At 47.8% G+C, this 284,917-nt stretch overlaps 7 protein-coding genes, 1 long non-coding RNA gene and 1 pseudogene across 27 annotated transcripts; 4 read left to right on the forward strand and 5 right to left on the reverse strand.

Annotated features, from left to right (window-relative positions):
* Nucleotides 1-22,050: 22,050 nt before the first annotated feature.
* Nucleotides 22,051-42,193, reverse strand: LOC128330046 (zinc finger protein 436-like). 7 transcript variants are annotated; one of them, XM_053262212.1, is made up of 5 exons: nucleotides 42,051-42,193; nucleotides 33,813-35,039; nucleotides 30,059-30,158; nucleotides 28,130-28,183; nucleotides 22,051-24,911 (listed from the first exon to the last, which is right to left on the reverse strand). In XM_053262212.1, the coding sequence occupies exons 2-5, from the start codon at nucleotides 34,869-34,871 to the stop codon at nucleotides 23,596-23,598; spliced, it is 2,529 nt and encodes an 842-aa protein (XP_053118187.1). In that variant the 5' UTR covers nucleotides 34,872-35,039; nucleotides 42,051-42,193; the 3' UTR covers nucleotides 22,051-23,595. The 7 variants fall into 7 exon arrangements, with proteins under 7 accessions (XP_053118187.1, XP_053118188.1, XP_053118184.1 ...); XM_053262213.1 differs by lacking the exon at nucleotides 42,051-42,193 and adding an exon at nucleotides 41,870-41,993; XM_053262209.1 differs by lacking the exon at nucleotides 42,051-42,193 and adding an exon at nucleotides 38,823-38,941.
* LOC128330047 (zinc finger protein 24-like) lies at nucleotides 42,163-56,526 on the forward strand. Of its 3 annotated transcripts, none has more exons than XM_053262218.1 (5): nucleotides 42,163-42,244; nucleotides 43,392-44,248; nucleotides 46,308-46,434; nucleotides 50,496-50,585; nucleotides 51,765-56,526. In XM_053262218.1, exons 2-5 carry the CDS (start codon nucleotides 43,454-43,456, stop codon nucleotides 52,256-52,258), a joined length of 1,506 nt encoding a protein of 501 aa, XP_053118193.1. In that variant the 5' UTR covers nucleotides 42,163-42,244; nucleotides 43,392-43,453; the 3' UTR covers nucleotides 52,259-56,526. The 3 variants fall into 3 exon arrangements, with proteins under 3 accessions (XP_053118193.1, XP_053118192.1, XP_053118190.1); XM_053262217.1 differs by having other exon boundaries at nucleotides 42,174-42,244; nucleotides 43,185-44,248; XM_053262215.1 differs by having other exon boundaries at nucleotides 42,188-44,248.
* Nucleotides 56,527-56,816: 290 nt separating this feature from the next.
* On the reverse strand, nucleotides 56,817-73,251 carry LOC128329380 (zinc finger protein 213-like). The gene is made up of 4 exons (XM_053260467.1): nucleotides 73,111-73,251; nucleotides 66,563-67,651; nucleotides 64,106-64,307; nucleotides 56,817-62,503 (listed from the first exon to the last, which is right to left on the reverse strand). Exons 2-4 carry the CDS (start codon nucleotides 67,421-67,423, stop codon nucleotides 61,863-61,865), a joined length of 1,704 nt encoding a protein of 567 aa, XP_053116442.1. The 5' UTR covers nucleotides 67,424-67,651; nucleotides 73,111-73,251; the 3' UTR covers nucleotides 56,817-61,862.
* LOC128332198 (uncharacterized) lies at nucleotides 63,871-63,989 on the reverse strand (annotated as a pseudogene).
* Nucleotides 73,170-154,581, forward strand: KREMEN2 (kringle containing transmembrane protein 2). 4 transcript variants are annotated; one of them, XM_053260469.1, is made up of 9 exons: nucleotides 73,170-73,305; nucleotides 80,699-80,858; nucleotides 127,952-128,218; nucleotides 128,704-128,828; nucleotides 134,066-134,219; nucleotides 138,292-138,624; nucleotides 143,327-143,470; nucleotides 151,224-151,296; nucleotides 153,436-154,581. In XM_053260469.1, the coding sequence occupies exons 2-9, from the start codon at nucleotides 80,852-80,854 to the stop codon at nucleotides 153,728-153,730; spliced, it is 1,398 nt and encodes a 465-aa protein (XP_053116444.1). In that variant the 5' UTR covers nucleotides 73,170-73,305; nucleotides 80,699-80,851; the 3' UTR covers nucleotides 153,731-154,581. The 4 variants fall into 4 exon arrangements, with proteins under 4 accessions (XP_053116444.1, XP_053116445.1, XP_053116446.1 ...); XM_053260470.1 differs by lacking the exon at nucleotides 73,170-73,305 and adding an exon at nucleotides 73,457-73,837; XM_053260471.1 differs by lacking the exon at nucleotides 73,170-73,305 and adding an exon at nucleotides 80,481-80,621.
* Nucleotides 154,582-158,513: 3,932 nt separating this feature from the next.
* Nucleotides 158,514-183,739, forward strand: PAQR4 (progestin and adipoQ receptor family member 4). Of its 2 annotated transcripts, XM_053260473.1 has the most exons (3): nucleotides 158,514-158,793; nucleotides 179,311-179,529; nucleotides 181,061-183,739. In XM_053260473.1, the coding sequence occupies exons 1-3, from the start codon at nucleotides 158,628-158,630 to the stop codon at nucleotides 181,492-181,494; spliced, it is 819 nt and encodes a 272-aa protein (XP_053116448.1). In that variant the 5' UTR covers nucleotides 158,514-158,627; the 3' UTR covers nucleotides 181,495-183,739. The 2 variants fall into 2 exon arrangements, with proteins under 2 accessions (XP_053116448.1, XP_053116449.1); XM_053260474.1 differs by lacking the exon at nucleotides 179,311-179,529.
* Nucleotides 183,740-188,933: 5,194 nt separating this feature from the next.
* On the reverse strand, nucleotides 188,934-201,346 carry PKMYT1 (protein kinase, membrane associated tyrosine/threonine 1). Of its 2 annotated transcripts, none has more exons than XM_053260465.1 (8): nucleotides 201,003-201,346; nucleotides 198,244-198,637; nucleotides 196,076-196,566; nucleotides 195,793-195,899; nucleotides 195,141-195,313; nucleotides 191,326-191,573; nucleotides 190,062-190,157; nucleotides 188,934-189,698 (listed from the first exon to the last, which is right to left on the reverse strand). In XM_053260465.1, the coding sequence occupies exons 2-8, from the start codon at nucleotides 198,610-198,612 to the stop codon at nucleotides 189,446-189,448; spliced, it is 1,737 nt and encodes a 578-aa protein (XP_053116440.1). In that variant the 5' UTR covers nucleotides 198,613-198,637; nucleotides 201,003-201,346; the 3' UTR covers nucleotides 188,934-189,445. The 2 variants fall into 2 exon arrangements, with proteins under 2 accessions (XP_053116440.1, XP_053116441.1); XM_053260466.1 differs by lacking the exon at nucleotides 201,003-201,346 and adding an exon at nucleotides 200,792-200,857.
* Nucleotides 201,347-206,725: 5,379 nt separating this feature from the next.
* On the reverse strand, nucleotides 206,726-250,076 carry GREP1 (glycine rich extracellular protein 1). Of its 5 annotated transcripts, none has more exons than XM_053258810.1 (17): nucleotides 249,982-250,076; nucleotides 239,643-239,699; nucleotides 238,725-238,778; nucleotides 236,658-236,702; nucleotides 234,028-234,057; nucleotides 231,429-231,467; nucleotides 230,503-230,547; nucleotides 225,521-225,553; nucleotides 224,099-224,152; nucleotides 223,037-223,090; nucleotides 220,185-220,253; nucleotides 217,921-217,974; nucleotides 214,969-215,043; nucleotides 211,248-211,310; nucleotides 211,045-211,116; nucleotides 207,857-207,910; nucleotides 206,726-207,163 (listed from the first exon to the last, which is right to left on the reverse strand). In XM_053258810.1, the coding sequence occupies exons 1-17, from the start codon at nucleotides 250,046-250,048 to the stop codon at nucleotides 207,138-207,140; spliced, it is 891 nt and encodes a 296-aa protein (XP_053114785.1). In that variant the 5' UTR covers nucleotides 250,049-250,076; the 3' UTR covers nucleotides 206,726-207,137. The 5 variants fall into 5 exon arrangements, with proteins under 5 accessions (XP_053114785.1, XP_053114784.1, XP_053114787.1 ...); XM_053258809.1 differs by having other exon boundaries at nucleotides 224,099-224,155; XM_053258812.1 differs by lacking the exon at nucleotides 236,658-236,702 and having other exon boundaries at nucleotides 224,099-224,155.
* LOC128328753 (uncharacterized) lies at nucleotides 230,230-236,869 on the forward strand. Of its 3 annotated transcripts, none has more exons than XR_008309377.1 (3): nucleotides 230,230-230,358; nucleotides 236,391-236,504; nucleotides 236,640-236,869. It is a non-coding gene; the product is annotated as an uncharacterized LOC128328753 (long non-coding RNA). The 3 variants fall into 3 exon arrangements; XR_008309376.1 differs by lacking the exon at nucleotides 230,230-230,358 and adding an exon at nucleotides 235,317-235,579; XR_008309378.1 differs by lacking the exon at nucleotides 230,230-230,358 and adding an exon at nucleotides 236,172-236,278.
* Nucleotides 250,077-284,917: the final 34,841 nt, after the last annotated feature.

Genomic DNA, 284,917 nt, shown 5'->3' on the forward strand with positions numbered 1-284,917 from the left:
GCTCTGTTAATCTGAGGGATGCCATCTCCTGTTGTCTGTAAGTGTAACTTTGGCCCCACCTACTCCAACCTGGTTTGTCAAAGTTACATTCCGAAAGACTTATGCTCCTCCCCCTTTTTTTAAACTGCCCCTTGTAGCCATATAGTCTGACCGTTATACAGTTTTATTACTTAGGCTTTTATGTATCTTTGTCTTCTCATGTCTTTTAATCTTTTTACATCCATTTTTATGCCCCCCCATCCCTTTTTATGTCTTTTATGCATTTTTATGACTTTTAGTACTTTTCAGGCTTTTTATGCCCTCATGCTTCTGGTGTACTTTCTACTATTTTTAGTATTATTATGTACCTTAAGTACCATATCATATGTAATCACCTTGTGTACTTTTTATCTACTCTCACTTTTAATATGTAATCACCCTTATATTTTATGCTGGTCTATGACCGTAATAAAGATTGATTGATTGATTGAAATTATTTATTTTTAATTTATTTATTTATCAAATTTGTATACCACCCCAAACTTTTGTCTCTGGGCATTTAACAATAGCATAAAACAAGTTAAAAACATATACAAAAACTAAAAACAATTTAAAAATTTAAAAATAAACCAGAAATTAAAACCTAGAAATTTAAGAAGCTGAGCAAGCTTGGGTGAAAAGATGGGTTTTCAAGTGTTTTTTGAAAATTGCCAGAGATGGGGAGGATCATCTCTCAGCAGGGAGTGCATTCCACAATCTCGGGGCAGAAACCAAGAAGGCCTGTCTCTATGTAGCCACCAAACAAGTTGGCAGTAACTGGAGACGGACCTCCTCAGATGACCTCAATGGGCGGTGGGGCTCGTAGTGAAGAAGACGCTCTCTGAAATACCCAGGGTCTAAGCATTTAGGGCTTTATAAGTTATAACTAGCACTTTGTATTTTGTCTGGAAACCTAATGGCAGCCAGTGTAGCTCCATCAGTAAAGGAGTAATGTGGTCTCTCCAAGATGACCTAGAGACCAACCTGGCTGCTGTATACTGAACCAGCTGAAGTTTCCGGACTACGTACAAAGGTAGCCCCACATAGAGCACATTACAGAAGTCAAGTCTGGAGGTTACCAATATAATTATTATTATTTATTATTAATTCGATTTCTACACCGCCCTTCCAAAAATGGCTCAGGGCGGTTTACAAAGAGAATCAAAACAAATAAGATGGCTCCCTGTCCCCAAAGGGCTCACATTCTAAAAAGAAACATAGAACACACACCAGCAACAGTCACTGGAAGTACAATAGATGTACCACTGTTTTGATGTCATTGATCTCGAGAAACGGGCGCAGCTGGCGTATCAGCCGGAGCTGATAGAAAGCACCCCTGGCCACCACCTCACCCTGAGATACCAGGGAGAGGTGTGAATCCAGAAGTACTCTCAGACTGCGAACTTGTTCCTTTTGTGGAAGTGTGACCCTATCTAGAACAGGTAGATCAAAATCGTCTCTAGAGTTCTGACCCCGCATAATAAGTACCTCCGTCTTATATGGATTCAGCTTCAGTTTATTCTCCCTCATCCAGCCCATTACTGCTTCCAGGCAGGCATTTAGGGAGAATATGTCAGCTCCTGAAGAAGTTGTCATGGAGAAGTAGATCTGGGTGTCATCAGCATACTGGTGACAGCCATCTCCAAATCTCCTGATGATCTCTCCCAGTGGTTTCATGTAGATGTTAAAAAGCATTGGAGAAAGTACAGAGCCTTGAGGGACACCATACTTAAGCTCAGATTTCGAAGAGCAACAATCTCCAATCGACACCATTTGGAATCTATCCGAGAGGCAGAAGCAGAACCACTGTAAAACAGTGCCTCCCACCCCCAACACCCTCAGACGTTCCAGAAGGATACTATGGTCAATAGTATCAAAAGCCGCCAAGAGATCCAAAAGGACCAACAGAGTCACACTTCCTCTGTCAATTCCCAATTGGAGATCATCCATCAGGCCCTCCAAGGCAGTCTCCTCCCCATAGCCTGCCCAAAACCACATTTGAAATGGGTCTAGATAATCAGTTTCCTCCAAGACCGCCTGAAGCTGAGAGGCCACCACCCTCTCAATTATCTTGCCCAGCCATGGGAGGTTGGAAACAGGCCTATAATTGGTCAACTCTGAGGGATCTAATGCAGGCTTCTTTAGAAGAGGTCTAATGATTGTCTCCTTAAGACAAGGAGAAGGATTTCAGAGAAGCATTTATGATTTCCACCAGCCTGTCTACAACTGCCTCCCTACTAGATAGAACAAGCCATGTTGGACAAGGGTCAAGAGAACAAGTGATAGGCCTCACCGCTCCAAGCAGCTTGTTCACATCCTCAAGAGTCACAAACTGAAACCGATCCAGTCGAATCACATAAGAGGAGTTGTTGGGCACCCCCAGTTCAGACATCAAATTAATTGTGGAGTCTCCATCCAGGGAGGCCCGAATCCAAGAGATTTTATCTGCGAAAAACTCTTTAAACACATCGCAGTGGGTAATTGATGACTCCAAATTCTGGTTCAAGGGAGGGGGAGCAGATACTAGTCCCCTCGCAACCCTGAGCAATTCTGCCGGATGTGAACTTGCAGAGGCAATATAGGCAGAAAAGTACTGCCTCTTTGCCGCACGTATCGCCTGAGCATAGATCTTTAAATGTGCTCCATGTCGTAATCTGTCAGATTCGAGTCGAGTCTTTCTCCACTTGCACTCCAGTCGCCTACCTTGCCGCTTCAGCCTCCGTAGATCTTCCGTATACCAAGGGGCCAATTTTGAAGCGGGTCGGAGAGGACGCTTGGGAGCAATCGTGTCCACTACCCTGGTGAGCAAGTTGTTCCAATTCTCAACCAGGGCATCAACAGGATCACCAGCAAAGCCAACACTGAATCCCTCCAAGGCTTCTTGGAATTTTACTGGATCCAATAACCTCTTCGGGCAGACCATTCTAATAGGCCCCTTGTGGAGGTGGGCAATGGTTGTAAGTCCAACCTTAACCAAATGGTGGTCCGTCCATGACAATGGGGAAATCACAGGAGTCCCCACCCACGGAACACAACCCTGATCAGAGTAAAGGACCAAATGAAGCGTGTGACCTGCAATATGTGTCGGTCGAGAGACCACTTGGGAGAGGTCCATAGTTGTCATGGCTGCTATGAACTCCTGAGCTGCCCTGGACAGATTGGTCCAGAAATGAACATTGAAGTCCCCCAGCACCAAGAGTCTGGGAGACTCCAACGCGAGTTCCACAACCAAGTCCGTGAGCTCAGTAAGGGATTCTGCTGGGCAGCGGGGTGATCGGTACACCGACAGAAGTCCCAATCTATCCCTGGTCCCCAAACTCAAGTACACACATTCAAATGGTCCGATATCCTAACAGGGACACTGGTAAGGGAGATGTTATCCTTATAAACCACAGTCACTCCACCTCCCCGCCCACATCCCCTCACCTGCTCCTCTACAGAATATCCTGGAGGGAGAAGCTGGGACCAAACTGGACCACTAGCCTCCCCCAATCAAGTCTCAGTAATATATACCAGGTCGGCCCCTTCATCCATGATCAAATCATGGATGAGTTCAGGTTTATTTTGGACCATCCTGGCATTACAGAGAAGCAGGGTAAGGCTATGTGGGTTGTTGGCAGTGCTCCCCAAGATCAAAGAGCTGGCAGGACAGCCGGAAGGGAAGACAGCTATTAAATTTCTGACTGCCCTTCCCCTGGAACGGCCTGCTGACCGGCCAACGTTACTTCTTCTATTCTCCACCACCACCGGGATAGCTGCCCCATAGTCAATGAAGGCACCCCCTGTCCCCCCATCTCCAGACGAACCCAAACACATTACAACCACTTCAACCCAAGTCCAAAACAGCTTTAATCAGTTTTAAGAAGTTCTTGCCCTCATTCTCCCCTGAAGTGGCTCCCCCAAAGGGGCAACCCCACTGCTACAAGCAGCCTTCCTATAAAGCCGAAAACTGAGCAGGTGAGTCACTCAGGGGCTGGTCCCAATCCTGCCCACACTTCCCACATATGTTAACCTGAGGCTGCAGCCCCACAGGGGAAGCAGAAGCAGGCAGGCAGAAGCAGCAGAAGGAACCCCAGAACCCACCTGGTCTCTCACTCCAGGCAGCCCTGGGTGAGAAGTGGATGGACCCTCCCTGTTCCTCTCTGCTGGGCTTCTGCATTCCTGTCTCTCCCATTGTTCCCTCACCTTCTGGTGAACTGTGCTTTTCCTCCCTGGTTAAGCTGGTCTAACTGACTCTCATCAACAAGATCCTTATCACACCACCTAGAAGCCATTGGTTGCTTGAGGCATTTTGTTGTTATGCTGGGAAATGCTTCAAAATAGGAAGGCAGCATATAATAATTTTAATTTTGACAGTATTTTGAATCAACATTTAGTTTAGTGTAAAAATGGTCTAAATAGACATTAACTTTATTAATATTTTGCCTGTTTCTCCAGCTGCACGACAGGAAAGCATTCCAGGCTTGATATGAGGTGCCCAAAACTAAGAGTAACCAGATCCTCTACCAACTTATACAAAGGAGAATCTTTGAAGTTAGACTCAGCTGGTAGCTACACAAAGCAGCTGTGCACTGATATAATATCAAGAAAGGGAGTAAGTCATATAATCAGGTGGAGCATCTCAAAATTATTGTTTTTGAGCCACATGGCCAAAAAATAATAATTCTGGTGTACCATCAGCATAAGCTGTCACCCTTCTGGATAAGCATGACTGAAGCCAATACTGAGGGAGGCATTGAGAGGAGAAACCATATGAAAGAAGCTGACAAGGGAAATCTTTTCCTGTGTTTGAATCTGACAGAAATCTCTTTGGGGGTTGGAATTGTGGGGCTGAAATGTCAGCAGGCAGTGTGGAAAAGTGAATAAAGAATGTGGAAGAAGGACGGGGGAAATGCCTTCTTAGTCCTGGGTTGCCCCCTCCCAGAGAACCCAGAAGTTCTGGCCTATTGCTCCCCATCTTCTAGTCCTTTGCCTCCTCCACTTCACAGAGAACCTGGAGAGAAAAAGGGGTCCCGACCTCCAAGCTGCTTTTTACCTTAAGCTGGGGGTTCTGGTTGGCTCTGAAGCTGGTTCTAGTTGACTCTATGACGGGTGCTGCTTCGAGAGTTGAAGTACAAATGGTCCCGGTTCACTGGATCTGGGCAAAGAATTGGAGGAGAAGGTTACCCCCAGGGTTCATGGGTGGGAGCTCAGCTGGGGTATTTGATAAGGTGTTATTGGGATTATTTCAGCCTTTTATAATAGGAGGTCCTTGCATTGCAAACATTCACAGTTTATATTCAGTCACTGGAAAGGTTAATGAGAAATTTAACTAGTTCATGTTAATAATTGATTGATTGTTTGATTGATTAAGTGCCGTCAAGTCAGTGTGGACTCCTAGCGACCACATAGATAGATTCTTATTACCCTTAAATATTAACTTAAGTTCAAGGTTACACAATTGCACTTCCAATTCTTTAAAAGTTAAGTTAAAAAGAAATTATTAGTTAAAAAGTTGATTTGTAAGAAATGTGTGAAACATGGCAAATTGCCTACTAGCATCATTTTTAGCCTACTTTCCAGTAGGCTTATGAGATCACCCAGCTTTCTCTCTGTGTGTGTGTGCCCATCCATGTGTCCACCGCTATCAACTTCGCGACGCCTGGACAGAAATGAAACAAAACGGGTACAGTTGTAGGGACACATAGGGACACCTCAATGGCATAGTTTGTGATGATGTCATCCATCCCGATCCAAGATGGCAGAAGTTTAGACATTTGAGGTGCAAATGGGCTAACGTGTGAACCGCCTAACTGATTTGAACCAAATTTGCTACAGCTGTAGGGACACATAGGGATGCCCAAATGGTGTGGTGTGTGGTGATGTCATCCACTCCAGTTCAAGATGGGGGCTACGTGAACTTCTGAGGCACAAGCGGGCTAATTTGTGGACTGCCTAACCTATTTGAACAAAATGGGTACAGCTGCAGTGAGTGACATATGGGGACACCTCAATGGCATAGTTTGTGATGATCTCATCCACCCTGATTCAAGATGGCAGGCACATAAACATTTGAGGCGCAAGTAGGCTAACTTGTGAACCGCTTTGTCACGCCCTCGAGCTCCGACAGCGAGGAGGAAGGGGAAGCTGTCAACTTTCCAGCCGATTCAGGAGTGACTGAGGGGCAGAGCCCGGCTGTCAGCGTTCATGAAATGGCTGTGGTAGATCCAACTAATGATTTAGAGCAGGCACGGCAACCTGAGTCAGCAGAAGGCATGGGGGACCAATACGAAGAAGATGAAACACCAATGACTCCACAACAGCGCAGGATCACGAGATGTAAAACGCAATTAGAGGCTGTTAGGAGGAGCAAACGCCTCTTGCTGAGGGCTGACAAGCCGTAAATTCCTACCAGCTGGGAGCTCTCGGCTTGCTCCATAAATCACAGCTCCAGCCTCCTACTCATTGCTGAGAATCAACATTCATCAATCATCCTTGCCGACAGCGTTCAGCCAAGCCGTATCCAATTTCAGCAGCTCTGCTTGCTTCGTGAACTTCCTTAGCAGCTGGCCAGACCTTGACATGCTTAACCAGTTTGAACCAAATTTGTTACAGTGTTAGGGACACATAGGGATGCCCTAATGGTGTGGTGTGTAATGATGTCATTCATCCCAGTCCAAGATGGTGGACACGTGAACGTCTGAGGCACATGCCAGCTAATTTGTGGACTGTCTAACCCATTTGATGCAAATTGGGTACAGTTACAGTGAGTGGCGCACGGGGACACCTCAACGGCATAATTTGTGATGATGTCACCCATGCCAATCCAGGATGGTGGACATGTAAACTTTTGAGGTGCAGGTGGGCTAACTTGTGAACTGCTTAACCAATTTGAACCAAATTTGCTACAGCTGTAGACACATAAGGACACCTCAGCAGCATAGATTGTGATGATGTCATCCAACCCAGTTCAAGATGGTGGACACTTAAACCTTTGAGGGGCAAGTGCACTAACTTGTGGACAGTCTAACTGATTTTAACCAAATTTGCTGCAGCTGTAGGGACACATAGGGACACCTCAACAGCGTAGATTGTGATGATGTCATCCATCCCAATCCAAGATGCTGGATGCATGAACATTTGAGGTGCATGAGATCTAACTTGTGGACCTCGATTTGAACCAAATTTAGTCCAGTTGTAGGGACAGTGAAAGGAAAGTAGGCTGATTAGTTCTTACTAGAACAACTTGTTCATTTTCACATGCAATTAGTGGGTTTATTTCCATAAGCCCACAGAAGCACACTCATTTCCCTGAAACTCACCTTGCCCTGCCTAAAGTGACTGCTATATTTATACAATTTTCAGAATAATAAAAACAGTCACAATGGATAGTATTCATGTTATTTTTGAATCAGTCTCTGGACTAAATTGCCCTGATGGGAGCCGTCCTACCAAGAATGATTTTTTGGGTTGTGAGTGTGTGTTATTTTTTAAACCCTCCAAATTGATGGGCAGCCCTACCTACGTCTTTCTCCAACGTTTGAGATTCTCTTCTTTCCCCATTTATTTTTTTGGGAGGAAGTCCCATTAGCAGCATCTGAGTAAACATGAATGGGAGCATGTTTTTTTATTTTAAAAATAAATAACGTGGTGGAGGCGGGGGCAGGGGCAGAGGGACTGTAATAGTGATCAAACTGGCCTTGTTTATTTTTTATAAAGGTACTACAAGGGATAACAACCCCAAAATGAAGTCGCAAAATGGAAAAGTGTGCTTAAATGCTTGTAGTACCTTTTTTTAAAAAAAGATAATGTATTTGTGACTAATGTATTTGTGTTTCTTTCTCAACCTGTGGTTAGTACATCTGTTCTGTTAGCTAAGCTCTAATTTTGACCTCATATACTGTGGTTTTATGACCAATATTTTTCTGGACATTTTCTCAGCTAGCTTGTTCCTCATCGTTGCTGTCTTGATTAAAGTAATAATAATGCTAATAGAGACCTAGGCAATATATGAATATGAGCTCTTATCACACAACAACCTACTTCTATGAGGAGCAAGAAATTCTAAAGATGCAACACTGATCAGTTTGAGATTTCCCCTGTAGAAGAGAACACTGGAAGCTGATGGTGTCTTGGTTTAATTTGGTTTATTCACAAATATACAAACAAAGCATTAGCAGGAACTGAAATAGCAGGACATTCCAGTAAGCAGCAACAAGTTACACCCATCCCCAAAGAGATAAACCCTGTGCCCTGAGGTGCTTCAGCTGCCTGCATAGTTTGTGCATTCTAGCACTCAAAATTCTAGTCTGTCTCTTTGTCCTGACCTGTCAGCTATTAGCTTTTGTTCTGACTGCACAGACCCCACTGGATGGAGGAGTGGGGAGGAGGAGGAGGAGGAGGATGTAACCTTACACCCTTGCCTCAGCCCCTCCCATCAGGTAGAGCAGACTCTTAATTAGTTCTTAGTTCTTAATGGCCTTCCAAGGCCACCTAATGGCGCAGCGGGGAAATGGCTTGACTAGCAAGCCAAAGGCTGTCAGTTCGAATCCCTGCTGGTATGTTTCCCAGACTATGGGAAACTCCTGTATCAGGCATCAGCGATATAGGAAGATGCTGAAAGGCATCTCATACTGCGCGGGAGGAGGCGATGGTAAACCCCTCTTGTATTCTACCAAAGACAACCACAGGGCTCTGTGGTCACCAGGAGTCGGCACCGACTCGATGGCACACTTTACCTTTAATGGCCTTCCAGAACCCTGAGGGAGGACAGTAATTCATCATGCCTTTTTCTGGAACATTCAGAGGCTCCAGAAATCTCAGTGAGCTATCTCCCTAACAAAATAACTGACCAGCTGAATTTCATAATCATAACCTGAATACATTACTAAACCTCAATCCAATACCATAAAATGGACCCCAAGCTAGTCCTGTTGTAAGATATACTTTTAAACTGGAGTGGATATAGAGGTCAGATCTATCAACGGCTACTAGTCTGATGGCTACAGGCCATCTCCAGCCACAGAGGCAAGATGCTTCTAAATACCAGTTGCAGGGGAGCAACAGCGGGAGACAGAGAGGGCATGGCCTCAGAGGTATCTGGTGGGCCACTGTGTGGAACAGGATGCTGGACTAGATAGGCCTTGGGCCTGATCCAGCAGGGCTCTTCTTACATTCTTAACCTCCTTCACACAGGATTATGTGCAAATTAAGACTGTACCCTGTAGGTCTCTGAATTTATAGACACAGAAACACAGGCACACACCAACCTAGACTAAAGGCATGACTAATTATTAGTTATGGTGGCTCTATGGAACCTCCAGGTTCAAAAGCAGTTTACCACATAATACCAGTGGTTCGGGAACAAGAGGTAGAAGGCAGCTATTTGCTTTCATGCCTTGCTTGTAGACTTCCCCAGAAGTATTTTGTTGACCATAGTATTTTGTTTCTGTGGGAAACAAGATCCTGGAATAGATGGGCCCTTGGTCTGAGCCAGCAGGACTCTTCCTTGATTCTTATAACTCCCCCCACCCCTGACTCCCAAAACAGTTTCTGCTGTTTGGAAGGAATTTCTGAATTTGAAAGCAAGAGCTGCTGCCTGGCAGGTGACACAGCAAAAATTGTTTGAGGACCCTGAAGGGCATCTGAACAGAGTATGAATTCACGTTGAGAAACAAGATGGAAGCCGGCAGAAAAGTGTGGGAGAAACTTGCGCATGGAACTTCTCATGTCACACAGCTTATTGCCATCTGGAAGGACCAGTTCTTGAATTATGAGGGAATAGGTGTGTGTGTGGTGGTGGTGGTGGTGGGGATGAATGAAATCCACAAGCCCCCCCCAACTCCACCCCCCCAATTTAACCATATAGCACCCCCACCCACCCCGCCGCATAGTCTTCTAAAAACAGCCGCTAAGGGGACCATCATGAACTCTGGGCCTCTTTGTAATTCAAGATCTGCCAGGTCTTAATTTGAGTCAAATTTCAGCCCACAGAAATCTGTTTTTAATTCTCGGCCAGAGGTGTATCTAGGGAAAATAGCGCCTAGGGCAAGCACTGAAATTGTGCCCCCTGTCCAAACATCTGACATCTTTCAGATAATTACCATAATATCAGCTGAAAAATACAAGTCAAGCTTGTTAATCTTTTAATATTTCAAAAACTATTTAGCAGTGGACTTAGCCAGACCAAAAAATGCTGGAAAATGACAAATTTCAGTATGCGGGGGCTCATGAAATACCCAAATACTATGTGGAGGTGTACTTGGAAAACTAGAAGTGCCTGTCTAATTCTCTACTATGCATTGTAGCATCACTATTACATAAGTTTTAAAAATCAATGGAGAATTTGACTTTTCCCAGATATTTGGAAAATAATTAAAGGATATGCAGAGTAAACTGTGTCACTGCTTGGAATATATTCTAGTCTTTCAGAAAGACAGTTAAAATGAGAGAAAGAGAGCAAGAAAATCCCAGTGGGCCTTAATATTAAGGATTTCACACTGATTCAAAGACAAACTCACCATTAATAGCCATATTAGCAAGACATCACATTTAACTCACTTATCACAAGAAGCAAAGTAAGAGCAAATGAATACAATCCTAGCTCATAAGCGTCAGCTCAGTATTCACAAGCCCTGATTCTCTGTACATAGTGCCAATCTGAATATGTGTACAGTGTCTTATATTATATTATTATTATTATTATTTTTACCTGTAGCCCTTTTGGGGGGCTTCCTAAAGTCTGGTGGTGGTGGTGGTGCAAAGGTTCCCCCTCACCCCGCTGGCCTCTAGGGCCTCACAGGTACCATTTGAGCATGTGCAGTGGCCAATTTTAAAAATAATCTTTTTTTTTTTAAGCCACTGAAAACAAAATGGCCACCGTGCATGCTCAAATGGCCTCTACAAGGCCTGGCATGACCTAGGGCCTCACAGAGGCCATTTGAGCATGCACTGTGGCCATTTTGTTTTTGGCAGCCTTTTTTTTTTAATTTTACAAAATGGCGCCCCCCTTCAAGTGCCCTGCCTGCCCCACCCTAGATATGCCCCTGTTCTCGGCTCTTGAATATGTCACATAATAATGCAGAAAAGAGTTTCTGAACATATGTGGAGTATACTTCCTGTCAGCATAAGTAGGAATAGTCACCCCAAACAGAGCAACATTAAGGGTAGGCTTCCTAGGACAAGAAGAGGGAGTGGCATCCCAGGCAAGTCTGATACTGGAAACACTTTCTTTGCATAAACCAGATCGTAGCCTGTCTCAGTATCAAAGGGTTGCCAGTAGAAAAGGTAAACCCCCCTCTCCAGCTCCACAGAACTTGAGCACTGGATCTGGCAAAAGCAGCATCCTTTGAGGCGGAGGGGGGTACTGCATGGCTATGTCTACCTACTGCTTGGAGTGGGCAAAATAATATGCTGTATTTTTTAGCATGTGCCTGTCTTGCACAGGCCAAAAATGTACAGCTGTACCCAGAGGTGTAATTTGGGAGCCTGGACCTAAAGACCTTTGGAGCCTGCCCCCACTTGCTGGAAGCCTGCCTCCCGGCTGCTTGTTTAAGCACAAACAGCAAATGAATTCACAAGCAACTAAGAATATAAAAGATATATTTATGCAAATATGCATTAGCAGAAACATTTCAACACGCAACTTAACATATTCCCATCTCACATATTTCTTTCCCCACTCCCCCATCTGTCTCTAAAGCACCCAGCACAGGTCATAATCACACTCGGCCACCCGGCACAGTGTGGGCCAGTAGCAACCACACCACCCAGGACAGGCTAAAAAGGATTTGGGGGCCCCCAAGAGGTATGGAGGCCTTGGACTTTGCCCTCTTGGACTTCGCTCTTATCCCAAAGTCCAGGGATAAGAGCGCCACTGACTGTACCTCATTATCTGCAGTGGTTCCATTCCCACATATTACCTTGGGCAATGAAACTGCAGTTAATGAGCAATTGTGTCTATGGGATCACAGGGCTTAGACGCCCAAACTTTTTTTTAAGCACCCCCAAAACCACACAAATGGGCCAAATAAAGTGCCCTACCCTGCTCTGTGGGACTTAAGAAGTCCAAGGATGCCCCCCACCAAATTCCAAAGTCCCTAAATGTCTCCCAAAAAATCGTGGGGTTTTTTGGTTTGTTTTTTTAAACAAATGAGGCACAAAATGGCAGCTGGTAATGACCTCTGGGGTAATTTCTAGCCACCCCGACCCACAGATACATGGAATTAACCCCTTTTCTGCTTCCCTCCCCACATACGCCAAGCTTGGGTGTTAATTACCCAATCGACCGCGGATACATGAAACTGCGGAAGTCGGGTCCGCAAATAGGGAGTGCAACTTGTAGCACTTACAAACACAGATCTTCAAATATGTCTTTGTGTTCTGCCACAAGGGCAGCATGGATTTTGAATGCATGCAGACTAGGGAGTTATGCTGCTCTGTATTTGCCTTTTAGAACACTATATACTATTGCTGTGTGGTTTGGCCACAAGCCTGTGTAGATGTCTAGAGCCTTTAGTCTATGCAGCATTGAGTTACCCAAGAACAACAGGTTATGTGATCTCCATTTGAACTGCAACCCTCCCCAAGTAATTTCCAAGACTGAGTCATCATTGTGTCTTGGATGAAAAAATACAGCACTTTATTGCAATCCCAGGATTGGCAGGAAACAGTGATATGGGCACAAACTGCAGGCTGCCCCTGATTGGTTGTGAATCCCTGCAACATGCCCCCATATTTGACTTAAAAGTCATAGACCACCCAGTTTGGGACAAGGTTAAATAAACCAGTGACGTGAGTCACATTAAGTGCCAGGGTTGTAACATTTGTCACATTTATTGTAACATAAAAATTTCAAATATATTTATGGAGGTTTAAACAGAACACGCTGTCTTAATTCCTTCCAAGCTGTGCAAGCAGGCAGGAGGTTTTGAGTAGCCTCTGACCTGACACGGCTGTAGCTCAGCATTTTCAGAACCAGACTATTCCAGAAGTTCCACACCAATCCAAAGCACCCCTGAGTCCAGCAGAGGTACCATTTAAAGGGCAGGAAGGGCAGTAATCTCTCCCCCTTATCTTTCAGGCCTGATGGGATTATTCTTCAGATGTTGGGGAGGAGAGCTGGTCTTATAGTAGTGAGCAGCATGAATTGTCCCCTTTGCTAAGCAGGGTCTGCCTGGGTTTGCATTTGGATGAGAACTGTTTGTGAGCACTGTAAGATATTTCCCTAAGGGGATGGGACCAGAGCTTAGGGGCAGAACATCTACGTTGTGTGCAGAAGGTCCCAGGTTCACTCCCTGGCATCTCCAGGTAGGGTTATGAGAGATTTCTGCCTGTAATCTTGGAGAATCACTGCCATCCGTGTAGACAGACAGTACCGGGCTAGATGGACCAATGGTCTGACTTGGTATAGGGCAGCTTCCTGTGTTCCTGTCTATGACTATTAAATAATCATTTATGTGAACAAGGCTATGCACTAGCCACCCATGTCAAAGACACAAAACCCTTTGCTGCAATGAAACAGCAGCAGAATCAGCCACCAAAAAAAAAAGTGTTGAGGCAAACATTTACAGTTTAAAGTAAGAGATCTGGCAAATACAATATCCCACAAGCCTGTTAACTGGGCAAAGAGGCACCTTTTAAAGTGGTAGCTCTTTCATATTTTGCAGGGGGAGAGCAACTGGCCCTATTTAACCAAGCATAGCATCCCTCCAGTGGCTTTTGTTAGTGTCTCCCATGTGTTTCTTTTTAGACTATGCATCCCTTTGGGACAGGGAGCCATGTTCTCAACCTTCTTTTCATTCCTTTTGCTGTGTAAACCATTATGTGAGCTTTTAGTTAAAAAGTGGTATATGAATATTAATATCGGGGTAGAAACGGGAATATATGCCAGTTGGAATATCTGCTGCATCCTGTGCATGATATGGAGAAGAAAAGCCCAGTTCAGACGTTATGCTGTACAAGTGTGCAGTTGTCTGTACACTTGTACATGTGTCTGACCCCTGAGCTGCTGGGTGAGCCGTGGTCACGCTCAGGAGCACCGGAGCCAAACCGCTGCTCATCTGGGCGGATGATCTGCCTGCTCGAGGTGATTGTCTGCGGGGAGAGAAGAGGGTCAAGCCCGCTCTCCTCACTGAACCCCTTTCGGCTGTACACACTGATCACATGTAGAGCCTTAATGTGTGAATGGTCCTTAAGTCTCACTGAGTTAAATGGAACATTTCTAAGTCGGTGCGGATGAACTGCATCCTTAGGAACAAAATAAACCCCCAGCAAACAGCACTTTGGGTATGGAGAATCAGGTTAATATGCAACCCATGCGCAGAATGAGGCAGCCAGAGTGGGGAGAGGCGATTGGGAACAAGCCACATCTTCAGTTTATTTCCAACTCCCTGATCCGCCCTTATGGGCTGCTACTGAAACAAATGGGAACCAGTTTATGTTCCCCCGCTTTTATATTGAGTTAGTGCAGGGTTCTCAACCCCTTTGGCCTTCGTGGCTGGAAATGATGGGAGTTGTAGTCTAACCACATTTGATGACCCAAGTTTGAGAACCTCTGAATTACTGGACAATTTGCAATAGGGTTAAGACAACATCATTCCAATCAAAAAAAGATAATTTTATTGGAGCAAGAGACAATGTCATGATTTTATTTTGTCCCCATATGACACTCCTGTGAGAACATCCCTTTATCTGCAATGTGGGAATCCTCGGGAAAGAGCAGCAGAGAAGGGCTCTAAGATTCTTTGTGCTAAAGTGCACTTTTAAAAGATGGTTAGAGGGAAAGAGATAGGGGGGTCAGATGATGTTTTATTTTGGAAGGGAGGTAGAGAAACAAGTGGGCAAAAGGCAGTCCCTTAGAGTGAGTATGAAAGCTAACAGCTGGATTAATAATTAGAACATAAACAAAAGGAGAAGGATAAATTTAGCCCGGGCTGCCAACCTCAGTTGCCTCCCTAATTCCTTCAGGCATGCAAAGCCATAAAATAGAAAAAGAACAGTTTACATTGTCCTGTTCTTTTGGGACTGCTTCCCAATAGAGGCCAAAAATACTCCTATTTGTCAGGAGGAGGAAGAAGAATGTGCTAGGGATGTGCACGAACCTGTTCGGAGGCCCTTTTATGGGGCGGGTTCTAAGTTCGACACGGCGGGGATGCCGCTTTAAGGGCAGGGGAGGATGCACTTACCCCTCCCGCCGCTTTCGCCCTGTCAGTGCTCGTTGCCAGTAAAAACCTTCGGGGCGGCAGCGTACCTCTCTGCCACCCCTTTCCCCTCCTTGGCCGGATGTGGCCAGAAGTACCGGGTGCATGTGCGCGCCCATCGTGTGTGCACCGCTCTGACGTACAAGTGCGTGGACGTGATGGGCGCATGTGCACCCGGTACTTCTGGCCACTTCTGGCCAAGGAGGGGGAAGGGGCGGCAGGGAGGTATGCGGCTGCCCCAAAGGTTTTTACCAGCAATGAGCACCGGCGGGGAGAAAGTGGTGGGAGGGGTAAGTGCATCGTCCCCCACCCTTAAAGCGGCACCCCACCGGAATCGAACCGCCCAGTCGCAGTTCCATGCACATCCCTAGAATGTGCCTTTGTACCTTTATGCTTTATACTCAGGCCTTTATGCTTTGTACACACCGTTTCAGAGGCAGGGAGCAGGGTCTGCATTCAAAAGGTGCACACATGGGCTCTTGGCTGGTGTGGAAGCAGTGAGCCCACATTCCTCTTGGATGCGTGGCTCGCTGCATGGTATGTCAGCCAGTTATCTTTTATGTGGAGACCTCCATTTCTCCTTATATTAGTCTTCAGCCTTTTCAGATTCAGGACTCTCCTTTCATCCCAAAACAGCACCATGGATCCCTTAAAAGTGGTGTTGAAGAGGGAATTTGAACAGTTGCGACTTCTCAGGCAAAGGTGAAAAGGCTGTTTTGCCAAAATGTTTTTCTCTACACCAGGAATGGGCCCATTTTGTGGGATTAATTTTGGGTTTTTTTACTAGAACCCCAAGACCCACTAACTGAAACCAGATGCAAAATAGCGGTTGGCAGGAGCAGATGTACATTAGCAGTAAGGAACAGGGTGCTTCTAAGCACATGCTCAGACTTTTGTTTTTAGTACCAGAATAGAATTGACAGTCCCCCTGGCTTCCCCCGAAACTTTTATTCATTTCAGCAGCCTACCTTAGAAGAACACCGCAAGTTTTTTTGTTAAATAGTTGAAAGTCAGAGGCTGACATATTGAGGAAAATTACTCAAAGTAATCGTATAGAAATTAAAAAGGACAAGTTAGGCAGACTAATCCCAATGGTGTAGTGGTTAGAGTGCTGGACTAGGAGCGGGGAGACTTGAGTTCAAATCCCCATTCAGCCATGAGACTTGCTGGCTGACTCTGGGCCAGTCACTTCTCTCTCAGCCTAACCTACTTCACAGGGTTGTTGTGAGGAGAAACCTAAATATGTAGTACACCACTCTGGGCTCCTTGGAGGAAGCGAGGGATACAAAATGTAATAAATAAATAAATACATACATACATTTTTTTTTCTAGACCTGAAGAACATTCAGCATGCAAAATGCACTGCCTTATGGGTTTTTAAGCTTGGGGCACCCCCTAGTGGCCTCATTCTTTACAAACTTTTGTGTAGTACAACAAAAGATTAAAGATAGTCATGTTGGTCTACTGGGGCAGAGGGTGGGGTGAGTGGAGAACCAAAAAGGCAGTCTAGTTTAATACCTTTTTAAAGACCATTTAGAAGGACACAACATATTTAATGAGCTTTTGAGTTCTCCAGAACTCTTCAGCAGGCTGGATAAAAGGAGAATGGATTGGAAGAGCTGGTGAAATATCCGTGAAAATCTGCAGCTTCTAATTCTTAAAATTTGGAGTCTAGGAAGAATTGAGCAGCCTCATGCTGATCAACCTCACTAGAGGCTAAACTAGTTACTGGGCTGTGCCCAGGGCTTCTGAGATGAAGAAGAACCAGCAGTGATAGAGACAATGGTTTCCATTTTTAGGGACAATAAAGGGCCAGTTTGGATAATCCCTTACCAGCCTGTGGGGTTCCAACCTGTGCCAGGGTGCCTTTTTGCTGCCACCACTCAGATCTATATGACTGGGTCCGAGACCAAGTCTTTTCTTCCCCCTCTTTGTTCTATAGTAACATGGAGAAAGGGCTTCTTTTTCAGTGATGTGAGAGAGGAATCAACCAAAGATGTTAAAACAGACAGCAGGATTTTATTGTTCAGTAGATGGTCCAATTTGTGTGGTGGTAACAAATTCAAGTAGTACCAAAGCATTATGGTTTCAGATTCAAAAGGTACCGAAGTGCAGCGGTGACACAAAACGGAGACAGATCACAAAGGTGTTGACTAGACTGACTCCTTCCAGACTGGGGTTCAGGTACCTTGCATGTTTCCAGGTTACTACACAGCCTCCCACCTGAGGTTTGCCGTGGTTATTCAGGTTCTGGTTTCTCACACCAGCTAAATCCACCTTGTTCAGAAACCTGAACTCCACAAGCCTACAGCCAACTTTCCCCCTCTCCTCTCTCCGACTAGGAGACCTCAGCTGACTCATCTGTCCTCCCTAAAGGTCTGATTTCCCCAGCATCCCACAGGCAGGGTTTCCTGGTCCCTTGTGAACATCATTAACATGGGTTAAAAATAATTTTTTTTGAGAATGTTTATTTCAATTAAAGATTACAATGTTACATATAACACAATCAAAGATAGGAATTCTGTATATGGGAAAACAGGGAAGGAAAGTGATAATTAAAAAATCTCTTAAGTGTTGACTTTAACATGATATAAACAATCTGCCAAAAAGGGGTGGAGAGGAACTTTCTTCTAAGAATATATTTCTTCAAAACATGAACAATTCATTAAAATTGGACCAAAATCTGAAGATTCCTCTTCTTTTCCTTTCCATCAGGAAAAAAACCCAGTTCAAATGCTGATAAGGAATACGTATCAATTACCCACAGCAACTTAATGGAAACAGTTCATCCAATCTATTTTATCCAGTTGAGCTCTTTAGTCATGGGGAGTGGCTATAGACTGGTTCAGACCATACTTCAGTACTGTCTACATTGATTAGCAGAAGCTCTCCAGTTTTTCAGATGAGAGATCTTTCCCAGCCTTATTGGGAGAGACCAAGATTTGAACCTGGGACTCTCTGTATGCTTCAAAAAGTGCTTTCTTCTAGATATTCTTCCGTGTTTCAAATCCCATCCTGTCAAAGAGCCTGGGGCAGGGACTTCTTGGTGATTGCACCGGTATCTTGTAACTCTCTACTCAAGGGAAACCATTTATGTTCTTATGTCCTTATAAACTACTAGTTGGAGGGCTATAGGCCACCTCCAGCCTCAGAGGCAGGATGCCACTGAATACCAGTTGCAGGGGAGCAACAACAGGAGAGAGGGGATGCCCTCAACTCCTGCCTGTAGGCTCCCAGTTGCATCTGTTGGGCCACTGTGTGGAAGCTGAACTAGATGGGCCATGGGCCTGATCCAGCAGGGCTGTTCTTATGTTCATTGACCACCTCCTTCTGTTATTTTCACTGGCAAATGAAGAGGTAGAGCATCTGCTTTGTATGCCGAAACTCTCAGGTTCAACCCCTGGCAGCATCTCCAGGTAGGGCTGGGAAAGACTCCTGCCTGAAACCTTGGAGAGCCACTGCCAGTCAGTGTAGACCAGGGATTCTCAACATTGGGTCTCCAGCTGTTATTGGACTTCAACTCCCATAATCCCCAGCCATAGTGGCCATTAGTTGGTGATTATAGGAGTTGAAGTCCATTAACATCTGGGGACCCAACGTTGAGAATCCCTGGTGTAGGCAATACTGATGGACCAATGGTCTGACGTGGTATAAGGCAGCTTTCAATGTGCTTAGTTGGCTTTTACAACTGTCCTGTGCTTTGTGTAAATCAAATAGGAATGGTTTGCTGTGTGAACCTTTGAAAAATATTATTTCTGTAGGGGAATAGTGGCAGTTCAGTCTCCAAATAGCAAAGCAAAACCAGTTGGGTGAGAAGGCAGCAAAGCAAAAGGTCCTGAGACAGTTCTTTAGTATTGAAGAACTACAAGGATTTATTTAAAGAAAAGGTGACAAATGAATGTGAAAATGCCTACAGCTTAATTTCAGCTGTAGCTCATGGCTGAAGTGAGCCTAAAACAAACCGCCATCTCTGGAGAGACAAAATGGAGACTAACACTGAAGGACAAAATTGTGGAGTCCAGCACTTTTATCCATGACCTTACCCACCCACCCCCCAGTGGTCACTATGAGACATTGCAGCAGAGAGCTGATGCTGCCAGGGTCCTAGCTCCAACACTTTCAAGCACATTTTATGGCATTAAGTTTTGGATTGTTGTGCAACATTCTGAGAGTGATGGTAGGAAAGCATTTCATGAATGAATTTTAACAACAATAATTTGCTGATCTCTACTTGAATGTCTCTGCAGTGGGTCTTCTGTTCCAGATGTTCCTATTATTGTGGACATATAGTTAAATAGTTACAGCTGAATAGTTAGAGCTGCACCATCCATTCAGCTACGAATGTTCTCGGGGTGGTATCGGGGACTCTGTATTTTCACCTTCCCTATGAACAGGCACATCCACACCAGTAAAGCTCACAGAGCCTATGCCATGAGCCAGTGTTAGGGTGGTGGGGTTGTTCATTTGTTAGGGTTCAGGTTAGACTATCTTTATTTTCATCTGACAGTGTTTGGAAATCCAGAATTGGGGGCCCCAGACACTCCAGTTGTCCCTACAGAGGCACTCAGACTGGCTTTGAGTCCAGGAAGGAAACAGCGTTTATCACTGAAGCGAAGACTAGCCTAGGAGTCAGTTAGGGAGGAAGCACAGCCAGGACATCTTACCCTCATGGGAACCCACACAAGGCACCCCGACACCCCCAAGAAAGGCTTCCCGCATGGAGACTCCTGAGAATTCTAAACCAAGGCAGCCATGGCATCTTCTCCATCCCAGCACATGCTTGCATTCTTGACCCAGGTGTCATTCCTTGATCCTTCTAAGCTTTAGAATCAACAATTCAAAATCCCCAAAAGAGTGACTTCCCAGCAAATCCCATCTTCCCATCCAGCTCTTCCCCAAACCCCATTGTTCCCTGCTGGAGATCACTGCCATTCAACATTAACCTGGTGGAGCACTGAGAAGCTTGCTTTTTACCCTGTAAGTATGGCCAGCCAAACCCCCACAAACTGCACAGCCTCTGGGACCCATCCGGGAGGTTGTTGCCCCTCGGCTCTTCCCATCATCACACCTCAGCTTTGCCACAAAGAACCTGGCTTCCTCTTCCTCCGTGTCAGACAGGATGTAGAGGAAGAACTCCTCTTTCCTCTGCTCCCAGGACCTTTCTGCTTTCCCCCCAAATCCCCCACTTCCCTTCCCTGTGGATGTGTGAGTACCTGTGTGCTTGTGACTTGCCAGGCTACGTGGTTCTATTCGATCTAAAAGGCTCTCCCGTGGGGAGCCAGGGCCCAGGGCGAAGTCCAAGGAAGACAGCCTCTCGCTGAATCCACTAGCCGCGGACAAACATTGCGCATTCATGTAGCCCCCTATGTCCCTTTCCTTCTCTGTCCCCTAACAACTCCAAACTCCAATCATTCTCCATCCTTGGTGGGCTCTAACCACACAGGGAGCCGCTTCCTTCCCCACTCACACTTCCTGCAGCCTCCCAAAGTTTGCATAAATTCAGCCCCTGGATTCACCTTTCATCAGAGGACTGGCAGCTGCTTTCCTCCACAGCTAGAGAACCCTTCTCCTTTCTCTCCTGCCTGCGATCAGCTTCCTTGTCCTCTTTCCTTCCTCTCCGCCTCCGGTCCTTTTGACTGTTTTCTCTCTCTCTTCTCCCCCAGGGCCCCTCCTGCAGGCCCCTGGCCTTGCTGCCGGTTCCACCTCTCTCTCCACCTTCCCCCCAGCTTTCTTGGGGTGCTCTCCTCCCTACCATCCGATTCATCTGCTGGTACTTTGGCCAGCTTCTTGCTTCTGCAGGCTTTCTTGGGCCTTTCTCACTTATGCCCTCGGTTCTTCCACTGGAATTTTCCCCAGTTTCTCGCCTTCTCTCTCTCCCCACTCTGAGTTTCTCTGCTAAGCAGGCCAACCACCACCGCTTCCCTTCCCTGTCATAGCCATAACCGTACATTCAGAGTCATAACAGAGATAAAGCACTGAGCCGGGATGGACATATGCCCCTCTAAGTGTGCAAGTCACATGGGAACTCCCTCTTCATTGTATTCAATAAAATAGCTTTTTATTTGGACTTTTAAACCTGTAGTTGTGCCTTTACTTGGGAAACTGCCTGTTTCAGAACCACACCTGCAAGGTCCCGAAGGGGGGTAAAAAGCATCGCTTTACAACAGGGCTCCTGCATTGATATTTATTATTTATTTAAAACACTTCTACGCCTCCAGACAATACTGCATGCCAGTATTGAATCAACAACAGTATTATCAGTTGCGTGACAGACTAAATTGCAACTGGCAATGTTATTAAGGCTCCTAATTGCTGGGTGCTGTTTAAATTTATCAACTCCACTTAGCAATAAAATCTGTGCACATTCCTGCTTCTGCTACTCCACTCTGTTAAGGAATTTGAATAACTTCAAGTGTTTTGTAAGAATCTGGGAGGCACCCTAGTGGCTGTTAACACCTTTTGCAAAAGGAAAGAAGATAATCCCTCCTCATCAGCAGAATGTTCCAAACTGGGAGTTCATCCCTCTAAGCAAAAGCTTATATCGGGATGTCAGCCAATCAAAAGCTTGACTTGAGAACCAATCAGAGCCTCAAATTTCCAAAGAAACAGTAACCGTTTCCCAGACCTTAAAAGAACAGGGTCCGGCCTTGCATTCTTGTATTTTGTGGGAGTTGTGGATTTCTTCTTTTGCTTCTGGTTAGTTTCTCTAAAGTGTTCATAATTTTATACAGTTGTAGTGCATCCCTCTTCCTACTCCAGCCATCCTGGACTGTCAATCTGGGTTCTGCTTCCACAGCAGCCAGGGTCTGACCCTGTTCCAATATCCATGAGACAGCAAATCACACATAAGTAATATTTTGTAGAAAGCTCTTTATTGGAAGTCATTTCCAAAAATCGAGTTCACGCTTGATTCTTTAGGAGGTTCCAATTGTCTCAAATATGATTTCAAACAGGAAAAGGAAGAAATGCAGATAAAAGTCCCTCAAGGAAAAAATTACCCCTTTCTCTCCTCATCACTGAGGATCAACGGAGAGAGAATACAAATGGGAACCTTGGGACGGAGCATAGTGCTGCTATGCCCTCAAACACCAACCCTCCTGGGGTTATCCATAATTCAAGGTTAAAGTCTCTTCCCCAATTTGGCAACAGACTGGGTTGAGATCACCCTCTTTCCTGGTCATATACCAAAACCAATGGTTAACTTTCTTTTTAGGAAATCCTGTCGCTGGAGGATCGAGAAGAACCCCTTTATTCCTCTCCTCCCCCAACACATCTCTCCCCTTGTGGGTGGACAAGTATGCCGATTTTCTGTTCCACAACCATTAATAAGAGCCAACAAACCATTATAAATAGCCCTAACCCTTTGGAGGGAAAAAAAGGAAGGAAAAAACAACCCTTGATTTCCCAAGGCACAGAGAGGGGGTGGGGGGAGAAGTGCCTAACAGAAAGTGTTCTTGATTGAAGGGTGAAAATACCTTTTGGTGACAAGGATGAATGCTCCTGCTTCATCCTCTTTTTTAAAATTAGGTGTATACATTGGAACTTGAATGGGAGAGGGAAGGAAGATGGGAGTTTGTTATTGAAGAAATAGGTTGCTTGATTTCATCCAGAACTGGGCTCTTGTGTGGGAGAAGAACAAAGGGAGCAGGGAAGCTTTTCCCACCACGGCAGCACTATGATGGAACAAGCGACACTGGATAGAATTCTCCTTTCTAGAAGATGATTTTAAAAGCTAAGGCGCCCTGCACTGCAGGGGACCCAGCAATCCTGTGGCCCACAGAATGCTGGGAAATCGCCCTCTGCGGCCCTCTTCTCCTGTGGATCTGCTGATTCAACCCAGTCTGTGATACAGTAGAAAATGGGAGAAGAAAACAGCTGGAGAGGCAGGAAGCGTGGCTTCTGGGCTCCTCTTCATCACATGTTCCAGGGAACAGACAGTGTTCTAGCTGCTGAGGGCAGCAGGAGAGAAACTCCCTCTTGGTTCTGAAGTGCTTCTCTCACCCTATAAATACTAGACAGGGGCAAAATCTAGAGTTAGGTCAGCAGGATGAACTCAGCTGCACAAGCAAATCCCAGCAGTTGCTCAGGGCAGCCATGGGCTTTGTGCACCAAGGAAACAACGTGTGATCAGAGAGGTGTGTATGAGTCCCTGTCCCAGAATCCTTTGCAACATGTGTGTGGTCCAATCCTGGCACACCAGCATCATCTGTCACACTGCAAAGGTTGCTGAGGCATTCCCTTCAGATCACACGGTGCAACCACTAAGGGCAGCCATATAGTTAGAGCCTGCTCAGTAGAGTGAGAACCACAAGGGGGACTCTGCCAGATTTTGTGATGGTCACTTCCCACTCTCACCCACCCAATGTTCGTTTTTATATTCAGAAAAAGAAGTCAAGTTTCAGATTGTGACATGGAGATGGTCTGGAAGGTTTTCCATGTCAGCAAGGGTTTGCGCATCAGGTTCTCCGGGAGAATCTCTCAAGTGGATCCTCTGGTGGTAGATCATGCTGTGTCTCCGCCGGAATCTCACCCCACATTCCCCGCATTGATACGGCCTCTCTCCGGTGTGGATTCTCAGGTGTCGGGTTAGGTGAGACTGTCGCCCAAACCTTTTCCCACACTCGATACAAGGGTATGGTCTCTCCCCGGTGTGGGTGATCCGGTGCCGAGTCAGGTGAGATTGCCTGCTAAACGTTTTCCCGCACTCCGCGCAGGGGTAGACCTTGCTTCCCAAGTGGGTTTTCTGGTGCCTTGTCAGCCCATAGAGATCATGGAATATTTTTCCACACTCCATGCACTGGTAGGATTGTTTTTCGGTGTGTGTTCTCTGGTGTGCAGCAAGCTCAGAGGGCCAGATGAACCCTTTCCCACACTCTGTGCAGAAGTAACGTTTCTCTCCTGTGTGGATTCTCCGGTGTGTTGCAAGTTCAGACGGCCACCGGAATGCCTTGCCGCACTCTCCACAATGGTGGCGTTTCTCAGATGTGTTCGCTCCTAGGTATGTAGTGAGATGAGGGGGCTGGCTGTTGTTATTGCCACAATCTGCACCAAGGGGCAAGTTGTCACCCGTGTGGATTCTCTGATGTGCAGCAAGCTCTGATGGCCACTGGAATCCTTTCCCACACTCGGCGCAGAGGTAGTGTTTGTTTTTGTTGTGGGTCTTCTGGTGTGTAGCAAGCTCTGAGGGCCACCGGAACCCTTTCCCACATTCTGGGCAAAGGTGGGGCTTCTTGACTGTAGGAGGTTTTGTACAGTTGATGGCCGGAGGGGTTTTCTCACCTGTGAAAATATTCTGGTGCAGGTTGAGATCCAACGGCCACTGGAACAATGTCTCAGAGTCCATGACGTACTGTGGCTGTTCTCCCGCATGGATCCTCTGGTGGATAGCGAGCTCTGTTGGCCATCGGAACCCCTTGCCACATTCTGTACAAAGATGGCATTCCTCACCCATGTGGGTCTTCTGGTGCCTGGTGAGGTGCGAAGACCGGCCAAACTGTTTCCCGCATTCAGCACAGTGATAGGATTTTGGCCTAGTGTGGACTTTCTGGTGTAGTGTGAGTTCCGCTTGGCACCGGAACCGCTTCCCGCATTCCATGCAGGAGTGGCGTTTCTCTTTCACGCGGATCCTCTTTGGGCTCAAGTGTTGCATTGCTCCGTTGAGCCTTTCTCCAAATCCAAATTGGGCATCTGCTCTGCTCGGGGTCCTGGCACCTGCTTTGAAGGTGGGGCAGGAGAGAAGTCACAAGTTTCATAGGTATGAATTCCAGGGCTATCACCCGAGTAAAGCAACACTAGTTAATTCACTGCATTGAGTTCTGAACTAGGACCGAGGAGACCTGAGTTCAAATCCCCATTCAGCCATGAAACTCACTGTGTGTCTCTGTGCCAGCCACTTATCTCTCAGCCTAATCTACCTCACTGGCTTGTTGTGAGGATAAACATAACCATGAACACTGCTCTGAGTTCCTTGAAGGAAGAGTGGGATATACATGTAATAAAATTAAATTGATCAAATCTGCATATGAGGAAAAAAGACAAATCCTTCAACAGGAATACAGAACACTTTTTTTAAAATAAGGAATATAAGAAAAGCCCTGCTGGATCAGGTCAAAGGCCCATTTAGTCTGGCCTCCTGTTTCACACAGTGGCCAACCAAATACATCAGGGAAGCCCACAAGCAGGGAAAAGAGGGCACCTAGGTCCACCTAGAAGACAGGCCGACCCTGTAGCTAGGGCTCATCACGTTTGACAGGTCACAACAGAACATCCAGCGTGGCAGGTGAAATTTTGCCACCTTGCCAATTCGTCGGGGCACCTTTGTAGTCAATTCCAACGTTTTAATCAACTGATCTAATGAATTCACAAGAGGAGCCGCACCCCTCTCAAGCAGGATCAAACCATGCTGACGCATTTAAAAGAACAAGAAGATAAATGAAGCGTACTGGGATCTATGAAAACACACCAACAAAAACAAAAAAGATCCATCCACCAAACTTAGTCCAATAAATCTATTGTGAAAAATATATGCAATATATAACAAGACAAAGCCATGAGAAATGATATTGGAGAAACAATCATACAACATTAGAGTAATAATAAAGTCCATGTTGTGGAGAATGGTAGAATGCATAAGTAAGGACCACACAACAGTGACCCGGTGACCTCCATTTCAAAATATCTTTTTCAAATGGAAGTTTATCCTGGTGAAATGACACTGGTCCACATATCTCAATGTCCACAGTTTCCACTGTCCACAGTTATCCACTCTTTGTATCTGATGAGAATTTGCTTGGTGAGAGAACATTCTAGAAGGGTCTGTAAGAGAGAAAACTGTGGACACTGAAGTATGCAGACCAATATAATTTATCATGGCTTTGTCTTCTTGTAGATCGCATAACTAAGTTGTGTGTGTTCAGTTTGGTGGGTGGATCTTTTTTGTCATTTAAAAGAACATTTCCCATATTAGCAATGTCACTTTTCTGATTTGTGGGTCAGTTTCTTCATGACAATTTAGATTTTTAAGACACTGTAAAGGTCAGGGTAGGCAAGGCTATCTGTATGCTGTAAATACCTCATCCAAAAAATCCTAAATTAACCTGGATGCAGAATACAGCTTCGTGAGAACCACAGATTAAAAGAAAGAAAGATCACAAATGTTGAGCCCTATTTCTACACAGCCAAATGGTTATGAATATACATTTGCAAGTGTGTGGGCAAAGCTTGGGAAAGTCTCAGAAGCCAAAGAGGTGGTGGAATACATTTTCCAGTGGTCAAAGGCAGAGTTCTATCTCTCTGGCTTCTGAGACTTCTCCAAGCTTTGCCTACACACTTTCAAATGTATCTTCGTAGCCATAAGGACTAGAAATGTGCGCTTTTTACTATGACTAGCAAATTCAAAATAAACCATGCAAAACAATAACTAGGCAATACCAAGGGTAATGGAATTAGGTGTGTTACCATTTTTTCATTTACTGTATCCAAAAGCAACTTTTCAAGTTCATATTATATATACCCAATAGCAAGAGAACATCTCCTACTATAAGACCATATTTTTACAAAACCCTTAAATATTATAGATAGCGTCTGAATTGTGCAAAATATGACAGTAATGAAATCAGAATTTTTGGATATAATTTCTGATTCTGTTACTGACATATTTTGCAGGTTTCAGACTATCTATTATATTTAGAGGTTTTGTAAAAATATGGCTTTATAGTAGGAGATGTTCTCTTGCCAGTGGGTACATATAGTATTAACTTGAAAATCTGTTTATAGCTACAGTAATTGAAGAGTGGTAACATGTCTGATTCCATTACCCTTAGAACTGCCCACCCACAGAACATCTTATGCAAAATAAAATAAATTATATTATATGCATCTGCTTAATCTGCATAATAATTTTTATAATATAAAATCTGAATGGCTTTTGTGGATAATTTTTATTTTTAGCCTGGAACACACATAACCCTGACGGTAGGTTTCAACATAGAGCAGAGCAGCCCCTGACTCCTCCCTGCTTTAGTTCCTGGAGTATTAAAACAATTCTATAGCCCCAGAGAACAGCAGCCTGCAGGCAGCTGCCAAAAGCGATTCCCAAGGACACTGGCTCTTAGGGGACAAGCAACTATGCTTAGGAATAGTGCTTTGGACCTGTTGTGTGGGCTTTCCTTAATTGGTTACAAAATGGTGGAAGAGGAGTGGGCTACAGAAGACCACATACGGAGGTACTGGGGAAAGGTGTGTGTGGGGTGTGTGTGTGTGTTTGGGTGGTTTTTTTGGGGGGGGGTTGAAGATGTCTAACTTATTTTTACATTGTGAATCACACAGGACTTTGTGGTTGAAAAGTAGGCTATAAATCCAACAAACAAAAAGGCTGACCACTTATGTGGCTAGGCTTTGGGAAGTGGATGACTGAATCATTGGCCCCATGGCTACCCGAGTGTAATGCCCCAAAGAACGCCCAAGATATTTTGGTGACTGAGGAAAAGAAATCCAAACAGGCTCCTCGTTGGAGTGGGGGGGGGAGGGGAGAGGGGTGGTTCTTGTGGTGTGAGAGTCAGCATGGTGTAGTGGTTAGACTAGGGCCAGGGAGAGACAAGTTCAAATCGCCATTCAGCCATGACACACAGGGTAAATGTGTGTTTACACTTCAGTCACTTGTCTCTCAGCCTAGCCTACCTCGCATGGTTGTTGTGAGGATAAACATAACCACGCAAACTGCTCTGGGCTCCTTGGAGAAAGAGTGGGATAGAAATGTAAAAACAAATACACAGTGCTTAAAAATAACAAACGAAATAACTGACCATTTGCTGTTCTTCAATGATACCTCAGAATCCATTGTCTGAGGCAGGCTGCCTCATCCTGCCTAGTAATAGAGCCAGCCCTGTGAGGCCTCCCTACCTACAGAATCAGACTTGGCCTTCTGGACCCACCTGAACCTCCTTCATCTGCTGAAGAATCCCACGTGGCCTCTGTGTCAGAAGAACCTGCACAAGGACAGAAAGGAACCAGGTCTGACAATTAACACCTCAGGGCACATTAAATACATATGCCTCCCAGGATATTTTCTGAGGAAAGCTAGAATGTTCTCACTTGGACATCTTTACTTCAGTTACAAAAATAAAACTGGGTAATATTGTTTGAGTCACTTTTGTTAAAATGCCCTGGAAAGGGCATACAGTTTGACATCCGGTCCGATTGCTTCAATGATACCTGAAGCAAGGAGTGTGTTCCGTTTGGCCGTCACTCATTATTTGAGTCAATGAGTTTGGGTATATGTATGTGTAGAATTATCTATTAGATTACTGCTTATTGTTCTAGTTTTCTAGATTAATGATTGACATGACTTCATTACTAACATTTATAATATAGCATCCAGAATTTGTCTCACAGACTTTTGCGTAGTGCTTTCTTTCCTTTACTTTGAATTTTGGCTTCTCTTCAGCATTTGCAGTGCCTCCGCTACCAATAGCGTTTTTTGGTCCCTCAGTACTTGCCTTTGCACGGTACTTTTCTATCCTACTTTCTAGAGAAGGGAAGTCAGCAGCAGCTCAGAACAACGCCTTTACATTTGTGCCCCAAAGCTTTGAAATGAGCAGCCTCCACCCAAAAGTGCATCAATGAATCTTATAGTTTTTAGGCAAAAATTAAAAAAAAAATCAAAGACATCTTTTTCAGACTGTTTTGAGGGTCTGAAAATAGAGTGGTCCGTTTCAGACACAAGGACCAAATCATAGTTTACCCATCAGAGTTGTGCTACAGATCCATGAGTTCTCTCTTCCCCATTCAGATTCCTTGCCTTGCTGCTTGATTTGCACAAACCATGAACCAGTATAATGTTCAGACATTATGCTGCACCTGTGTTCAGATGTCTGTGCACACATATTTTTTGTGTGAATGTGTTCCTTTTGAAAGTGAACCTGGGAACAGACCCCCTGAAATGCAGAATACAGACAGGACGCATACTGCTCTACCTGAGTTCATCGTAACATGTGAATAACTGTACCTGGTACACTGTACATTGCATGTGTGTTGAATATCGCTTGTGAACAGGCCTATGCAAACCAGAAACAAAAACCCACTTGTTTTTGGTTTTCAAGTTTGGGTTGAGGTCAAGCTACAGTTTGTATAAACCACAGTTTGTCTGATCTGGACATGGAGGCAAGCTATGGTTTGTTCAAACCGGAATGGAGGGAGGAAATTGAAATACATGGGGGAAATTGAAATACATGAGCCTAAGGCTCATCTCCAACCTTTTGAACCAAGGTTTGGCAAATCATTTGAATGATTTTAATACATTTTCAGCTGTCAACTGCATTTTTATTATAAATTTTATACTTTATGAATGGGGAATAAAACAATTTTTAAAGGGCACTGGGCAGCAAAAGAGGGTACCCGATTGCAGGGAAGTTGCTCAAATAATGAAAACTAGCTGGGCCGGGTTCAGAGCATCTGTGCCTCTAGCCGCCAGCCTGCCATCACTGTTTGCCCGCCTGCTGTTGTTTTTTCTTCCCCTCCCCGCCCGCCGGCCTTTTCCTTCCCCCCGCCCACTTCTTCCTTTGCCTGCCTGCTGACTTCTTCCACCAACTTCTACCTCCTTGCGCACCCGCCAACCAGCTTCTTCCTCCCCACCCGCACACATGCCCTTCAGCCGGCCGGCTTCTTCTTCCCCACCCGCCATCTGGCTTCTTCCCAGCAGCTGTCACCGTCGCTAACTGCCACCGCCATTTTTCCCCCGCCCGTCCCATGGCTATTCGGCAGCTCTCCGAACTCTCGCAAGAGCTGCCACACATGGGATTAGCCACGGGTACGTCTTAGAGAATTAAATATAAAGAGAAGATAAGGAGACTGAGGATTCTTACCCAGCAAACAGATATCCACATCACCCCTTTGCTCAGCGTCTGAAAGGGCCTGGTCATCATCGGGAAAGGTCACCACCACCTCCTCAAATGAGTCTGAATCCTGGGGGGACGACAAGCAAAAAGCCCTTTACAATTTGGGACCAATTCTGGCTATTTCTCAGCCCACAGTCCAATGCCATTTTCTCCTCAGAAGCCTCCTTGGAATGACACAGCATCATGATGTAACATTATTCATGGGGAAATTGGGCAAGAAATTAATGAGAGGGAAATTCTGGGGGGATGCCACTTGCTTCTGCCTCATCAAAACCAGCACTCAAAACCGCACATATCTTTATGAGTTGTTTGTGGCCTAGATGACTCTTGAACACCTTCTCAGTCTCATCATCTGGAGCTTCTCTTTTCAAATAAACTAATCAAAGTTAACTGGGTGAGCGACTGTATGCGCCTACATAAGGAGCTCAGCCAGGAAGGGGGCCAGGAATGGGGATGTTATCAGTTCTGTTCTGCTGCTGGGTATATTAAGCAATGTCTCCAAAGGCTAGAAATATAAGAAGACTTGCCTGTCACGTAACTACTACTTCTGATACAGAAGTAAAGCTCTGAATTTGAAATATGTAAGTGTGTGCATGTAAGTGTGTTTCCTTTTTTTAATGTCAGGAAGGGTGCACAAATGTTCTTTCTTCCTTGGGGATACAGATCTAGGAGCATGTCTATAGCAGGGGAAAAACAAAACAGAACATGCACTTCTTGGGAGTGTTATGAAGTACTTCCACCCACCTCCCACACGGAGATTAGATATGAGGTACATATCTTTGGAGGACAAAGAAGCCCTGGCTGCTGAGGGCTAGATGATGCAAGGGAGGGGAAGGTACCCATATTAGGTACTATGGGAAGAAGAGGCCTCAAAGCAGCACTCAATGGAGAATCAGGGCGGTGCAGTAGTTAGAGCAGGGACAGGCCACCTTGACTCTTCAGATGTTGTTGAACTACAACTCCCATCATCCCTAGCCACAATAAATTGTGGCTGGCGATGATGGGAGTTCTAGTTCAATCATCGCTGGAGAACCAAGGTGGCCTACCCTTGTCGGGCAAGGAGCGAGAAGACCTGGGTTGAAATCTCCCCTCAACTATGAAGCTAGCTGAATGACTTCGGGCCTAATGAAATTATCTCTTGGCCTATCTAAACTTACTTCACAGGGTTGTCGTGAGGACAAAATGGTGGTGAGAAGAACTTGAAAACAAATATATGTTCTACTGAGCATATAATATAAAACCAATTATAAATGCCTTGCTGCTGAAATGTCTTTTTGAAATATCAGCATCAAAAGAGTAATATGGCAATGCCAACTTTTGGCCTCAGCGGTGTGTGAGGAACGTTGTCACTTCAGACCTGTGTCAAAACAGAGATATGCTTCTCTTGGTTGTATATGTCATGCTAAGTGGGGGATAGACTTGTTTTGTTGAGTCATCTCTGTTTACTCAAAACATGTTGGGTCCTATTAAATTGAACCCTGTGGACTTCTTAGGGAGGCCTCTTTCTTATCTTCATTTACAGACAACTGGGAGTCACATCTTAATAAGGTTATTAGCTTGTCACCTATAGAGTTCCTCTGTACCTTTACATTCATGGCTGAATTGGAAGATGAAGCTGCCATGGCTACCCTTGGTGTTTGTTCGTCTTTCAGCTGCCCTCCTCCCTCACCTGCTGTAGCAAGGACTTCAGGGGTTCACAGAGCAGGTGGGGATGGGACGTGAAAGGAACAGAGGAAAAATGGATGGAAGAAGCAATGGCTGGAACCCACATTCAAAAGCAAATTTAAAGCTACATGGAGTACTCTGGGCTGCAACAAGGCAACCCTACCCTTCAGACCTCTGTTTCCAAATGGAAAATCGTGCAGCCACAAGGGATATCCACAAGGGATTTTAAGCAAGTCAAAACCCAACGAAACATCACCCCAAAAAGAACAAGCAAGAACTGAGATAAGAACAAGCAAGAACTGAGATGTTGCCCCTTTACCAGACTAATAAACAGCACATTAAAGTTCATTATCCAGGTTTTATGGCCATAAAGTTCCACAACTCTGGAAGGGTGGGAGGAAAGGGTTAGAGGTCTCTGCTTCATAGCCTTGGAGCTGGAAGGAAAACTCCACCCATCCCCCCCCGCACCCCCTGCGCCATTTCCTGCAAGAAATCTCCAATTAAAAGAAAGAGAGGAGAAAAAGCCAACACCATTTGAGCTCTTCTGGCAATCCTGTAAATGATTGATGCAAACATTCTGATTTGCACATTTTCCGACTGCAATTTTGGTTTCCCACAAGGATGTCTTAGCAAAAGCCAGGCTCGACACAGGATGGCATTAGGCCTCAAGCTAAGAAGTGGACATTTTGTCCAGAGCTTGTGAAGAACACCAGATGGCCAGCTGCTAGGAGAGAGGAGAAACCTTTTGTTTCCAGCCTGTAGGACTACAATTCCCAGAAACCTTTGTGTGAATTTCTGAGAATCTGTTGCCAAGTGGTGGGTGCGCAGTGCCTTTAGGGTTTGCAGTCAGCTCTAACCTTTTTTGTAGAAGGCAAGCAGGACAGAAGGGGCAAAGTGGGAAGGAAATGAAGGATAGGCCCCACGGCAGGTCAGGGGGTGGAAGGGAGGCTAAAACTCAGTAACACAGTGCACACTTTGCATACAGAAGATTCCAGTACTGAACCACAGAATCTCCAGGTAGGACTATTAAAGACCCCAATTGGAAATCTTGGGCAGTTGCAAGGGTAAACTCTATAGCCGATGATTCACGAAGAGAGGTGTGCGGGAAGTCCACTTTTGTGTATATTGTAATGAATGACAATATTATTATTGTTAAAATCAATAAAAATCGAATTTGGGGGGAAAAAGGAAATCATGGGCAGTCACACCCAATTAGCATAGACCAGGGGTCCCAACTGGTTTTCTTAACATGTGTATGCCTTCTGTTGCAAACCTTCAGGTCAAGCACCCCATAGAAATGTGTGTATGTGTGCGCATACGAGCGTGCACGGCCACAAAATCTCTATATGAAGTACTAGTGTGTGTAGTAAGTGTTACAATTAAGAGATATAATTAGGGAGGGAGGCTACTCCAATCACAGGCTCACATCCATACTAAGTTACTCAGAGGCAGTATTACTGAAATTAATGGGATGTCCCAGAATATGAGGAACACCTATATCAAGCAGCAGCAATATAGGAAGGTGCTGAAAGGCATCATCTCACATTTCGCGGGAGGAGGTAATGGTGAACCCCTCCTGTATTCTACCAAAGAAAACCACAGGGCTCTGTGGGTGCCAGGAGTCGACACTGACTCGAGGGCACAACTTTGCCTTCAAACTTAATTTGTGTGGGATAATCAGTGCTCATTTTCTGGAGCCAGTCAGTCAGGCCGAGGGGAGAGCCACACAGAGCTTCAGCACGTAGCCAGCCAATCAGAAGCAGAGGAGGAGGGTCTTTCCCCTCCCTCCCTCCCTCCTGCAGCACATTGCTGAGGACATGTCAGCTGCAAGCCGGCAATCAGGTGGGGAACAGACAATGTGGGAGCAGCAGGAGGGCTCCAGTATCCCATGGGAGACCTTCAAGTATCCCTAGGGGTACCAGTACCCCTGTTGGGAGCCCCTGACATAAGACAATAGTGAGCTAGACAGACCAATAGCCTGTCTATGTTTAACACATGCTGGGATAACCTAGCAAACAAATCTGTACCATCAGTAGCCCAGGAATTTGAAACTCACCTCTTCCTCTGGTCTTTCCACCTCTTGCTGCCTCGCTAGGAACTCCTCCGCCAGGGCCACTGCCCGCGCACAAGTCTCAGGGCTGCATTCCCACACCCGGCTCCGAATCCCAGGAGGGAGAACAGCCAGGAATTGCTCCAAGATCAACACGTCCAGGATTTGCTCTTTGGTGCGGTTCTTCGGCTTCAGCCAGTGGTTGCAAAGCTCCCAGAGCTCACCGCAAGCCTTCCGCGGCCCCTCCGCCTCCTGGTAGCAGAACTGCCGGAAGCGCCGGCGGGCAGTCTCCAGGGTGAAGCCGCCCCCTCCCGACACAGATGTCCGCGACTTGACACCGCTCCCTCTGTCCGTGCCAGGAGTGCTGGTGTGGATTCGCTGGTGGCCCTCCTCAACAAATGGTGTTCCCCATGGGGAGGTGGTGGTAGCTGGCACTTTCTCCAAAGCTGGAGGGAAGGCCTCTGGTTCTACGTCTACTGGCTCCACCTCAGGCACGGAAGGATCCTCTGGTGGCGGCGGGGCTATTTCAATGGGCGGAGCTGCGGCTGCCTGCGACACCTCTTCCCATTGGACTTCCCAGCGCTGGGGTTGTGGGGCTTCTTCCAGTTGCTCGGGCTCAGCTACAGGTGGCAACTCCAGCCCCAGGAGCTCCTCAACAGTTCCAGTGCATACCACAAGCAGGGAGTCATCTCCTTCCTCTGATCCGACTGGCTCCTGTATAGGCCTTGAGGGCCTCTCTTCTTCCTCATCATCGTCATCATCATCCTCTACTTCTCCCTCATCGTCTTCTTCCTCCTCTTCCTCCTCTTCTTCCTCCTCCTCTTCTTCTCCATCTACCACTACTTCCTCCTCTGATTCTTCTTGCTCCCCATCCTCCTCCTCAATTGTGATTTCTGGATACATCTCCTCCTGCTCTTGCTCCTGCTCCAGCAATACCTTAAAATGGAGATCCAGCTCTCCTGCTGCCTGTTCAGGTTCCATTTTGTCCTCCAAGAGGTAGACGGCCTTATCCCAGTTATAGACAGAGGTCTGGCCACCAAGGCCCCAAGTCTCACAGGCAAACATGGCGGAAAAGAGTCTTTGGCCTCAGACTTTGACCTCCAGCTTAAGCTAGGGCAGCCAGTACATTCCAGGGAGCCAAGAGCTCTATCCGTGAGGCAGCGGAGTATCAAGGTCTCCACATAGAATTGGCAAGTGCTCCTTTCAACAAGTGTTTACAGGGGTATTTTCTCCCTGAGGGGAAAAAGTAGTGCTATCACCCAGTTAAAGAAACCCAAATTGATCTATCAATCAAAATGCATAAGATTAATTAATCAGTTAAATCTGTTTGTGAAGAACAAGTACAAATTTGAAGAACAAATCTGAGGATTTTGATTGGATCATGTTAGGAACGTCCATTTCCTCCCATGTGTGAGAGAAGAGGGAAAGTCTCTTTTAGAAAGCTGCCGCTGCCCACAGTTCTTGTATTTAACAAAATCCTAACAGCTTAAAATCCTAACATGGCACCCTGGTGCTTGGGATTTGACAAGCCCTGGGTTAATTTTTTTTTAAATTTAAGAAGGCTTCTCAATGATTATTTTGCTGTTTTATTGTTTTTATGGTGCATGTTTTTTATCTGCAGCCTTACAGAGTTTTGGTGCAGGTTGTTTTTATTATTTATTTATTTATTTATTCCATTTATATATCGTCCTTCCTAAAGTGGCTCACGGCGGCTTACATTACAATCAAAAACACAAAATAAAACAATTAAAATCTTAAAAACAACATTTAAACCAGATTAAAATTCATTAAAACTAGCTGACCCGACGCAGAGCATCTGCACCCCTAGTTCTCCCTGTCATTCCTCCACACTGGCTGGCCTGGTGACAGGCGCTTTCCATCCCCGCCTGGCGGCGGGTGCTTTCCCTCACCAGCCGGCCCAGCAGCGGCCACCATTTTCTCTCCCCACACGCGTGGCTATCTGGCAGCTGCTCGCAAACTCTTGCGAGAGATGCCACGCATGGGTTTCGCCACGAGTACGTCTTAGCGAAATAGATAGATAGATAGAAGATTAAAACTAGAGCTCATTAAAAGCCAGGCTAAAAGGGTAGGTCTTTAAGGGGTCTTTTTTTGTAGCTGATTGATTCTTTCAGTATTTTAAATGTTTAAATCCAGGGGTTTTTTTGTTTGGTATGCTCTATGGTTTTACATTACTTTAGATATACTGGCAGAAAAGTGTCTCAGAAACGGTTTCAATAAATAAAAAACAGCCTATCTCTGCATTCTGAAATGGTACAGTCCAAGCAGGCTTGTACCACATATCTCTCTGAACATATAAAAGAGCCATCTGTGTAGTGGATGGAGATAGCTGATGGTGCAGCCATTGCAGCACTGCACTGTTTCCACATTTCAAAGAAATGCAGTGCAGAACTATGGAGGCTGTAGCAGGGCAGACCTGGGCCACTTGACTGCTTGTCCCAAACAGGCAGCAACTTTGTAACTATGCAGCTTTCTCTCCTTTTCAATGGCTCAAGTTCTTAACTTTTCATACAGCACCATGCATGCTGATGCATTGCTATCAATAAATAAATGAATGAATAAATAAGTAAATATTTACCAAGTCTCTGTCTTAAGCCAGTACAGCGCTGAGGCTAAAACAACTGCATGGGATTCCTTTAACATTAAAATCTGAACATTTCAACATTTCGGATTTGACTGTGGCGATTTTGCTGATTTGTAAGTGGCGCAAATTTTCTTTCTATTTGCATTTAAAGGATAACACACATTCATTTGGTGCTCCTGATCCTGATCAAACTGGCCTCTTCCGCTCCCACGCCCTCAGGATGATGTCAGCCATTGGCATTTGGTGACCCACTTCAAACACAGAGGCCTCTATTGCCCTGCAGGGTCAAGAACAGGCACAAAGACCCCACATGTGATTGAACACGTGGCTCAGCAAGAAACCAGACAACTGTTAAGTGGCAATTAAAAGTGGTGCAGAATGCAAAACTGTATACAGACAATTAGTGCATTTTATGTATGGATTATTATATCAAATTTTAATCATTCTCCAAAACAGCCATGAAGGCAGAAACTTTCCACATTTGCAAATAGCTGACAGATGGAAAGCAGGGGGTGGAGAGTGTGATTTGTTTCCCACAATTATTCATGTAGAAAGAGGCAATGCTTCCTAGCCCATTTGAAAAAAAATGATTCTTCTTCATCAAGTTTCACACTGTCAACTCTAAATATTATCCAAGGGTAAGAGGGGGGTACAGCCTTTCAAATTCAATTATTTTTTTAACATGGATTTTTCTTTTTAACCAAAGTTTACACTGAAGATATTTTCCAATACTGTCAAAAGAAAGTTGACAAGATATTTCATTTTCCGAAAACTGGGGATACTTGAAAGTCTCAAACTTTTTTGGGGGGTGGGGGGAATGAATGGAAGTAAGATTACAACTACTAATACTGTTGCTGGAGTCTATCTTAGGTTTCTTTTTAGATTGTGAGCCCTTTGGGGACAGGGATCCATCTTATTTATTTGCTATTTCTCTGTATAAACCGCCCTGAGCCATTTTTGGAAGGGTGGTATAGAAATCAAATTAATAATATAATAATAATAAAGATCAACATGGAAAAAACTAGCAGGAGCACATTTTCAAAAAGCACATTCAAATATACAAATTTATGCATAAAGAGAAAATAAAAACCACCAGTTATGTCAGAATTGGTCCACTGTTCATTGCAATCATTCTTCTAGCTGATACCAGCTTGAGATGCATATCCCCGAAATCCTTGTTGGGCACTTTAAAACATTAAAGGAGCAGGATTTCCAGAGAGGAGCAAAAAATAGTTTCAACAACTTCTTGCCTCAAGTTAAACATGGACAAGGTGTGAACATTATTAATCGGGGTGTGTGAAAGCTAAACCTGAAACATATCCAAATCTCACTGCAAATACAAGCCAAAGTCATCCAGGGAGGTGGCTGGGCTGCTAGTATCCCCGAGAAACCAGAGAATGCCAGCGGGGGATAGCAGATGGGGTGTGGAGGATGGGGGTGAAGAACTGGGAGGATCATGGGGGAAATCAGCATATTTACTAACGCCCATCACTTATGGAGTTCTGAGTTTACCTGCTAATATGTACTTCCTGGCCATAAAACCAGAAATCCCATTATAAGGATTCAGCAGTGGATTGATCTATTAACTAACTAGTAATGGATTATTAAGAGAGGATGGGGAGGGAAGGGGAGGGAGAAGAGGTTGGCTGGGGACTAAGGCTGTGTGCCATTTTTATTCCCCCCCCAAAGGTAAGCAGGTAACGTCACCTTTCCCGAAGCGGAGTAGGACACAACCCCCAGGCAAGGCAACAGAAACATTTCTTGACACAGATTCTCCCCGCTCCCCACCACCTCCAGTCCAGACTCCACTCCCCACAGAACCCTGGTTGCACACTCAGTTTGTTGTCCTCCCCCAACTAGATTCCCCACACGTGACCCCCCCCCTTCCCAGCAGAAAATTCTGCTGAGCCTTCTCTCCCCCCCACCGCCAATCCTGCTAGATCCCCCCTGACCCCAATCCATCCTATTGGAACTCAGCTCCATGCGAGCCCCCCCTCTCCCTCCACCATTTTCCAACCCCAGCCTTCCCACATACCTTAAGCCTATCCCTCCCCCATGAAAAAACACACACCAAAAAACCACAACCCCAGCTCCCTGCCTCCCGGCTCAAGCGCAACCCAGAGGCCCTTGTGCATTTCTCTCCCCAGCCCCCTCACCCCCCCCCCATTTGACACTAAGACAAGGGAATTCAGCCATTTTGCCTCTTTGATGTGGCTGGGGGTGGGAGGGGCAAAGAGATGGCCAATGTCTCCCTCTCTTTCCTCCCCCCACCACCCCACGGGGGCCCGATCCTTGACATTTCCCACCTAAAATTGGGGGGAGCGCCCCCCCGCAACGAAATCCATTAAACCTCCTCCTCTTCCCTGGCTTGCACGTGGCTTTGCAAAATGGGCAGGCCCGCCCCTGCAACTCACCCTTTGCGGGGAGAGCCGGTCTTCCCTCCCGCCCCCTTGCACCAGATGCGGCTGCTTGGGGGTGTTGCAACCCCAAACCTCTCCCCCCCACCCCAGAGGCGGAGCAGGAAGGCGCCTCCTCCTCTTCCTCCCTCCCCACGTGGGCGCAACAACATTAACCCTTTTCTCGTCTCAGATTATCAACACTGCTCCCCCCGCCCCGCCCCGCCCCACTAACCACCCCAGTCAAATCCATAATCTGAATTTTCTTAAATGGAATCGCATTTAAAACAAAACAAAATAAAACATGGATTTTGAAGTCAAAGTTCTGGGAAGTGGTCCCACTGGGAAAATTACTCCCAAACTTGTGCTGGCGGCCAAAAAAATTTTTTTTTATTCCTAAACGCAAACATAAACATTTAACGTTAATATTCTACGGTGCCTTCCTAAGGTTTTCTATTTATGCATTTATATTCCTTGAAATAAGATTTTATCCCACCATTCACTTTAAAACATTTCCTCACATTCAACAATAAAAGCTAAAAAGAACAAGCAATATATGAACAATCAAAGCAGTCAAACAGCAAAAATATAAAAAATAAAAATAGCAAGATAAAAATACTAGCATCATTCTGCTTTCTCCAGCTTAGAATTTCTTACTTCTCCATTTGAGATGTATTTTATTTTGTTAAAGCCAAATAAGCAATTTCTCACTAAGTATGCAGTTTCCTATCCCAAGAACAAACCATTCAAAATAAATTGGCCCTGTATGCAGACATTTTGTGAAAGGCAACAATGGTTAAAATTATTTAAAAGGACACAATATGAATGATAAATACAAAATAAAAAGACCTGATTCACAGTAAATTAAACACATATAACTAGGCTTCACCATTGTCAAACAATGTTTTTAAATAACAAAACTGAGACCATCCAATATAAAATTAGCATCAAGCACTATGCAAAAAATTAGCAAAATCTCTAGTTCCTTCAAGAATCATTTTCGCTTCTTGTCAACCATTCCCCAATTGTCCCAGAATACCAACCAATAATTCTTCTAACCAACCAATTTAACCCGCTGAATCTCACTCCCTGAATCTCCAGGTTTCCACCTGACTCCATCTTAATCCACCACATTTGCCTGCCCTGATGCCTCCCTTTTTGAAATCAAAAACTGACAACTCAATCTCTGAAGTGCAAGTCCAGCCAAGTCTCATACTGTCACAGCGCCCAACCAAGTTAAGCAAGCAGCAAAAGCAGCCAAACATCCGAAACCCTAATAGAACTATAGTTCCCAGGATTCTTTGCCTGTGAAATAGATTTCAATCCTATTTACATTTTAACAATCCGTGTGGGTGCATTTGTCTTCCACAGCTCAAAATAATGCATGGTGTTTGTTGTTGCTGATATGTAGCTTTATGAAGTCTTTGGCACAACCTCTTAATCTTCATTCCATACTCTAACTTTAATCCCATCTTTATCTATGTCCTCAAACTTTTCTATCTCCCCTGTGCTGAATTTTAAATTGCAAGCTCCTTGGGGCAGAGACTCACCCTCTTGTATGTTTATGGAATGATGTTGATGATGATAATGATAATGATGATGATGGCTGTTTGCCAACTTTCCAGGACTGACCTGTTACCTCTCAAGTAAAAATATTATCACACACATCCTGCTCAGCTTAGCTGCATCATCTTCTGTGTCTGGTTCTGAGCACCACATTTTAGGAAGGACATTGATACACTGGAACAGGTACAGAGGAGGCAACAAAGATGATGAGGGCTACGAGGAACAGTTAAAGTACGTTTGACTTGGAGACAATATCTTCTTGACTTGGAGACAATATCTTCTGTTCCTCCAAGCCAAACACAGTTGACAGTGCTTTCCTTTGTGAATGTGGTTGAATCTCTGAGGGTATGTCTGGCTCCTTGTTGTGTTTCATAGTGCCTACACAGGTCAACCCCTTGCTCAGGAGAGCATCTGCCAGTTCTATACTGGAGGCGGGGGAGTTATCCCTCAATTCTCTGAGGGCAGATTCAGATTAATATTGCCCTGCACATGCGAGAACATGAGGTCCGTGGCAAGAATGCACTTGCCTTGATGCATTCACTGGTGGATGCACCAACATGCTCTAGTCTTGGCACATCCTTTAACTGCATGAGAGGGATGCTCATCTGAATCACCCCTCTACACACATATCAGCAAGCAGCCCCAAGTGTTGTTCCATGGCTGTACACCTTGCTGAACAACTTGCTGGCCTACTTATCTTTGTTGCAGTCCTCCAGCTTGCTTCCCAAGGTTAATGTCATCTCCTGTCAGTGGTTAGGATGTGTTTGCATCACAGAACCATCAACATTTCAAACTGTACTTCTCTGGTTTACTTGGAATGTGTTCCCAGAAGGGACAGCATCTCAGAAACCTAACAGCTACTCATTATAAATAAATAATGATAATACAATTATATTATTGTTGTAATTATAATATAAGTAATTATATTATTTATAAATAATAAATTCCCAGAAAAATAATAAAATAAAATAAAAACTAGAAAAACAGATGAATTTGCCAGAAAATGCAGAAAAACTCTCCCATTGGAAAAGCATGGGGAATGATACCTTCTGACAAACTTTGGCAGTTTTCTCAGGTACTTTTCAAGACGGAAAGTCCGGATTGTAACTGAATTATTGTTAACCGCCCAGAGATGAGAGTTTGGGGTGGTGTACAAATTAGATAGATAGATAGATAGATAGATAGATAGATAGATAGATAGATAGATATTATGAATCAATAAACAAGCTATATATTTTTCAGTTCATTGCATTTCAATGTCACATTTGCACAAAAATCAAGTAAATTTTAAAAAAACCCACAAGAAAGCTTAAGTGCTGGAAATATAAATACATTATATAAACTCGTCTGCACATCATGAATACATTAGCTCCTCTGCACATCAGCTACCAGCAAGTGTAGGGAGAATACATGATTATTTTGTGGAGCAGAAAGAATGTTTGCAAACCGCAAGCCAGGTTTACTAGTGTCAAACACAGGTGCAGAAAAAAAATACTTACGGTGTTTTTTCTTGTTCTCTATACGTGTGTTTGTGTATGTGTGTGTGTGAGTGTAAGAGAGAAAAAGAACAATTCATGCATATGAGAAAGTGACCTGTAAGTCCACGAAAGCTTATGGTACAATTAATGTGTTAGATAGACAGTGCCACAAGTCTAATTCTTTTTGCTCCTCCAGACTCACCTGGCTAAGCCTCTGAAAGTGGTGACGTTTAAATGAACGGGATGATCCAAGGGTTAATATGATAGAGCAGGAGAATGAGAGAGGGGGTTAGGAGAGTAGCCAAACTCCTTCCTGCTCCGCCTCCTTGGTGATGGAGGGGAGGGGGGGGGGTGCCGCAGGAGAATCAGCAGCTTGTGGTGGAGGCAATCCTGGGGGTGAGTTAAAGACATACCTGGAAGATGATGGGGGAACACAGCATCATGGGAAATCCTTAGCTAGAGGGGAGGAGAGAGAGACCCCCTTGTCTATCCAGATCAGTTGGTATCTATCGGCTGCTTCTCTCTCTACTGTGATTAATGTGCAAAGCATTTTTTTTTTTAAATAGAGAGGCTTGATATACCTTCCCTCCATACTTTGTCTGTTGAGACTCCAGGTTGTGCACAGTGAAAAGGGGTAGTTTCTCTCTCCCTCTCCCAGAATTCAGTTTGGTTTGTTCTCTCCCAGAAGAGTTGTGTATCTTATGCCTAAGTGAGGGCAGGAGAGCAGCCCCTTTGGCCAGCCGGCTAAATAATAAAAAGAGACCCTCTGAAAATTTGAGACCCTTTGCAGTAGATGGAAGGGGCTGTAATGCTGAGTCCCATGAGCAGTTGATCCTGGACTCTGAGATACCCCAGCTCCAAAGCCAGTTCAGAAAGCTTAAAGTGCAGGGTTATCAGTCCATTTGAAGCCAGTTTAAATGCTGGGGCTCTCTCAAACCACTCTTGGAAGGAATTCTGGTTTTGTGAGACTTAATTGTTTGAAGCCCCTTCATAAAAAACATAGTTCCCAGATCTTTAGTTGGGAGCTTGCAAGTTAAACAGGTTTGAAGCAGGTTTAAATTTTATGCATGCCCGGGGAGAGGATTGACACCTCTGGGGATGACAGGTGGCTCAGTTACCTATCCTTCGTTTATACCAATAATTACCTTTTTTGTTTCTCATCTCATCAGAGATAACACTGATTCCTGTGTAGAGATAGTTATATTAATTGATTAATTACAAGAATGTTAATAGATTAAATCTGCATTCCTTTGCATATGAATAAAACAATAGGTCTGAAGAAAAAAGCTTTTGTTCTTTGTTTTTTTATAATGCACGCCCCTGCGCACTTTCTTAGAAGAGGCATTCCTGACAGTGTTGACAAAGAAAAGGGAATGCCCTGTTGTTCAGTTAATCAGAAGAAACTTTTTACTCAAAAATATTTTAATTGATTAATGGAATAACCATTAAAGCCCTGACGATTACACAGCTTTCTCAGATCTCATACCCACTGAATTTCATGATGGAATCAGCGGACCGATAAGTTTCCCTCTCTGTTTGCTAGAGAAAATTTGAGAGAGGCTTGGGGAGTGAGAGGGCAGAACTGAAGAGAGTGAAGGCAGAGCCATGAGAAAAAAGTTGACCACGGAGGATGGGGCAGAGGCAAACCTGGGGCCCCTATTCCAAGCACCTCTGGGACTCCAAGGAGTCAAAATGGAAGAGCAAATACCAGAAGGCTTCAAACTGGGGGAGACCCCAGAGAAAGCAGGACAGGCATCTTGTGTTCTTCATGCTGGGGAATTGCCAAGTTGGAAGGCACTGGTGAAAGAGGAACCAGATGCCGGGGGCATCCAGCAGTGGGAAATCCATAGCCAAGAGACAGAGCAAGCCCTTCACTTTGGATGGGGGAAGACATGGCCATCAGAGCTTGAACCATGGGATGACATGCTGGCTCTCCTGGCCTCCTTTGAGCATGTGGCCTGTGCCTGTCAGTGGCCAAAGGAAGAGCTGGTAGCCCGGCTTTTACCAGCCCTTAATGGGGAAGCTCGAGAGGCCTACCACAGTCTGGACATTAGTGACAGGCGGGATTATGGGAAAGTGAAGGCCGCCATCTTGAAAAGGGAACCTGTGGCAATGGAGAAACGGAGGCAGCACTTTCGGCAGTTCCGCTACCAGGAGGCAAGGGGGCTACGGGATGCCTGCAGGAAACTCCGTGCGCTTTGCTGTCGCTGGCTGAAGCCGGAGAGCCGAACCAAGGAGCAGATCCTGGAGCTGCTGATCTTGGAGCAGTTCCTGACAATCTTGCCAGAGGAGATCCAGTGCAGAGTGTGGGAGCAAGTCCCTGAGAACTGTGCCCAGGCGGTGGTCCTGGCTGAGAATTTTCTGGCAAGGCAGCAAGAGACTGAGAGGCAGATACTCCAGGTGAGAGGATCCCTCATTTCCCTATTCATCTCTTGCGGCCCAAACTTGCTGAATGGAGACAATTATCCCTTGCATGTTGCATCATGAATCTGACAGGCAAAAACCTATGTAGTTCAGCCCTCTTCCCCAAGACAGGATGGTTCTCATGTAGCATAATGACAAAGAGACCAAGCTATGAATCAGGACATCCCCAATTTGAATCTCACCTCTGCCATGAATTCACTAGGTTGACTTGGGCAAGCTGCTCCCTCTCAGCCTCCCTTCCCTTATCTGCAGTGTGGAGATAATGGCCGACGTACTGCACAGTGTTCCACACAAGTTGTAACAGAACATATGTGCAATTGTACAAGAGTGCTTTTGCACAATTACAATCATTTGCAAGTGCAGTTGCACGGCTGTATGGCCGTTGGAAATAATGGCCGCAACATCATGCAACTCTCTGTAATTTTTGCTCATGTTCAAGGACACTCTTGGGCAACTTGTGCAGAATGATGCACAGTATGTCGGCCAGTAATATTTACTTACCTCACTGGGTTGTTGTAAGGGTTTCCACCAAGATAATACATGTGAAGTGAAGCGCTTTGCTTGAAAGTGCTATACAAAAGCTAGGTATTATTATAAACAATAATAATTCACTTGCCAGCACCGTATAAATTAGCCCATCCAGTGCAAACCAATCAGGGCTACTTTTATTTTATAATTCCTTGGGAGCATAGAACTTCATTCTCCAAAAGGGGTCATATTCTGGAGGAGAAGATCAGAGAGATGGTCAAAGTCTGGCCAGGGTCAAGATCTTGGGGAACCCTGAAATCTTTGGTGATGGGGCTATAGCTCAGTGGTAGAGCATCTGCTTTGCATGCAGAAGGTCCCAGGTTTGATCCCTGGCAGCATCTCTAGGTAGGGCTGGGAAAGACTCCTGCCTAAAACCTTGGAGAACCACCGCCAGTCAGCGCAGACCAGGAGTGTACAACTTTGAGCTTCCAGCTGTTGTCGGGCTTCAGCGCCCATCATCTCCAGCCACAATGGCCAATAGTCAGAGATGATGGGAGTTGTAGTCCAACAAGAGCTGGAGAGCTGAAGTTGTGCAGCCCTGGTGTAGGCAGTACTGAGCTAGATGGACCCATGGTCTGATTCAGTTGAAGACAGCTTCCTATCTTCCTAAGAGCAAAGGCAAGTTACTTAGTGAGGAGTGAACACTGGGGCTAGGGCTTTGGATTGGCCTTTGGAGGCCAGCTGAGATAACCCAGGCAGGCTGGTACTGAAGCCTAGAGGGTGCCCTTCAAGCACAACGTTTAATCTGCCAGGCTTGGATCAGAATCGGAGTGCTGGTAGCACAGGATGGTGAGATGTTAGAGCCCAACTGCTGGGAGCCCCAGCTTTAGACAACCCCCCCCCCCCACCTCACCAGCACCTAACATGAGCTTTTGCAAAGGAAAAGTTATGAGATTTGGAAGATCATGCCAATATACATACTAGCTCACATCCTACACAGTGTCCTGCAGACAGTTTCTGCACCGCCCATCCTCCTGCGGGCAATTAAAACAAAATCGACATGGTTGCGCAAGAGTGCTGTTGCGCAAATGCCAAAAGAAAATTGCACAAATGCAATTGCCTGGCACAACAGCCATTGGAAATAATGGCCATAGTATTGTGTGTTGGTGCAATTTTTTGGCATTTGCAGAACAGCACTCTTGCGCAACTTTGTCGATCTTGATTTAAATGCCCGCAGCAGCGGAGGCAGTGCAAAACCACCCATAGGGCACTGCGCAGTCTGTGGGTCACTGTCTCTACCCCAGGTGTCTCAGAGGAAGTGGGGTGGGATAGCGCCAAATTCTATACATTAAAAACAAACAAGCACCTTCCTGGCTGCAGTGGGTCCCAGCAAAGGGACCACAATCAAAATCATGCTAAACATCATAAGTGTACCCAACTCTGTCTCGAAGCCAGTGAGGTTCTTTGCTCCCACAGCTGTTCCAGGGAATCTGTGCCAGAACTTCAAACACTCCCTCCTTCCAGCCCTATTCCTCTGCCCTGAACGGGACCTTCCATCCCATTTCAGGTCCCAGGGCCATTCAAGGGTGTCGCTGTGAATCCCCCTAAGGCAGAGCTGGCTGCATCGGAGGCTGGGCAGAAGCTACTCTGCAGGGAGGCCGAGCAGATAGGCAGAGGGGATGCTAGCTCGCTGGGTAAGTATTCACTCTGTTACTTGGGGTGCTTCTCTCCTTGGAACCCAGGATTCAGTGGCTTTCTCAATATTCAAAAGATGTCTGCACCAATTGTATTTAAGACTTAGGGCAATGCTCCTGCGAGGTCTGGGCTGCTTTCACACACAGGCTACTTAGTGCTGCTGTTTTTCTGCAGTCAAATTGGAAACGGGAGTCAAATAATGCTTCTGCACAGTGCTTAACATAACACTGTATTATCACTAATGCCCATCCCCATGGCCAAGATCCTCCTGTAATATGTACTTGGAAGTCACTTCCATTCAGCAAATGTCCCCTGCAAAATTAATAGCTTCCTCTATGCAGATGTCCCTCTTATTGCTTCCTGCTCAGCGCAGTTGAGGGATTCATGATTAATTGTCTCTTAATTGGTCTGCTTTTGTTCCCAACGTGTGCATGTGTGTGTAGATTTAATTAGTAGTTTCATTGCATAATTTTCTTTTACTTTTTATTTCTAAAGTAAAATAGCACTATGAAAGGAAAACAACAACAACAACAACAGAAAATCATTATTAAAGTCCCCTCCAGAGAACAGAAACTGAATTCTTAAGAGGCAATTCTACATGATAGGGATGTGCTCGAAACGCAGTTCGGCTTCCGAATCACGGCACAATCCCTTTAAAATCGAGAGCTTACCTAGCCCTTTAATGTGGAGGAGAGCAGGTCCATCCCTGCTCATGCTCCGATCTCTGCCATTGCATTATCTATTGCAGGCGCTCCCCTGAGCTATGCCTGCACACCGGCGGCGCTCTCCCTAAGCAGCCTGCGTGCAATGCCGGTACGCATATGGCCTCTGTGCATGCACAACAGCCATTTGTGTGGTCAGCATGGCTGCACATGCACAGAGGCCATATGTGTGCCAACGTCATGCAGGGGCAGCTGGGTAATGCCCCTCTGGCCTGCAGGCATAGCTGGGGGGAGAGCACCGGAATTACTGCAGTGGCAGCGATCAGAGGAGGAGCAGGGATAGACGTGCTCTCCTCCATGTTAAAGGAGCTGGGTAAGCCCTTGATTCTAAAGGGATGGTGCCACAATTTGGAAGCCGAATAGTGATTCTCGGCTGCTGTGTGAGGACAACTCCCTGTGGGTTATCATCCCATGCTCGCTCCAGGGCAGGACGTATGCTAATTATAAGCTATGATTTGGCACATCCGTACTGCGTGAATTCCCCGTTGGAAGCAATGAAAGAGGAAGAAGCTGCAAGGAGTAAATTCCTAATTAAAATGGTAGGGAACTGCAAAGACGAAACTTATAATTAAAGCCAGGTAAAGTGTGCCGTCAAATTGATTTCGACTCCTGGTGACCACAGAGCCCTGTGGTTTTCTTTGGTAGAATACAGGAAGGATTTACCATTGTCTCCTCCTGTGCAGTATGAGATGATGCCTTTCAGCATCTTCCTATATCGCTGTTGCCCAATATAGGTACCAGCGGGGATTCAAACCAGCAACCTTCTGCTTGTTAGTCAAGCATTTCCCCACTGTACCACTAGGTCTTAAATGCCTCAGTATCTGCCCATATTGGTCCCAGTGCAGGGCTGGCACTGCAGTTGCATTTTAGTGCAAAAAATGGCCACAAATTGGATCGGAAAAATCAGAGGAGGGGGGAACAGGAAACACTGGATTGCAACAATATGACAATAATGTTGTCTGGATTTTCTGTAAACACTGAGTAAGCAAGGATAGCAATTCTAGGCAGAAAGGCTAGTGTGGAAGCAGCCCTGACCAGGCATGAGTAGTGCGATATTCTGTCCCCACCTAGTTTGGTTGTGGGCCATTGAGAAGGCATCATGTCGGGCACTGGGGGAAAGTTTGTGTCTCTGCCTTTGCAAATAGCTGAGGTTTATTATTTTTTTTTAAAGAACATCTTTTTGTGAGAAAATGGGAGAAATAGCTACGAGTTTGTTCCCTTTTCCTTCCCCATGGCCTTTATTGGAGAAAATATTGTTAGTTAACACAGAAAATGCCTCCTCCTGCCTGCCTTATCTGGAGTGATTAATTTGGGAACTGAGTGAGGAGTGGCTTTTGTTTTTTTACCAAGAACTTGAGAAAGTAACCGGATCAAAGCCAGCAAAATAAGCTGTCTCCTCCCTCCTCTCTTCTTTCCCCTCTAAGTAACTGATACTATCCTCCCAGTTTTTAAAACTAGCCTTGCTAGACATAAATAATGTTTTGTCATGGTAGCTCAAAACGCTGCCTGAGCTGTCCCTGTTTCTATGAGATTTGTGAGTAACAACCATGATGTGTCCATAGAATTATTTACAGGTTCATCCACACCAACTGTTCCTCCCATTATATGACCCGGGAATGGCAGGACCATATTTTATGTGGTGTCCCTATTTGGAGCTCTGCTTCCTGGTTGTTAGGGCCGGACTGGGGTCTGGGAGGGGGGTCGGCATGCCAGGAACCAGACCTAGAGTATTTTTTCTCCAAAGCAGGTTCCCAGCATGGGACTGCAGGGTAGAGATCTGCACGAACCGAGGTTTGTGCACAGGTTCAGCACCAAACCAGTTCGGGTGAGGACTGAACCGGTTTGGCGCCACCAAAGGATGGGGGAGCAGTGAGCGGGACCTTTAAAAGGGAGTCGAGCGGGTCCTCATCTGTTCTCCACCACCCTATACAGCTTCCTGAACCAGTTTGGCGCCGAACCTGTGCATGTACCTCAGTTTGTGCACATCCCTACTCTAGGGCCACGATATAGTAAACAGAAATGTCCGTTCTGTGGACTAGGCTGTATTCTTTATATATCTTTTTCCTGCTAACTGAGCAAAGAGCAACTTGTTAAAATTGTGACTCTCTTATATTTAGCAGGGGAGAGCAACTGTCCCTATCCAAGCCCAGCACAGCATCCCTCCAGTGGCTGTGGCTGTTGTCTGCCTTATGTTTCTTTTTAGATTGCCTTTTGGGCAGTGGCGGCTCAAGACCTCTGTGCAGTTTGGAAGGGGGCGGGTGCCAGATGCTGCCCTGCCTTGTGCACACCCTCCTTTCTGTCTTTACTTTTTCAAAAAAAGTGGGGCAAAAAGCCTGAGGCAACTGCCTCACCTCACGGAAGGGCTGCTTTTGAAACAGAGACCCATCTAATTTATTTATGATTTATTTTTCTATCTAAACCACTTTGGGAACTTTTGTTGAAAAGTGGTATATAAATATTTGTAGTGGTGGTTAGTGGTTTTATACCAGGCCTAGCCAATCCAGGCCTAGCTAGGAAAACACACAAATGGATCTTAGAACAAATCGATCCAGAATTTTCACTCGAGGCACAAATTTTCACGCGAGGCTCAAACTATCATACTTTGGACACATTATGCGAAGACCCAGCTCCCTTGAGAAGTCCATAATGCTGGGAAAAGTTGAAGGAAAGAGAAGAAGAGGATGGCCAGCAGCAAGTGGATGAACTCGATTATGACAGCAATGAATGCACCTCTGAGAGACCTTAAAGGCCAAGTTGAAGACAAATAATCTATGTGGTCGCTAAGAGTTGACACCGACTTGACGGCACTTAATCAATCAATCAGCCAATCCAGAACCGTTGTACTACCTTCCAGTTACTGGGCTCGATGATGCACATCCCAGTTCCCTTCTGTGCTTCCGGGAACTGAGCACGCACAATCCTGGGTAGCATCCTGGGCTAGGTCCCAAACTCAGGCCATGAAGCTCTTGGTTCAAGTCCTGGAATTCCTCTTTTGTTACTAGGAAATGGGTTCTGCATTAAAATGGTGCAGTCGCTGTACGAGGCATTACTCCTCTTCCCTCCTTCCGTAAGCCTAGGCTAGGATGCATGTAAGTGCATATGCTTGGGGATAGACATCCCAGTCTACCAGTGCGAGCTGGTGTGAATACCTATGAGCACAGCTACTCTCCATGGATGTTCTTGGCCTGCTGCTTGAAGGAGTAGGTCAGCCTGCTTAGCTGGAAAATATCTCCCCATGAGAAGAGGACACTGTAGGCTACAGTGCCAAAGAGCAGGATGGAGAGTCCGTCTGCTCCTCATAGGCAGACCAACCACACTAAGATCTTTTTCTGGTGCAGGTTCTTCTGACACAGAAGCTACGTGGGACTCGTCAGCAGATGAAGGAGGCTCTGGAGGGTGTGAAAGGCAAGACCCTTCTATGGGGGCAGGTAAACAGGGTGCTAGACCTGGGAATGGGGCTGTAACTCAGAGGTAGAGCATCTCCTCAGTCTGCAGAAGGTCCCAGCTTCAGTCCCTGGCATCTCCAGGTAGGGAGAGAAGAACTCTTGTCAGAAACGCTGGAGAGCCACTGCCAGCCAGACTAGACAATAACCCTGTTCAGACATTATGCTGAACACTTGTACAATGAGAGTACAGTGAACACGGGTACAGTTGTTCATACATTATGTTGAGCCAGCATGGTGTAGTGGTTAGAGTGCTGGACTAGGACCTTGGAGACCCGAGTTCAAATCCCCATTCAGCCATGATATTTGCTGGGTGACTCTGAGCCAGTCACTTCTCTCTCAGCCTAACCTACTTCACAGGGTTGTTGTGAGGAGAAACTTAAGTATGTAGTACGCCACTCTGGGCTCTTTGGAGGAAGAGCAAGATATAAATTTAATAATAATAATAATAATAATAATAATATACAGCAGCACACTTCCTGTCTTCACTCTGCATTTGAGAGACCTGCACCCAAGTTCTCTTATAAAATGAATGCAAGTACAATCATTCACACAAAAACATGTACAAGTAAACAGACATCTGTACAATCATACAGCATAATGTCTGAATAAGGCTAACATTGAGCTAGCTCAGCATTGTCCCAGTCTTGGGTCCCCAGATGTAGTTGGACTACAACTCCCATCATCCCTACCCACAGTGGCCTTCATTCCTTCTCCCAGTGGCTTCAGAATGCTTGACCCCTCCCACTGAAGGTGGGTTCTTTTTACATCAGTTCAAACTCTCGCTCCTTCACTGGTTTAATTGGGATGCTGGTGGCTTCAGTGGATTACATAAGGGTGATGGGTAAACATCAACATTGTCTGATATTTTTCTGATATTTTCCTGATTTTTCTGATTTTTTTCCAGCAGTGTGTCTTTAAAATCTTAAGAATTACAGGCAAATACCAATATTCACTTGATTTTGGCATAGAAGTCCAAGCACTAGAGGACACTGGTTAGACCAAGGAGATTTGATTTCCCTGTGCAAGGAAATTACTCTTCCAAAATAGAGCTTATTGGCTTGAAATGTGGGGTTGTTTTTAACAATAATTATTCTGTCACCTTCTAGATTCTTGCCTGTCTGCTGGTATCTGGTTACTATTTTTTGTTTGTTTCTCTGGTAGTTGGTAGCTGTGGAATCACATCTGGATTCTCTTCCCTGTCGACGCATGAGAGAACTCCAGTCAGAAACAACTTTCAGCAAGAAGAATATGAGGAAAGGTTTGTGGGAGCCGAAGGGCTCCAGACTCATCCCGGAACCACCAGCCGGGACAGTGCATACTTATGTACCCAGTGTGGAAAAGGGTTCCGGTGGCCATCAGCACTGGCCGTGCACCAGAGGACACATACAGGCGAGAAACGGCACTGCTGCACTGAGTGCGGGAAGCGCTTTGGCCAGCGTGGGCATCTGACTGTGCACCGGAGAATTCACTCAGGAGAAAAGCCTTATGCCTGTCCTCAATGTGGGAAACAATTTGTTGACTCCTCCCACCTCACTAAGCACCAGAGGACCCACCTGGGGGACAGGCCCCACCACTGTGCCGAGTGTGGCCGAAGGTGTGCAAATAAACGGTCACTTGTCCAACACCAGAGAATTCACACTAAGGAGAAATCCTAGGCCTTGACCGCATACTGGTCGCTCACTGAATGCTTAGCCATGGTTATAACGGTCGGAGGAAAAGGTGTTCCTGCTTCCATTCTGGGCCATTTTTGAAGAGGAAGAGGAAACGTCAGTGGATGTACAGGAGCCCCCCCTCCTGCCCCCACATTTGCCCACAGAGCCCAAACACCCATAATCTCCCCTCCCCAAAGGAGTGACACCTTCCCCTCTTTCCCTCTCATTGAGTAAGTCTGTTTGGTCCACCATTTTGTAATGCAGTGGTTCTATTAGTAGGATTATAGTGACTACATCCTATCAATCACTGTCTCCTATTTCGCAAGCCACCTCAAGTGGCACATACTTTGCAACAACTAACCAGATGTTGTGGAATTGGGCGTGGGCAGTATGAGGGGGTGCAGTTATGGTGGCACTGGGATTTTGCCTGCCACAACCATCACTGCCACCTTCAAATCCCCTACATTTTATTCTTTTCACAGTCTTTTAAAAATTTATTGGGCACTAAAATGGGAGTCAGTCGAAGGCATTAAAAACTGGTATTTACAGTGCTGGTTGCGGGGGTCAGGTAGAGTCTGTTGCAGCACCTTGGTACACTGAATTGCACTCCACTGGGTGAAAAGTAAGGGCTCAAGAGCCCAGTCCAGAAGGAAGAGCATCAAAGAATCCTTAAAGACAAACACATACATCAGACAAAGTAGGTTTTGGTTTGAGAAAGTTCATACCCCAGGCAACAAATTTGTTCACCTTGAGAGTGATACAGGATTAACCAATGTTGTTTGGGTTAACACATCAAATTAAAATAGCTACTCTTCTGAAAAGATTCTGCTTTCCCGTTCATATCAGAATATGCCAGTATTGATGAAGTGAGGATTTTGATCTGTGCCAGTGGTCCTAAGGAACCAGAAGGTGGTAGTCATACCAAACAAATTAATCCAGGTAAAGGAGTGCAGTGTATGTGTGAATGAAGACAGGCAAATTTGTTTTTAGAGCAACGAGTCCACTACCTTTAAACACTGCCCCATGTTCATTCTAAACATCCCTCTCCAGGACTGAGCTCTGTCCAAAAAATAATAATAAAAAAATCTCAGCAAGTTTGAAGTTGCACCCAGCTGTGTACAGGACTGATTGGCTAGCTCCGTCACATCCTCTCCAGTCTTCAGAGCACTTTTGGACTTTTAAAAGCAAGTTTCCCTTTAACAAAAATGAACAAGGTGACAAATAAACAAGTGGACCAAAAGGGATTACCAAAAGTGGGGCAGCCCACCTACAGCATGCATAGTGGAGGGTATGACTGAGAAGGGTTTGATCTGGTGGCAAGCATCTCTTATTTCAATTTGAGTTAAGCTAGTACTGCAGCTGAAGGATTCTTCCTTCACTACATTTGTGTATTTACTGGTGGCCCTTGTTATTCGTGGGGGCTCCATTCTGGCTTACAACCATGTATAACAAAACTGCAAATAATAAGACCTAGAGTCTATGGGGATTGGGGGATTAGCAAGCAGAAATAAAGGGAATAAAGCACAGTACGAGTCTACGGGAATGGGGGCGGGGGTTGGGTTTCCCCAAAATCAGAAATAAAGGGCATAAAGCACAGTACGAGTCTATGAGAATTGGGGGGTTAGGTTTGCCCAAAAAAGTAGAAATAAAGGGAATAAAGCACAGTACAAATTATGGGAATTGGGGGGTTAGGTTTCCCCCCAAAAGCAGAAATAAAGGGAATAAAGCACAGTGCCTTGCTCTCCAGGCTTCCAACTCTCCAGAAAAGCCCCCGAAACCTGCAAATCCCTCAAATTTTTGAGAATCTTTTCCAAAAAATGTGGGGGAAATTAAAAACAAAACAAAAAGGAGACACAAAATGACTCCATGCTGCAAAATGGTGGCCAGAAATGACGTTGGAAGTCATTTAACCACAGATTGGCAAACTTTGCCTATTTTAAAACCGTAGATAATGAGGTTGGGTCTATATTGCCTGACTGCAGATATGCAAAATCGTGGGTGTTGTGACTGCGGATAATGAGTGCCACCTGTATATGTGAACTGGATTTTATCTTCAGCTCTGGGAGGAATAATACCTGGTGAATACAGGGGCAGGAGATATGAGACAATATCAACAGTGAGCAGGAATGGTGATACACAGAGTCCTGGCCTAAGAGTTAGTGGTAATATAAGCCCTATTCACACTTTATGTTCAACACCTGTACAAGTGTACAAACGTACAGACAGCTGTACATTTGTACAACACGTCTGAATAGGGCTCTAGACTAGACGCTTTAGAAGTTTCAAACCTTAGAAAGTGTCATGGCATCTTCAAAGAGCAGTCCTTGAAATGGTTGCCAAGGCAGCGGTGCCCAAGGCTTGAATGGGTGTTATTTTCAGAGATGGCTCAGGCACCTGAGGTGCCAAATGCTGCCTTGCACCACACCTGCGAGGCGTGCCTGCGCAGTTGGGAAGCGACGGCAGGCCTCGGCATTGCTCTGCTGCACTCGGCGGGCGATCCGCCGCCCGCCGCCGCCGAATTGCCGCCAGCCACCGCCACACTCGGTGGGCGATCCACCACTGCCGCACTCGGCGGGCGATCCGCTGCCACCGCCGCCGCACTCGGCAATCCAGGGTGGGTTGGGGGGTGCCACTTTTTGGCACCCCCCACGTGGCCCACCGGAGTGGCGCCCAGGGCACATGCCCTGCCTGCCCCCCCTATCATTACGCCCCTGGGTGCAGGGCCTGAGGCAAATCAGCCAGTGTGGGGCCCCCTTCTAGCTAATTTCAATGGGGGTTAAAAGAGCATAAGAACTGCCCTGCTGCATCAGGCCCAAGGCCCATCTAGTCCAGCATCCTGTTTCGCACAGTGGCCCACCAGATGCCGCTGGATGCCTACAGGCAGGAGCTGAGGCCATGCCCTCTCTCCTACTGTTACTCCCCTGCAACTGGTTCTCAGAGGCATCCTGTCTTTGGGGCTGGAGGTGGCCCACAGCCCTCCGACTAGTAGCCATTGATAGACCTCTCCTCCATGAAGTTATCCAAACCCCTCTTAAAGCCATCCAGGTTGTTGGCTGTCACCACATCCTGTAGCAGAGAATTCCACAAGTTGATTATGCGTTGTGTGAAAAAGTACCTCCATTTGCTGGCCCTATATTTCCTGGCCATCAATTTCATGGGATGACCCCTGGTTCTAGTGTTATGGGAGGGAGAATTTCTCTCTATCCACTTTCTCCACACCATGCATGCTTTTACAGACCTCTGTCATGTCTCCCCGCAGTCTTCCCCCCCTCTAAACTAAATAGCCCCAGGCGTTGTAGCCTTGCTTCATAAAAAAGGTGCTCTAAGCTCCTCATCATCTTGGTTGCCCTCTTCTGCACCTTTCCCATTCCACAGTGTTCTTTTTTAGATGTGGTGACCAGAATTGTACGCAGTACTCCAGGTGTGGCCGCACCATAGTTTTTTATAAGGGCATTATAATATTAGCAGTTTTATTTTCAATCCCCTTCCTAATTATCCCTAGCATGAAATTGGCCTTTTTCACAGCTGCCATGCACTGAGTTGACACTTTCAATGAGCTGTCCACCATGACCCCAAGATCCCTCTCCTGGTCAGTCACCGACAGCTCAGATCCCATCAGCGTATATTTGAAGTTGGGGCTTGTCATCCCGATGTACATCACTTTATACTTGCCAACACTGAACCATTTTGTCGCCCACTCCCCCAGTTTGGAGAGATCCTTTTGGAGCTCCTCACAATCAGTTTTGGGTTTCACTACCCAAAAGAATTTGGTATCATCTGCAAATTTGGCCACCTTGCTGCTTACCCCTGCTTCTAGACCATTTATGAATAAATTAAAAAGCACCGGTCCCAGTACAGATCCCTGGAGGACCCCACTTCTTACTTCGCTCCATTGTGAAAGCTCTCCATTTATCCCTACACTCTGTTTCCTGTCCTTCAACCAGTTAGCAATCCACACATGTACTTGTCCCCTTATCCCATGACTGCGAAGTTTTCTCAGGAGTCTTTGATGAGGAACTTTGTCGAAAGCTTTTTGGAAGTCCAGGTAGACTATGTCAACTGGATCACCTTGATCCAAGACCCAGGATGGTCGCCCCCCGCTTTCCCTCCCCTAAGGGCAGCCCTGGCATACCCCTACCTACAGGAGAAGTAGTAACCTGGTCAAGGATACCTTCTGTACACTCAGCAATACATATTATTTGGCTCCTTTGTAATGAGGCTACCAGTTCAAGTATGCATACCATGTGAAAATCATGTTGCTGGTTTTTACTTTAAAAAATAAATAAATATATATTATCCAGCATTGTTCCATGACTGCTGAAAACCAGCCGCAAATGCTGGCTTTCATGCAAAAACAGCTGATGTCCAGAGTTCAAAGAACTGGCTGAACCATTTTTTAATTTACCCATTATGGTAAGTGCAACTTTCCTTTAAGACAAGAAACTTTTAATTTTCTTAATTAGGTAAATATTAACCCTTCTATTCTGTCTACAGAGTTTTCAAAAGACATGCCCATTGGGAGTATAGTGCGACATGTGAAAAACCAGAGAGAGTGCCAAAAAAATGTGAGATGTTTAATTTGTCGTTCAAAATTAATCCATACAAACAAATGAAAATAAAACCCAATCTTCTTTTTTTTAAGGAACTGTCCAACTGTCCAGCCCCAAGATCCACATGCTAGTCAAAGAGCGAAAGATGAGGAACAAGATCCGCCTTGGCCCTTATCAGGGATAGTGACCGTATGTAGTACCGGCGAAGTTGCTTTTCTATTCTTTGGCCGCAGGACTTCATGGAAAGTAACTAACATGGCGTTCCTTTGCGCTTTCAAAGGCTTCCTGAGTAGCCATCAGCCTCCAGCAGGCTGTGGTTGGAGAAAAGCCCTAAGGGAGCTAGGAGGAGGGTTGCTGGTAGCCAGGAAGGCTCAGGAGACAGGTCAGAGGGCAGAGCCTGATGGGCTTCAGTAAGATCACAGCCAACAGGAAACACTTTATTCCTGTGGCTGGTGCTGGCAGACCTGGTAGGTTGAGCCTGGGGTGAAGAAGCTGTACAGAGAAGCAAGTGTAAGAATAATCCGCTTGGCTCTCATGAACGAGTTGCTACGACATGGTTGTCACCACCACCAGGGACTGACCAAGGTGATCATCAGCTTGCCTGGGGTAGTGGGGAATCAGTCTCCCCCGCCCCGCCTCCACCCAACAAGATCTGCTTCCCTGACTTCTCCTGGACTGAGAGAAGGGTGGGGACCCCCCAGAGCTACTGCTGGCCTTGGAAAGCAGTGAGATAATCTTGCTGCGTGCCGAGCCTTCCTATTCAGTACAGGGGCGAGAAGATGATCCTGTTCTTCTCTAGGCTTGGAGAAAGGTAGGGGATCTTCCACTGAGCCTCTTGAAGACTCAACTGGACAAGGATTAGCCTCTGCCTTCTTAGAGCTGAGGAGGGGCCCGTGAGCTTACTCCTGCAGTGATACTGGGCCTTGGAAGAGCTTAGGGAATCTCCAAAGCTCTTGCCATCACAGGCAAGACCCATCCCTTACCCTCAAGGGTCAGTGGCAAGTATAAATGTTGGTTGGCAACCAAGGGGCAGTTAAAAATTGCAGGCCTCTCATCACCACCCACCCCACCTCCTTCAGCAAAACAGAATCTCAGATTCAGCTTGCGTGGCTATGGAGGATGCACAGACTGCACTGTATATACGTACATATAAAAGCGGCTTAGAGACAGACTAGCCCTACGCTGGCTGGCAGTGGCTCTCCAGGGATATTTCCCAGCCCGGCCTGGAGCTGCCAGGGATTGAACTTGGGATCACCCACCTGCAATACATGTTATTTGGCTCCTTCGTAATGAGAGCTACCAATTCAAGTATGCCTACTGTGTGAAAATCATGTTGCCGGTTTTTACTATTTTTTAAAAAATTATTATCCAGCATTGTTCCATGACTGCTGAAAACCAGCCGCAAATGCTCGCTTTTATGCAAAAACATCTGATGTCCAGAGTTCAAAGAACTGGCTGAACCATTTTTACCCTGGCTGGTTGGCAGTCTTATTTCAGAGTACGTGCCATGGGAAAATGGCCTCAGTTGGCACCAGTCTCCTTTCCAGATATGGAACCTAGCCTCTGTTGCCAAATTGGCAGACTCTGGGAACTGAAGTATCAGTGGTCAGTAATATCTACCTACATAATTATTTCTCTTAGCCGCCCACCGTGGGGATGCATGTCTTCGGGCCGGAACTCTCGTGCGGAACTCTTGTGTGGACACACTGCAAGAGTTCCCGGCAAAGACGGGAGCAAGGACAGAGAAACTGGGGGCCGATTGGGAAGGAGCCGCACGAGGGAAGCGGTGCGCCTGGCCGCGATGGGGAGGTGGCAGTGGTGGTTTGGGGCCCGGCCGCGGTGGCAGTGGGGTGAGGAGGTGGCTGGGCTGCCAGCAAGAGGAGACGGCCCAGGATGGGACGGGCCAGCTTTAAAGCTGGCCAGAAACCACCAGGCGGGGGGGGGGATCAGCCCGGATGGGAAACGCCGGCCCCAAATACTGCACAGATGTTCTGTGCAGGGTCGGCTAGTTTTAAAGTGTTCTTCATGGATACTTGTCCAACCTCTGTTTGCATGAAATTGGGTGTGTATGTGAGATGCCTGGGGAGAGACCCGGGGCCTGCAGGGACATTTTTGAAATGCCACTCTGGCTGTGAATTCTGCTACAGTACATTGTGCTACCAGTCCTAAAATAAGGCCATTCACAGCTGCTCCTGGAAGCTAGGGGGTCCTGAGCCCTCCTCCTAATCCACCACTCCCAACATTTTTAAAGCTTAAAAATACCAACAACAAAACACTTGCTCCCCGCAAACCTGGCCAGTCTGGAATTAAATAGGGCTGCTATTCAGTGATAAAACTATGCTGATCAATCTAGCACTTCCATTAAGCTGCTACACTATAATAAAAGCTGACTGCTCCTTAGCACCATAAAGGCAGCTGTGCGGCCCCAAGTATACACATTTTTTTTTTTTTTAAGTTAAATCAGAATTTGGTTGCAAGCTCACAGAAATTTTGTATCTAGAGAAAATGAATTCTGGAACCTGTGCAAATCAAGCCTATTTGCATATATTTATTTTTTGCATAAATTTATTGTGCTGTGCTTGTTCTGAGGAGGGACAAAGAACCCTACCTGCCATTGAAACTTCATCTTCTGACTGCTAGAAACTCTTGCCCCATCTTCCAGGGCTTTCGCTTCCCACTACTTCTCTCTCCCCTGCTTCACCACAGATTGCAAATTCTCAGGATGCTGAATTTTGTGGCCCAATCCAAACTCATTTACACAGAATCACATTAAGTACACACAGCCATGGTCTATGTGTGTGGCGGGGGGCGGGATCCAAATATATGTTCTATAACAGGGGTAGCCAACCTGAGGCTCCCCAACTGGTAGACTACAACTCCCATTATCCCCGTTATATCTCTACAGAATGTAGCCTTAGAGCACTTTGGAAGTGGTCGAGATTGTGACTTCCATGAGGTTGCCACTCTATGGAAAAAGTGCCACACGAATTTGACTCTGCACCTTCATGACATTATCCAAAAGGCCAAGGTGGGGAGGGGGTGGGAGGCAGAGCAAATAGCTCTCTGTGAGTGGCATGGTCAACATGTGTGTGGGCAGACAGGCAGAGTGGAAGGGATCTCAGTGGTAATGAAAATTATCACCTTGTCCAGAGATTCACTTAACCTAGCACACACCTGCCATCTAGGACAGGCATTAGACTGATGGGCTAGCAATGTGAATGGGTACTGCATCGTTATCCACAGAAGTGTGTTTGGCTTTATAAGAAGAGCTCAGAAGTTGATTGTTCCTTTTGTAGATAGGGGCTGACAGGCAGAAGAAGGGTGTACCATTGCACTGAGAGCAGCCTAACAAAAATCCCCAACTGCATCAGTGCAGCAGGAAAGTGGCCATTTTTGATGCCTCTCAAAAATATGTCCCTGCGCAACTTCCCCACTGCAATTAGTTGGGAAGTTCTGTTAGTCTGCTTCTTGCTGCACCAGTGTAACCTTCCCCCGTATGTCGGCCAGGAATCCTTAGATTATCTCCTTTTCCTCTGTGGTCATTTATGGGCGCAGATCCACCATTGGCAAGTAGGTTTTAACAGGGCAATTCTGAGAAAAAGGTTGGAGGACCAGCAACTGTGGGCTCTGCCCACTGACTTGCTCTCACCCAGACAAAGGGCTCTTTAACCCCCTTCTCCACAGCACCAAAGGCTTTGGCAGAACCGTCCCTTTATCCACTTCTCCTGCTCAGCTCTATTTGCCCTTGACTTGGTTTGTGTAGGACAGATAACTATCCTCTGCTGCAGATGTGTGCATGTGTAAATAAAGAGCCCTTTACCAGCATCCTGGATCATGGTGGGAGAAAAAGGCTGGGGTACAGAATGACACTGAGAGGGATCCCTGGGATCAGTGGTGATGCCGGGGCTCCGATTTAAAGCCTGGGGTCTGAATCAAGCCCCTGGGATGCCAGCTGGATGTACAGTGGAGCTTGTTTGATCTGAACTTTCGTCAGCCCCCAATGCCCATTCAGATTCCCAGTGTCACTGCCATCCCACCTGTACATTCCCATATCAGTGCAACCCACATGGCTTATTTAGAAGTGAATGGCAACATCTTCACTGCACATGATGTTTCAAATGGGGCTGAAAATCCCGCCCCAGCTACGTCACTCACCCCTGCGGCCTGCTGCTCACAGCTACGTATGTGATGGCGGGCGCTTCCGTGATCAGGTAGCTCGGGCGTCTGAGTCTCCCGATCACAGAAGTGGTGTTCGCCTCTTCGGACGAATGCCACCACATCTGGGAGTGGCAGGCATCGGGGTGAGTGATGAGGCCAGGATGGGACTTCTAGTCCCACTTAAAACATAGTACTTGTGTAGACCGATGTGGCTATTAACAACTGAATAAGCCTTCTGTTGACAACTTTCCCATTGATCAAAGTTGTAATTCTTCCCCCACCCCTCGAAAAGCACCAAAGCAGCTTGCCGCAGAGGGATCTCCATTGTCCTGAGGATTCCCCCCACCCCCAACCCCCAATACAGAGTGGGCACCTTCTCTAAAAAAAAGAAGACTCATTGCTTGTGTTTCACTACAAAGTTATGGTTTTGGGATGGGGAATACAGGCTGTATTATGTAACAGTAAACCTGTCTAGATGACTAGAAGATTTCTCTTTTTCTAACAAAACAAAAACGAAGAGAAAGAGAGAGAGAGAGAGAGAGAGAGATCTAACTGGCGTCACCACAATGTTATGGGTTCAGTGTTGTTCAAGAAGCCAACTCAAGCAAGACTTAGCATCCTAGAGAATTCAGTCTGGTTCTGCTGTGACCTCCAGGTGGAACACAAAACAGGACCGGGAACCGGCCACATTTGTCCATCCCTCTTTGCACATAAGTAGGATTCACTCTAACTAAGCCATCCCCGACCAAGATTTATCTGCAGTTGCTGAGCTGAAAGGACATCAGTCTTCTGGCTCATTACGTCATCAAGCTTGGTGCTGAGAATGGTCCACACTTTGGCCCTCGGCGAACACTTGGCGCTGGGAAATGTAGATTTCCTTCTGTCAGGGAAGATCTCAGCTAAGTCGTGTGGGTTCTACGATGCCGAACCAGGTGCGAGTTCTGCCCAAACTTCTTCCCGCACTCGGGGCATTTATAAGGTCTCTCTCCCGTGTGGGTGATCTGGTGTCGAATGAGATCAGAGCTCCACCGGAATTTCTTCCCGCATTGGCTGCACCCATACGGGCGATCTCTTGCGTGGGATGCCCTATGTCTGGTCAGCTCGGAGCTCTGGTAAAAACTCCGACTGCACTGAGGACATCGGAACGGTCTCTCCGAGGCGTGGGTCCTCTGATGCCGGGTTAGCTGGGAGGTGTGACCGAAACGCTTGCCGCATTGTGGACACTGGTGGGGTTTCTCACCTGTATGGATCCTCTGATGAGTGAGCAGGTGTGAGTTACGGCTAAACGTTTTCCCACATTCTGAGCATCGGTGGAGGGGCTTTCCAGCCGGGTGGGGGACTCCAATGTGGCTGGGACGTGTGGCCGGATTATCTCCTGTCTCACTGCATCTCTCCTCCCGTTGCTGAGTCACTCGCTCGCGATTCTCAGAGGACACATTCTCTTGAGAGTTTGCAGTGGGAAAAGTCCCATGAGCCTCCACTTCCATGGGCCCTCCCTGCAAAGGGTTCTCCTCTCGGGTCCCATTGGCCACCAAGACACCTGCAGAGGTAAGAAACATAGAAGAACTGCATAATGCCTGTCAGCTGGAGAGTTCCAATTTTGCTTTCTACACAAGGAAAGGCTAGCAACTTAGGGCTAGTGACATCAAGGCAAACATCAAACAAAACTGACTCCAAGACTTTTAACTTGACCCAACCCTTGCCTGCCCCATTAGCTATCCATCCCAAACACTGAACCCGTTTTCTCATTCCAGCGATAACCATTCTTCATCCGCTCTTCCTGCCCGCTCCAGACAGCTGGCTCCATTTTTGACCCACATTCGCACTCCGTTTTTCCTTTACTTTGCTGAGCCACTCTGTTCTGACATCAGAGGAAAGGCAACCAATCAGTGGTTGTTCCTTACCTGACTAATTCAGGCTGCAAAGTGTAAGTGGCATACAGCAGTGAGTGACTTCGGTACTGATATAAATGCGACGGGACCCTGTGTCAGATCTCCACCCAGATTCCAACCTGGAGAAGACCCTATCAGAGGAGGATGAGCATGACCCAGCTGAACCCCCTGGCCCCAAGGGAAGCTCCTTAGATCCAACAGACACTGAGCATCCAACAGTCATCCCTCGGAGGAGCCCTGGGGACTCGGGAGTTCTCCAGGGAGGCTCCTCTTCTGCCCTGGAAACTCCTCCATTGCCCCTCAGCAACCCCAGGAGCAGAGGTGACACCATGCCTGCCAGGGCCAAAGTCCAACACCGAAGGCGAAGTGCTCACCTAGCTGACTTGAGACCTCCCTCTCGATGACCGGCTTCCCCCCTGCTAACTAGGCTTGGAGGCACCTTTCAAAGAGGTGATTCTCTTATTTTTAGCAGAGGGAGAAGACTATTTAACTCCAGCACAGCATTTTTCCAGTGGCTGCTGCTGGTGTCTCCCTTATGTTTCTCCTTAGACTGTGAGCCCTTTTGGGGGCAGGGAACCATCTTATTATTATTATTATCTGCGTAAACTTTTTGAAACTTTGAAAACTTTTTCACTGAAAAGCGGTATATAAATAGTAGCAGTCGTCATCCTCAGGAGGAGGGGGAGCCCAGCACAGGCACCTGCTTTGGATCAGGGCCAACCTAGCTTCAGAAAGGGGCAAGGTTCCTGACTTCTCCATCACCCCTCCATCTGCAGGCAGCCTTGGCTGGTTTCATAGCTCTTTCTTTGAGCTCTCACTAGACCTGGCTACAGACACTAAGTGGAGACCATCGGAAATCACTTGCTTAAGCATGCTCTCCATGTGGTCAGCCCGGCAGAGCAAAGCATGCTCTCCATGCACCAACCCTATGTATTTGCACAGTGGCACGCTATGGCCTGGGACATGCAGATGCTGCCTGCATATGACCCAGGCTAACAAACCATTTAAAGGCCAAAGAAAGGTACCACTGGTGTTCCCAGGTGGTCTCCCATCCAAGTACTAACCAGGCCCGACCCTGCTTAGCTTCCAGGTTCAGACGGGATTGGGCGTGTTCAGGGTGGTATGGCCATAGGCACCACTGATGTTAGAGAAATGATTACTGACTTCACCCACAAATCCCTGGGGCAGGGAAATATCCCCTATTGCCCTTCAGCACTGTCCAATTCAGTGTTTCTTTTGCCATTTCTTACCTGTTTCCTGAAGGCCTCGGGGCTCCTGTTTGGGGATGCAGGGCATCTTGAGAGGGGGGCCAGGGGGGAGCTGGTTTAGTGTTACTTCAGCTGAGGATATGCACTCAGGATGGGGCAGCAGTGGAGCAGAAGGCTCCCATGGTGCTCCAGGCAAAATCATATTTTGCGGGCTCACCTGTTCGACTTTCACCCGTACTGTAACCTGGCAACAAGGGACAAAAATATATCACTAGGAGCCTCCCCCAAGCACACTTTATCCTTTAAAGCAGGGGTTCCTCAAACTTGGGTCCCCAGATGTAGATAGATTACAATTCCCATCATCCCTGCCACAGTGTGGCAGGGAATGATGGGAGTTGTAGTCCAACAACATCTGGGGAGCCTAAGTTTGAGGAACCCCTGCTTTAAAGTCCTGGAACCAAAGGAAGAGAATAAGCCGGTGGCCTAAAAAGGTTCGGTCTTTTCTACCGCCTCACAGAACACTTGCATGATGCCATCTCTTGTACTTCCTTCAAACTGCGCCTTAAAACCACCTTTTTATGAAGCTGGCACAGCTGTTCGGTCCTCATACCCTTCTGTAATGAAGCCCAAGTACATGTAACTGAAATAAATGCATCTTCTTCCCTATTTAGCTATGTCTCCATTTCTCTCCCCCATGGCAAATTTTATCTCATAAGCCTCTTGGGGCAGGTACCTCTTGTACCCAGCAAAGCACTGAGCACACTGGGGTGTATGTGTGTGTGTATGTATGTATGTATGTATTTATTGTTGGACTGCATTTCCAACAATCATCCCCAGTCACAATAGCCAGTAGCCAGGATGATGACAGCTGTAGGCCGACATCTGCAGGAGAGCCATGCTTTGGGACCCTTGACATAAATACATATATATTTGAGGCCTTCGTAAAAAATTTGTTTTGTTTGCAAAAAAACCTTTTTCATTCAGCCCTCGCCCTCCGAGAACTAACTGCACATCACATGATGCGGTTACGGTTGCCGCCAGCTCGTTTGGTGGCGACTCAGGATCGGGCCTTCTCTGTAGCTACACTGGGGCTCTGGAATACACTCCCTGTTGAAATAAGAGCATCTCCTTCTCTGCTTGCTTTTAGGAAGACCCTCAAGACGTTCCTGTTTTCCCAGCCTTTTAACTGAAATTGAAATTTTCACGTTTTTATTTACTGAGATTGTTTGTATCTGTTTTATGGATTTGAACTGTTTTATATCATTTTGGCATTTGTTAGGTTTTGACTTTGTACACCGCCTAGAGATATCTATATCAGGCGGTGTAGAAAGATGACAAACAAACAAACAAACAAACAAACAAATGAATGAATGAATGAATGAATAGATCAGTTGATTCCCTGCCTGTCTTCATTAAGGCAGAGCCTCTCTTGGGGCGGTGCTTGTGTGCTACTGCTGAGGAAAGTTATGCTCTTGAGGGAGGGCTACAGCACAGTAGCAGCGCATCTGCTTAGCATCTGCTGAGAGCCAGATTCAGTCCTCAGCATCTGTGGCCAAGGGACCTCAGGTAGTGTTGCTGGAAATGGCCCCAGAGTTTTAACGAGCTGCTGTCAAACAGGGCAGACTGGATAAGACGACTGGTCCGACTCACTACAAAGCATTTTTACAAGCCCACCACAACGACTAGCCCCACTAACCAGTACTAGCCTGGTAACACATGCCTAACTCGCTCCTTTGTGTGAAGAGATGGCCTGAGAGGAAAAATGAACAGACTCTTTTCCAAAGGAAGGCCTCCTTGACCAGTCAGCTGCAGGAAACACCGTTAACTGCCACCGGTGAAGCCAAGCTTGCTTCATGTTGTTGGACTCCAATGCTGTGGAGGCATGATGGGAGTTGTCGTCCAACAAAATCTGTCCAATGATGAATCCAACAATATGATGGGAGTTGTAGTCCAACCACGTGTAATTCAGGGGTTCTCAAGCTTGGTCCCCCAGGTGGTGTTGGACTACAATTCCCAACCATGCCCAGACACAATGGCCTTGGCCATTGTGGCTGGGGATGACGGGCATTGCAGTGATGATGGACTAACCCTGATGAAGTCCAAAGGCCATTATGGCAGGGAATGATGGGAGCAGCAGTCCAACATCTGGGAATCCAAGGTTGAAAACTCCTGATCTAAGCTAGCAAACATTTAGCTGCACATTCTGCTTCCCTTGCTCCCTGCTTTCATTTCCCCCTTTAAATCTCTTGTCTTTTAGACTGTAAGCTCTTTGGGATGGGAACCTGTCTATCTTTATACTTGCAAAGCATTGACCCTATTTGCAGGAACCTCTGTAGGAAGACCGTGATGAAACTCTGAGGAAAGTCCTGGACGTCTCTGTTGGGGGAGGGACTTTATGGGGCCCAAGGCTGGAGGGACCCATCCCTTTGTCCTCCCCTCACCCCTCAAATCCCCACCTTCTCCTAGCATTAAGTTCATCAGGATGAAAAACACCCTCACCTGTTGCTCCCACATGCTGGCCTCTCGCCTTCCCATCTGGTACCCCTCCACTAAGGCCACAGCCTGGGCACACGTCTCAGGGCCTCGTTCCCACACCCAGCTCTGGATGTCCTGGGGCAAGATGGTTAGGAACTGCTCAAGGATCAGCAGCTCCAGGATTTGCTCCTTGGTACGGCTTTCCGGCTTCAGCCAGCGGCGGCAAAGCTCCCGCAGCCTCCTGCAAGCCTCCCGCGGGCCTTCGGCGTCCTGGTAACGGAACTGCCGGAAACGCTGGCGCTGCATCTCCACAGTGGCGCCCGTCTCCCCTCGCAGGCCGAACGACTTGGACTTCCTGTGGTCGTTCCTGCTGCCCCGGGCATCCAGGCCATTGTGCGGCTGCTGGGCTTTCCCACCCAGGGCCGGCATGAGCCGTGTCATCCACTCTCCTCGGGGCCACTGGCAGGTTTCTGCCGCTCGCTCAAAGGAAGACAAGTAGGCCTCAATGTCATCCACAGGCGCAAGTTCAGGGAGCTGGAGGTTTCCCCAGGCGGGGGCTGGGGGCGGGACAGGGACAGGGACAGGGGTTGGCACAACTTCCGCCGGCGTCCGCAGGGACTGGACCATCTCCTGACACTGAACTTCCCATAGCTGTGGTATTGGGTCACTCCTCACCTGAGGAGGGGTAGCCCACCTGAGCAGATCGCTAATTGTGCCTGCCTGGACGACGAGGGGGGCTTTCCCCGCAGCATCCCATTCCCAGCCTGCTTCTGGGCACGGTGGGCCAGGCTCCTCCATTTTCACCCTTGGCGGCATCGTTTCTTCTAAAGGGTACAGAAAATGGAGGCCTAACGCGGGTGGAGGCACCTCCTGTGTGGTGGCCATTTTGTTTCCTCTCGGGGAAAGTAGCTCTCCTCCTCAAACCTTCCGATCAGCTCACGGCAGAACGGTCCGGCCTCCGGTGGCTTGGGCCAATCCAAAGACGCCCTCAGTGCAACGCGCAGTCTCTGGGGGGCAGGCGAGTGTGATGAAATGGTGCTATAGGAGAAGGCCGGCGACCCACAAGTGTATTGTACAGCCAAGAAAGTGACGATGGGATGACAGGGCTCCTCCCTGATATAGAAAGGGGAAACACCATTGAAAATTATGCTCAGAAGAAACAGTTCCATCCCAGAGCATTACTACCACTACTATTTATATACCTCTTTTCAACAGAAGTTTCCAAAGCAGTTTACCTAGAAATAAATAAATAACAAATGAATAAGATGGTTCCCTGTCTCCGAAGGGCTCACATTCTAAAAAGAAACAAAAGGTAGACACCAGCAACAGCCACTGGAGGGATGCTGTGCTGGGGTTGGATAGGGCCAGTTGCTCTCCCCCTGCTGAATATGGGAGAATTGCTGCTTCAAAAAGTGCCTCTTTGCTCAGTTAGAAGGGCCATGTTGTTAGACTCCGTTACCTCCGGCTAACAGCTGGCTGCAGCCCCCTAATGGCACAGCGAGGAAATGACTTGATGAGCAAACCAGAGGTTGCCAGTTCGAATCCCTGCTGGTATGTTTCCCAGACTATGGGAAACACCTATATCGGGCAGCAGCGATATAGGAAGATGCTGAAAGGCATAATCTCATATTGCGTGGGAGGAGGCAATCGTAAACCCCTCCTGTATTCTACCAAAGACAACCACAGGGCTCTGAGGTCACCAGGAGTCAACACAGACTCAATAGCACACTTTACCTTTAACAGCTGGCTGCACCCTTACTGTTATTAGGTTCAAGGCTTGACAGTGGCCACTTTGTGTTAAATGACAGCCTGCAAATCCAGAGATGGTTGTGATCTGCTTTACTGCAACACTCATAAGCATCATGGATAGTTATATATGGATGTGACCTGGACGATCAGGCTGCCGGGTACCGCAAGTCAAACAGTATCCTGGCAGCAAGACGGACAAAGCCATAGCTCAGCCTGCTTTGCCTGCCTGCTTTGGCGGGCAGGGAGTGAGCCCACCAACAGATCAGAATGTAAACACATCTTCAGGGCAGAAAGTTGGGAGCAATGCCTCTCTCAAAGACAGCTTCCTCCATCCTGCCTAGCGACATGGGACAACGGCTATTTTTCTTCTCAGCTCTGGAGCAAAGCAAAGAGCTATGAAGTGGCAGCATGAGTCACTCAGCATGAAAGTACTTTACGAGTTCAAGAACAAACTCCTGCTCTTTTAAAAGGAAGCAGGTGCAAACACCTTTGCCACTGCTTGCTATGGCTATCACAACTAATATACCTATAAAACTCCAGAATCAACAGAAGCATATAGCTATAGTTCTTTAAAACATACAAATGCATGAATCACCTAGCTCAATCAGAACAAAGGTCCACCAGCAACCTCCTTCACCTCAGTGGTTAAAGTGTTGGGGAGACTCGGGTTCGAATCCCCACTCAGCCATGACACTCACTGGGTAACTCTGGGCCAGTCAGTTATCATTCTAACTACTGCTACAACTGCTAACTTTTTTAGCTGCCCCATAGCAAATTGTTCTCTGGGTGGCTTGCAATAAAAGAACAATAGAGCATAACCTACCTCACAGAGTTGTTGTGAGGATAAACATGACCATGTACTCTGGGCTCCTTAGGAACATAGGAAGCTGTCATATACCGAGTCTCAGACCACTGGTCTATCTAGCTCAGTATTGCCTTCACAGACTGGCAGCAGCTTCTCCAAGGTTGCAGGAATCAGGCAGGAATCTCTCTCAGCCCTGTCTTGGAGATGCCAAGGAGGAACTTGGAACCTTCTGCTCTTCCCAGAGCGGCTCCATCCTCTAAGGGGAATATCTTACAGTGCTCACACTTCTAGTCTCCCATTCATATGCAACCAGGGCGGACCCTGCTTAGCTAATGACAAGTCATGCTTGCGACCACAAGATTAGCTCTCCTCAGTTGGTGTGGGATATACATGTAAGAATGGGGGGAAATGCCACTGAAAGAGGGGTGGCCCAAAATATCGTGCACCTGAGGTGAGGCATCAAACACTGCCTTGCCTCATGACCCTTATGGGAGCTGTCCCCCTTTCAAAGCCAACCCATGCAAGCTTTGAAAATGGTGTGGGAGGCCAGGAGAAGGGAAGGTTACATAGGAACATAGGAAGCTGCCATATACTGAGTCAGACCATTGGTCTATCTAGCTCAGTTTTGTCTTCACAGACTGGCAGCGGCTTCTCCAAGGTTGCAGGCAGGAATCTCTCTCAGCCCCTTCTTGGAGATGCTTCCAGGGAGGGAACTTGGAACCTTCTGCTCTTCCCAGAGCGGCTTCATCCCCTGAGGGGAATATCTTACAGTGCTCACACATCAAGTCTCCCATTCAGATGCAACCAGGGCAGACCCTGCTTAGCTAAAGGGACAAGTCATGCTTGCTACCACAAGACCAGCGGTCCTCTCTCAAGGTTGACAGCAGCCTCTGCTTCTCTCCATCTGCTTCTTGAAAGTTTTGCAAGGAGTGTGAGGAGAGGGGCTCCTTGCAAAGCTGGCATGGGACAGACCAGTCTCGAAAAGCTGCTCAGCTCGTGGGGTGGGGGACATCTTGCCACCCTGTTGGAACCCACCTCTGCTGGCCCTATGAAAGGGCTGGTCCTGAACAGAGGACTCCCAAGTCAGCGGCCCTCCCCAGTGGTCCAGGTACTGTTCTAAAGTCAGTGGCCATCACTGTGTCTTGTGACTGTGAGGACTCATGTCTCCTGCAAGCATGTGGCCGGCTGGCACCCGACTGTGTGCAGTGGATGATCCCAATGGTACCTCGATGGACAGGCAGGAGCACTTCATCCGCGTGCTGAGAGACAATGTGGATGGACTGCTCCGCTCAACAACAGTGGGATGGCATGCCCCATTTGGGAAGGGAGACATGCGCACCCCTGCTTCTTCTCCTGCCCTCCACAAGCACTTCTGAGCACTCCTGCTAACTGGGCAAAGAGGTGCTTTTTAAATGGGTGGTTCTCTTATATTTAGCAGAGGGAGAGCAACTGGCCCTAACTACATGTAAGGTCCCTATGTAACCCCAGCACAGCATCTCTCTAGTGGCTGTTGCGAATGTCTGCCTTCTATTTCTTGTTAGGCTGTGAGCCCTTTGAGGACAGGGAACCATCTTATTTATGCATTTTTCTATGTAAACTGCTTTGAGAACTTTTGTAGAGAAGCGGTATAGAAATATTCACAATTGCAGCAGTCATAGAGGGCCAGTCAGAGTATTATCTGAGCCTCTTCACTGAACCCCACAAGTTAACCATGCACTTTTGGAAGAAGAGCTTTCTTTTCTCAGTCCGTCCTGAAACCAGTGCCAAACAACTTCACTGGGCATTTCTAGTATTTTTCTTCATTAGAATTAATGAAATCTAGTATTCGTTTTCTTCATTAGAAAATTAATGAAGTTTTCTAGTATTTTGCGGGGAGGGGGATCTTGGGTGTGCCCATTCAGTGTGTCCACATGCAATTAGGAAGGACCCTTCCGCTTCACCCATGAGATGGAAAGGATCCCAGATATTCTGTTGCTCCAAGATGCAACACTGCAGGGTCTTGAGAAATGTGCCTCATAATCCCTTGCAAAGTTGCAGAGGGTGCTGAGATAAAGCCTTGGGGTTGTAGATGTCTTGGGATGCACCTCTTAGATGATGCATCACTTCTGTCCCAAACAACTTCTTGGGTTGCTTAGAACCCTGCAGAATCTGACCAAAGATCCACCCAAGTCCAGCATCTTGATTTCTATAGTGACCAACCAGAAGCCTCTGAGAAGTGCATGAGCAGGGCATACAAAGGCAAAAGCCTTGCCCTGCTCGGCTGTTCCCTTCCTCCAACTGGTATTCTGCAGGCAAAGATGTATTCTGCAGGCAAAGCTCAGTGGAAGAGCATCTGCTTTGCAAACAGAAAAAATCAACTCCAGGAAGGACTGGGAAATACCCATCTCAAACCCTGGAAACCTGCTGTCAGTCAATGTAGATGAGAGGCCCCCAGATATTGTTAGACTACAACTCCCATCATCAGGGAGCTGGGATCATCATCAGGGGATGATGGGAGTTGTACTCTCTCTGTATTTCTGGTTTATGGACTTATAAAGCAGTCTTCGTTTGAGTCTGGGGCCTTCAGCCACTGTGGCTGGGGATGATGGGCATTATTGTCCACTAACATCTGGGCACCCACGACTGAAATCCCCTGCATTAATTTCCTATATTGTTAACATATGCAGTTGTCCTTGGAGCTGAGCTGAATCAGCCTAGTGAATCAGCCACCTCCCTGCCACACACACACATGCGCAGGATCCTACCACTGGATGTGAAGATGGAGATACATTTCCCCGCATCCAACATTCTTCCCTAAGTCATTCATTGAGCTGCTCTGCCCCACCAGATCCTATTTGTGTTCCACAGGTGAGGGTACTTGACTGCTACCCACCGCTATTTCTCTGCTGTAACCTGTGATGGGGCTGGGGGTGTAGCTCAGTGTTAGAGCCTCTGCTTTGTATGCAGAAGATCCCGGGTTCAATTCCTGGTAGCATAATCTCCAGGTAGGGTTGGGAAAGACTCCTGTCGGAAACCTTGGAGAGCTGCTGCCAGCCACTGAGCCAGACGGACCAACGGGCTGACTCCTTATGGCAGCTCCCTACGTCCCTATTCTGCAGCAGATGGCCAGGACTAGTTGGGGACTCAGGAGTCCTGACCCTCATCCTTTCTAGGAAAGCCCATGAGGACCCACCACTGGTCTGAAGGCACATGATGCAGCCACTTTGCTGAAGCTAAGCAGGCCTGGGTCTGGTCAGTGCCTGGACTGGGAGACCATCACTCAGGGAATCCCATGAGCTCTGCCTCCTGTCCCACCATGCAAGAACGGTGGGGTATCCATGTAGGATGCAAACTTCAAGTGTAAGCCCAGCAGTCCTAAACACAGCATCGTAGAGTCTCATTTTAATCTCCCTCCAAAGAATCCCGCTCCTCCTAACTGGAATCCAGAGGCATTTCTTTCTCCCAAGAGGGATGACTCTCACTCCTCATCCAGGAGAGCGGCTTTGATTTCCAGTGCCCTGCTCGCGAGACCAGAGAGTCCTCCTTCTCACCTCCGAGACCCCCGCCCTAACCAGGAGTCCAGTGCAGTCCGACTTCAACTTCCAAGACCACCCACCCAGGAACTCTCTAATCCAGCCCTCCTCCGGACCCCTCTTTGGGAGCCCCGCGCACCTGCTTCTTACTGACCCACAAGGTCGATCCCCCCCGCAGGGGTCCTGGCTCGACTCCCCTCCCAGACCCCCTTCCCTGAGAGGAGGGGGGACCACCCAGGGGTCCTGGCTCTCACCTCCCAGACCTAACGGACCCCAGCAGGGCCAGGAGTCCTCCTCGCCTCCAAGACCTCCTTTCTGGGGAGCCCAGGAGGAGGAGCCCTGGCTCCAAGCAAGCCCCTCGCCCCCCAAGGCAGCCAGGGGTCCCGGCTCCAACTCTCCCGCCGCCCCTCTTTGTTCCCTCCCCGCCTGCAGCCTCCCTCGCCTGCGCATCGCTCGCCAGCTCTGCCCGCCTTGGCGCGCCCCGGGCCCGGCGGCGGCTGCGCTACCTGGGCCGGGGCGCCTCCAGCGCGGATCTCACTCAGGGCTCCAGCGGCGGCGGCGGCGGCGGCGGCTCCGCCTTGAGTTGCGTGGCGCCCATCCTTGCCCTGCCCGGCCCGGCCCGGCCCGCTGCTGTGCTTGGCTTCGCCTGCCGCGCCGTGCGAGCCCTTCTCGCCTTGCCCTGCCCTGGAGGTGGCCACCAGGTTGGTTCCCGGGCTGCGCCGGAGAGGCTGGGGTTAGTCCCCCCTCCGCAGGGCAGGCACTGGCTGCGGTCTCTGTCAGTCACCGCCGAAAGGAAGGGGAAGCCGGCTTGGGACAGCCCCTCGCCCAAAGGAGGAGGGGGGGAGACGGAGGGGGAGGCCGGGCAGGGTTGCATTGCCACGATTGCTCCATGGAGGAGCCGCTGAGCCTGCCCTCTGCGCCGCCAAGTTCCCAAGGGGATGCGCGCCGCCGGGGCCGCAGCCAGGCCAAAGGGGCGCCCGCGGGCCGCGGCTCTTCTCTTGCTTTCCCCGAGCGTTTTTGCTGCAATTAAAAAGAAAAGAGAAAGAAAGCACGCAACTAGGGCTGCCAACTTTCGTCGCAGCTCGGTCTGCCGTGCCTCTGCGTATGTGCAGAGTGCCTCGCCTTGCTTTGCGGTGGAAGGGAACCTGCTCCCCCAGGGAGTAGGCCCAAAGACGATGCGGTACCAGTCGAAGTATTTCAGACATGAAATACGATTGCAGTGTCATGAATAAGGTCAAATACTGTTCCAATATCAAATATTGTTGGCTCAGTTAAGGAATGGGGCAGGGAAAGACATAGGAAGCTGCCATATACTGAGTCATACCATTGGTCTGTCTAGCTCAGTATGGTCTAACCAGACTGGCAGTGGCTTCTCCAAGGTTGCAGGCAGGAATCTCTCTCAGCCCTGTCTTGGAGATGCTGCAAGGGAGGGAACTTGGAACCTTCTGCTCTTCCCAGAGCGGCTCCATCCCCTGAACGGAATATCTTCCAGAGCTCACACTTCTAGTCTAGGTTCTAGACCTTTGCCTGATGGCCTCCTAGAGTTGTCAGAACAGAATGCCCTGGGTTAAATGGATCAGTGTCTTGGCTTCTGCTAACTCGGCAAAGAGGCACCTTTTCAACCTGGTGATTCTCTACTTAGCAAGAGGAGAGTAACTGGCCCCATCCACCCCCAGCACAGTACCTCCAGTGACTGTTGCTGCTGTTTATCATATGTTTCTTTTTAGACCGTGAGCCCTTCGAGGACAGGGATCCATCCTATTTATTTGTTTATTTCTCTATGTAAACCACTTTGGAAACTTTTGTTGAAAAGCGGTATATAATAATATTTTGTTGTTGTTATATTACAGATACTAGTATATTTTTCTAAAAACTGGTATGAAGACACAGTGGCTGACATACAGAGCAAGGCTGCACTGGGGCAGCGAGAGAGCAGCCTAACAGAACTTGCAGGATTTGCAACCCTCAGGGACATATTTCAGGTGGCACAGAGGGCTTCCTGAGAAAAGGGAGGGTGTGGAAAATTGCTGCTTTCCTGCTGCACCACAGCACTTAGTTGGGAAGTTCTGTTAGGCTGCTCTCTCGCTGCCCCAGTGCATCCTTGCTCTGTGTCAGTGTCTCTGAGCATGTGCAGAAGCTTGAAGGGGCCAGGGGCCCACATACTTATGTGCCAAAGTAAAGTGTGCTATGGAAAATGGTACCAAGAACCACTTCTGACAATTATTATTAAATATCCTGTCTTTCCTCTAAGGAGTTCAGAAAAATATACTTGGTTCCTTCTCAATTTTTCCTCACAAAAAACCTGTGAGGCAGTATAGGCTGAGAGGGACTGGTCCAGGGTCTTCCAGGGAGCTTTTCTGATTGAGTGGAGATTTGTACCTGTATCTCCTTAGTCCTAGTCCAAAACTCTAACCACTGCATGATGACACTAGGTTGCTTTGCTTTATTTATTCTTTAAACAATAAGCCCCACTTTTCTATTTACAGAAGAATTCAAACTGGCTTACATAAAATCTAAAAAATCAATTAAAATATCAAACAACCCAGTCTCAACAGATGAAGGAGTAAAAAGCAGCTATTTACAGGAGATATAGTGAGAGCTATAGACCAAGGGTTTCCAGCCTTGGGTCCCCAGATGTTGGACTACAACTCCTATCATCCCCAGCTATAATTGTGGCTGGGGATGATGAGAGTTGTAGTCCAGCAACATATGGGAACCCAAGGTTGGGAACCCTTGGTATAAACTATCCATAACTGAAGTCCAAGAAAGGCCTTGATATGCAGAGTAGTGTTTATTACTAAAGGAAATGAGTGACGTCTGGTAAATCTCCCGGCAGAAGGTATCCCACAGATGGGGGTCCACCAGGGGAAGAGCCCTGTATCCTGAGACCACTGAACCTCTGGAGGAGGAGGCACTTGGAGTAAGACCTCAGAGGATTATCTTAACATCGGGCGGACTCATATAGCAGAAGGCAGCCTTTCAGATTTGCACATGGCAACATAATTTGCAGTCATTTCTATTCACTGCATAGCACAAGAACACGAGTAGTGAAAGCTCTTCCTTCAGTAGTGTCTTAGTACCCATCATAGGTTCACTAGAGTAGCACCTGCACACTACCAGAGAAAGCACCAAAGAACCTCACTTGTTCTGGCTTTATGCCCCTCTGTTTTGGCTAGAGAGGATGGAAATCTGGCAAGGCTGGGCAATTGGCAAGCCTCTTAGAGGCTCAAGGCTTTTGATGAGGCCATTCAACAGAAATGGTGGTTAGTGGTCCTTAGAAAGAGGGGTTCTGGCTTGGGGGGGGGCGTTTTCTAGCTTTCCTGGAAGCCACATTTTTTGATCGGGAAGGAAACTCATCCCGTCTATATAGGAACTGGTTGTATAGTTCATGGTGAAGGAGAGGCCCTCTGCCCGTGCTCAGTCACGTTGCCACCTTTTCTTCGGACAGGGATTCTGCATGAAATTCAGCAGTGGCAACTTTCCCCCAATCTGCAGATACAGTCATAGTTGAGGTTGTGTCAGGCCTGTCAGACAAGCAGTGCTCCTGTTAGAGAAGGGGTTTCTCAAACCTGGGTCCCCAGATGTTGTTGGATTACAACTCCCATCAGCCACTTTGACCATTGCGGCTGGGGCTGGTGGCAGTTGTAGTCCAACAGCATCTGGGGACCCAAGTCTGAAAACCCTGACTTAGAGGCAATACTGTAGCTCAGAACACCACTTTCTGAATTTCTTCTCTTTCCTTGCATATGCTCATGTATCCCTTTACAAAGGGGGAAATATGCAAAATTTCCTTTAGGAGTGAAATTGCCCGGACAACTTGTTTGCTGGTCTAGTCAATTTCTCATCTTCTCTGAAATCCGTGGGACCAGAGGTGTAAGAATTAAGAAAATGGAGCAGGGTGGTTTTTTTCCTCCTGCAGGGAGGCTGCTTCTCTTCCCATTTGTTAATTAAGTTTGTATAGTTACAGTTACAGGTCTAATGACATAGAAGTAGAAGTGTGCGGGGAGTCACTCCTAATTCTGTACAGAAACCATCATCCATACACAGCCACGGGCAACAGACATGAGGTCACATCTGTGGTATTTCTGCTTACACACCTTTTTTGCAGTGTGCCAGTAAGATGAAACTGGGGAACTCTTGAACCTTGTAATGTCTCGGTGCCTATGCTGACTCCTGTTCATTGTCAGTTCAGATCAGAAACATTTTCGCCTTTTTTTAAGCCAGCACTGAGCCAGAGTAGATGATGGGAATATCTGCACCACAAATGTAATCCAGTTGCAAACTGGATTAATTGATAAAGCTCTGCCAAGGAAGCTGGAGATTTGAGCATTGTGGGGGCGCTGAGAGAATTCTTTGCTAGAGATTCCCAGCCTTCTCAGAAACAGTATTCTTTGCAGGAGGAGGTGGTGACGGGCAGCCATGATTGATGAACCAAATTCTTTTTGTAGGAGACATGCCAAACCGATGCTAGTTTGCTTTAATTTGGGAAGCAACTCAGGATGCTGTTGCACAAGTGAGCCACTAGATGTCACACTGAGCATGGGCAGTAGAGGGCATCATGTTCCACCAAATACAATTATTTGCTTTTTCCTAACTCGAAACCAATTGGTAGTTTTAGAGGCCTCTGAAGGGCCTACCCTGTCTTCCAGCCTGTTGTCTTGTGTCAGGACATGTGTGTCATTCCTAGCAGCATGTGCAAGATTTAATTCAGTTTGGCTTTTGGCAAACCAATGTACACTGTCAAGGCCAGCTTCAGGTTGCAGGGGGCAATGGGGAGGCCCCTTCCTGCCTGGGTGGGCACCAAGAGGGTCACTCAGCCACCACCTCATAAAGGCTATAAGGGCATGAAGGGGGTCCCCAAAATCACTGGGCCCTTCTGAGGGCCCAGGAATGTTGTCAGTTCTCAGGGATGCTGTCCCTTGTACCAGCTTTGCACACTTGCTCTAAAAGTGCTACTTGCGTATCCAGAACGGAATGTAGAAAGAATGCAAAATGGTCAAGGCTGCAGTCCAAGGCACACCTATATTGAGAATAAATTCAGTTGGACTCCATGGAACTTACACTGGAGTTAGCATACATAGGATTAGACTGCCAATATGATACCTCATCTTGGATCAGCATTGGCAAGCATTCAGGTTGCATGGGACACTGCCCGCATAAAGAAGAGTTCTGTGTAACACAGAGACTCACCTACAACAGAAGCGAACTGTTGTAAAATGTTTACATTCAGTGTCATTTCACATTTTGAAATATTGAACATGTATTATTATATTGTTCATTTTTACCACGACTAACAAAGTGAATTGCTACTCTCTTTATCACACAAATTTCTGGGGCATTCAGATGAGTTCTACATTTCTTGTTTACTGTCAGATCAATATACAGGAATCACTTATAAAGTTGGCAAGTTCTGTGCTGCTGCATTAGTTGTGATTAGTTATGGACACATATTAGTGGACACATATTAATTATGGACACTCCTGATAAATAACTATAATGGACAAGATTTCAGTAGATTTAGTCATTTTATCTTATGTGTATTAGCTCATGTAATGTTCTCTGATTTTAAAGATGATATTCTGCATTCTGTATCAAGCTGGTCACTGACCGCAATAAAGTGATTTGAAATATGGATACGGAGTTGAACATTCAATCTCCAAGTGTAGGCTTTGAATTTAAAATTTGTCCTCAGTATTAAAACTGTTAGTGCTTTATACATGTTGGCAGTTCCTTGAGGATTTGGTTTCTGTCAGCTGTCAAATGTCATGCACTTTCTCGTTCAAAAATTTGTCAGAGATCCTATAGTAGTTGTTGAAAACCAAACACGTTGCATATTAACTATCAGATACTATCACCAAAGACTACTGATGGACAACTATTAAATACAATCACATGTGAAATACTTTTGCATGTTGGCGATAACCAGGATCAAATACTCTCACGTAACTAACATTGAAATCAGATAGAAAATATGTAATGTAAAGTACTGGTGTCAAAGAGGTAACTGGGCTAGGAGACACCGTACATGTGCTGATTTTCTTACATATAGCAGGAGGAGAGCAATTGTACCTGTTCAGCTCCATTACAGCATTCCTCCAGTGGTTATTTCTGGGGTCTGCCCTGCATTTCTTTTTAGATTGAGAGCCCTTTGGGACAGGGAACTGTCCTAGTCTAATTCCTCCCCCCCCATGTAAACCATGTTGAATTTGTTGTTGTTGTTGTTGTTGTTGAAAAGTGGAATATAAATATTCCTAAATAAATAAAGTGTTGCCAAAAAAAAATTCGGACAATATTTGACATCCACATCTACAGTATACTCTACCTTTCTTCCATCATGGAACATAGAGGTTGGTTCCTCCTTTGTCACCCATCCAAATACTGACTAGGCCTAGACTTGCTTAGCTTTAAACAGGTAGCTACTTCAGGTACCCTCAGACCCTTTGTAGAGGAAGCCTTGGAATGATTTTTTTTGGTAGGAAATTTGTGTCAGTTCTAGGTCCAATTAAAGGGAGCATATGATCTTTCGGAGTGATGTCATCAGGTATCATGAATTAACTACGCACTATCCCCTTACGAAGGTGTTGCCCAGGTTCCAGACTCCCTCCAATCAGAAACCTGAGTACTTTTAGAGAGCTGAATAGTTAGTTACTAAGTCCAGACGCACTCATACCCCTGGACTTGCAGGCTGAAGTCCAGGGCCTCCACACACCCCTGGGGCCTCCAAGTCCTCTTTAGTCTGTCCTGGGTGGTTCTGGCCCGTGACTGTGCTGGGCAGCCAAGCATGACCTCTGCTTCAGAGAAATATGTGGGGAAAGAAATATGTGGGATGGGAATATGTTAAATTGTGTGTTGAAATGTTTCTGCTCATGCCTATTTGCATAAATATACCTGTTTTATATTCTTACCTACTTATGAGTTCAGTTGCTGTTTGTGCCCTCAATAACCCACACGTTAAAAATACTGTGTGTGTCATGGTATGTGTGGTGGGGCCTCTAAAGGCCTTTAGGTCCAGGCTCCAAAATTACCTAGGTGCACCTCTGACCAAATCCTCTCTGGAAACAGAATATAGTAGTCAAGGTAGGGGTCTTGAGGTAGTGAGCCTGAATTGTCCCTTTGCTCAGCAGGGTTTACTTTGGTTTATGTATTATTTATTAATTTATATTAATTAATTAATTAATTAATTAATTAATTAAGTCCAACTGAATTAATGGAGTCCAACTGAATTAATTAATTAATTTCTATCATCATATTTATATACCGCCTGATATGTGTATCTCTAGGCAGTGTACACAATTTGTATTGGGATGGGTGACTACACGTGAGTACAGTCAGGGGTGGATGGAGGCCAGCAATGGCCCAGGTTCTGCTGCCGCCACAGCCCCCCTAGCCCCCCCCGCATCAGATGTCAGATGCAGGGAACATTTAGCCACACCCCCATATCTGACGTCAGACGTGGGAGCGTGGCTTAGCTCCCAAATGGGGCCACGCGGCCCTGTTTGGGAGTTAAACTGGCCAGCGCTGTGTTCGCAGCACGGCTGGAGCAACTCTCCCTGGCAGGGAGAATCGCTCCGGCTGCACTGCAAAGGCAGCGCTGGCCGATTTAGCTCAAAAACAGGGCCGCACAGCCCCATTTGGGAGCTAAATCATGCCCTAATGTCAGGTGCGGGGTGTGTGTCTGGGGCACTAGGCACGGCCCCTGAGAAACAGTGGCCCGTGTTCTTTGAACCGGTCCACTCAATGGTGGCTCCACCTCGAGTACAGTACTGCCTGTTGTAAGATATTTGTCAGCAATTTGGCCACCCGGTAGGGAAGTTTAGGATGATAGTTCACAAAAGACCAAACTGGGTTGCAGAAGCGAAACACGGCTCAGAAATATTTCTCTCTCTCTGGCTTAGGCTGAAAGCTGTCGACGACACTAGGGATGACATACGTTGCCTTCCAGCGGCTAACTGCAAGCTGTAGACGTAGACGGAAAAAACCCCGCATGCATGTAGAAAACTAGCATGCTAGGGAGAAGGTTAGACTGAACCCTTCTCCCTGACACATTTATTTTCTTATATTTAATGTGCCGACAGACATTTTGTTTGTTTGCAGGGAACCAATCAAAATTGCAGCATGAAGATATACAGTCCAGGAAAAGCTTTACCACCTGATTCATGCAGACATACCTGAAACATTGCTCTCTATCTATTTTGCTGAAAGTTCCTGTGAAACTGAAAAGGTTGCATATTCCTGCAACTCAGTCTAATGAAAGGTATCATTTTCTGCTTGTTTCCAGAGCTGGGGGGGCACAGAGGACCACAGCACGTGGGACTCCCAAAGCCCTCTAGTTCCACCCATGAAGCCCCATTTCTCTTCCAGGCCCAGCACCTGGTCCCCAGCTCCCTCTGACCCTGCTCCGCTTCTGCAGAAGCCAGGCATCCCAAATCACAGCCCCCGTCCAGCCTCTGCCCTCCCTCTCTTTCCCCCCAGGCCCTCTTCTTTCACACTTTCTCATTAAGCTGCTGTCTTTTCTCTGCCAGTTTCAGCAGGTTGGGGCAGCCCAACCGGTTCCTTTGCCAGGAGGAGGAGGAGGAGGAGGAGGAGAGAGGGTGGGGGCGCATTCGTCCCAGCATTGTTCCCCCACATCCGCCCACCCACCCACAACGTGTGCAGCCCCCAGGGCAAGCAGCATGAGCCCCCGGGGGCTGAGGCAACCCCGCCCTGCAATCCTGGCCTTGCACCCCAAATTTTTGCTACCTGACCTCAGCGTCTCCCTACATTCTCTCACATGCATATTTGGCAGCCGAGAGGTAATGATGACTGATTTATGTGGAGAAGGAGACAAGGGAAGTTTGGCTTCTCCAAAGCAGCTGTGTGGAAGAGGGGGAGACGGGGTGGATTGGCAGACACCCCCTACTTTATAAAGACATCTATTCTTTCAGAATGCTTGTGCTATGGGCCTTATATGGAGAAATCCTCCTCCTCACTCCAGGCCCCATGTTGCTGGAAATTGAGTGGAGATCACGTTAAGATGCTAGGATTAATTCTCATTTGATATAGCCCCCTCTCCCCTATCCTCCAACAAACATACTGGCTGTTTTGTAGCATGCTCTTACAATCCTATACTAATCCTATTTTAATAATAAAAAATAAGACCCTGGGATTATTAACTGGGGTGGGTGGGTATTGATTTCTGTATATGCAGGCCCAAGTGAAGGGGGTTATTTATTTATTTGTTTATTACATTTATATCCCACTCTTCCTCTGAGGAACGCTGTACATGGCTATTTTTATCCTCACAACAACCCTGTGAGGTAGGTTAGGCTGAGAGATACATGACTGTCCCAGTCACTCAGTGAGTTTCATGGTTGAATGGGGATTCGAACTCGGGTCTTCCTGGTCCTAGTCCAACACTCCCTAACCACTACGCTATGCTGGCATGTCAATGGGTGGGTTCATAGGAAGGCACCGTTTCTCTGACCCTTCCTTATACAGTGCACTCATTTGCCACACCACACACACTAGCATTGCATTCCCAAGACCATGCCCTTACCTATATTGTTAAATCTAGAATAATCCCTACTAGTGCTTGAATTATGGGGGAATGGAAGGAGGACCCTTAATAAAAATCTACAGCCCCTGCTCCCTGAATCCTCTCATTTTTCACACACACACACACACACACACACACACACACACACACACACACACACACACCAACAGCCTTCTAAACACATAATCTAGGGGTAGGTGGGCTACTACTGCACCCTCATTCAAGAACTGACCCCTGCCCCTCTGTTCAACACTCCATTCACAATGAAGGCTGGTTCACACATGTATCTTCACCACTAGATCAGTGCAACATCCAGTGCATGTGTGAAAAAGCCATCACAGATCCATCGCAACAGGCAGAACTTCCAGGCCATCTTGGCCACAAAGCTTTCCAATGGAGTCAGCGCACGCACTGACCTGCCAGACATCACTGAGGATACAGTAATCAGGGATACATACATCAAATGATATAATGCATATCTGAACCAGCAACAACAGGTGTTAGCATCACAGTTTCTTCACCTATAAGCATGTGTTGTTCATTTTATCACTCCTTAGCCCATTGTGGCTGGGGATGATGGATGCTGTAGTCCAACAATGACTCCTGCCTTACCCAACCTGGTTGTGTGAACACCAGCATGGTTACCACGGGTGATTAAAGGGTAGTAAGGGTAGCAATAATCAAATAAAGATTACGTCCTTTGGAGAACATGCCCCAGGTTTGTTGCCATATCAACACTCTGTGTGTGTGTGTGTGTGTGTGTGTGTGTGTGTGTGTGTGTGTGTGTAAGAGAGAGGGGGGATGAGGGAGAAAAAGAACGTGGTGTAGTGGTTAGAGTGCTGGACTAGGACCGGGGAGATCCGAGTTCAAATCCCCATTCAGCCATGAGACTTGCTGGGTGACTCTGGGCCAGTCACTTCTCTCTCAGCCTAACCTACTTCACAGGGTTGTTGTGAGGAGAAATCTAAGTATGTAGTACACCGTTCTGGTGGGCTCCTTGGAGGAAGAGCGGGATATAAAAGAACAACAGCAACAACAACAACACCTTTAACCAGCCTGCTTTGCATTCATGGATGGTAAAAAGTGTGGGGGGGGGCCCTCAGCGTTCTCCCATTTATCCTTATAAGTGAAGAGGTGATTCTAACACTGCTAGGGACCGTGTGCGTGGAACCAAAGTATGGCACCGGATCCGGAATATGAGAAAGGGTGATTCTGAATATGTGGCACGGGAGTGATGCCTTTGGAAATAAAGGACATCCGCTGCGTTTAGAGAGAAATGCACCGCAGCGCAACCAACCCTCTGAAACGTGGGACTCTGCCAGAATTCAACCCCTCCATGGGGCCTCCTCCCTCCCTACGGCAGGGCCGGCCTGTGGCATCTGGTCTGTACTAGGCCGAGGTGGAGTTCCCTGCAGGCCCCTCCGGCAGGACGGGGGCCGCCTTGTTCTCCTGCCTCTCCCATGTGGCTGCGATCCCTCCCTGCGGCCCAGCCCCTCGATTTCATCCCCTCACTCTCCAGTAATGTCAAACAGTTGTCTGTGGTCGGAAAAGGCTGTTTTTAACCAACAATTTGGAAACTTGCGAGCGTGTTCAGAGTGTGACGGAATGGAGGGAGCAGCTGGGAGGGTTGCAGGCCTGTCAGTGGCACACTCAGACACACACACACACCACAACACAACACAGCATTTGGCCCCATTTCCTGCCCCCTAAATATCACCTACTGGACATTTTGGCACCAGGGTTACCACCCAGCCTTTAAAGGCCCAGGCCTAACCTATTTTTAACTAGCAAAGAGTTGGCCGTTCTGACACACTGCCGGGCTACCTTTCTGCCACCACAGGCTTCTGCCCTGCAAGCAAGAACCGAAGAAGATTCCCCTGCCCTCTTTCGGCAGAACCCCACGGTTTGCATGTCCAAAGTAGGCTGAAACCACCGGCGAGATGAGACAGAGCTGGCAAAGTCCCAGCCAGGGTTGCCAGCCTTCCAGGATGGGTCTAGAGTCCCCAGGAATTGGCATCTGCAAGGGACTCTCTGTCATTGGCATGACACGCTGAAAAACATCAGGGGAAAATCACTGGGGTGGAGTGGGGCGGCGGGGGGGGGGCGGGGACGTTCCAGGAATAGCTTCAGTCATTGTTGGCAAAGCTAGACTCACAGCTGACAGGGAGGCTCGTGGCGGGGTGGGAAGAGGCCATTGCTACAGCACCCGGGGCCTTTTCTGTTCCCCCTTGCCAACCCCATGGTGACATCCAGTGTATCCAGAGATGCACTGGTCTCCTCCCAGGGCCCCCCTGTTAGGGGTCATGTTGAGCTTCCAATCTGCGTATGCTTCTGACGGAACAGAAGGGAGCACCATACAGGAAGTCCGATGTGACCAAGGCGAGACCTTCACTCATACATACATTTGTTTTAACTTTTATATGTGTTTTAATTGTTTTATGTTAACCGTCCAAAGACTAAAGTTTGCGGGGTATATAGGTTTGATGAAAATATACATACATTCATTCCAGAGAATGGTCTGAGGCTACATGATGTGGCCACCTTGTTGAAGCTAAGCAGTTCTGGGTTAGATTACCAGCTGAATGGGTGACTGGCCACCTGGAAACCCTGTATATGCCACCTTGGGTGTTGTGGTGGGAGGCAAGTGGGATAGAAATATAATGCATTCTAGTAAAGGGCTGGCACTTTGCTAGCATATTAACGACTTCTCTCTCTATTATCTGCCTATGAGGTAGCATTCCCACATTGTTTCCAAGGGGAGAACGTGTCTGGATTCTCCAGGACATTCGTAAATTTTTCTGGGGTTTTGGATTTTTGAGGTAGTGTGGCCAAGATCTAGAACCTACCTGCGGAAATGGTGTATTTCTATTTCTATCCGTTGTGGTTTGGTCCGGGAGTTTCATGTCCGTGAGTGAATGAGTGGCTTGCAGTTTACAAGTCGGCCTCCAGGGTGATTATAGTCTTTGTGCAGCTCAATGCGGGTTCATTCCCCATTGTTTCCAATGAGAGAGTTTGTCAATTTTTTTCTGGGGAAGTAATGATTTTTTCTGAGGTTTTGCATTTTTTTAATAGCCTGGGCGAGGTCCAGAACTTACCTGTGAAAACAGCATGTCTCTTGTCTTTTGTGGTTTGGTCTAGGAGTGACTGAGTCAGTGAGTGAGTCCCAAGCAGCTTTATATTGTAGAGATGCATACTCTGGCAAAATCCCAATTGTTTGGTTGGAGAATGAGATGCTGTACATTAAAGAGCCCAGGGGCGCACGGTGTGTCTCTCAGTACTTTGATCACAGAAATGCACTGCTTCCCCTTGTAGCATCTTTGCCATCATAGGCCTGGCCAAGCAGTGTCAGGGATGGAAGACTGCAACAGTGTCCACAGCACTTCATTTTCACCACAGAATTGTAAGGGAACCATTCACTTATATGGAAACAAGTAAAGGTGGGGATACTGTTGGGGTGTAGGTTAAATGGGATCTAGTGACCCCAGCCATTGAGAAGGAAGCTTCCTTCTTTTTGCATAGCTCCATCCTGGGCTCCTTTCCTTGGTCATGCTAGTACAGAGCTGCACATCCTGGGCCCTCCAGTTGCTGTTAGACTACAACTTCCATCATCCCTGTCTATTAGCCAGTGTAGTTGGGGATGCTGGGAGTTGCAAAGGGCCAAAGTTGTGCAGTCCAGTGCTAGAGTGTGGCTGGATGTTGGAAACAGGACATTCGCTACACTTATTGCACTGGTGGGGAAGCACTGTGTCTTTTATAGATGTTTCAGGTTGAAATCTAGTAGATGTGCCTGTAGCAAGGGTTTGGGAGAACTGCACCTGTTGAATATCTGCTTCATCTCCCTCGACTCAACATCAAGTTAAAAGGCCAAGGCAAAGTACAGGTGCATGGAGCCTCATTTGTGAGCAAGCATAATATGTGAGACGGTACTTTACAGCTTACATGGCACAGAAATTAAGGTGGAAGGATCCTTAGCTTACGATGTCCATGCCTTTTGGAGCACAAGGGAATTTGAAGGAGCCTTCACTCTTTTATTCAATGTTTGATCCTGGAATGTCTACAGATATAAACAGAGATATCTGATGGCCTATTCGGTAGGACTTTTAAAAAAGGTGTGCCTGACATGACAGAAATTAAAGTAGGAGAGAGAGCTTACAATGTCCATGCTTTTTTGGAGCATGAGTGAATTTCAAGGAGTCTTAACTCTTCCCTTCAACTTTTGACCCTAGGATTTCTACAGATACCTATGGATATCTGACAGCCTATTCCACAGGACTTCTTAAAAAAGAAAAAGAAAAAGATGTGGCCTGACGGGACACACATGAACACATACCACACACCTCATACGCCATGCCTTTTGCAATGAATACACACACACCCTGATACCATGAACCAACCAGAGTGTAGAGGCAGGACCCGTTTGGTCCAGAACCTGTTTTCTGTGCTGGGGTTCACTTCGGTCCCCAAACACATTCAAAGGTGGTGATGCAGAAGAGCGTGCCTTTGAAGGCTGCAACCACAGGTGCCACCCCACCCCACACATATTGGCACCGACACATTTGTGCACGCAGTGACTCACTAGCCATGGAGAGAGAAGGCATATATAAACCTCCTCCGCTCCTCGCTTGGGAGACATCAGCACACCCACAGATCGCAGGATCAAATGCTGCTACTTGATAGGCAGACACACACAAGTGCACACCCGGCGCGCAGCTCCTCCAGACAAACTTCCGCTTCAGGCCAAATCAGCGTTTGTTGGCGTTGTGGCGCCCTCCCACCAACCCCCCCCCACCCATCCCAGTTGCGCTGAGCGCTCTCTTGAAGAGAGAAAGGAATAAAGCATACCCCGCAGCACACAAAATGGAGGGTATTGATACCAAGATTTATGGACACAAGTTGCATCAAAGGTTAATGCGACACCAGAGCATTAAACCCTTTCAGCAATTGCTGCGCCAAAGCCAGACTCCTTCCAAGCTTCAACAGCTGCCTTGCCTCCAGCACAAAAGCTTCTGCTCATTCGCGCGCACACGCACGCACACACACACACACCTATTATATTTCACACACTCGCACACACACTGTCCCTGTGCTTCATTTATGCCTTAGCCACAGAACCTCTTTCTGTTCCAGCGTTTTGTAAATGGTGGAAAGAATAGACAAAGGAGGGCATCTCTGAGCACGTGCTGAGTGCTTTCCCATTGCCACTGAGTAACTACAGCCAACCCCTGCATGTCTTGAATGCAGAAGCTGGGCATCGGAAGGTGTGGCTCTGGCATGATTATTGCTTTTTTAATTAACAATCACTTGCTACATAAACACACCCACATATGATTCTCCATGTATAATGGTTCTCCTTTGGCATGCCCACAACATATACATACATAAACTGCAATCCTATCTTTACTTACCTGTGAGTGAGCCCCATTGAACTCACTGGGCCTTACTCATCTGAGTAAAACATGCATAGGATTGGGTTGATACACACACAAGGTGATCACACACACACACAATGAGCTACTCTTACAAATGCAAAGCAACACACAACATATGATTCATTAATGTATGGATTTTGCTGCCACAAAATGTGTTGATAACCACCCATTTAGACACGTTCATGGGGAATAGGGCTAAACTGTTGTTAGCCATGATTGCTAAACTGAGCCTGCATGCTCAGAGGCAGTATACCTTCGACTGCAGTTGCTGAAGGCCAAGAGTGAGAGAGGATGCTTGTGGGCTTCCTGAAGAGATCTGGATGGTCATTGTAGGAAGCAAGATGCTGGGATAGGTGACGTCCTGCTGGGCTCTTCTTCTGTTCTTAAAGTCAGCATGTTGCATGCTCTCAGTTATGCACACCATTGAATGATCAGCGTGCACATGCACACATATGCTTTTGCTGGCAGAGCATACATGCACACACACACACACACACACACTCTAAACCGTGCAGAGACACCAAGTGTCAGCAGATGTATCCACTGCTGTTCCACAAATGCGCCTACTTTCTCTGTGGGTCACACATGCTCCACCCTCCCTGCCTCCCCCAGCACTCTTCCCCCCTCTGTCCCGTGAATGACACGTGCAATTGTCTGACACACATCTGGCGGGACTAGGGCTCTGTCGCTCCATCTGGAAGGTTGTGTAACACATTCCTTACACTCTGGGCTGGCTGTTCCCACACCCACCACCCCCTGGGATGTACGTGTGTGTGTGTGTGTATGCTGACTGTGGGGGTGCGCCCAAAGGGTAAGGCCAACTGGGTTGCCACAACAGCCCGTCCACACATGGAAACAGGGCAGCACGGAGGCGTGTGTCGCAGTGTGACACAAAGGCAAAGGTGCAGGCTTCTGCCTCTGGTGTGGAGTCATGAATGCAACATGCACATATCGGAACACCAAACTGGAGCAGCATGCGTGTTACTGCTCCCTGCAGCATGGCACCCCCCAGTGGCAAGCTAGGTCACTGCATTAGGTCCTCATGCCTGAGTCCCCGTCCCCGTCCCCCCCGCAACACAGCACCCTTCTGTACCTCGCTGGGGTCACCCCTGACTCATCCCAAAGGCATCCATCAGTCCCTTTGAAGACACTCAGTGGCATTCCCCTCTCTAGCCTGGGTGCCAGCAGCAGAGACAGAAATAGCCCGGCCTGGGAGACTATGGGATGAGGAACAAAAGGCATTACTCTGGGAATTCCAGGCACCCAGTTTCAAACAGGGGCTGGATCAGGGCAGGATAAAACTTTGCCAGGTGCAGCTGAAGGCAGATCTGAGCTGGGAGGGGGCGGAGGAGATAAAGCAAATCCGACCAGCTTTGCTTGGAGGATTGTGTTACCCGAGGCGGGGAGGGACGGGCGGCGGGAGGGGTGAGGTTAAGGAAGGGGAGTCAGATGCTCTTGCGTCCACAGACAGCCTATAGAAGAATAAAATCTTGGTATTCATGATGGCCCTCACAGAAGAAGGAACACAAAACCGTGGAGATGAGATCTTTTCTTTGGAGCAGATTGTGTTAAAAATGGCAGGATGCAAGCTTCTGCACACCACAGAACTTTTTCTCAGGCTGGAGTTTCAAGAGGCCCTGTTGCGGCAAGGCCCTCTTTCAGAATAGCTGCCAGAACCAAATGGTGAGCATTGTGCCCAAAGTGGAAGGCTGCAAGCTTCTGAGCCCCACAGAACTCTTCCTCAGGCTGGAGGTTCAAAAGAGGCCCTGTCAATGAAGGGTTCCTGAAAGGCCATCTTTCAGAACAGCTGCCAGAACCAAATGTAGAAATCCTATCAAAAATGGCAGGATGCAAGTTTCTGAGCACCACAGAGCTCTTCCTCAGGCTCGAGGTTTAAGAGGCCCTGTTGATGAAGGGCTGCTACAAAGCCCGCTTCCAGAATCAAACATGTTGTTACTAGTCCTTTCAACTCCTAGTAGAGGTTCCCAATTCAGCACTCCCCCCCCCACTCAAGAACTAATGCTGGCGTACGTTATGTATAGCCATGCACCTTTAGAAGCACTGCTGCTTACATTCCAACTTTGGAATGACTCAGATAGGCTGCCCTTGTTGCTTGTTCAAAAGTTGCCGTGCAGAAAACCTGCCGGCAGCCCAACATCACTTGCGTTTGATGCCCGCCACCGCCACCACCAGGACTCAGTGGCAAAATGTGCTGTAGTGTGTCAGGCTGCCAGCCCAGAGTCAATGAGAAGCAGCCTCTCTGCCTGGCCTGCTGCCCTCACTAAGCCTCTGAGGACACTAATCGAGCGCTGACTTTTAACCTCCTGCCTTGTAAACACACTGTCGTATTTGATGTTGTAAAGCAGGGGAAGGCCACTTTGGCTTTCCAGCCAAGTTGTTGAACAACAACTCCCAAGTTGCTGAACTACAACTCTCATCATCCCCAGGATGATGAGAGTTGTAGTTCAAAAACAGCTGGAGAGTCAAGATGGCTTATCCAGGGGCGTAACTATAATAGGGCAAGAGGAGACAGTTGCCTGGGGGGCCCACTGCCTTGGGGGGGCCCCAGAGGCAAGTCACATGACTGACCCCCCCCCAGCTGCTCCCTCCCTCCCCCCCGCCCGGGCTTCCTTCAGTTGTATTCATCCTCCGGATTGATGTGAGTGTTGAGACCTGGAGCTACCAGAACAGCATGTCTTTCTCTAGTACCATTAAATGACATGCATCATCCACAATTTACAAAACCTTAAAAAAAATAATTTAGGATGATGATCTATTGTGTCACATAGGTGTTATACACACACACACACACACATAGTAAAATTTATATATACACACACACACACAATGCTTTTTTTAAACCACTATTCAGCCTCATTTAAGATTTCTTGACTTCATGAGCTGAGCTTCAGTGAGGGGGGGGCATTTTAAAATCTTGTCTCTGGGCCCACTCCAGCCTTGCTACGCCCCTGGGCTTATCCCTGTTGTAAAGGGGAGGAAATAATACATCCTTTAACAGCAAGTTGATATGATCTTTGGCATCCGCCTCGCTCCGCAGCCCAGGCTTAGCCCATGGCAAGTGCCCTGACACCCTAACCTAGTCACCCTACTGAGTAACAGGGAAGCGAGGAGGGGCCCTCTGGGGAAATGCCCCTTGCTGCAAAATCAGCTCTGCAATGCATCAGGGCCGAATTATAATGTAGGGGATGTGGCATTGGGTGGGTGGGGAGTGGAGGTTTCTGAGGCCGGTTCCTGCAGCTGGGAGCCAGATGAAGGCAAAGGCCTCTGTCACACTGTCACCCTTTGATTTGCATTCTCCTTAATCTTTAATTAATGGACAGGAAGAGGCAGAAACTGCCACCCGCTCCGCTCCACACCCCACGCTCGACTCGCCCCCACCCCACCCCGTCCCACACCGGAACCACCTGCTTTGAAAGGCAATGTCAGAGTTGCGAACTTCCGGGGGTGGGCAGGGGGGGCAGTGTCCTGCGTCCCACATGGGGGAGAGAGGTGAAGGGAAAGCCTGACTTTGCCTGGAATTTTATCCTTTGGAAAATTACAGGCTTCAGATTGTGAGCTCTGTAGAGGTGGGCTCAGGATGCATTCTGGCCGCCCCATTCACGCATTTGGATGGCGCACCAGCAGGGACATTCCGGCCTAAGCCTTGAATGTCACCCCTTCAGCCTTGCTATGCCCCTGGATACTTCCTCACATCTTGTGGCAGCGAGTTCAGTCGGTTAATTCTTTGTTGCATGGCCAAGTCCTTTCTTTTGTCTGTTCTGAATCTGGTCCATGTCTTTAGACAGACTTCTGACTTCCATGTATTTGTTTAATAGCTTTCTAAGCTGGTGGCTGCATCTTGTGGCAGTGAATCCCGCAGATTAATTGCATATTATGTGCTGTGTTGCATGGCCAAGTCCTTTCTTTTGTCTGTTCTGAATCTGGTCCATGTCTTTAGACAGACTTCTGACTTCCATGTATTTGTTTAATAGCTTTCTAAGCTGGTGGCCATCCCTGCATCTTGTGGCAGTGAATCCCACAGATTAATTGCCTATTATGTGCTGAAGTACTTTTTTGGGCCGGTGGCGGGGGTCTGGCCTGAACGACTGCCAATCCATTTCTTTTGGGTCACTCTGAGTTCTAGTGTTATGGGAGAGAGAGAGAGAAAGTTCACTTTCTCCACACCATATAAACATTCACACACACCCGGCCTTGGCACATTTCCTGTAGTCCGCTGCACCGAAAGTGATTTGGACTCTGTATCTATTATTAGGAAATCTTTCTTAGCACACCACACAGCTAATTTGTGGAATTCACTGTCACAGGATGTGGTGATGGGCACTTACTTAGATGGCTTTTAGCAGGGGATTAAATAAATATATAGGGAAGAGGCCTATCAACAGCCTGACCATTAGGTATTATGGCTGCATGGAGCCTCCATGTTCAAGACAGTATACCCCTGAGTATCACTCAGTAGAGACAAATACATGGCGGGCATCCCCTTCACGTCCTTTTGGTGAGGAGCAGCTCCCCGATCCATCCCTTTTAGAAGCAAAATGCTGTACTAGGTGTTTGGGGTTTGATCCAGCCAGAGCTCTTCTTGTGTTTTTGCTGGGGCTGGCAGGACCAAAAGGGCAGCACCAAAACCAGGAGCAAACTACTACTACTACTACTACTACTACTACTACTACTACTTATATACCGCTCTTCAACCAAAGTTCTCAAAGCATTTTCACAGAAAAATAAACAATACATAAATAAGATGGCCCCCTGTCCCCAAAGGGCTCATAGGCTAAAAAGAAACACAAGGCAGATACCAGCAACAGCCACTGGAGGGATGCTGTGCTGGGGCTGGATAGGGCCAGTTGCTCTCCCCCTGCTAAATATAAGAGAATCACCCTTTGGGAATCCTCTCTTTGTTCAGTTAGCAGGGCTCGGTCAGCAAAGAAAATGATTATCTGCTGGTGCGACAAAATAAATAGTTCACTCAGAGATCGCAACATGCAACAGCTCTTCGTCAGGGGACTCTGTATAAAGAAATGAATGAGAAACAGGGAGTATCTGCAATTGGGCGGCCATGTCCTAAGAACATGAGCTGCCCCGAGCCGGGCCGCCGAGGTGCCCTTACTTGCTGCCCCCCACTCACCTGCCACCCCCAGGGCAGCCCCGCTCAGCCCAAAGTCCCTGGGCGTGGCCCAGTTGGCTAACCTTTGCTGGCCGTGGTGTGGTCTAATAACCACATCACAGCCCGGCGACAAGCACTGGGCCCGCCGCCCGTGACATCATTATCCTGCCCCGTGGCCTGTGAAGGGTAGCGTGCTGCGCCATGCCCGGGAACTGTGGGCTTAGTGCGGCCCACTGCAACAGCCAGCGGAGACTGCAGGCGAGGGGGCGATGAAGCAGGAGGCTGTGGCAGCAGGCAGGCAGGAGAGTGAAGGGTCAGGTGGTGAAGAGGGGGGAGGCAGGAAGCAGGCGAGTGAGTGAGGGGGCAGTGAAGGCAAGTGGGGGGCCCGTCTTCAGACCTTGCCCCAGGGCTGCCCCTGGAGCTGAAGAAAAAGCCCCCCCCCCACACACAAATTTTTTTAGTGGTGCCACATAGGCGCCGCGCCAACCAAAACGAGAGGTCCCTAGGGGCAATTCTTGCAGCTGGCCCCTTCCGAGGTTGTTACGCCAATGATGGGAAATAAAGATTTTTAAAAAATCTTTCTAGTCTCTATTTCTCAGCGGTGGGATATATAACAACACAAGGTAAACACGGTTTGTATGAACTAACAAAATAAAGCCATCACTCTTGGAAGATGGTTGTTATTGCTTGTCACTGATGGCTTGACTTGGTTGTTTCATTTACGGAGTTTGGCGTTTTGCTGGCGTTGGGCCAGAAGGGCAACTAAGGCTGTACTCCTACTGACACTTATTTAGGAGCCAGTTCTCACTGAACTCAGTAGCATTTACTTGTGAGTAAACCTGCATAGGAGCCGACTGTGCAACGCTAGCACAGGCTCTACCGTTATGCCCTCTGATGGTGGCGCAGCTCTTAAGGCTGTGGTCGGGAACGGAGAGCTAAAACCAGGCCTACAGACAATTATTGAAGTTGCCTTCTACTGAGTCAGGCTGCTGGTCCATTTAGTTCAGTAATGTCTACAATGACTGGCAGCAGCTCTCTAGGGGTTTCAGGCTGGAGTTTCGTCTCTGCCCTATCCATCCCCAGCACAGCATCCCTCCAGTGGCTGTTGCTGGTGTCTATCTTATGTTTCTTTTTCAAGTTGTGAGCCCTTTGGGGCCAGGGAGCCATTTTATTTTTATTTTATTATTATTATTATTATTATTATTATTATTATTATTATTATTAATTAGATTTCTATACCGCCCTTCCAAAAATGGCTCAGGGCGGTTTACAAAGAGAGATAACAAACAAATAAGATGGTTCCCTGTCCCCAAAGGGCTCACATTCTAAAAAGAAACATAAGACACACACCAGCAACAGTCACTGGAAGTACTGTGCTGGGGGGTGGATGGGGCCAGTTACTCTCCCCCTGCTAAATAAAGAGAATCACCACGGTAAAAGGTGCCCCTTTGCCCAGTTAGCAGGGGTTAATTTATTTATTTATTTCTATGTAAACCACTTTGGGAACTTTTGTTGAAAAGTGGTATATAAATATTCATCACCTGCCTTAACTGGAGATAGCAAGGATTGAACCTGGGAACTTCTGCAGTCAAAGCAGGTGCCCTGTCATTGAGCCCCTCACCACTTGACTTGGTCCTTCCCTCTGCTTTTCTACTGGCTAAAAGGAATCTTTTCACTCCAGCCAATCTCCTCAAAGGCCACATGATTTGTTTGGGGTTTTTTTCATAGTGCCAATCTAGGGCTCTTAACTGCAGCCAACTCGGAGTATCCCAGAGTCAGCAAATGAGGTCAAGGAAGAAGGGAAAGAGATTTGGGTCCCTGCCATTGTTCTGTCCTGGTCTACCACGGCCATTTGTGGCCTATATGGGTGATCAGAAGTTTCTCCAGGACTGAGTCTCAAGGCGAATGTGAGCTGCATTGCAGAAGTCATTTATTAAAGATGCAAAGCCAGGCTTGTTTGGAGTGAGTTTTGCTCCAGGGCTCCTTGCTGGTAATAGAAGAACACTCCTGAGTACCCCAGGACAGACTCTACAGTGGTTTGGCAACAAACGGGAAAACCCATGCTCAACCCTGTGCACAGAATCAGTTACCACAACTGCCAAACTCGTGACTTCCAGAATGGACACATAAGAAAGAAACAAAGAAGAATGTTCTGTGATTCTCCACAAGCACCTCTCAGTTGCAGAATTCAGGTTTTGGTACAGGACTCAGAACCCTTAGGGTTTGGATCCGGGGTGCGGATGCGGCAGGGTTCTATATCTTTTCTCATCCTTATGGCTGAACATCTAGGCTTGAAAGTGTGTAGACAAAAGCTTGGTAACATCTTGGAAGCCAAAGAAAACTCTCTGTGTGTGTCTTGTGTGTGTGTCTGTGTGTGAGCAGATCAATCAGAAACAAAGAAGAAAAGATGTGAGTATCTGAGCATGCGCAGAATGCAGTCCCCTCATTCCTGTGTGTAATTTCATTTTTCCAAAAGAGTGTCACAGAGTGTCAGGGCCCTTTGCCTCTAATTCCAGTTGTATGACCAAAAGGGAGAGCACAAAGCCAAGCCAGTAGACAAAGAGTTGTATCACATCTTACGGTATGCGTGTGTGTGTGTCTATCTGTCTGTCATATGTCTATCAGTAAGGTCCCTTCAGGTCAACTGTGACACAGCTCACACAGACCCAGACCCAATACACCAAGAGGGGCAGAGATGCGTCAAGAGTGTGCCCACCCCAATGTCACTGAAGGATGCCTGATGTGCTGTCAGGTTCAACATGCCCTTCAGTCCAAATGGTCCCTAAACACATGCTCCAAAACGCAATGGAGCACTTGTTTAATGGCCATTTGGATGAACAGCCCCCACACTCGAATGAAGGATGCCATGACAGCATGGTGGGGATGTCCTTCAGGGATGTGGGGATGTGCTTCAGTGATGCCGAGATGGGTGCACTCGCAACGCATCCCCTCCCCTCCTCCCTTAACGTGTTGGGGCCATGTTCATGTGAACTGGCTTTGTATTTACATAAATCTCTAAGTCGTCACAATTAACATTTGCTTTCCTCTAACTGCAGCCATTCCTAATATATTAGACCAGGGCTGCTCAACTTCGGCCCTCCTGCAGATGTTGGCTTACAGCTCCCGTAATCCCTGGCTATTGGCCACTGTGGCTGGGGATTATGGGAGTTGTAGTCCAGAAACAGCTGGTGGTGGTGGGCTAAGTTGAGCAGGCCTGTTTTAGACAAAAAGGCTACTTGACTGAGACTCAGCACCTCTCCTCTCTGCATTGCCTGTGTAACTGCGTGTTTGCCATTGACATTCTCTCAATATTGGCAGGACGGGGCCTCTGGCCTGTGTTTTCCCGTGTGGTCCAGGCAGGATGAGTGAATGTCAGGCCTGACCAAAATGTACAAGAGAATGTGGTGGCAGAATGGACCATACCGATTTAGGCAGTGGGAGTGCCAGTTTTGTATGCTCCTCCATATTAAGAGGAGAGGAGAGCTGGTCTTGTGGTAGCAAGCATGACTTGTCCCCTTAGCTAAGCAGGGTCCACCCTGGTTGCTTATGAATGGGAGACTACATAGGTGAGCACTGTAAGATATCCCCCCTCAGGAGATGGAGCCGCTCTGGGAAAAGCAGGAGGTTTCAAGTTCCCTCCCTGGCTTCTGCAAGATAGGGCTGAGAGAGGATTCCTGCCTGCAACCTTGGAGAAGCCGCTGCCAGTCTCGGTAGATGATGCTGAGCTAGATAGACCAATGGTCTGACTCAGTATGTGGCAGCTTCCTATGTTCCTATAAACAACTCCCTGCAAGTAGAAAACTAGCACATCAGGGGAAACGCGCACATCAGAACAATTCTTTGCCAGTTGTTCCGGTTTTCTGTTTGTAGGGGAGCATTCAAAAACATAATCCCTGTTGTACAGTCCATTATGCTGTAGCACCTCAGCATGCTGCCTTGCCACCTCCTTTGGTGGCATGCAGAGGTTCACCTAGGTAATTTTGGAGCCTGGGACTAAAGGCTTTTGGAGGCTTGCCTCCCCTGCATCATCATAAGCATCAGCATAAGCATCATCATGCTCCGCCAGGTGACCACACCACCCAGGAGAGACTAAAGAGGATTTAGGGGGCCCCAGGGGCTGTGTTAGCCCCTGAGCCCAAAGTCCAGGGCTAAGAGTGCCTCTGGCTGCATGTGCAGACTAAGCCTTAGAGAAGGAGCGAGCTTAGGCTGGCAGCATTCCGCCAAAACATATGTAGTGCTGTCTTTTTTACTCATAAAATCCATCCATCCATCCATCCATCCATATTCTGAGCTAAGAAAACCTGGATTCTGCAACCTGCATGCAATGCAAATCAAACCAACTTGCAGAGCTTCTATTTCTGCTAACCGTGCCCCGCTATGGGGGAGGCATCAAAGCCTCGATGTCTGGAAATTCTGCTGAGCTGCCTTCTCTTGGCTTCTGAGATTTCTCCAAGCATTGCCCACACAAAGCCCAGCATAACACCCCGAAGGACAAGAATATATATTTAAAGTTGAGGTTTTAAGGACACTGAATTGGGTGCACAGTGGATGCAGGAGGTGGCCATTGCCAAACAATTTCTGGTGTGGGATGTGTGTCCTTGGTGCTGGAGGCATAACGTCGAGGGGCTGTTAGCCACAGCATATGATGATACAGCCACCTTGCTGAAGCTAAGCAGGTCTAGGTGTAGGATGGGAGACTACCTAGGAACCCTGTATATACTGCCTTGGGTTCCACCAGTGAAGAAAGGCAGGATATGAATGGCATAAATTAATATGTAATCTCTATACTGAGAAATGCTGGGATTCCAGTCTGCCTTGAAGTCCTACTCCTCTTAGGCCCAGAGGGGTGCTGTGGGTGGCTCTGTTCACCCAGTGTGGTGGAAGGAATCCACCTTGCAACCCTCAGAGGCTGTCTCACTGCTTTTCTCTTGCTTTGCACATTCTTCCCAGATGAGAACTGCAAATGGGTTCCAGCCAAGGGCAGCCCTTTCATGAGGCAAGGTGAGGTGGCTGCCTCAGGTGGCAGATTACTGAGATGCCGGCAGGACGGCAAGATGCCCCACCCCCCCACTGCTGCCATTGGAGTAGCTCCTTACGCCACCCTCCTTACAAAGACTGATCTGATCTTTGCAAGCTTGACAAGGAGCGTCTCTCCTCACACTCCTTACAAAGCTTGCAAGAGGCCCAAGGGGAGAAGAGGAGGCTGCTGGGAACCTTGCAGGGGTGTCGCTGCAATGGAACGAGGTTGGAGACAACTGTCCCTGGGCCCCACTGGCTAGGTGACAGCTTGCTCTGCCTCTTTGAAGAATGAGGCAGGGGGAGGCTGCTAAATGAGCAAAGAAGCGCCTTTTAAAGTGGCCAATCTCTCGTATTAAGTAGTGGGAGAGCAACTGTCCCTATCCAACCCCAGCACAGCATCCCTCCAGTGGCTGGTGCTGGTATCTACCTTATGTTTCTTTTTAGATGGTGAGCCCTTTGGGGACAGGGAGCCATCTTCTTTATTTATTACTTATTTTTCTACATAAACGTCTTTGAAAACTTTGGTTGAAAAGCGGTATATAAGTAGTAGTAGTAGTAGCAGTAGTAGTAGTTTGTTTATTTGATTTAAAATATTTCTCTACTGCCCAATGCTTGCGTCTCTGGGCCCATCTTCACTTTTTGATCCAGGGCCCCCTCCAACTTATTACGCCTATATTAAAAGAACTACACTGATACCAGTATGTTTACAGGTAAAATACAAGGCGCTGGTATAACCTTGCTCCATAACTATGCTCCAAACATAGTATAACTATGCTCCAAAACAGCATACACCCTGAGTATTGAAGAGAACATTTTCTTCGCTATGAGCCCCACCACCCATTGAGATCATCCAGAGGGGTTCGTCTACAGTTGCCATTGGCTCGTCAGGTGACTATGCAGGGACGGGCCTTCTCTGTTGCCACCCCGAGACTCTGGAATGAGCTCCTTGCCGAAATAAGAGTCTCCCCACCTCTGACAACTTTTTAAAAGTCCTTAAAGATCCATGTCTTCACCCATGCTTTTTAACTAGACTTGTGGTTTTAAATTGTGTTCAGGTTTTAATTTCTGTTGCAACTGTTGGAAGGGGAGAGCTGGTCTTGTGGTAGCAAGCATGACTTGTCCTCATAGCTAAGCAGAGTCTGCCCTGGTTGCATATGAATGGGAGACTTGATGTGTGAGCACTGCAAGATATTCCCCTCAGGGGATGAAGCCGCTCTGGGAAGAGCAGAAGGTTTCAAGTTCCCTCCCTGGCTTCTCCAAGACAGGGCCGAGAGAGATTCCTGCCTGCAACCTGGGAGAAGCCGCTGCCAGTCTGTGAAGACAATACTGAGCTAGATAACCAATGTTCTGACTCAGTATATGGCAATTTCCTATGTTCCTATGTTCCTAACTTCTCTATGTTGCTGTAAACCACCCAGAGACGGACATTTGGGGCAGTGTACAAATATAATTAAATGAAAGAATGAAATAAAGCTTTGCTACCCTTTGCAGCCCCCTCCCGCCCCCCAGCAGAGGCAAGCATTCAATGCCTCACTCCAAGGTAGCATTTGGCACCACAGTGCCAGGGGTGTAGCTATAATTGAGCAGATGGGTTCAGAGAACCCGGGGCCCCTAGTTCCTAAGGGCCCCCCCAGCTCCACCCCTCCCTATTTACTTCATTATCTCCCTCACTCCACTGCGGAGAGGGGCGAACACAGGCCCCCTCTCCCCTTAGCTACACCCTTAGGAACATAGGAAGCTGCCATATACTGAGTCAGACCATTGGTCCATCTAGCTCAGTATTGTCTTCACCGACTGGCAGCGGCTTTTCCAAGGTTGCAGGCAGGAATCTCTCTCAGCCCTATCTTGCAGATGCCAGGGAGGGAACTTGGAACCTAGATGCTCTTCCCAGAGTGGCGGCTCCATCCCCTGAGGGGAATATCTTCCAGTGCTCACTCACACATCAAGTCTCCCATTCATATGCAACCAGGGTGGACCCTGCTTAGCTAAGGGGACAAGTTATACTTCCTACCACAAGACCAGCTCTCCTCTTCCGTGCCTTCTGTTCTGTGCACAGTACCTTGGGCAGCAGAACATTGCCTTGTGAATGAAGCCCTGCTTGTCTCTGCAGCAGGCCCCACCCCACCCCCCAAACGGTCCCAGAGGTGACGCTGAAGACACCCCACCTTGAAGCCTCGAGCAAGCGAAGCAGCCCTGACCGGTCCGTCCCACTCCAAACTCCTGCTCTGGGAAAGTCCCTATTTCACTGTGGGCCTCTCTGGCCCTGGGGAGCTTGAAACTGTGTGAGGAGGGAGGGAGGGATTTTACTGAGCTCAGCAGCAGCTTGAGTGAGTTACCCCCGGCCAAGCATCCGAGACCTGGCAAGACCCGAGCACCTCTGCGTGTGTCTATGTGAGCGGGTAGAGCTCAGAGCATGGCCTAAAGGCACATGATACAGCCACCTTGATGAAGCTAAGCAGGTCTCGGTGTGGTCAGTGCCTGGAGGGGAGACCTGTGGCCATAGCTCAGTGGGAAAGCATCTGTTGTTTGCATGCAGACAGCCCCAGATCCAATCCCTGACATCTCCAGGTGGGGCTGGGGAAAAGGAGAGCTAGTCTTGTGGTAGGAAGCATGAATTGTCCCCTTTGCTAAGCAGGCGCCACCCTGGTTTGCCTTTGAATGGGAGACTGCATGTGAGTACAATTGTCCCGCATCAATTGTGGGTGTCCCAATCGCGGATTTGTGTGTCCACGACTGGGAAATTGTCACCACCCTTGCCAACCACGACCCGAGTATCCGTGGTTTGGTGCCTTTTTTTTTAAGGGCAGGTTTGGGTGGAATTTCCAGGGTCAGGGGTCATAGGTGATTTTGGGGGGTTTGGAGGTGGCTTTTAGCAGTTTTGAGGGGGTCATTCCCGGTGGTCAGGGGTAATTTCTGGGGGTCAGTGGGTCATTTCTGGGGTCAGGGAAGATTTTTTCTATTTTTTCCATTATTTTTAGGTACTTTCCCAATAGTGATTCCCCTAACTCCCAGCTTCCCATTCATTTCAATTCCTTGCCAACAACGAATTTGCCAACCACAAGGGTTTCCAGGAACGGAACCCTCATGGTTGGCAAGGGACGACTGTACTGTAAGATATTCCCCTTAGGGGATGGGGCCACTCTGGGAAGAACATCTGCACGCTTGCATGCAGAAGGTCTCAAGTTCCCTCCTTGGCAGAATCTCCATGATAGGGCTGAGAGAGACTCCTGCCTGCAACCTTGGAGAAGCTGCTGCCAGTCTGTGTAGACAATACTGAGCTAGATGGACCAATGGTCTGACTCAGTATATGGCAGCTTCCTATGTTCCGATGATGATGATGATGATGATGATTCTGCCGCTGAGTTATGATCCAGCCACCTAGAATTTGTCTATCTCTTTAGCAGCATCCGTGCTTCACTCTACATTTTTGTTTTATTTGTTTGTTTGTTTATTATTTTTTTATTTTAAAGAGCAAATATTACAATTTCAGATACTCCTAAGAGTGAAGCATCACCATATAAAGTTTTAAAGGGAACAAAAAGGAAGGAAGGAAGGGGGGGGGGGAACAGATAAACAATGCATACATATGTAATCACCTTCTAAAGCACATACAGTTCATTAAATTTTGACGGCTTCTCTCTGCTTTGTGACAGAGACTGACTTGGGTATGGTCCCAGCCAGGTATGCCTGAGTCCAAATGATCCCCAGTGGTTGTTGGACTACAACTCCCATCATCCTCACCCACAGTGGCCTTTGATCTCCACCCCCAACTGGGGAGTTGTAGTCCAACAACATCTGGGGAACCCCAGGTGTCGGGAACCCCAGACTGAAACCATGGCATAACTTATAAAATTGATGACAATCTCTTGGAATAAAACTGAACCTAGGGAAAGCAGGGATGGGCGACCCCCACTGGAACATGGGAAGCTGCTTTCTACTGAGTCGGGCCGACCCTTGGTCCATCTAGCCCAGTATTATCTACACTGAGTGGAAACAGCTCTCTGGGGTTTCAGGTGGGTATTTCTGGTCCTGCCTGGAGATGCCAGAGATTAAACCTGGAACCGTCTACATGCAAAGCAGATGCTCTACCACTGACCTATGGTCCCAGTATGGCAGGAAGGCAGGATTCTGAGAATATATTACAGGCTGAAGGTGGGAATCATATTTTTGATTATTAAAAAATATGAGTCACCTTCCACCTAAAAACCCTGCCAGGAATGGAAATACTAGCATAGTAGGAACAGAAGTGGACTGAACTAGAACCTTCTCCTTGGTGTGCTAGATTATGAATTGCAAGGCGGTTTCTTTTCTCAATGAGGCTATTCAAAAGTGGCACACACACACTCCCCCGTGGTCTGAAATGGTGCGGTCCATTCTATACCTCATTCTGTTGCATGTGCAAAATAGTCCTGAGCAACTGGGCAGAATCCTACGTTTCCTTACATCTTCACAAGTAAAATAGCTGGAATAAATGCTTAGCAATGAATAAAAAATAAAACGTCCTGGAAGCATCCGATTGGCCATTGTTGGAAACAGGATGCAAAATTGGACAGGCAATAATTCTGCTCCTGCAAGATTCTTCTTCTGCATGGCTGTACAGCTTCAGCTACCTGCAGATGTTGGACTACAACTCCCATCATCCCTGACTACTGGCTGCTGTGGCTGGGGATGATGGAAGTTGTAACACAACAACAACTGGGGAGCCAAAGTTGTGCAGATCTGTTGAAATGCTATACCCCTGGGGGTGGGTGTCCCCTACAGGCCCCCCCCCGTGGCTGTGAATTCATTATTCAAGGGTTCTCAGTCTTGGGTTGTTGGACGAAAACTCCCATCATCCACATCCTTTGGCCACTGTGGCTGGGAATGATGGGAGTTGTAGTCCAATAGCATCTGGGGACCCAAGGTTCAGAACCCTGAGTTAAATGATACGTTTGCTCATGAACGTCTTTATGCACCCTGGGACAGTAAGCTGTGTGGTGTTTCTCCCAGCATTCAAGCACTCTGAGCCAAGGGAAATGTGAGCCTGGAAATGCATAAATGCACATCCTAACCTTGTTTTCTTTTGCTAAAAGCAACCATAGTGAGGAGGCAATTTGGATTGGGACCATAGCGCTGGGAGGCCTCGCCTTCCCTCGGCCTGCCCTGTGCTGCAGCCCTGCCCCTAATCCAAACTGGGGCCCCTGAAGCCACTTGAAGCCATGGAGGAGAAAGTAGCACACCAACACAATGGGGCACTTTGCCCAGTAGTTGACCTGAAGACACAGCTACTGGGGCACAAGCCCAGCCCTCTTATCCCAAAGATGTGGGAAGCTGACAGTGGATTCTTAGTGGTAGAGGATACGCACTCTTCCCATGCACAGAGGGACTCTCAAAACATTCCTTCTTCAGTCTGCCTGGCCTTCAAAACAGGGAACACAGGCAAGCTGGCTTATACCGAGTCAGACCATTGCTCCATGTCGCTCAGGATGGTCTACAACCAGGGCTGCTCAACTTCGGCCCTCTTGCAGATTTAGGCCTACAACTCCCATAATCCCTGGCTATTGGCCACTGTGGCTGGGAATTAGGGGAGTTGTAGTCCAGAAACAGCTGGGGGCCCTAAGCTGAGCAGACTGGTGGCAGCTCCCCAAAGTTTCTAGCAGGCGTCCTCCCCAGCCCTACATGGAGGTGTTGCCGGGGTCTGAACCTGGGCCCTCCTGCATGCAAGGCAGATGCTCTACCTTGCAGCAGACGGCCCTCCCATGGAGTCACCCATCCCAATGCAAAGCAGGAGGCAGGCCCTGCTTAGCAAAGGGGACCCTTCATGCTTGCTCCTGCAAGACCCACTGCCCTCCCTTGAGCGAGGCAAGGATCTCTAACAGGGCCCATCTGGGCCGTCCTGTCTCACCTGGTTTGCATGCAGGGTGTGCACATGTGCACACCATTGTGGCGGATTTGTGCGCAGTGCTCTTTGCAGGAATGTGCGTGTGGGGCTCGGGCGCCTTTGCAAGTTGGTGGTGTGTCAAGTTCTGGCTTCTTCTACGCTTCAGTGTTCACAGGCGCTTTTGGAGTCAGTCGGGGCGATTGATGCTGCATCAGTGATCCCTCTCTCTGATCCCCCTCCTCAACGCACACCCACACCGCTGCTCCAGCTCCCACCTGGGGCCACTCCCCACCCTCGCCAAGCCTGGGGGAGAGATTCCAAGGCCCCTTCAAAGGGGCAGGTTCCTGCAGGCCCCAGATCCCAGCTGGTTTCTCTCCTCCCTGCTCGGAAACCCCCTCAGCCCGCATCAGTGGCTGCTGCCAGGAGACACCGAAACAAGCCACATCACACCTAATCCCCCCTTGATCCCCAAGAAAGTGCTTCCCCCACATGTCTCCCCCCCTACACACACCTTCTACAGCTTTGAACTTGAAGGGAAGGGAGCAAATGAAAGGAGGAGGTGTGGTTCTTTGGGGCTAAAACCCCAATCCACAAAAAAACCCTTCTCATCCGTCTCCACATTCTGCCCCATTTGCTAACCTTCCCATAAAGAATCCCACCCCTTTTGTGAAGGCTACCTGGTTCCATTTATCCAACCCATCACTGCAGATAGTAAGCCCCCAATCCTGATACTCCCATACACAACGGTGCCCCATAATCTTTACCAGCCCCCTCCCTCCACGCCACCCATGCAGGGTCACTTGGTGCCAGGATGATGAGGGTCTTCAGTCCACACAAGTGCTGCGCAGCTTCAAGAGAAAAGTAGCCACACCCCGGCCAGGGATCATCTAGGTTCAGGAGGCCTAATTATCCACGAAAGTAAAAGTGTGCTATCAAGTCGGCATGCCTCCTCCCGCACAGTATGAGATGATGCCTTTCAGCATCTTCCTATATCACCGATGCCTGATATAGGACCAGTGGGGATTTGAATGGGCCACCTTCTGCTTGTTAGTCAAGCATTTCCCTGCTGCACCACGTAAGGTGGAGATTATCCACTAGAGGGGGATAATTAGGTTACATTGGAAACGGCCTTATATAGAGTAAGACCATTGGTTTATCTTGCTCAATACACTGATTAACAGCAGCTCTCCAAGGTTTCAGGACAGAGTCTTTCCCAGGCTGCTCTGGAGCTGCCAGGGACTGAACCTGGGGCCTTCTGCGTGCAAAGCAGGTGCTCTGCTGCTCTCCCATTGAATTATGGCATCGCCAAGGTTGCATAGGAACCTGCCTTAGGCAGAGAACTGGGGAGAGACACCAGTTGGGTGACCGCTTGCTCCCTGCTCTCCACCACTCCTCTCTGAAGAAGGCAGGAGGAGGGCAGGGCCCCCTCTTCCTTCCTGTCCCAGGGTCCACTCCCACCTTGCTATTAGTGTTCCCTCTAACAGGGAAGAGGGCAACCAAGATGATCGGGGGCCTTCCTTATGAGGCAAGGCTACAACACCTGGGGCTATTTAGTTTAGAAAAAGACAACTGCGGGGAGACATGATAGAGGTCTATACAATCCTGCATGGTGTGGAGAAAGTGGAGAGAGAGAAATTCTTCTCCCTCTCCCATAACACCAGAACCAGGGGTCATCCCATGGAATTGATTGCCGGGAAATGTAGGACCAACAAACGGAAGTATTTTTTCACACAACGCATAATCAACTTGTGGAATTCTCTGCCACCAGATGTGGTGACAGCCAACAACCTGGGTGGCTTTAAGAGAGGTTTGGATAACTTCATGGAGGAGAGGTCTATCATTGGCTACTAGTTAGAAGGCTAAAGGCAACCTCCAGCCTCAGAGGCAGGATGCCTCTGAGTACCAGTTGCAGGGGAGTAACAGCAGGAGAGAGGGCGTGCCCCTTTCAACTCCTGCCTGTGGCTTCCAGCGGCATCTGGTGGGCCACTGTGTGAAACAGGATGCTGGACTAGATGGGCCTTGGGCCTGATCCAGCAGGGCTGTTCTTACAGGTGAAACTCAAAAAATTAGAATATCGTGCAAAAGTTCATTAATTTCAGTAATGCAAATTAAAAGGTGAAACTGATATATGAGATAGACGCATTACATGCAAAGCGAGATAAGTCAAGCCTTAATTTGTTATAATTGTGATGATCATGGCGTACAGCTCATGAAAACCCCAAATCCACAATCCCAGAAAATTAGAATATTACATGGAACCAAGAAGACAAGGATTGTAGAATAGAACAATATCAGACCTCTGAAAAGTATACAGTGTACTGTGCTTGATTGGCCAGCAAACTCGCCTGACCTGACCCCATAGAGAATCTATGGGGCATTGCCAAGAGAAGGATGAGAGACATGAGACCAAACAATGCAGAAGAGCTGAAGGCCGCTAATGAAGCATCCTGGTCTTCCATAATACCTCATCAGTGCCACAGGCTGATAGCATCCATGCCACGCCGCATTGAGGCAGTAATTGCTGCAAAAGGGGCCCAAACCAAGTACTGAATACATATGCATGCTTATACTTTTCAGAGGTCCAATATTGTTCTATTCTACAATCCTTGTCTTCTTGGTTCCATGTAATATTCTAATTTTCTGGGATTGTGGATTTGGGGTTTTCATGAGCTGTACGCCATGATCATCACAATTATAACAAATTAAGGCTTGACTTATCTCGCTTTGCATGTAATGCATCTGTCTCATATATCAGTTTCACCTTTTAATTTGCATTACTGAAATTAATGGACTTTTGCACGATATTCTAATTTTCCGAGTTTCACCTGTATGTTCTAGGGATTCCCAGATGGTGTTGACTACAACTCCCAGCATCCTCAGCTGCAGTGGCCTTTGGCTGGGGATTACGGGAGTTGTAGTCAACAACATCTAGGAATCCCTGTTAGAGGGAACACTGCTTGCTATGCCCCTGCACCAAAGCTGCAACCAGAGCAGTTTCTCCCACCACACAACCGGGAGACTGTTTTTCAAGATCACAGAGCATGTGGGTACCAAGCAAGGTTCTGAGCCCTGGAAGTGGGGTTCTTTTAGAAACAGATCCTTTGGTGGAGGCTATTTATTTATTTATTTCATCTATTTTATTTTTACATTTATCTCCCGCTCTTCCTCTAAGGAGCCCAGAGTGGAGTACATGGGTATGTTTATCTGCACAACAACCCTGTGAGGCAGGTTAGGTTGAGAGACTGGCCCAGAGTCACCCATGACTCAGTGAGCTTCATGGCTGCATGGGGATTTGAACTCAGGTCTTCCTCGTCCTAGTCCAACATTCTAACCACGACACCATGCTGGCTGTATTCTAGACGAATTCTATAATCCAGACGAATTACTCTGGAATAAAACAGGAGTGGTCCTGTGGGTACAATCCACCACCCACTTGTAGTTACAAAAATGACAACCTGAGAAGCATTGCTGTGTGGAGCATAGACAGCACTTCGCCACTCGGTACGCGCTCCGGAGCAATGCTCCTCCTCCACTCTTCCTGATGTTGGTAGATGCACTGGTGAATAATGGCTTCAAAAACAGGGAGAAGGCACTGGATTCCTTTACAGTGGGGGTTCCCAAACTTAGGTCCTCGGATGTTGTTGGACTACAGTTCCCATCATCCCCAGCCACATTGGCCTTCAATATCCGGGGACCCAGGATGGAGAACCCCAGAGAGCATCAAGAGGTTTCATGACCAAAACGGAGGGAGACTGTGGGCCCAGGGCCCAGCTCTTTTAAGTCCCTAACAAGGTCCCCAGTCTTGGATTGCAGTTTGCTTCAATACTGGGGAAGGCGGCTGATGGGGTCAAGGGGGCCAGGACCCTGCAGCATGTGGCCTGCTCCCCCAGTGCTTAATTTCAAAAATGAGATGTGCTGGGTTTCAAGCCTGCCTGAAAGATATACTCTCTTCATTTTACCTGCCATATGTAAAGGCCTCTAGTGGCTATTTTAATGTTAGAGTGAGAGGAAGGCATTCTGCCAATGAAACATAGGAACATAGGAAGCTGCCATATACTGAGTCAGACCATAGGTCCATCTAGTTCAGTATTGTCTACCTAGACTGGCAGCGGCTTCTCCAAGGTTGCAGGCAAAAGTCTCTCTCAGCTCTATCCTGGAGGAGATGCCAGAGGGGGGAACTTGGAACCTTCTGCACGCAAGCATGCAGGTGCTCCTCCCAGAGCGGCCCCATTCCTCTTAGTGCTCACACATGTAGTCTCCCATTCAAATGCAAACCAGGGCTGAGCCCGCTTAGCAAAGGGGACACTTCTGCTTGCTGTCACAAGACCAGCTCTCTTCCCCCAGCTTCTCCCTTGATGATGTGTTGAGGGCTGAGTCCCGCTGGCGTTGAAAACACGTCCGGGGACTAAAATCCGTTGAGGCTCATTTTTGGAAGGAGGTACCGGGGGTCGCCTATTTTGAAGCCTCTTCCTCTGAGCTGCGACGAGCTCTTCCCCCGCTATGTGCGCAGGACTACTCAGTGGGCGTGGCGGCGGGGGGGAACTCTGCACTTGCTCAGAGGCCCTCTCCACGTTCATGCGTGAGCCCCAGTAGGGACTGCGGTGGGAGGCCTGGCCTAGACGAAGCCCCGGCGGCGGGCAACTCCTTCTTCTCCCACTCCAAGCCTTCCCGTCCCGCTGCTGCTGTCTGGCCGCGCTCCCCGCCCTGAGCCCTCCGCCGCCGCCTCCTCCTCCCCTCGCCGCCGTTTCGGATTTCAAGGCTGCTGCGCGCAGAGATGAGAGAGAGGCGCCCGCAAGAGATGAGCCGCCGCCGCCCGCCCGCCTCCCTCGGCCCTCCCTCCTCTGGATGGGACGTCCCAGGGGCGGCCGCCGGTCGGGGCGGGGAGATCTGCTGGGAGTGGGGTGGGGATGGCGGGGGAGCCGCCTTCCCTTCTGCCTCCGGCTGCCAGGGGAGCGAGCTGGGGGGAGCGGAGGAGCGAAGCGCGGAGCAGAGCGAAGAGGCGGCGGCGGCGGCAGCAGCAGACGCCCAGGCTGGACCGACCCCGTCGAGCAAGCGCCGCCGAGGCAAGAGCGCGGAGGAGGGCCCCCATTCTTGGGGCTGCCGCAGGTGGTGGTGTAGGGCGGCCGCGGCGCGGGGCGAGTTGGAACGGCACCATCTGATCCTGATCCATCCCCTAAAAAAAAAACCCCAGGACGCTCGCTCGACAGACGCGGACCCAAGGAAGTTTCCCTTCGGATCTGGGCTGCTTCCGAACGGGGGAATCCCCTCTGGAGGCGCAAGGTCGAAGGGAGGGGGTGGCTGGAAGGATCCTCTGGGCGCCACAGCCTGACAGGCGCCGAGATCCCCTCGAGGATGGAAGGAACCCACCTGATCACACCTGGCAGGGACAAGAAAAACTGATCCACCGCAGCCTGCGCCCCCCACCCCACATGCCTCGGGGCTGACTTCACCCAAGGAGAGCCAGGGGACTCAGAAGGGACTGCTCTGGCGGCCGAGAAAGAGGGAGACCCGCAAGCTGCACCACACACTTCTGGAAAAGAGATCCTCTTGGATCCAGGGGTTTGAAGTTGTGGAACTGAGCCGAGGAGGCGGAGGCGGAGGAGGAGGAGGCGAGTTGTGAGCCGTCAGATCCATTGCGAGCATGCCTAGCCCGGCGAGTGGATCCTCGGGACCGTCAGAGAGATGATCTCCCGCGCAAGGAGCCTCCTGGGTTCGAGAGCCTTCGGGAGAACGTGGCAGCAGGGGACCCTGTAGACTCGCCCCGTCCGTCGGGAGCAGAACTTTGCTGGAGCGCGAGATGCGCTTGGAGACCGCTGGTCTTTCTGGCCCACCAGAGTGACATGTGATCCCTGATCCCGCAGCAAGCGATTAGGTCCAGGATTCCCCGACGACAGCGACGGGCTTCTGTCTGCAAGCAGGAAGACGACAACCCACAGGATTCCAGCGCTGCCGCCCCCCCACCCCCCACACCATGGCTAGGGACTCGACCTTCTGAGCTAAGGTCCCGGCGATAGATCCCTCCTAGAAAGCGCGTCTCTCTCCTCCTTCTCCCAGCAGCACTGTCCATGTAGATCCTGGGGGATCACCCCTCTGGTGATTGGTGGGTGCCCTGACAGATTGGGGGGTGCAGAGACAGCCTCCCCTCCAGTCCCAGCAGCTGCGGCTGTAGCTTGGACCCTGGCTGTGAGGCACCCTCAGGTTGTGGGGCAGCCTCGGTGCCCAGGACAGGGGGGGTAACGCCGTCCAGAGATGCCCTGGGTGCTCTTTGGCCTCCTGTTGGTGCTGCTTCGAGGGTCCCGAGCTCTGCAGAAGGCAGGTGAGTCGTTTGGGGCAGAGAGGGAGGGGTCCTTGGGGGCCAGAGTCCAGTCTATAGAGAGGGGGCGTACAGGGTGGGGGGACAAGTTTGGGGACCCTCTTTACAGCTTTACAAAGTGTCATGAGTTACATTTTGGGGAGGTGGGCTCTTGGGCTTCCTAGGAACAAAGTAGTTCCTCCTGGGATGGGGGGGGGCAGGACAACTGGATTGTGTGCCTAGTGCGTGCACACAATTGCCTGCCCCATATGTGTGCGTGCAAGGGTATTGTGCAAGCGGGGGTCCTTTCACGGGACGATGGGGGTCATGGGAGGGAAGTGGTGTGCGTGCTTCCCATCCCATCTTGCAGGGCCCTTTGGAGGGCAGCAGCTGCGGGGAGGCGTGTGGGGGAGGAAAGGCATGTGGGGGAGCACCGGGAAGAGCCAATTGGTGGCAGCTTCGCCTGGCATCGGGCCCTTTCCTCACCCTTGGCCTAGCGAGACCCCCTCCGCCTCCCGCTCCCTCTGTGCCTGGCCCGATGAGCCCCTAGCCTCAGAGCGGCAGTTGCCACCTGTCCTGCCCGATGGCAGACAGACGGAGCCCCACCGATTTCACACTCGCCTCGGACAGCTGCTGGATCCAAGCCGCCTGTGGAGAGGGAAAGGGAGCCTGCTGGGACGGAGTCCCGTCCCCCCCCCCCCGCCGTCTAGTTTCACACATACTTTCTGGCCCAGGCGGCCTCTCTGCATCCCCAGACGAGCTTGGCCGCTCTCCAGGATACCTGTCAGATGCGGATAGATCCCAAGCGCAGGAACTGGCTCAACAGGGTTGGGAGGGGCTATAATTGGAGAGGGAGGTTGGCTGCAGTCAGCAGTGCTGCTGATGACACCAGGGGCGGGGGTGGGTGGGTGGGTGGAGAGGGGATGCCCCTGAGTCCCTGACAGTGGGGCGCTGGCTCCGTCGTACTCTGCATGCAGAAGGTCCCAGGTTCCATCCCTGGCAGCATCTCCAGACAGGGCTGGGAAAGACTCCTCTCGGATACCCTGAGAAGTCGCTGCCAGTCGGAGTAGACAGTACTTAGCTAGATGGACCAATGGTCTGACTCTGTATAAGGCTCCCTATCTATGTTCCTCGGAGGCTGACCACCTCCACTTTCCCTAGGTTCAGTTTCATCCCGAGATGTTGCCATCAGTTTGACAAGTGATGCCAAGTTATTGGTCAGGGGTTTCCAGCCCAACGATGTGGTTGGACTGCCACTCCTCAGATGGCAGTGGGGATAAAAGGCCATTGTGAGGGGGATGCTGGTAGCTGTCGGCCAACAGCATCTGGGGAACCACCCAGTGTTTATTTATTTTTTACATTTTATATCCCGCTCTTCCTCCAAAGAGCCCAGAGAGGTGTACTACATACTTAGGTTTCTCCTCACAGCAACCCTGTGAAGTAGGTTAGGCTGAGAGAGAGAAGTGACTGGCCCAGAGTCACCCAGCTAGTTTCATGGCTGAATGGGGATTTGAACTCGGGTCTCCCCGGTCCTAGTCCAGCACTCTAACCACTACACCATGCTGGGATTGGGGTTCCCTGGCTGAGATGCCTGTGTGTGTGATGTGCGAGTCTTCCTTCTCGTCCCATGTGTGTGTCTCTCTCGTCCCACATTGACAACCTGCTGGGAATGCATTATGCTGGATTTTGATGGGCCCTTCTTTTGAGGCGTGGGGAGGTCTTGGGTTTTGGTGGGTTAGAGCAGTGAATCCATCTTGCCGGCTTCACAAAGCTGGCTTTAGGAATGATGGGGACAGCCGAGATCATTTCTTTCAAGAGGAGGAGGGAAGGCAACAGGGATGTCGGCGTCCATCCTGAAAGGCCTGCTTTTGACTCCCAGATGGATGGGACAGGGATGTAGTTACTGCAGGGTTGGTGTATATGAGGTCTGCATGTGCTCAGAGGCTTCCTCTTCTTTACAACTACTACAGCATTTCAGAGCTGAGTTCTGCTCCCCCAGGCCAAGTCCCTGATAAAAAGGTAAAGTTTGCCATCAAGTCGATTCTGACTGCTGGTGCCCACAGAGCCCTGTGGTTGTCTTTGGTAGAGTACAGGAGGGGTTGACCATTGCCTCCTCCCATGCAGTATGAAATCATGCCTTTCAGCATCTTCCTATATCGCTGCTGCCCGATCTAGTGCCAGTGGGGGTTCGAACCGGCTCCCTGATACCAAGTCAGAGATTCTGGCCAGGTCGAAGGACCTAGAATACTCTGGCTGCCTCCCCACCCCACTGCCCTACCTCAGTGTATTTCATGGGAGAGAAGGGGAGTTGGGTACATTCCTATTCAGCAAGAACCTAGATTGTGGGTCTGGGCTGTTAAAACAGTTGCCAACTTTTTCCCTAGCAGTGCTTCTATGTGGTTAACCCTGGTGCTTTTTAAAAATTGTCCCCACTTTTGAACGCACATGATCTCCTTCTCCCACACCACACTCATCCTACTACAGCAGTCTGTTTTACAGGTGAGCATGCACAACTAATGCGCAGCAGCCTCTGACCTGCAGCTGCGTGTGAGGCTCTGTGGACTGGAGAGGAGAGCTGGTCTTGTGGTCGCAAGCATGGCTTGTCCCCTTAGCTAAGCAGGGTCTGCTCTGGTTGCATATGAATGGGAGACTTGATGTGTGAGCACTGTAAGTTATTCCCCTGAGGGGATGGAGCCGTGCTGGGAAGAGCATCTAGGTTCCAAGTTCCCTCCCCGGCTTCTCCAAGATAGGGCTGAGAAGAATTCTTGCCTGCAGCCTTGGAGAAGCTGCTGCCAGTCTGTGTAGACAATACTGAGCTAGATGGACCAATGGTCGGACTCAGTATATAGCAGCTTCCTATGTTCCTATGACTGGGGTGGTTATCCCACAAAAAATATTAAAGAGGAATAAGTCATTCCTTGCCCCCCTCTGAAAAAACTGCACATGGGGAACTAGCATCAGGGTGCCAGAGCAACTGTCTCTCAGCTCCACCACCACCACCACCACCACCACCACCACCACCACCACCACCACCACCATCTGTCCCCCTAGGGATGCACTGTGCCTCAGAAATCCTCTGGATCAGTGTGATGGACTGATTACCCTCAGACTAGGACCAGTCAGATCTGGGGTGACCTTTTTGCCAATCACTCTCCCTCTCTGCCTAACCTACCTTGCTTGCAGGGTTGTTGTGAGGTGAACATGTGGTGGTGGGAGGATAACCGCACATATCACCCTGAATGTGGGATTGAAAATGCAATCGATATAAATAACTATCATTAAAATAAAGGTGGACCAGTGAGAGGTCTCATCCAGGAGACAAAGCCCCTGCAGAACTTGTCTGGATCCACCTGACTTGGAATTCGATCCGGAACTAGATCTTCAACACACACACAAACACACACACGACCATCCCTGCAGTTGAGAACCATTGTTTTAAAGCATAAATCCACCAAGTGAAGCTTGTATATTTGACATGCAGCTGTGGTGGATGCTGAATGATTCACCTGTTGAATTTCTGCCTTTTGGTGCACTTAGTAAAAACCAGAGGGGGGCGGCAGCATGGGCAGTGCTAGAGGCTGCAGAACACAACATCTAGCCTCTTGCCTCTTGGTTCTCTTACCCGAATCAGTCACTGTTTCTCTCCATTTCCCAAACAAGATATACTGGATAGTCCCTTACAAAGTGGCTGGATTTGCCTATGTTTAGTTTCCTGCCTATATCAGGCAGCAGCGATATAGGAAGATGCTGAAAGGCATCCTCTCATACTGCGTGGGAGGAGGCAATGGCAAACCCCTCCTGTATTCTACCAAAAGAAAACCACAGGGCTCTGTGGTCACCAGGAGTCGACACCGACTCCACGACACACTTGACTTTAGGACACTGGAACATAAAAGACCAGCTGCAATGCATCCATTTGCCATGTGAGGGCAAGGGCGGTGCAGGAAGCAGTTAAGCATGCATTTTCCATCCCTGTTCATTCCACTTTTTAGCCTTGCTTTCCCTGCTAGGATCATTATTGCTCCACTCTTGCCTCCACCAAGCAAATATAGCTTGGATCTTACTAGCTCTTCTCCCTTAAATCAAGGTCACGTGTTTACATCCCGGTTGAAATCCACCAGTGCTGCTGCTGAGTTACCCTTTTACTACTACTACTACTACAACGACGACAACGAATATTTATATACTGCTCTTCAACCAAAGTTGACAAAGCGGTTTACAAAGAAAAATAAATACATAATTAAAATGTTCCCCTGTCCCCAGAGGGCTCACAATCTAAAAGAAACATAAGGCAGATACTAGCAACAGCCACTGGAGAGATGCTGTGTTGGGGCTAGATAGGGCCGGTTGCTCTCCCCCTGCTAAAAATAAGAGAATCATCACTTTAAAGGGTGTATCTTTGCTCAGTTAGCTCAGGTGTCTCTTTGCTCTTTCAGCTTCGGTTGAATGTCTTGTGGCTTATCAAACAGCTCAGAGAATCCTAAAGGGTGGCAAAAGGCCAGATTAAGGCCCCACAACTTCAGCTCTCCAACTGTTATTGGACTACGACTTCTATCATCCCTAGCCACAGTGGCCAGTAGTGAGGGGTGATGGGAGTTGTAGTCCAACAATAGCTAGAGGACTGAAGTTGTGAAGTCCTAGGGTAGATTGTTTCCCACCTTTGTGGCATGTGGATTCTTTAGTGATTCTGAGAACCCAACCAGTGTTATTCTGGATTGATTCATGCAGAGTCCAAAGCTGTAATCACAATAACAAAGACATTTTTTCTTAAAAAGCCATCACCGCATCTTGCGACAGTGAAAACCGTAAACCATGGTCCTCAACCTTAAGTCCCCAGATGTTTTTGGATTTGGGAGTTGTAGTCCAGGAACATCTGGGGACCCAAGGCTGAGAACCCCTGCATAGATAGATGATGCTCTTCTGTATATCGTTGAGCAAACTAGGATCTCATAATTCCCAATAGTATGATTTTGGACAAGAAACCATAAGAAGAGCTGCGCTGGATCAGGCCTAAGGCCATCTGTTCCCCACAGTGACCCACTGGATGCCTCCACCTCTGAGAAGCCCACAACCAGGAGATGAACACCTGTCTCTTCTCCTGCCGTTGGTATTCGGAGGCATCTGAATCTGGATGTGACCATACAGGCGGTGGGAAAATTGCTTATTTAGTTAGGATTAAATAACGAGGAGTATTTGACATCAGAATGTATGCAGTGGCTTCAGTTCTCTAAATAAGCCAAAAGTACACAAAGAGAAAGCCACCGAATGGCGCATGGGGAAGTAACCTGCCTAGAGAGCAGGGAGCTGTGGGTTCGAATCCCCTCTCAGGGCTGTCCTTAGCCCTGGCGGGGTGTGAGGCTCAGGGCAAATCAGCCAGTGCAGGGACCCCTTCCAGTTCATTCTAGTGGGGGTTAAAAGAGCGGGGCCCGGGGCTTGTCATGCTGTAAGGACAGCCCTGTCCCCGCTGGTGTGTTTCTCAGAATATGGGAAACACCTATTTTGGGCAGCAGCGATATAGGAAGGTGCTGAAAAGCATCATCTCATACAGATGGCAATGGTAAACCCCTCCTGTATACTACCAAGAAAACCACAGGGTTTTCAATGGCAGAACTTTACACAAAGAGAACTGATCCAGATTTCATGGGGCCCTCGGCACACTGCTCTCCTTGGCCACCTCCTACTTTGGTGGACCCACATAAGGCTTGCAGTGGGGCTGACCTTGGGAGAGAGGAAGCTATGACAGAGCTGCTCTCTCAGCCAAGAAAGAGGCCCTGCCGCCACTGCACACAGACTGTAGGCAGACAGGGGACCTAGAGGGCCCTTCTCAGGGTTCTGGGCCTTTGGCAGTTGCCCAACAATGCTGGCCCCTGTGCTGGAGCTGCTGTGGGGTCCTTATGCAGTGATCTGTGGTCTGGGAACCTTAAGCACAACTTCCCCAGCAGAGTTCTTGCAGACACAGAAAGTGGGGCTCCCTAAAGGATCAGACTGTAATGTCTTGATATGAATCTGTGCTATGGACACACTTGGAATGCTGTGTACGGCTGGGTTTCTTAAACAGGGAACATAGGAAGCTGCTATATACCGAGTCAGACCATTGGTCTATCTAGCTAAGTATTGTCTTCACAGACTGGCAGCGGCTTCTCCAAGGTTTCAGGCAGGAATCTCTCTCAGCCCTATCTTGGAGAAGCCAGGGAGGGAACTTGAAACCTTCTGCTCTTCCCCTGTTGTTGCTGAACTACAACACCCATCATCCACAACCATGGCAGCAATTGTGACTCTGGATGATGGGACTTCTTGTTGTCCAACAACAACATCTGGAGGAGATCCAAGTTTTGGGAACCCCTGCTGTACAGTTCTGGGTACTCTTATCTCCAAAAGGTTACTGTGGAGCTTGAAGCGGTTCAGAAAAGGACAACATATCGGGGCCTACTTAGAAGGAAAGACGAGTACATCCAAGGTTTAGAAAAACAGTGACTAAGGAGGAGATGAGAGAGGTTTATAAAATTAAGCATGATGTGGAGAAAGTGGAGATTGAGGACTTTTTCCTCCCTTTCTCATAATCCTTACTCTCAGGGCCATCCAATGAAACTGACTGGCAGGAGATTCAGACTAAGCAAATATTTCTTCATACAACACATTATCATTAACTTATAGAATTCACTACTGAGATGGCTCTAAAGTGGGAATAGATATATTAATGGAGGAAAGGTCTTTCAGTGTCTGTTATGGCTATATACTGTAGAACTTGGTGTTTAGAGAGAATTAGTACAGAAGACTGTTTATTTATATATGTGTTAGTTTAATTTATATACCGCCCAATATCGAAATCTCTAGGCGATATACAGAATTAAAACATAATATAAAACATTTAAAATTCATAAAAAGATAAAAATCATAATAAATAAAAACACATTAAAATTAAATTTTTGGTATCAGTTGAAGGCCTGGGAAAACAGGTACGTCTTCAGGGTCCTCCTAAAAACAGAGAAGGAGATGCTCTTATTTCAGCAGGGAGCGAGTTCCAAAGCCCTGGGGGCAGTCACAGTTAAGGCCTGGTCCTGAGTTGCTACCAAATGAGCTGGTGGCAACCGTCACCCACGGTTTCGCAAATCAAGGTTTCATGTATCAGCAGATGGGTTTTAGAGACCTAGTTTCTTTATCCACAGCATGAAATATAGGCAATGTTCACCTATTCATGGTTCGTCAGTGGACGGAAATGACTTCTGATGTCATTTCTGGCTGCCATTTTAAAGCACAGAGCCATTTGGTGGCTCTTTTTTTGTTAAAAACAAAAATGAAAACGAAAAATAAGAATTGGGGGGGCAAGAATGCGAGACCTGGAGAACAAGACACTATACTTTTCTACGCTTATTTCTGCAGTTTTTTCTGAGTAAGGAACCTAATCCTTGGATTCCTATAGGGGTTAGGTTTCTTTATTCATGGTTTCCATATCTGAGCTAATTGGCGGGAACAACCCCCCCGCAAATAACGAGGGCTACTTGTGTATGGGCGAGAGCAGGAGACTGTCTTCCCACCCTTCTTGTGGGCTTCATGGAGGCATCTGATTGGGAAATAGGATGCTGCACTAGATACACCAGGACTGCATAATTTCGGCCCTCTGGAAGATGTTGGACTACAACTCCCATCATCCCTGACTGGTGGGCACTGACTGGGGATGATGGGAGGTGTAGTCCAACAACAGCTGGGGGCGGGTGAAGATTTGCAGCCCTAAGGTAGACCTTTGGTCTAATCCAGCCAGGCTCTTTGTGTGTTCTTAAATTAAGAGTAGGTCATAGATGGCTTTCACAGCTGCTCAGTCCCTCCCTGTGTGAATTAAATTCATTCATTCATTCATTTATTACATTTCTATACTGCCCCATCCAAAGGACGACAAGTAAAATACCATCTAACAAACAGCATTTAAAACAAAGAGGGTAAAACAATATAAAAACCAATCTAAAACCCTTCAGAGCCATTTAAAACCAATTTAAAATACTTTTAAAGCCACTAAGTGTTGCTTAATTGCAACACAGTGGCTGAGGTGATCGTTTTGCAGTGATGGTTGTCTGCCTGAACATGCTGATGCTTCACAGACATGTGAGAATACAGAGTGCTGCAGCCCAGATCACCTGTGTTATGCAGGGCTGCAATGGGAGTATGAAGGCTTTCAGTGAGCTCTTTGTCAGGCACCTTTATATTTGGGGAGGCCTAGCCTATTCATACGTTAGGGTCAACATCCGTGCGCTCAGTGTTCAGTGTACACAAGTAGAAATCTGTACGCAGGTACAGTTATTCACATGTTAACATTGAACACATGTAGAGCAGCTGTACATGTGTTCAACGTAACATGTGCATAACTGTCTCTGTCACACATTTGAGGGGTGATGCCAGAACCTAAGGGGTATACTCGTGGGTCAAATGGGCCGTAACCCAAAATTTGGCTTAAAATAAGCCAAATCTGGCAACAAAGTATTATTCACACAAAACATGTACACAAATATGACAAATATCTGTATGAGTGCACAGACATCTGAACCCAGGTACAATGTAACGTCTGAATAAGGATTATTCTCTTGATGTGGGAAACATCTGTATGACAGTGTATGGGAATCCAAGTCTACACTGGGGGTCAGTACCTGGTGCCTCAGAGGCCTCCATGTGCTCAGAAGCCTCTACCCTGTTCAGATCCTGTTGTTCCCATTCCATACCTCCAGGGTTTTTTGGACATATTCATTGCCGCCATCTCTTTGCCAGTCATGTCTAACATAAAGCCACTGAGGGGTCTGTCCTCCATGGATGTGACCTGTCACTCTTTCCTACAGCCGAGTTGCATGATTAGGTCTTACAATATCCAGTGGCAGTGAGTTCCACAGTAGCAAACAGATTGATAATGGCCAGTTTGCCCCAAGTGCCCTGCCTAGAACATTCCCCTGTGACTACATATGGTGGGGAAATATCCCATGTCTACATTTTTGTGGGGGAATATCAGTAGGGCTGCTGTTCAGGAAGTTTATCTGCCGTGACTGATTTGAAGAACCCGAGAGGCATCCACCCAATGCACTTTGCAGGTTGCTGGGACACAGTTTAAAAACCACGGCTCGAAAGGTGTGAGAGCACCGCTGGATATTTCTTAGAGGAGTTTGGGGTGGGTGTTTTCGAGAGGGGCCTTACGGATACGCTCTGAATTCTTCTCCCTCCCTCCCTCCCCTAACTGTTCTCCACAGCCTGTTGGCCTCTTTCGGCAGCTGCTGCCCCAGCGGAGGAAGCCCTCCACAATGGCACCAAAATAGCTAATCCCACGTTGGTCAGAAGAGCTCTCTTTTCCTGCCTGTGTGCATTTCTGTGCATCCATCTGTGTAGCATTTCTCCGGCAATTCCGCCGGCCGCTCGGCAACACAGAACCCCGGGCCATTTGTCCCTCTGATGTGCCCCTCCCAAACTTCTTTCTCCCCTCACTCCCCCCAAGGCCATCTCACATTCATGCCCTTCACCCCCCCCCCCACAAGACAGCCCCCCACTGGGTCCAAGCAGCCTCTAGAAGGCCCAGCTGCCAACAAGCAACACCTGCTAGACAGCCAGGCTCCGGCCTCCATCGGCCTTCACATCCCCCCACAAAGACACACACACACACTCCCGCCACTGCCTTTCCCCCCTTTTGCTTTATATCAACCACCTGTTTATTATATTCTCAGCTATTTCCATCCTTAACAACAGGTGGGGCCTGTCCCCCTGGGGCTTGCGTCTGCTAGGCTGGAAAAGCGTCTGGTTACACCAGGAGAGGTTTGTGCTGGGCGGGGGTGGCAAGGCAAGCAGGGCTCAGGGGCCTATTCCCAGCTGTGGAAGGAGTGACATTAATATGTCTGGGATAGAACAGCCCCGGCTGAGAGCCAGAGCTCCTGGGTTCCCAGGAAGGCACAGGGCCGAGGGACCGATTCCCACAAAATGCAAGGCGTTGGCCTCGGGGAGCTGCTCTCCCCCTCCAGGCCCAGATGACCGCTTTCCTGCAGCACGCACACACGCCGAGGACTTGGCATGATTTAATCCGGAAGCACTTCTGCGCTATGCATGTTTCGCCGCTTGAGAAAGTGAGAAAATATAAGCCCGTCTCTGAGCCAAGAAGATTTCCATTCTATGACCTGTTTATGCAAATCCACCACATTCGGGGGTGGTTCTTGTTGGGTTTTTTGGCAGGGTGGAGGCGGCAGCGGCAGCATCTGTTTTGCTTTTGCTGCCCATGGGGAGGTATTTAGAGCATACGGTCTTCAGAGTTACACAGAACGTTTCACCTTGATGCAAGTTTAGGTGTAAATCAGGTATTTGTTTTGATCCCATACCCTGTTTTCAAAGCCAGGACTCCATCTTGGAAGATGGACAGCAAGGACAGAGGGGCCTCTGAGCGTGTGCAAAATCCATTATTCTCACATTTAGGATGTGTAGAATTCATTTCTCTCCACCACCTCCAGCCCCAGTGCACACCAGCCACCACTGTATTTAGGACATTAAATGTGCTCCCTCCCATCCCTGAAAATCCTCTGTTGGTCCTCCTAATTCTATCTTGGAATTTTGCTTTTAGGCCAGATGGTTTTCAGGCTTGTCAAGCCTTGGGGCCAGGATGTGTCCTCTTGTACTTCGTAAAGTGACATTCATATTGATGACATAATAGTAATATTAATAGGCCATCCTGACTAAAGCTCAATGAAAAAAGTCTGTCTGTTTGTTTATTCCTCCATTTATGTCTGGCTCTGCCTCCAGTGCACATGGTTATGATTATCCTCACAACAACCCTCTGAAGTAGGTTAGGCTGAGAGAGAAGTGACTCACTCAGTGAGTTTCAGGGGTGAGTGGGGATTTGAACCCTGGTCTTAGTCCAACATTCTAACCGCCACACCACACTGGCTTTCCAAGTTGTGTTAGTGGAAGAAGATCACATGGGTACTCTAAATCCTGGGAATTTTCAGAGTTGCACTCTTGCACAAAAGTTCCCTGTGAAACAAATGACGTGGGCCACAGATTGTGCACGTTGTTGCTCAAGTGCAAAACGCAAGCTCCAGACTTAGCATGGCTAGCTAACACACGGGCTTTGTGCTAGTGCCGTCTTCTGGCGCAAGGTAATCTTCTTGCATTAATCGGGATGTGGGCCAAAATGTTCTAGCTCCTTTGCATTCCCAGCCAACACATCTATACCCTGGCCCCAATCCTATGGTAAACAGGCACGGCTGTATTTTCGAAACGCCAAGTGCTGAGAACCCTGGGCCCCCAGGAGAGCAGGTCTTCTTGTGGTAGTGATCAAGAATTTCCCCCTTTGCTAAGCAGGGTCTGGCTTGGTTTGCATTTCGATGAGTATACATGCGAGGGCTGTAAGATACTCCCCTTAGGGAATGGGGCCAGAGCTCAATGGAAGAACATTTGCTTTGCATGCAGAACCTCCTAAGTTCAGTCCCTGGTAGCATCTCCAGATAGGGCAGGGAAAGACTCCTGCCTGAAACCTTGGAGAAGCTGCTGGCTGGCAGTCAGTGTAGACAGTATTGAGGTAGACGGACCAGTGGTCTGACTCGGCATAAGGCAGCTTCCTATGTCCCTGTGTAACCTGTACCTCAGAGGGTTGTTGTGAGGATGAAATGTAGGAGGAGGGAACCTCCTCTGTCATCTGGAGCTCCTTGAAGGAAGGGTGACGCAGACTACTGTTCAGGGCGGCTTACGACATTAATAACATTGATACAATATAGAAAAGTTTAAAAATTAATAAAAGTTTAAAAGTTAAGAGGCCAGGCTGAAGCCACATTTAAAAGTTACATTTTTTAAAAAAAGATTCAAATTAAAAGTTCTAAGTAGAAAGCTAAAAACTTCAGAAACCTGCCAGATACAAGCAGTGGATAAAATATCAAAAGTCTCTCTAAAAAGATGTGTCTTCAATAGTTTCTTAAAAACACTGAGCGAGGGAGCAGGGCGAATTGTTCTCGGTGGGTTAATTATCCAGGGCGGTGGGCCCTGGGCCCTGAAATCATTTAAGCACCTAGCAACACTCCTGGTACAGAAACAGCTGGGGGGAGGCGGGGTGCAGTGTTGTGCAGCCCTGAGCTGGTTAGATCCTGCCGTTTAGAACCCCACTCTCTCTTCCCGCTGGCAGGACTGGAGCCCTCTGCCTCCTGACTGGGGTCAGGAGGACCAACCGCTGACCTTGGCAGAGGTCAGAGAGGAGGCTGGGGCCACATCCCGTCCCTCCCCCAGCGCCTCCCTTGCCTGCTTTGCCTGCACTTGACTGTCTTGGCCTGGCCGATTAAATGTGCCTTTGAACGCTTTGATCTCCCCCCCCCCCCCGCAAAAAAAAAAAAGCAAGATCTAAAAGGGTCTCCTGTGTTCCTTTTGCCTGCAGCCAAGGCTCATGCGACACCCTCCACACCGATTCCTTTTGAATCTTCAAAGCCTTCGCATGCTTTAACTGATTACACATTTAGCATCTCTAATCTCTCTTTGGCCCCCACCCTGGAGGCAGCCTTGGGACATGTCCCTCTTCTTTCAAGCTTGTCTTGTCACGCTTGCTCTGATGTTCCTCCAGCTCCACATTTCAAGTGCGGGGAGGAAGGGGGTGCAGCTGGAGGCCTCTTGCAAACTCTCCGAGAAGAGCCCCTCCCCATGCAGGTCTTCTCAGATCCTGCAGTTACCCTGGACTCATAGGAACATAGGAAGCTGCCAGATACTGAGTCAGACCATTGGTCCATCTAGCTCAGTATTGTCTTCGCAGACTGGCAGCGGCTTCTCCAAGGTTGCAGGCAGGAATCTCTCTCAGCCCTATCTTGGAGATGCCAGGGAGGGAACTTGGAACCCAGATGCTCTTCCCAGAGAGGCTCCGTCCCCTAAGGGGAATATCCTACAGTACTCACACTTCTAGTCTCCCATACATATGCAACCAGGATGGACCCTGTTTAGCTAAGGGGACAAGTCATGCTTGCTACCACAAGACCAGCTCTCCTCTCCCTCATTTTGCCCACTGAGTTTTCAGGCTGCAGAAATATCTTCACACAGTTGAAACAGGCCCAAGGAGCAGGTTTGTTTCCGCCTTCCTGCTGGCAGTGATTTACTTGTGGAACTCATGGCCACAATTCACACAGTTGTTCACACAATTGACATTAGATCAATCAGTTGACATTGGATTGACGTTGGATCATAGAATTGACATTAGATCTAATTTGATCTGCTGATCTTAAGCGTGATCTTGAGCCCAGCTGGGTAGGACACAGTGTTCCCTCTAACAGGGATTCCCAGATGCTGTTGACTACAACTCCCAAAATCCCCAAGCAAAAGCCATTGCAGCTGGGGATTCTGGGAGTTGTAGTCAACAACATCTGGGAATCCCTGTTCGAGGGAACACTGGTAGGACGATTTTTCTTCCTACCTCCTTCTGAAACTGGGGGTGTGATCTGGGTAGGGCATGCTTGTCCAGCTAGGGCTTAGCTTCACAATCCAGCTCCCAGCCTCTGGCCTTGTTTTTAATGGGGATGATAGGAGTGTTGTAGTACAACATCTGTTTGGGAACCCCTCGCTTAGACCATCACAGAAGTGTGAAGACGGAAGGATCTGGCATCCAGGATTCCTGGTTTCCCTTCCCGTTGAAAGGTGAAGTCTTGGGACCAAAGCACAGGCCTGGGTGTGAAATCACAAGTGTTCTCTCCCTTTGAAATCACAAGTGCCCCCCTTTCTGACTTTAATTTATTCAAGAATTCCCTCTTGGTTCAACGAATGCACAGTGCCACTATTCACAAGTTAAATGTCACCACGCATCCCACTAGTATGTGCAGGAGAAGACACTTTTAAAAGTGGTGATTCTCTTAAATTTAGCAGGGGGAGAGCAACTGACCATATCTGACCCCAGCACAGTATCCCTCCAGTGGCTGTTGCTGGTATCTGCCTTATGTTTCTTTTTAGATTGTGAGCCCTCTGGGGACACGGGACCTTCAAAATTAGTTGATTATGTATTATTTATTTTTCTATGTAAACCCACCTTGAGAACTTTGGTTGATGCCATGAGATTTGACACAATCTAGTCTTGATATGGTTGGTAACAGTCTGAGCATCTGCAGTTCTCCTTCTTGTATTACCTGCCAACATGTCATCCCACTGCCATTGACTTCACCTTTCTCTAGTCTGTGACGGAACAGACAGTGTGGGGGAACGTCTTGTTGGTTTCATCAGAGCCTCCATTCTGGAGAGGTTGGTAAGGTTGGTTAAAGCCTTGAGGGATAAAAGTTTATATAAGTTCTGCCCAATCATGTTCCTTCAAAAGGCAGGTAATGACACCCCTTTGAGGTTTTGTTTTGGTAATGCTTTACACGCAGGCTTATAGGAAGCTGCCTTATACTGAGTCAGACCATGGTTGCAGTTAGCTCAGTATTGTCTACAGTACACTGACTGGCAGTGGATTTCTAAGATTTCAGGCAGGAGTCTCTCCCAGCGCTACCTGGAGATGCCAGGGAGGGTACCTGGGACCTGCAGATGCTGTGAGTTGTGCCTCTGGTCTTATGGTAGCAAGTGTGGCTTGTCAGCTAAGCAGGGTCCACCCTGGTTGCATTTGAATGGGAGACTACATGTGAACACTGTAAGAGATTCCCCTCGGGGAAGAGCATCTAGGTTCCAAGTTCCCTCCCTGGCTTCTCCATGGTAGGGCTGAGTGAGATTCCTGCCTGCAGCCGTGGAGAAGCTGCTGCCAGTCTGTAAAGACAATACTGAGCTAGAAGCTAGATAGACCAAAGGTCTGACTCGGTATATGGCAGCTTCCTATGTCCCCCAAGGGAGATCTCTTTCAGTGCTCACATGTAGTCTCCTATCCAAATGCAAACCAAGATGGACCCTTGCTATCACAAGAACAGCTCCAGCTTTCCTTTGCAGGAAACAGAGTTACCAAACTTTTTCCTGCCCAGGTCCCTGTGCCTTTCACAACTTTATAGCAAGCAAAATCCAGCCGGTGAAGCTTCTCCTGGAACAGAGGTTCAGTGGGGGTGTGTGGGGAGTATCCCTTGCAGATTTCTTCTGGCCAAGCCACTGGAGTCCTACCAGAAAACCTTAAGCACTGGAAGCCAGTTTGCCTTGGTTCTGTCAGTGCTGATGTCATGCCGTGGAATGGATTTAGGGTTTACAGGCAACAAGAGTTAGGTGCACTTGAGTGATCCAGGCAAGGGAGCCGGGCTGGCCAACCCGAGTCTCTCTGTTGGATTACACCTCCCATCTTCCGTAACCACTCAGGGGATGGTTGTCAATTGTCCTGGATTAGGTGATATAAAAAATGTAACAAGCAAATGCATATAAATAAGGGTGAGAGCATGGGTAATTGAGAACTTCCTAATTCGCATCCTTCATTGGCCACCAACCCACCAGCAGTCTGCCTCCTCCTCTTCCGGATCAGATTATTATTATTATGATTAATATAACTGCATTTCAACAAAAAAAGCTTTTGAAGCTGTTTACAGTGCAAAGGGAAATAAGGAAATAGTTCCCTGTCCCAAAGGGGCTCACAATAATTTAAAAAAAGAAGCATAAGGGAGACACCAGCCGCCGCCACTGAGAGGGGCTTTGTATGGGCTGAATTAGGGCCAGTTGTTCTCCCCCTGCTAAATATAAGATAGCCACCACTTCAAAAGGTGCCTTTTTGCCTAGTGAGCCATAGGAGAGCTATTTTCAGCCTCTGCCCACACCACCATTTGGATTATGCCGCTAATAATACCGGCCTTTTTATGGGATTGTAAGGCTTCTTGAAATATTTGATTGTTGTATTTATTTGAATAACCCCTATGCCACCCCTAGACCACTTTGTCCCCCCAAAGAGCAGTTCACAGTGTGTTGTAGACAGACACCGCATTCAGACACTGCATGAAACCGGAGTTATAGGTGGCTGAGTTACATAACCTGAGTTACACGAGGCTGGGGTTTGTGTAACTGTGTCTGAATGCATGAAATTGCAGTTTGTACCCTAACTCAAACTGAGGTATCAGTTTCCAAACTCCAGTTTGAACCCTCGGCTTGAAGTGAGGTTTGCTGTTTGGCCTCTGGTTTGTGGCTACCCAGGGGCAGGGTGGGGCAGGCAGGGCATGTGCCCCGGGTGCCACTTGAAGGGGGCGCCATTTAAAAAAAAATTTTTTTTTTAATTGCCACCGAAAACAGAATGGCCACCGTGCATGCTCAAATGGCCTCTGTGAGGCCCTAGGCCAGGGGTGGGGAACCTTGGCACTCCAGCTGTTGTTGAACTACAACTCCCATCATCCCCAGCCACAATTGTGGCTGGGGATGATGGGAGTTGTAGTTCAACAACAGCTGGAGTGCCAAGGTTCCCCAACCCTGCCCTAGGCCATGCCAGGCCTCTCAGAGGCCATTTGAGCATGCACGGTGTCCATTTTGTTTTCAGCGGCCATTTAAATAAAATTATTTTTAATAATGGCCACCACACATGCTCAAATGGTCCCTGCGAGACCCTAGAGGCCAGCGGAGGGAGGGGGAACCTTTGCAGACTCCCCCCCCCACGGCACTTAGGAAGCCCCCCAAAGGGGCTACAGGTTAAAAAAAAAGTTTAAAAATTAATATAATATAAGTCACTGTACACATATTCAGTTTGGCACTATGTACTTGTGAATACTGAGCTGAAGCTTATGAGCTAGGATTGTATTCATTTGCACTTGCTTTGCTTCTTGTGATAAGTGAGTTAAATGTGATGTCTTAATAATATGGCTATTAATGGTGAGTTTGTCTTTGAATCAGTGTGAAATACTTAGTATTAAGGCCCACTGGGGGTTTCTTGCTCTCTTTCTCTCATTTTAACTGTCTTTCTGGAATACTAGAATATATTCCAAGCAATGACACAGTTTACTCTGCATATCCTTTAATTATTTTCAGAGGATCTGGGAAAAGTCAAATTCTCCATTGATTTTTAAAACTTATGTAATAGTGATGCTACAATGCATAGTAGAGAATTAGACAGGCACTTCTGTTTAGTTTTCCAAGTACACCTCCACATAGTATTTGGGTATTTCATGAGCCCCAGCATACTGAAATTTGTAGTTTTCCAGCATTTTTTGGTCTGGCTACATCCACTGCTAAATAGTTTTTGAAATATTAAAAGATGATATTAAAAGATTAATGAGCTTGACTTGTATTTTTGAGCTGATATTATGGTAAATTATCTGAAAGATGGGTGTCAGATGTTTGGACAGGGGGCACAATTTCAGTGCTTGCCCCAGGTGCTATTTTCCCTAGATAAACCTCTGCGGTTACCTTTGTTATGTCTGAATGCAGAACTGGAGGCAGTCTTCCCTGGAACTGGAGTTGAGGGAAGGAAGCTCCTCCCTCACTCTGTCCCAATTGGCTGCTGTGGCTGTCCAGTTGGAGAAGTGGAACCTGTAACTCTGATTTCATGCAATATCTGAATGCGGCCAGGGTCTTGGACTTGGATTGGGAAAACCTGAGTTCATATCCCCACTCAGTAGCCCTGTTCAGATGTTATGTTGTACCTGTTCAGATGTCTGCACATATGTGCTTATGTGTAATTGTGTATGTGTGTATGTATGTGTATATATGTGTGTGTGTGTGTGTGTGTGTGTGTGCGCGTGTGTGCGCCCTTCATCCTCAGGGCAATTAACAACAAGCAACAGGATAAAAACAATTCAACAAAAGTATAAAAACAGAACAAATGCAGCTAAACATTTAAAAAGAGCAAGGGACAAATCATTGGCCAAAAGACAGAATAGAAAGGACAGTCTTCACTTTCCTGGATACAGGTTTGTACCTGCGTACACTGTACACAAATTGGACGAGTGCCGTGTTCATGTGAATAGGGCAGGTATAAAGCTTGATAGGTGACCTTTGGTCAATTATTCCATGTTGTGAAGTTAAAATGGGGGAGGCACACACACACACCCCTGTGTGTCACACTGTGAGCTCTTTGAAGGAAGGGCAGAATAAAATGGTAATCAATAAAAGCAAACTATTGTTAATTTTCTGAACCCCTCTTTGGGGTGGCAAATGGGATGGCCCAAGAATACTACCGGAAGTGGTTGTCCTGTTGAGCATCCCACTTCCTCTTTCTTTCTTCTCTCTTGTCCCCAGAGCTGTCTGAATGTTTTATGGTGAATGGGGCTGATTACCGGGGCTCACAGAACCGGACCTCACCTGGGAGCACGGGGCGGCCCTGTCTCTACTGGAACCAGACGCGGGAGCATGCCTACAACACGGCCAAGTACCCCAATGGCGAGTGGGGGCTGGGCAGCCACAACTATTGCCGAAACCCAGATGGCGATGTGCAGCCCTGGTGCTACATCTCGGAGAATGAGGAAGGGATCTACTGGAAGTACTGCGACATCCCCACCTGCCACAGTGAGTGCGGAGGGCTGGGCAGACCGCCTGTGTCTATAGGGTTGCCCAACAGTGAGAGTTAATTGCAGTAGTATGGTCCAGCCAAGAGAGCAGGGGTGGCCAGCGGGAGGCTCTTCAGTTCTTGTCGGACTATAACTCCCATCTTCCCCAACTGCAGTCAATTGCAGCTGGGGGTGATGGGGGTTGTAGTCCAAGAACAGCTGGGGAGCCTCTGGTTGACCATCCCTGCGGTAGAGACTTGGATCAAAGCTATAACCACAGATGAGTGGGGAGCTGCGAGGGGCAGGTCTTTGTGGGAATCTTGGCGGTCCGGAGAACAGCATTCCAGAGTTGAGGCAGCACCGCAAAAAAAAAAAGACCTTTCCTCTGATTGCTTCCGTACCGAGTTTTTTTAATAGCAAGAGCACGCGGAGAACGGCCACAGAAGATGACAAGCAGGTTCAAGTGGGAACCATGTAACTAGGATCCTTTATTGTTCTCCCCAGTGCCCGGCTACATTGGCTGCTTCCTGGATTCCGGGACCCCCCCAGCGCTGAGTGGAAGCAGCGGCACCTCCACCAAGCTCACGGTGCAGGTTTGCCTCAGCTTCTGCCGCAAGCGGGGCTATAAGGTAATTCCTCTCTCCCACAGTGGCTACATCTGTGCTCCAGGACTTACACTGGTTTGGCAGGGAAACCCTGGGAATTATAGTTCTGTAAGGGGACCCAGGGGATCTCTAACAAAGAATGCCTAGCACATTGCCAAACTACAATTCCCAGGGTCCTTTGAGGGGAGTCATGACAATTACCTACGCTGTGTATCCAAAAGCCAAAATTCTAGTAACCAACCAGCCAACCAACCAAAAGAAAACAAAGAGCTCATTCACAAAATTAAAAACTGTGGTCTAACCAAGTTTGGGAGCTGTGTGTGCTCTCCAGTTTTCGGTTTTATGGAAGCAAGGCAGGGTAGCTTTCCCTCCTGCTTTTGGTTTCTATAGAATCCCTCATCTGGTTGGATGTTCAGCAGAGTCAAAAGGGGCAAGGGTGGAGGGAAGCCAGCGGCAGCCTGGGTTCAGCAACTGCTGCGGGCCACCTAGCCTCGCCCCCTGCATCTGATGTCAGACGTAGGGAGCGTTTAGCCATGCCTCTGCGCCTGACATCAGATGTGGGGACGTGGCTTAGCTCCCAAATGGATTGGCCGCACAGGCTGGAGTGACTCTTCCTGCCTTTTAAAGGAAAGGAGGGCCACTCTGGCTTCTCCACCAACCTAGCGCGGTCTGATCTAACTCCCGAATGGGGCCACGCAGCCCCATTTGGGAGCTAAACCACACCCCCATGTCTGATGTCAGGCAGGGAGGGAAAAGGCAAGGAGAGTTGCTCTGGCCTGTGCTGCCAATGCAGCGTGAGCTAATCTTACTCCCGAATGGGGCTGCACAGCCCCGTTTGGGAGCAAAATCACACACACAGGCCCGGTATCTTGATGTCAGAGGCCACAAGGCACGGCCCCTGCGAGGCGGTAGCCCGGGTTCTTTGAACCCGTTTGTCCAGTGGTGGCTTCGCCCCCATAAAGGGGGATGAGTTGGCTGGATTTGGTGAAAGAGCCCTGAGAATCTATAGCTTCTAAACTTCTTAAAGATGGAGTCTAAGTTAAGCAGACTCATGATCTCAGTCTGGGCTTCTGCGATGAAGAAGAACTAACAATGGTGGTTTCCCCATATTTAGAAAATATGAGCCCTCTTCAGACATTATGAGCGCTGCGAGTGCTCATGCTTACGGGGGCAAAAGCGGTGAGGAAGTCCCACTGCCCTGCTGTCAGCCATCCCCTCGTACCGGACAAGCACACTTATGGCACTGTTTGTCTGAAGGGGGAAGCGTTGTATGTGTGTTCACCGGTGATTCTATGAGCTGCAACCTCAGCTCATCAAGGTTGCAGCTCACGGAACTGCCAGTTACAGCTCCTCCCACTTCAGACAAACCGCACCGGAAGCATGTTGGTTGGATGTGTGGAAGAGTGGTTGACAGTGGGGCGGGACTTCCTCCCCACCTTTGACCTCATAAATGTGAGCATCCCCAGAGCTCATAAGATTCGAAAAGGGCTACACACTCTAGCAATGACTCTCTGTCCCACCCCCAGCGTCTCCTGTGCAGCTTGAGCGTCAGACACTAGGAGGCGGTCCTGTTTCTCTTCATGTGGTGAAAAGCGTCACCTACTGATGCCTTTTAGACTGTGAGCACTTTGGGCAGGCCCTCACTCTCCGTCAAGCAACACACAAGTCTCTCTCTCTCTATAATTCCTACTAGCAAATTAATATGATGGTGCTGTTGAAGGCAAAAAATCCGGCCTTTTCTGGTCAATGGTCCACTTTGGAGGCCACCGACTTTTGCTCTCCATCCTCTCTCAAGCATCTCTCAACCAGGCTAATTTTAAATCAAATCCCACACATCCAAGCTGCAAATCAAATTGCTGGGTGGCAGGTGGGGGGAGATCACCCAGTTAAAGAAATCTGCCAACTAGTATCCATTAAATCCACATATAATTGCATATGATTAAACATTCGCTTTGAAGCAGGGCTGCAGGACATTGGCCCTGATGCAGATGTTGGACTGCAGTGGCCATTATCCCTGACTGCTGGCCACTCTGGCGGGGAATGATGAGAGTTATAATTCCACAACAGCTGGAGGCCTGAAATTGTGCAACTCTGCTTTGAAGAAGAAGCGCACATTCTTTTCTTTTCTTATTTGAGATTGCACATATCATATGTTCCAGCAGCTGCAGTCTTAGAGTAGGCATTCCCTCTTGGGCGAGACTTTAGGGCTCATGTCTCTTCTAAGATGGTGACTATAGGAACCTGGAGAGCTGCCGTATACTGAATCAGACCATTGGTCCACCTAGCTCAGTACTGTCTACACAGACTGGCAGCAACTTTCCAAGGTTTCCAAGGCAAGAGTCTCTCCCAGCCCGCCTGAAGATGTCAGGGATTGAAGCTTGGACCTTCTGCGTGCAAAGCAGATGCTCTTCCGCTGAGCCATTTCCCCCTCCCCTAAGAATATTACAGCGTTTATATGTAGACTCTCATCCAAATGCAAACCAAGGTGGACCCTACTTAGCAAAGGGGACAATTCATGCTTGCTACCACAAGACCAAGTGACACCTTAAGTGGTGCAGTGGGAAATGCTTGAATAACAAGCAGAAGGTTGCCGGTTCGAATCCCCGCTGCTACTATATCGGGCAGCGATGATATAGCAAGATGCTGAAAGGCATCATCTCATACTGCATAGGAGGAGGCAATGGTAAACCCCTCCTGTATTCTACCAAAGAAAACCACAGGGCTCTGTGGGCACCAGGAGTCGAAATCGACTTGACTGCACACTTTACCTTTACCACAAGACCAGCTCTCTTCATTTATACTTACATTTTTAATAAAGATTCACATTAAAAGTCATGATTATTTTTTAAAAAATATGTCATGTCTTTAAAAGATGTGTTGCCTGATTAATGAAGGATGCCTTTCCCCCCTTTTCCCAATCAGCCGTGTGCCTTCCATCTTGACAGGAGTGGGGACATTCAAGCACATCACCCCCTTTGCCATTTCCAACCAATCTGGTTCATTCCTGGCTGTGGCCGAGATGGAGCGTGGCCATCTCTTGGCCATGGATGCGAGTAGCATTTGTTTTGTCTCTCTACTATCCGTTTTTATGAGCGCAGCAAATGCACAGTTGTTAGCCATTCGCTGCGCTCAATTCAGAGATGCCTGTCCTTGCAGTTATGCTTTTGTTCTGGAGATACTGCATTTTCTGATCATTACATGCACAATATTTTGTACCTGGGAAAATGCTGCTCATCTCCCACAGACAGCAGCCACTGAATAATTTTCACAGAAAGGGCCGAACTCACAAAGGGGGCATGTGAGAGACTGGTGCCCTCACGGGTATTCTGGGCTCTTTCTCTGAATGTCCAGCTGTCATTTTTAAAAGAAAGAAAAAATAAGGAGTTTTCAGTCCTTTTATTGACAGAATCATAAATTAAAAACGTGCAGGTATTATTTCTACCTCATGGCTCTGAGAAGGAAACCTGCCCTCAGTTTTTGTCCTCACTAGCCAATGAATAGCAAGGTATTGCGGTGATTGCCAAGAGCTTGGGCACTTTAATTTTTTTTAAATTATAGTGTTATTGCCTCTACTGAAAAGTATTGAATAAATAAAATGGCTTTCCTTTAAATATTAGATTACTTGTGTTAGTTTTTTCCTGTTTTGTATTTCCTTAAGGCCTACCCATGTACGAATACGATGAATATTTATATACTGTTTGTCAGCAAACACACATAAAAAATAAAATAAAATGGCTCCCTGTCCCCAAAGGGCTCACAATCTAAAAAAGAAACATAAGATAGACACCAGCAACATTCACTGGAGGGATGCTGTACAGGGGATGGATAGGGCCAGTTGCTCTCCTCCTGCTAAATAAAGATAATCACCACTTTAAAAAGTTTTCTTTACTCAGAAAAACTTTTTTAAATTGTTTTCTTTTACTGAGTTTTCTTTACTCAGTTAGCAGGGCAACTGAGTGTCAGGGCATTTGTTTTTAAATTGGATGATGATGATGATGATGATGATGATGATGATGATGGTAGTGGTGGTGGACCTTTCTTCCACCATGGAAGGCAAGACTGTAGGGATGTGCACGAACTGCTTCGGCACTCCTTTTGTGGAGCACTGAACCGTTTTGAAAGTCTAGTGTTCGAGCCAGTTCAGAAGCGGGGGGAGGATGCCCTTACCTGCCCCGACACATTCCCCCTGCCGGCACTCTCCCCAAAACAGCTGGCATGGGGCTGCAGCATACCTTCTTGCAACCTGGGTCAACTTTGTTGACACACACAATGCATGTGTATCGGCCACTTCTGGTACAACACTGACTGGGGCTGCAAGGAAGTATGCTGCAGCCCCATGCCAGCCATTTTGGGGAGAGCGCTGGTGGAGGAAAAGCAGCGGGGCAGGTAAGGGCACCATCTCTGCTTCTTAAAGCGCCCCCCCCCCACTCCCAGGAGTGCACGAACCAGTTTGTGCACATCGCTACATGACAGCCCATTTTTCCACCATACCACTCCAGCCCCACAACATTCATCTAGCCTTTCAAAAAATGTTGATCGTTTAAGTTGTGGCCTCAAAGACTTAGTACAGATATTAGCTAGAATTCAGAGAGATTTAGTTGCAGCTTAATTCACATTGAATTGCATGATTTGTTTTCAGGGAGTTGAAGGCAGCCTGAATGAGGCATTGCAGGCAGCTGCTCCTTCTGTGCACGCCCAGCCCATGATGGTCTCTGGTAAAGCAGGTTTTTGTCTTGCTGCCAAAACCTGCACAACCTATTTGACCAGAGGGCTGCCCTGAAGTGTTGTGGTGGCTGAGGCAGGGCACTAAATGCTGCCTTGCCCCATGGCCCTGGTGGGAGTCAGCCTGCAAAACTTTGCAAAGTGTGCAAGGGACAAATTGGTCCCAAAGAGCTGCTCCAATGGCGGCAGCAGTAGGTGTCTTGCTGCTTTGCTGGTGCCCTAGTAATCTGCCATCTGAGGCAACTGCCTCTCCTCGCCTTATGAAAGTGCTGCCCTGACCAGAGGCAGTGGTGAGACAAAAGGAATTCTGTGTACACCGTGAGATGTGAAGCTTCTATAAAAGCACATTCAGCTCCCTTAAAAATGAATTGTTGTTTCCGGCCTAACTTCCTTGGAATTGGAGCCATGGAATATATATAATGATTCTGCAAGCCTCAATTGTAGCCTTGCAGTGAGCGGATGTCATGGGCAGACTGTGGAGCCTCATCCATCCTCCTTTTCCCTCCACCTCTTCTCCCCTCCCCCCGTCTCTCGTGCAGTTTGCTGGGGTAGAGGCCGGCTACGCCTGCTTCTGTGGCCATGAAGGGGATGTCCGGCGCAGCCAGCCAGTAAGCGCCGTGGAATGTGACCAAGTCTGCTTTGGCAAATCCAGCGAATTGTGTGGAGGGGACGGCCGGATCGGCATATACAATGGTGAGCACAAGGGCACGGAGGCACCATCCCGGACCTTTGAGGGGTGGGGGTAACGATGTGTATGTATGGCGTGGAGGCCGTGGGTAGAGATAACTGTTTATCCTTCTCCCATTTTATTTTATTTTATTTTATTAACCTATTTCTATAACGCCCAAAACCTGCGTCTCTGGGCGGTGCCATAACACTAGAGCTATTTATTTAAAAGATCCAAATGCCACCATACTTGATAAAGAAATTCATGGCTTGCAACAAAATTCATTTAAAAAAAAAAACAAACTACAGTAAAACACAACCAATCACAGTGTTTGAGTTGGGCAGTGATCTTTACTATTTTTTCAAGCGGGGGCCAGCTTGGCAAAAACACCTCCCAACAAGAGAGCCATTTCCGATTGTGCTGACCTCCACACATGACTGCGCTTTTCTGTGCTGGGAGAGCCCTTTAAAAGGGCCCTTAAGAGTGTTCTGGGGAAAGTGCTGGGAAGAGCTACACTTCCCAGAACTCCCTTCACCTCTTCCAAAATGGTGTCGGAGCTCAAGAGGGCTCCGTTTCCTTTAAAGGAGCCCTGTTGGTACTGTGGAAAGCAGATCACTGCACGGTGAGAATGGTCACCTCTTTATGGCGTCAGGGGGACTGTGCCGAGTATTCAGCTTCAGGCCCAATAATTTAATTTAATTTTACATTTGTAAATGTAAATAATAATAATAATACTGAATAATAATAATAATGATAATGAATGAACTAATAATGAATTAGTCAGGAAGCCACAGGGAGTCAGGGTTGATGGCAGCTGTGATGTCTTTGGTTAACCCATTCCTTGATCCAGGCCAGCTTTTGAATGGGGCTTTAGTGACTTGTATTCCGCACCTGGAGGGGAGGCGGGGCTAACAAACCGCCAGCAGCAAGGCCATTGAAAGCAGTCTGCACTTGCCTCTCTGGACATAGCATCTATTTCATTAAACTGTCAATATTCCTGATTCCACTCCGCTGCCTTGTCCTTGCATACCACAACTCCCTTGGATTCTTGAGGGGCCACCACTGAAACTGATTGGCAGTAGATTCAAGACAAACCAAAGAAAATACAAAAGGAAAGAAGCATGGAAGTTACTGCCGTAGGACGGGGTAATGGCCACTAGCTTAGAGTCACATGACCTCTTACGACAAGCGTGCAATTAGTGCCTGATCTTTAAACCCTAAATAGCAGCTGTGGGTGACCCGAGGTTTTGTGGTGCCTGAGGCGAGTTGCCAAATGAGCCTTGCCCCACAATCTTTATGCAGGCCAACCCCTTTCAGGGCCAACCTATGCAAGCTTTGAAAGTGGCACTGAGGGCAGGAAGGAGGGAAGGTAGGTTGCCAGAAGCCTCCTCTTCTCTCCTTCGGCTTCTGGCAAGCTTTTCAAGGAGTGTGAGGAGAGGCGCTCCTTGCAAAGCTGGCAAGGGTCAGATTGGTCCCAAAGGGCTGCTCCGATGGACCTAGTGGGAAGTATCTTGCCACCCTGCTTATGCCCCAGTACTCTGCCACCTGAGGTGACTGCATCACCTTGCCTCATGAAGGGGCCGCCCTGCCTATGTGCAGTGCGTGGGTGGGAGGCTGATCTGTATCAGGACTGTGGAATGGGGGAGTTCTTTAACCCTTTGTTCCTGCTACAATCCTGATCTGAATTGGATCCCCCCATCTCCTGAAAAAGGTTCTCTTGGAAAGGGAGAACGCTTTGCTTCTCAGGGTTGTACACACTTTAAGAAACAACAAACCGTCATGCCACCCTGGGTCAAACAGGTTTTGGAATCAAGGTGGAAACCTGTTTCCTGGGGGCAGAAGTGGGATGAGTGTCTACTTCTGGAGTCAAGATTGCTTCTTAAAAAACACCTCCAGCTATCTGCAGAAATGGTCTCTTCCGTGCTTGATTGTGCCATGTGTGAAAAGGCTGGAGGATGCTTTTGGTTTGAAAAGGCAGACCACTTCCAGGGCTTCTCCACCGTGGCTATCATTTTGCCACCATCTTTCCAGTTTCATGTTCTCAACATCTGGATTGTATTTATTTATTTATTTTCAACCAGCCCTAGTTTACTATGAGTTCTTCTCTTTCCTGTTTCTTAGACTCTAGGGCTATGATTTTTCTTTCTTAGTTTCTTACTTTGAGGACTGTCAAACTGCAGTGTAAACGGAATGGCTCAGCTTTCATTTTTCAGATTTGTTTTATCAACAACAAAATCAAGACTTCGCATGCGTGTGTGTGTGTGTGTGTGTGTGTAGTACAAATATACTATATCACACACACACAGAGACATGCGTAAAGTGGCTTGCACTTTGCAAGCCTTATGCCAGTGATGGCGGTTTCAGCGAGGGCAGTAGTGGGGAAATAACTGGGAAGAATGGTGAACATCGCTTCCGCTGGCACCGCCATCCTGGGGAAAGGCTGGGAGGCGAACAGCCCCTGCTGCCTGCCCAGCTGACCTCCGCACATGTGGGGCGGCCATTTGAATGATCAGCACCATTGTTGAGTGCTGTTCTGAATACTAAAATGGCTGTGGCACATCTGCAGAGGACAGCTGAGTGGCAGGGCGACCTCCCCGCAGGATCCCATCGGCCTTCCAGGCTTCCCACAGGATCCCGGGTTTGGGGTGCCAGCAAAGGTCATGGTTGCCATTTTTAACAGGTATCTCCTCCTGGCCTCACTTCCCTCCGGAACCAGCACGGCCAGGTGACTTTAGTTGTTTCCTAGTTCCATATGGTCTCATTCCCCATGCTTTTTGATGAATTTTTCCATCCCAGTTTTAGATTGATTTATTTTTCTTACTCTGGGCAAGGCCTGGAACCTCCCTACAAAAATGGCATGTTTCTATCTTCTGTGGTTTGGCCTGGGAGTTTCATGTTAGTGAGTGAGGCCCAAGCAGCTTTAAATTATAGATACACACATATACATGAACACTTTTTGGGCACCACACACATTATCACAGTAGTCTGTGCAACAACCCTATAAAGTAGGTCTGCATTATAGTGCAGTGGCTGACATACTGCACAACATTGTGTGTGCCTTTTAACAAAACGCCCATGCATTTATTTTATTTTAACATTTCTATCCCGCTCTTCTTCCAAGGAGCTCAGAGCGGTGTACATGCTGCTGTGTATCCTCAAAACAACACTGTGAGGTAGTTATATAAGTGTGGCAAGAGTGCTTCTGCACAGATGAAGTTGTGCAGCCGATGGCCCTTGAAAATAATGGCCCCCCCTCCGTGCAGCTGTTTCTGCACAATTCTTGTGCTGCAGCACATTTCGTATGCCAGTATTATAACAACGGCCAAACTTTTGCCCTCTTGATGATTCTCTTACTTATATCACCTGCCGCTTCTGAAGCTCCTATTAACTGCAGAGGGGAAAACTTATGGGTGCAATTTCCCTTGTGCAGCTAACAGCAGCTTCAAGCAATTGTGCGGATTGGCACTGGAGCATGGAGAGAAATGGTTAGACCGCCTTCCCCCTTGGTGCAGCCCTGACCCAAATCCCCTGGCTACTTTTTGAAAGAGAAAAAGATGTCAGGAGTTTTAGTCATGGAACTTCTGAGTCTTGTCTAGTCTGGAAGAAGGGCTGCCTTCTCCGGCATGTAGCTGCCCGGCCTATAAGAACTGTCAGAGAGGGCCTCCTGTGTGTGCTGCCTCCATTTGAGGCCCATCTGGCAGCCACATAGAACAGGGCCTTCTTTGTGGTGGTCCCCTCCTCGTGGAACTGCTTCCCCTGGGGAATCCGGCTGGCCCGCTGTCGACCAATTTTTCGACATCTTTTAAAGACACATTTGTTCCAACTGGCTCTCCCCATTACTGGCTAACTGGTTTTTAAATTGCTTTTAGCTCTCTTATATCTGACATTTTTTGTTTGTCTTATTGCACTGTAGCGTTTTCTTGTATTGTCACCCAATCTTGTAAGCCACCTTGAAACTCCTGTGAAAAGTGAAAATTAAAAACAAACAAACAAACAAACAAACAAACAAGTGACTGTGTAGACAAACACTGCAGCCCTATTATTGACTGCAACTTTATTTTGGTTCCTCTCTTTCTCTCTATGCCCCCCCACCCCCAGTATCCATGGGTTCCTGTCAGGGAAACTTCAGTGAACTCTCCGGAGTGATCTACTCTCCGCAGTTCCCGGACGACTACGAGGCCGACAGCAACTGCAGCTGGGCCCTGCGCCCCCCGGGCTGTGAGTCCGTGGAACTCGCCTTCCGGCTCTTTGACGTGCACGACCCCAACGACCGTCTGGAGCTGCGGGATGGACACAGCAACCTCCTGCTGGCCCAGTTCGATGGGCGCCGAAGGCCGGGGGCTCCCCTGCTGCTCCCCACTGACTACCTGCTCCTCTCCTTCCAGTCGGACCAGTTCCTGCAAGCCCAGGGGTTCGCCATCCTCTACAGAGGTATGTACCCAGGCCTTGCCCTGGTGTCATGATGCAGCTGCCTCTGGGGTGGAGCAGGCGGGCTAAACCTGTTCTACCCGGCTTGAGGAGAGCTAACCATGAAGCCTCTTTAGCAAGGTGGACAAGGAGGTCGCTGCAAATCTCTCAAGGGCTGCAGAGGACCCGGAAGAGGTGCGCTGACAGCAGGGCTGCCTTTGAACTCCCAGCCTCACCCCAGCGCCTGCCAACTCTTCCCTGGGGCTTGGAGTCAGAGTCTCTAATTAGAAGCTCTTGGTTCCACACCTGCAAGGGAGGGGGGGTGCGGTTGGAAAGCTGCCCCTTTGAACTGGGGCCCTGAGAATGGGGAAAGGTTGCTTTGACAGAAGCCCTCAAGTGTGTGACTCACACCCACTTGTCCTCCTCCGAGCTAGGGAGGCTCTGAACAATGACCCAATGCCCTCCACGCAACCTGGTGAGTGAAAGGTGGGCTGGTTTTTCTGAGAATCCCTTTGGAATGCTGTGAGGTCCCAAACATGTTCTGGTGAGGGCACCTCCTGAGGGTGCCGGGGGTGTGTGTGGCGATGGCTAGATGGATGCAAAAGCAGTGCACAGCAGCAAGAAGCTACATATGTGGTTATTGTGTTGACGCAATGGCTTAATTCAGGGCTTCCCAAGCTGTGGCAGGGTATGATGGGAATTGTAGTTCAGCAACATCTACACAGTACTGGCAATCCTGGCTTAATGAATGCTTGTCAGTTTATGTAGGTCTGTATGTAATATATATCTTGCTCTTCCTCTGAGGAACCCAGAGCAGCATACATGGTTATGTTTATCCTCACAACACCCCTGTGAGGTAGGTTTGGCTGAAATATAAGTGACTGGCTCGGAGTCACACACTGAGTTTCGTGGCCGAATGGGGATTTGGACTTGGGCCTCCCCCCAGTCCTAGTCCAAGACTCTAACTAGTACACCACACTGCCTCAGCACTCACTGGCCAAAAATATTAGAAGATTGCCTTATTACCCAACCATTGCATAATAATGTACTTCCCATATGTTTTCCCCCTTTATAACTCCACAGATATATTTACCTCCACAGTAAACATGCCAGACAATTACTACTACTATGACCACCACAACTACACATACTTAGCTACTGCTTTTCAACAGCAGTTCTTACAAGTAATTTACATAGGGGAAAATAAATGAAGATAGTTCCCTGCCCCCAAAGGGCTCACAATCTAAAAAGAAACATAAGGCAGATAGCAACCACAGCCACTAGAAGGAATCTGTGCTGGGGATGGATAGGGCCAGTTGCTCTCACCCTACTAAATATAAGAGAATCGCCACTTTAAAAGCTGCCTCTTTGCTCAGTTAGCCAGGATTACTTAGGTTTATTTTTTTAATGAGAGGGGGACATTCAGAGAAGTGTCTGAGAATCCTCTGGGCGGGGGGGAGTGCGTAGACTCCTGTAGCCACCACGGTGGCTATGTAGAGATATGAGGTTTGGATTCTTATACAGGGAATGACTAGGGATGTGTAAACTGGCTCAGCGTCGAGCCGGTTCGGTTCAACGGTCTGGGGTTGAACCAAACCACCCCCTGTTCGGTCTGACCCCAGACCAAACACCCCCCAACTGTTTGGGGGCTGGCGAACGTTGGTTTTTTAAAAATTAAAAAACAATTTCCTGTACCTTTACTCCCTTCGGGGGAGTTTCTTGAGGCGGAGAGGGGGGGTGTCCACGGAGATTCCCCCTCCCTCCGCTGGCCTCAATGGTCCGTTCGGGCCTTCCCCCTCGGCGTGGCAGCCATTTTGGATGCCATTGCTCCTGTGCAATTGGCCTCTGAGAGGCCTGGACCCTGAGACGTACAGAAAAGGGGGGAGGAAAGGTCTGCAAACCTCACCAAACCGAACCAGGGGGAGGGGGTTCGAAGGGGTGCCGAACCGAACTGGCCCAGTCAGGTTCGAGTCCGGTCCGGACTCGAACCAAACTGGGCCACCCGGTTCCGTGCACATCCCTAGGAATAACATCTCCCAAGTGTGTTGCACTTACATAGGAACATACTGTAGAAAACTGCTTTATACTGAGCCAGACCATTGGGTCCATCTAGCTCCGTATTGTCTACTGACTGGCAGCAACCCTCCAGAGTTTCAGGCGGGGATTTTTCTCAGGATTAAACCTGGGACCTTCTGTGAGCAAAGCAGATGCGCTGCTACTGAGCGACGGTGCCATCCCCACTTCCTGGCTGATCCATGCAGAAAGAATCCCCCCCACTTCTAAGTGCTAAAATTCTATATAGCTGCCTTAATCAAGTCAAACAATTGGCCCACCTAGTCCAGTATTGTCTGTCCTCAGTGGCAGGGGCTCATCCAGGTCTCAAACAGTGCTGCTTTTCCTTCAACTGCTACCTGACCGTTTGAAGTAGAAATGTTGGGGGTTGAGCCTGGGACTTGCCACGAGCAAGGCACCTGTGCTGCCTAAAAAGCTATGCCCCCTCCCCTCAGGGCTGCAGAAACCCACTAGTATACTAGTCTCTGATGAATGAAAAATAATAAGGCCCTCCGCACAGTGGGGAGAGCCTAAAGGGGGGTTGTGGGAAGTGGTCTTTCCCCGCAGATGATCAAGGAGCCCAGATGATTGGGGAGGCAGGGTTTGGGGGTCTCCTGGCCCCCCGGAAGTCCCAGAATGACCCGCGCGAGTGTGCGGGGCATTTGGGGGACTCTCCTGATGCTGGGAGGCTTGTTGTAGACTCACGGTAGACCCAACAGGGGTCTACTTGTGAGTTGCTGCAGTGCGGGGGCGACACACAATCTTTTGATCCAGTTTTGGGGTGCTCTTGTGCCCGAAACCCAGGTTTAGCAGTGGGCTCTGTAAGCGGGCTTGCTGCCGGGAGCCACACGACTCCCGTTGCTTCCCACAATCGGGAGAAATCAAGCTAGCCTTCCCTAGCCCGATTTTTGCCAATCGTGGGAATAGCTTCGATGCCTGACAAGTCAAAAAAAGTCTGATGAGCAATGTACCAACATAGCTTGACAAGTAAAATATTTTGTCTGGCTAATAAGCTGAGCCAACATTCCTTCACCCCTGGCCCCTCTGGTATTATGGCAGGTTTTGCAGATAAAGTCGAGATCTTGGAAAGCCAGGTTAATGGAGCACCTCTAAATTGCAATGAGCAGTTGTCGCTTTTGGTGTGGACATTTAAAAAAGGGTCGGGGCTACTCAGAAGCAGAATTTAATCTCTCCATCTGGGTTCACCGGGGCTTCATTCCAAAATCTCCATAATGATTCATTGTTTCCTTGCCCATTCTAGAACCCTCAAGGCATATTTCTTGATTATAGGTTTACACCTTATATACTGCTTTATTGGAAATAATTCACAGTGGCTCACAACAAAACATTAAAAAACAATGAAACCAAGAGTACAAAGCAGTGGAAATAGGAAAAGAACCAAATGGACTATCCGTCAAAATACAAACCAGCTATAAATAACCAAAGTAATCCATGAGGAAAACACAACTGCCCTTTTTAGGTGTCAACATGCATGGGTGCAATGTGGGATGGGGGCAGCTGACTGCATACACACTCTTTTCACACGTTTATTGGGTACATAGGAAGCTGCCATATACTGAGTCAGACCATTGGTCCATCTAGTTCAGTCTTGTCTACACAGTTTGGCAATGGCTTTTTCAAGATTGAAGGCAGGAGTCTCTCTCAGCCCTATCTCAGAGATGCTAGGGAGGGAACTTGGAACTTTCTGCATGCAAGCGTGCAGATGCTCTTCCCAGACAGGACCTATCCCTTAAGGGGAATAGCTTACGGTGCTCACACATCGAGTCTCCCATTCATATGCAACCAGGGCAGACCCTGCTTAGCAGGGGCAGAGCCACCATTGGGCCAACGGGTTCAAAGAACCCGGGCCGTGCCCAGTCAGGGGCCATACCTCGCGGCCCTGACATACACGCCGTGTCCGACTCAGACACGGGGGTGCTGGTTTAGTTCCCGAGTGAGGGCCGCGCGGCCCCCGTTCGGAAGTTAAATGGCCGCTGTGTTTGCGGTGTGGCCAGGAGTGGCTCTTCCCTGCCTTAAGGCAAGGAAGACCCGCTCCTGGCTATGCTGTGAATGCAGCGCCAGCCCCAGACTAGCTCCCGAAGGGGCCGCATGGCCCCTTCGGGAGTTAAATGGCCGGCCTGACACACGCTCCCAAACAGAGCCGCAGGGCTCCATTCGGGAGCCAGACCACGCCCCCCGCGTCTGGCATCAGATGTGGGGGCAGGGTGAGCAGGGCCGCCGTCGCACACAGGCCACTGGCGGTCAGGCTCCGCACCTGCTGCTTAGCTCAGGGGACAAGTCATGCTTGCTACCACAAGACCAGCTCCCTTGCAGGCATTCTCAAACTCTGGTCCTCAGATGCTGGACTACAATTCTCATCATCCCCAGCCACAATGGCTGCCATGATCAAAAGGAGGCTCTTTGGTCGCAGAATAAATGGAGAGTGTGTGTGCGTGCATCTTCTGTGGTCTGCTCTTGCTTGGAAAACAGCAGTTCTCATCATGACAAAGGCATGTTCAAACACCACATCTGCTGCTGTGCAAAACTGAGAGGGTGAACTGTGAACTTTCAATGTGCCTAGAAGCAATGTTGACTAATAAGGCCTGAGACTTTGGGGGATAGGGTGGGCAAACAACCCACAGCAAGTCAGTCAATGATTCTGATTTCCCTGCAGGGGTGAAGGGTCCCTCGATCAATGGAGCCCGATCTGACTTACGGACCCTCCCAGGCGATGGCGCCCATCTCGTCCCGACCTCCTCTGATTGGCTCAACTCCACTTGGCCCTACAGTGCCAATGACTCTGCCATCGGTGTCGGAGGTAAAGGGTCATCTGCCGTACTTGCTTACTTGAACGAGTGATAGCCCCACCCTTCCAGTACACTGCTGCTTGGGTCAGCTCACAGATTCAGTAAGAACAGAGACAATATAAAAGGAATGAAATTAATAGAAATTAGAACAAGAATCCATGAAAACCAGATTTAAAATTACAAGTTAAAACATCAAAACCCACCAGATATAAATATTAAAACCCACCAGATATAGATATATATAGTGCAGATAAAATAATAAAATGCCTTTCTGAAGAGAGGGATCTTCAGACAGATGAAGATGCTGAGGGAAGAAGAGATGCTTCTTAGAGATGCTGAAGGAGAAAGCCTGGCAGAGCTCTTCCAGGAGGGTGTTCCAGGGCCACTGTCAAAAAGGCCCTGTCTTTAGTCCTTGCCAATTGGACCTCTGTTAGTGGCGGGGCCATGAGCAGTATGATGAAGAATTAGACTTGGGTTGGGGCCTTGAAGCTGCCACTGGTTCTAACCTAGCTCAGGACAGAACAAAGTCCCTGATGGAGTCTTTTTATTCCATGCCAAGGAACATGCAGAGCTAACTGCATGGTACTTGCATTAGGGGATGCAAATACACAATAGGAGAACCCTGACTATGTTTTTAAAAGGGGAGGAGCTGCTTTGGAGAAGGGAATTTAAAGCTGAGGAATGTCAGTGTGTGTGCGCTTCATCCAGGGGTTTTGCAATAATTGAGCGGATGGGTTCAAGGAACCTGGGCCCCTCAGCTCCACCCCTCTCTATTTTCTTCATTATCTCCCTCACTCCGAGGGGCCTCCGTGGAGAGGGGCAAACATGGGCCCCTGCTCCCCTAGCTATGCCCTTGACTCCATCATTTCCCCACCTGCCATTTCTTTACTCCAAATCCCTCCCCAAAGCAGCTCCCCTGCCCCACCGTGAGGCTGCTGTAGCATGTTTTCAAGGGGGAAACAAAGATACATAGGAAGCTGCCATATACTGAGTCAGACCCTTGGTCCATCTAGCTCAGTATTATCTACACTGACTGGCAGTGGCTCTCCAAGGTTTCAGGCAGGAGCCTCTCTCAGCCTTACCTGGAGATGCTGCAAGGAAATGCACTTAGGACCCTCTGCATGCAAAGAAGATGCTCTACCACTAAACTCTGGCCCCATCCCCAACATGTAACTGGAAACCCACAGAAGGGTAAAGCTGTTTTGTGGGTAATATCTGGCGTTAAGGAAAGGGTTAAGCAAACTCCTTCCCCTTCTCTGCTCTAAATACCCCTTTCCCCAAGCGGCTCCCCACCCCCATTTTTTAAAAAAGCACTGGATCTCTTTTATATATATATATTTGAAAGTAATGTGTAGTTTAGTGCCTCCCCCCCGCCCCGTCCCCACAATTTAAACTTGTTGTGGTGCAATCCTGCCACCAGGGGTCATCTTCTCATTACCTTTCCTTTGTAATTTTCCTTGTTGTCTGGGAGACTGAACTGAACTAAAATGCAAATTAAAACTGCAAATTAAAATGCAAATTAGAACTTCTGCTCATAGAAAACTGAATCTTGCACCCCACACACTATGCAATTTAAACAGATCTCTGCATATTTGTTTTATTATGGACTTCCACCACCGCTAGCCATGGAAAATGAGAAAGAGCTGTGGAGGGCACCAAATTCCACCCCTCTCTGGCTTTTGCCAGGAATTCTTTTCAGCCCCATTTTTGCAATGTCAGTAGGAATTACCCACACACTTTCAAACCTATTTTCAGGCATGAGGACTAGCAACTTCATTTAAAAAAAATCAAAGCTGAGTTTTTCAGGTTGCTGAATTCTGTGTTTGCATGACATGATCAAAGTACTGTGGGATACACACAACCCAAATTATGAGGCCCAGTATGACTATCATGTCCAATTCCTCATCTGCCAGCATTCACAAACTATACTGTTGCTGGTGTGTGTCTTATGTTTCTTTTTAGAATGTGAGCCCTTTGGGGACAGGGAGCCATCTTATTGTTTGTTATTTCTCTTTGTAAACCGCCCTGAGCCATTTTTGGAAGGGCGGTGTAGAAATCGAATTAATAATAATAATAATAATACTGTGCATTTGTGTACAGACACAGACACGCACATGCTCACACCCACCCACACACCCATGTGCATTCTTCTGTGGGTCTGCAAATTCTGCATCATGTCATAAAGACTTGCCCAGGAGTAAACTACTTCTCATGCTGGCCATACTTTAAAGCAGGAGTGTCTGACGTATGCACTCACAAGCCATTCTCACCTGTAAACAGCAGGAGGGGTTTATTAGGAGGAGGGCATAAGGCCCTCCTCCTAATCTCCTGGGTGTTGAGGCTGCGTAATAAATTGTGTGCCACCAAGTGCCATAGTCTCAATTCAAATTGAACTTCTCCTGTGGATAGTTTAGCAATTTTTGGATATTCTCAATCCAAACTGAACTGCGGCTGCCTTTCACAAATTGCCTAGTTCGGTCAAAGAGACAGTGGAAAACAGCTATTTGGCTTTTGGGGATGTGTCTGAAACAACCAACACAATAAAATATTTACATGAATGGCACAGGATGTCTCTCCTTACCAAATGGATATTGCCCACGGTGTTCTGCATACAAAGCCTCTAGAAATAGAAATTAAACTTTAGGCCAGGGTTTCTTAACCTTGGGACCCCAGATGTTGTTGGACTACAACTCCCATCATCCCCAGACATGGCCTTTGTGGCTGAGGATGATGGGTGTTGTAGTCCAACAACATCTGGGGGCCCAAGGTTAAGAAACCCTGCTCTAGGCCATATCTATTGCTTTTACAAAATTTTCAAACAGTTTTATTTTCCTTATATAAGCAAATCACCAATTGGCCATCCCTGCTTTAAATTGTCTTCCTGCTAGGAATATCATGATGATTTCCCTTTCTCATTATAAGGGAATGTGGGAACCACAAGTATTTTTCAAGGAACACAGAGCTGGAAATGGACATGTTCTTTCCACCACAGCAAGGTATAGAGCAGAAGTTGGTCCAAATCCTGAACCCACCTTTAACCCCAACTTGAAACAGAATCCAGTTAAAAAACAACACATATACAGAATTCTCCTCTCTCTCTCTCTCTCCACCTGTCTTTCTCAGGGCTGTATTTCTCAGGGCTGTATTTCTCAGGGCTGTATACAGCAGACATACTGGCTTAACAGTCAGATCCTGGGGAAATGTATTTATGTGTGATGAGGAGGAATAGGGGTAGGGCAGATGTGGGCAGACGTTAGGTTTATGGGGTCTCCTTTGGTTTTCATCAGTACCCTGAGGTCCATCAAACAGAGTCAGGTGCCAAATAATGGCGGGGCAGAGCCAGACACAAAATGTTGGCTCAGGGAGTAGAGCCAGTTACCTACTGCACCTCATAGCTGTACACTGGGATAACAAATCAGTGGTGTCTGGTGGTTCCTGGGACCTGGGGGGCGCTCTAGGCAGGGCTGGTGATGGGTGGAGCCACCGGTAGTGAGAGGTGGAGCCAATTGTGGGCAGCTGTGGAGGTAGAGCCAGGACTAGGCGGGTGCCTTACAAATAACTGGCAAAGTGTAGATTTGTAGGTAACAAGTGGGATCAAAATACAAGCACACAAATCTCAATTGCTCATCAGCATAGATAGAGAGAAATATGGAAAATATCAGTTGCTTTGTAGAGTTTAGCAGGACCACAGTAGTGTGTAGTTTTGTATCTAACACAGCAGGATCAAAACAGAAGCACACATGGGCACGCACACACACACACACAGAGGAAAAGGCCTGTACAAACTACAAATAAAGCACAAGCTAGCTACAAAAGGCTGCATCTGTGGAGAGTAAATGCATTCTAAAGTCACCAGAGCAGCCCTGTCTGCCTGATTATTTCAAAAATGAATATTACTACTAATAAACAAGAAGAAAGAACTATGAGCCAGACTGGTACAGTGATTAGTGTGCTGGACTAGACTGGGGGAAATCCAAGTTCAAATCCCCATTCAGCCATGAAACTCACTGGGTGACTCTGGTTCAGTCACTTATCTCTCAGCATAACCTTCCTCATATGGTTATTGGGAGGTTTAATGTAACCATGTGCACCATTCTGGACTTCTTGGAGGAAGTACTACTACTATTACTATGGATATTTATATACTGCTCTTCAACCACAGTTTTCAAAGCGGTTTACACAGAAAAATAAATAATACATAAATAAAATGCTGTCTCCAAAGGGCTCACAATCTAAAAAAACATAAGGCAGATACCAGCAACAGCCACTGGAGGGATGGTGTGCTGGGGCTGGATAGGGCCAGGCTATAAGCACAGGCTTTATACATGTAAAAGTAAATAAATCTATATAAGCCACAGGTAAAGCAGAGACCAGCTACAAAGGTGGAGAACAAATGCATTCTGAAGTTACAAGGGCAGCTCTGCCTGCCTATTTATAAAAAGCATACATGAATAATAGAAAAAACACAGGTTTTTCAATGATGCTTGCCTCAACTATGAACCATCTCCTGTAACTTAGTGGATACCACGGGATGCATGGGGACACCCCCTCCCTGCTCCATGCCTTCTGATTAGCTGGGTGCCATTCTCTACCGGCCTTGGGTGCCCACCACATAGCCTGAGTATCCATCCTAGCAAGCAACAAATGTTTTTAATATAAATCACTTCCTTAATCCTTGCTCAATGAACCATAGACCCCAGTGGACATATTAATGTTACAGATACTGGCCACAATCCAGAGGAAAACCTGGTTAGCTCTCTGCATAGTAAATAGGTTTTTAAAATTATTTTCCTTCTTACAGAATCTATTCCTTCTCTACATACAACACACCCACATGGAAAGCCACTTCTGCAATTATTTGAAAAGCAGCTTGGATTCAGATATCTATGCATTTGTCCTAAAATAACTTTCTGGCTTGTTATGCCAATTTCTAATCGAATTAGTCCAGTCTTACAGTTTGCTGTTCCTTCCAATGTTTTATGGCATGCCATTTTAGAAATGGGCCATAATGCTTTGCATACAAATCAAATCAGAGAGCAAGGGAGAGAAAGCAGAGGTTGCATTCCTCCCCCTCCAAACAAACACAAAGAAGCCAGCAAAAGATCAGACATACTGACAGACAGACAGCCTGCCTGCCTGCTCTCTAACCAAAATGGTGAATGGGTTCTTCTGGGTAGCAAAAAGAAAGAGACTTCCCCAGCCTCTGGGCACTCTGGCTGCCTGAGGAGTCAATCAGCCTAGTTCCTCTCTCTAGGGCAGTACTAGGACCGCCCACTTTGCAAAAACAAAAGTTAGCATGTCTATTGGCTCCTGCCTTATTAATATTAATATTTTAAAAGGTCTGGGGCTTTTCATTTGTTCTGTGCTACTGTTGCCAACTCACACGACTCTTAAAGTAGCTGCAGGCAAGAGCAGCAGGGAACAACAGAGGAAGGCAGCAGGCACACAAAATGAAGGCAGAGACAACATGGCTGAATGAAAAAATTAAGGTGAGCGCCACCCACTTTGCCCATTGTCACAGCCCAGTCTCAACCAGCCCCATGATCTTAAGCTTCACTGCTGCCACCAAGTAGACTTTTGTATTTTTTTTTCTGGCTGTGTTTACTGAAACAGCCTTCCAGACCTCTGTTTCTCTCAAAGATCGGTAGGGCGGAAAGGCTTCAGGCTTCTAAGTGTGGGGTGGGGAACAACTGATTGAAACTACACATCTTTAAATTCAAAAGAAAGCTTTACTTTAAAATAGTTCAGTTCAAAACAGTACTGTAGTTCTTTTGGAAAACTTATTATCAAGAAACAGCAACCATAAGGAACAAATAAAATAGGAGGAAAACACATCCAGTCTAACCTGCCGCTAATACTGTGCCCTTGCTTAGTGTCCTTACTAGGAGCCTCAGGTCTTGTGCTTTCTATCCAGTTCCCGTGGTTCAGTTCCAGACTGTACTTTCAGCTGCTTTGAGAGTGATTCCGTTCTTCAGAGAGTTTCAGCTCAACTCTCCCAGCAATTTCTCAGCTCTAATTTCAGCAGCTCTTCTCTCCTGGCTCTCTAAGACTTCAGCTTCAACTCCAAATAGAACTTGCACTCCTCTACTTGAACTAACTCTTCAGCTCTCCAACTTTTCAACTCTGACTTCAGTGCCAGCTTCAGCTCTGACTAACCCTCTGCTGCAGGCAAGCCTCCTTTTATTCTCTTTCCTCCCTCCAAATTTTCTAAACAACCCAGTTAAAATAACTCAGGTTCCTTCCATTCTTTTAAAACGTATCCAATCAAATCAAACCCTCTCTTCCCTCCAAAATTTAACCAGTACAATTCTTCTCCCTTCCAAATCAGACAGTAGAAGAGAATCTGTGAACTTTTGATCCTTGCACAGCTTTTTAAACACAGAACACAGGGAGTAAGCAAATACATATTCAATACAGAAATCTGTAACACAAAAAAAAGGAGGTTCAGACTTCATTCCTTCACACCCATAGTTAAGATTCGCCCCGATATAAATATAAATCTACATCTGATTTACTACAGATCTGGGATCCTGACATCCTAATTTGGAGGGGAAACTTTGTTGTTATTGTTAGGAACATAGGAAGCTGCCTTATACCAAGTTGGATCTTTGGTCCACTTAGTTCAGTACTGTCCACTCTGACTGGCAGAGGCTTCTCCAAGGTTCCAGGAAAGGATTTTTCCCAGCCCCACCTGGAGATGCCAGGGGTTGAACCTGAGAGCTTCTGCATGCAAAGCAGATGCTCTACCACTGAGTCATACAACTGGGAGTCAGAAACCCTTGCAGATTGAGTGCAAACCATCCAGCAGCAATCTACTAGTAGATCTCAGCCTCCTTCTGCCTACTGCAAGAGCAAAATTCACTAACAAAATTCCTAGCACCTGCTAAAGTATAGTTCTTAGGGTTTGGCAGGGTAAGTGGGGGAGGAAAGACAATTAAACTAGTATGGAAACTAGTACAGATGTGTTGCATTGAGATACCTTCTCTCTGTCCTCTCCTCCTCCTCCATGCCTACCTCTTTACTGCAGAGTAAGGAACATAGGCACATAGGAAGCTGCCATATACCAAGTCAGAACATTGGTCCTTCTAGCTCAGTATATTGTCACAAGAGCATAAGAACAGCCCTGCTGGATCAGGCCCAAAGCCCATCTAGTCCAGCATTCTGTTTTGCACAGTGGCCCACCAGATGCCTCTGAGAAGCCCACAGGCAAGAGGTGAGGGCATGCCCTTTCTCCTGCTGTTACTCCCCTGCAACTGGTACTTAGAGGCATCCCGCCTTTGAGGCTGGAGGTGGCCTATAGCCCTCCAACTAGTAGCCGATGATAGACCTCTCCTCCATGAAGTTAGCAGCAGCTTCTCCAAGGCTGCAGGCAGGAGTCTCTCTCAGCCCTATCTTGGAGATGCCAGGGAGGGACCCTGGAACCTGAGATGCTCAGAGTGGCTCCATCCCCTAAGGGGAATAGGTTACAGTGTTCACACATGTAGTCTCCCATTCATATGCAACCAGGGCAGACTCTGCTTAGCAAAGGGGACAAGTCACTCATGCTTGCTACCACAAGACCATCGCGCTGCAGTTAATCAGCCCTTTCCTATTATTGCTTTCCAAAATTTTGATGAGGAACCCAGTGCTGGGAACATTCTTCCCTCCCCAGAAAGGGCTGCACCCTGCCGAGTATTTAGTGTGATGGTTAATCCAGACTTCCTTGTCATTTTTTGAGGGTTGATGGAATGCTTTACTGTACACAAACTGTTCTGTCTGTTTCAGCTTGGGTGATGTACACGGCTACGGGGACCTTCATCTTAGCCATCCTTATCATCTCGTATCATCTGCGGAAGAGGTAGGTTGGGGGGAAACAGACAGGGGAAAGAGCCAGAGCTCTTAAGCTCTGTTCCCATATCTTGGAAGAGTGTGTGGGTGTGTCTGTGTGTGCCCAGCAAACGGTGGGGGACTGATAGGAGTCCTGGTCAGTGTTCCCTATAACAGGGATTCCCAGATATTGTTGACTACAACTCCCAGAATCCTCAGCCAAAGGCCATTGCAGCTGAGATTGATGGGAGTTGTAGTCAACAACATCTTGCTTACAGAGGACACTGGTCTTGGTTTCTGTTCTCAAAGAATGTAGGGGAAAGACAAGTGAATGTTGCAGGTTTAAGGCTGCCATGTGGAACAGAAGACCTGGCTCCCATCATCTCCAGCCACAGAAGCCAATAGGAATACTGCGAGTTGGGCTGAAGATGTGCAGCCCTGCTTTAAGAGTTGCACTGATGAGGGCATTTCAGCGGGTGCCGCTTGTGATGCCCAGGGAAGAAAAGCTGCACTCACTGAAATTCTCTCTTAAAGACATAGAAGCCCTATCCTCTTTTCTATATGGCGGCCCTAGGCAAGCTCAGCAGCAGTCTGGAGCAAGCCACCCTCCCACTCCAAGGTTTGGAGGCACATGAAGCAGCTTGATGGCAGCAGTCAAGCAGAACTGAGCCTAGCAGCTGTCTGGATGGGAGACTGCCCAGCAGTCCTATGCAAGCTGACCTGAGCTCTCTGGAGCAGGTTATAAGTCAAGTCAAGTAGTATTTGCATAAATATTGGCTGACATCAGGGCCAATGCTACGCTGGCTGCTACTACTACGGATATTTATATACCGCTCTTCAACCCAAGTTCTCAAAGCGCTTTACATATAAAAATAAAGAATACAGAAATAAGTTGGTCTCCTGTCCCCAAAGGACTCACAATCTAAAAAGAAACATAAGGCAGTTACCAGCAACAGCCGTTGGAAAGATGCTGTGCTGGGGTTGGAGAGGGCTAGTTGCTCTCCGCCTGCTAAATATAAGAGAATCACCACTTTAAAAGGTGATTTATAGGGGAGGGGCAATTTTTTTGAGAGCCGTCCCTTCCTCTGAAGCCCACTGTACCTCTTGAAAATACATCCCTGAGGGTTGTGTGACCCTCAGGGACATACTTTCAGGTGGCACCGGGGCAGGTTCATAATGGAAGCAAATGTGTGCTCTGCATACAGGCCACCCCACTCTCCCACTACTCACTTCTACAGGCCCCTGCCCACCTACCGCTGGACTTTGCGGTCCCTGCTCACCACCGTTGTTGCCAGCAGTTTGCCTCCCTTTGCCGACTGCAAGGCAGTCTGATGACATCACGGCCCCAGTGCCTGTTATCACTGGGATGGGCTCACACTGGGGCGAAGGCGTCATTATACCGGCAAAAGGGAGGCTTTGGAGGGAAGGGGGGGGATTGGTGAAAATTGCCCTTCCCTGCAGCACCAGCGCAGCATTAGTCTGGATGTCAGCCAACGGATTTCAGGGTTTAGAAAAAGCAGAGAGTATCAGGTATTGAGTTTGGCCTGTTAATACAGAACCGTATTGCCATAAATCAGCTGCCTTCAAAGGCCACTGATAGATCACATATCCTATCACATTTGCCTTTAAAAGCTTGCCGTTTTGCCCGTGTACCTCGAAATTGAATTTGAACATTTATTTATTTATTTCATTTCTAGTCCGTTCTTCCTTTAAGGAGCCCAGAGCATGGCATGTAGTTATGTTCCTCCTCACAACAACCCTGTGAGCTAGGTTAGGCTGAGAGAGAAGTGGCTGGCCCAGAGTCGCCCAGCAAATATCATGGCCGAATGGGGATTTGAACTCAGGCCTACCCGGTCCTAGTCCAACACTCTTGACCACTACACCACGCTGGCTCCTTTGACCTTCTCCTTCTCCAAGACAGGGCTGAGAGAGATTCCTGCCCGCCACCTTGGAGAAGCCGCTGCCAGTCTGTGAAGACAATACTGAGTGAGATGGACCAATGGTCTGACTCAGTATACGGCAGTTTCCTATGTCCCTATGACCATATTGACAATTTGACAACATTGACAATAGGCAAGTCCAACAGTGGGAAACGTCAGTGTTTGGTCTTTGTTTTAGTAGCATGAATACTCGACTGACCTGGTGGTGTCGTCTGCTCTGTTCTATCCAGGACCTGTCTCTACGTGCAAAAGAAAACCGGCGGTTCTCTGGGGTCTTTCTCCTCCAAAGGTCCACGGGGCCGCTGCCAGTGCCACGGTGGTGAGGCCTGGGCCGTGGCCTACCGGCACACCCGCGTGGTCATCTGCACTACGCGTGGCGCCCCCCACCACCGTCCTCTGCACAACAGCAGTGGGGTTGCCGGGGACGATGAGACATCCTCTGACTGCTCTTGCCTGTGTCACAGTTACGAAAACCTTTCTTCCACCAACCAGTCCTCCCTCAAATCTCTCATCTCCACCATCTGAGGGGACACCATCCTGTGATTCTCGGCTTCCACCACCACTCCTGCCACTGCCTTTCTGTTGCCAGACCCTTGAGGAGCACTTTCCTCTCTTCCGTAGGAACCAAGAGAACAGGGCCCTCTGCCTCAGGGTGAGAGGTGGGAAGCGGGAATGTCATGGTGCTGATAACATTCCAAGGAAAAGGAAAGCCCTTTGGTAGCAGACACACATAGCAATGTTCCCCCAACGGTTGAGAGATCCTAATAAGCTCCCAGAGCAGCTTTCTGTGGGGCAGGAAAGTACTGAGGTGGTGGGGACCCTACAGCCCCTTATCTTTGGGCGAAGAGGTCTGGGCCTCCTTTGGCGCCCGGAAGACCCACTCTGGTGCTGGAACATGGGTCAGCTTGTGGTAGAACTCTCCATTACGGCAGGTTTTGTGTCCCATGGCATCATGGGAAATTTAAGACTCGGGGACAGAAGAGGCCTGTTCTCTGTAAATGACAGACTGTGGGATTCTCCACAATATTACATTTGGTGAGAGAAGATGGCTCAGGAATGGTGGGATCCTGTGACTGCCCTCTCAGACAGATGGAGTGTGTGGAATGGGATTGGTTCCAGGGAGGGCCTCTGGGCACCAAATGGAGAAGAGGGTACTTGTATGTTGAACCTGTTGCTGAAGTCACCATGAGGACACCTGGACTCACAGAACCTGGAGACTGTGGTGGGACACATGGAAGGATTTCTCACTTGGCTCCAGGGGGCGCCAGAGAAGAGGAGGGCCGATGGAAACCAGCCCCTTTGCCTTCTGTGACTCATAGGCCCCAAACAGACTTTGGAACAGAAAAACCTTCATTAAATTATTTTCATATTGGTGATTTACGTTTCTCTGTTATTGTCCACAGTACTCAGCAACGCTGGGCTGGGTTCAGCAGTGGGGAGTTGAAAGCAGAAAGATTTCCCCCTTCTCTGGACTGATTATAAATGACCCATTGTTGGAGGCAGGCAGAGTAGCATAGGATAATTTTAACAAGGTTCCCCCCCGCCTCTGTATGTGTTAAGGAAGAGATTTCCTTCGGAACAGAGCAGTGATTCCTACACTGTGTGGCCGGGCATATTAATTAGCATGCCACAAGATCATTCTTGGCTTACAGTGCAAAGTAAGTACATTATTTAACATACAATAAAAACAACTCCCATGAGCCTACAAGAGGCTTGCCATTGGGTTTTTGGATGAGTCATTACTCTGGATTTTTCTTCTTCCAATACAAGTAATTCTACCACTTTTTTGAACAGAATGCAACTGGATCATTCAGTCACTCCCAAGGGAGAGATCAGGTGAAGCAGAATTACTAATGCTCAGAGGAAGCTGCCTTTTGAATCTCTGGATGAATCACTGGTCTGGGTTTTTCTCCATCCAATCAGTCTCCCCTTTGGGCAGGTCATTTTGCCACATTCCTGCATTGGAGATGATTGGATCATTCACATCTTCACAATGCAGACATGCAGCAAAATTACCGGCGCTCACAAGAGCAGGTTGCATCTATGCATCCATTGCCTCTATGCATGAGACACTGCTTTGGGCCTTCCTCCTAATTAGCCTCCATTCTGGAGAGGTAATTTGATTGGGTGCAATTGAATTATTCAATCACTTCCAAGGCAAAGATGAAAAAACAATTGCCCACTCTTATATGAGGATGCCAGTTGCATCTCTGCATGAGTCACTACTCTGGGCCTTCTCCCATCTTGAACAGGCAATTCTGCCATGTCTCTGCATTGGGTGCAATGGAATCATTCAGTCTCTTGCATGGCAGAGATGTAGCCAAATTACTGGCTCTCAGAAGGGGTTCCTCATGAGATCTCTGTATGAGTCATCACTCTGGGCTCTTCTTCCAATCGGGAGCCACACCTTCAACAGGGCGGGTTCTAACAAGGGTGGGCATTCTTATCTTCTTTAAAAACAAACCTTTTGGATGGGTGTGGGTCAGGTGAACCTCCCACTTTAATTCTGGGGCAAGCGGGGGCGCCATTCTGCCTCACCTAACAGTTTAGGAACTGTTTTGATAAGAGTTAGCAAAATCCTTGCGAGCAGACATCCCCTGGGTGGTGGTAGGAGGGGGTGTGCTAATGAGAGGGCTGGAGGGTTACCTACAGTCCTCATGAACAGAATGCCTGGAATGTCTACCTCACATCCAGTGACTGTAATTACAGGATTGCAAAGTCTGTTTATGTTCATACATGCTTATTGAAAATAATGGGCGTGGAAGCCTGGATTACTGGATTTTCTCCCCAGGTCTGGAGCAGCCTTGCAGACTGCCTGTGGGAAGGAATTCGTATTGTACAATTGTTTTTAAGCACTAGATGAAGCGCTGTGTTTCTTTGTTTAACTAAAAGCTTGGATTCTCCTTACATATTTTGATCTTTTATTCCTTTTTTTTTGGCCAAGGCTGAATGGGAGCCTGGATCTACCATTGTTTTTATATTTAAAACCCAGCCCTGGATTATGTGAAACAATAAAGAGAGTGCCTCTGAGCATACGTAAATGCCTTCCTTCATCACTGAATAACCATTTCTCACTGCCATGCACCTGACTTCCAGGATACAGGCTTCCAGGGAAGAGGGTGTCATGGGGCTGGATGAGATCCAGCACCTCTGTTTAGACATGTCCAATTTACAGTCCAATATATGGTCCTTCAAACAGCTGCAGCTGTTACTATAGTCCTATTCAGACATTAGATTGCCCATCCATAGAAGGGCCTGTACATAGGTACATGGTCTTGTGTGAATACCTGTGAATGCATTCATTTTTAAAAGGCAGGGTACAGACAGGAAGTGTATGACTATACTGAAGCAGAACATGTGACTAACTGTATATGCATACAGATCTGTACATGTGTGCACATGACACAGATTGCACATGTGTTGACCATAATGCGTGAATAGGGGCTGTTTGTTACAGATGGCTAACAATAACATCACATATCTGGCCAAAAATAATGATATCATTAAAGCCCAAGCCCAATTAATATTAATAACACTACATGCAAATGAACTTAAATGTAATATATGGGACCTTAGTTCAGATTAATTTGTGTATTAACATTGGCACACACAGATGGAGAAGTTTGCAAAGTTTCTGGATTTGCATATTTAATTAAACACATCCACGTCCACATTTTAGAAGCGAGTTTCAAAAACATGAAATTAAACAGCGAGAGAGAGAGAGAGAGAGAGAGAGAGAGAGAGAGAGAGAACATTCAATGGTATACCAAAAGGAGATTCCATTCACCCTGACCTGCATGTTGGATATGAGTGTGAAGCAAAGCTAAGAGTAATTATTCTCCTTTTCTATACAGGAGAATAGGAGTATCTCTTCTAACGATGCATTTTCTGCCTGGTCTCTTCACAGAGTTCCCACCCTCCAGGATTGACTTGGAGTCTCCAGAAATTGTTATCAGTCTGTGACTGGTGAAAGCAACCCTGGAGACTTTAATGGCTTCTTGATATTGTGAAGAAGATTGGTGGTGGTGGTGGTGGGGAAACCTCCAGGAATAACTGCAATCAGAGCTGGCAACCCGATTTCCTTATGATCCCCATAGGCAGGGGGTGTCTGGTGCATTCATTATGCAATGAAAATAGCCTGGGCTCAGATGAGATATGAATGAAAGTATTATTAATAAAAGAGGAAGTGGAAAAATGATTCCAGATCATGGAAATATGTTACAGCCACATCTCAGTTACTCATTATGATCATAATTTTGCCTGAGTTGTATTTCTGTTAATAGAGTTAAACTGTGAACTTGGAAACCTCCGATTCCAATCTCTCTGAGCCACCCAAAAAACTAGTGTATCCTCCTCCTCATCTCACCTCTGCCACCGACTCACTAACAGGCCCTGTCTCTGTGTAAATCCTCTCATCTGTGATACAAGGAATCGGATAAAAAAATACTGGCCCTATTTTAAGGACAGCTGAGAAGGGTCTGAATGCTATCAACACCAGGAAACTGCTATATAAATGCTAAACAGTAAAAAAATAAAATAAAACAAAATAATGAGGAGGAGACCACCGATTTATACAAACAGCATTATCGTAATAGGGATTTGGGGATTATGAAAAGGGATCAATGGGAGGTACCTTATGCGAGTATATCACCAACGTTGCTAGAACTACCGCGCAGTTTAGAGGCGTGACTTAGTTTAGAGTAATTAGAAATCAATTTCATAATAACCGTGTTAAAGATGTGCACCCTCCCGCCTTTGGGGGGCGTCTTTGGCCTGCATGATATATTTACAATTCGGCCTGCCTTAGAGCGCCCGCGCGCGCCCAATTACAGACAAGAGCTTGCAAAGAACTGGGGGCGTGCCCGAATAGGTTATGCAAATGATCGAATTTCAAGGACTTGGGCGCTCTGTTAACATCGACCGCAGGCAAGGAGGGGCGCCGGTTATGCTAATAATGGAATGATACATTTTCGACTTGTGTGGTTGGCAGGCCCTGAGAGGCGGAAGTGCTTTACATATGGCTATTTATTATTCATATTACGGGATTCCGATTTGGGAGCCATGTGCAAACCAAAACTGCTGTGCAGAGATTATGCAAATGAACCGGGGCGGGACTTACGCGGAAGCATGCAAATGAGCAGAGGCCAGGCGCGTTGCAGACAAGAGGCGTGGGAAAAAGGCGGCGGGGGAGGGGGAAACCAGTATTTATTATGCTAACGAGGGCGGTGGGCGGGGCAAGATTGTGAGCTCAGCCGGGGAAGGGAGGGGAGGGCGGGGAAGGGAAGGGAGGGGAGGGAAGGGGGCAAAATCCAAAGGAGGAGCTGCGGTTGCAGCGGCAGCATCAGCAACGGCAGGAAAAAGAAGGAGGACGAGGAGGATGCAGTGCCCATCAGGCAGCTGACCCCGGGGGGGGAGCCCGGCCATGGCCTTCCTGGGGGGGCCCCGGCTCCTGGACTGGGCCAGCTCCCCCCCTCACCTGCAATTCAACCGCTTCGTGCTGACGGGCTACCGGCCGGTCAGCTCCGGGTCCGGCTGCCTCCGCAGCCTTTTCTACCTGCACAACGAACTGGGCAACATCTACACCCACGGTGAGCTGCGGCAGCCTCCCCTTCTCCACTCTCCCCGTCGGGTCTTGGGCTCCGAGGCGCCCTGCTCTGCATGCACCGGCTGCTGGCCGCCCCGCAGGGCCCTCCCCGCGGTTGCACCGGCCGCCGGCCACGCTCCAACCGGCGGAGAGAAGCCTGGTGGGAGGGCAGCGGGCACCCATCGCCGCCGGTAGCTTTCCCCCTCCCCGTGCCAGTCGCGAGGCCATCCCCACCCCGCATCCTGATCCTGGTGTCTTTGGACGCTTCCGGGTTGCCATGCTTCCTGCACCGGCCCCACGACAGCGGGGTCCCGCTCCAACCCCTCTCAGGGCCTGGCTCTCTCCCCGCAAGAAAGGACCTGGGGACCCCAGCGCCCTCTTCCATTCCTCCTTTCCCCCTCCGGATCCCCGCGTGCTTTCGCCCCATTGCACCCCGATCCCACTGCAGCTGGCACTCGATCCAAGGCAGTCATGCTACTCGAGCTACGAGGAGGTCCCCCGACTTACGCACCCTCATGATCGCACAGGCAGGCAGCAGCTCCAGATTGCAGACCAGCCTTCCCCGGGGGAATTAGATGCCTGCCCTGCTCTGGGTTCCTTCGTTCTCTCTCTCTCTCTCTCCCTCCCACCCCCCACTTCTGAGCCCTTCTGCCCCCACTTTGCCCATCTTCCCGATTTCCCCGTGTCCTCTAGTTTACTTTCAGGTTCTACCATGGTGAAGACTTCCGGTTGTCTTTTCTGGCCATAGCTGAAGGCTTCCTTGAGTTGAAGCAAAGTTGTTGAGTTGAGGTTGGCAATGGGGTGTGGTTTTTTGCCTGTCTCCAAAACTCTACCTGTTTCCTTGACTCATTGGGCTGGTTGAGACATCACATGGAACCTTCGTTGGAGCCAGGGAGAAGAGCCAGTCTTGTGGGCACAAGCATGAATTGCCTCATTGCTAAGCAGGGCTTGCCTTGGTCTGCATTTGGATGGGGGACTGCATCCGAGGGCCGTCTTCTGTAAGATGGGGCTGCAATTCAGTGGTAGAGCATCTGCTTTGCATGCAGAAGGTCCCAAGTTTACCCTCTGGCATCTCTAGGTAGGGCTGGTCAAAACTCCTGCCTGAAGCCTTGGAGAGCTTCTGCTGGCCAAGGATGCCCAACTTTTGGCCTCCATCTGCTTTTGGACTATAACTCCCCCCCACCCCATCATCCTCAGCCACAGCAGCCAATAATCGGGTATGATGGGAGTTGTAGTCCATCTGCAGGAGGGCCATAGTTGTGCAGCCCAGATGTAGACAACACTGAGTTAGATAAACCAATGGTCTGATTCGCTATACGGCAGTTCTCAGTGTTTCCAGCTCTGTGTGATGTCACTGAGCCTTGGGAGCACATTTTCCCACCTTCCATTCCCATGTGAGTGTCTGCTTCATATCTAGATTAAAATAAACCAAGACTGGTTGATTTGTGTCATCTGAACCCAACCGTCTTGGCTTATTCTAGCCTCTTTCCTTCAAATAACCTGAGATCTGAACTCTGAGATCTTGAAGTAAGTAAGCTAGAATTGACCAAGATTGATCATGTCTGAATCCACCAATCTCAATTTATATTAACCTAGATAGGAAGTATATGCTCACATGGGAAAGGAAGGGCAGGGCATGCTCTCAAGGACATTGTGTGGATCCTGACCCTAACTGTGGATCCTGACCCTAACTGAGATCTCTGTGACATCTGAACCAGCCCATTATGTTTGTCTCTTGGTCCCTAGTGAAAGTGGCGAGGAGCAGGGGGAATTCCTGAGCTGGAATGCATTGGGATTTCCCCTCCATTCATCCAAATATGTCAAAATTTAGGGGTGGGGTGCATGGGTAGACAAGCTTCAGGTTTATGATACTTTTTTTTTTTACTAGAACCCCAAGACCCACGAATCGGCAAAACAGTGGCTCTGAGGGTCAGATATACGCTTGGTGTTAAGGGACAGGCTGCCTTTGAACAAATGCTCTCAGCCCAGGAATTGGTTTTTCATACCAGAACTGAACACTCAGTCCTTTCACACACAAATCCCTGCCTAGTTATGTCCCAGGCTTTCTTTGTTTTGGCAGCCTGTTTTTGGAAAAAGCCTTGTTTGTTGTTGTTGTTGTTGTTAAACAATTGGGAGTTAGAAAGCCCCTGCTGATCTACTCTAAATCTCCCAGGAGATGTAGAGGACTGGTATCAAAAGATGGGAGGTAGCTGGTACTGTATATCTAGACACAGGAGTGATATTTAAATGATGGGAGTTTTGGCAAAAAGCATCATGCGCCTTCATCACTGATTCAGTGAGAATTTGTCTGGTGATGCACATCTTGCGATGCTAGAGTAAACTGCAAAGAGCTTAAACTGCAAGCTCCATTCTTGGGTGTGGAAAGTGATCTGAGGTTTGTGTTTATATAGGGGAAAGCAAGGCTGGGCCATGCAAATGCCCTGTGCCCTGGGTTCTCAGACTTGAGACCCTAGATATTGCTGGACTACAGCTCCCATCATCCCCAGCCACAATGACTGATGCCTGAGTATGATGGGAGTTGTAGTCTGACAATAGCTGAGGACTCAAATTTGAGAACCCCTGCTGTGTGTGCTTTGTTAAAACATTGCTCCCTTATGGAATTGTGGTTTGTTTGTTTTTTTAAAAGAAAAATCTCGATTATTGCCTTGCAAATATATCTACAAGGGTTACTAGTTCTCACAATGATCTGCCCATTTGCCCCCACACAGCTGTGAGTTACTTTTAGCTGAAGGGCTACCTGAAGTGTTATCTGAAGGGCTGTTCCATAGAAGAGGGCCGAGATGTGTTCTCTGCTGTCCCAGAGGGCAGAGCTAAAATCAAGGGGCTGGAGTTACAGGAGGGCAGATTTTAGTTGAATGTTAGGGACAACTCCATCGTAGTAGCAGCAGTTCAACAGTGGAACAGCCCCTAGTTCCTGGGGCAGGGTGGGTCATAGGAACATGGGCAGCTGCCATATATTGAGTCAGACCATTGGTCCATCTCGCTCAGTATTGTCTACCCAGACTGGCAGCGGCTTCTCCACGGTTGCAGGCAGGAATCTCTCTCAGCCCTATCTTGGAGATGCTGCCAGGGAGGGAACTTGGAACCTTCTGCAAGTAAGCAGGCAGGTGCTCTTCCCAGAGCGGCCCCATCCCCTCAGGGGAAGATCTTGCAGTGCTCACATGTAGTCTCCCATTCAAATGCAAACCAGGGCTGATCCTGCTTAGCAAAGGGGACAGTGCATGCTTGCTGCCGCTACACCAGCTCTCCTCCCTTGCTGGACTTGGTATCTACGAGGACAGCCACCTACTGGGGATACCCAAACACTGAGCAGCATTGAGCAGCGGGTTGAACAAGATTAGGGGTTCCCGACCTGTGGTGTAGCCACCTAATGGTGCAGCGAGGAAGTAACTTGCCTAGGGAGCAAGAGGTTGCCGGTTCGAATCCCCACTGGTATCTTTCCCAGATTATGCTGAAAGGGATCATCTCACACTGTGCGGGAGATGGCAATGGTCAGCCCCTCCTGTATTCTACCCAAGACAACCACATGGCTCTGTGGTCGCCAGGAGTCGACACCGACTCGACCGCACAACTTTACTTTACTTTAACCTGTGGTACTGCTGAACTACAATTCCTGCCATCCCCAGCTACAATTTATCTTGGCTGGGGATTATGGGAGTTGTAGTTCAGCAACCTCTGGAGGACCACAGCTTGGGAACCCCAGAACTAGACTCCCTACAAGGCCTTTCCATCTCTGTGGTCCAGTAAAACAGGTCAATATTGTTATCCTCCTGTTACAGGTAGTGGCTGGACTGAGGCGGGTCTTAAACGGTGGACTTCCCAGCTCACACTCTTGGCCGCGGATATGCTCCGCCAGTATTCTTTCTTGCAACAATGTATTAAAAATATGAAGAGTGTCATTTTATCTTGGGGATCCATCTAGGGCTGTGGCTACAAGGTGGCCTGGCAGAGAACCTGGAATTTGGGCACAATACCATCTTGGGACTACAGGTAGCCCAGAATAGTCCAGGGCTGCCCAGCTCCCACCCTCCTCCTGCAGAAGTGGGCGTGCAACTGCCATCATCCCTATTCGCCACTGTGACTGGGGATGATGGGACTTGTAGTCCAACAGCAGCAGCTGGGAGGGGGCCAGGTTGTGCAGCCCTGGAATAGTCTGAAGGTACATAATGCAGCCACCCTGCTGAAAGTGAGCGTGTTTAGGCCTGGCCAGTGGCCGGATGGGAGACCCCCCGGAGTCCCGTTGATAGGGTCTTGAGTTCCACAGTGGAAGAAAGGTTGGGCATCTAAATGGTTTTTTAAAATAAACGTTTAATTATTTCAATATTAAAAATAAACTTTCTGAGAATCTTGATTTTTTTTTTTAAGACTAAAGGATAACAGCCTAATTCTTTTTTGAGCCCTAATTTCTGTCTTTTTGAACAATGATATTGCATTCTACTGATTCTTTGAGCTGGCCAACTTGAAGTTCTCCAGCTGTGCTTGGACTACAACCTCCATCATCCCTACTACAATAAACTGCAACAGGGGCTGATGGGAGTTGTAGTCCAGCAGCCAGATGACTTCAAGTTGGTTGCCCCAGTATAGGCGGATAAACAGACAAGGGTATAATCCTCCCCTCCAACATGGGTCCTCACAAAAATGTGACTGATGCAAGAATGGAGTTGGATCTTTTGACATGAGGATCTCTTTAAATGGGCACATTGCATTGTGCCATTTAGCTGTCATTGCTTGTACACTTCCAAGCAAAACTTCAGAACCATAATGGCTAGAAACTTGCTGCTTTTAAAAAAATAACAAATGAGAGCTGAGATACTTGGAAAGCTAGTCCCGGTGTTATATTATGTAGTCCTATAGACTCATAGATTACATATAGTCCTGAGGTGATGGCCTTATTCACACATTATGTTCAACACACATATGAGTGTACAGTGTACACAGGTACAGAAACTGTACACAGGTATAATTATTTACACACTGTGTTAACAACGGTATGGCAGTACACTTCCTCTCTGTACCATGCATTTGATGGACCTGTACTCCAGTTCACTTCTTAAATCAATTACTGTCATTAAATGAGTACAGTCATTTATGTTCACATGAAAACATGTATGAGTGTACAGAAATCTGAACACTTGTTGAACATAATGAGCTGCTTCAGATGAATCTGGACTCCTACGTGCAAAAATATGGCCAGAACGCTCATGCCCTGATGTCGCTGGCGGACATGTTGACACACACTTGGCATGTCCTCTAATCATGTGTGAGGCGTGTTCATCTGAATCGCCCCCTCTGTTTAAACAGGGTTTTGTAATGTGTAAAGGTAAAGTTGTGCCATTGAGTCAGTGTCGAGTCCTGGCGATCACGGGGCCTTGTGGTTTTTCTTTGGTAGAATACAGGAGGGGTTTACCATTGCCTCCTCCTGCGCAGTATGAGATGATGCCTCTCAGCATCTTCCTTAATTGCTGCTGCCTGATATAGGTGTTTCCCTGGGAAACATACCAGCTGGGATTCGAACCAGCAACCTCATGCTTGCTAAGCAAGTCATTTCCCCGTGGCGCCATTCGGTAGCTATAGAGGGGCAATTAGGCTGAACACCTCTCACCCACAATTAGAGGACTTGCTGAGAGTTCATTGGCACATCCACCAGTGGACATTTTTGCCACCGCCCCAACATTCTTGCATGTGCAGGTCTGTGTTCCTCTGAACTGGCCCAGAGTCTGAATAGATCTGGTGTGGTGCACAGATAATCTGGCTTCTATACATGTTTCAGCAAGAGCCTTAATCAGGAAGGGAACGGTTTCTACTCTCCCCATGTCAAATGAGAGCAAAGGGTGACAGGAAGTGGTGGGGTAATTCTGGTCAAGTGCTGAAGGACTGTTGGAGAGACCCAGTAAACATTTCCTAACTGGGGCAGGCAGTAAGGAAATGTAATTACACACTTCAGAGTCTCAGATAAAGGCATCGGAGGAGCCACATCTAGAGAGATGATGCACCTGAGGGATTGTGGATGTTTCATGGATCAATAAACCACAGAGAGCCAAGAAAGGAGAGTGGCCTAGAGTTAGAACAGTGGAATCCAAACCTACTCGAAGGCAAGTCTGTCTGTCAAGGTAATTCCTCAATGATTGCCAGAGGATTCTTGCATGTTGCAGAGGATTCTGGGATGTGGGCAAGGGTGCCCATTTTGCTTGTGCAAGTTGCCAGCTCTATCTGTTAAGCCATTTTACCATTTTACTGGAACTGGGAGCACAGCCTTAGAATGTGTTCAGTTGTCTAGACATTGCATTGGGGGAAATCGGTAATTGCAGACCTGAGGTCATAGGAACATAGGAAGCTGCCATATACTGAGTCAGACCATTGGTCTGTCTAGCTCAGTATTGTCTTCATGGACTGGCAGCGGCTTCTCCAAGGTTGCAGGCAGGAGTCCCTCTCCCCCTGTTTTGGAGAAGCCAAGGAGGGAGGTTGAAACCTGCTCTTCCCAGAGTGACTCCATCCCCTGAGGGGAATATCTTACCATGTGAACACTTCTAGTCTCCTATTCAAATGCAACCAGGGTGGACCATACTTAGCTCAGGGGACTAGACATGCTTGCTACCACAAGAGCAGGAGAGGAGGTCTTTTCAGCGATCTCAGAAGCACAGTCTGAAAACGGCTGGCTTCGGGATGTCTGGGTGTTGTCTATGGGCCAGGTCCTCTTAGTCTAGAAAACTGTAGGCATTTGCTTAGATGAAGTTGTTGGGGCTTCAGTTTTGCTGAGCCAAATAGAACTGTGTGTGTGTGTAGGCTGACTTAACACCCACTTCCCAGGAGAATTGCCTCGTGGATACCAGGTACTTGGCTTGGTGGCGTCAACAGGATGGAGACTTCCCAGGAGTGGCCTGCACCTGGCACCTGGGAACTGCTGGGTTGCGTGGGTGCCCAGGGCGGGGCACCAAGAGAGCAAAAAGAAGGCATCAGGGAGGGGCAGGAGCAGGAGAACTGGCACCTTCAACCAGGTCAAAGATCTCGTCCAAGGTTTCCTTTTCAGATGCCTCTGGAAGCTCGCAAGCAGGGCATGGAAGGGATGGGCGTTCTCTTTTTGTCCCTGTTTATCTGGTACTCTGGGGGTTTACTGCATTCTGGGCATGGAGGTCCTGTTTCCCTCTTGTGGTAAAGCAGCTTCTTCTGGTTTGACCACAGGTCCCTGCGTCTGCTAAGACTGGGAGCGGGCATAGCTGGCTGGCAAAGGACACAAGTTGTATGCTGAAGGCACTGAATCCAGTCCCTAGCATTTCCCATTCAAGGCTCTCCAGTAAGAGGGCTAGCAAAGGTCTTGCCCTGGGACTTTGGGGCACTGCTGCCAGAAGGAGCAGATCAGGGGTTCCCAACTTTGCCCCCCCCGGCAGATTGTGTCGGACTAGGACTACAACTCCCATCATCCATAGTGTTGTTGGACTACAGCTCCCATCACCCACAGCCACGATGGCATTGCAGCCCTGGATGGTGGGAGTAGTTACCCAACCACATGGGGGGACCCAAACTTCAGTCCCCCTGCACTAGGTGATACTGGTGTAGATGGATCAGTGGTTCAATTTGGTATTGTTTTGAGTGTTTCCTGAGCACCTGTCTCTTGCCGCTCCTCTCAAAGAACCCAGGCGTCCTGCTGGGAATTACCTTTCCAGCCCCCAGGGGTTAAGTACAGTTGATCCTGGCTAATCCAGGGCTGGCGGGCGGACTCTCCTGGCCCACTGTTAAGGACTGCGGGCAAGGAGCGGATGTGGAGTCACAATGATGATTCCCAGGGGATTAGGCGGCCTGTTTCTGAGCCGCCCAGGAAACCTTTTAAATATTTAATGCCCTCCACCTCGGAGGATGCTGAAGGACACAAAGGGTGGACACTCTGCAGGTAGGAGGTGAAGACTAGTTGGCAGCGGAAATGACCCAGGAATCCTGGCTCTTCCTGGCCACCTTTGCTAGCCTGCGAAGCATTAACTTGCCCTCCAGGTCCATGACGTGGAACCCAGGGCTCTGATTCTGACAAGGGCCCACTGGCCCACTTCTCTCCCTCTGAAGACTGCCTCTGAACTGGGTAGACCACTTTATAGGTGTTGTAATCAGTAGCCCTCTGCGGACATTATGCTGTACCTGCATTCAGATGTCTCTATTCACACATACGTGTGGATGACTGTACCTATATTCATTTTAAAAGTGACCTGGATACAGACAGCTCCCCTGTAATAAAGTAAAGGTAAAGTGTGCCATCGAGTCTACTCCTGGTGACCACAGAGCCCTGTGGTTGTCTTTGGTAGAATACAGGAGGGGTTTATTCACTTATTATTTATTTATTCACTTTCTATACCGCCCTTCCAAAATGGCACAGGGTTAGGGAATACAGGAGGGGTTTGCCATTGCCTCCTCCCACACAGTATGAGATGATGCATTTCAGCATCTTCCTATATCGCTGCTGCCTGAGATAGGTATTTCCAATAGTCTGGGAAACATACCAGCGGGGATTCGAACCAGCAACCTCTGGCTTGATAATCAAGTCATTTCCCTGCTGCACCATTAGGTGGCTTCCCCTGTAATGCAAGATACTAAAGGGCTATGCAGACATTGTGTTGTGTGATGTCTGTACACTTGCACATGTGTTTGTGTGAATGATTGAACCTGCATTCATTTTAAAAGCAAGCCTGGGTACAGGCCCCTCAAAAGCATGGTACAGAGAGGAAGCATATTGCTATACCTGTGTTCAAACTAGTGTGTGAATAACTGTACCTGCATACAGATCTGTACCTGTGTACACTTGTATGAGTGTTGAACATAACATGTGAATAGGGCTTTTCTGTTTGTACCATGGATGTGAGGGACCAGGTTCAACTTTTAAAATAAATGCAGGTACAGTCATTCACACAAAAACATGTGTGAGTTTACAGACATCTGTACACTTGAGGGGAGGGGCGAAGAAGAGCCCCTGGTGGTGCAGTGGTAAAACTGCCGCCCTGTAACCAGAAGGTTACAAGTTCGATCCTGACCAGGGGTTCAAGGTTGACTCAGCCTTCCATCCTTCCGAGGTCGGTAAAATGAGTACCCAGAATGTTGGGGGCAATATGCTAAAATCATTGTAAACCGCTTAGAGAGCTTTGGCTATAGAGCGGTATATAAATGTAAGTGCTATTGCTATTGCACAACATCTTATCTGAACAGGGCTTGCCTGTTGAAAACAACCTGTAAATGCAGCCACAGGAAGCCCTATGAAGACACGATGTTGTGCAGGTGTATGTACACACGTACATGTGTTTGTGTAAATGACCACACCAGCATTCATGTTAAACTGCATCTTGGAACAGACCCCCTGAAATGTGGCATACAGATGGATGCTTGTGCCCGCACCCAACATAAAATGTGAATAGCGACCTAAGAACATAAGAACAGCCCTGCTGGATCAGGCCCAAGGAAGCCCATCTAGTCCAGCATCCTGTTACACACAGTGGCCCACCAGATGCCGCTGGAAGCCACAGGCAAGAGTTGAGGGCATGCCCTCCCTCCTGCTGTTACTCACCTGCAACTGTGTACACTGTGCAACTGTGTACAGCTCTGTACCTGTGTGCAGCCTGTACAAGTGTTGAACATAACGTGTGACTAGGCTAGATCGAGACTCGGCTTTGCCACCACAGGGCAACCCGGGACTATCTTGCTCTGAGGGGAGGGGGAAAGAAAGAAGTGAGCCTAAAGAGCTCAGCAGGTATAGATCTAAACATGTGGCTTGATGTCTGGTTCTTTTATTGAAGCTTTCATGTGAGGCCCTTTGGGAGGTTTGCCTACAAAGCGGTCTATAGATGCCCCAAATAGACAGACAGCGTTGCAGTGAGCTGGGACTCTGGGAGATTTGGATTGCCAAGAAGATGTGGCCAGGGTGTTCTGCTCTGCTAAGACAGAGGCAGCTGCTTGGGTAACGTGAGCAGTTCTGGGTTCTCCTGACCTGGGTGACATTGTGTGGCCAAGAGGGGAAACGAGGACATTGGACTGGATTTCCCTCACACTTCCCCCTGCTTGTGGCTAAAAGTAAGACTGGACTCTCCCACCCTTCCCCCTTCAGCTTAGGAGATGCCATTCGGATAGTGCGAGGGAAGGAATATCCCCTCCCTTGCAGCCTGGCACAGCACCGCGAATCCTTTTTATAGTGCTTCATTTTCCTTTTCAGTGTGCTTCTTTCACAGTCCAGAGTGATGCGCCATGCGCACAAACCCCTTTCACAGACGGGAAACTGAGGCGGAGGGCTTTGACAAGTGCCCACGCCTACACATAAGAACGTATTTTATTTAAAACATTTCTCTCCGCCTTTCCAACATTCTGACCCTCAGAGCGGTGTACAGATGTAATGGAAAGCCGTGGAAAATGCCAATCGTAAAAACGCACCTTAAATAATTCAACCTAGCAAGTTTTCAGTAATGCAGATCAGACATGGATAAATAGGTAAATGGCAGCTAAGAGAAGACTGATATTAATTCCCCTTTAAGGCAGCAGTTCTCAAACTTGGGTCCTCAGCTGTTGTTGGACTACAACCCCCATCATTCCTAGCCACAATGGCTAAGGATGATTGGAGTTGTAGTCTGACAGCTTCTAGGGACCCAAGTTCGAGATCCTCTGCCTTAAAGTTTGCCTCGACTGGATGGACTTAGGGTGGCATTGGAAAGTGAATCATGACTGTTTCCTGAGAATGTGCCTAAGGAGGAAGTTTCAGAACCAAGGTGCCACCACTGAGCAGGCCTTGTCTCCAGAGCATGTGCCTAAACATCTGAACTGGCTTGCTGTATTCAATCAAAGAGCTATCTATTCCAACAATGGCCATCCAGATGCTCCTTGCGAAGCTCATAAGCAGGGCCATTGCCTGTTGTCTAATCTCAGCATCTGCTCATTGGACGCATACTATTCCTGAATATGGAGGCTCCCTTTTTAGCTATCATGTCTCTTTGCCGTTGAAAGACTTGTCCATCGTGGATTTGTCTAATCTCTTTTTGAAGCCAATTAAGCTCATGCCCTTTGCAACATCTTGTGGTAATTATGTGTGAAGAAATGCTGGCATTAGGTTGCCTTGAACCTAGTTTCCGGCCCAGGCAGAGCAGCCAACCTGAGGCTCTACTACTGCTGCGGTTGGACTACAGCTCCCATCACCCCCAGCTGCATTGCAGCTGGAGACGACGGGAGTTGTAGTCTAGCAAGAGCTGAAGAGCCTCAAGCTGGGCTCCCCTGGACCAAGGAATCGCACATGTTTTCACTCTGCCCCATTACAGCCATATTGAAAGGTCATTCTTGGCACTGGGGAGGGGCACACCCTTTGCTGATCTCCAATAATGCACCACTTTCCCCTTCCTCGTGGCTCACAGGCAGCACCTTCTCTCCGATTCCCCCCCATCCTCCTGAGCTGTATTTAGCTCCTTCCAGAGAGCTGAGCCCATAACAGGATCATCATTAGTTTTCTTTTCTTTTCCTCTGTACGCCCCCCCACCGCCCGCCCATGACACCCTTTCCCTCCAGCCAGGGGTCCGTCCAACATCATGGGAAGGAAGGCAAATCCTGCCCCAGATACGCTGAAATAGCACCTCTTTTGCATAAGTGGCTTACACTTAGCAGCTGACCTCCTGAACGGCAAGGAGAAGCCAGCCTGAATGCCTCCAGTGGGTGGGCTTAGGATGTCGAAACCCAGCAGCTGACAGTCTCCGGTGTAAAACTCTTATTTGCACATTCTGCTACTCGGGGGCTGCATAACTTCAGCCCTCCAGCAGTTTTTGGACTACAGCTCCCATAATCCCAGTGGCCAGTGGTCAAGGATGATGGGATTTGTAGTCCAACATCTGCGGGAGGGCTGAAGTTGTGCATGCCTGTGCTGCACCCAAGGAAGTGTATGGCTAAGCGTACGACTGAGCTGCGAATTGGGAAGTCCTGGGTTTGAATCCCGCCTCTGTCATGAACTCATTAGGTGGCCTTAGGCAAGCCGCTCCCAGCTGCAGTATGGAGGACAATAATACTTGATGACAGAATTACTGCAACATTACAAGCTCATACCCCAAGAAGTGAAGCGCTTCCAAGTGTTCAAAGTGCTATACAAGTGCTAAGTCATATCAGCACTAGGAAGTCACTCTCTAGAACTTGCCAGGGCTTGTCCCTCCCCACTCTGGCTTCAGAACCCTCCGTGGGTATGATTGATGTTAAATGCCCTTTCTCGATTTTCACCTGTTCTGGGGACTCTGAACACTAATTACTCAACAAATCTTAAATTGATGTCTTTCAAACAATCAGAAGGCCAGCATGGACCTGAATGTTTGGAGACAATTAAAGAGGCATTAAAAATTTTTAAAGGTATGTTGTACATGGTGGGGAAAAAATGTAGCCAACACTTTAAACCCCTCTTTATAGGAGTTATTTATTTTACATTTGTATCCCGCTTTTCCTCCGAGGAGCTCAGAGCGGTGTACATGCTTATTTTTATCCTCACAACAACCCTGTGAGGTAGGTTAGGCTGAGAGATACATGACTGGTCCAGAGTCACCCAATGAGTTTTATGGTTGAATGGGGATTCGAACTCAGGTCTTCCCTGTCCTAGTCGAACACTGTAACCACAACACCATTTTTCAATGAATGTGTCCCAAATTTGGAAGTGTGGTGTGCCTTGTCACCTAACTCATGTCTGCAAATGGTCAGGCCGATTTGACAGGCAGTTTTGATTTTATGACCAATAGAATTTTCAGGGCTTACAATGGCGGAACATTGAAACAATGTTCGTCTTAACAATACTGGCGCTACTGTTCCAATATCGTTATTACTCTTTCTTCTGTATTTCCTTCCACTACCCATTGTCCATCCCGAGGCTGTTAAACTTTGCACCTCCTGCAGATGTTGTACTACGACTCCCATAATCCCTGATGGTTGGCCACTGGCTGGGGATGATGGAAGTTGTAGTCCAAAAGCAGCTGGAAGGCTGAAGTTGTGCAGCCCTGGTCTATCCCCTGGCAAAACTTAGACTGTAAGTTTCACGGGGCGGGGAACTTGTTTATGTTACTCTGCAAATTAACAGATGCTTTATATATTTATGTCCTTTGTATCTCGATAACAAAGGAGAGGATTGGTGCGGCTCTTAGAAAGTGGTTTCTTGTGGTTTTTAAGCTCCAGGAAGAAAGTGAAGCATAATTGTTATCCTCACAACAACCCTGTGAGGTAGGTTAGGCTGAGAGATACATGACTAGTCCAGAGTCACCCAATGTGTTTTATGGTTGAATGGGGAGTCGAACTCAGGTCTTCCCTGTCCTAGTCCAACACTGTAACCACTACACCATTTTTCAATGGATGTGTCCCAAATTTGGAAGTGTGGTGTGCCTTGTCACCTAACTCATGTCTGCAAATGGTCAGGCCGATTTGACAGGCAGTTTTGATTTTATGACCAATAGGTGAGAGGCAGAACTCCTGGCCTCTCTGGGAAGGGTATGCGCGAGAGTGAACTGGAATCCCAAAGAACACACTCCCTACAGCGCAGTGTTTCTCCTTGCCAAGACACTGGCTTGGAGCATGAAATCTTGCTTGTAATGTTACACGGGCTTGATGCTTCCGGGTCGGTTATCCGATCCACAACACGTCTCTGGGGAGGAGAGTGCACGGCTGGGGTTGTGCTTCGGTGACAGGACTGTGGCGCAGAGTGCAGGAAACTGGAGCAGCAGAGGAGAGTGTGAGTGGAACAAATGAAGAGTGAAATGGATTGCCTCTGGCCACCTCTCCCCCCCCCTTCCTCCCCACCCCCGTGGTGCCCTGAGAACAGAATGGGGACATGGATAAAGACCCTCATGTCATATCCTTTGAAGCATGACAGCAGTCGTCTGTGTTGGGAAACCGATGCTAACATCTGCCCTGAGGCACGCTATTCCCCCACGAGGGGTGCCAGATTCCAGGGCAGAGGTCCTGCAACTTCAGTGGTACAGCCCTGAGACAGTCATTGGAGCTTGTGTCATGGAGGGGCTATAAACTCAATGGTGCAGAGCACCACTGCAGAAGGCCCCAGGTTCAATCCTTGGCATCTCCAGTTAAAAGGCTCAGGTAGCAGTTGAAGAGAAAGACCCCTGCTTCAAACCCTGGAGAGCTGCTGCCAGTCAGAGTAGATCGCACTGGCTAGGCAGGCAAAAGGTCTGACTCTGCATAAAGCAGCTTAAAAAACAACAACAACTCTGTGCCAGGGAAAGCTGAACTCTGCAAACTATAGTAAACAAATCTGCATAGCTCTTGCATAACTTTCCCACTGTTAGTCATGGGAGGGGCAAGGAGGCATTCAGAAGTCCTGTCCCCTCTCCTACACTCTGGTTTTTTGCATGGACATTGCTTGCATATTTTTCAAGCTGGTTTTCATTTTGTTGATCGTATGTCCCTCCAGCCCTTCTTCCAGTGAGCTCAGGGCAGTCAACATGGTTCTTTTCCTTCCCCCTACCCCTGCCCTTGTCATCACAGTAGCACTGAGAGGTAGCTTAGTCTGAGAGACGGACTGGCCCAAGGTCACTCAGAGAGGTTTATAGCTTTATGGTGTTTGAACTCTGATTTCCCCAGTTGTGGTCTGACGCTATCCACTCCACCACCATGATTTTGTTTATCAGTCACATTTTGTATCTCATCTGCCTTGAACTCCTTGGGAGTTATCATATCTACCTGGTGATGTAGATTAGGCCAAGAGGTCATAAGTGGGGTCATCATAGCTCAATGGTGGAGTACAGGCATCCCCAAACTGCGGCCCTCCAGATGTTGCTGAACTACAACTCCCAGCATCCCTAGACACAATTTTTTGTGGCTGGGTATACTGGAAGTTGTAGTTCAGCAACATCTGGAGGGCCACAGTTTGGGGATGCCTGGTGGAGTATCTGCTTTGCATGCAGAAGGTCCCAGGTTCAATCCCTGACATCTCCAGGCAGGGCTGGGAGAGATTCCTGCCTGAAACCTTGGAGAGCTGCTGCCAGTCAGTGTAGACCACGCTGAGCTTGATGGACCAATGGTCTGACTCCGTATAAAGCAGCTTCCTCTGTTCCTTCCTATGACAATGAGAGAGTGACTTAGCCATGAAACCCACCAATGACCCTGGGTGACTGGTTATCTGAACACTAGTCTCCCTCAATCCAAATCCAACATTTCTGCATCATAAGGGCTAGAAACTTGATTTTGAGTTAAAGTAAACCAACTTGTTTAGATGCTAACTTCTGCACTGAAGACCTGATACCACAGTGCAGTTTTGTAATACACACATCACCCTGACAATTGTCCTTTTACAAGTAGCACTTGTACTTAAACATTTATTTATAGAGCTTTTAATTGGCAAAGCACTTAATAATCTCGCTTCCACATTTGTTAGCATCCTTCCTTCCTGAGTTGCGGCACCCTGCACTGAATACAGGAGTTCAGGCTGGGTCTTAAGCAGTGCCCTCCCTTCTCAGAGAGTGATATCTGGGGATGTGTGAGCTACAATTTCTTCCCACCCAGCTTGCACTCGGTTTGACCTCACGGTAAGGCAAAAACCTCCTCGGCTGTGCCTAGTGCACTCGGCTGATGTTTGGCTGTCTTCCGTTCCCAGCTGTGCAGCTGGGACTTGGGTACCACATCCCGGCTTGTCAGCAGAAATGCACAGTTGCAGGTTATCTGCTGACACGGCTTCCCTGTTGTCCTTGGGGCTGTCATCCCGCCAGGTGGGGATGCCAGGAACCGGCAGGGGTTGGGGTGGAAACACGGAGTGTCTGTTTTTATCAAAGAGACAGCAGCTGCGGTGCAGTGCCTTGCCCTCGGCTCGTGCTCTTTGTAGCTAAGGGCTTGGCAGCCCTTAGGCTCAGCGGTGGGCCATCTGCTTTGCGTGCAGAAGGTCCCAGGCTCAGACCCTGGCATCTCCAGACAGGGCTGAGAAAGACTCCTGCCTGAAGCTCTGGAGAGCTGCTGACCATTAGGGATGTGCATGAACTGGCTTGGCGTCGAACCGGCTTTGCGAAGCGCCGAACCGGCTTAGGTGCCCTTGGCCAAAGTGGTTCGTTGGGGCAGGGAGCAGTTCCCTTAAAAAGCACCATGTGCATGCCAACGCCTTGCGCAGGCTGCAGGGAACAGCGGCAGGGCAGCAGTGGAGCCGGTAAGGACCTGCTTCCCCGCTTTTTAAGGGAACTGCTCCCACCGCACCCACACCTACACGAGCTGTTCATGCACATCCCTACCGCCAGTCAGAGTAGATAATACTGAGCTAAGTGGATCTGACTCAATAGGCAGCAGTTTCCTATGCTCCTGTGACCAAGGCCCATGGTCTTAGATCGGGGTTTCCATCCTGTGGTACCCCAGATGTTGCTGAACTACAGCTTCCATCGTCCTCGGCTGGAGTTTATTATGGCAGGGGATGATGGGAGTTGTAGTTCAGGCAGCAACATCTCGAGTATCACAGGTTGGGAACTCCGGTCTTAGATGCAATCCGTGCTGCCCGAGGGGAGATCAGGGAGGAATCTTTGAGTGTGGCAAGAAAACGGCAGCCTATCAGCACAGATACTGACAGGTTTTGGGGGTTAATGGCAGAGCATGTGCTTTCCATGCAGAAGAGCTCGATCCATGACATTTCCAGGTAGCAGGATCTCTGGCAGCTGCAGGGCTGGGGAAGACCTTGGGGAGCAGCAGATACTGCTGCCGCCGCCGCCACCAGTTGGGGTAGCCAATACATGTCTAGAGAGACTAACCGTAACTCGGTATAAGACGTGCTTCTTTTTAGGAGTCGTGTGGGAGCGGTGAAGCTCCAGTTCTCCGACCAGCATATGCGCACAGGAAACTGCCACCTTCTGAGTCCGACCATTGGTCCATCTGTCTCAGTACTGGCTACACACCAGTTTGCCTGACCCTTCCCGCAGATTGACTCCCCTGGAATGGAAGGGCATAACTACAGGAGGGCTTGAGGCTACAGCCTTATATTAGCCTCTGGCAGGCCTTGACAAATTTTATTTGGATCTCGCAGCCGGGCAATGGACACGCAACCAAGTTATAAAACCTAGGTGTGGACACATGGAGGGTAAGGGTAAATGGGCATCTCTATATCCCCTTTGCAAGTAACCTACTTAGAAGAGAAATAGGACTGCCTGGAACAAATAATTATTTTATTAAATAACTCTGCCTGTGACTATCCTAGTTTAGGTGCCACGGCTAAATTTCTAGATGCCATGGCCTCTTGGTGCCTGGGAATTGTCAGGCCCTGGCCTATAGGTTAATCCAACCTGGCTTCTGTTGGGTTTTGTTGTATTGCAGTATTGGTGTGTGTGTGTGTGTGTGTGTGTGTGTGTGTGTGTGTGTGTGTGTATTCCTCTCGTCCTCCAAGGGGCTCGGAGCAATGTACATGGTCATGTTTAGCCTCCCAATAACTCTTGTGAGGTAGATTAGGTTGAGAAAGAAGTGACTGGCCCAGAGTCACCTGATGAGTTTCATGGCCAAGTGGGAATTTGAACTCGGGTCTCCATGGTCCTAACGCTTTAACCGCTCCATCACACTGGCTGTTTATGAATCTATTGTGAACCGTCTTGTGCATTTTATAATGAAAAGGTAGGGTATAAATTTTTTTTATTATTATTTTTAAGTTTACATTTATATCCCACTTTTCCTCTGAGGAGCTCAGAGTGGTGTCTTAAGGGCGCCTAGAACAATGGGGTGGCTTGACCATTTTGTCTGAGGGTGTCACCTCTCCCCCCCCCCCTTTCTTCCTGACCAGTGACTCTGCGGTGTCAGGCAGAAGTTGAAGAGCTGGAGCTTTTCCTGGCAAAGAGATGCAGTGATCTGAGCGAAGTTTCATTAACTAGATTTTTGCTTTTCTTGCAACTGTTATCAGCGCAAGAGCCCTGCCCGAAGAAGACATAGCAACCCTTCTGGGGGCAGCGGCGATGCTGGGTTCTGTCTCTAGCTCCCGGCTAGGAAACAGGCCTCTGGGGGCCCTTCTGCTGCTGACTGGGTCTCCCTCCGGTTCTCTGCTGCTACGTGCCTCTCTCTAAAGGAGGGTTTCTGTCCTCCTAATTAACTCCAGGGGGCTGTTTATCACATTCCTAATTGAGATCTGGCTTCGGGCCGCCTCAATTAGCACAGTAATGGAGCTCAGGGAGGCCTAATCTGTTTGTGTAAATCTGCAACCTCCAGGGTGAAGTGAGGATGAGAAAGGGGAGAGAAAGCCTGAGTGGGGACAGAAGGGGCAGAGGCCGCTGGCTGGGTCTACAGGCCAGGAATGGGCGAAGTTTGCTTTTGGTACTGGGGAGGGGGATAGAGATCCCGTCCCATCGCATGGGAAGAAAAATGACTCTCTCTTCTCTCTCTTCTCCCTCCACTGCTGTAACTGTCTAGGAATCTTTCGCTCTCTGAAATGTGTTCTTCAGCCTGCCACAGACATTTCCATGGCTCAGAGCAAACAACTGACACTCTTGGGGAATTAAGTGCCCTCTCCATGTATATTTTCCCAGCTGCTGTTTGTGGTTTCTTCTGAGGAGCTCTCGGCTTCCTCCCAAACAACTCTGAGTGGTATGTGTGGCTGGAGAGGCAGCAGAAATAGGATGGCCCCCTTCCCCACCCCCCCCCCAGGCCTTGATCCTGTGACTTTGACAGCAGCCTGGTAGGGCAGCCCACCCACCCGCCCGGCCTAGCCTAGAGCCTCCAGGAGTCGGCACTGATCTCTAGGAAAAGCAACGCTGGAGCCAGCAAGCCAGGCCACCAACTGGGGCCCTGCTCTTTTAACCCCCATTAAAATTAGCTGTGGGGCCTGCACCGGCTGATTTGCCCCAGGCCTTGCACCTCCTAGGTCGAGCCCCCCCCCCACATATGGGCGAGGGGATGCCCAGAAACGGCTTCAGCCAGTGTGAATATTCTTACTGGCAATCCTACCATGTACCGGTAGTAAAATGCTGGAATAAGATGGGGGAGCATTGCCAGTGTTTTGCAGGTATGGCTCTTCCCTGAGGCGGAGTGAGGCGGTCGCCTCAGGCACTGGTACAGGGAGGATCGCGGGGGAGTGGCCAGGGCCAGGCCCCATCATCATGCCGGCCATCTTGCCCTCCACTGCCCTTCCTCACCCCACTGGGCCAGGCTGTCCATGTTCCCTCCTCACCCTGCTGGGGCACATCTCTTCTCCCCCCCCCCTTATTTATTTATTCATTCATTCAGTCAGTCAGTTTTTATACCGCCCTTCCAACATTGGCTCAGGGTGGTTTACAAATAAAACAAAGACAGTTAAAATTAATCAACAATTAAAAAAATATAAAATATAAAACAATTAAACAATAAAACAGTTTAAAACCCTGTAAAACAGGTACATTAAAAACACTTTATGACCATTTAAAAAACCCTGGAAGGCCAGGCCAAACAAATAGGTCTTTCTTAAAAACCAATAAAGAGTTTGAATTACGGATTTCTGCAGGGAGTGCATTCCACAGCCCAGGAGCGGCTACGGAGAAGGCCCGCCTCTAAGTCGCCACCAGACATACCGGTGGTAACTGGAGACGGACCTCCTCAGATGACCTTAACGTGCGGTGGGATTCATGCAGAAGAAGGCACTCTCTAAGCTAGGAATTTGAGCTAGGAACTCCGCTGCTACCACTGTCGAGCTGGGTGGCATGGTCTGAAAAGTGCTTGCATGTTGCCATCAGTGCCTTGGCAGGATGGCTTGAAAATGCGGGTCCCTGGGGTGGCCCTTTCATGAAGCAGGGTGAGGCGGTTGGCGCAGGTGGCAGATGATTGGGGTGCCATCAAGAGTGGCAAGATGCCCCCTGCCGCTGCCATCAGAACAGCTCTTGGGGACCAGGAGAAGAGATGGCTGCTGGCAAACCCCACACCACTTTCATAGCTCACGAGGGTTAGTTTTGGAAGGGGGCCACTCCCCACCAGGATTGTGGGGCAAGGCAGCATTTGGTGCCCCACGCTTCAGGTGGTGCAATACCCTGGGCTGCTTTTGCCGAGCACCCACCTGCAGACAGGGAGGGCGGTGGCATGCTGTCCTCGGGCAGCAAAATGTCTTGGACTACCCCTGGCATTTCATCACCAAGGATCTGTAAGAGCAGGCTGGATAAACACTGGGTTTGTGTCAAAAGAAATCCACGGCTTAAGGTGAGTGGTGACAAGCTGTCGTTCCACCCCAAACATTTGCCAAAGTTAGATTTGATGATGATGATGATGATTTATTCAATTTCTATACCGCCCTTCCAAAAATGGCTCAGGGCAGTTTACACAGAGAAATAATAAATAAAAATAAGATGGATCTCTGTCCCTAAAGGGCTCACAATCTAAAAAGCAACATCAGATAGCCTGTAATGGCCTGTGAAAATTCATCCAGATGGGGAGACGGGATGCTCAGGACCCCAAACCAGAACAAATAGGCAGAGAATTGCTTTTTTAGGTTGCTGCATCATACAGATAGCGTTGAGCGGCTTGCGGAGGGTTAGCGTTCTAATGCCGTCCCTGGTTAGAATTAGCCTTCTAGGCTAGAGCTATCCTTTCCTCTTCCTCTCTCTTTCAGGTATCCCCCTCTTGGCGTTTCTCTTTCTGCTGCCCTTGGCCATTCCATGGGCCCACATCTCAGTAGCATGGCTGGGAATAGCACATTACCTGGCCTGTGTCTTTCCACAACTGGGCAGCGTGCTCTACCACCTCTTCATGAACCACGAGGGAGGCCCAGCCGTTTACCACACCTTGCTCACTCTTGACATGTGTGGGGTGTGCATGGTCAACACTCTGGGTGAGTTGAAGTCCCTCCCACCCTGGCTGTGGGGGTTGGTTCACTGGGATAGAATAGGGGGTCGTCTCTGAAAAAGCGGAAGGGTAGGGCATGGTTGGGTATTGGGGGACAGTGGCTGACATATCGGGCAAGGATGCATCAGCCCAGTCACACCGTGCATGCACAAATTGCGCCAATGATACACACGAGTAAGCGCATTATTTCCAGTGGGCTTACCCTTTTGTGACATCATGTGCCACACAACGTGTGCCCGCCATGTTTCATGACTGATGCATCCCAGTAGTGGCTGGTGCCGGGGATGAGGTGGTGAGAGGCAACTCTAAGCAAAAATTAATAGGTGCCTACCTCTGCTCCGGGCACACCTGCAAGCACCCCCAAACACCAGCGCACCTCCTAGCCCTCCTTGCAGCGGGGGATCGGCTCCTCCACTCACCTGGCTGCTGGCAGGGGATTGGGTGCTTGGAAGCCAGGTGAGTGGTAGACCTGATCCCCTACCGCAGGGAGTGCTGGGCGGCACACTGCTGCTTGCAGGTGCACCTAGAGCGGAGGTAAGCACCTATTAATTTATGAGAGTTGCCTCTTGCAGCCGCTGCTCCCCGGAGGCGCCCGCACAGACCGCTGACATATCCTTGCATGGTATGTCAGCCACTATGTATGACAACCACTTCAGGAGTAGGTCAAGGCAAGGGATGATGCTGCCACGGATATTTATATACCCCTTTTCAACAGAAGTTCTCAATGTGGTTTATGTAGAAATATAACTGAATAAGAGGGTTCCCTGTCCCTAAAGGGCCCACAGTCTAAAAAGAAGCAGAAGGTCAACACCAGCAGCAGTCGCGGGAGGATGGGGATGCTGTGCTGGGAAATGTAGAAGGGTGAAAACAGGAGTGGACGGAAGTTTGGTGGGAGGCATGACCCAGTTAAATCTGGTCTGAGGTTTAACTTAAATCTGGCAGAGCTCAGGTTCAATCCCTGACATTTCTAGGTAGGGTTGGGAAGCACCCGTAGACCACCCTGAGCCGGTCTGACTCGGTACAAGACAGAACCAATCAGTGATGACGGGTTCAAGTCGTAGAAATTCAGGGGCAAGGACGGGGGGGGGAAGAGATGCAAAATTAACGCGTTTGAGGTGTATGTTTGTGGTGCAAACTGGTCTGTCCTGAGGTGAGGGGGAAGAGGAACAGAAAACAGGACCGGAGCACTGCCGATTTATTTAAAAACAGGTCCTGTCAGTGCACTATTCCTGTTGGTGTGGTGCTTTACACACACACACACACACACACACACACACACACACACACACACACACACACACACACACACACAGTGTGCTTCTGTCCTAAAGCGAGGCAGCGAGCAGCATAAACCTGTCATGAGTGCCCATGCGCTGGAGCGCACCAATAAGGGCCCGTTTTTGTCCTCCATTTCCTTTGCCAATTAAATTTTTATTGATTTTGACAATCTTCTTATTAGTTTTTGTCCTCCATTTCCTGACTCGTCGGCTGGCTGACTGACTGTTTCTCCCCTGCAGGAGCTCTGCCAATCATCTACTGCACGCTGGCCTGTAACCCGATTCCCCGCACTGCCGCCCTGCTGGTCTACACAGGCTTGTCGAGCTATGCCATCTTCTGTGCAGTGACTGCCCGCTCCAGTGTCCGGCGCCTGCAGTCCTTTGCCTGGCAGGCCCTCTTCCGCTTCTTCTTCTTCTACCTGCGCTGGGTAGGACTGGGCAGCGGCCACCCCTCCTCTCTGCGTTCATACCTCATAATGGATGCTTTGGCTCTCCTGGGGGGCGTCATCAACATCTCGCGGGTGCCTGAGCGCTGGAAGCCGGGCCACTTTGACTACTGGTTCAACAGCCATCAGATTATGCACGTGCTGGTGGTGGTCAGCATCCTCTATCTCCACTGGGGGGTCATGGCGGATCTACAGTGGATCGCCAACTACGCCTGCCCAGTGGAGTGACTGCAGGGTGTCTGCACCCCTTCCTTTCCACAGAATCACCCCACCGATTGAGAAGTGGGAGTCTTCTCAAGGCATGGGCCCTTAAGTTCTCCTCCTTCAACATCTTCTCCAAGGGCTGAAGTGGACAGGGAAGACATGTGTACTCCTTCTAAGCTGAACCCACTGAGAACAGTTTTATTCCTGAGGTTATGGGTTCCCTCCAGCTTAAGAACTTGTGGATCAACACCAATAGGTTCTGGATACTTTTGGGTCTACAACAATGGATTTCCATTGGTTGCGGTGCTCCTAGCTCAGTTTGTGGCGTTCAGTTATTCTTCCAAGTTGCCAACATGTTGGGGAGGGGTGGGTGGGGAAGACCTCTGTGGCTAGCCAGTGGTCTGGCTTGCTGGTGTACACTGCTCTAAGTTGTGGGAAGTCATCAGCTGCAGTGGTGAAGGTTCTCCAAGGCCTCTGATGTCCACTCTCTTTGGCTGTAGGCCTTACTCCATCATCAGAGCTAGTTGGCTTTGGCGGACTAGGAAGAATACCATTGCTTGGAAGTCTTTCACCTATTTTGCGGGTGACGTATGCACTGGGTAGACAAAAGGTTCAGTAGAAGATGCTTGATTTGGGTACAGCTTCTCTGCTTTATAGAGACAGTTATTTAAATAGACTTTTTATCCAGGTATCTTTCAGACACCATGCAATACTTTCTTATTTTTTAAAAGGGCTGGTTAGACCCGTGGGTATTAAGATCTGCTGCACTGAGTGGTGGTGAGGATTTTTGTGGGGAGAAGAATGGGTGGGATGCAGCTAGCCAGTCTGTTGGAGAAGGGATGCTCTGTATGCATTATTTGCTCTGAAAATGACTTGAAGCACTAAACCAGCTTTCTTTCCCCCGACCAAAGGGGCAACCAGGGGCCTTGAAACTGGATTGGGGTGGAAATTCAGGAAGCCAGGACCAGGTTTCCACCAGATCTGGGAACCATGACTCCAGCATGCCTCAGTGTCCCATTTCTCCCGGGGTGGGGGTGGGTGGGCGGTTTGAATGTGTCCATTCCTGGGGCTTAGCTCCCTGCTGCTCCAACTATACATCTTCTGCAGCCAGAGCAGGTACTTTCCAAAGCTTAGTTTAGCATGCTCTTGAAAGAACTCCTTGTACTCCACTTAGTGGCAGTGGTTGTGGTTATCACGAACCCATGAACAAGCCACAGCTGCTGCTTTACTTCCTTTCTTACTGGTTTTTGCTGGCCAGCCAGCCACTTAGCTTCCTTCCTTCCATATTTTAGTTCGCTTCCTTCACTGGCTTCTGGAATCAGCCGAGCTGATCCATAGCTCAGCTGAGTTCTGCCTGCATTGATGTAAATGCAGAGGTTCTCAAACCTGGGTCCCCAAATGAAGGGCTGCAGTTCCCATTATCCCCAGCCACAATGGCAGTGTGGCTTGGGATGATAGGAGTTGTAGTCTAATAACATCTAGGGCAGGGGTAGGCAACCTTGACTCTCCAGCTGTTCCTGAACTACAACTCCCATCATCCCCAGCCACAAAAATTGAGGCTGGGGCTGATGGGAGTTGAGCAATAACTGGAGAGCTCAGGTTGCCCACGCCTGATCTAGGAGCCCGGGTTTGAGAATGGCATCATGGAGCCCTCTGCATGAATGGCATCATCCAATTATGTCTTAAATCAGTGAAGACTCTCTGGAGAAGAAATAGCCAAGAGCTCAATTTAGGCTGTTGGTCAGCAACCAGATGTGTCAGGAAGCTGTTTTGAGAACATAGGAACGGAAGGCCAAACTCTAGTGGCCTTTTGACAATTTCCTTCACAACCCTCTCTTGTCCCTGGGGCCAGGCATTACCTTTGGGGCCTCAATTTGGCCCAGTGGTCTTCAGCCGCTGCCCCCTAAGTAAGTTCTCACTGTGTACAAGTGAGATCAGTAAATAAATCATAGGGGCTTTGTGGGGCGGGAGGGCTTATTTGGTTCTGTTGGTTCACCTAGTAGTGTTCCCTAGCCCTCTTCAAACTCTGGATGCTAACTGAGGGTTGTAGGGTGATCTGAGAATGGGAATAATTTTTCATTTGGAGCTTCTTCTAGCTTTTAAGGTGGAGGTTCTTAATTCACCATAGATCTATATCTATATATTTTTGGGAGGGTCTGGCCTCCAAGGAATGCACCAAAACCTGTTCATGAAAATCAATACCCTAATCTATATTTGGTGGCCCTTGTGAATAAAGAAATATTTTGATTTTTAACTCTAATTTAACAAATGTATTTTAACCTAAATCATCATAATGTGGCTTTAAAGAAGCCCTGTTTGGAAGATGTTCCTCCCCTCCTGGGAGGAACATCTATATTTCTATATTTCTATGCAGCACCACCTTAATATGAATCATAATCCATAATTGTATAAGTGGCTGAGCAACAGAGCATGTGTGAAAATAGTTCAAGCCTGTTTTGGAGATCCAAACTGGTGATAGAGTTTTTCCAGTGTAGGAGGCCAAACCTTCGTGGATTTTATTCTGATCTGGGGGCAAACAAGAAACATGCCATACAGTTATATGTATCTTTCCTTTGTCTATGGGGTGAGGGTGGAGAATGGACTGAAAGGGTTATCCTTCTGTCCTCTCTCTCTGTGTGAGGGGAGAAGCAATTGGTGACTGTGGCAGCCAAGAAAACATCCAAAGGAGAAAGGGTTAAGTATCCCCCTCCCTTGTTTTTCTGTTTAAACTTGAAGCTGCTTGAGGCTGCTTTGGGGTTTGTTTGTTTTTGTTTTAAGGGTTAGGGAAAGATACAGGCAACTCTGTGTCATGTCTAGCTTGGGCTTCCACCATCTTTACAACAGCTAATTTATTAAATAATTGAACTGCTGGAGAAAATATTGTGATCGTTCATAGTCAAAATGGCAATGGTTGGCAGAGATTTTTTTAGGCTCTCCCCTTCCCCAGGAAGCCCTCTGTGCCCCCTCAAAATATATCCCCGAGGGTTGCTCAACCCTCGGGGACATATTTTTCAGGTGGCATAGAAGGCTTCCTCGGGAAGGGGAGGGCACCAGACTGGCACTTTTCTGCTGCAGTTAGTTGTGACGTTTTCTTAGACTGCTCTCTCACTGCGCTTGGGCATCCTTGTTCTGTATGTCAGCCTTTGGGTACAAGACAGATTCTGTGGGTCTTGTGTGTTAAGGGTGAAAGTTTTTGAGTCTCGGCAGTGGGGTGGCTTTTTGGCATAATTTGTCTTTTGTAAATGCAGGTGGAAGACACATGGAGGGTCTGAGGCGGTCTTCATCATGGGCAAAGGGACCAACTCAGGCCTCCCGCACAGGGTGTGAATTGTCTGTTTCCTGCCCTCCTCTTTTTACACGCCCCCTGTGCCCTAGCCGGGTCTTGTCTCTTGTTATCTCAGGGTAGGCGGACATGGTTAATGTTCGCGGCTTCTTTGGGAGGAAGCTACACATCTCTTTTCGAATAAAAGAGCAAGACACCAAATAAAATAAATAAATGCACTCCAAGCTGTGAAGATGGGAGAGAAGGGAATTGGAGGTGCTGCTTGTTGTCCAGAACTCCATGATGGGCAGAGAGCAGGTCTGGGCTTCTAATAAAGAAAGAGAGATGTCTATGGATGACTGTCATATTTTTCCTAGCTTATAATGAGAAGTGGTATTATTTCTACACCTTTGAAGGTGTCGGCTTCTACCCCTGCATCTAGTTGTGAATCATTCTCAAATTATTGTAATCTCTCTAATACAGGGGGCAAGTGGCTACTTATGGTTCAATCCAGCATCTCCAAGCTGTTTGTAAGAGGTGGGTTCCTAAGAGCAAAAGGCTCTAAAACCAGGGCTGTACAGCTTAGCCCTCCAGCGCTTTTTTTTTTTTAAGTTTACTTTTCACATTTATATACCATCCCAAACTCATATCTCCAAGCAGTTTATACAGGGATGATCGAAGTTGTAGTCGAGCAACTCCCATCATAGGTGGACCTGCTGCAAATTGATCACTTAGTGAAAAGCATGACCAGTGGTTGACAGGCTGCATCTGCCCACAATTTCATGCTCTAGATAATGGAATGTGACCCATCTTGACGTTAAGTGTACTTTTCACTCAACCTTTTAAAAAAGCATTTAAATCCTCTTGACCGTTGAAAAATGTGTAGAAGACTACAAGAATATAGTTCAGTGCTGGTCAGTGATTATTGAAAGCAATGGAATGAATAGTTCACAGATTATTATTTACCAGCTGACCCCGCACAGAACATCTGTGCGGTATTTGGGGCCAGCGTTTCCCGCCCGGGCTGGTCCTCCCCACCACTCCCTGCCCACGGTTTCTGGTTGGCTTTAAAACTGTCCCATCCCCTCCTGGGCCGTATCCTCTTCCTCACCCCGCCACTGGGCCTGAAACCGTCACTGCCTCGCCGCCACTTCTGTTTTTTGGCGCAGCCCAGCCGCCCTCACCGCTGCCTCAGCCTATCAGGCGCCTCCGCCACCCAGCCAATCAGCTGGGCACTGGGGTGCACATTCTAAAGGCACATATATGTCTGTCATGACTCCTACCAGAGCCAGAGGAGGATCAGGAAGTTCACTGGGGTTGAATCCTTGTCAGTAAGGGATTCCTAGTAGGCCGCCACCATCTGCTTTATTTTGAGGTAGGAAAACCCATTCTCCCTATAAGGTTGCGGGGGTAGGGGCAAAGTGGCAAAACCCTCCCAAAAAGGGCTGAGCAATCCTAGGTCTTCAAAGGTGTGAGATTAAAGCAGAACCAAAATGAGGAGTAGCATGCTTCACCAACAAGGGTTTATTAACAAGATTATGCAATAAGATCAATAGTCTCTTCATAAAGCAGATTGTAAAAGGGAGAGAGTTTTCATTAAACCTTGCAACACAGATTCCAAGCAATTCAGAAAAGAAAAATAGAAGTTCCCTCACATGTCCAACTGAACCAGTCCTAAAGCATTATCTTCTTCAGTAGGTGGCTGTGTGGGTAGTTCCAGCCCAGTCCTCAGGATTGGTCCGTCTATTTTGAATTTCCTGAGCTTTCCCCCTTATTAGGAAAGGCCTAGCCTGCCAGCAGTTGCTCTGTGAGCCCTAGCATCACTAAAACATCAATAATTTCATTGTTTTGAATATGATGATTATACCTAACTAGCGCTAAATGGTATTCTGGGTTTCTTTAGTGCTTTAGAAACCTGGTGGTCAATGGCTAGACTTTGTCCTGTCCCTCCTGACTAATCTAAGTCCTGCCCCTTGACACACTCAGGAAGAGACCATGGCTGAATTCAGACGTAGCGTGAAACTCGAGTTAAATGTGGCAGAGGTTGGAATTCCAGTACATCTGAATTCCTGAAACCATGGTTTTGTGGCAAAGTGACCTGCAGTTTGCATCGCCAAACTCCAAAATGAACCTTCGGTTTGCACGTAAGTTTGCCGCCGAGACCTCTGGTTTGGCTTCCAAAGTGTTATATCTGGTCCCAGATGCCACCAGAACCCTGTTTTTTGTGATTTTCAAACCACACTCAGAGGCAGCAGTGCAGATGCACCCAGGATTGCAGCGGCTCCATGGCTGCAGTGATTCTTGCGGGCTGCCTCTCCAAGCATCAGCCCCGCTCCTCCTGTCCCATATCCAGCTATGGGGTTGCCTGGCACACTGCCACATCCCACCCCATACTTGTCAGCCTCTCAAGTGGCACATTCACACAGGGGCATTCTCTCTTCCCACTCTTGTCTCTTGCTCCCCCCACTCCTGCTTTGCTCCCCGAGAAGGAAGCTGCAATGATGTATGTTCACAAGCACAAACACTCCACATGGCAACATAAACATGGCACCCCATCAGAGCGCCAGCAGACACACAAGTAGCTGGGTATGTGGGCCCAGGGTTGGGTTTAAAAAGGCAGCCCCAAACAGGGATTCTCAAGCAGCCAAATTATATTATTTTCACAGATTCTTTCTGCTGTGTGCTTCTTGTGCCCCCAAATGGCAAACCCGCTCCTCCAGGGTTGCTGGCAAACAGGGCTCCCCTCTCCCATGATTCCCCATGGAATCATGGGGAATCATGGTGTAATATATATGTACACCATATTCCAGACCAAACCCAGGAATTTTGAATAGGATTAAAGATCTGTTCATACTCCCAATGTTCTCCCCTTTTGCACACATGACCAGGCTCCTTTGGGTGCATGCCAGTCTTCACTGGGGGTGGGGGGCAGTTGCAGCAATTCTGGGGTGTTTTTTTTTTTACCATGGACAGTTTGGGGGCCCCTTTGTTGGGTTAGCTCAACTCGTGAGTGTGCAGTCTGAAGGGAGACCTAGGGTTCCATCACAGCTGCTCCACAGGCATGCTGACACTTTGCCCAGTCTGGCCCTGGAGCTTGCTGGGATCAGCCTCAATGGCCAAGTGGCAGGCAGGCAGGGGCTCCCTTCTGGAACTGGAGGCTGGCAGGCCTTGATGAACGTCAGCCGTGCGATTTACAGTTTTGAATTGAAACTGCAGGTTTGCCAGCCTCCTGTTTTGTGCAGCCCGTGTGTTTTTGCACTAGCCACAAATACCAGAGTCACCATTGACCACCAGAACTATGTAGAAAACCCAATATCTGCTTTCCTGCTACAGCACAGGCACCAAGACAGACTGGAAACAGGGCTAACTTAACTAGGGGGCTCGAAGATAATGGTCACCCTGATCTTATGAACTTGGAGTGACAGCTTTTGTACAAGGCTGATCAGTATTCAGGACAGTTGGGACTATTTGCTACAGAAGTGCTGCAGTAGGACTCCATTATAAAGATTAAGCAAGTTGAAGCACTAGTTTACCAGCAGTAAGCAAGCCAGTCTAGTGAAGATTCCCTCTTAAAAGAAATGGAAAGTAGACTTTCCTAGAGCCCCCTCCCATGTGCTGTGAACATGGCTTGTATTCAACTGTAAAGGCAAACATTTTCAGTGGGGCACACAGCCATGGTGATCTTCCCTTAACACAGACTTTTCATGGCCTTTAAGTAAAACAGTTTGGCATCTTGGCCCCAAGCACGAACATAGACAGTCCAATCCTGTGCATGCTTTCTCGAAAGCAAATGCACTGAGCCTTACTCCCACAAAGGATTGGAGCCTTAGGCAAAGTACCACAACCAAAGTACAAGTCCCAGTTTGGATTGCATCAACTGCAAGGAACAGGGGGTTCTGGCTGGAAGAAAAAGTGGCCAATTCACAGTCAGTATCTGCTCAAGCTTCAAACAATCTGTGTTTGGCTTTTTAAAATAATTAGTATTGAGCTGATATTCGTATTAAGCTGAGAACAGCCTTGACTCAACTTGTCATTTGCATTGTGTAATTTCTACACAGGTGATGTTTGCAGATGCAGGCTTCCCTCTTTGCACAATTTTGACTTTGATACTGAATAGCCATTGGTCTTTTGTCTGAACTGAGTTTAACTTGGGCTGCAGTCAAATCACACTGAAGGAGGAAAAGCTACACCGTATCCAGCATAAATTTCAAAAATGCGTTTATTGTCAAGTCCTACAGCTGACACCATTGTATAACCCCATAATGGAAAGACGTTAATAGCTCTCATTGCCCAAATCAATTTCCCACAAATGGCAGCAGATCCCTGGCACCCTGTCCCCCAGATAGGAGGGACATAAAACTTTAAAAAGAAATCATGTATTATGGATCCAGCCCTCATCCCCTTATAAAAGAGGGATCCCCTCTCCCTCAGATGATTTGACAGTTTATTCCTGCTTCCCCCTGCCTGCCAACAGCTACTGTATAGCAGGGATAGGTAATCTCTGACACTTCCATCATCCTCAGTCACAAAATTGTGGCTGGGGATGATGGAAGTTGTAGTGCCAAAGGTTGCCGAACCCTGCTGTATGGTTTTGTGTGAGCTCTAAGGTCACAGCCCCACCATTTTGAGCTTACTGGCTTTGTATGTGTAAGAGAGACACCTCTGTTCACCCACAAGGGGCCTAAGGAAACAAGTAAAGAAATGTAGTTCACATCAGCTCTGGCACTTCCGCTCAGATGCCATGGAGTCCTCAAACATGCTCAGCAGGTTTTTTGGCTCAAAAGTGGAGCAGTGATTTGAGCATCGGGGAGAAACTGCCTCCCATACATCCTCCTCCTCTTCCTCCTCATAAACTAGCGTTCGGCGCAGGCTGCTCACAGGTGGCAAATCTGATGAGGTGGAGCTGCCACTGAGGGGCTCAGGACTGATGCAGCTGAGGTTGGGACTGCCCTGGAGTGCCAAAGACCTAGAGGGACAAAACCAAAAAAGTGGGCAATTTTTAAAAAAATAATCAGATAGGGTTGCCCCACCAGGTTCTCCTGCTGTGGTGGTGTTCATCAATGAGGGAGGCCAACATGCCCAGCCACAGCCACTTTTCAGCAAATGTGTCCGGCAAAACTTCAAGGTTCAAAACATGGGGTGTGTGTACTTCACAGTTCCAAAGCAGAGATGACAGAAATTAGCCCAGTGAACAACAGCAACCTTAGGATCAATTGTGAACCAGAATGGACATGACTTTTGCTCTTCAGCTTGCATGCTGATGTGCAAGCATGCATCCAGGAGCTCAGCTGCAGGCTCCCCTATAGCCATCCCCTGCCCACCAGCTCACCTGTTCATCCTTCCAGTCTGTTGTGGTGAGGGGTGCCGTGGGGTGGAAGTGCTTCCCACACATGGGTATAAGTTCAGCTGTGGAGAACCAGGCACTCTGGAAGAGAAGAAATCACTCAGGTATTTGTATGTGCAAACCACCATCTTTAGTCTTATAGGGCCAGCAGGAGCCACACATGATTCCGAAGCATGATGGGGAATCCAGACTTGCTTTCCATACTGAAAGTGAACACATACATGCAAAAATCTACAGTAGCCTGAGCACCATCCTTCTGAAGCAAAGTTTGCCAGCCACATATTCCTTTCCCTTTCAGAACTTGCACACCCCACTGCTGCCCACATGCATCACAGAAACCATTCTTTCCATCCACAGGGGAGAATATTGTGTCATTTTGGCCACCACCACGGGAGGTGGCGGCATTCAAACTGGAACAAGTACAAAAAGCACCAGCAATGAATAATTATTGTGTGAAAGGAGACTAAGAGCTTGGCCTGTTTAGCACAGAAAAGCTGGACGCTCTTAACCACCCATTAGAGAAGTTCACAAAGAAGGAGGTTCTTAAGAATTATGAGTAACAATTCTGATGCAGCCACATGAGCAAACAAAAATGTCACTTCCAAACAGAAGGAGGAAAGCCAAAAATTGGCCTCATGAGGCTTGCTTGGGTGGGTGGTGGGGAGGGAGGGGGAGAGAGAGTGTACACACACTTCTTGAAGGGAATCAGAGCCCTCGAGGCCCTGCACCATCTCAGAAGGTATGCACAGAGTGCTGGGAAGTGTAGCCCTTTCTTTCTAGAGCTCTTAAAGAGAGGTCTTTGTCTCTCTTAAAGGGCCTTCCCAGCACTGAGAAAAGCACAGTGCAGTGCAGTGGTCAGCACAGTGGGAAATGGCTCTCACGTTGAAGGTTTTTTTTTGCCAGTGGCCCCTGCTTGAAAACTAATGATCACTGACCTAGAGTGGTGGTTGTGGTGGGTTTTTGTTTGTTTGTTTTTGGAGAGTGTATGCATTAGTCTTCCCCAACAGACAGACAGCTCACCTGCTTTAGCCATGTGGATTGTTCTATCACACAGTTTTAAGTTATGCAGCCATCTCTTGTTCACTCCTGTTTCCTGCTTTTGACATTTTACAGTCTGAAGCTTGGCAGGGCAATGGAAGATTATCGAAAGAGCTTCCTGTCCCCACTAGAATGGATTCAATGCTCTCTCGAACACTATTTCCCCACTTGCCTGAGTGTGCTTTCTTCCTTTCCGACTTACTCCACTTACATGTCTGAGGGCTGCAGCCCCACAGGGCAAGTGCAGTTGTGGTGCCCAGCTGTTTCCGTTAGCTCCAAGAAATCCTCCCCGAGGCTCTCCTCCTCCTCACCCCAGTCACTGGAGAGGCTGCTGTCTTCCAGGGGAAGGAGGAAAGGCGAATGAGGGGGCGTGACAGGGAGACTCTGATGCCAAAACAGAAGCCAGTGTGCTGGGCTCCACACAGCTTCCCAGAGCCAGTGCATGAACCTGAGGAGGATCTGGAATAAGAGGAAGGAAAGAAACACACTGAGTCCCAGCAAAGGCAGCAGTGGGTGAAACAAGAGGCCCTGAATTACCCCTCAAACCTAATAATGGAGCCATCTATACCTCCTTCTGCAATACTATGAGCGCACTGGAGGGATGACTCTGGGGCAGCTATTCCAGCGGTGGTGGGGAATCACTTAAGATACGGCGTTGGTAGGCCAGAGGGCTGTTACAGGGGAAGGGAATTCAGAAATTTAATTGCTGTTTCCCCTTCCAGCAGACCTACCACTTCTTTGACCAGCAGTTCCAACAACCTCACCTTATTACTCTAATGCCAGGTCGGTTCAAAATAAGTCTGAGATTATCCATAACTTGATTATAGATAAAGGAGCTGGCCTGGTGTGCATCACAGAGACCTGGTCAGGAGAGGCTAGTGGTCCAGTCTGGTCCCAGTTTTTCCCAGTGGGTTACACCACGGTGGAGCAGGTGAGAGGATGTGGGCGACGAGGTGGCGTGGCTGTGGTCCATAAGAATCTCCCTTACTAGGATCCCCGTCAGGTGAATTGTATAGACTGGGATTTCCATTGATGTACCAATCACCCCACTGTCCAACAGAGTCCCTAACTGAGCTGATGGACCTGGTTGTGCAGTTGGCGTTGGAGTGGCCAGGTTGGGAACAAAGAAAGCTGCCTTATACCAAGTCAGAACATTGATCCATCTAGCTCAATATTGTCAACAAAAACTGGCAGCGTCTTCTCCAAGGTTGCAGGCAGGAGTCTCTCTCAGCCCTATCTTGGAGATGCCAGGGAGGGAATTTGGAACATTCTGCAAGCATGCAGATGCTCTTCCCAGAGCGGCCCCAGCCCCTGGGGGGGAATATCTTAGTGCTGACATGTAGTCTCCCATTCAAATGCAACCAGAGTAGACCCTGCTTAGGAAAGGAGACAATTAATGCTTGCTACCACAAGACCAAGTATCCTCCTGTTGGTGATGGGGGACTTCAATTTTTATTTCGGGGCCAGGTTGTCAGGAGCAGCTTAGGAGTTCATGACAACTATGGGCCTATCCCAATTGTTTTCTGGACTGACACATGATGCTGGTCACTCGATTTGGTCTTTTGCTCCGGTCAGGGTGGTGGTCTGTGGGTGGGGACTCCTGTCATCTCCCCATTGACCTGAACAGATCACCATCTGGTTAAGGTAGGACTTGCAACCCCAACCCACCTCTGCAGGGGTGAAGGACCTATTAGGTTGGTCCACCCAAAAAGATTATTGGTTCCAACAGGATTGCAAGAAGCCTTGGAAGGGTTTAGAGTTGGCTCTGCTAGTGATTCTAGCATTCTCTGTGATGCTCTGATTCGAACATGAAATAATGAACTCATTAGAAAAATGGACACAATAGCTCCTTAGTGTCCTCTCCAACCTGCTTCAAAGTCAGCCCCATGGTATTCGAAAGAACTATGGGAGCTGAAGTGGTACGGTAGACAACTAGCACGCTAGTGGAGGAAGACTCAGTGAGAATCTGACAGGTCGCAATACAGAGACTAGTTGAAGATCTATGCTCTGGCAGTGCAGGCGGCAAAGAAGTAGTTCTTTTCTAAATTTGCTTCCACAAATTCACATCTAGCAGAGTTGCCTAGGGTTGTGTGGAGACTAGTGTGTGCCTCCTCCCCCTTGAATTTGAACCTGGAACCATCAGTCGCTCGCTGTGACATCTTCAATGACTGAGGATAAAATCTTTCATATTTGGGCCAAACTGGTTCCACAGTTACTGCAGTCTATTGTGGAGGTATCCAACAACTCCTCTTTAGGATTAGATTGGATCACTTTCAGTTTGTGATTGTGATTGTCCAGGCAGTTTTGGATGATACAGATTATCTAGACCCATTTCAAAACCGGCTTTCAAGTGGGCTATGGGGTTGAGACTTGTTCAAACTGTTGGATGATCTACAATTGGCTATTGACAGAGGGAGTGTGACTCTGTGGATCCTTTTGGATCTCTCAGCAGCTTTCAATACCATTGACCATAGTATCCTTCTGGCTTGCCTGAGGGTGGGATTGGGTGGCACCATTTTACAGTGGTTCCATTCCTACTTCTCTGGTAGATTCCAAATGGTGTTGCTTTGCAAAGCGAGAACTAAAGTATGGAGTTCTACAAGGCTCCATACTGTTTCAAATGCTCTTTTATCTACAAGAAGCGAGTGGGAGAGATTATCAGGAGATTTGATGCAGGGTGTTATCAATATATGCTGACACCCAGAATAATTTCTCCATATCAGCCTCATCAGGAAATGACATATTTCCCTAAATGCCTACTTGGAGGCGATAACGGGCTGGATAAGGGATACTCGAACTGAAGTTGAATCTAAATAAGATGGAGTTATTGACTGTGAGGAGTTGGGACCTGAGAGATGGTTTAGATCTGCCTGTTCTGGACTAGGTTACACTCCTGATGAAAGATCAGGTACGTAGCTTGGGAGTGCTCCTGGATCCAAACTCGCTCGTTTCTCAGGTTGAGGCAGTGGCCAGAAGCACTTTTTATCAGCTTCAGCTGATGTCAGCTATGTCCATTTCTGTAGGTAAATGACCTTAAAACAGTGGTGCACATGCTGGTAACCTGTGGGCTTGACTACTGTAATACACTCCACACAGGGCTGCCTTTGTTTTTAGTCTGGAAACTACAATTGGTACAGAACCCAGCAGCCGGACTGGTCTCTGGGACAACCCAGAGAGACCTTATAACACCGATTTCAAAAGAACTGCACTGGCTGCTGATAAGTTTCCAGGGAAAATACGAAGTGCTGGTTATTACATTTATTTAAAATATTAAAATAAAAAATCAGTGGCACCTTCTCAGCAGGGAACATCACACAAAAGCCCTTGGGCCCAGGGTATTTAAGAGAGTGCCTTTTTGTCATGAATCCTGTCGCCTATTACGATTTTTTCTGGAGAGATCTGGTTACAAGTTGCCACCAGCATGTTTGGTGGCAACCCGGGACCAGGCCTTCTCTGTGGCTGCCCCAGAGCTTTGGAATATGCTCCTTGTTGAAATAAGAGCATCTCCTTCTCTGTTTGCTTTTAGGAAGATGCTCAAGATGCACACATTTTCTCAGGCTTTTAACTGAAATTAATTTCAAACTGTTTAATTTGTTTTTATTTTATGAGATTCTTTTTACTGTATTTTGTGAAACTTTAACTGTTTTTACTGTTTTATATTGTTTTAAATTTTGTACACCGCCTAGAAATGTACATATCAGGCGGCATTAAAATGATAAAATAAAATAAATAATCAGTGGCACCTTCTCAGCAGGGAGCATCCCCAGCAGGCTGCCATGACACCAAAAAAAGTATGACAGACTCAAGCATTCACACTTGGCAACACATGGGAAGGCTTGACATGATCTGTTCACATGAAAACCGGTAGGTATCTTTGTCAGAAGGAAGCCTTTGGCTGGCATGACAGAGGAGGGCTGCAAGGCACTGGCCGAGGAAGGGAGTAATGCAGTAGTGCTATGAAGGATGCACACAAAGGGAGAGCTGAAGTTGAACATCATGATGGTCTCCAGCAACATTTATGCTCACCTGACACATGGCAGTTCCCTGCTGGATCCCAGATTGGGCCAGCAGCATCAGCTTCCGCCACCTCTCAGTCTTCTGCATGAGTCTGGAACTAAGCAGAGTCTCCACTGAGGGCCGGAGCTGATGGTTGGGTTCCAACATGGCAGCTAGGAGCATCTTCAAGTCAGCAGAGAGACCTGGAGAAGGCAGGAATGTTCAGTTGCCCACCTTGCAGGGCTTGACAATCCCAGGTGCCAGGGAGCCATGACATCTAGAAACTTAACTGTTGTGCCTAGATTAGGATATCCAGAGGAACAGCTTTAATAAAGCCTTTATTTGTCCCAGGCAGCCCTGTTTCTGTTATATTTCAGTTAAATATCCAAGTAAATTATCTATAAAGGGGATAAAAAGAAGCCTATTCACTCTTACCCTCCACAATGTCTGTCACTAAGTCTAACAATTTTATCAAGCAACCATTGTCTGGCTCCTAGATCCAAAAGAAAAGTTGGCAAGGCCTGTTCTACATCACAACTTGAATCCCCATGTCACAAGCTCTTCCTAGATCCTTCTGATTTCCACAGCCACTCTTCGATCTACCTGCTTCCCAAGAGCAGCAGCAGCAATCTCTACACTGGCAAACCTTATATACAGAGATGCCCCGTTTGCGCCCACTCACCTGAAGTAAACTCAGGGGGCAAATAGCCCTGCCGCAACTGTTGCCAACCTTCCCCTCCATTGGGAAGCTCCAGATTACTGGCAATATCCAAGATAGTTATGCCAAGGCTGGGAGGACAGAAAAACAAAGATCAAGAAAACAGAAGCAACAGAGCACTAGTGAGTAGCAACACCAGTTTCAACTGCAGACTCAATTTTGAGGCAGTGGAGTAAAATGGACAAATGAGAGGCTAGAAGCCACCTCAGCACCAGAGAGCCCAATTCCTTCCCATATCACTCCTCACCTGAAGATATCAGCAGCCTTAGTGTACTCTCCACGTAGCAACTCAGGAGCCATATAGCGGGGATCACCTTCTTGGGCATCAGTCAGGTCCCCAGAGTCCAGCTCCAGCATGAGTCCAAAATCACCCAGTTTGCAGACATTGTTGGATGAGAGGAAGATGTTGGCTGGCTTGACATCCATGTGCAGAAGGTTGCGGTCATGCAAGTGATGCAGCCCCTGCAGTAAGTCCCAAAGGAAAGCCCGCACCTGCCATTCGGGCAGTGGCCCATATTTCTCACAGTATTGCTGCAGGCTGCCTGGGCACAACTCTGTCTGGATGTAGAGCTGCCCACGCTCCTCCCAAGCCTGCACGAAGCTCACACAGTTGGGATGGTGCCCCACACGTTCGTGCTTGCGCACCTCGGCCAGTTTGCGCTGCCTGTCACTCTCGCCCCGGAATGGTTCCACAGAACGCTTCACTGCATACAACTGCCCATCCTCCTTACAGCGCACCTGTAAGAAAGATGAAATGGCTTATCAAGCTTCATATACTGAAAAGGCCCCTGGCCATTCAAGGGAAGATGACTCACCAAGGAATAGCACACACCAGTCCTGATACCCTAGCCAGGGCTGGTAACATGTGTGCCAAGAAGATCCAGATTCTGTGCCAATAAACTATGTTCATGTCACACTGTGGAAGTTATAATGAAGCTATGGAAATTTATTGCTGTTTGCTCTAAACACATTTTAAGGCATCCAAAATTAAGAGCATACAATCTGAAACTCCAGATTACAGGCAATTTTCGAAAGGTTTTATGCCAAGGCTGGGAAGACAAACACACAAAGATCAAGAAACAAAAGCAGCAGTACACTTAGTGAGCAGCATCACTGATTTCTAAAACCTACTGCAAACTGAACTTTGAGGCAGACGAGCACAAACAGTGGGCACAGTGTTAAACTGAGGACAACAAAATTTTACAAGGCAAGTGTTTGGGACAGACAACTGGAAACCCAAAGCTTACAAGAAGAAAAAAGTTAACCTCAAACATGTAATTAGGCCAGAACAGGAACATACCATGGTAACCTCAAACACACAGTCAGGCCAAGGCTCCATCTAGTGTCTAGACCAATATTACCCACAGTGGCCAGCCAAATGTTCTTGGGAAATCCACAAGCAGGGCATGAAGGCAATATAGCCCTTCCCTACCATTTGCCCCACAGCAACTGGTACTCAGGGACACACTCAGGGACATGAGTATGTCTCTGAACCCTGAGGCTCCATTTAGCTCTCAAGACCACTGACAGGCCTTTCTTTCTCAATGGATTTGTCTAATCCCTTTTTAAAGGAATCACCAAACCTTGTGGCAGCAAATTCTACAAGTCATTTATTTATGCTCAGAATGTGTATGCTGCTCTTCAGCCAGAAGGCTCCCAGATCAGTGAACCACAAGTATCACAACAAAACATTAAAACTAAGCACAAACAAATACAACATAATTCACAAAATAGAAACAATAGATGTAAATACAGCTATGTGTTGTACCTAAGTAGTACTTTCTTTTGTCTATTCCAGATCTGCCAAGAATGTTTCACTCCATACATAATGGGTTATACAAATCAATACAATATACACAGTCTTGCTTATGCTGCACATTTTGAGCCCTATTCAGACAACATGAGATGTGTGGGTAATCAATGTGTGCAGAGGGAAGGAGCTGGCTCCGAGCAGAAGACTCAGTCAACGTGTGGAGGCTAAAGGTGGTGTCAGCAGGAACGATCCTGCTCCTTCATGCACTGATTATCTACACATTTCATGTCATCTGAATAGGGCTTCATTCTAATATGGATATACACATATCCATGCAGGGTACATGAGCTCCACCCCAAACAGTCAAGTTTTCCCCATCTACTATTGTAAGTTTTCATACACTTCTGCAACCTTTTCATTTGAAGCAAAAGGCCCGAGGATTCTGCCCAATTTTGTTCAACAGCTTGGCCAGCTCCTGGTCTCTCCACAACCTGCAATGCCCCAGTCCTGAATTCAGTCAAGCCTTGCCCTCTGTATATGCACACCTTCTTTCACTACTCCCACAATATTCTCTTTCCTAGGTCCTGCAAGATCTCAGTCTCTAGAGGATTCTAGTAGTTGCTTGCACAGACACATTAGTGGCCCCTTTGCCACTATATTACCTTGTACACTTCACCAAAGGATCCTCGTCCCAGGCGGCTCAGTTGTTGAAAGCACTGCCTAAAAAATAGCTCTCTTTTGGATGCATCATAGAGGCCACTATGCAGGGGTGGCTGCTGCTTCTGTGCACCATGGAAAGAAACACTGCGTGGGTGGAGCTGGGTCCAGGGCTGCAGCCGACGGTCAGAAAAAATTCGGCTCACGGTTAGTGTGCTCTTGTGCCGTGGCCGTGGTGGGACGGTGTAGCTGAGTGGCCGATGAGCTCTCTTGCTGGAAAAGCTGCTTTCCACTTCCCGGAAGAAGGCTGGTACTGGCAAAGGAGTGTGGCTCAGCTGGGACTCAGCCCCAGCACAGTCAAAAGGTACTGGCATATCTGACCTTCACCAGAGTGAAATGCTGCAAAATGAAAGCAGAACTTTTGGTCATTTCTATTACACAGCAACCTCCTCCATTACTAAATCAGCAAGTCCCAGGTGGGGCTCCTAAGGGCTTTTAATGTCACTAGTCACTGGAACTATGGGGAGGCAGGGAGAGATATTCCGTATACAACAAGGAATATCCTGAAATGATTGACATGAGAGTCTGCCTAAAGTGCTCAATAGATAAACTGAAATCTAATGGATTAATATGATGCTCGTTGGAGAGGGATGGCAAATATAACTTGGCATGAGCTGTGGGTAGAAGGCTTGTCCCACTAATGAATTCAGTACGTAAATTTCCCTATGTGTAAACTGAACGGAAAAACCATATAGACTAGAAATATAAACTGATTTTTAAATAGTCTCTCTTCCACTATAATCATCATAATCAGAAGAGATGCATTGGACCCTGAAAAAGATTCTTGGTGCCACCAGAGGGCTCTTTATTTCTAACTTCCCATTTTAGGTGCAAGCAGGCTTAAGTTCGGCACAAACCACTGCTCTGTGTATTTTTGTTCCTTGTTTTGCAGCAGTTAAAAAAACCCTGTGCTGGCTCTATCCAGTCTCCTAAGCTGCCACCAGAAGTCCATCTTAGAAGATCAATGCCCTGTGGATTACTGTCTCCAGGCACCAGCCATTTGGGGAGCATTTGAGGTAACATGCATTTCATCCATCTGCTGGAATTGACCTGGAGCCATCAGTAACAGTGATGGAATTCCTAATGGCCCTAGTGATTCCTGATAAACCACGTGACATTCAGAGGACACTGACAAGTCTGGAATCTGACTCTCCAGAGGCACTCAAACCAAAGCAAACAAAGCTGTCAGCAGAATCACAGAAAGAAGAAACACTAAATGCAGCTCCAGCAGGAAGATATAAAAAGTTTCAAAGACTCAATTCAATAAGGAATTTCTGATGTAATCATAAGCCATTTGGACCTCTATATGAAAAGCTGGGTTAAATCTTCTAAATAACACAAAGCACTATACAAAATTACTACCACATTTCTAGCCTGCCCTTTGGCCAAAAGGTTCAGAGCAATTATCCTCACAACAGCCAAGGAGAAAGAGAAACAACATAAGTAGTCAGAGTAGGATGTTCTTACCCTAACCCCTACTGGGTGCAAACAGGTACTAAGAACACAGAGGAGCCCTGCTAGAACAGACCCAAGGCCCACTTAGTCCAGCACCCTTTCCAAGAGTGGCCAGTTACTATACACACCTCTGGAAACTTACAAGCCTCTGCCCTGTTTGTCTCTAGAATCACCTGGTACTTTAAGGCCTCTGAACATGGAGATGCCAGAGTGAAGTGGTTAGAGGGTTGGACTAGGACTGGGGAGACCAGAACTCAAATCCCCATTCAGCCCTGAAACTCACTAGGTGACTCTGGATCAGTCACTTCTCTCGAAGCCTAACCTACCTCACAGGGTTGTTGTGAGGATAAACATAACTGAGTACACCATCCTGGGCTCCTTGGAAACAGGCAGGCTATAGATGTAACTAAATTTTGTTATCCCAGCTACTAAAGGTTTGTAGATAACTCAATAGTTGTTAGATTGATATCAGCTGTGGGACCCCAAAGCCAAATTTCTTCCAAGCTCACTGGGTGACTTTGGACCAGCCACTCTCTCTCAGCCTGTCCTACCTCACAGAGTTGTTGTGGAGATGATAAAGCAGGGCAGGGCAGAGGAGAAGAACCATGCATACCTCTCTAAGCTCCAAAAGGATGCAAGTGCAATCAAGGTAATCACCCCTGCTAACTTGGCAAAGAGGCACCTTTTGACGTGGTGATTCTCTTTATTTAGCAGGGGGAGTAACTGGCCCAATCCAGGGTGGCACAGTATCTCCAGTGACCATTGCTGGTGTCTATCTTATGCTTCTTTTAGATTGTGAGCCCTTTGGGGACAGGGATCCATCTTATTTATTTGTTATTTCTCTGTGTAAACTGCCCAGAGCCATTTTTGGAAGGGCAGTATAGAAATTGAATAAGTAACAATAACAATAATTATTACAAATAAACAGAGCTAGCCCCTGGGAATTTGTCAGATCCAATTTTTTTAAATCTACCTAAGCCAGTGCCCCCCTCTCAACCCTATAGTGAGAGTCCAGCTCCCCGAGTAGGGCTAACTTACCTGAGGTGACCCACAAGAGTGGGGCGGTAGGGGGGGCTGCTTTCTCACCACCCAGCAGTTAACTCTACTTTCCCAGGATGCAACGGGGCACATGCCTACATGCACCCCTCTTCCCTGAGATTGGCATGAGTGAGGTCAACCCCCCGCTTCCCTCGACTCTCTCGGTCTCCACCACCCTAATTTGGGAAAGGGCATGGGGTGTGCGTCTTACCTTTCCCCCAGTTTTCAGTTTACTCAGAGCCCCAAGGAGTTGGGAGTGGGTGGGCAGGAGAAGAAACACCTCACTTTCTTCCCCACCACGGCACCACCCTTGGGAGTTCCCGGATGTAGCAGGTCTGCCCCTTCCCCCTCGGCTCAGGGCTCCCAGGTGTTTTTCCTCACGGCGCGCGAAGCCCCCAAGAAGAAGGCTCAACGCCCGCTCTCGCGCCAAAATTCCAAACGGCCTCGCCCACTTCCGCCTTGCTACGTCAGAGTCGCCGCGCGCGATAGAGACAGAGGGCTACTGAGCGCGCGACCTGACAGCATATCTCGTTTCTCTCTCTTTTCCTTGCCTTCGCGCCGCCATCTGTTTCAGCCAATCAGGAGCCGATGCAGAACCCAGAGGGTTACGCCTAGCCTGAGGAGACTGGCGGGTGGCAGGGCTCCGCCCCTCCCCTCTCCACCCCCCGCTCCCTGCTTTTCGTCCCATTCAGAATAAAATAAATAGGTTTGTCGCCTCTGCCTTATTATTACTGCCTAGCCCGCGGCAACTTCTTCTTGTATCTCGCTCCCAATGCAGTGGGGCAACCAGAGTTGTTTGGCCAACATTCTAAACCTTTGCCTCTCCGAAACCACTGTGAAGTTTTGGGACTTACAGTTTTGTACACGTTACTACCCACAAGTAAAAATTAGAAAAGGGGAAAAATTATAGTTAGAAAAATTGTAAAATTATTATGCCACCCTTACATACAGTCATTACTATGGGTTGGAGTCCTCAACTAACCTATAAGCTCAATCATGGGATTTAGTCTGCACATGTTTTAAGATTTCGCTGCAGAAGGCTGGGTTTGTGAGCCTGACAGGATGGGTAAAGTCCATTGAGCATTACATATTTGCATTAAATGGCTGAGTATGTGTGATGAAAAGTGATGGTCCAATCTATTAAAGGCTCTATTACAACACAAACAATTGCGAGGTCATACTCATTAATTAAATCAGAATAATTTATACCTCTTGGAGCATTTTCAGATTTGGCTTTACCGCAAGTTTACTGCGAGGCTTTTCTGTGAGTTCGAAGTTGCCCAAGAAAACCGACAAACAGTGGATTTTTTTTTACCCTGGATATAAAACAGTCTACACTCCAACGCGCAATGAAAAACCCGAATTGTGTGTGAAGTGCTCCCCAATAGCTCACAGAGACTTTGGGGTAAATCTGGCCGATATGTGAACACACCCCCTCCATTTCAGAGGAGATGTGAACAAAAAGCCCTGTGTGAAAAAGTTCTTGGTTCTGTACTAGAGTTGGCAACTCTTCAAGGAGTCCTGCCAGACGGCAATTTACTTTGGAAGGGCAGGTGTGTGCGTCCGCATATCGTCCAGATTTTCATTGAAGTCCCTGCAAGCTATTGGGGAGCATTCCATGCACAATCCAGGTTTTTCATTGTGCATTGGAGCTTAGCCCGGTTTATGTCTGGGGTTAAAAAATCCACTGTTTGCACTGGATTTTGGTCAAATTTGAAGCATCCAATATACCCAGTAACTCACTGTATTTTACCCCTCTTAATCCTGTAGTCACCTTAAGTGGCGCAGTGTGGAAATGCTTGATTAACAAGCAGAAGGTTGCTGGTTCAAATCCCTGGTGGTGAAACACCTGTATCTGGCAGCAGCAATATAGGAAGATGCTGAAAGGCATCATCTCATACTGTGCAGGAGGAGGCAATGGTACACCCCTCCTGTATTCTATCAAAGAAAACCACAGGTCTCTGTGGGCGCCAGGAGTTGAAATCAACTTGACGGCACACTTTACCTTTTAATCCCGCAGCAAAGCTTGCGGTCTGGGAGAAGCCCAAGACTCACCTGTGTCCACAAATTGACATCAATCTCCAAGTGACTGTTGAGCAGGACTGGAGATGTTAATGGTTTGACATTGTGAACAATATTGGGGGCAAAAATACCAGGAATTGCTTCAGTCAGAATTGGTAACCGGCTTCAGTCAGAGTTAGCAACCCAAGGGGGCAAAGTTCACCCATGCATTGAAAAGATGAACAAGCCATATTACATTACCACAAAGGGCATAGCTATAACTGAGCGGGTGGGTGGGGGACACACATGTCCTTAGGCCTTGAGGGAGTGGGGGGGGCACTGGTTGGGAAACAGCCTGCTCTTTGATCACCCCTCCTGCTGGACTCAGTCTCAAGCTGCTCAAGCTGCTGACCCCTGACTGGAGTGTGGGAATGTGTGATTATTTGCATAAGAGTAAGAGAAAGTGCATGCGGATAATGTTTCCTTTCCCACTATGTTCTTCAACAGTTCTTCTGCAGCAAAGACACAGGGTGGCCGGTGGGGGCGGGGGGAGAAGGTGGCGCAGGCAGGGGACCGTCTCCAATTCTTGTCCCAGGGCCCACTTCAACCTTGCGATGCCCTTGTTTACCACACTTTCTAATAAAGGCTGTTAAGGGGGAATTGTTTCACAATAAGGCATCTTAGCTGTTATAGAGCAGTATATTTTTTAAAAATACATCCAAGTGAGGAAGGCATGCTCCACCACCCCAGTCACAGGGAGTACGGAGTTGTAAGGTTATTCCATGCCTCTTGCAGCAATTTTAGAGTGAGGGTTCAAACCTCTTGCAGTTGCTGCGCTTCAACTGTCTCTATTTACCAGGAGCAATTTCTGTTCTCTGCTACCTGGTTGTCTTTGGTAAATCACTGTAGCCATTTCAAGCCTGGTTTTGCTTTTTGGACAGCCACCTAATGGTGCAGTGGGGAAATGACTTGACTAGCAAGCATGAGGTTGCTGGTTCGAATCCCCGCTGGTATGTTTCCCAGAAACACCTATATCGGGCAGCAGTGATATATAGGAAGATGCTGAAAGGCATCATCTCATACTGCGTGGGAGATGGCAATGGTAAACCTCTCCTACCAAAGACAGCCACAGGGATCTGTGGTCACCAGGAGTCAATATCAACTTGACAGCACACTTTACTTTGCCTTTTGGAGATGTAGTGTTAAAATGTTAGTGTGAGATGAAGCCAGAATAGTTATTCGGAGTTTTGCTCCATCTTCAGACTTAAGAAATAGACCATCCATGCTTAAGTTATCAAGTACCCTGCATGATCACTAAGTATCTAAGGAGGGAATATTTTAAGGATCACTTCAGCATGATACAAATGATAGTGGTCTTCAAAAATACACTCTGAACCCCAGGGAATCTTGATGTGGGTAGAATCAATGGCGGTCAGATGGTGGTAGAGTGGGGCTCAAACACTACCACTCTTGGAGGAGGTCAGCCACTACATTTGCTTTTAAAAAAAATTTCCTATGCTAAAAGCGGGCTTTAATTGTTTAAGCAGATGCTGGTTCTGTACAATCAAATTTCACAAATTTCAAAGCCTGATTTTTTTTATTTTTTAAGAATCTATCTGTTGGTGGGGCAAACCAGTGCTTCAGGAGGAACAATGCACTCAGTGGCACCACCCTGCTTATAGCCCTGAATCTAGAGTTATAGCAATTAGTAGGAACGGTCTTCTAGGGCAGTGTTTCCCAGCCAGTGTGCCATGGCACATAATCGTGTGGCGCATAAATCAGCTCCAAGCTTTCTGCTTTTAGAGCCGACTCCCCCCATAATGCCCCTGGGAGGACCCTCCTGGTGCATAAGTGAGTGAGTCAGCTCCAGAAGTGGGGAGTTTAAACTGCCTACTTTTGAAGCTGACATACTACCTTTAGGGCTATTTGTGCCCAGCAGTGAGGCATGTAAAATAAACAAACTCATGTTGCAGCTTTACTGCTGCAAAAAACAAAAAGGTGTGATGGCACACGAGAAGTGTGCCCCAATACAATACAATTTTTGTCAGGACTACAGCATGGTGGGATACGTTTGCATACCATCTCCCCAGTACCATGGTCCTGGTCCTGTTTAGGGGTCTCTGTAACTGCTATTTAAACTTTTTTTTAAAAATGCACAGAGGCATTATGTTTTTAAAATAACACATAGTCTGGCCCTGAAAGCAGCCCGGCAGAAGACAGAACCTGTCTCAGGGATGAAGCCTTCAGGCTGCCAGTTGGCCATCACCGACTTAAAGAGTGGATTTGTTATAAGTTACCCCTAATCCCTTTAAGCACTCTTTCAGTTAGTGTGCATTTTTTTTCAAGCTCACTTAGGTAATGATTCACAACCTTAAATTAATTCTTAAGAAACAAAAAATGCCAGTTATTTAGTTCAAGGTGTTTGTACTTTTTTCCCTGTAAATGTATCCTTTCTCATACAATATATTTATTTAAGGAAAGTTTAATAGGTAAAAGCAATTTGAACTTAAAAATAACTGCTTATCTAACAGATTTGTTTTTAACTTTGTCAATTCATATGTCTTAGCCTTTACATAGACACTTGGGCTGGTGACAGGGTGACAGAAGATTAAGAAGAAATCATAAGCCCCACCTGGAAATGTGGTAAACCCATCCAGAGGAAGGCTGGTTTCCTCTTTGAATATTTTATGGCATATTTCATGGCAGTTGGGTATTTAGATGGCATCCCTGTTTTTCAGATTTTACTAAGTGGTCCCAAGTATCATCACCTCATCTTATCTTTCTAACTGGGACCAGTTATTGAGAACATCTCTTTTGTTGATGCTTAAAAAGCTCAACTCTGCCTCCCAGTTCATTTCTGTGCAAAATGCTGGTGTTTCCCTTTAAAGCTTTACACACCTTCAGACCTAGGTGCATGAAGAATCATTGACTCCCCACATCAATCTGGGCACTGAGGTAATTTCAAGAGGTACTCCTTTGGATGCCAGTGCTACAGAACTAATATGAGCAGCAACTGGGGAGGGGGCCTTTTCAGTTGTAACACACTTTCTGTGCTCTTGCCTAGGGAGGCTCACGTGCCACCTACGCTGATATCCTTTTGACACCAGGCCGAGACTATTTTCCTAGACTTTCTAAACTTTGAGCCCCTTAAACTGAGTCAAACCATTGGTCCATCTAGCTCAGTATTATTTATACCAGGGATTCTCAACGTGGGTCCCCAGATGTTATTGGACTTCAACTCCCATAATTCCCAACCAAAGGCCACTGGGGCGGGGGATTATGGGAGTTGGTCCAATAACATCTGGAGACCCAACATTGAATCCCTGGTCTACACTGACTGGGAGTGGCTTTTCCAAAATTTCAGGCAGGAGTCCCTCCCAGATGCAAGGAAGTGAACCTGGGACATTCTGCACACAAGCAGATGCTCCTCCACTGAGCTTGGGCCCCATCCCCTAAGGGGAATATCTTATAGCAGACGACGCTCTCCTGTAGTCATCAGGGTGGACCCTGCTTAGCAAAGGCAGCCATTCATACTCACTACCACAAGACAACTCATGTTGCAGTTTGATTTGCTGCTTTATTCCAGTGTTGCTTTATTGCTGCATGAAGTTTTTATGATCGTTATTGTTTTTATTTTTCTAACCCAGTTTTATCAAGTATTGAAAGGCAGGAACAGACATTTATAAAATATGTATAACAAACTTTTCACACACCATGTACAAACAATAATTCTGTTTCATTCTGCCATAGCATGGTGCTATATTTAGGTTTCAGAAGCCCATAGCAACTAAAACACATTTTCAGAGGGGTTTTCAGAAAATGAATGGAGGAATAAAACAAAACAAAACCCACTCTGAATCCTTAAATAACCATAAAGTCTTAGTTGATATATTTGCTTTTCTTACTACAGATAAAGACACAGGACAACACAGCTGTGGATTTTTTTTCCTTTTAATTGAAAGGACACTCATGTCTGGGCATCCAGATATGCACAAAGATTGAATCATCTCTAAGCTACCTCCAAAGAAGTGAAGTTTGTAGGTCACACCTCTCTGAAAGAAAAGAGAATTCCAACTCCACATGCCCATTTCTATAAGCATTGGTCATTGCCATGCTAGCAGCCCTTGTACTGGAAAATGTATTGACCAAGGCTTTAACAACTAACATGATTTTTTCTCTCTCTCCTTTTAAAATGAAAGGTTCCTACAAATAAAAACACAGTAAGGGGTGGGGGGAGAAAGATGAATTGAGAGACTTGGTTGTTGCTGGTCATCAGAATTAGCACCAAAGTTTGCCGAGATGTCTAAATTCTGCTGCGGGAAGTCCTGTAGAGTAATGTCTTCCCTCAGCATTTTCCAGCAGGGCAGCGACCTGGAAAAGGGGATGCAAATAAGAGGCAGGCAGTGTTCCAAATTCCAGCCTTGCAGTTTACAAAAGCAGTTTCCAGAAAAGCATGGGATGGGGCTGGAAATGGAAGCAAGTTTCCCAGCACTCAAATGGGATGCGGTTTCCTGGTAACTGATGCATTTCAAATGGATACCCTGCAGCAGTTCAGCAGTGGTTTGTGGGGGTGGGCAGTTCCTCTCATCATGTGGAAGGTCCTCACATCTATACCACAAATGTAGACTAAGTGATGTGGAATACAACTGTCATGGCCGCCCTCTAAAAAAATTCTGGCAATTGTAGCTTTGTGAGCATGCTCTGACTTCAGGTGGAAATTCTTAGTCCTCCTCACAGAATTACAGGCCCCAGCCATGGGCGTAGCTAGGGAAGAGGGGGCCCGTTTTCATCCCTCTCTTGGGCGGCCCCCCAGAGTGAGGGAGACAATGAAGAAAATAGGGAGGCATGGAGCTGGAGGGCCCTCAGGAGCTGGGGGCCCGTGTTCTTTGAACCCTTTCGTTCAATTATAGCTATGCCTCTGGCCCCAGCTTTCCTTGTGGAGAGGATATTGCTATTAAGCTAGTTAAGTCTGTGGTATACCTATGTCCACCAACTGTTGGGCAGTGAGGGTGAGAATCAGCTGTGATGACAAGAGATCTAGGAATTCTATCTTCCATTCCTTACCTCTGTATCCATTCCCCAGAAATCCATTCATGCTGTACTTTGATTCTTTTCCTCCTAAAGCAAACGAGAAAGGAGGCACGTCAGGTTAATTTGAACTGTACAAGGTTGTTTCTGTCCTCTTTGCCTCTATCTATTCTGTTCTACGGGGCCCTTTATTTATCTATCTATTTATCTATTTATTCACTTTCTACACCGCCCTTCCAAAAATGGCTCAGGGCAGTTTACACAGAGAAATAACAAATAAATAAGATGGATCCCTGTCCCCAAAGGGCTCACAATCTAAAAAAGAAACATAAGATAGACACCAGCAACAGTCACTGGAGGTACTGTTCTGGGGGTGGATAGGGCCAGTTACTCTCCTCCTGCTAAATAAAAGAGAATCACCATGTTAAAAGGTGCCTCTTTGCTAAGCTTTTCCATTTGATCTAAAGCATGAAGTTCACATTACATTGTTTGAGACCTCCTTCTGTACAAATATTTTGACTTCCTGTTTTCCAAGAGAGGCATTCTAGGGATGCCATTAAAAACACTCCAAAATTAACAGCTAATATTGTATAACAATTTTTAATCTATGCAACTATTTATCAAGTGGTAACTTAGAGCTGTGAGCATGAACTCATGTGTGGAACGGATTGTCCATAGGAGATGCCCACATAAAAAAAATTGACCACACTGCACCTAAATGTTCATCCAAAGAAGCAGCTGTGTGTGTGTGTGGGCGAGCAAGTGAGTGAGTGAGTGAGAGAGAGAGAGAAAGTAAGTCTCTTCTACATGCAAATGCTAGAGGCAACCAGCTTCTCATGTGGTAGGTTCCTAATTGGTAAACAAGGATTTGCATTTTCCTACCACAAGGAGCTACATAGTCAAAAATGTGAAGATTTCCCGCAATTCAGGCTTTACAACTGGGGATACTAGTACACCTAAGAGTACTTGAAGGGATCCTGAGGGTACTCAGCACCCTCCTTCCTCGCTGAAGACTGTTGGCTTGAAGCCAAGCATCCTCAGCGATGTGTCTACTGTAGAAGGGGAGCGGGGTGAAGAGCCTCCTCCTCTGCTCCTGATTGGCTGGCTACGTGCTGAAGCTCAGCATATTCCTCCCCTCAGCCTGACTGACAGGCTTCAGAAAATTAGCACCAAATACTCCCAGTGAAATAGAATAAGAAAAAATTGACTGTATGAGTAACTTAGGATGGCTGTGAACCAATGACTGTAATAGCAGTCTCTACAGTGTTACAATCTCCTCAGTTGTAACACTTAAATTTGTACACACACAAACACATTTAAATGTTACAGTTATGAAATGAGCTAATCCAGACTAGCAGCTAGGTAATTATAGACACTGGACCTAATGATAACGGGGAGGGGTGGGTGGGCGGGCGAGGGGCTGCAAAAGAAGCATCCTTTCTGTATATATTTCACTACAAACCCACAGATCTGAGCCAGAGTGCATTTGCTAAAAATAAAAAAGAAGAAAAGAAGAAGGACTATGCAAGCCCCAGTGGATTCACACAGCTTCTTGACCATTCACAAACAAACTGAGACACAACACATGTCCATTGCTCCATAGTTCAAACACAAAACCAACTTGCACATATAGTGCATTCATAAGGAAAAATAATAAAATCACAACACATGCCCCTTGCTTCACAGTTCTCATGCAGACCTTTTGGATCACAAACTAATTTCCGAATAGTGCCTTTTGTAAAAAAAAAAAAAAAAAAGTTGTTTATTCATATGTAACAGTTCAATTTTCACTAGATGTGAAGTACTCTATGGACAGAGATAACTGACTGCTTTCTGACAGCTTTACTGCAGTAGGGAAAATCCATTAAACATCAGAGAGACCACCAATATCCTTGAAATAAAAATACAAAGAGTCCTGCCATATTAGACTACATGTGTGCCCAATTTCAGAACTCTAAGCCCAGCCATTCTGGAAATGTAAAGGGTTGGACAAAAGGTGGGGATTATGTTGTACTTTTTTATGAAGGCAAAGGGAAGATTTCTTCACATGGTGGGGTGGAACGATTGTCCAAGGAGGGGCTTCAGTTCCAGAAGTTTTTGTAATTTTCTGCCATGAAACAAGCCATTTATAAAACTTTTTTGAACGTTTTTTTAAAAAAATAAAAGTCAACGGATATTTTAAATTTTTTAAAATAAAAATTAATGGATTTTTAACATTCAACATTAAAAACCAACGGAACAACTGATTTGCTTCAAATTCAATACACTGAGTCCTGATAATCTGTCCTACATCTGTACCAAATTTCAGAACTCTAGGCCAAACTATTCCAGAAATCTAAAAGGGACCCTTTTTTCCCCTTGGGGAAAGTCATAGGGCCCTGTAGGAGAGTGGGCACATGGAGCTGGGCCCCCAGACCCATGCCTAATGGTGCCCCTGAATCTAGACACTGTCTTAAATCCAGATTATGTTACTCATAAATTGAAATTATGTGGTAGCTGAGCTGAAGGTTTTCGACAGAAGGGATATACTTGTTTTAAAAGGTTGAGGCTAAGATCATCCTATGAGAAAAGAACATCTTTTCTCATATGAACTTAGCCAGGTCATGATCCAAGGTTTTGCTCCCCACCATCTCAGGTGCAATGGGCAATGGGCAGCAGCACGAGACAGGGGCTTCTCAGCAGTGATACTGAGAAGATAGCATTCCCTTTTGAGAAAGGTTCAATGGACCCTATGGCTTAGGTGAGAATTAAAACTACTCTTTATCAGAGGGCATTGGGGGTGACCAATAATTAGCTCTACACAATGCTGCTGATTGCTTGCTGATGTTGTAATCTACCTTTTTAATGCTTTGTCTTGCTTAATTTATATTATTATGGCTTTATATTGTTGTTAGCAGCCTTATGCATCCTTATGGTATGAAAGGCAACCTATGAGGATTCTAAATAAATTGTTTTCTAATTGAGGGGCCTCAGGGTTCTCTGAAATATAGTTTGAGAAATCACATCGGCAGACGTTGCAACCATGCCATGGAGGACACATCAGCTTGAGGCTATTTCAGACAGCTGCCCTGTGGCAAGTGTAACATGTAGCAGGCTTCTCATATACCTTATGAGAAGCAGAGCTAGAGAGAAGGAGGAGGGCAAGAAATTGCTCCCTCCGTCCGCTGTGGGTTGGGCACTTCTTCCCTATTGTTGCAGGGGAACACAAATCTCACACCACCTACCATATCCTCCCAGTGCTTGCCCAGGGACCATTGGCCTGCCGTATCCTCCTGCTGCAAGGGGACCATATATACCTGCCAGGCAAAGAGAGAGGCAAAAGCTAAGCACAGTGAACAACCTGCTCGCTGGTGAGCAAAGTGAGAACTCTGTTGGAGGAGAAGGGAAGAGGCGTCTTCCCCTCCCACCCCCCCATATTCAGTCTTACCTGCCTCCAACCCATTAGCTTGGGGGTCTCCGCCATTCATGTATCCCAGCCCATTTCCATTGCCTGCATACAGGGTAAAGTGGAAACAGAGAGTGAGAAAGGAAAGAATATAACAACATGTCCATCCCAAGTCCCACAGTTACTTTTCTTTCCTTCCTTTTGTTTCCCCATCCCACCGTTTCTGCTCCCAGGGGCTGAGAAACAGGAGCCCTCGCTTTCTCCAGTGCGATAGATGCCACCACTTGCCAACAAGAGTTTGCTCTTGTCCAAATGTAAGATCCTTGGCACATGGAGCCACCTTCTTGTCTTTATTCTGCAAAGTGCCAGGGAGACTGACACAACTAAATCATAATAATATCAGCAATGTAAACATTTTATTCATTCATTTATTCGATTTATATACCTCCCTTCCTAAAGTGGCTCAGGGGGGTTTACATTAAAATTGCAAGTTGTTCTAGTGAGAACTCATCTGCCTACTTTCCTTTCACTATCCCTACAACTGGACTAAATCTGGTTCACATCGGTCAGGTGGTCCACAAGTTAGATCTCTTGTGCCTCAAAGGTTCACATCCGCCATCTTGAATAGGGGTGGATGACATCATTGCAAACTACACCATTGAGGTGTCCCTAAGTGTTATTCCACTGGCGGAGCCTGACAGCCGGCGGCCTGTGTGTGGCCGAAGCGGTGGCCCCACTGACCCCGCCCCCCACATCTGATGTAAGATGCGGGGGCTAGCCATGCCCCCACATCTGACATAAGACACAGGGGGCGTGGTCTGGCTCCCGAACGGAGCCTTGAGGAGTTGCAGTTTAACTCCCAAAGGGGCCGCGCGCCCCTCTCAGGAGCTAAACCTGTACCCCAGCGTCTGGCGTCAGACACGGGTTGTGTGTCGGGGCCGTGAGGCGTGGCCCCTGATTGGGCATGGCCTGGGTTCTTTGAACCTGTTGGCCCAATGGTGGCTCCGCCCTTGTGTCATTCACTACAACTGTACCTAATTTGGTTCAAATCGGTTAGATGGTCCACAAGTTAGCCCACTTCTGCCTCAAAAGTTTACGTGTCCACCATCTTGAATCTGGGTGGATGACATCATCACAAACCATGCCATTGATGTGTCCTTATGTGTCCCTAGAACTGTACCCGATTTGGTTCATATTGGTCCAGGCGTTGCAAAGTTGATAGAGGGGGACACACACAGAGACAGACAGAATGCTAGGTGATCTCATTAAAAACACATATTAAAACAAAATTTAAAAATCATTTAAACCAGAATAAAATTAAAACTAAAACTAGATATCATTATAAGCCAGGCTAAAAATATGGGTCTTTAAGGCTCTCTTGAAGGCCTCCAAGGAAGATAATCCTCTCATGTCCATGGGGAGCATGTTCCACAACCCAGGGGCGACAACTGAGAAGGCCTGATCCCACGTCAACCACCAGTTGATATCAACTAGGCTTGCTCCAACAACCTCCCTGCAAGATGAAATCAGGCATGTTGGGCAAGGATCCCAAGAACAGGTGGTAGGTCCTGCTGCTCCAAGCAATTTGTCCACATCCTCAGGAATCACAAACTGAAACTGATCCAATCTAATATTGCAAGAGGGATTGCTGGACAGCTCCCTAACTGGCCCTGCAGAAATACTGGAGTCCATCAGCCCAAATGCGAGAGATTTTACCTGCAAAGAACTCATTTAATGTGTCACAGTGAGACATTGTTTCCAGAAACAGATTTGAAATAGAAGGGTTTTGAGTTAAACTCTTCCGGAACAGCTCTGCTGTGGATGAGAACTTGCAGACTCAATACATGCAGAATAAAACCGCTTCCTTGCTGCACGTATTGCCACAGAATAGGCCTTCAAATGGGCTCTATGCTGTGTCTTATCAGATTCAAGATGTGTCCTCCTCCATCTGTGCTCGTCATCTACCTTGCCACTTCAGCTCTTGTACCTCTTTCAATATCATAGAGCTAATTTTGAAGCAGGTCGGAGAGGACACTTAGGAGTGATATGTCTACTGCCCTGGTAAGTTCCCAGTTCCAGCTATCCACCAGGGCATTGACAGAATCACCAGCAGAACCCAACTCCAAAACTCTCCAAGGCCCTTTGGAATCCTACTGAATCCAACAGCCTTCTTGGGCAGACCATTCTAATAGATCCCCCACCCGCATTTCCAGTCATATCCAGCATCCCTTATAAACACTAGAAAGTTTTGCTACCTTTCCATTCTAATTGATGAAGAGTTCTGAGAAACTCAAAGGCCTGCATATTCTCACACCAACCTAAACCTAAGCTGGTCCTATAAATGATGCTGTCTTTTCTTGATCCTTTTGGACCAATATGGCAACCACCATCAACTGAATCAAAACTATAAATGTGTTTTGCTCATGTAATTAGAACTTAGTATAATTTTGTTTGGGCTACTCAATTTTTCAGTCAATATGCTTGTTAGCAGATAGATGTGCAGTAAGCCCTGTCCTAATTCTGTGACCAGGTGGACTCTTTTCACCCACCATATTTAATTGTAGCTGGGTCTACACTGATGCCACCTGGCCCTCCAGCTTGGGCTCCACAGGGGCTTTGGGTTGCTCCTGGAAGGCATGAGGGGAAGAGGAACAGGAAGGGCAAGGAGATGGAACATAGGGACATAGGAAGCTGCCATATACTGAGTCAGACCATTAGTCCCTCTCGCTCAGTATTGTCTACACAGACTGGCAGCGGCTTCTCCAAGGTTGCAGGCAGGAATCTCTCTCAGCCCTGTCTTGGAGATGCCAAGGAGGAACTTGGAACCTTCTGCTCTTCCCAGAGTGGCTCCATCCCCTAAGGGGAATATCTTACAGTGCTCACACATCAAGTCTCCCATTCATATGCAACCAAGGTAGACCCCACTTAGCTAAGGGGACAAGTCATGCTTGCTAACCACAGATCCTTCCCCTATCTCACTCTTCTTCTGGAGAGAGCACTTTCATATGGGTGCCACAACAACCCAAAACATGAATTTACAACACTTGATCACCATGTCACAACCAGGGCTGTGTGCACTAAAGAAATAAGTGTGACTGACACACTGCACAACATTATGCACATGGAGTGCAAACAGAGTGAAGCCATTTTATTTATTTATTTATCTGTCTACTTATTTATTTATTTATTTATTTATTTATTTATTACATTTATAAACTGCCCCATCCAGAGGCTCTGGGCAGTGTACAACAACTTTTTAAAAAGACACAAAACCCACAATTCAAACAATGCTAAAAACAATATTAAAACAATCCAAAAATGATTAAATCTATTATACTATCCTATATACTATTATATAGCAGTGCTCTTGCACAAACATTACGTTCCACCACGTGCATGACATTGCACAGTATGTCAGCCAGTCATTTGCTCTGAGAGAACCCCAATCCTATACCAAGAAAAGCAGAATCATGTGCCACATAATTAAGAATATCTGTATAAATGGTTGTTGTGATCTTGGCAGTCAAAGAAATGACAGAGCTGGGTATGTTACTGTCGCCCTTCTCCTCCTTTCAATGTGATATCTACTCTGTGCCCATACACTTTCTATAGAGCAGCATGAAGGCTGGTGACTTGTTTTTTAAAAAAAAAAAAAATTAAAAAGGAAAGACACAAGGTCAAGAGACTGCATTCTGCATCCCATTCCAAATTCTATGATTTTTCCTGCACCTGCAGGATTTAAGCAGCATTGCACACAACTTACCATATCTACCAGCCCCGTAGTCTCCTCCCAGGCCAGCAGCCTCTGGTTGCCCATTGTACGAGAGCTGCCCTGCCCCTGTGACACAGACAGGAGTCAGGAGAAGGGCAACAGACGTTCCCCAACTGGAATAGGGACAATCCCCTATGGCTTGTACCTGTTGCCACCAAATCATTATCCCATGGTTTAAGGCAGGTCTGCAAACCTCCCTGAAGTTTTTCACATCTGGCTTTTAGTTCACATCTCCTCTAGAGTGGAGGTTCACATATTGGCCCAATTTACCCCAAAGCCCCTGAGAGTTATCAGGGAGCACTTCACACACGATTCAGGTTTTTCATGGCATGTTAAGAGCGTAGCCCAATTTATATCCAGGGTAAGAAAATCCACTTTTTGCATCATTTTTATGGGGCAACTTCAAACTCCCAGTAAAGTCTCTCAGTAAACCTGCAGTAAAGCCTGCTGTCTGGGAAAGTTCCCAGTGTTGACACAGGACATGTCAAATGCTTGAATAATACAGGAAATAATGAAATCCACAACTCACCTTTTTATACCCCACAATATTAGGCAAATTGTGGTCCCCTGTAGTCTTTTTAAAAATTAATAGTTTATTGAACATTTTCCTCATTTACAACATATTGGATGTCCCATTATCATTGCATCCCACCCTTCAAAACAGCAGCTCAGGGAGTCATCAAAAAGGGTAAATGTGCTGGCTCTTATCTGGCCCGTATAATGCAAGCACTGGAATTCCTACACTGGATATTTAAACGGGTTTACCAGATATTTCCTTTCCAGAGGGAATTGTCGCTGGAGGAGCAGTGCTGGGATTCCCCCCCCTCCGGTGGGGGTGGGAATTCAGATCACTCTCATTCAACTGCAATTCCTAGGATTCTTGGAGGCAAGCCATGACAAACAAACTGGTATGAAGTCAAGATAAGAGTGCAATGCAATTAATTCCCAGACAGCATCAAGACTAATCTCTGAGGGCCTCTCCCACCTTCTCTGAGGGTTCCCCAAATCGTATCATTAGTAATTAGAGCATCCCCACCCCCCACGGCTGATTAAAGGGAAATACTTTGCCAATCACTCTTGCAAGTGGCAGCAAAGAGTGGCTGACATGATAGGAGCAGTGAGTCAGTAGGAGAAGAAATAGTAGCAGCTGTAGTAGAAGGAGGGCTTCGCAGTTCGCAAAGAGCCTTCCGTGTCCCTGTGCCGAAGGCTTCTTGTGCGGCCATGTGTGGAGATTGGTAGGAAGCAATGTTTACATCTTTCCCCTCTGCTTACATAAATATGTGCCTGAGGGCCATGCAGCCTGTGGTGAAGCAAAGACTTCTAGTCAACCCGACACTAGAACTTTCCCTTTGGTTATGAGAACCCTTTGGAACCTGGCCTTCAGTCACGTAAAGACTGTTTTCAATAACGTGGGCTCAGTAAGTTTTCTGTTTGTCAGAAGCAACCATGTGGGCAGGGGCATAACTGTCATAGGGCAAGGGGAGACAGTTGTCTGGGGGCCCACTGCCTTGGGGGGCCCCCAGAGGCAAGTCACATGACTGACTCCCCCAGCCACGCACCCGCCCGGGTTGTAGTCATCCTCTGAAAGTGATGCGAGTGTTAAGACCTGGAGCTACCAGAACAGCATGTCTTTCTCTGGTACCATTAAATGACCTGCATCATCCACAATTTACAAAACCTTGTAAAAAATAATTTAGGATGATGTTCTATTGTGGCACATGGAGGGGGGCATTTTGAAATCTTGTCTCTGGGCCCACGTGTGGGTGCTAAAGGGCCAGCCATCATTCATTCATTCATTCATTCGATTTCTATACCGCCCTTCCAAAAATGGCTCAGGGCAGTTTACAGGGATAAATAATAAATAAATAAAATGGCTCCCTGTCCCCAAAGGGCTCACAATCTAAAAAGAAACATAAGATAGACACCAGCAACAGTCACTGAAGGTACTGTGCTGGGAGTGGATAGGGCCAGTTACTCTCCCCCTGCTAAATAAAGAGAATCACCACATTAAAAGGGTGCCTCTTTGCCCAGTTAGCAGGGGTTAATGCACATAATTCTTCTATTGTTCTGCGTATCTGTTGCCATCAGGGTAATGGCTAAGTCACTGAGTTAAGCATCAGAGCAATCACCCAACTATGTATCTGTGTTAAAGGAAAGCGTAAGCTTTAATTAGCACCTATCTCTGACTTACAGTCGCCAGACGGAGAAAACACTAATCTTTCCTTTTGATGTTCCCTTATAGATGTTAAGAGAGACATTATACACAAGGTTCATTCTTGGCTGGGGGCTTCCTTGAGGGACTGTTGCCTGTGTCCAAGAGAGCGTGCAGAGTTCTTTGTTCTGGCTATGAACAAAGGAAGACTACAATCATACTGTAAAGCTGTAAGAATGTAAAAACTATCTGTTGTAACTAAGATTAGCAGCTTCCTCACTTAACATCACAAGTCAAGATACAGGACAACATGTTTTTACCTCTCTGAACACCCGCTTTTACATTTTTTAATTGCCTATAAACGGTTCCTTTAATTTTTAATTAATAAGCCAGACTTTACTTGTTTTACCATAACTCTGGACTGTCCTGGGAAATATTACGTTCTGCCCTACCCACAAGGCCACTTAGGTAATTTTGCTACAGAAAGGCTCAGGGGGTATATTTTTGAGGTTAAAGGGGTTAAAGGGAGGATAATTTCTGCACTCACATGCTAGACTCTTTTGCAGTGAGAGAAGGGATGCAAAACTTGCTCCACCCAACTCCATTGCTCCTGCATGGCTGCCCAAGGGATGCTGAAGGCCCTTTGCAAACACATAGCCCTGCTCCTGCTGATTCACTGCTGCGTATCATATCGGCCACTATTTCTTTTACCAATCATGTCATCATACACCTTACAAGCTACCCCCAGAGAGGGATACATACAGTTTTCCTTGTGGAATATGAAGACTCACCTCCATATTTGGCAGCTGAGGGATCTCCAGCAGGGCCATAGGATGTCTGGGCACCTATAGATGGGACACACCCAAAATCTTAGTACACACAGCCCTTTCTACCAACCTAGGCAGCCCTTTCTACCAACCCAGGACCTGCGATGGCTAATTCTGATAATACTAATACTAATACTGGGCTCAACCCTTCCTGGAAATCACACTATCTGAACTGAATACTGTCAGGTATTTCCAAACAAAGTGATTTTTTTTGTGGGAGGTTCAGAGCCGGGAACTGCACATGAACTGCTTGCGGGAGTTATTCATTCTTGCATTAATTCATCCTGCTATTTTTTGACCACATCAAGGCAAACATTGTTGGCTGTGTTCCTCGCTATTCCTCCCACTTTCACCATCCCCTAAGGAGCTTAATGTGCATGTGTGCAGCAGAAAGCAACACATTTTACTTTTCATTTGTATCTTGTTGTGCAATTGCACACTTCTAGTTTACTGCACTCACTCTGCCACTTACTTCACGCAAAACTCCTGTGGATCTTGGATTGAACAAAAGCAAGTGTTTCCTTCTTCTCTGGGCTTGGAACATAGGAACCTAGGAAGCTGCCATATACTGAGTCAGACCATTGGTCTGTCTAGCTCAGTATTGCCTACACAGACTGGCAGCAGCTTCTCCAAGGTTGCAGGCAGGAATCTCTCTCAGCCCTATCTTGGAGAAGCCAGGGAGGGAACTTGAAACCTTCTGCTCTTCCCAGAGTGGCTCCATCCCCTGAGGGGAATATCTTGCAGTGCTCACACATCAAGTCTCCCTTTCATATGCAACCAGGGCAGACCCTGCTTAGCTAAGGGGACAAATCATGCTTGCTACCACAAGACCAGCTCTCCTCTCCGGTTCTTGATGTCTTAACAACTCACTTCCTGAATATCCCAATGAATTGTTTCCCTTTTCTCCTGCCCAGTGGTCCTCTTCTAAATTCTAATGACTTGGCTGCAATCATATGCACACTTTCCTTGGAGTAAATCCCATTGACGTTAATGGGACTTACTTCTGAGTAAACAGACCTCAGTTGCCAAGACTACAATTTCCTCTTAAAAAAACAAAAAATTAAATTGCTGCTCTTTCACTCTTCTGATTACTGGGGTGGTGGGGAGTAAATGATGCCACACTTGCCCTCACCTGTTCCCTCGATGCTTTGGCCATAAGGCCAGAAATGGGAAATGGCTTCATTGGTTGTAGTTTCTCTATTTATTCCTCAAAATGAGATGAAAACCAAAGACCTGGTTGACCCCTGTGAAGCCATTAGACCATAGTATTTCCAGCCAGGTAGCTCAAGGGCTTTGGTTCAGCCACACCTCAAAGTGTTGCCATTTGAATCTTATATTTCAGATCTTTATCCTCAGAGGAGAGAAAGCTAAACAATGTCTTCACCTCTTCTGGGACTGAACCTCAAGGGCATTGAAAAGTATATTCTGCAACTGAGTCCAGGAAAGCCATGGCTGAAATTAAGCCCTGCAAGCTGTCTGTTTCCCGTCACCTCCAGCCTCAACTTACTGGTGAAGCTTCTTGCTTTTCCCCACCCCAAAATCAATGACCCCCCCCCCCACCGCCCCAAACCACTCACCTGCCTTCTGCAGAGCTCGGGACCCTCGAAGCAGCACCAACAGGAGGCCAAAGAGCACCCAGGGCATTTCTGGATGGAACCACCCCCCTTGGGCACTGAGGCTGCCCCACAACCTGAGGGTGCCTGCACAGCCAGGGTCCAAGCTACAGCCACAGCTGCTAGGCAGAGGTGCACTTAGGTAATTTTGGAGCCTGGACCTAAATGCCTTTGGATGCCCCTCCTTGCTGGAGGCCTCCCCCCTGCAAGTTAAGCATCATCCCCTATGTTTATCCCACATATTTCTTCCCTCACCCTCCCCTTTGTCTCTAAAGCACCCGACACAGGTCATAATCACACTTGGCAGCCTGCCACACCACTCAGGGCAGACTAAAGAGGATTTGGGGGCTCCCAAGAGATGTGGAGGCCCTGGGCTTTGGCCCCAAAGTCCAGGGGTAAGAGCACCACTGATTTCCAGTATGCTGTAGTGATTTGTGTTGGACTTAGACTGAGGAGACATGAATTCAAATGCTGTCTCAGCCATTAAGCTCACCTTCAGCAAGTCACCATCTCACTGTCTAGCTTACTTTGCAGGGCTATTGTGCTAAAATGCTATTCTAAGTTGCTTGGAGAAAGGGAGAGATACAAATGTAATAAATAAATAAAATTCATTACCATTCCCATTCCCATATCCGCCTGGCTGAAGGCCAGCCCCAGGGAACCCATTTCCTCCAGCTCCGTAACCTGAAAAAAAGAGAGAGAGAGAGACCAGATCTTTGCAATTTTAGCTGGAAACTGAATCCCATCAGGGTCAAATCCTCTGTCCCTTCTCTCCAGAGCAAGCAATCTCTGTGAAGCGGATGGTAATCTTTCAAGCGGCAGGCTCTCAATAGGTTGTCCAACGGCTCCACCTTCTGGGCATCTCTCTTTATTACAGCAATGATGCACAAACACTATTCACAGCCGCATTGCCAGTGCTTTTGGACAGGTAATACGATGCAGGATTGTGGATGGGGCCAGCCCTAGCCGAAGTTTGACTCTGGCACCCAGCAGCCAAGAAGTGCAGAGCCCTGGCTTTAACTTGAGCAATGCAGGCTGCTCATTTGCTGGGTCGAATAACCAGCTGCAGATGGCCAGCAACTGCATATGACTAGTCCACGCTGTTTGGGGATATAGTGGAAGAGGAAGAAGAAGAAGAGTGGAGGAGCTCGGAGTCCAGACGACACCTGACCTTCCACTACTACTGCCACCTCCCTCACCTCAGCACTGCAGAGTTCCTCTGGGCGTATCAAGCAGTGAGGAGATTATCAGGATCAGCCAAAAGCGGGCTAAAGGAGCCTAGCCTGCTTTCGGGTGAGCGTGAGAACCACCGGGCTTGCAGGCGAGCTTGGTGTTGGAAAGTTAAAGGACTTTGCACTGTCTCTTGTCTCAGACAGTGGAGGACAGACTAGTAAGTCAGAGGGCTAGAGGGTCAAGACATTGGTCATCACTTCTCCACTGCTCTGATGCTAACCCTTTGAAATGTAGATTGCTAATCTCAGGGATTCAAACTTCCTTCCTCCTTCTCTCTCTTGCTACCTGCCCGCCTACCTTGCAACATGGCAAGTTCCTCTCCCTGCACCATATGTGCAGAGAAGATGCAGAATCCATCTGCATCCAGCTAGATAGATAGATTAGAGATCCTAAATCCTCACTTTCCTATCTAGAATGGAGTTCCTTAATAAATGCCTTTTATATTGATTTGAAACTATGAATTGGCTCCAAGTTACTTTACTCTCAGCATACATGCACAGAGAATTTCCAACACTTGGTGCCCTCAAAGTGGGTAACCACTTTGGTGGCCCTCCCCTTAGATGAGCGCTCTGCTACCCCCATCTATTTGATTGTGTATTGTGCTGCGGCAACACATGAGGACACCCCTGCCGGGAGGCTGAAACAAGCCTCCCGGCCCTGGAGGATCTCTCCAGGATGCCCTGCACACTCGTGTGGGGCATCCTGGAACTTCGGGGGGCCGCAGGGCCCCCGATCCCTGCAGCCCCCGCCAACTCCGTGATGGAGCTGGCAGTTGTGTGGGTGGCCTATCCGGCCGCCCAGGGCTGCTGCCTTGATCGTCTGCGGCTAAGCCCGCTCTCCGCGCAGAACCCCCTCCGGCGGGTCTCAGAGATCGTGAGACTCGCCTCACTGTCTCCCTGGGAGGCAGCTCTTAAGGGCACTGTGAGGAGTTTCCCTCTGGGAACAACTGGGCCTGGCTGCAGCCAAGCCTGTCGCCATGTGCACCACTTACTTCCTACTTTGGGTCTGGGCACTTGAGGAGCCAGGATGGAGGTCTCCCCCTGGGCAGCCACAGCAGTAACAGAGCGGAGCAAGGCAGGGAGGGGCAAGGACAGACTGAGCTGAGGAGGGAGGAGGCGGAGAGCAAGCCAGGGACCAGCTAGGAGGCAGGCCCTGCCCACTCAACTTCTGGCCAGGGAGCTGTGGTGCTCCCCAAGAACTGGTGCTCTAGACCAGGGATTCTCAACATTGGGCCCCCAGATGTTATTGGACTTCAACTCCCATAATCCCCAACCAAAGGCCACTGGGGCTTGGGATTATGGGAGTTGAAGTCCACTAACATCTGGGGGCCCAACGTTGAGGATCCCTGCTCTAGACAACCACCTAGGACTGTCTAGTGGGTGGGCTGGTCTTGATTGTGGACAATAATTCACATGCAAATTGCTTTTGTGAAAATCATATAGCAGTGTTGCAGATAAGTTCAATTAGTGCTTTTAGTTCTCTCGGTTGCTTTCTTGTTATTTTGTGGCATTTTAAAGTTCTGCTGACTTGTTAAACTGCTGTGGCCCTTATTGGACCAAACATGGGATATGAGTATTTTTATAAATATGTATATATTTTTTTAAAAACACATGCATAAATAGATACATAGATAAATGGAGAGGAGAGCTGGTCTTGTGGTAGCAAGCATGACTAGTCCCCTTAGCTAAGCAGGGTCTGCCTTGGTTGCATATGAATGGGAGACTAGAAGTGTGAGCACTGTAAGATATTCCCCTTAAGGGATGGAGCTGCTCTGGGAAGAGCAGAAGGTTTCAAGTTCCCTCCCTAGCATCTCCAAGATAGGGCTGAGAGAGATTCCTGGCTGCAACCTTGGAGAAGCTGCTGCCAGTATGGGTAGACAATACTGAGCTAGATGGACCTATGGTTTGACTCAGTAATGGCAGCTGCCTATGTTCCTATCCTGATCATGTGATAGCCAACATATGGAAAGGTGTTTATAGACAGAGAAACAAAGCAACATAACCCTGAGATGAGGGATCTCGTGCCAGACTATTGTCTGTGTAGCCAGGAACTGAACCTGGGATCTTCTACATGAAAGGACACATATTCCATGAATGAGCAACAGCTCTTTGTTGCTGGTGCTGTGGATGGGAAGCGGCTGTGCTAGGGCCATTTATGACCAAAGCCACTGTTGTCACTAGTTACATCTGACTCTTCCTGGACCAGTCCAGTGATATTATATGCGTATGTCTCACCGTTGCTGTATCCATTCTGGAGTCCATTGCTTGGATAGCCTCCCCCTGGATAGGCTGTTAAATAAAGCATGGATAAAACAGAAAAATCAGATACAGAGAGAACTTCCTCCTCCTCTCCCTACTCCTCCTCACCTACAGAAGGCTAAAAGTAGGGGAAAGACTCAGAACCCATTTTTGATGGCAGGTTTTATTCAAAACACTCAAGTTAAGAAAACTGGTTCTTGAACATGTGCAGAGTAGCTTTCCTGCACCAGTGAGGAACTTCAGCTTGCCCCAAGCATTTGAGATCAAGAAACAGAGGTTCTGCATCAGAGGACACAAGCTGACATCCTAGCTAAATTTTTCCATAGCAACAACAACAACAAAAAATATTTATATACCACTTTTCAACAAAGTTTTCAAAGTGGTTTACATAGAGTAAGTAAGATAGATCCCTGTCCCCAAAGGGCTCAAAATCTAACAAGAAACATAAGATAGACCCCAGCAACAGTCACTGGAGGTACTGTGCTGGGGGTGGACAGGTCCAGTTACTCTCTCCCGCTAAACAAAGAGAATCATCATGTTAAAAAGGTGCCTCTTTGCCCAGTTAAACAACCTGCCCAGAGAGCAGGAGACTGTTGGTTTGAATCCCCACTGGTGTGTTTCCCAGAATATGGGGAACTCCTATATCGGGCAGCAGCAACATAGGAAGGTGCTGAAAGGCATCTTTTCATACTGCACAGGAGAAGGCAATGGCAAACCACTCCTGTATTCTACCAAGAAAACCACATGGCTCTGTGGTCGCCAGGAGTCAACACTGACTTGACGGCACAATCCTTCCTTTCCCCCTTTTTCTTTGCCCAGGGGTTAGTAATACTTAGGGAGTAGTTCAAAAAAGTACTGAATCTCAATAGGACTTCCTCGAGTAAATTTAATCAGGATGTCAGCCGCAGTTTCCAAACAGAGTTAAGTCCCTGCAGAGGGATCCACCCTTATGCAAGCATCCCACATGGATCAAGCCCAACTTTCCTTTTTGCAGGTAAGGAATCTGTGCACCAATCCATGCAGCCCTCCCGAGCTCACCTTGCTGTGCTCCTATTCCTGCGTAGCCACCTGCACTGGGCACTGCCCCATAACCTGCTTAGAGAGGGGGAAAAGAAATCATTCCCTTTGCACTGATCAACATGGATATCTGGGGCTTCTTATGTTTTATTTATAAAACATAAGCTATGTGCACCATGTTTTACAAAAAAAGGACAGGTCCCTGCCTCAAGAGGCTCACACAGTCTAAAACCATGACAACAGAGAAAGGGTAAGAGAGGCAGGGGTAAACGGGAGAAGAACACACGATTAGGTCATTGTTACTTGGGTCTGGAATGCTGTCATGAGCATGCTCAGAAGTGGCCCAGGTACAAAGGGCCCGGGGACATATGTTTTCTGTTTCTGTGAAGCTTGTGACTAGTGATGGGCAAACTTCCCTTGGCTTGATTTGGAAGGCTTGGCAAACCAAGCTGTTTTCCAAACATACCAGAATACAGATCATTTTCCTTCTGAGCCAAATTCTGAAATTCAGCCCCCGTCACACTTCCAATGATATCATCAGGAACATAATGGGGTCCAAATGCTATGTCCCAAACCCACAACCTTCCCTCTTTGAGCCTCAGGACTCTCCACCGCCCTCTCCCGCCGCTATCAATTTCATTTTCCATTTTCTTGGCAATGTAGTAGCAGGGAAATCTCACGGGACACTTGGGAGGCTTCCCTCCCTCTTTTCTTCAATTTCTGGAGTTTAACACGTCCTTGATAGTATTCCAGATGCCAGGGATCCTGGCTAATGTAGTTTTTTAGGATGCCCTGGTCCATACTATGGATGTTGTGTGCTCTGGATGTCCCAGGGTTCCTTGTGTCTAACGCACTGCAGAGCATGCTCGTGACAGCATCCTGGTACCCCTGGGGCTTGTAGTTCCTAGGGTTCATGATGTTCATCTTATGGAATCATGTACCCTAGAAAACTACATTTCCCAAGCTTCGTGGCATCTGGGGCACTGCTGTTGCAGCATTCAAGGTACCAGGGAGGAAGGGGTTTGTTTTAAATTCCAAGCCACAGAAGAACTTTTGGAGGAAAGGCCACTCAATCCATAAAGCAGTTGAATATTATGAGCAGGACATGGTTGTTTTCTAAGAGAGCGAAAGACAAATTTCATTCATGACTAGTTGGGACTGGTCTAGTAGTGCTGGTTTTGGAATTCCAAAATTCTGACACCCTGAACAAGATCAGAAGGATGACAAGTGCTTTATGGTCTCTTCTGTGAAGTTTATACAATATGCATATTTGTTCAATGTGTTGGGGGTTTGGGGTTTTTTTTTTTTTTGCAGAATTATCAGTTCTGTGCCTGCATGCAATGGGAGCACACACACACAGTTCTGATGCAGTGGAAGGAGATGACGCCCCAAAGTCCTCAGAGAAGAGTATACTGAAGAATTTGGTGGCTGGGGAACCATTACCTGCTTTGGAAGGCTTGCCTCTTGCTCCAAGACCTATGGGATATGGAAAGAGATACCAGGTCACTCCAGAAAACTAGGTAGCAAGATCAAAAGCCAGGTGGAAGAGTAGTTAGAGTGCTAAGTGCTGGCCATGGAGATCAGAGTTCAAATTACTGCTCAGCGATGAAGCTCACTGGGGGGCTTTGTGCCAAACATACAAACTCATTCACTCTCTCTCCCTATCCTACTTTACAGGCTTGTTGTGAAGAAAACATGAGGCAACCATAAAGCCCCCAAGCTTACGGGGAAAAGGGTGGGATACAAATGGGAATAATAAGAATGAAAAAGCAGGCTCGGATAGTTTACACTCAAAAATAAATCTGCCATGTAAACCTGAATTCTGTGAGCTCTATACATTATGCATATTAAATAACTTGCATATATGTGCTGTATTTGTAGGATTCTGCTCCTGCTAGTTGTAGAGATAGATAAAGAAGCTATAGGGAGCATTCCGGCACTACTCTGCAACCACCGAAAGTCCTACTGAGCCCCTCTTTGCTATGAGACTTTACCAAATACTGAAGCTCTTCTCACGATCAGCGGGGAGAGCTGCCAGGACTAACTGCGGGGAAGGAGAGTTTCCCTTCCCTTCCCTGCAGACGGTCAGGGGGGTTCCTGGAGACAAGCAGTGGCTCTCTTGCCATCTGCCTGCGCTTCGCCCGGTAGCTCCGGGGGTCAGGTTAAGGGAAGCTCCACCACATGGTGCCCCACCCCCGGGGGGCCCAGTAATGTGGTGCATTCCTGGGGTCCCCCCTCCCCAAGTGTGTCCCGCACGGCTGCAAGAAGCTGCAGCAGACACATGATTTTAGAAATGGGGCTAGCGGAGCGCTCACTCCGCTAACCTCGTTTAAGGGGGAGGGTATTTAGGCGGGCTTGCCACTGGGAGCTGCACAGCTCCCGTTGCTGCACACGACCAGCTGAAACCGGGCTGGGCTACCTTAGCACGGTTTTGACCGGTCGTGAGAATAGCCTCACTATGGACTAGAAGCTTGCTTTTGCTTTTACATGAAAACAGAGAGCTTGTTCTCACAATCCAAATCAAAGTAGGAGAGCTGTGTGTGCTCCTGATCAGCGGATGTGTATTTGCAAAGATCAAGGTAGAAGGAGAGGAGAGTGAGTGGTTGGGAGCTGGGAGATGGGCAAGATGAGCACAGAGAATCCACATTATTTCCCCAGCATTTTATCGAGGGTGGACAAAAAGCCATCCTACCTAGCTCCCAGCTCCCACCCACTCACTTTCCCCTCCTCATACCGTGATCTTTGCAAACACAGTGCACATCCTCTCCTACCTTGATTTGGATTATGAGAACAAGCCCAGAGATTTTTCAGATTTATGAATTCTGGGCCTGCATAGAATTGCAGTATACATACAGCCCGGATTAGGGGTTTAATGGCATACCCTCCAAAATTTCCAGAGACAGACCTGTAGCACTCTTATTTCGATACCTTAAATCATTGCCTCAGTCTGCCCTATAATCTCCGTTGCTGAAAGCTCTACTCTGAGTTTAGTGTTCAGACCTGTACGTTTATACACATGTACACCAAAGGCAGGATACATCCAGCCTATACTATATGCAACTTCTAGAACAATTCTTTCAAACTGCTTTTCTTGCCACCCAAATGAAAAGCAATCACATATCCCTGCAGCCCAGAAGAATAATTTATTCTCCTATGAGTTCCCCCCACAACACAGTACCTCCAGTGACCGTTGCTGGTGTCTATCATGTTTCTTTTTAGATTGTGAGCCCTTTGGGGACAGGGATCCATCTTATTTATTTATCATTTCTCTATGTAAACTGCTTTGGAACCTTTTGTTGAAAAGCAGTATATAAATATTTGTTGTCGTTGTTTTCATAAAATCACAGGATACATACATAAAATCACAAGACATACTGAGGCTATTTACATGACTTTAGAAAATCAGGCTAGCCTCCGCTAGCCTGACTTTCTACAATTGTGAGAACCACCAGGCTCAGCTGCGAGCCCGGTGGTTCTTGAGCGGGTAACCCGCTCAAGTAGCCCGCCCCTTAAACCAGGTTTGCGGAGCGAGCACTCTGCAAACTCGGTTTTTTAAAATCATGAGTTGCTGCTGTGAGGCTCTGCACTGTGGTTACTCATGAGTAGAGCCCTGGCGAACATAGGAAGCTGCCATATACTGAGTCAGACCATTGGTCTATCTAGCTCAGTATTGTCTTCACAGACTGGCAGCGGCTTCTCCAAGGTTGCAGGCAGGAATCTCTCTCAGCCCTATCTTGGAGAAGCCAGGAGGGAACTTGGAACCTTCTGCTCTTCCCAGAGCGGCTCCATCCCCTGAGGGGAATATCTTACATTGCTCACACATCAAATCTCCCATTCATATGCAACCAGGGCAGACCCTGCTTAGCTATGGGGACAAGTCATGCTTGCTACCACAAGACCAGCTCTCCTCTCCATAAATGTCTATGGGAATCAGGGGGTATTGGGAACAAAGTATGGGAAAAGCAGCCTCCCGGCTCGGGAGTCTCCCCAGTATGCCCTGCGCACTCACGCAGGGCATACCGGAGCTTCCGGGGGCCGCGCGGCCCCTGAACTCCCCAGCCCCTGCCAGCTCCATCACAGAGCCGGCAGTCGTGTGGGTGGCCGATCCAGCCGCCCAGGGCTCCGGCCCTGCTAGTGGGCGGCACTGCTAAGCCCGCTCTCCCTGCTCACTCTTATAAACTGGGTCTCACTGATTGTGAGACCCGGCTCACTATCTATCTAAACCACTTAAATTTAGGAATCTTATCAGAAACAAATTGGTGGCTGAGAAATATTCCTCAAAGTTAGGCCTTGCCGAACTGGTCCTTCTAATTTCCGTGGAATGACTTTGAGTGATGTTCCTCATCACGTCAGTCATCAATCCTAGATTCTGAATGGCAAATGCGACTGTACTTCAAAAATGTTCTGGACGATATTTTAAGAGATCGTGCGCCTTTTAGTTTGCAAGGGACCCAGTGCCTAATCTCGCATGACCCAGTAGTGCCTGACAAGTTACAACTTGTAATCTCATAACTGCTGTTTTAGAGACCCTGAGAGGGGATCTGGAGCCAAATGTCAGCTCTAGCATCTCATGCTGACAACATTTTGGCATTGGCCAGAGGGCTAAGGGCTGTCGGAAAAGTTGCACCCTGTGTCTGCTAGGAAGGGCACTGTGGCAAGGGGATGATGAACTGGGCCCCATCTATGGGCCAGAGAAGGACAAGTTGCAAGGAACTTGCCTGCCCGCCCCCCACCTGAAGAAGAGCCTCTTTGCCCTCAGATGGCAGAAGCAAAGGGAAGCATCCTCTGGCCTCCACCATCAGCTAGAGGGCGAAAGCTTGCTAACCTGTGTGTGTGTTGTAGCCCTATTCGCATGTGATGTTCAGTGCATGTACAATCTGTATAATTGTATCTGTATAATTGTCGATCTGCACACAAGTACAGTTATTCATCCATGATATTGAATGCACGTGCAGCAGTACCCTTCATCTAGACTCTGCATCCTGCATTTGAAAGGAGATTCACGTTTAAAATGAACACATATACAAGTCATTCACACAAACACAAACCCTTGTGTACAGGCACCTGAATTCAGTTAACCCCTACTAACTTGGCAAACAGGTACCTTTTAACATGGTGATTCTTTTTATTTAGCAAGGAGAGAGTAAATGGCCCTATCCACCCTCAGCACAGTACCTCCAGTGACAGTTGCTGGTCTCTTTTCTTTCTCTTATGTTTCTTTTTAGACTGTGAGCCCTTTGGGGACAGGGAGCCATCTTATTTATTTATTATTTCTCTGTGTAAACTGCCTTGAGCCATTTTTGGAAGGGCGGTATAGACATCGAATTAACAACAACGATGATGATGATGTACGATGTAATGTCTGAATAGGGATAGGGCTTATGTGTGGGGTGGTTTTGGTTTGTTTTAAAAATATTGTCAATTATAATTTGCCAATTTAAACAAATTGCCAATTTGTTTTTTTAAAAACTGCCAATTATAAGGCATTTGGAGGTCCATTTGTTCAACTGGTAGAGGGGAAATCCTTCAAATAAACAGATAAGGCATCCTAAAGAGGCCAAAATAGGGACAGATAGTTATTTACCAGGGACAGGAACCACAGAAAAGGGTCTGTCCCTGGTATGCAGTGAGAGTTGGTGCAGTGGCTGTTGGGACAAACTGCGCCACTAAATACTGGATTATTTAGGGGGGGGGGCAAAAGTGAACATGGACACAACAAAAGGCATTAAAACATCTTATGATGGGTGTGGGGGGGGGGGGACTCTTAGATAAAAGCACAGAAAAATACATCAGCATCCAACACGGAGGAAGTCAGTCATTACAGCACTTCGTCCCCAGGATCTTAAAATGAAAGAGGCCGGCCAACTGTTTTTAGAAGGATAAAAGAAGCAAAAGGATCAATGCCTTCTTTGCCAAGAAATGAAGCTAGGTCACATAGCAGGCATCTTGAGAGCGTAGAAAAGACTTGGCAGGCGTGTTTTTTAAAAAAGGAAAAAAGAAAAAGGCAGCATTCAGGCGGGCCGCGTTTAGCCTTTGGAATGTTAAGAGGGAAAGGAAAGGGTGAAGCATTTATTTAACTGAGGGCCAACACCACAGTAGGTTGAGCACATTATTATTGGCCTTGTATACTTGTGAGTCCTCCCCCTCCCCGCCATCTAGCAACCATGCGGGGTGGGTGGGGTGGATCTCAATTGGGACCATGGTGGGGAGAGAGAGGATTTAGCCCTTTGCCCCTGCCACAGCGCCAAACTGGATGCCCCCACCCCGTGACTGCTATTTGGGTAAGTGTGGGGGGTTAGAGTTAGGGTTACACACAAGCACCAATAATATGCTTAATTTAATGTGTAGTTTGGAATTGAGGTTCCTCTGGAATATGTAATAAGGGAGGGAAGAAAGGTTTGAAGATATCTGAAGGGGGTACTTACCTCCCAGGGGCAGGCCACCCCGGGGGTAGCCAACACCTCGGTAACCTGGAACACAAAGTTGCATCAAGAACTACCATCAAGGAGCAGCCCCATTCACTCACTCCTCTACCCAAGAACAAGCAGCAGAGACTCCTCCGGCCTCCTGGGCGTTATTCGCACATGGCTTCATGCTGCAGGGTGAATGTTGAGCAAAGCCACTTCGAAGTACACTCGCGGCCTTGAGGGAAGCAGCCCCTCCCCTCTGCTCTCGGGTTTCGTTTTGATGCAAGTCCATGTTTTCCTTCTAGCCAATTTTTGGGGAGAGGGAGAGAGTACTGAAGATCTACATTTGCATTTGTAAAGAGAGTGTCCATCTTCTCATGCTAATGATTCTACGTCAGTGCCTCTCCCTATTTGCAATGGCATTTTCAGAAAAAGCAGCTTAAAACCAGCATTTTAAAAACCCATAAATACCTCGAGATAAGCTAGAATTTGCATCACAAAGCCCGACTTGTATGTGGAGTGGGTCCAAGGATCTCGAAGAGACCTTGGGGTAAGTTTGGCTGGTGTGTGAACACACACACTCTCTCCTGAATGTGATTCGGGGTAAAAGCCCTGTGTGTAAAGCTTCCAGGCTTATCTTAAGTAGTTAAATCCAACAGCATGCATGATTGTGAAAGCTTAAAAAAAAATAAAATACGGCGGATATGAAGGAAAGTATTCAAAGTAGTCCCATTGAAATTTAAAGGCCAAGTCAGGCCTAACTGCCCTTTTAATTTCAATGGAACTACTTTGAGTAATTTTCCCCATCGTGTCAGTCAATCATAATTAATTTTTGCTAGTAATCTGGCACTAGAAAAACCTGTTTGCGTGCATCTGGTGCAGCTTTATCATAAACCATGAGGAAACAGGCTCCACTTTCCCTTCACAGTACTGTGAATAGTTACCTGGCTTCTGCTTTCCAGCCTGTGGGTATGTGCCTAATCCTGCAAGAGGGCAGAGAAGAGGGATTTGTCCACAAATCAGATGACTTACCCCACCATGCCCTTTATTTTTCTCCCATACAGACAGTAAGATGATTGTATGCCTCTGTCTTCTTTATATATAATTTATATATAATTCATACCCACCGCTAATCCCATGTGTGGCAGCTCTCGTGAGAGTTCACAAGCAGCTGCCGATTAGTGACAGGGCTGGCTGGCCAGGGACAAGTGGCAACTGTGTGTGGACAAGCGGCAGCCTGGCCGTGGAGGAGAAATGGTGGCCCAGGTGGCCACAAGGGAGAAGCGGTGCAGAGGAGAAGGGGCAGGTAGGCTGGCCGCCAAGGGAGAACGAACTGGGGTGGGATGGGAGCGCAAATGAGAGGAGAGACAGGGACAGCTAGGGGTGCAGATGCTCTGCACCAGGTCAGCTAGTTTTCTATTATTGCCACAGCCACAGCAGGCCACCAATGGTCAGGAGCAGGAGAAAGGCCCCAAGACCATAATCAAGGGAGGGGCTAAAAAAAGGGGAAGAAAGTCCTCCACTTTCCACCACTGTTTTTATTATAGAAGGCCTACAGTGGTCAGCAGCAGGCCACAGAGAAGCTAAACCTTCAACAAGCTGCCCCCTCAGATGTGACTCCTTGTAGTATTTAGACTGCATGCAAAGAGGGTATTCAAGACAAACTGCCTTTCACCCTGGGAAGGGTTGTCGTAAATCTTTTAGCTCGGCAAACCCGCTAACCCAACAGGATTTACAACCCCTTCAGCTCTCCCCCTGTGAGTTAAACAGAAAGTAGCAGCGAAGCTGCACAAAGGAAAATGAAAGACTCACAAAGAAAAAATAGTAGTAAACAGATAAAGTCCCCTGAACTAAACTAGGTACCCCACTCTATGATTACTGAGTAATAAATGAAAGGGAAACAACAAAGCAAGGAATGAATAGAACAAGGGACAACGGAGCAAGGAATAGAACTGAACAAGGGCAAACTGGAACTTGAAAGGTTGAGGAATTCTAAATAGGAGCATGGTCTGCAGTAAGCGAAAGTTGCTGACAGCAATCTGTGCAACTAACAGACTGCTTAATATAGGGCTCGAGATAACTGGCAGCCAATCAGGCTTTCCTGAATCAGCACTTCTACTTCCTCTCCTGTGATATCCTGCACCTGCGTGTCTCCCACTGAGCCTTCCTCTTGAGACGTCTTCTCAAGACAGGCGAAATCTTCTGAGTCAGAGGTCTGGGCCATGACAAGGATGCAGGACATGCCTGTGTACACATCCCTCATCACACAGCATGAGGGCCGGACCAGCCCAGTCTGAAGCCTCCAGTCTCTCTATGGATTGCTTCCTTCACCTCCCACACTAGGGCTGCAGCAAAATTATCTCTGGAGAGATGTCGGTCCTAACCAGGGGCGCTGCTAGGTACTTAAAAGATTCGGGGGCCCTTTTGAGAATTAAGGTCAATTATACCCACCTAAGAATAACTGCATATGTTTTTAAAAGTCGATATTATATTATATATTATGGTTATCATATAAAACCTATGAAGGTGGAAGCAGCAGAGCGCTGGGTGAGGCTAGGCTAGGTGTTCTCTCCCCTGCTCTGTGCAGTTGCCTTCACTGCTGCACTTCCTTTCCAGAAGAGATCGTGGAGGAGGGAGGGGATGAGATTCAGGGCTCTAAGCAAGTCATTAGGGACCTGTCTCTATGGGCCACCCCCTAATGACACCCCTGCTTCCAAGCCTGGGCTTGAGCAAGTTTCATGACTGGCATAGTGAAGGAAGCCTCCATTGAAATTGGCTGACCATTGTGGTGCATACATACAAATAAACCATCGCTGACTGGTCCAAGATCAACTCAGATGCCCCCATTCGCACGTAACATGAAACCAGAGTTGAAGGAGCCAGAGGCTGCCAAACCTGTATGCCTGAATGCAGGACACCCCACTGAAACTCTGAGTCTGTGCGGAGAGCAACCCAAGATTTCACTCTCCAAACACCAGTTTGATGCCTCAGGTTGTAGTGAGTTTTGCCATTCCAACACGAGGTTAGCCTCAGCCTGCAACATATTGTGTTTGAATGTAGAACTGCAAGCTCGGCTGTCTGGAACTGGAGTTGAGGGAGGAAGCTCCTCACTCTCCACAGCTGTGATTGGCTCTGTGGGCTGTCCTTTATGCAAGAAGGAAGCCCACATAGCCAGTTCCTCCTCTTTCTACAATCTACCTGACTGCAGAGAGTCTGAATTCAGACTGGAGAGCAGGGGGTGGATCCACGAGTCCATTGGACCCACGGTTCTGCATTACATGTGAATGTGGCCACAATCTTCATGGCTAAGTGAGCAGTTGAACTCAAGTTTCAGACTAGGAGACTTGAGTCCAACTGCCCACTTAGCCACAAAGACCCTGAGGTGAAATTGACTACTCAGTGATGGGTTTGTTTGTTTGTTTGTTTGTTTGTTTGTTTGTTTGTTTGTTTGTTGTGGTATTTAACCCTCAGTTGAAATCAGGGGTGGATCATAAATGCAGGGGAATACAGAAATTTTTAATAGAGGGAGAGAAGCCATCCTACCTGCTCCATATCCAGCTGGGACTCCATAGCCTGTGGGGAGACAGAAAGTGTAAAACAGAAAAGCCAGAATAGACAGGCAGAAGATATTAATGAGTGAAGAAGCGATTGAGAAGAACTGACTTTCTTTGTTTGTTTGATTTGTTTGTTTGATTTCTATACCGGCCTTCCAAAAATGGCTCGGGGTGGTTTACACAGAGAAATAATAAATAAATAAGATGTATCCCTGTCCCCAAAGGGCTCACAATCTAAAAAGAAACACAAGATAGACACCAGCAACAGTCACTGGAGGTACTCTGCTGGGGGTGGATAGGGCCAGTTACTCTCCCCCTGCTAAATAAAGAGAATCACCAGGTTAAAAGGTGCCTCTTTGCCAAGTTAGCAGAGGATAATGTTGTGGAGGACCGAGGCCTAGACCTCTTGGTTTTCTGTAAATAAGCCCCTGTATTGTAAGTTTCATTAATCTTCCCAAACGTCTTCTTTTTGTAAATAGCCCTTATATTATAAACGCATTATAAATTGCATTAATATTCCTAAACCTCTGCATTATTGTAAATAGGATTTCTATGTTTGCAAAGCCCTGTGCATGAAAAAACTAGCAGGATCAAAAGTTCATGCCTGCTGTTTTTTTAGTTTCACATTTAGAATATCAGTTGACAGTTTGGTTTTGAAGGGAAAAGATATTTTGAAAAATGGAGGGTTCTTTGAGTTGTTCTAATTGGATTGTTTGAAAAACTGTGGGGGCAAAAACATGTATATACAAGCTGATCCTGCACAGAGCATCTAGTGCGAGTGCACTCAGACTTCTCACCCTCTCACTTGGACTTCCCCTCCCCAGAGACTTGGCAGGGTGACAGAAAGTCCCCCTCACTCGGCCCTTCCCCTCCCGCTCGGCCTCTACCCCCCACCCACTTCACTCGGCCTTCCTTCTCTGCCACTCAGCCTTTCCTTGCCACCTCGCTCGCTGCTCGGCCTTTCTTCGCCCCCTCCCGCTCAGCCCCCCCGTCCCACCTCCCTGTCCCACCTCCCCTCCCTGCCTTAAGCCGCCCCATGGTGGTGGAGAGGACGGACAACGACGGGGCGCTGATGGTGGAGATGGTGGCAAAAGCTCCTTCCCTGGACCCGCCGGTTGTATGTGAAAGCCCCACCTCTGCATTTTCATTGGTCACAGCTGCAGTGGGGGCGGGGCTTGCCACATACAACCTTAGTGAATTATATGGAGAGTTTGATTGATTGATTGATTGATTTGGTTTGGTTTGGTTTGGTTTGGTTTGATTTGAGATAGTTGAGGAAGTCAGTCTGCCAGAGAGTCCTGGAAGAAGTTAGAGTCCTGGAGAAAGCCAGTGTGCAGTTTGGAAAAGAGGGAGAAGGAGAATCTCTCTGAAGACACAGTTGGAGAACCAGAGCTGAGGAATTGCTAGCACAGGCTGAGAGATTCAGTGCTGTGTCTGGAACAAGGGCTGTAATCGCAAGAAGAGCCAGGCTGGGTTGAACCCCAGGCCTGAACCGTGATCAGAATAAGAGACTGCACAACAAGCCAGTTGTTGAGAAGGAGGTAACTGCAGAGGATTCTGTGTAGGAACCAGTTTAGGTAGCTTAGTTTATGCATTTTTCCAACCATTTCTTTTCTCCTGTTTTATCTTTTGGTACTTGTTTTGCGTTCTAACTTTTGCTGTGTAAAGAAACTAAGAAGTTAACGATTTAACTGAACAGAGTTTTTTCAAAGTAAGCTTTCCTATCACATAAAGATTAGAAGCTGCCTTTTTTGTCTCCACCCGATGCCTATAAGCCTTTCCACTCTAGTGAGTTTTTGGTGATTTTTGCAAAGGTGTAAGGGCTGCTGTAGTAGACCCAGCCTTACAAAAAGTCGACTTGGTGGCAGTGGTAAAAGTCTAGGTGGGATAGGCACCTATTCCTTCACACGTGGTGACAAGCGGTGGGATAGGCACCTATTGCTCCACAAATTCCCTTGGTGGTTGCAACAATGGCACAATAGTCTTGAGAGCAGGGGTCTCAAACTACAGCCTTCCTGCAGATGTTGGCTACCACTCCATCATCCCTGGCTACTGAACACTGTGACTGGACGCTGTAGTCCAAAAAGCTGCCGGAGGGCCACAACTTGAGACCTCTGTTCAAGAGCAGGGGTGGCCAACCTGAGGATCTCCAGGGGCTGCAGGACTACAACTCCCATCATCTCTAGCTGCAATACTGCTGGTAGACTCCTGAGATGGTAGAATGGACTGTACCACTACAGGTGAGGGGTAGTGGGTTCCCCGTGTTTTGTTTTTAAGAAAAGGTCATGTAAGGCAAAAAGAAAACCCAAGCACATCTGCTTGCTCCTTGCTGTGTTTGCTTTCTGCTTGCAGGGAGTTCTTCACGTTCAAAATGGCGATTCTCCACCTGCAATCTGAAGTGGGACAATCCATTCCATTACCTCCGTTCTCTGCCATCTCTCACTGGCATCTCATGCTGTGGGTCAGGTATCAGTTCTTCCTTACAGGTCTTTGGGAAGCATTTCTGTTTCTGTGAAAATGTTTCTGGTTCACTTAGCTTTTGGCAGGTGAAACAGATATGCAGGTATGTTTGTTTCATTACTCTTCTGCATTCTATTCCAGCCCCATGGCTCAACTTACCCAGTCCGGTAGGAAGTCTTTGGGCCCCATAACCAGGATATTTCCCTACGAAGATGAAAACCAGAGAGGGTGGCAGCAGAGAAAAACAAGACAGCGGAACAATTATAGCTCAGGCTATCTTGCCAATCACAGCATGCAGTCTTTTTAAAAAAGCATATATTAGTTACGACTAACTTGTTCTATTAGTTGCAACAGGACTGCTCATGAGTAATTTTGCCTGGATGTTAGCCACCATATGAGGTCTTTCTCATGACCAGCTACAGCAGGTAGCTGAGGTAGTGATGCTGGGTAAAAATCTGAGGTAGCTGAGGTAGTGATGCTGGGTAAAAATCACTACCCAGCCAAAAGCTAGGTAGTGATGCGCTTGTAAGGAGCCTCAGGACCCACTCCTACCCTGCTGCTCTAGAACAGGGCTTTGTTGTTCCTAAACCTAACTTTTTACCTAGGTTAAAGGGGCAAAGTCCCATCTTACCTTGGTAGCTCTGATAGTGTGTGTGATCAGGGCTGTGTTCAGCAGCTCTTGGCAGCTCGGCTTCCTTAAAACCACAGAGTGCCACTTAAATTGTAGCCAGGAAGCTGGGAGCTGCAGCATTGCTGCAAGCATCCTTTCCACTGCCCACGCAATGCATTGTTGGACACTTCCTCCTCCAGATCCCCAAGGCAGTAAGCTCCACCATGCTGATTGTGAGGGTGCTTAGTGTGGCAGAGGTCTCTATACCAGTGAGACCTAGGTTCAAATCCCTACTCAGCTATGAAGTGTACTGGGTGATCTTCGGCCATCTTTCAAGACCTTGGGGCTTATCTTTCAACCTAACCTACCTTGCAGAATTGGTGTGAGGATAAACATAACCATGTACACCACTCTGGGCTCCTTGGACAAAGAGTGGGATATAAATGTAAGAATAAATACATCCCAGCATGTCCACTGACTTCCTCCTCTCCATTCCAAGCACATGTAACCCAGTTTTCTCATCCTGCATGATTAGTTTTTACCAAGTTTTTCTTATTTTATGTAAGCTTAAAGTAAAGTTTAAGTTACAGTTATGACTCGTGATTCTGTCCACATTCGCACGTAACACTTCTGGTTCCACTCCCCGCTTCCCCCACTGTCCTGTCCCAATTCAGATGTCATAGAGAGCGATCCAACTGCAGTCAGCAGGACTGCGGAGGGGAGGGGGAACTGGCTGCATTAGCTTCCTTCTGGCATGAAGGAACAGCCAATCACAGCTGAAGGGAGGGAGGAGTTTTCTCCCTCAGCAACAGTTACAGCAAACGCAGCCTATGGCTCTGAATTCAGACGACACACAGGCTGCATGGAACCTCGGGTTGGGGAGATGAAACTCACTACAATCCGAGGGTTCAAACTGGAGTTTATAAAATGAAACCGAGAGTCGGTCACTGCATGGAACTGGAGTTGCAAGCATTCAGACGACGCGGTGAGGAAACCACTGCCCCCTAAAACTCTAGTTCTGCATTACGTGTGAATGTAGCCTGTGTCTGGATTCTTCAGCACTCACTCTGCTAACAGTTCCCTCAACCCAAGCCAATGCTGCCATTGCCAAGATCAAAGTCAGGGATAAGAGTGAGCCTCAGTATGAATAACTTGGACCCCTTCGATCTGCATTGCTCTGCCACTTCAGTCTGTGTGGCCCCTGCCCTACAGGGTCAGATAAATCCCTAAATTTATGAACTGCAAGGGTCAGATACATCTCAAAGAGCTGCTCTGATCGGCGGGGGGGGGATCTTGCTGCCCTATTGGTGCCCCACTAATCTGCTGCCTTGCCTCATGAAAATACCACCCTTGATGCTCCTCATCTATGGAGCCCTTTTGTCCTGGAGATGCACCAGAGCCCTAGCCTAAGCATTTTTCAGAGGCAAGACAACACCTTGCTGCGGTCACCTCTTATACCATTGGGCTGATGTAATAAAGGAGCAAAAAGGGCAACGTACAAGTGCTCCAGTTTTTAAGTACTGCATAGTAATCAGTAGCAAATGTCAAGATGGGCATTTCTTTGTACCCAGCCTTTTGGACCACAAGGAGTCCGCCAAGATCACTGTGCGACTTACCTGCTTTAGCGCCTACTGGTCCCAGTCCGGCTCCTGTTGGTACTCCTGCTGCACCTGAACACAGAACACAAAACTTGGGACTCCCCTCTTGCATTGGTTATGGGGCCCACTGGAGTTACTGGTCAGGCCAATGAAATGAGCAAAGCTCCTTGAAACAGAAGGTAACCCAACAGGTAGCCTGTTACATGGCTTAATGCCTTTGCCAGAAACAAGCATGTGAGCGTATGCATACATCCATTTCAAAGTATGCAAATTTAAAGCCGCCCATTTAGAAGCATTATGATGAAATATATGACTAATACTTTATATACCACTTTATGTATTGTGGCCCTTGAAGAAAGAAATTCCCATTGATCTAGTAACAACCTCAGTGTATGTGTGTGAATGTGGAGCAGGGCATACCAGCATTTACACCGGGGGCTTTTTAGTTTAGAAAAAAGACAACTGCGGGGAGACATGATAGAGGTCTATAAAATCATGCATGGTGTAGAAAATGTGGATAGAGAGAAATTCTTCTCCCTCTCCCATAACACTAGAACCAGGGGTCATCCCATGAAATTGATTGCCGGGAAATCTAGGACCAACAAATGGAAGTACTTTTTCACTCAACGCATAATCCACTTGTGGAATTCTCTGCCACAAGATGTGGTGACAGCCAACAACCTGGATGGCTTTAAGAATGGTTTGGATAACTTCATGGAGGAGAGGTCTATCTATCAAGGGCTACTAGTCGGAGGGCTGTGAGCCACCTCCAGCCTCAAAGGCAGGATGCCTCTGAGTCCCAGTTGCAGGGGAGTAACAGCAGGCCCTCAACTCCTGCCTGTGGCTTCCAGCGGCATCTGGTGGGCCACTGTGCGAAACAGGATGCTGGACTAGTTGGGCCTGATCCAGCAGGGCTGTTCTTATGTTCTTACTTACCTCTTATCAGGGTTGGGAGGTAAAGAGCCCCCCGGGCATTTCCTTGTGGTTTCACTCCTGCAACAAAAGTTCAGAACAAAAATGTGATTGAGATGACGACAACAACAACAAAACATATTTATATACAATTTTTCAGCCAAAATTCTCAAAGTGGTTTACATAATAATAATATAAAAAGGTGGCTCCTATTCTTAAAGGGCTCACAATCTAAAAAGAATTGTAAGGCAGACACCAGCAACAATCACTGGAGGGATGCTGTGTTGAAGCTGAGACATCACACCTGTCTTCTCTGACTAATTTGAAAGCTCTATTAGTCCCCAGTATTAGAACTAGAATCATTAACTTGATTTGCAGTCCCCACTTCACTCATGAAAAGGTGGGGGGAACTCTCTTTTTACTATGTTTTTTGTGCCCAAATTGTGAAGATGGTAGGGTTGGATTAAACAGTGTTAAGAAGTGACTAATTTGTAGTAAATGATCCCATGTATGTTCCACAAATGATGTGAGAGTGAAGAATTTCTTTGGGTAAAAGTGAGAGCTGAAACAATGGTGACAAAAATTCAGATGTCAAAGGTGACTTTTTGAATTTGAAATCGATTCAGATGTTGAATATGAACAGTGAGTAAAGCATTGATTGAATTATGAGATATCTAAGTTTCAATTCTGTTCACACTTACTTAGGAGCAAGTCCCACTGCAATTCATTGGACTTCTCAATATACATTGATAGCATTACATTTTTAGATTTTTCAGTGGTCTTGCTTTCAGTATGCATCATGTATGTAATCTTGTCAGATATCACATAACATTCCATGTCATCTGTTCAGTACAATCAGACACTATATTATAATTGTTTTAATCATTTTATCCTGTTGGGGTTTTTTTGTATTTTAATTTATGTGCACCACCTAGGGATGCACATGTCAGATGGTATAGAAATATGATAAATAAACAAATATTATTCCATGCATACAATACAGATCTCAAATGTCTGGTGACTATTTGGCAGATTTTTGAACTTTCAAAAATATTCAGGGAATATTTGAATCAAAATGCACAAAGAAGAAATTTTTGAGAGCAAGTTTTGTGTTACCTTTTTCAAAAATGACAAGTTGTTCTAGTAAGAATTAATCAGCCTACTTTCCTTTCACTGTCTCTACAAATGGACTAAATTTGGTTCAAATAGAGGTCCACAAGTTAGATCTCTTTTGCCTCAAAAGTTCACATGTCCACTATCTTGGTTTGGGGTGGATGACATCATCACAATCTACACCATTGGGGCATCCCTATGTGTCCCTACAGCTGTAGCTAATTTGGTTCAAATCGGTTTAGTGGTTCACAAGTTAGCTCACTTATGCCTCCAAAGTTTATGCACCCACCATCTTGGATTGGGGTGGATGACATCCTCACAAACTACGCAGTTGAGGTGTCCCTATGTGTCCTTACAACTGTACCCGGTTTGGTTCCTATTGGTTCAGGTGTTGCAAAGTTGATGGGGGGGGGCGGACAGACAGACAAATAGACACATGCACAGAATGCCGGGTGATCTCATAAGCCTACTGGAAAGTAGGCTAATAAAAAACAGAATCGAGAAATTCTGCAATCAGTGATAGTATAGTGTTTTCATATTCTATTTTAAATTGTTCTCTAAAAATGATTGATTGTGTGTGAGTTTGTGTGTGTGTGTGTGTGTGTGTGTGTGTGTGTATTTAACATATCGATATCTACTGAGCCTCTGGAATCAGTGCTGGCCAAATACATTTTCCAGCCAGAAGTGGACCCCCCTCCCTTCCCTAGTACAATAACACCACCATCCCCAATTCCTTTGAAATCTCTCCCTTCCTTTTCTATTAGAAAGGGATGAAGAAAAGCAGTGTGTCCACCTGAATTAGCCTGCATCACCTTGCTTCATGGTAGGACTGACCCTGCCTGGGATGATGCTGGTTTCAGATCCTTCAATTAATCAATAGGAGGTGAAAGGGGCTGCTTTAGCATGTCATCAGGCTCCTTCAAACAAACAGCAGCCGCTACTACTACATGCAACAATGTTGGAACCACAGCAAGAAGGCGTCCACACTGACATCATGAACGGACATGCTGACATGATCTTGGCACATCCTTTAATGAGGGATGTTTAAACAGGAGTTTGTAGCGTGTGCAGGGGGCAATTCTGATGAACACGCCTCATACCCAATTAAAAGTCATGCTGAGATTGTGTCCAGATGTCCTTTAGTGATATCGGGGCAGGCACATTCTCGCTGCAACCCCGACATTATTGTGTAGGGGCTGCTGTTCGTTTCAACCTGCCCTTTCTTGAGTTTGATTTCACACAGTTTTCTGAGAGGGGAATTCCAGATGGGTAGCTATGTCAGACTCCTGCAACAAAATGGCCAAGGGAAAGACCAATATATTGAATGTGCTGCAAGCTTTGTGGCTTAGAGTTCATTGCATCAGCTGCGGGAAGGTTTATCCTCAGCTGGCAGAGATACTTATGAAGAGATCTGGAACTGGGTGGTACATGAAGGAGGCTCGGTTTTAGGGGTGTGCACAGACCACTTGGTGCAGTTTGAGCCGAATTCAAACAGAATTCGGACCAAACAGCGGTCCAGTCAATCTGATTGGCTGGGTCACTTGGTTCGACAAACCAGCTCGAACCGGTTGAAACTGGTTTGCGATTGAATCGCTTGAACCAGCCTGGTTCACAGCGGTCTGGTTTGCAATCAAACCCGTTCTGCACATCCCTACTCAGTTTTGTGCCACAATCAACCTGCTTGTCTTTAAACTCTTTACACTTCAACCTATTAGCCCACAAGATGCTTTGTTGATTTACTAGCTGAGAGAGCGGTTCTCTTACAACTGGTGGAAAATGTTGGAGGGGAGGGTCACTCATCATGTCAGGCCAGATGGGAGCAGGTCTGGGGCATTCCACAAAGCTCCTTTCAAAGCCTGAGTCTTGGATGCCAAAGGATTATTTAATTATGGTGAGGAGGCGTTTCAGCCCCGTGGTCCACCTGGGACCTGTCCTGTCTCCTGGCTGGAGGACCTGGCTGGCTGCCCTGCCTGTCTTTGTGGCTTTGCAGGGGGGTGTCAGCCCCTCTCCCACTGTGGGCACTACGGAGGCTTTTGTGTACAGGGCTGGTGAGGACACCAAAGGAATGTGGCATCTGGGTGCCAGACAGAGACATGACGTGGGACACATTGTGCAAGCCACTAACCTTTGCCCAATCTGGACTTTCTGACAGGAGCTTAGGAGGAGGGGGTTATATAACGTGGTGATTCTCTTTATTTAGCAGGGGGAGAGTAACTGGCCCTATCCACCCCCAGCACAGTACCTCCAGTGACTGTTGCTGGTTTCTATCTTGTGTTTCTTTTTAGATTGTGAGCCCTTTGGGGACAGGGAGCCATCTTGTTTATTGATTATTTCTCTATGTAAACCACCCTGAGCCATTTTTGGAAGGGCGGTATAGAAATCGAATTAATAATAATAATGGGGCACAACATGGGGACAGGCCTTAGGGATGGGGCTGCAGCTTGGTGGAACAGCATCTGCTTTGCATGCAGACGGTCCTAGGTTCAATCCCTGGCAGCATCTCCAAGTAGGGCTGGGAAAGACTTCTGCCTAAAACCTTGGAGGGCTGGGGCCAGTCAGTGTAGCCTGTATAGAGTTAGATGGACCAATGATCTAGCTCAATATAAGGCAGCTTCCTATCTTTTTAGCCTATTTTCCTCAAGGAAAGTAGTCTCATGAGATCACCTTGCTGTCTGTGTGTCCGTCCATCCATCCCGTCTGTAATGTGTGTGTCCCCCTAACTTCTCAATGCCTGGACCAATTTGGACCAAATTTGGTACAATTATAGTGCCAGATAGGGATACCCCAATGGTGTCTTTTGTGAATGATGTCATCCACTCCAATTCAGGATGGTGGATGTGAACTTTTGGGTGGAAATGGGCTAACATTTGAACTGTCAAACCAATTTGCACCAAACTTCGTAAATATGTTCAGATTATTTTATTTATTTATTTATTATTTATTATTAAAACTTTTATACCGCCCTTCCAAAAGGCTCAGAGGATTATAGAGGATATAAAACCTTGATATCCCATAAATGAATTCCAGAACCCATTTCAAGATGGCAGATTTGTGTGTGTTCCTCACTAACAACATTGCAATTCCACGACCAATTTGGATCAAATTTAGTATAGTTGTTGTGCCACACACAATGAGGTCATTATCTCATTGCCGTTCTTCACCCATGCATGTTACACCTTGTTTTTACAGACAAGGCTCTGGCAATTACTGTTTCACTGTACCCTGAAAATTGCATTTGGTGTTTAACAACATAAAGTACATTAATTTGAAGACGGTAAATATCCATTAAAATTATAATGAAACCAAAGTAGGCAGATTAGTTCTTTCCAGAATTTGTTTTTACCTATAATGTAATGGCTGGCATCACTAGTCACCACAACAGGAGCATTGCATTGTGGGTAAAGGAAGATGGCAGCTGCCGGTATGGCTGCAAACAGCATTCTGAGCCACCACCATAACCTCCAAGAGGAGAGCTGATCTTGTGGTCGCAAGCATGACTTGTCCCCTTAGCTAAGCAAAGTCTGCCCTGGTTGCATATGAATGGGAGACTTGATGTTTGAGCACAGTAAGATATTCCCCTCAGGGGATGGAACTGCTCTCAGGGGAAGAGCATCTGGGTTCAACGCTCCCTCCCTGGCAGCATCTCCAAGACAGGGCTGAGATAGACTCCTGCCTGCAACCGTGGAGAAGCCGCTGCCAGTCTGTGTAGACAATTCTGAGCTAGATGGACCAGTGGTCTGACTCAGTATATGGCAGCTTCCCATGTTCCTATGTTTGAGTGGGGCTTACCTTGCAATTAGTGGTAGCAGCTTGGGTCATTTTTGGTGGCCATGCTAGCAGTCACCATATTTTTTAATCAAGGCTTTTATCAAGGCTTCAGGAGACAACCCTGGGCCTTATGATGGTCCTCAGCAGTGTTCCCTCCAAGATGTACACATGTGCACGTGCTCAGACTTTTTTGATGTCCACTCAGTAAATTTTCGATCCCGCTCAGGTTGAATCAGGAAGGCCCCACTCTGAATGCGTGTGCGTGCACACTGCTTTGATACTGCCGCCCAGAACAAAAGTCATTGCGCACACAGATGAAAAAAAATTAGAGAGAACACCAGTGCTCAGCCAGTGCCCAAGTTTGCTGATCCTTGACTATGGCCCTGATAAAAGGCAGGCTGAGATGTGGGGAAGCCATCCCTTGGTTAGGGGTAAAACCAAAAGACTTGGCCTGCATCCACTGACCCTCTACTCTACACAGATCCACCCAGAGGCGTAACTATAGGGGGGGCGGGGGGCACGTGCCCCGGGCGCCATCTTTTCTGGTCACGTGGGGGGCGCCGCCATGACAATTTATTTTTATTTTTTTTAAAAAAAAATTTGTTAATACAAATGTTTCCTGCTCAGTGCAGCAGTGCTGCAGCAGTCAAGGGAGCGCGTCGGCGCCCCCTGCCCCACGAGCGGTCCCTTCCGCGCTGCCCGTGCCCCCCCCCATTGCTTTGCTGGCGCCTGGTGGCCAGTCAGTGGCCTGGCTTGGCGGTGGCGGCGGGCGCTTGTGAGGAAAAACCTAAGTATAATGTAGTATGTTGGGGGGGCGCGGGGGGGGGGCGCCATTTCAGTGCTTGCCCCGGGCACCGTTTTCCCTAGTTACGCCTCTGGATCCACCATACCAAAACATATATAAAAATCACACAATTGTAGCCAGTGTGAACTCCTCTGGAATTAATTACTATTATTGTGATTACACACATGGAATAGAATTTCTGTTTCACAAAGAAGCCTATATTCCTAATATCATAACAGCTGCTATCTTGGATCAGACCACAGCAGCGTAGTTCAACATCTGGGGAGACAAGAATGGGAACCTCTATTTCAGATCACATTGTACTGGTCAAAGACTGTAATAAAGTTTATTTATCTATCTATCAGATCACTTAATGACAGTTGGGTCTTCCATAATGTCCTCTGCACACACCTAAATAAATAAATAAATAAATAAATATCCCTCTGGTTTCCTTTACCCCCACTATTAGAGGGAGTTCTGAATCCCTTGCAAACCCTGGAACCATTTCTTATCTTTTTCTTCAGGACAAACTACATGTTTTCTTTATTAAATAGCAGCCATGTGGGGTCCCAGTCCAGAGTCATACTGTGGGGTGGGGGTGGAGGGCTTTAATCCTCCCCACCATCCTGCGATCCTACTCTAGATTCCGACCACACACGCACACACACACACACACACACACACACTGCTATTTGCCCTTGGAGGAAAGCTCCCAGTGGCTTTGGTGAATAGGGCAGATTTTGCTTGCCTGGCATGTGAAATATCACTGAGAGAGCACCGGGCAAACATCCAGATGGATGGAGTTACGTAAGTGGGGTGCAAGCACGGAAAAGACCCTGTCTCTGATAGCCCCCTATCAAGAAGAATTTCCAATTGACTCCAAAGTTCATGTGGCCTGAGAGTAGATGATCCAGTGATCTTGTTGAAGCTAAGCAGCTCTAGGTCTGGTCGGTGCCTGGATGGGTGACCATCTGGAAACCACATGAGTGCCATTTTGAGTTCCAAGGTGAAAGAAAGGTGGGGTATTAAATAAATAAATATGTGAGAAGGCAGCCCTTCACAAATCCTGGAGTTTAGCCTCTAATTGGTTAAAAAAAAAAAAAAGTCTAGGCACTACCGGGATCTGAGACAGTGGCACACCTAGGTAATTTTGTCACCCCACTGTGAGACCCCCAAGCCACGCCCCTGCCTCTGATGTCAGACATAGGGGGCATGGCCATTGAACCGCTGACTTGGAGCTCCTTTCCCAGCCTCAGAGGCTCAGAGGCAGGGAAAGGAGCTCCCAGTCAGCAATGCAACAAACCGCTGACTGGGGAAACTCTGTAGTGGCCGACTGGCCCAGTCCCAGGCATTGGCCACGCCCCCTGTCTCTGATCATTGGCCATGCCCCCTGTCTCATCAGATGCAGGGGGCGTGGCTACTGCCTGGGAAAGGGTCCATCCAGGCCTTCTCCCATCCTCCCCAGTCAGTGTTGCATTGAAATGCTGACTGGCTGGGCCCCCCCCACCCACAGCCCAACCAGCATTTCAATGAAACACTGGCTGGGGTGGAGAGGGGCCTCATGCTCCCAGCCAGAGAGTGCTTCGTTTGCCAGCTGGGTGCAGGAGAGGGCAAGGGGGTGACCTGGCCACCAAGAGCCTTGGCACCACCACCCCCGGGCAACGGCAGCCAAGGGATGGTCATCCCCTGTTGCTCCCTTGTCCCCACACCTTTGGGTCTAAAAGGCACCTGATCCATAAAGCTAAGTAGGTGGGGTTGCCCAATTTGATTGAAACCATTTCTGGAGATTGTTTTTCTAATACATTTCACAGTATCAGGCCATTAGTATCTTCAGGATTGTTTTCAGTAATGACCTGGGGACTGATACTCATCCCTGGCGTCTCCAGGACAGCTCTGGAAGCTTGGCAGCCCTATAAGTGAGGGGCTTTCAAGCTTCGTAGGAGTGTGATGGAATTGGCCTTGGTACATCAAGATTATGAACAATGTGAGGAGAGAGAGCAGGCCTTTCCCCCCATAACTTTCTCTTGCCAATGCCATATTAGATTTAAGAACATCCAGCATATTACCCTTAAAGTGTGCCACCGAGTTGGTATCGACTCCTGGCGCCCACAGAGCCTTGTGCTTTTCTTTGGTAATATCCAGGAGGGGTTTACCATTGCCTGCTCCCGTACAGTGTGAGATGATGCCTTTCAGCATCTTCCTAGATCGCTGCTGCCCGATAGAGGTGTTTCCCATAGTCTGGGAAACTATAGTCTGGGAAACACACCAGCAGGGATTCGAACCGGCAACCTCTGGCTTGCTAATCAAGCCATTTCCCCGCTGCGTCATTAGGTGGCTTAGTCAAAGGGATTGGCGGGGGGCGGGGGGCGGGTGATGCAAAGTAAGGGATTGGCGGGGGGCGGGTGATGCAAAGTAAGGTTTCTGTGTGGCCTTCCCAAATTTATGTGGCATCACAGGCGCCACTGAAAATTTGGGTGGGGGGCAGTGGTCCCTCTAATTTTCTTCATCTGTGTGCGGAATGAGTTTTGTTCTGGGCAGCAGTATCAAGGCAGTGTGCACGCACCTGCATTCAGAGTGGGGGCCTTCCTGGTTCAACCTGATCTAAAATGAACTGAGCGGAAGGCCAAAAACTTGTGAGCGCACACATGTGCACACGCCTTAGAGGGAACAGTGGGGGGGGGGGCTTTTCCACACCTGTCAACGTGTCCCTATTTTCCCATTCAGATGAATGGGGAAATAGGGACATGTTGGCAGGTATGCTTTTCTACAACCCACTCCCACCCCCGGGGTGGGGTGGCGGGGGAAATGTTTCATTTTCAGCTTTGCAGTCTGCAACTCTTTGCAAAGAGTGAAATCAGGTGGCTGTTTTATTGCATTGCAAGCTTATAAAAGTCTCAACTCGCCCCCCTGCCCAGAACAATGTATGCCCCTTCACTCATTATGGTCAACACTCTAAAATTTGGTGAGTGGCCTCTCCTTCATTCATTCATTCATTCATTCATGCCTTCCACTCCACTCCCACCTCTGGGAAAACCACAGGAGATGAAGCTATAGCCTTATGATCTCAGGCCCAGACTAGGCTTGTCCCCTGAGATTCTTTTAACCTGAATCCACAAAAGTGGACTAAATGAGCCTTGTGCCTGACCCAGCAGGGCTGTTTGTATATTAAGAGATTACCATGAGACTTATTTAGTTAGTTACATTAGCCTGTGAAATACTTGTGTCCCCTCCGCCCCCGCCAATGTTTTCGTACATTTATACTCCAAGTATGCACTTTGAAAATTTGCAGCAGCTAAAACATGATCAAGAAATCAAAGTTCATAGGAACATAGGAAGCGGCCATATACAGAGTCAGACCATTGGTCCATCTAGCTCAGTATTGTCTTCACAGACTGGCAGCGGCTTCTCCAAGGTTGCAGGCAGGAGCCTCTCTCAGCCCTATCTTGGAGATGCCAGGGAGGGAACTGGGAACCTTCTGCACGCCGGTATGCAGATGCTCTTCCCAGGGCAGCCCCATCCCTTAAGGGGAATATCTTACAGTGCTCATACATGTAGTCTCTGATTCAAATGCAAATCATGGCAGACGGGAACAATTCATGCTTGCTACCATAAGACCAGCTCTCCTCCCCTCTGAGTGAGAAAGTATTCTCTCACTTGTATGTTACAGTAGCTTAGCCATGTATAGCCTTTTGTCTATTCTTACAATATCTCCACTCCTGGGATATTCTGCAGCAGTTTTATTTTATTTTATTTATTATTAGCAATTTACTGCCAAAAGTCCACTTGCAAACTCATTGGCAAATGAGCAGTAAACGCATTCCATGTAACAACCTGGTTCCCGCACACTCCCTACTCTGTATCCTCCGTGCCCAAATGTGTATTTTATAGCATTCTAGTTCTTGCAGTCTTTATTTCTAGTAAGAGCATAAAAATTATCTTGCTGGATAAAAGTGATCTTGCGAGCTCAGTCTCACTCAGCATTCAGCAGCTGCCAACCAGATGCTTCTGGGAAAGCCAGAAGCAGAGCATGACAGACAGGTCCTCTCTTTTACTCCTCAGCACCAGCAGCATTCAGCCTCTGAGGTGCTCTTTTTACCCAACATGGCTAATAGTCACTGATGCAGTGGTCCACTGCAAAATTGTTCTAAGAAAGCCATGGAAATGAGTGATGGTATCATTTTGTGACAAGGAGTTCCAGAGGCTAAAACGGCATTCTGTGAACAGGGGACATAGCTAAGGGCCATGCAGGAGGTTCCAAGCTTAACCCCCTATATCTCCTGTTTAAAAAAAAAATCAGTGTAGGAGTCTGGGAAAGTCCGTTCTCTGCCCAAGACTTTGGAGAGCCAATTCCGATCAGAGTAGACAATACTAGTCTAGATGGACGGACTGATAGTTTGATTCGGTGTAAGATAGTTTTGGAAGATTTTTTTTTGTTTCTTTTGACTGCCAATCAATTTCACTGAATTACCCCCAGACTCTGTGGTTCAGAGACAGAATCTGATTCTTGTCTCTCTCCACACTGTTCATAAGGTTATAAATCAAAAAGCTGACTCTTCTTTTAAAAAATCAAAAAGCTGCTCCATCCCTCACAGTAAGAAAATAACTCATATTCTATTTTCTCGTCTATTCTCCTTCCTCCCTTCCTATGGACACAAGCTTTGCTTGTCCCCCTTTCTCATCTCCATCGGCCAGACTCACCGCCTTGCAGGCTGCTCCTGGCCAGGCACAAGAGCAGAAGCGAGGTGCAAAGATCCAGGCTGCCCATCGTGAAGCTGCACGATCTTCTCCGAGTCTCTGGGTTCCACACATGCTGCTCAGGTGGGAGAAGCCTCTTTTATCCCCTTCTCATGCCCCGCCTGCTGCCTTCCGCCTCCCCTCATTGGGTGTCGAGGCCACACCCCTTTTACTGTACCCAATGGATTCTGAGCGGAACCCTAGGAGATTTGTATGGGGCATTGACACTGCAACCCACTGCTGTTCACCATCAGTTTCATCCTCATACCCACATGAGCTGGCAATGCTGTCAGACACATCTCTCACTCCTGTGTGTGCACATCATTCCTCAGACCACCAAAGCATTTTCATGAATGAGGCAGGGTTTTTCAAGTTGTCGTCTAGAATATGAACAGGGGCGTAGCAAGGTTGGAGTGGGCCCAGAGACAAGATTTTAAAATGCCCCCCCCCCACTGAAGCTCAGCTCATGAAGTAAAGAAATCTTAAATGAGGCTCAATAGTGGTAACAAAAAGCATCCTAAATGATTTTCAAACAGGTTTTGTAAACTGTGGACGATGCAAGTCATTTAATGGTACTAGAGAAAGACCTGCTGTTCTGGTAGCTCCAGGTCTCTTAACACTCACATCAGTTTCGGAGGATGAATACAAATGAAGGAAGCCCAGGCGGGTGCGCGGCTGGGGGAGTCAGTCATGTGACTTGCCTCTGGGGGGCCCCCCCAGGCAATGGGCCCCCAGACAACTGTCTCCCTTTGCCCTACTATAGTTACACCCTTGAATAAGAATACACTGCTTTTCAACAAGAATGTCCTCAAAACGGCTTACGCAGCAGCAGAAGAGGGTCCCCTGCCCCAAAGGAGCTCACGGTCTAAAATGAAACACCAAGGGAACACCACCAGCAGACACAGGGAGGGGTGCAAGGCTGGGTTGGATCGGGACAGGGGCATTGTAATCTTGAGGGCAGCCCCAGGGCAAGATTTAGGGTGGCCCCCACCCCATGACCCCCTGCTGGTGCTGTTCCCCCCACTCACGTGCAACTCAGCCATGACGTCATTAGACCATGTTGCAGCTGGCAATGGGAAGCAGGCTGGTGGCCAGCGGAGGGTGGGCAGTTAGATGGACGACAGGGGCCGTGAAGCCACATGTGCCCCATGCACATCAGTGGCAGCAGACGGCAGTGTGTGTGTGTGTGTGTGTGCAGTGGGCGGCCCCCTGAGCATCGGCGGCCTGTGTGTTGCTGCACACTCTGCGCCCCCTATCACAGGGCTGCTCAACTTTGGCCCTCCTGCAGATGTTGGCCTACAACTCCCATAACCCCTGGCTATTGGCCACTGTGGCTGGGGATTATGGGAACTGTAGTCCAAAAACTGCTGGGGAGGGGCAAAGTTGAGAAAGCCTGTAGCGGTGTCTATAGTGGGGTTCCCCCCAAAAAAACTTGGGTCCCCAAATGATGCCAGACTACAACCTCCATCATCCACTGCCATAACAGACAAAGGCTGTTGTGGCAGAGGATAATGGGAATTGTAGTCCAGGTTGAGCAGGCCTGCCTCTCGTTACACGTCTGAACAGGGACACTTGCTCTTCCCCTCCAGGTAAACGAGATCCCAGCGGCACAGCTGGGGGGGGGTCCCTGTTTGCCCCTCTCCTTGGAGACACCTTGGAGTAAGGGCGATAATGAAGACTATAGGGAGGGGTGGAGCTGGGCGGCCCTCAGGAGCTGGGGGCCCCAGGTTCTTGGAACCCATCTGCTAAATGATAGCTGCACCCCTGCGAGAGCCATGACTTTAAAAAGGTACCTCTTTGCCCAGTTAGCCAGGAATGATATTGCAAGAGGGGGAGGTGATCTGTTCTGCAAATTGTCTACAGCAGGGTTTCTTAACCTTGGGCCCCCAGATGTTGTTGGACGACAACTCCCATCATCCTCAGCCACAAAGGCCGTGTCTGGGGACGATGGGAGTTGTAGTCCCGCAACATCTGGGGGCCCAAGGTTGAGAAACCCTGGTCTACAGCGGTTAGTGAGCTTGCGCATGCCACAACCTTGTCAGATGGCTCACTGTTGCGCCTCTTTTAGCCATGGAAAACTGAGGCTGCGAGGCAGGCCGTGGGCTCTCGTGACTGAGCCGAGACAAACTCTCCTCTAGTGCTCTGTCCACTGGGTATGAGACGTAACACCCACCAACACGGTGATCTCTGCTATTTTCCAAGGAGGGGGGCCAACGGGGCAAAAAAAAACAACCCATCACTGTGAGAGCCACGTCCCACTGGGCTGACTTCCACACAGCCCTGCGCTTTTCTCCGTGCTGAGAGGGCCCTTTAAGAGAGACCGGGTTTCCCCCTAAGAGCACTTGGAGGAAACCACTGGGAAGGGTGGCATGCCTCCTAGGGGGCTCCAGGGGGCTCCAGTTCCCTTAAAAGAAAACACAGCACTGCATGATGGGAGCGATCGCCTCCACGTGGTGCCCGGGGGGGGGGCCCTGTGCAGAGTATGCCGAAGTTTCACACAAGCTCACTAAACAACTGGGTAGGGAGGCACACTTAGGAGCCACACCCAGGACCCCTGGGCCTTACAGTGAAGAACACCGCACTAACATCTCAGTAACTATCGTCCTGAGACAGCCTTTCTGCACGATCCCATAAAATAATTATTTAACGTCATCCCTTGCCAACCGCGGTTCTGAATATATGCAAATGGGAAATTGTGGCAGGTCTTGATGATTGATGAACGCGGTTGATGAGGTTTTTTTAGTGGGGGGGGTTCTGGGGGGGGGTTCAATGATGGGGGATTCAGAGGTTCAATCTGCTCATTTCTCTTGCTGACCTTGCTGTCCCTTGCCAATTAAAAATGCCTTTGAGTGATTTGAGGGGGCTTCAAAAAATGTCCAAAGGTCCGATCTGCTCATTCTTCTTTTTGACTCTTGGCAATATTATGGGTGGTTTTTTTGGTGATTTTAAGCTTCTTTTTTTTAATCCTTTATTTTTAGGTCTTTTTGTGGGTGCGGTTCCCCAAATCCCCTGTTTCCCATAGACTTTAATGCCTCGCCAAGCACAAATGTTCCAACGGTGGGGTTTTGCAGGAATGGAACCCTCGCAGTTGGCGAGGGATAACTTTATGCCTCGCCCTTCAGTCCCCAGCCTATCGCGCGATGGGTTTCAAGACCATTTGGAAGGGCACTGCTTCTTTGTTTGGCCACTCGAGGATGGTCTCTAAAGACCAACATGTAAGCAACCAGTCACCTTGGGTTTCATGCTTTCCAATGGACATTCAAATATTCAGTGCATTCCTATGGCCATTCCTTTTCAGATGTTCTGCTTTCTAAGGGCAAATGTTGAAGAGATCGGAAACAAAAGTGCATTACATTTCTGGAAAGTTCAGCATATGACATAGATAACTTTTCATTCACAGACCTGTAGAATCCAGAGGAAAAGGTTGTGGCACATAAGGACAAAGGAGTGGAGTAGGATCGGGAATATGGATTGTTTAATGGAATAGATATTAGGTACAGAGAAGCAAGTCTGCTTCCAGTGCTCTTGCTGCTGCTTGTTTGGTATCCCTGCCTCTACTCTGGACTAAAAGTAACTAAAGCACCATTCAAAAGCTGGCCTGGATCCAGGAATGGATTAACCAAAAACATCACAGCACCGACACCACACACTCAGGATCAAAAAGGGTTGCCAGGTTGGATACGCTCCCCGCACCCTGCAACTTGAGATTTCTGAGGGTCTAGTGATGTTACAGTGGAGGTCCTAGTGATGTCATAAGACCCCCAACCTTTTACAAATGGGAGGGAAATCCATTACTGGGTTGGAGCCCAGTGGCAGTCCCAAACTGGTTTGAGCTTAATTTTTGTAGTCCGTGTACCAGAGGGGGGTGGGAAGAAAAAAGCTGGAGCAACACAGCCGTTTTTGGCAAACTGTCAACCCTAAGGCCAAACCACACATGACATGGGAGATCTGTGACTGGGGCTCCCCAATATTTTTTAAACGCTTAAAAGGAATGAGCCCCCAAACTGAATTGGGGCAGCGGCACTGGAAGAGAGGAGTCTAACCATTCCCACTTCTGTTGTTTCCTTGATTTAAATTCCATCCACTCTAAAGCTGCTGGGGGGGAAATGCAGGTCCAATATAGGTACATGTCCTGGGGGTTGCCTATTCTGACCAAAGCTATTCTTAGATATTCTGCCCCTCGCTGCAATATATTTTCTTCTAATATCTTTATGTAAACAAAGGATATTTACATACCTCTTTGCAACAAAAGCTCCCAAAGCAGTTTATGTAGGTATTAAAAAATCAATAAAATATCAAGCCATTAAAATCTCCAGGATGCTTTCAACAGTCACCTGGAGTTTGACGTTGATTCCTGGAGTCTACAGGCCAACTCAGGCGGGGGCTGGCAACTCAAGGGATGCTCTCAGCCTGGAAGCCGTTTCGTTTCATCCCTATTTGAGGGAAGGCTGTAGTTACTCAGTGGGGGAAGAGGGAAAAGGAAAGAACACTCTGTAGATGGCTCCGAGGCACTGTCCTCTTTCACATTTCTTCCTGAGTTTGGGGGGTTGAACTTTGGCCAGGGGAATGGATGCTGAGGTCCAGCCCTGGTGCAAATTCAGCCCTGCTTAGGAAACCATAGGAAGCTGTCTTACAAGAAGTCAGACTTCAGCCCTCCTGCAGATGTTGGCCTACAACTCCCATAATCCCTGGTATTGGCCACTGTGGCTGGGGATTATGGGAGTTGTAGGCCAAAAGCAGCTGGGCGGGGCCTAATTTGAGCAGGCCTGGTCTACACTGACTGGCAGCAGTGCTCCCGAGTTTCAGGCTCCCCCAGCCCTACCCGGAGATGCCGCCAGGGATTGAACCTGGGACCTTCTGCAAGCAAAGCAGATACCCTGCCACTGAGCTATACCCCCATCCCATTACCCAAGCACCCGTGCAGGACTGGCTCCAGGTTTGAGGGGCCCCTCAGCAAAACTGCCCGCTGTAGGTTCCCTCCTATCAGAGTGAACCCTGAATGAGTCCCTTTGCCGCCACCACACTGGTGGTGTTTTTGGTTAACTCATTCCTTGATCCAGGCCAGCTTTTGAATGGGGACAGCCACAGAGCCAGCCAAATGGCGGCCTGGGTCTAGCTCCGCTTGGTGGCCCCCTCCACATACGCCCGTGCTTGTGATGTCAAGCACACGGGGGCGTGGCACAGGCTCCAGAGGAGCCCAGAGCAAACTTCCCCCTCCCACCCAGGCTACCAAGAGCCCAAGCAAACTTTCCATCTGTTATTTCAGGCAGCACCGGCTGCCTGATAGGACGTTTTCCCTTTCTCTCCCAGGCCACGCCCCTTTGTCTGTGACATCATGTGCAAAGGGGGTGTGGCCTGGGCTGCTGATTGCCTGAGGGAACTCTCAGCTCATCATTTCAGGCAGCCCCGGCTGCCTGATAGGACGTTTCCCCCTTTCTCTCCCTCCCTATTGGGCAGTTGGCGCTGCCTGAAATAACCGACGGAGAGTTCGCCCGGGCTCTCGGCAGCCCAGGCATGGGAGGGGGAGTTCACTCTGGGCTCCTCCGGAGCCCAAGCCACGGGGCTTTGGCAGCCCTTTTCATTGGCGGCCCGGGTTCTTTGAACCCTTTGTGGTGGCTACGCCCCTAAATGGGGCTTTAGTTACTTGTATTCCAGTCCTGGAGTAGAGGCGGGGCTAACAAACAGCCCACAGCAAGAGCATGGAAAAGCAGTCTGAGCTTGCCTCTCTGGACATCATATCTATTTCATTAAACCATTCATATTCCTGATTCTACTCCACTGCCTTCTCTTTGCGTACCACAGCTCTTTCCCTTGGATCCTACACACACAAAGGCTTCTGGCACAATGGCGATCTCCAGATCAGCAGCAAACCCTTCGGAGGGCCCTGCCCAGCTGCCCTGAAGCTGAGCCCACCCTTGGCTGTTGCTCCCTGACCCCCCAGCTTCAGCCCTCCGTCCAGTGCTCCCAGCCTCGAGGGATCCTTTCAGCAGCACAAATGGCCATTGTTGTGTGCCCAACGCTCTGCACCTTCCGCGACGCCTGCCGACCACAAGAGCAGCACGATCACCATCTCATGCCAGCCAGGCCGTGCAAGCAGATTTATCAGTCTGGTGTTATGAATCCGCCTTTGTGCAGAACTTGCCCGTCATTTCAGGGTGGTCGTAGGAGGGGCTGTAGCTTAGTGCTCTCCACACAGAAGGCTACAGTCCTTGGAACTTCCAGCTATAGGATCTTGGGAAGACAGGCTGGGAAAACCACGGAGCGCCTCTGCTGGTCAGAGAAGAGAGTACAAGAGGCCAGATGGGGCAGTGCTCAGGCTTGGGATAACGCAGCTTCATTATTGACAGCCATACTGGCTCAATGGAACCTCCATGTTTAGAGGCAGTATACCTGTGCATTTGAGTTACTGAGAGAGCAACAGCAAGGGAGGGCTGTCACCTTCGTGCCCTGCTTGTGGACTTCCTGGAGGCATCTGGTTGGATACTGGATTAGACAGACCTTTTGTCTGCTCTGATCTAGCAGGCTTTGTTCTTATTTTCATATTCATCTGTTCTTTTTCCTTCTTGTGCCTTGGAAAGTTAATCCCACCCAACCCAGCAAAATCTCTGCCCCAGGATGTTCAGCAGGTTCCTCCCATCAGCCCTCTTCTTGAGGTTGCCATCTTTTTCTGACTGGCAGGGCTCCTAAGCAGCATAACAGGTTGGAAATGCAACAGGTGCCACTTTCCTCCACCACCACATCACAGTCCTGGGAAGCTGCATCTGTTGAACTTCTGTTCGTACTGAAACTTTTAAAAGTACAGAACCTCCGTTCATCAAAAGCACAGGGGGGACAGGCTAGAAATCCAACATGACCAACTGTAAATCCAACAGATGTCATTTCTTCCCCCCCACCCCACCATCACCACACCTCCATCTTGAGAAAGTTGTACCTGCCGAACGTTTGCTTGCTGTGAAGCTCTTAAATGCGAAATACTTTTTAAAATACGTTGGTGGGAGACAGGCTGGAAATTCAACAGCTGTCACTTCCCCCCTCTCTGCACCTCCAGCCTGAGAAAGCTGCACCTGTTGAGCTCCTGCTTGTGGTGCCACTCTTAAAAGCACAGTGTCTCTGTTCATAAAGAGCTGGTGGGGGGCGGCGGCGGGGGGAGACCCTACCTGCTTTTCCTCCTTCAAAGCTGTTCTATGGAGTCATTTGAAAGATCTGCGATCCTTGTCCAAGGTAAACATTGGCTTGGCTTTCATCCCTGAGCTCGTAACATTACAGACCCGCCTGGCTGTTTGGTCAATGGTCCCATCCAGCCAGCTGTGTAATTTCACCCCCCCTCCCGCACCCCGCTCCTTTCCCCCTCTCTCCCCTCCAGGTCCCAACCATGTTTAAACTGTCTGGAAGCTGAGAGGGCTGTTAGTCACGGGCTTCTGGCCAGCTCTCGCTCATGAAGCAGCCTCAGAAACCCATACTGCAGGACACAGCGGAGGGAGGGATGTGCAGGCCACCTGGCCGTGCTTAGAGGCTGCATTGGGTGCGACTCCGTACCCTACTCCAGCGCCCTGCTCCATCAGCCCCCAACTCCCCTCGCTCACCAGGGATACAAAGAGTAGCCTACCTTAGAAGGCTGGTGTACTTCGAGATACTGTTTTGTTTTATTTTATTTATTTATTACATCTATATCTCGCTCTTCCTCCAAGGTTCCCAGAGCAGTAACATGGTTATGTTTCTCCTCACAACAACCCTGCAATGTAGGTTAGGCTGGGTGACTAGCCCAGGGTCAGCACCCAGTGAGTTTCAGGGCTAGATGGGGATTTGAACTTGGGTCTCCCCAGTCCTAGTCCAACACTCTAAGCCAGGGGTTCCCAACCAGGGTTCCTTTGGATGTTGCTGAACTACAACTCCCATCACCCCCGGCTTACATTTGATTGTGGCTGGGGATGCTGGGAGTTGTAGTTCAGCAACATCTGAAGGAACCCTGGTTGGGAACCACTGCTCTAACCACTACACCACACTGACTCACTCTGTATATGTACAATGGTTAGAAGGACACTTGACATTTTGTTGTTAACTTACTACTTATTATTTGGGGGCTTTCTTATATTATACGATCCAGACTAGGGGCGTAGCAAGGTTGGAGTGGGCCCAGAGACAAGATTTTAAAATCCCCCACCCCCGAAGCTCAGCTCCAAATGGTTTTGTAAATTGTGGAGGATGCAAGTCATTTAATGGTACAAGAGAAAGACATGCTGTTCTGGTTCCTCCAGGTCGTAACACTCACATCAGTTTTGGAGGATGAATACAACTGAAGGAAGCCCAGGCGGGTGCGCGGCTGGGGGAGTCAGTCATGTGACTTGCCTCGGGGGGGCCAAGGCAGTGGGCCCCCAGACAACTGTCTCCCCTTGCCCTATTATACTTACGCCCCTGATCCAGACAATGACACCTTGATCTGGGCCTCTCCCTCTCACTTTCCCTGTTTCTCTACCCATTTTGGTTCTTCTCTTCAGTATTTGCTGACCCTGGGCTGTGACCCATCCCACATCCCAGCACAGTCCCATCCCGCCCCCCCCCCTTTGTGCAAGAAACCATGACCTCCCTATTGATTTGGGGGCCAACACACACGTAACCTTTTCCTGCTTTCTTGGCTTTTGAGAGGCAAACCAACATTCTTGGCCCATGAACTATTCCATGCGTTGGGGCGTCTGGAGGGGGACTTGACCCAACGTGTTCAGGGAAGAATGCTTGTCATCATTGGAGTGGGGTGCGCTTGACAACAAACACAGATGGCAATGTGGGGATGGAGGGGCGGCCGGTGGGGGAAGAAACACCACTTCCCTATCCACACCGCACCGCACCCGCAGTGTTGAAGTGCCAGAGGTCACTGGCTGGGAATTCGAGAGAGAGAGAGAAGTGAAAAAGGAGTTGAGCAGACACAGAGAAAGAGAGAAATCAATTGTCCCAGCAGTGTCCAGAAGGATTGTGTAGGAATGGCTGTTCACTTTTCTAGCCTACATTTCTTAAGGAAAGTAAGCTTACAGGATCACCCGGCATTCTATGTGTGTCTGTGTGTCCCTCGCTATCAACTTTGCAATGCCTGGACCAATATGAACCAAATCAGGGACAGTTGTAGGGATACATAGGGAGACCTCAACGGCATGATTTCTGATCATGTCATCCACCCTCATTCAAGATGATGGACGCATGAACGTTTGAGGCGCAAGTGGGGTAATGTGTGAACTGCCTATCTGATTTGAACCAAATTTGATGCAGGTGTAGGGACACATAGGGACGGCTCAAGGGCATAGTTTGTAATGATGTCACCCACCCTGATTCAAGATGGTGGACGCATAAACGGTTGAGGCAAAGGGGGCTAACTTGTGGCCTGCTTAACTGACTTGAACCAAATTTTCTTCAGTTGTAGTGAGTGACACACAGGGATACCTCAATGGCATAGTTTGTGATGATTTCATCCACCCTAATTCAACGGCGTTCGGTTCCCTGTTGCTGCCTCCCAACTCGATCTGGTCCAGAGAAAAGAGGACCTTCGGTTGCATTGGTTCCATAAGGAATGAGGCAGTATGATAATCACTGCACTCCTCTGGGCCTCTCCCTGTTCTTTCCTAAATCCAAAAACCTGTGTCTCTGAAGCCTTCTTTTTCTCGCCAGCCTGGAGTTCATTTAATTTGAACACCAAGCTCAAATTGCCTCTTTGCAAGTTATCTGGTTAATCTCCCTGACGTATTTTAGTAATAATATTGCCTTAATCAACTCTTTTCTCCACTGGACCCCTAAATCCTTCAGTAAACCAATTGCATTCATGAACCTAAACTTCATTTCCCTGGGACCAGAACTTTGCACCAAGTTATTCTGACGTGGGGCTGCTCCACACTAGCTCACTAATTCCCCCACACAAGCACAAACGCATTTAGCAGTATTCTCTCCAATCACCTCAGAACAGTTCCATTCACAGTTGTTAGATTAGATTCTGTGGCACAGGGGCATCTAGCTCACAGGAGCCAAACCTGGCATTGAATTCTGTCTCGCATGGAGGCTAGTTTGGCCTTCACAAGTAGCAGGGCCTTCTCTGCAGCAGCCCCAGTGCTTTGGAAACTGGAATGCCTTTCTCTGAAAGAGTTTGTATGACCCACTCCCTGCTGTCTTTTCAAAGGCAGTACAAGGCCTCTCTTTTCTTGGGGATGGGCTGCAACTCAGTGGTAGAGCATCTGCTTTGCATGCAGAATGTCTCCGGTCCAATCCTTGGTGTCTCTAGGTAGGGCTGTCCTTAAGGCAGGGCAAACAGAGTGACACCCCGAGCCCCGCTCTTTCCAACCCCTATTAAAATTAACTGGAAGGGGGCCCGGCACTGCCTGATTCGCTTCAGGCCCTGCGCCCCACCAGGGCTCTCCAAGGACTGAATGTCCTTAAGACCCCTGCATGAAACCCTGGAGAGCTGCTACTAGTCTGTGTAGACAGTACTGAAATAGACCAATGGCCTGACTCAGTATACAGCAGCTTCCCAAGTAATCTTGGGCATGGGGCTAAAATTCACACTAGCTGGTCTGGTGCATAGCATCTGCATGTCATTTCTTCCTGTCTCTCACAACCCACCCCTGCCCATCCGGTTCCCTGCCCCGCCTTCCCAGCCTCCCCCTGCCATCTGGTATGGCAGCGGAGATTGCATAACCTCCTTCCTTGGGCCCTCCTGCCGCCCAAATGACAGGTTGGGCCATTTCCGGCCTATTTGGGGGCTCTCTGCACATGCACAGAGAGATATCACTGCTTCCACTGCCATCCCTGCCTTGGTCACCCCTCTCCCGTGCTGCACCAGCAGCACCTCTGCTGCCATGCGGTTCTCTCTGCCCCCCCAACGGCTGATCCAGCCCCTTGCCCCGCCTTCCCTCCCCGCCTTAAGATGCCCAGGCAGGCTCACACAGAGAGCTTTCGCGGTGCTCTCTGCCACCGTCTCTGCCACCTCGGTCTAAGGTTGTACATGACAAGCCCCACCCCCTGTTTTCATTGGTCATGGCTGCGGATGGGGCGGGGCTTGCCACATACTTCCTTAGCCTTTTATATATAGAGATGCTTTACATGCAGAATCTCCCAGGCTCCGTCCCTAGCAGCTCCAGGGAGTTATTCACACATGGCTTCAGGCTGTGGGGTGAATGTTGAGCGAAGCCACTTCGAAGTACACTCGCGGCATGGAGAGAAGCAGCCCCTCCCCTCTGCTCTCAGGTTTTGTTTTGATGCAAGTTCACATGTTTTCCTTCTAGCCAGTTTTTGGGGGGAGGGAGAGGGAGAGAGTACTGAAGAGCTACATCTGCATTTGTAAAGAGAGTATCCTTCTTATCATGCTAATGATTCTGCATCAGTGCCTCTCCCCATTTACGCCGGCATTTTCAGAAAAAGTGTCTTAAAGCCAGCTTTTTTAAAACCCGGAAATACCTCAAGATACGCTAGAATTCCCAAGTCAAAGCCCGACTTGTGTGTGGAGTGGGCGCAAGGATCTCGAAGGCACCTCGGGGTAGGTTTGGCTGGTGTGTGAACACACCTACTCTCTCCCAAATGAGATTCGGGGTAGAAGCCCTGTGTATAAAGCCTCCAGGTGGGGCTGGAAAATAGCTGTCTAAAATTTTGGACAGCTGCTGCCAGTCAGTGTGGATGATATGGAGTAGGGTTGAGGGGATCTGAGCTCTCGGTGACTGACCAGGAAAGAGATCTTGGAGTCGTAGTGGACAGCTTGTTGAAAGTGTTGACTCAGTGTGCGGCAGCTGTGAAAAAGGCAAATTCAGCATGCTGGACTAGATGATCCTTGAGCCTGATCCAGCAGGGCTGCCCTTATGTAGGGGTCTGATTTGGCAAGTCACCTTCTTATGTTCCTCTGTTTCTGCTGGCCAATGGCCGTAATAAAATTGATGATGATGTTCCTCTGTTTTCCGAGGAGACTTTGAATTGACTGGCTGACTACTTTTGCTGCTCTTTGTCAGGGATCTTATTAGTCTGAGGAAGTCTTACAAATTTTCAGCTTCTTAAAAAATCTTTTAGTGAAGTGGTGTGTGTGTGTGTATATATATATATATATATATATATATATATATATATATATATATATGAACAAATCAATCAGTGTTGCACTGGACACTGGATTATGTTGCAAGCAGAGACAAATCGGAGCGGCTGTTACTGTTGATTACTTTAGTGCTCTTTTTAGCATTAAAGTATCCAGACCTCTCAGAGGTGTCAAAGTTTTAGAATGAGGGGTCAGTCTTAAGAGCTGTGCTGGTCCTACAAAACAGGAAACCTAGAGGCCCCAATCCAGGGAAAACCTCATGTGTAAATCTCATTGACATTAATGAGAAATTGAAACGGATCGCGGGTGGGGAGTGGTCGAAAGCAGAGGAAATGCCTTGCAAGTGGTAGATCATAGGTTCCGTTGTTGGCATTTCCAGCAAAAACAGATCTCAGGAAACAGTCAGGGACAGACCTCCACATGAGACCTTGGAGAGCCCCGACCAGCCAAAGCCTGGATGAACCGAGACAGCATAAGGCAGCTTCATATATAAATTGCACTGAGTAGAATAAGTACTAGTGGCGCAGCGGAGAACTGCTTGACTCACAAGCAGAAGGTTGCCAGTTCGAATCCCCGCTGGTACTATATCGGGCAGCAGCAATATAGGAAGATACTGAAAGGCATCATCTCATACTGCGTGGGAGGAGGCAATGGTAAACCCCTCCTGTATTCTACCAAAGACAACCACAGGGCTCTGTGGGTACCAGGAGTCGACACTGACTCGACGGCACACTTTACCTTTTAGAATAAGTACAATTCACTTTCTGTGGCTAGGAGCCTTGATGGCTCCACTTCTCCACTTCAGTAATTCCCAACTATTCAAGAACTTTGAATAATAAAGTTCCTTTGCATTTCCATAAATGATCACACTGCATTAAAACACTAAACCAAAATACAGATTTGAACTGGGTGTCCATTTATCACCTGTACCTCTTTTGTGAGTGAAATTGACTAGACCACAGGTTGCCTACAATCTGGTTCAGTCAATTTCGCAACCCTACTGACTATATATGGGACTAGGGGAGACCGCTGCAATTAGGAATGATTAGGATAGAAATGAGCATACTTTCCCCACACCACAGCAAGGCTTTCACATCCCACATCAATTGTTATCAAGCTACCAACATTGGATTGAGGTTAGTGCAATGGTAGCATTAAGAGAGAAGCAGCACCCAATGCTCTTTTAAAATCCAAAATCTGGAATTTCTCTTGCACCTAGCAGGGACTAATCTAATTAAATCCGTCTAAAGTCTCCTGCTCTCCAACTTGAGACTATTACAAACCGAAAACTGCAGGCTTTGGGTCCACCCCACTCTTGCTTTGCTTAGCATCAGCCTAAAGAAGAGAGTTCTTATCTTGGACTCAAGAGAGGAGCCAGATGCTCAAGATTGCAGACCCCAACATTTTGGGTGGTAGTCTTTGCAAAAATAACAGCACTACTGAGATGTAATTTATAGCTGGATCCACCACTAGCTTTATTGGAGATACAGTCAAAAGACAAGGCAATCAGTTATGACTACTACAAATATTTATATACCGCTCTTCAACCAAAGTTCTCAAAGCGGTTTACATAGAAAAATAAATAATACATAAATAAGATGGTCCCCTGGCCCCAAAGGGCTCACAATTTAAAAAGAAACTTAAGGCAGACACCAGCAACAGCCACTGGAGGGATGTTGTGTTGGGGATGGATAGGATCAGTTGCTCTCCCCCTGCTAAATATAAGAGAATCACTGCTTTAAAGGGTGTCTTTTTGCTCAGTTAGCAGGGATACAAAGTTATAGAGTTATAAAGACTTCTTGGCCTACAGCTTATGGAACCAGAATGGAACTTGGTACATACATCTGTGGAATATTGCACTGATAGACCAATTGGCACAATGATTTTGAATTTCTTGGGAGGCTTCTGCCTGAGAGTGATATCCTCTTATATCATACACAAGCATACAGCTATATTTCATGGTTTTAGGAAACATTTTACATTTTGGAAGGATGTTCTTGCTCTCTGACATAAGAATAACTGACCCTTTTATTCTGTTTTTAATTTTTCTTATTGTCTTTTGTCAATAAGAAAAGAAAAGACTTTAATAAGAAAAGACTTTTGTCTTATTACCTTCTGTAATAGGGATGTGTACAAAATTTACATGAATCGATTCAAATTCAAATCGAATTTGAATCAATTTGATTTGGAACCATTGAACAGAGTAGAGATTCATTTGAATCGATTCGAATTTGACCAAATTAGAATCGATTTGAACAAATCTCCACTCAGTTTAATGGTTCCAACTTGAACTGATTCATGCAAATTTTGTGCACATACCTGTTGGTAATGTTAACATCTTGCTGTATCAAAGCAATTTCACAAACAAAAAGTAGCTATATTGGAGGGTCCCCTCGCCACTTTCTTTAAAAAGATATGCAAAACTTATATATATATATATAAATGTTCAATGTATATGTCCTTTTGGTTGGTCCTAATAAAGATATTACCCAATTTTGGCTTTTGGACACACACACACACACACACACACACACACACACACACACACACACACACACCATTAATGGACTGACATGGCTGCCTCCTGTTTTTGTGTCTTCAGAAATTATCATTTGTATTCCACCTAATTAATTAGAGTTTAAAAGTGCTGGCCATAAGTGGCCGAATTTAGTCAGATCTCCTTAGGGGGAAGCATCTTGACTTTCTTTGCTTAAATTCAGATGCTTGTCCTATCAGCTATCTCCATTGTTGCTCCCTATGATATTTTGCTCCACTTCCCACCTCTCATTAGTTTTCTTGTGTTTTTTTCCCTGTGGTGAGAGTCGGCTCTGATTTTGCACATTTCACCGTGGCAAAACCATCGGCTCAAAGGGCTGAAGTCCAACTCTTGTTTCTATCAGACTTGTTCCTCTAAGAGGCCCTTTGACTGCTATTTTTGCCACTGCAGTCATTTATCTTGCTTAAAATACCTGCTGCCTGACTCAAAATTGGGGTGTCTCCAGGACATGTTTGAGAGAAAGGTCATTCTGGAAGGAAACTTTCCATGGCCTAAAAGTGCCAGGAACCACCAATAAATCCCATTTATAGTTCATCCAGTTCACCTGGGAAGATGGAAAGATACAGCCAGGCTGGAATGCTACCAGAATGGTGCCTTGGAGGAGCAGGAGAAAGGGGGCCTTTGACCCTCGCAGATGTGTGTGTGTAGTACATTGGGGATCTAGAACTCACGGGCACTCTGGAAAGGGATGTGGCTGGTGGTGGATTAACGGAGAGGCAGAGTAGGCATTTGCCTACAGCGGCAAAATTTGAGGGGCAGCAAATTTTGCCCCTCCTCAAATGTTGCCGTCTCTCTCTGTGGGCAGTGGTGGCTGCAGCAAGGGTGGAGTGGGCAAGGAGAAAGTCCCTCCTTTTACCTTTTTTTTTAAAAAAAGCAAACCTTTTTTGTTTAAGATAAAAGGGCGCTAAAAGCCTTTTTGCCTATGGGTGGCAAAAAGCTTGATCTGCCCCTGGATGTGGCCTACGGAACCAGAGCAAAAGGGAGCTAAGCCTGGTCATCTGGGTCATCTGGGAGGGGATCTGGAAAGCCCCTTGGTCTCTGGAACGGAGGTCTCTGGAGGGACCTTGCCTCTTCCAGCGTATGCTTGGTCTGCACAACCTGTGGCCCTTGAACGGGGGCCCGGCAGGGACTTGGATAACTTCCATCAGTGGAGAGGAGGCTCCATTCAGTTCTATTCAGGTTATTTTCTGGCCAAGTGGCATTATAAACCGGGGCTGACCTCCAGACGAAAGCTGAACTGGGGCAAACACGCTGGTAATCGTGCAAGGATGTTACGCCAATTCTGCACTTGCATTCCAGACTAGTGTTGCACTGGCACAAGAGGAGGCTCATGCACAACCTGTGGCGCACCTTCTGCTGCGAAGCCTCCTCCTCTGTCTGCATATCTAGCAGGGCATGATGCAAAGTAATTGATTCCCATAGAATCATAGAATTGATTCCCATAGAATTGATTCCCATAGAATCAATTACTCATTACCTGCAGTTTCATTACCTGCAGTAATCTGCAGGAATGGAACCCCGTCATGAGGTCCACCTGTAACAGAATAATAGAATATTATATTTCGTTCACAGAAACGTACAGATAGAATACATATAAAAGAAGCCTAGATCTATCTGAAACCTCTTTATTACTTTGGCAATCAAGAACATTCACGTTCAGATAATCTTTCTGAATCTCAGAGGCAGGCTTCATGTAACAGGCTATGCTGAACTGTATCTCTGGGTCAGAAATACCCCAAACATATTTCCATTTAAACCTCATAGACCAGTTTACAGTAAAAGCCATTGCCGTCCTCAGATAAATTTTGTCATACAAGGAACAAGAAAACAGATAAACGATCTTCAGTTTAAAGCTGAACTCTGGTTTGGAGAGAGTGGAGAGACAGAAATTCTTCTCCCTCTCTCACAACGCTAGAACCAGTGAGGGGTCATCCCATGAAACTGGTGGCCAGGACATTAGGACTGACAGAAGGAAGTATTTTTCCACACAGTGCATAATTAATTTATGGAATTCTCTGCCACGAGCTTGGATGGCTTTAGGAGGGGCTTAGACAAATTCACGGAGGACAGGTCGATCAGTGACTACTAGTCTGCTGGCTATTGGCCACCTCCATGGTCGGAGGCAGGAATGGATGCTTCTAAATACCTGTTGCAGGGGAACAAAAGCAGGAGAGAGGGTGTGCCCTCATCACTTGCTGGTAGGCTTCCAAGAGGCATCTGGTGGGCCACTGTGGGAAACGGGATCTCAAATGGGAGAAGTTCTGAGCGGAACTACAATCCCCAGAAGCCTGTGCATCCTCCCAGCAGCCTTGCGGTCTTCCCAGGAGGTCCTGCGTAACTCGCTGCCCGGCACCTGCTGCACCCTTCCAGCCACCTCCGTGCCAGTGCTGGGTAGGGAGTTAAAGGTCCCCCATCACCAGCACACTACCCGGGGCACTTGCCCCACAATCTGATGGCCCCTGGTGGTGGGAGATGGGATTTATGACACTGGCAATTCCCCTTTTCTAAGGTTGCCATGTCCCCCGGAATTTAGGGTAGCCTCCGGATTTTAGCTCCAACACCCAGCTGCTAAATTCCACCAGGGTTTACATGGATTTCGAAGGCACTGCCTAGATTGACCCGATTTTACTCTGAATCTGATCACATGGGAGGGCAGAGAAGAAGGAGGAAGTACACCAAGCTGCCAAATAAATAAATAAATAAATAAATAAATAAGATGCAAATCAGTCGCAGCATAATTTGCATAACATGCAAATTAGGCCAGCCAGATTTGGGAAGCTTGAATATGGCAACCCTACCCTTTGTATTATTATGTATGCTTTAAATTTTGGTCTATGGCCGTAAATAAACATGACTTGTGACTTGTGACTTGGCAACCCTACCCTTTTCTGACATGCACAGTCCTAACAGACAGAGAAGCTACTGTTGCACCGGCATTCAGCATACAGTAATGGCACCTGTTGTCCTACTCGCATTGTCCTACTTGCATGAGTGTTGCACATAATGTCTGAATAGGGCTCCAGTCCCACAGAGATGGCAAACTGTCCTTTATAAGCCATGAGCGCGCACACACACACACACACACACACACACACCGACCTCTGATGCCTTCCTTCTGTGCAACCCATTGATCTGCTTGAGTTATGCTGGGCAGGGGCTGCCTTGTTTGCCCCCTGAAGGAGGACGGTCTTCCTGCTCCTCCATCAGTAACTTGGCCATCCATGGTGGGAAACTCAAACAGTAGGTACATTCCTGGGGAGGAATCTAGCAGGTGGGTGCAACATTTGGAAGCCTGGGGTGGGGTGGGGGGAAGAGCAGGCCAGGACAAGACGGGACAGCCAGACAAGCACACGAGGTCAAGGGGTAACAGGAAAGAATGTGGCATGGCCCTTGCAAGGGAAGGCTCCCGGGCCTTTCCAAGGGGCAGCGAGCACCAGTGCTTGGTGCAGGAGGACACACAGGGCAGGCTGTGTGGGCAGCTCCCAAGCAGTCCAGATGCAGTGATGGTCACTCCTGGTAGGTGGTGCGAAAGGGAGATTGAACTAAAACGATACATAGCAAAAGATGCTCAGACTTGGGTCATGATCATGGCATGCGTATCGCTTTACCAGGGTCAGGCAAAGTATTGTTTGAACTAGCCCACACTGTACCTTCATTCATGTTAAAAGTGAACCTGGGTGCAGGCCCTCACATGCAAGATATGGACAGGAAGAGCACGGCTGCTGTACCTGCACTCAGCATAATAGGCTGGTTCTCACTTTCATTCATTGGGTAAGAAGGCAAGCCACCTATCCAGGTTTGAGAGCTGCGCCTGCTCCCGTTTTGCCCTCGTTTGCTTGTAAAAGTCATGGCAGGGGCCGGGGAAGTGAGTGTCCCCTCATTCGGCTCATTCAGCAGCTGGTCTTGAGGTACAAACATGAATTGTCCCCTTTGCTAAGCAAGGTCCATCCTGGTTTACCTTTGAATGGGAGACTACATGTGTTAGCACTGTAAGCACTAGCGGAGGGAGGCAGGCAGTGGCCCCCCTTGCCCCGCCCCCTACATCTGACGCAGACACTTAGCCACACCCCTGCATGTGATGTCAGACACGGGGGTGTGGTCTCGCTCCCAAACAGGGACATTAACTCAAGGCCTGCACTGCATTTGCAGCACTGGCCATTTAACTCCTGAACCGGGCCGCGCAGCCCCGTTTGGGAGCTAAACCACGCCCCCTGCATCTGACATCAGATGCGGAGGGGCATATTGGGGCCATGAGGCGCGGCCCCTGAGGGGCGGCGGCCCGGGTTCTTTGAACCTGGTCGCCCAATGGTGTTTACACCTCTAACTGTAAGATATTCCGCTTAGGAGATGGAACCACTCTGGGAAGAGCATCTGCCTGCTTGTATGCAGAAGGTTCCAAGTTTTCTCCCTGGCATCCCCAAGAGAGGGCTGGGAGAGACTCCTGCCTGAAATCTTGGAGACATTGCTGCCAGCCTGGGTAGACAATACTGATCAAGATGGAACAATAGTCTGACTCGGAAGGAGGCAGCTTCCTATGTTCCCATAGTCTGGTGTAGATGCAAACAAGGCACGAATCGCCATGGCAAGGCCATTCCTAGGACTGTATGTCTCTCTAATCTCATCTTAGCTCTATGACTTGAGCACTGGCTTCTCTCAAGAAGTTGAGACTCTCTCTGAGCAGCTGAAAGATGGAGACAGGGGAGAGGCTGGGCGGGTGACGTTAGGTCAGCGGAATAATCCAACCCTATTGTCCAAATAAACACGCTGGTGTTTGTGTTGCTAAATGCGTCCTAGTATTCCACCCCGTGTGGCAAAGGGAGAGTGTTGGAACTCCCTCCTCCGAGTCCTAATGAGCACCATGACAAATACACACCTTGTGCTCCTTCATGCTCATAATCAACACAAACCTTCCAACTTTCATAACTGCCTGCATTTGGAGCGCACAGCATGGACTCGAGTAAGAGCTTAATGAGCAGAGCAGCCCATCCTCATGGTGTTTGCTCTCATTTACATAGCACAAGGTCAGCCACTTCTAGCTCCGGAGCAGGCCTGCACAACCTTTGGCCCTCCTGCAGATGTTGGACTACAACTCCCATAATCCCTGATTACTGGCTATTGTGGCTGATGGGAGCTGCTGTAGCCCCCTAACAGCTGGAGGGCCGGAGTTTGTGCAAGGAAGAGAGCTGGTCTTGTGGTACCAAGCATGACTTGCCCCCTTAGCTAAGCAGGGTCTGCCCTGGTTGCATATGAAAGGGAGACTAAAAGTGTGAGCACTGGAAGATATTCCCCTTAAGGGATGGAGCCGCCACTCTGGGAAGAGCATCTAGGTTCCAGGTTCCCTCCCTGGCATCTCCAAGATAGGGCTGAGAGAGATTCCTGCTTGCAACCTTGGAGAAGCCGCTGCCAGACTGTGTAGACAATCCTGAGCTAGATGGATCTATGGTCTGACTCGGTATATGGCTGCTTCCTGTGTTCCTATGCGCAGCCCTGCTCTGGAGCCCAACATGGTTTAGTACAGAAGCAAATATGGCTCTTACATTACTCCTGAAATACACACAACTTTTAAAAATTTAAAATCTGTATATTTAATTCTCTTACGGCCGACTTCGTTAGGAACTACGTGGGGATGCGTCTGTATGCCTGGTGGAACTCTTGCGAGGCCCTGCGAGAGTCCCAACCATTGCCTTGGGAGAAAACGGCAGCGAGGGAGGCAGGTGGGGAAAAGAGTCTGGGGGAAAGGAGGAAGAAGCAAAATTGAAGGGGAATCGGCAGAGTCGGGGGAAAGGAGGAAGAAAGGAGGAAACCGGACCACAGAGAGGGCGGCGAGACAACAGACACCCTCCGCCGTCAAGGAGCAGGAGGAAATTCGGCAGCTGGGCAGGCAGTTGTGATGGGGCGGCTGGGGCCGGTACCGATGACGAAGAACCACAGAAGGGCAAGTGGCTCTGCCGCGAAGGAGCAAGAGGAGTGCTGCTTTGCAAGCGGTGGGGAATGGGGTGTCCGGACTTCAAATGGGCAGCAGAGAGAGGACAACGTACTCCGATTGGCAGAAGGGGGTGAGGGAAAGAAGAGACTGGGGCAAAAGGGGTGGGGGAGAGGAGGGGTGGGGGAGAGGAGGCTGGGGCAGAAGGGGGTGGAGGAAAGAAGAGACGGGGCAGAAGGGGTGGGGAGAGAAGGGGGTGGGGAGAGAGGAGGCTGGGGCAGAAGGGGTGGGGGAGAGAAGGGGGTGGGGGAGAGGAGACGGGGCAGAAGAGGGCGGAGGAAAGAAGAGACGGGGCAGAAGGGGTGGGGAGAGAAGGGGTGGGGGAGAGGAGGCTGGGGCAGAAGGGGCAGGGGGAGAGGAGACGGGGCAGAAGGGGGTGGGGGAGAGAAGGGGGTGGGGGAGAGGAGACGGGGCAGAAGAGGGCGGAGGAAAGAAGAGACGGGGCAGAAGGGGTGGGGAGAGAAGGGGTGGGGGAGAGGAGACGGGGCAGAAGGGGGTGGAGGAAAGAAGAGACGGGGCAGAAGGGGTGGGGAGAGAAGGGGGTGGGGAGAGAGGAGGCTGGGGCAGAAGGGGTGGGGGAGAGAAGGGGGTGGGGGAGAGGAGACGGGGCAGAAGAGGGCGGAGGAAAGAAGAGACGGGGCAGAAGGGGTGGGGAGAGAAGGGGGTGGGGAGAGAGGAGGCTGGGGCAGAAGGGGTGGGGGAGAGAAGGGGGTGGGGGAGAGGAGACGGGGCAGAAGAGGGCGGAGGAAAGAAGAGACGGGGCAGAAGGGGTGGGGAGAGAAGGGGTGGGGGAGAGGAGGCTGGGGCAGAAGGGGCAGGGGGAGAGGAGACGGGGCAGAAGGGGGTGGAGGAAAGAAGAGACGGGGCAGAAGGGGTGGGGAGAGAAGGGGGTGGGGAGAGAGGAGGCTGGGGCAGAAGGGGTGGGGGAGAGAAGGGGGTGGGGGAGAGGAGACGGGGCAGAAGAGGGCGGAGGAAAGAAGAGACGGGGCAGAAGGGGTGGGGAGAGAAGGGGTGGGGGAGAGGAGGCTGGGGCAGAAGGGGCAGGGGGAGAGGAGACGGGGCAGAAGGGGGTGGAGGAAAGAAGAGATGGGGCAGAAGGGGTGGGGAGAGAAGGTGTGGGGAGAGAGGAGGCTGGGGCAGAAGGGGTGGGGGAGAGAAGGGGGTGGGGGAGAGGAGACGGGGCAGAAGGGGGTGGAGGAAAGAAGAGACGGGGCAGAAGGGGTGGGGAGAGAAGGGGGTGGGGGAGAGGAGGCTGGGGCAGAAGGGGCGGGGGGAGAGGAGACGGGGCAGAAGGGGGTGGAGGAAAGAAAAGACTGGGGCAGAAGGGGTGGGGAGAGATGGGGTGGGGGAGAGGAGACAGGGGCAGAAGGGGAGTGTACTGCTTGCACAGATGCTCTGTGCGGGTTCAGCTAGTTTAAATTTAAAATTTAAAAAATGTCAAATCACCTTAAAATAAAATAAAATAAACACCAATCAATTTGGATTCATTCATTTTACAACTCTGCTAATGGCAAAGCACCCCACATCCCCACCCAGAGAGAATGAGGACATGCAGACTGACTCCTCCAGCCCACTCACCTTCAAGCCATCTGTCTTTTAGCCCGTCACATGCTACGCAGTTGAGAGGTGTGCCCCTAACTGGCAGCATTGCAAGTCTGCATTTATATTCCCTTGTTTTCTGGTTGGCCAATCAAGCTTTTCATCAACATCATCATCATCATCATCGTGTGATGGTGAACCCCACGACCCGGGTGTGGTTTAGTGGTGAACTGAGAAGAAAGGATTCCAAAGTTCTGCTCAGTTTGGTCTCTGCCCCATGAAACTTTCTTTTGAGTTTGTGTGGAAGACAGCTCTAGTCTTTCTTTGAAATAACTGGATTATTTCAGTTATTTATTTTCATCCCTGACCAGTTGCAATACTGGAAAGATGTGAAGTAACTGATAAGAAGATACCCATCTTCACAAAAAGAGTCTGGTTTCACTTGTCACAAGGCTTGTGTCATGCTTTCCATTGTGTTGCAGTTCCAGATTCTAGTGCGTCTGACTGCCAGTGCTGGTTAGTCATTCTGTGTTGACGTCATCTCTCCTGGAGGCTTGACACACAGGGCTTCTGCCCCGAATCTCCTTCAGAAGAGATTGTGTGAGTTCACACACCAGCCAAACTTACCCCAAACTCCCTTCAAGATTCTTGAATCCACTCCACACACAAGTTGAGCTTTGTGATGCGAATTCTAGCTTATCTCGATTGGGATAAGGATTTGGGTTTTTAAAATGCTGGTTTTAAGCATGATAAGAGACATGCTCTCTTCAGAAATGCAGATCTATCTCTGAGTGAGTTCTCCCCACCCACTCCCATTGGCTAGAAGGAAAACACGGATCATGCCATGTGGACTTCTTTCAAAAGAAAACCGAGAGTAGAGGGGAGGGGCTGCTTCCCTCCATGCTGCGAGTGTACTTCGAAGTGGTTTCACTCAACATTCAACCCGAAGCCTGAAGCCAAGTGCGAATAACTCCCTGGATAGCTTGTTGAGTTGAATGGATTTGGATCCCCTCCTCAGTGATTTGTCCCATTCCAAGCTCAAGAGGCTTTACCACAGGAGGATCTGTGATGACAGCATCAAGGAAACAGGGCTCAGATGTCCCCAGGGGTAGGTCAACAGGCATAGAGATCATTCTCACAATCGGGCGGGTAGGGCAGCAGGTGTGGGGAAGGTTGCAGAAGCCTGCCTTCCCTACAGATGATCACTGAGGACTGTCTGGGCGCGCCCAGATGGTCCGCTGATGCTCCAGGGATCATGGAGGTGCAGGGGCCAGAATGTGTCATTTCGGCCCCTGGAAGTCCCACAATGTACCACCTGAGCACACAGGTAGAAACGATGCCCAAAGAGAAGGGCAGTGAGCTTCCCTGTGAGACATGTTGAGGGAGTCCATGAGTTGGCTGTGTCGTAATGAGCCAGCCTTTGAAAAGGATTGATGCCCGTAGCGGGGTGGCGCTACCTCCTTGCTTATCCGGAACTAAAGTTATTCTAGAACCTGAAGCCGAATGTCTGAGTGCTTCAAGAACAAGAATCCCAGCCCTACGATCTGAGCCTACCCCGGAGAGGTTCCAGTCCTGGCCGTGCCTCTCTGCCCAGTTAGCAGGGGGACATGAACTCTACCTTCTTCCCACTCGTGTTGAGACTCTGTTTAAGGCTGTGACTTCCATCCGTGGGTGTTGTTAGCCCTGGGCCCACGGGCCATGTGCCCCAAATGTTTCCCTGGGTGCCCTGGATCTCTGTTGGCCCCCAGCAACAACATTGTTTTGCAAACACGAGGCTTCCTTCTGCCTTTTCGGCGGTGTTCTCGGTGCTTGTAGCCGATCTTCCGGCTTCCGGCCAGTGTTCCTACAATTAGAGAAAGTAGGGAGACTGTGCTCTGTTTGTCCCCCAGCCATCACCCCCGGTTCCTTATAGCGCAGATGAAGATAAATTAAGAAAAACCTTAAGGGGGGTTATGAAAAAAGCACAATAAATAAAGAAGTGATGCAGCAACTTTTCTGCCACAAAATCAATACTAATGGGGGGAGTGGAGGTTGCCGCCTGAGCCCCGGATCTTTTCAGTCCCTAGCAATGCCCCTGCTACCTAAATACCTGGATGGAATATATTATTATGTTCCTGAGGCCTGTTGCTCTCTCCTCTGTGGTCCTCCGGGCAAAGCTGAAGATATTTTGCGCTATGCTCGGGGTTCCCAAACTTGGATCTCCGGATGTTGTTGGACTACGACTCCCATCATCCCCATCATTGTGGATGGGGATGATGGGAACTGTAGTCCAACAACATCTTGGGACCTACGTTTGGGAATCCTGGCACTATGCGCTGTGGTACCCGCTGTATGATGGACCAAGAGAGAGATTTTTTTCCCTGTGCAGCCCAGGATGTGCCAGGGGGTGTGGGGGAGGAAGACACATGACTCCCCAGACACATAGCTCACCGCCTATTGCTGGACCTCTGTGTTAACTTGAAGGAAAGGCAGTTTTCAGGGAGCGGGAGTGCTTTTCTTCATATCTTCAATAAAGGCCTCTTCACCATGGGCTTCCTCCTCCCATCTGTTGCTGATGGACCTGAGGTGGAGAAGAGATCTTTTAACTCCATCCAAAATCAATAGAGTTTTCTTTAGAGGAAATGTGTTCAGAATGGGAGTATGAATGTGAAATACAGTGTTATTTCTCTTGGAAACCTCAAATGTGAGACAAAGCTCCTTCCACTGAAATGCATTTTGCTCCTTCTGTGCCCACGCAGTCTTTTCTCTGTGGTGCCACCACTGGCATATAACGGACAAAATTTGTAGCTTATCGACCAAAGAGGTAAAGATTTATGTACCATATGCAGTGGCACTTTTTCAATGTGGCAGCAAAAACAAATCCAAGCAAGAGGGGAGGTGTCTGGGCCCTGTTCAGGTGAGTCCTTGGTCTAATACGCAACTATGTACTGTATGCAGTCATTTTTTCCTGCTATTATTAGGCGGAGGTTAGGGTTTCATTGTCATAGCCTACAGTGAAATACCACAAAAATGACCAAACCCATCTGCATAGGAGGCGCTTCTAATTGGAAAGAAGTGGAAGAAAACAAGAATGTCTGAGTCGGAGCCAAAGAACTGTGGACGGAAGGAAAATCCCCCCTGGCAGCATTCTGCAGACACTTGTGCAAGGGTTCACATCGGTTCCTTAAAATGAGGTTGTTTAGCAGTCCTCATGCTTCCATTGGTGCAAGAGATTGTGCCGGAGCTTTCACAACTGGAAGAATGAGTTTGGATCTAGGGCCTGTTCCGATGACATACAGAACCGCGGGTCCAATGCGACCACGTTGCCACACTCCCGTCCCCCTGCGCTCTGGTCTAAGTTCAGACCTACTGCAGTCTCACTGACTTGCTGTAGGACAGCCTGTACAGCCAATAGGAGCCGGAGCCAGGGAGGAACTTCCTCCTTCAACTCTTTCAACTCCGGTTTGAGCCAAAGTAAACTCCAAGCCCTAGATCGGACGTAACAGAGGTACTGCTGAAATGCAGTTATCAACGGCATAACTCAATATTATTTTTATTTTTACATTTTACATCCTGCTCTTCCTCCAAGGAGCCCAGAGCGGTGTACTACATACTTAGGTTTCTCCTCACAACAACCCTGTGAAGTAGGTTAGGCTGAGAGTGAAGTGACTGGCCCAGAGTCACCCAGCTAGTTTCATGGCTGAATGGGGATTTGAACTCGGGTCTCCCCGGTCCTAGTCCAGCACTCTAGCCACTACACCACGCTGGCTCTTTCATTATGAATTATATAGGGTGGTATAGAAATCAAATAAATAATAAATAATAATAAAATAATAATACAAACTGAAGGTAACAATTGCAGTTAGGGGAAGGGAACCACAGGTCAATTTTTGGTTTTGGAACAGCAATTCCCGGTTCAGATGTTCAGGTTTGGGGACTGGAGGCGAAGGGACTTCTGGTTTCCCGTTATGTCTGAACCGGCCCTTCGTTTCGCTTTTCTCCAGTGCTCTAATTATAGGGAGGTCAGAAGTTGTCCAGCCATCTCTTGTTTGTTTGTTTGTTATATTTTGATGTTCCCCACCCCCCAGGTCTGCCAGCTCTGGGCGGTTCACAACAGAACCACAATCAATGAAAACCAGCAAAGCAGTCAATTTGGAGCTTTCGCAATGGCTTCCTTAGCTAATGTTTTTAGAAGGCTGTTGGGCCTTCCATGAGGCGAGGGGAGGCGGTTGCCTGCTCAGGCAGTGGATTATTGTGGCACCAATGACATGACAAGATGCCCCTCTGCCCCCTGTTTTTTTAAAGGGGGGAATAAGGGGAGGAGGGTGCATACAAGGGGGTGGTTTTTGGTACCCTGCCTCAGGCACACAGAGGCCTTGAGCCACCACTTTGTCAGGGGGCCATGACTTGGCTAAAATTGGGGAAATTGTGGGTGAGGCTTGTGAATTTCACAAAAGTCCCCCAAACTTCTTCCCCCATAATCTGAGCACTGCTTATGTGTGAGGTGTAGAACAGCCCTCCCCAGATGCCTTCTGCATGTGGAAGGCCACTGTGCATCTGGCTGGAACAGGTCAGAAACAGTAAGGGCCTGATTGAAGTTCTGGGGATGACAAGCTCTCATTGACTGCCAGGTCTGATCAATTGATTCAAGCTTTAATCTTAGAGCTAAACTACATTTGGAGTTCTGTGACTGCAACTCATCATGTAATTCTCGATTGCTGCCCTGAGATTGTGGAATGTGCTCCCTGCTGAGATACGATCTTCCCCATCTCTGACTATTTTTTAAAAATGTCTGAAGACCCAACTCTTCACCCAAGTCTTTTCAGCTTTTTCAGCTTTTTAAATTTGTAGGTTTTAATTTTATGCTGTTTTTAAATTGTTAAACTGTTTTAACCTTTTATATTTGTTTTAATTGTTTTATGTCATTGTTAACCGCCCAGAGATGAAAATTAGGGCAGTATATAAGTTAAATAAATAAATAAGTAAGTAAGTAAGTAAGTAAATTTGTGCTTAGAGAGAGACCTGGATCAGGGCTGTGGTTTTGGCTCAGGGGCATCCTTCCCATCCCCAAGTCAATTCCTCAACTTATACTGCCCCACAAGCTGCATGTAGAAAGTTCCCAGTTCCCTCCCAGGGCTGGGAGGGACTCGTGCCTGCAACCTTGGAGAAGCCGCTGCCAGTCTGTGTAGACAATACTGAGCTAGATGGACCAATGGTTTGATTCAGTATATGGAAGCTTCTTATGTTCCTAATTGGGATTTTAAAAAACACCCCAGAAATGAATAGGTTTTCTATGGTGGGGCGGTATCTATCCCATGCCCATGTTAAGCCCTTTGGGATGGGGAAAAACACCCTGTTTCTTTTTGGAAACTTCAGGTTTTTCCCCCTTGATGATTATAGTGTCTCAAAACTGGTACCAGGCACTGCATAGTGCCTCATCTGTGCTCTCAAGTTAGGTGTTCCTGGGCGGATCTGGGCCACCCTGTCTATGATTTTGGTTCCAGAAACAGTTTGAAACTGCGGTTATGGTTATGGCAGTGTCTGCCTTAAGATGTAACACCACTGGTCCCAAACCCCAGGTTGGATCAGTGAAACTCACTTCAAACCAAAAGTTCAAATAGGAGTTTGGTGAGGGGAACTGCAAGTCACTTTGGGTGTGGAAACACAGTTTAACATGTTCAGATGTACAGAGATTCCAACTTCTGCCCCAGTCAACTCCAGCTTGGTGTTACATGTGAACGGAGCCAGTGAGTTGTGCATGGCACAGGGTCCCATGCTTGGGATATGGGGGTCACTGCTGCACTCCCCTGCAGTGAAATGCTAAATTATTGTGGGTTGTGCACCCTGACAACATTAGGGGGCATCCAATGTAACCAATAGGACCACTCGAGAGTAGGAAATCCTACTCATGTGTAAAACAAATCATGTCTCTGGATGAGGGTTAATGCTCCTTCATGTTAAGAAAAAATATGTTCTGGTTGAAAATGGCATCTTAAGAAGCAAAGTGAAGCTCACTTCTCTTCCTGTCGTGCAGCCTGGATTTCGACTTGTGAGCACTTCTGTGGGGACCACTTCCTTTTGCTGCATGTGTCAAACCAGCTGAAAACTCCTGTAGCTGGGTGGGGCTAGGATGGGCCTGCCCCCCTCTCCCCAAATTTTCTCTGTCCATATATGTCTGCAGTACTTTTCCAGGGGTGGGCAAATTGCAATCCGATATATAAAAAGTATTGACGCTTTTGAACTTTGGTGCTGGAGAAGACTTTCGAGGATACCATGGACAGCCAGGAAAAAACCCACAAATGGATCATAGAACAAATCAAACCAGAATTTTCACTCGAGGCACAAATGACCAGGCTCAAACTATCCTACTTTGGACACATTATGCGATGACCCAGCTCCCTCGAGAAGTCCATAATGCTGGGGAAAGTTGAAAGAAAGAGAAGAAGAGGATGCCCAGCAGCAGGGTGGATGGACTCGATTACAACAACAATGAATGCACCACGGAGAGACCTGAAAGGCCAAGCTGAAGACAGATCATCCTGGAGAGAATCTATCTATGTGGTCCCTAAGAGTCAACACCGACTTGACGGCAATCAATCAATCAATCAATCCAATTACCTGGAAGTAAGCCCCATTGAATTTAATGGTGCTGGCTCAATCTAGGGAGGGTGAATTTAATGGGGCTGGCTCAATCTTGCCTTCCCTTGTCCCCTTCCAGATGCTCATGTGTCGTCGTCCCCCCCAGTTTTGTTTTGTTTTTAAACAAATAACCATAAGTACTCCAGGCTGAACGCTCTCTGCATGACCTTCACAGTCCACAGCTCCCCGTTCCTGCTTTCCAGGATCTACTCTGTCTGGGCTTTTAGGAATATCGGAGGGGAGCCCACTTTGAAAAGGAAAGAAAAACAAAGATTTGCAGCCCTTTGGCAGGAGCGGCCTGGAAGGGAGTTTGCTTCCCAATCCTCTCCTCCCACCCCGCTGGGTACACAATCCCAAGATGCATCCTGAAGCGTCTCCAACTCTCCCTCTGGGGTCATAAGCTTTCCCCCCACTCAACCCTGGTGATGTCGTTTTTCCTTCCTGACCTCCCCATTTACACAGATCAACGCCAGACCCTTCCCACCTGTTCATGACAGATATTCATTTATTCCTTTATTTATTTCACTACATTTATATCCCGCTCTTCGTCCGAGGAGCCCAGAGCAGTGTACATGGTTATGTGTTTATCCTCACATCAGCCCTGTGAAGCAGGTGAGACTGAGAGATTGAGTGATTGGTTCAGAGTCACCCTTCACGGTTACAAATACAATACATGCAACAAATATTTATATACCACTTTTCAACAAGAGTTCCCATAGTGGTTTATATAGCTATAAATCAATAAATAAGGCATCTCCCTTTCCCCGAAGGGCTCACAGTCTAAAAAAGAAACATAAGATAGACACCAGCAACAGCCACTAGACGGATGCTATGCTGGGGATGGATAGGGCCAGTTGCTCTCCCCCTGCTAAATTCAGAGAATCACCACTTTTAAAAGGTGTCTCTTTGCTCAGTTAGCAGGGGACTAAACAGGGATTTGAACTCAGGTCTCCAAACCACTACACCATACTGACTACACATTGTCACTAGGTGTGACCTGTCTTCCATTTAAGTTCTTCCTCCTCCTTACACAGTACCCCTGGGAGGTAGGCTGTTAACTGTTTCTATTTTACAAATGAAGAATTAAATGAAAAACTATTACGGATTGTTAACGTGCAGGAGAGTTATTATGATGGCTAATTGGATACAAAACCTTCATGGAATACCTGGTATGTTTGTTTTAAATTGGTAGAATTTTGTTTTTGGAGTTAGTTGTATTATTTAAGACCATGTCTGTAGGAGACAGTCATGGAGGCTATATTTTAAACCCATTAAAGGTTACACAAAAACAGTTACAGTACATGTTAGGATAACTCCTAATTAATTTTGATTATACATCTTTGCAGGTCAGTTATTTCATTGTGTATGCAGTTAACTTGTGAGTTGTATGTTTTGCTAGGTTTTATGTTATATAAAGTATAACACTGAATATAACAACTATCTTAAAAAAAAGAATAACTGAGACAGAAAGTGTCATGACCAAGGCTGCCAAGGGAATTTGTGTCAAAGGTGGAACTTGACAGCTCCAACCCTCTATCCATTAGCTAAAATCTATCCCAAGCATTGGTAACTGAAGCTACTCCAGATGCAAGCAGTATTGCTTAGTTTCCTGGCTGGTAAAGGCAAATCCATTATTCATGTGCAGGTATTAATTTATTTACTTGTATGCATTTCCCCATTGCCCATCACTGAGTAAGAATTTGTTGTACTTGTGGACATCAGGCTCTGGGTCTAATGGCTGTGGCTTCTAGTAGCAATGGCATAGTGGATGGGACTGGAGCTTAGTGGTAGAGCATCTGCTTTGCATGCAGAAGGTCCCAGGTTCAATCCCTGGCGGCATCTCCAGGGCGCTTTCCAGGATAGCCACTCAACAGCAGCAAAATGCTTCCATTCAGGCAATTCTCATTCAACACATAAATAGCAAAGCACCCAGCAGGGGGAGCAGTCTCATGAAAACGAACAACTCGAAGAAACAGCAACTTTTTAACGCCAGATATATGACGTTATAGCATTATATCACAGCAATTAAATCTGAAACAAGGCATTGGAAATATGAACGGCACCCTGCTGTCAGCGCAGGGAGTGCGGTTTCACAACACAGGAAGTGTGGAAGCACACTTCAGAGAGACGCCGTGACCCCATTGCAGGGTCTAATCTGGAAAGCACCCAGGTAGGGCTGGGAGAAGCCACTGCCAGTCTGTGCAGACAATGAGCTAGATGGACTAACAGTTCGGTATAAGGCATGTCCCTGTGGGGTGTCATTTTGTCCTTTGTCCTAGGCAGCAAAATATCGTGGGCCGCCCTTGCTCTTATCCTCCAGTGAGACCCACACCACAGGCCCCAATTTTACATTCTGCCCACAAGAATCTCTTTTCTGTCTGTAGATCTCGGCCTCCGTCCAGACTAAACTCCAGAGAGCCCTGCGTGATGCTCTTGTGTTAATATTTAGGTTGGGTCCTGTCTGATCCCTTGAACCTGGGAGTGGTCGCTTTTATTGCTTTCCTGCACCACCTCCTGGAAACCTCGCAGTTACCTTCCCATGGCTGTTTCCACTTGGGTTGCTGCGATCTCGTTAATGGTGTGTGTGTGTCTGTGTGTGTGTGCGTGTGCGTGTGTGTAATGTGTGGGTGTTGGGGGCAAAAGGTTTGGTGAGGCCTACGAGGGTGTGAAAAAGCACACATTCTCCTCTTTGATGTCCTGCCTTGATCTTTTGTTTTCCTTCTTGGAAAGAGAAAGCAAAGAAGCTGTGTGTGAAAAGAAAAGAAAGCTCTTCAAAACAAAAACATGACATAAATGGACAGAATCCCAAAATCAAAACAGATGAGGACTACTTTTTTTTTTTTAAATGATCAAGATGCATCTTTGCTAGAAAATCTCTGTGTGGGTGTGTCCATGCACAGTTAGGAACTCAGAAACATGGGAAGCTGCCTTGTATCGAGTCAGGCCATCCATGGTTCTGTCTGGATCATTATTGTCACAGGGCTGCTCAACTTTGGCCCTCCTGCAGATATTGGGCTCCAACTTCCATCATCGCTGGCTATTTGGGCACTGTGGCTGGGGCTCGTGGGAGCTGTAGTAGTCCAGAAACAGCTGGTGGGTGGGGGGCCAAAGCTAAGCAGGCCAGGTACACTGACTGGCTGTGGCTCTCCAAGGTTTCAGACAAGAGTCTTTCTCAGCCTTACCAAATTAACCTGGGGTCTTCTGCACACAAGCAGATGCTTGTGTGCAGAGGAGAGGAGTGAGGGAGAGGAGAGCTGGTCTTGTGGTAGCAGGCATGACTTGTCTTCATAGCTAAGCAGGGTCTGCCCTGGTTGCATATGAAAGGGAGACTAGAAGTGTGAGCACTGGAAGATATTCCCCTCAGGGGATGAAGCCGCTCTGGGAAGAGTGGAAGGTTCCAAGTTCCCTTCCTGGCTTCTCCAAGATAGGGCTGAGAGAGATTGCTGCTTGCAACCTTGGAGAAGCCGCTGCCAGTCTGTGAAGACAATAGTGAGCTAGACAGACCAATGGTCTGACTCAGTATATGGCAGCTTCCTATGTTCCTATGTTTTTCACACACAGCTTTTAAAGCCCTTTAGCTCACATCTCCTCCGGAATGGAAAGGGTGCAGTCACATATCGGGCAGATTTACCCCGAAGTCCCTGCAAGCTATCAGGGAGCACTTCACACACAATTTGGGTTTTTTAATTGCGCTTTAGAGTGTAGCCTGTTATAGATCCGGGGTTTAAAAATCCACTTTTTGCGTTGGGTTTTTGGGATAACTTTGAGTTTGCAGCAGAGGCGCTCTAACCCCTGGCCTGTGGGGACCCAGCCTGGCCCATGGCTTCCAAGGTCCAGGGGGGTCTCCAGTGGAGCAAGGGGGCCTCCGGGGGGCCTCCTGCCACCACCCAGTGCCTACCCCACCACACCAAACCACCAAAAGTTACCTTACTTTAGCCACCAATGTGCACAGCTGGGGGGCAAGGGGGTGAGACGAGCAGGCCTCCCCTGCCCTGTGGTGACAGTGGTGGCAGGGGCGTATCTAGGGTAGGGCAGGAAGGGCATGTGCCCTGGGCACCACTTGAAGGGGGGTGCAAATTCTTAAAATTATTTTTTTTAAAAATCGCCACCAAAAGCAAAATGGCCACTGCACATGCTCAAATGGCCTCTGTGAGGCCCTAGGCCATGCCAGGCCTCACAGTGGCCATTTGAGCATGCACGGTGGCCATTTTGTTTTCAGCAGCCATTTTAAAAAAACAACCCAATTATTTTAAAAAATGGCCACAGCACATGTTCAAATGGTCTCTGCGAGGCCCTAGAGGCCAGCGGTGGGAGGGGTAACCTTTGCAGATGCCCCCCCCCACAGCCTATAGGAAGCGCCCCAAAGGGACTACAGGTTAAAAAAAATTAATTTAATATAATATAAGTCACTGTACACATATTCAGTTTGGCACTATGTACAGAGAATCAGGGCTTGTGAATACTGAGCTGATGCTTATGAGCTAGGATTGTATTCATTTGCTCTTACTTTGCTTCTTGTGATAAGTGAGTTAAATGTGATGTCTTGCTAATATGGCTATTAATGGTGAGCTTGTCTTTGAATCAGTGTGAAATCCTTAATAATAAGGCCCACTGGGAGTTTCTTGCTCTCTTTCTCTCATTTTAACTGTCTTTCTGAAAGACTAGAATATATTCCAAGCACTGACACAGTTCACTCTGCATATCCTTTAATTATTTTTTCAGAGTATCTGGGGAAAGTCAAATTCTCCATTTATTTTTAAAACTTATGTAATAGTGATGCTACAATGCATAGTAGAGAATTAGACAGGCACTTCTGTTTAGTTTTCCAAGTACCCCTCCACATAGTATTTGGGTATTTCATGAGCTCCAGCATACTGAAATTTGTAGTTTTCCAGCATTGTTTGGCCTGGCTACGTCCACGGCTAAATAGTTTTTGAAATATTAAAAGATTAACGAGCTTGACTTGTATTCTTCAGCTGATATTATGGTAAAGTTATCTGAAAGATGGGTGTCAGATGTTTGGACAGGGGGTGCAATTTCAGTGCTTGCCCTGGGCGCTATTTTCCCTAGATACGCCTCTGAGTGGTGGCAGCAGGCGGAGCGGCTGCTGGGCCTGCCTGCCTGGCCGAGCGGCCTTTGCAAACTATGAGGCACTCCAGTGCACCTGCTCGGCTCACCTCCTCCCCGCTCCCGGCCAAACACATTGGTGGCTAAAGTAAGGTGACTTTTGGCAGTTCGCAGCAAGGGGCAGGGGCGGGTGCAGGGTGGCGACAGGAGCCCCTCCCAAATGCAGGGGGGCCTTGCGGCAGTGGGGGGTGCTCATATCGGGGGTGGTCCGGGCACTGGTTTTGCCTAGGTACGCCACTGGTTCACAGTAAAGCCTCGAAGGAAACTTGTGGAAAGCCTGCTGTGTGGAGACCTCCCTGGTGTCGTCCGGCACAATGTCTGAGTTGTGTTTGAAAAAGTAATAATACATTCTACCACTAGAGGGCAAGCCGGCACCGTTGTTGTGCCAGGAGAAGGCCTTGCTCTGAAATGCCTCCTTTTGCTTAGGGAAACGATTTTGTTATGCAGGTGAGTTGCATCTGGGCCTCTGCTGTGTTTCCAGATGAGCCGCCTTCTCCTGTTTTCGCTGGTTTCCCTGTTGTTCTTGACTTCCCTAGTGCCAATCCTCACACATTGCACTTGCAGGCCTACTCCCTCCCCCTGCAAATGGCAGGCCCCGGTTTTTTATGCTGAATTCGCTACCCACAAGAATGGACTGCCGTGTGAGGGTTGCTGTGCCCCTCCCTTTTCAATTCAGCAATGTCTAGAAGTGTTTGTGGAGTGGGGAGGAAACGTAGGCAGCAATTTCGGGGATGGTAATAGTTCGGGTGTAATCACAGGGACACCTTGGTAAATTTGGAACCTGGACCTAAAGGCCTTTGGAGGGCCACCCTCTTTCCCCCCTCCACTGCCAGTTAAGCATCCCCTCCCCTACACACACACAACACACACACACACACCATGACGCATGCAGTAGTTTTAACACACGGGTTCTTGGGGACACAAACAGCAACTGAACTCACAAGAATATAAGAATACCAATCAATCAATATTTATGATGCTCGAGCCATAGGCCATTGCAATGTCAGAATATAAAACAGGT

This window comes from Hemicordylus capensis, chromosome 6, assembly GCF_027244095.1.
Source record: "Hemicordylus capensis ecotype Gifberg chromosome 6, rHemCap1.1.pri, whole genome shotgun sequence".
Lineage (NCBI taxonomy): Eukaryota > Metazoa > Chordata > Lepidosauria > Squamata > Cordylidae > Hemicordylus > Hemicordylus capensis.

What these genes read in the sequence shown, in the direction of transcription:
- PKMYT1 (XM_053260465.1), bottom strand. Translation starts at nt 198,612, where the DNA reads ATGCCAGTACCTTTTGACTGTGCTGGGGCTGAGTCCCAGCTGAGCCAC. An exon ending in AGGGAACTGCCATGTGTCAG is followed by an intron (nt 191,574 to 195,140) that starts GTGAGCATAAAT and finishes CTCTTATTCCAG; the next exon opens with ATCCTCCTCAGGTTCATGCA. An exon ending in CAGACTGGAAGGATGAACAG is followed by an intron (nt 189,699 to 190,061) that starts GTGAGCTGGTGG and finishes TTGTCCCTCTAG; the next exon opens with GTCTTTGGCACTCCAGGGCA.
- KREMEN2 (XM_053260468.1), top strand. Translation starts at nt 109,822, where the DNA reads ATGCCCTGGGTGCTCTTTGGCCTCCTGTTGGTGCTGCTTCGAGGGTCC. An exon ending in CCGAGCTCTGCAGAAGGCAG is followed by an intron (nt 109,889 to 127,951) that starts GTGAGTCGTTTG and finishes TCTTGTCCCCAG; the next exon opens with AGCTGTCTGAATGTTTTATG. An exon ending in GCCGCAAGCGGGGCTATAAG is followed by an intron (nt 128,829 to 134,065) that starts GTAATTCCTCTC and finishes TCTCTCGTGCAG; the next exon opens with TTTGCTGGGGTAGAGGCCGG.
- LOC128330047 (XM_053262218.1), top strand. Translation starts at nt 43,454, where the DNA reads ATGAGAAAAAAGTTGACCACGGAGGATGGGGCAGAGGCAAACCTGGGG. An exon ending in CTGAGAGGCAGATACTCCAG is followed by an intron (nt 44,249 to 46,307) that starts GTGAGAGGATCC and finishes ATCCCATTTCAG; the next exon opens with GTCCCAGGGCCATTCAAGGG. An exon ending in AGACCCTTCTATGGGGGCAG is followed by an intron (nt 50,586 to 51,764) that starts GTAAACAGGGTG and finishes TTTCTCTGGTAG; the next exon opens with TTGGTAGCTGTGGAATCACA.
- LOC128329380 (XM_053260467.1), bottom strand. Translation starts at nt 67,423, where the DNA reads ATGGCCACCACACAGGAGGTGCCTCCACCCGCGTTAGGCCTCCATTTT. An exon ending in CCAGCATGTGGGAGCAACAG is followed by an intron (nt 64,308 to 66,562) that starts GTGAGGGTGTTT and finishes CCTTGTTGCCAG; the next exon opens with GTTACAGTACGGGTGAAAGT. An exon ending in CCGAGGCCTTCAGGAAACAG is followed by an intron (nt 62,504 to 64,105) that starts GTAAGAAATGGC and finishes TTACCTCTGCAG; the next exon opens with GTGTCTTGGTGGCCAATGGG.
- GREP1 (XM_053258809.1), bottom strand. Translation starts at nt 250,048, where the DNA reads ATGGGCAGCCTGGATCTTTGCACCTCGCTTCTGCTCTTGTGCCTGGCC. An exon ending in AGGAATAGGAGCACAGCAAG is followed by an intron (nt 223,091 to 224,098) that starts GTGAGCTCGGGA and finishes TTTATTTAACAG; the next exon opens with CCTATCCAGGGGGAGGCTAT. An exon ending in CTACGGGGCTGGTAGATATG is followed by an intron (nt 211,311 to 214,968) that starts GTAAGTTGTGTG and finishes CCCTGTATGCAG; the next exon opens with GCAATGGAAATGGGCTGGGA.
- PAQR4 (XM_053260473.1), top strand. Translation starts at nt 158,628, where the DNA reads ATGGCCTTCCTGGGGGGGCCCCGGCTCCTGGACTGGGCCAGCTCCCCC. An exon ending in GGGCAACATCTACACCCACG is followed by an intron (nt 158,794 to 179,310) that starts GTGAGCTGCGGC and finishes TCTCTCTTTCAG; the next exon opens with GTATCCCCCTCTTGGCGTTT. An exon ending in GTGCATGGTCAACACTCTGG is followed by an intron (nt 179,530 to 181,060) that starts GTGAGTTGAAGT and finishes TCTCCCCTGCAG; the next exon opens with GAGCTCTGCCAATCATCTAC.
- LOC128330046 (XM_053262212.1), bottom strand. Translation starts at nt 34,871, where the DNA reads ATGTTTGCCTGTGAGACTTGGGGCCTTGGTGGCCAGACCTCTGTCTAT. An exon ending in TGTGGATATCTGTTTGCTGG is followed by an intron (nt 28,184 to 30,058) that starts GTAAGAATCCTC and finishes GTCCTTGTGCAG; the next exon opens with GTTCTTCTGACACAGAGGCC. An exon ending in AGCAGATGAAGGAGGTTCAG is followed by an intron (nt 24,912 to 28,129) that starts GTGGGTCCAGAA and finishes CCACCTTCAAAG; the next exon opens with CAGGTGCCAGGACCCCGAGC.